At 33.3% G+C, this 269,187-nt stretch overlaps 7 protein-coding genes across 9 annotated transcripts; 2 read left to right on the top strand and 5 right to left on the bottom strand.

Moving 5' to 3' along the window:
• Positions 1-3,430: 3,430 nt before the first annotated feature.
• Positions 3,431-22,796, bottom strand: LOC130894921 (ubiquitin-conjugating enzyme E2 W). 2 transcript variants are annotated; one of them, XM_057801963.1, is made up of 6 exons: positions 22,549-22,796; positions 22,307-22,398; positions 14,601-14,703; positions 10,228-10,383; positions 3,730-3,805; positions 3,431-3,672 (listed from the first exon to the last, which is right to left on the bottom strand). In XM_057801963.1, exons 1-6 carry the CDS (start codon positions 22,570-22,572, stop codon positions 3,659-3,661), a joined length of 465 nt encoding a protein of 154 aa, XP_057657946.1. In that variant the 5' UTR covers positions 22,573-22,796; the 3' UTR covers positions 3,431-3,658. The 2 variants fall into 2 exon arrangements, with proteins under 2 accessions (XP_057657946.1, XP_057657947.1); XM_057801964.1 differs by having other exon boundaries at positions 22,307-22,395; positions 22,549-22,778.
• Positions 22,797-25,689: 2,893 nt separating this feature from the next.
• LOC130894920 (extended synaptotagmin-2) lies at positions 25,690-156,390 on the top strand. 2 transcript variants are annotated; one of them, XM_057801960.1, is made up of 20 exons: positions 25,690-26,065; positions 42,837-43,034; positions 55,772-55,813; positions 62,546-62,686; positions 64,577-64,653; positions 78,788-78,854; positions 78,926-79,071; positions 87,567-87,687; positions 90,755-90,925; positions 99,402-99,487; positions 116,041-116,089; positions 120,820-120,909; positions 123,981-124,067; positions 124,118-124,429; positions 127,989-128,082; positions 134,574-134,754; positions 134,829-134,921; positions 138,874-138,970; positions 141,851-141,994; positions 152,759-156,390. In XM_057801960.1, the coding sequence occupies exons 1-20, from the start codon at positions 25,976-25,978 to the stop codon at positions 152,840-152,842; spliced, it is 2,370 nt and encodes a 789-aa protein (XP_057657943.1). In that variant the 5' UTR covers positions 25,690-25,975; the 3' UTR covers positions 152,843-156,390. The 2 variants fall into 2 exon arrangements, with proteins under 2 accessions (XP_057657943.1, XP_057657944.1); XM_057801961.1 differs by lacking the exon at positions 99,402-99,487 and adding an exon at positions 103,673-103,758 and having other exon boundaries at positions 25,731-26,065.
• An 8,142-nt stretch (positions 156,391-164,532) lies between these two features.
• On the bottom strand, positions 164,533-165,987 carry LOC130894919 (ATP-dependent DNA helicase pif1-like). The gene has a single exon (XM_057801959.1). It carries the CDS (start codon positions 165,590-165,592, stop codon positions 164,549-164,551), a length of 1,044 nt encoding a protein of 347 aa, XP_057657942.1. The 5' UTR covers positions 165,593-165,987; the 3' UTR covers positions 164,533-164,548.
• A 51,458-nt stretch (positions 165,988-217,445) lies between these two features.
• Positions 217,446-218,393, bottom strand: LOC130895779 (uncharacterized). The gene has a single exon (XM_057803327.1). The coding sequence runs from the start codon at positions 218,391-218,393 to the stop codon at positions 217,446-217,448; it is 948 nt and encodes a 315-aa protein (XP_057659310.1).
• Positions 218,394-219,151: 758 nt separating this feature from the next.
• On the bottom strand, positions 219,152-220,297 carry LOC130895778 (uncharacterized). The gene has a single exon (XM_057803326.1). The coding sequence runs from the start codon at positions 220,295-220,297 to the stop codon at positions 219,152-219,154; it is 1,146 nt and encodes a 381-aa protein (XP_057659309.1).
• Positions 220,298-239,954: 19,657 nt separating this feature from the next.
• On the bottom strand, positions 239,955-241,235 carry LOC130895777 (52 kDa repressor of the inhibitor of the protein kinase-like). Its single transcript, XM_057803324.1, has one exon. It carries the CDS (start codon positions 241,233-241,235, stop codon positions 239,955-239,957), a length of 1,281 nt encoding a protein of 426 aa, XP_057659307.1.
• A 21,237-nt stretch (positions 241,236-262,472) lies between these two features.
• LOC130895079 (putative nuclease HARBI1) lies at positions 262,473-263,525 on the top strand. The gene is made up of 2 exons (XM_057802199.1): positions 262,473-262,798; positions 263,100-263,525. The coding sequence occupies exons 1-2, from the start codon at positions 262,688-262,690 to the stop codon at positions 263,424-263,426; spliced, it is 438 nt and encodes a 145-aa protein (XP_057658182.1). The 5' UTR covers positions 262,473-262,687; the 3' UTR covers positions 263,427-263,525.
• The last annotated feature ends 5,662 nt before the right edge of the window (positions 263,526-269,187 follow it).

Genomic DNA, 269,187 nt, shown 5'->3' with positions numbered 1-269,187 from the left:
ATCCCCCATTCTTATTTGGTTTTCTGACTAATTATGTCATTATAATAGCAGTTATTTCTCCCTTTGCTACGCCGAAGGACTCGAATCTTATATTTGATGAAATATGCTAAAATCTGTAAGTAACGTTTTTTCTCTCAATTGGTAATTCAATTCGTAATACTTAATTATTACCTCATTAAAACTCTGGTCTTTGAATAACTCACTTAGCCAGTTTTTCTTCATCAGAGGTAGTTACATTAGAAGTATTTATCAATGTAATATTGTCTTGATGAAAGTCTAAATTTTGGTCTATTTCTTTTGGATTTTCTGCAGTTTTTGATGATTTAGCAACAATGCGCAAAATATTATCACGGGTTTTAGTACACTTTCTATAAAAACTTCTACTATATTTAATTTTTTGCCAATTTTGGTTAGCTTGTGACATTTTTTGGAAAACAATTCTTAAAATCATAACCTCAAAAACAAAGCCGCTTCCTTCTACATGAAAAGTTGTTACTGGGCCTAGAACTAGAACCTTTTGGTTTTATAGTAGCTGTAGAATATTTATTAGATACCTCAAGACATATACTATAAAACCTGAAGTAACTAATACCAAAGGTTTTATAGATAAAGTAACCAAAACGTCCTGGATGTAATATAAAAGTTATTGATATTTATTAGACGTCTTATAAAACTTGTATCACTGGATTTCTTATAAAACTATAAACACTATTATAAAAATTAAGGTTACTGCAAAAAGTGTTAGTTGGGCTATCGAGCTTCGAGAGAAAGATACAGAGAACAATTTACAGGGCTGTCCAAGAAAATAACGTTTGGAAACTTAAGATATAACTTTGAATTTGAAACAACAATCAAAATTGGTAGGCTTAGAAAGGACAATATCGACAACAGCGTGCTAACAAAAAATAACTTAAAGACCATACCAATAGGCAGTAAAGGAAGAGGGAGACCAAGACCAAGATGGCGTTTGAGGCTAGAGAAAGTCGAGTGTAATGGATCACTTTTTCTGGAACTTCATTACGATGGATGTAGGCACGGTTGCCAACCATCCCATATTTCCATTCGCTTGTCCCATGTCCCGTCTTGTTTGCCCCCAGGACATGGGGGGCTGACTCGGGTTTGGGAATAAAAATGTAATAGGAGAATTGATGCAATTTGCCATTAGGAAGGAAAATTTGAAAGAGTTCGTGGAGGAAGCCAAAATATAATGGCAAGAGCTTGTCAAACATGTAACAACCAGGTAGTTGTCGTAAAGCCCAGCTCTTGATCACTAGAAACTGCTGTATACCTTCATTTTCTTGCTAATATATGCGACACCATAAAAAAACCAAATAAACTTCTTCAGAAAACTGAAACCAGCGCTACTGAACTCTTTGCAATTATGAAAATGTTTAAAAAAACAAATTATAGAATTAAGAACATACATTTTTCAATGTGCAGTTTCTGATTTTTTATGATATTTGCCACTATTTAGAAAAGCATTTTGACTTAGATAATACGACGATAACCCTTTGTCTTGTCTATCCTTCTGAGGATATTTCTTTGAACGGTCTTTTAGAAGCTGCCAGTGTACTGGGCATTGAGAAAAAGATTTCTATGTATTCCATATTTATCCAGTTTTTTCTGAAGTTAGCAAGCGTTCAACTTTGACAGTTCAGGAGAAATGGGGTCAGATTTTCGCTAGTGCCCAAGAAGCTAAAAGGAAAGGGTGGGCTGAAGAAATTTTATTATAGGAAAGACCCATTGTAACTTCATACATGTAATCACCTAATAAATTTTGTCGCATAAATTTATATATAAAATATATATAAAACCCGTATATTAAGCCAGCTAATAAAAAACAAATGGAATGTAATTGGTTAATTTTGTACACAGCTTCATTCACTTTCACTGTTATCCTCAGAGGAGTGAAGTGGCTCAGATTCGTATCCTCAGACCATGAGATTTTCTCTTCTCATTATTTTCTGCACTTATATTACAGTCATTCTGCTTCATTATTCTCTTGGGAGTTTTGTGCACCAACTATATGAGTTAGTTTTGCTAACCTGTCACATGTTGTCCGATTTTTTTTTATTGTGGATCCAGACAAATATGTAAAATGTTCCCTTAGTGGTAGCATATGATGCCACAAGAATTTTCATTACAATTTCCGCTAATTCACTCTTAATCATCATCTCAACAGTAAAGGATTTACACGGATATTGCTTTCCATTCCTTCCCACATAAACTGTTTGGACCAAATTCCTTACTTGTCTTTGAAATGAATGAAATAAAAGTTTTTTCTCAATTGAACCCCAAGTGCTTTGCTGTTTCGCATATTGTTTCCCAACAAGATTAACTTTACAACTTTGTACTACTGGATCGACAATATTAGCTTGCAGTGGAGAGGATGGAAGTTTCTCAATGAGAATAGCTTCCAAGTTATTAAACTTAGTGTAATGAACTAACAAATCCGCAAACTCTTTTCCTTATCCCATAAAAGAAGTCATTTCCCTGCAGATTGGAAGCTTGCTCGGATTCAGCACATACAAAAAATGGTTTTCATAAGCATAGATCAGCTTCCCCCCCAAAATAAAATTTTAGATCCGCCACTGGTAAGTAGCAGCGACATATCACCACTATCAAAACCGATCTTGAAAACATTTTGGAGTGATGTGGAAGTAATCTGATTGAGTTAAATGCAGCAAAGACTCAGGTTGCTGTTTTTACTACACTGCAGCTCAGGTCCTATTTGGACATAAACTATCACCATCACCGGAAATTCGCTTGTAGGGCTTCGGAGCAATATAATAGGCATAGTCACGTCGCTAAATAAGCTGAGGCAGTTTCATAAAAACTTGGGAGTCCTCGTTAAGTCCAAATGATGTATACTCCGCAACAGCTTCTAATCCTCTACAAGGATGATTCGATCATATTTGGAGTATTATTCGCACGTTTAAAGGTCTGCTTCCAAGTATACCCTGAGTTTGCTCGACTCAATATAGAAGAGAGCTGTCCAACATAATGTCGCCTAGAGTAGTTTTTGTAAGACCTACTCAACAGGCAGACATGGCTCATAGAGACGCCCAGAACGTCAATTTATCGAGACTCTTTTCTTTGGAGAAGTGCAAGCCTGTAGAATCAGCTACCAAGGAAATATTACAAACTGCAGAAGTTCAAGATCAATATCCGCAAGCATCTCTACACGGAAGACCCTACACTAACTACTCGAGTGTTTACTTTTTGCATAAAAAAATATGTTATGAATTTGTGGCTCATTAGATTCCAGGTCTAATATCATAAGGACAATCGGCTTTATCAGCTCTCCCATATCTTATTTCTTACCCAAAAAACATGGAGAATATTCTTCGCTATTTCTGGCTTGAGGTATGATTTTATAAATTCTTGAACGTTCAATTTCCAAAATAAGGTAAAAAGAGGGCCACAATAATTATGAGTTTTCGTGTTTATTAGCAACAGATTAAACATCTAATATATGACATATTAAAATTTATTCATGAGACAGGCACTAGACAAATCAATGTATTTATTGTAAAAAACACATGAGATTTTCGATACTTCCAAAAATCTATTATTAAATTAAACTTTCAACTCTATCAATAAAAAATAAAACAATATAATCACATAATTTTAAGTTTCATCCACATTGTATATTTTTTTATACAGAATCGTCTGAAACAAAAATGATCGAATTAAATAATTGTTCATTAGATTCTCAAGACAACTCACCGTGGTACCACCATTTCGTTTTCTTAGGATTCTTGTGGCAAGTTTTAACATAAAAAGCATTGTCGGGTGGTCGTTGCTAAAAATTATAAAACATTAATATTTTGTTTTCCTGAATGATATTTCATAAAAAAATTCCTCACACTTCACATTCCAATCTAAAATAATAGTTATTTACGTTATAAGTCCGGGTCATTTAGTACGGTACGAGATTTATGTAATAATAATTTCACGGACGTATATTGAAATTTGTTTTTTTCATACTGTTTTCGGTTTTAAGTAAAAAAGAAAATTGTATTAAAATATCTTCTTCTTCTTCCTCTTTCAATAGGACCAGGTCCTGTTCAATCCTGTACGTTTGGCCCTTTTCCTGGATCTTCCTGAGAAGCTGAACTCCAGCTCTCGTACCACCTCTTTGGTGGTCTGTCTACAGGTCTGCGTATGTTTGGTCTCTGAGTTTTAGCTCACTTTGCCCACCTGTCTTCTGGTATTCTTTCTACGTGAATCTTTTTCGTGCCCTGACCCATCTCACCACATCATGTACGCCCAATTCTTCTCTTATGTCATCACTCCTTATTCGGTCCCTGAGGGTGATTCCCTTGATGGTTCGCAGTATTTTTATCTCTGTGGTTCTCATTATTCTTTTTGTTGTTGATGTCTCGGCTCTGATTTCTGAAATATATGTCTCACACACGTTTTGTAGATTCTGGTCTTGTTCTGTGAGCTTAACGCTTTGTATCTCCACACTATATCTCTCAGACAGCCGCTGACTTTTGATGCTTTCATCGCTTGTGTTCGTGCCTTCTCTGTCAGGTTTCTTTCACTATATATATTCACTCCCAGGTAATTGCATAAAACAATACCTTTAGGGAGTGGTGACCCATTCTGTATCCTGCATTGACTTTGTTGACTTCCTCGATAATTTGATCCATTATTATGTTGAATAGGGTTGGGATATTATATATTATTAAAATATGAAATGTCATTTGACAACTTTAACGAAAAATATCTCCTTTGTTTCTATCATTATTTAAAAAAAAATGAACAGAAATCTCTAAGGAAAATTGTAAACAAAGGTAGGTACATTGAATTTGATTGGGAGGATTTAAGGGTACTGTAAATGTAAAGTACAAGGATACTATTAAGTTGCATTTTCCAGACTCAAATTACTCCTGTAAAGTCAACTTTACAGTACAGTATAAAAACATTATATATTACATAACGAGTTTGGAAACGCAACGAATGCGAAATACACTTTCCAACGAGTTGTGTGCACTATTTTTCCTACGACCACATACAAAAATCTTCAAAAAAAACGTATTATTTAAATAAGAAAGTCAATTAAACAATATCAAACATGTGTTGGAAAGTATTTCAATACATGCGTTGAAAAGTATATAAACACGAGTGCTGAAATGAAAAAAAATCCAAAATATTTTTTATTTTGTAATAGTAGAGATGACAAAAACGAAAAAAAATGGTTATGGAATATTTTATAACTAAGAAACAGAAAAAGAACTAATAGAACAATAAATTTTTGTAACTATATTAGATACCTAACAATAACTGAATAATTATTATTGATTTTGTTTTACTTTTTTTCATTCAAGTACTTTATACATTACCCAGTAATAGTAATAACACTTAATTTCAACGTTTAAATTATCACAAACCTTAATTTTTATTGTAAACACTAATATAACCTCAAAAAATCATATTGTCTACTTCTTCAGTCTTCTTAAATTTGGCCTTTTGCCTTTCGGCACTCAGTCAGATTCATATTGTATTCGCATATTCTCTCTATTGTTCTAGATCATATATAACATAAAAAAGAAGCATTTCAATACATGTATGTTTTGTACATGTGTGAAATAAGCTACTTTCTTAGGTATAAAGGACTGTGCAATCTATAAGAGGTCGTAAGAAAAAGTTATTTTGTGCGTTTCAAATGAGTTTCAAAATTTTCACCAAAAATTCTCTAGAATGTACCATGGAAACACGAACTTTATATACAAAATGCAAACAACATTTTTTGTAACGGGTGTCCGATGGCAAAATCATGATTTAAAATTTATATAACAAAAAAATCTTCAGAACATATGCATTTCAAGTTTTAATTAATACAAGGTAGACAAATGCGGGTTTTATTTTTTAAAAATTACTGCTACTTTAATAATTAATAAAAAAAAGTCCATGGGGGTAAGTAAGATCCGGGGACCTGGGTGGCCAAGGGATATCACCGAAACGGCTTATCTTTTCGCTAGGGAAGAAATCACGAAGCAACGCCATGGTCTCCTTAACACTGACGTGGCGCCATCTGGCGGAAACTATGTGAAATGAAGGAAGGATTTTCTCTCAATGTTGGAAACAAATAATTTTTAAGCAGTCTATGGAAATTGCGCGCCCTTAACGATTTTCAAAAAAATAGGGTCCAATTATTACCCTGCTTGACAACGCACAACAAACCGTCACTTTGGGTCTGTGAAGTGGCTGTTGATGTGTTAAGCGAGGGGTTTGTCGACAATTTTGCTTGTTTTCCAGAATATTCGAATGATGTGAAGTGGACGTAGGACACTGCTTTCTGACTTCCCTGTCCAACTTTTCCCACAACAATCAATCAGATTGAGGTCGAGCAACTGTGACGACCAAATTATTACTTTCAGTATATTCTTCCTTTCAAATTCCGGCAAATACTCTTTGCACAGCTTTGAAAAATGCTTGGGATCGTTGTCATGCCGATCGGATGCTGGCCAGAACGTACTACGTCTTCCTTTAATATTTTTTATATCCTTCCTTCTTCAAGATACCCCCAATTTTTACTCGTTCTCCAGTCGCCCTTTCTCCAAAATATCCTCAAACCATCACCGAGATTCTGTCGGCTTTCACTGTCGAGATTATACATGGATTCAACATCCGTTCTTCCTTTGACCTGCGCACAAACACTCTTCTCTTTAAATCTTATACCCAAAAACCTCATTATTTTTTCATGAGTCCAATTTTCATTCTCTTTGCTCCACTGTAACCTCTTAACTTTATTTTGACATCTTAAGAGAGGTTCCTTCACTGCCACCCTACCAAAAAGGCAATCTCCTTTTCACTGTAGAAGTACTCGAAGGCAGATCGCTAGATTCAATGATTTGAGCTACTATTTATGCGCGAGTTTCAACCGATAGTTCTTAGGTTTCCCCAGTTTAAAACTTGAAAGTCAGAATTCGCCTTTAAGTACTTCTATAGTGAAAAGGAGATTGAGAAAAGCTGGTCTTTTTGGAAGGGCGTTAGTGGAGACACTCTTTAAAGATGCTGAAATAAAATTAAGATGTTGAAGTGAAAATTGGACGCTTTAAGAGCGGAACAGAGTTTTATGGACTGATAAGTCAACCTTTGAAGTTTTTGGGTCTAAGAGGTATAAGCAAGAATTGATGTTAGACTGTAGAGCACGGCGAATGATCGGTTATGGTTTGGGAATGTTTACGTGGTACGTTCTGATCAGCGTCTGATGGCATGGCAACGATCCCAAGCATTCCTCAACGCTGTACAAAGAGTATTTGAAAGAAATAATGTACTGAAAGTAATGATTTGGTCGTCACAGTCGCCCGTCCTCAACCTGATTGAGTTTTTGAGGAACAAAATGGACAGGGAAGTCTGAAAGCAGTGTCCTACTTCTACTTTATATATCCAGAAAAACGAATGGAACCAAATAGATGACGATTATTTGTTTGACTGCACAGACTGTAGTTTTATTATTACTGTAATCTTAACTATATAGTACAGGCAAATTATGCGATTTTTAGTTAAAAAACCTTAAATCAAATTGGGCGGTTTTGATTTGCTAGATTCTGGGACAGAATAACAAAATTACAGGCAACGATTTTTGAAATTTTGGGACTTGAAACTAAAAAAAATTTTGAAACGCAAATAACTCGAAAACTGAGGAATTCAAAAAAAAACTGACAAGCAAAAAATTATCTACAAAAAAGTATCCCAAATATTTGTGCCTAACCCAAAAATTTTCAGCTTAAAATATTTTGTATCACGAATAACTCGAAAAGTACGAGGAATTTGTAAAAAAAAGTACTGGAGCTATAAATGTACAGATCTACAGATTGATCTGTAAGCATTTTTTTCTAACCTCAAAGTTTTCATCGTAAAATAGGTTAATGTATTGAAAAACATTTTAAATTGCGGATAACTCGAAAACTTTAAGGATTTCGACACAAACTGCCAGGACAAAAAAAATTTGGAGCACAATATTCTGTACAAAAAAGGTTTCCATTTTTTCCTAACCTCAAAATTTCTATTATAAAGGTATGGGATAGTGAATGATCATCAAAGTCTAGTAACTCTTTAATAAAATTACGGGAACGGATTTTCGAAATTTTGGAATTTGTAACTCAAAAAATTTTGAAACGTAAATAATTTTAAAACTATTCGAATTCGAAAAATTCTGCCCGAGCAAAAAATGTGCAGCACAAAATTCTCTACAAAAAAGTATCCCAGGTTTTTGTTCCTAACCTTAAAATGTTCACTTTATATAGGTTTGTACACTCAAAAGTATTTTGAATCGCGAATAACTCGAAAACTATGAAGATTTCGACACATATTGACAGGACAAAAAATGTTATATTATTATTTTATCCTTAAATTGTAGCATGTCATTCGGCCTGTTACGTTTTTCTCAAAACCATTTAAATATTTCTTTGTTCACGTATAATGGCACAGTAGCCACACATTCCCGTTAGGAGAATTCAATAAAACTCTAGTTACTTTGCTAAATCGTCCTCTATCTATCTACACTCTAAAAGTGTTTAAATCAAAGTAAATTTTGTTTTAAGCAAATTCTTTTACAATATTATTCATATAAAGTCGAATTTTCTATTTATTTGGGAAACAGAACTAGTAGAATAGAATAATGTTCCCGTTTCCTTCTTCATTTTATTTTTTTTCCCGCAGATTTACAGCTATCAGGTTGGAGTTTTAGCCACACCCAAAGAACTCAACCGGTACAACACAAACAAACAAATTCAATTCAGCTCCAACAATTGTGAATCCAGTTGAGGGCTGCAACCATCCAGGATTTCCATAGATAAGTCCCAGTTTTGGCACTGTTTTTAATTTACGCTTGTTTTTTTTTTCGTTGTGCTCTTTTGGATATGCAGTTGATGTTAATTTATTATTTTATCAATAAATTTATTTGCTGTTGAAACGTTTTTTATTGTTCTCAATAATAAATACTAATTTGGATAATCGTGTCCGGGAATAGTTTCAACTATTTTTTAATTAAAAAAACTACAATAAAAACTTTTAGTGTTAAAATAATCTAGACACGATGCTGAATGTATTGATCTTAAAAGTTTTTTCGAAAATGGCCATATTTCATGAAAAATTACAACTTTTAATGATTTTCAGACATTTTTTAGGTCTACAAACGAATGAAAGTTATCACAGTCACTAGCTTTGTTTATAGAATATGTATTAATTTTTATTATCCTTAAATTTTATCATGCCATTCGGCTTGTTACGTTTTTCTTAAAATCATTTGCATATTACTTTGTTCACCTATTGTGACACAGTAGTCACTTCTGATTTATTTTTCTAACATTCGAAGTTTTTAAGAAATTAATTTGTTGTCGACCTCCCACTTCATTCTAGAAATTCAATAAAATTTTAGTTTCATTGCTGAATCGTCCTCTATCTACCTACACTCTACCTACTCGTATTTTTTATTTATTTGGGAAGCAGAACGAATAGAACAGGTACCTGTTTTGTTATATTTAAAAAAACGAGCATAAGCTCCTTTTTAATAAAATCTCTTCTATCTACTCGTTCTTTCTTTAGTAATTTCCATCTGCATTACCGTTTCCTTCCTCAGTTTATTGTTTCTCCCGCAGTTCTACAGCTACCAGGTTGGGAGTTCAACAAAGTATCCAACTTGTGCACCACAACAAACCAGCAAATAAAACTCCAACAATTGGAATCCAGTTGAGGGATGTTTTTTAATTTACACCTGTTTTGCTGTTGTGCCCTTTTGGAATATGCGGTTAATGTTGATTTAATACTTTTTCAATAACTTTGATGTTGAAACTTTTTTTATTGTTCTTAGCAATAAATATTAATTTGGATAATCGGATCTGGGGATAGTTTCAACTAATTTTAAAATAAAAAAAACTACAATAAAAATTTATAGTTGAATGGTGTTGAATGAATTGATCATAAAATTTTATCGAAAATGACCATATTTCATGAAAAGTTGCAACTTTTAGTAAATTTTTATTTGCGTTTTTTTTTGTAGTATTTGAAGCAACTTTCTGCTTATTTTTTTGTTATTCGGATTTCAAGTTCACTGAGCTGTAGCCCCCGGTTCAAATTTCAGTTTTTAAATATCCATCGTAAAAAGAATAAAAGGTTAAATTAATTTGTAATTTTTGGAAAGGTTAAGATTCAAATTAAAATAAATTGATGTGGTATTTGAAATCACTGACCTCGGTGGGTATAATCACTTACTTTTTCTTTACAGCTACTTAACATAGAAACTATTGAAAGGCAAACCGATTGGACTGATAATGCAGGGGACCAATCATCGGTTAAAATCGATAGGCATATGTGGCCGTTACTATATACATGGGGATGAACTGGAATGTTTGTTCCTACGAATGTTACCTAAAATTGAAAATAATATTTGAGTTAAATGTACTGAATTTGAAAAATTACATAATAATACTTTTGTAACAATCTCCTGAGAAAATTATTTAATCATTTGCTGATTTAACTCAAATTATAACACAAAAACTTGTTCCGACCTTTCAGTATTTGCAGTGTCTTTCAAGAACATTGTTTTACATACAGGTCTTGAAACGAAGGTAGTGAGAGTGGTTAATTTTGCGGGCACTTAGCTATCTCACTCTTTGGCCGTCAGGATGGCGTTGTGATCGAGGGATGGAAAAATTGAATATACAACTTCAAATGAATTATAATAAATATGAAAAAACACGAAATAACTTAATTAGAGCACAAGTAAGAGTTTGTATGCTTTATGTCAAAACTTTCTTCTCTATATTCGCGTCCATCCCTAGATGGCAGCGCTGCGCCATAGTTATAAACCCAGAGAACATGAGAACCACGCCGCTCTCTAGAATCGGTTTCAAGACGTGGTCTAGATATATGAATCTTGAACAAGACGACAAGAAACAGTATTAAAGAAGTTCACGAAATGTTGAAATCTGTCTATGGTGATAGTTTAGTAATTTTGAGAACTATTTGAAAGTATAATTGAGTCAGTTACACGAGGAACGGTTCTGACGATCTTTGACGTCAAAAACAGATGCAAACGAGCAAAAAACGGGACAAACTTGTTCAATCAAACACGCAATTGACAATGTAGAAAACAATGTAGAAAAGAAAAACGACCCAACGGCTGTTTTCTTCATCATGGCATGTCGTGTCTCCACACAAATCATCCTGTCTATTTACATCCGCGTAATTTACCAGATTTTGAACCATGCGAATTTTGGCTCTTCACGGAAATAACAAAAGTATATGAAATAATTTTGAATCCTTCCAGTAATGCCTCTAATAGTCATGGTAGTACTTTAAGAGAGATTTATTTTCAATATAAGTCGCATTTTTTTACACACCTCGTATATAAATGATCGATGAATTCGATGATTTACAGGTTAGCGCATATTTGAATAATATATTAAAAAATAAATACGAAAGGTATGGTTTAAATAAAACTAAATATATTTTTTTAAAAATAACACCACGTTAACGATGATCCTCTCTATGACGCCAATCTTCATCTCACCTGAAATCAGATATTCTGGAAAACTTTGTTCGGTAATGCTTATGTAAAATATCAAATTTTTCAAATCAACTGACAAACAACAAACTTCTGCCAAATTTTAAGGTTAGGTCACCCCTAATTAAACCATTCAATCGTTTTCTACTTATCATTACTTTAAGCCCTGTCTTATACATTGTACTGAATTGTATCCTTCAGTTGCAGATTTGAAAAAAAAAATGAATTAGTCTCAGCTCTTTGTCGGTTCATATATGAAACACCCTGTATAATCGTAACCAATACCACTCGAGCAATGAAAAATAATCGAATTCTGAACAACGAAAATAAAAACGAAATTTAGAGCATTTATTTAAAAGGCGAGCACACTCTAGTGTTCGAGTGGTGTCTGCCGTATTTCTGCAGATATGGATATTGAACTTATGTAGATTGTAGAATTCGTGCTTTGGTAGCTGATAAACCACATCTACCTGTCGAGTAGGTCTTGCAGATACTGTTCTAGATGGGATTATGTTGGACAGCTCGTAAGAGAGACGTAATCGGATAGTAGTTGTTAGGAACAAGTTCAAGAGGAACGAACAAGAAGTTCAATAACTTTAAAACAATTCTCATTGACAAGCTTCCATCTTCTCTATTACAAATTACAGATTGCTTTCACCTCATTCCAGAATGTTTTTAAGGTCCCGTATTGATAGTAGTGATGATTTGTTGCCGCCTACGGATTTGGGTGTTAACAGAGTTTATTGAGGTGGTTGATTTGAATGACGACACCAATGTTTTAACATCGGCTAAGCTGTAGATCGGATTCGTAGTTTTGTCGAGTGGATCGTTGATGTACTGGAGAGAGTAGACGACAAGATGCATCTCTGGGTACCACCAACGTTGACCTCAAACCTTCCTGAGGTATGTCCATCGACAGCGCCTTGGATGGATCGGTCTTTGAGAAAGCTACTAAATCAGTTGATGAGTGAGGAAGACAAACCAAACAGGTTGGCTTGCTAAACTGTGTCTTCGACATGTACATAAGGACTGTTCTGAATTTTCCATATTTCTCTAAAACCTCAGTCCATAGGCTAGGAGATCGCGGGTTGATTTATGTCTACCAAAGCCGTATTCATGGTCGCTGAAGTTAGCAAACTCAAGATATCTCAAGATTTGCTGGTTAACGACTTTCTTCATGACCTTGGTAGGACGGTAGTTGTTCGGAAACGTCTTTTTTCTTTTTTTTTCTTTTTGGTAGGAATCAACTTCACAATCTACAGGACTAAATTTAAATATTCGTTACACCAAACAAAAAGCAACTAAATCCTACGAGTATTCGTTGTAAGCACACATTACACGACACGCTACAAGACATCACGATAGTTCTTATTAAACATTGATCAGTATCTCTTGAATAATTGTTCCAACAATTGCTTCAATCCTGTTTCTTAATTCGGAAAGATCAGCTGGTACTGAAGGCATGACATGGATTCAATTATTTTTTTCTGGAGTAGTTACATACGATTTCGGATATTCAGCATCATCCGTGTTCATATGACCAGTTTTAAAAGCAGAACATCACTTACAAATCATTCCATGGGACGAAATACTTAGGATAATATTTAGACAACTTTTCCTCGATTTCTTTGCATTTTAATAAACACATTAAACGCAGAAAACGATGGTGGACTTTGGGAGGAACTTACCACCAAAAATTGGAATAATATCGAAAATATATTGCCACCAATAAAGGAGGAAATAATTCAGGGTTTGAAAAACGGCAAGTCCTCGGACGAAATAGAGCCAGAATTAATCAAGTATGGTGGAACTCAACTGAAGACGAGAATTTATCATTTAATAAGTAGTATATGGGAACAAGAGACAATACCAGAAACGTGGAAAATGGTAATAATGGTACCAATACACCAGATATAACTTACAAGGCCATAGATAAAAGTTTAAGAGTATATGGAGAAAACTTGTTCGGAGACTACCAATGCGGATCTAGTCACAGACCATATTTTCACTCTGAGACAAACGCAAATAATGGAGTATGAATATAATCTGCAAATTTACTCAGTCTTCATAGATTTCCAAAAAGCTTGGGATACGGTAAACAGAAACAATTTGTGCAGCATTATGAACTATCTTAGTATTCCAAAAAAGCTTTAAATCTTACGAAATTGACACTCGAACATACAAAAATGAAGGTAAAGGCAAATGAAAGAACATCAAAATGTTATCAGACCAACATAGGATTATAATAGGGAGATCCTTTATCCACTACGCTGTTCAATATAGTATTAGAATGTAAACAACGGAAAACGAGGTTAAGGAAACCTGCTGAGGCTTCTTAGAAATGGCAGAGACAGTGAATCTACGAGTCAACGAAGATAAATCGAAGTTAATGATAATGACATCACCACAAAAGAAAAGAGCAATGAGAATTTTGTCAATACAACTGAACGAAAAAAAGGCAATGAGTTTGAAACAAGTTCAAAGTTAAGTATATCTTGGGGTGGTTATCAAGGAGGACGGTGACGATGGAGAAAATCTGGAAGCCAGGATGACGAGAGGAAGTAAACAATTGGGAGCACTGAACGCGATAATAAGATCCCAAAAAACGTGGATTATTAAAGCATTAAAGAGATTATTAGATATATGGGAAAGAAAAATCTTAGAAAGATACTAGGGATAAAAAAGAGGGAGATTTATGGCTGAGGAAAGTAAATAATGAAATAAGGAATCTATTTGGAGAAGCACAACTGAACAAAATAATAAGATCCAAAAGATTAGAGTGGCTGACATAAAACAAGGAAGAACAAGAGAAAAAGAAGACTAAGGAGAAGATGGTATGCAGAGGTGATGGAAGACCTAAGAGAGAGAGGAATTGAGGATTGGAAAACGAAAGCAGGAAATTAGGAAAGAGTGGAAGAAAACCACTTCCGTGCTATGGGCCTAAAATGCCTGCGTGTTTGATTTTCCACATTACAATAATAATTATATAACACTCGAATTATTTTTTCTACATAATAACCCAGCTACAAAAACTCTCTCCCGTCAAACCACAAAAAAATTGATTTTATATCTAACTCACCTCAGGGGAATCAAAAGGATATTTTTTACTAAATTTAAACTGAAGCTGGAAATGTTCTCCCTCATATAAGGTTCCTGCTGCTCCTTCCATATTTATGATCCAGCTGAAAATATAAAATTTATATAAACGTTATATTATGAGAAAACTGATGTCCTATACTAGTATAATATATTCCCGTGAGAGTAATAAAACCTAATTACTAATTCAAAACTTAGTTGGGTCATTTTAAATACTATTACAGAATAATTTAAATATTTCCTAAAATTTTTCCATAAATTTACCAGAGCCGTTTTTTTTTCAACCTCCGATAGGCTATAAATAAAAGACAAGTTCATATAAAACAATAAATTTATTACTGAAAGATAGATACGGTTACTTTTCGACATAATCACCGAAGAGATTGAGATATTTGTCATATCTGTGGACAAGCTTTTCAAAACCCCTCTTCAAAAAAAAATTGCCGCCAATGTAGCTTAACTGTTCAGAAATAATAGAGTACAAAACAGTCCTTGAAACTTCTGGAAATTTCGTAGACAAAGCAGTAATGGTGAATCTGCGATTTTCTTTAACTATTCTGTCAACTCGTTGAACCAAGTCATCTGAAACCACAAATTTGCGTCCTGTGCCCCCTTCATCATGCACATAATTACGACCATCTTTAAACTTTCGACACCATCACTCATGAAATTTTCCCCATACACAATGATGAGTTGGCGCACGCTCGCACCTGGCAACTAAATTGTTAAGAATACACAACTTGGACTTCCTTACTATGGGCGTACACCAACTCGTGACCTTATTACCGACCATAAAATTTTACTTCTGTTACGATGTGCCAGCTCGTGATTGTTGTTGTCATGAAGATTAGACAACTCGTGAAACAAACAAAATATATATTCACAATGTAAATCGATAAAACAATAAGAGACCTGTTTCACAAATTCATAGTCTGTTATTTTATTCGACTAACCTAACCTAACCAATTGCAACGTTATTATGTAATATGGAATTTCACAAATTACGGCTTCCGTAAATTTGAAAAATTCATTTCTCTATTGTATATTATTTAGTACCTACCTAATGTTGAAATGTAATTTAGAGGATTTAGAAATTCTAGGTTTTAATTTTTGAATTTTCCAGTCACTAGTTGTATGTATTATGTACTCGGACTACCTTTTCGTTTACCTGAAATATCTCCGTGTCTAATTGCAGCGTACCCTCAGGTGCAGTGTCAATGTTGCGTAAAAGAAGAAAAATCGGTTACAATGAAAAAGTTATAATAAATAATTGTTATGATTTATAAATGAGTTAAGGGTGGAGAAGATGAATCACTTTATCTATATATTTGTGAAAACCGCTTGAACATGGGAGAGAGAGAGAGAGAGAGAGAGAGAGAAAGAGAAATGCTTGATTCTCAAAAAATTGTTACAACTTGTAGACAAAAAACAAACTTAAAAATAACTAAATAATGATAATATACAGAAGAAAACCACAATGTGTAGCAAATTAAACCAGTATGCATCATGCCCGGAATTAAATATTATTATTAGAATAGAAGTCGTTTACAGAGTAGAAGACACTTTCCAGTAAATATGCCCTCAAATTGTTGCGGAATGTGGGAAAGGATGATATCGATTTGATTTCAACTGGCAAATGATTGTGCATTTTTTTTGCATTGTAAAATATTGAGCCTTTAACTAATTCTGAACGTGGAGAAGGTCTTAAGTGAATAGCCGTGCAACGATTTTTCTGAAATTGGAGAAGTATCCTTACGATTTAGACAAACGGATTCAAAGATGAATAAGGAAGGGTCAGAATTTTTAATCTTTTAAAGAAGTCCCTGCAGTGAGCCCTGCTGTTTAGTCCAAGTGAATATCTAGCAGGTTGTTTCTTTTGTAGTTTGAAGATTCACTTAAATTGAGTCGCACCACACGCACCCCAGAAAGGAGGGGCATATTGGAGATGCGACTCAATAAGGGCATAATAAACTGTTAACTTCTATTCTAATCATAATATTCAATTGCGGGCATGCATACTGGTTTAATTTTGCTATGCAGCATTTCTCCTTCTCTCTCTGTTGATATCTTCGTCGACACTTCTATCATTTCTACTTTCTTCGACATTATTACTTTCTTTAGTAATCCCTTCATCTTCACTAAGACAGTCTTCTTGGTCAATAGTTTTAAACAGTTGCCTGGCCATCCACCCAATTTCTCTTTGACATTTTATAATATTCAAGTTGGTCTTACTATTCATTTTCGACGGTTCTGGAGGTATTATGTCACTGAGAACTTGTGCTCTTGATGTATATGATCGAGCGCTCAAACCATTATCTAACAAGTCCAGAACAAATTTCAAAAATGGAATTTCTATGCTAGCAAACTGTGAAGTATAGTAAGTATGAGTGTAATGACTACGAATATTTGCAAACAGGTAAATAATTATTTTTATTCTATTAGTTTTTCGTAACTTCGATAATTCGATAATATTTAGAAAAAAAACATTTTTAAACTCAAGCTATCTTTATAGAGTAAACAAAACGTTAATGCGTTAATTCAACGACTAGAGGGCCTATTTTCATACCGCCAAGGGGTTGTCGAGATCGAATCATGGGGGTGGTTTTCGGGATCCAGGACCCATGCCATCTTTCAGAAATTAATTACCTCGAAGAGCGCGCGTCCGTAACTATTTTCGTCGCCAAGATAGCGTTTCCGGGCTGCTGTAGCTTAAGACCGCCAAGGGGTTGTCGCGTTCGAGTCTTGGCGGTGGTTTTCGGGATCCGAGACCCATGCCATCTTTCAGCAATTAATTAGCAATAAATTATCGCGCTAAGCTCGTTTCGATAGCTTTCACCGTTGCCGAGATAATGCATATGGCTGCCGTAGCTTAATATTAAGGTAGGGGGAGTCGCGTTTCTCGTGAACCGCTTGAGCAATAAAATCGCTTTTTGGGTAATAAATTGGCAATTAAATAGTAAAAAATTATGGTACCAGTCCGGGCGCTCCCCCCTAAAAAAGCTGCCGCAAATATACGTGAAAAATTATTTGTTTGTTGTTTAAAATTCTTTTTAATAAAAAGGAAATTACGAGGATGTATTGATATCTAGTTATCCTAGACCAGTTCCATGCATAAACAAAATATTGCGTTACCATAGCAACGAATAATAACTTATTAGAAGTGTCAGTGTAAAGTTTGACGTCAAAAAAGTAAATCAGAGTTACGCAATAAATTGAAAGAAAAAAGATGTCCACCGAAATTGTGAAATCGAAAAATTGGAGTATCTAGCCATTACCAAGTACCTGTATTTAAAAGGATTAAGAGGTAAGCAGATTTACGAAGATATGCTTAATACCCTTGGTGATCAATGTCCTTCGTATGCGACCGTGAAAAATTGGACTGCAAGCTTCAAAAGAGGTAAATTTTCCATTGAAGATGATGACCGATCGGGAAGGCTAGTTTCTGTGTCAGTCCCCGAAAATATCGATACAATTCATGACATGATTTTATCGGACCGTCGAATTGGGCTAAAACGGATATCTGAAGCACTGAATATTTCATAAGAACGCGTTCATCATATAGTTTACGTCAATTTGTACATGAAAAATTGCAGCAAAATGTATCCACAAATGTTTGAATGTTAACCAAAAGCGAGCAAGGGTAGAAGCATCGCGTTCGATCTGTGCTCGATTTGAAAACGATGTAGACTTCTTAAACCGAATTGTTACTATTGATGAGACTTGGGTACATTTCTACGATCGAGAAACAAAGCAACAATCGATGGAATGGCGACAGTCTAGTTCTCCAAGACGTAAGAAGTTTCTTGTCCAAAAATCTGCTGGAAAAGTTCTTGCTTCAGTTTTTTAGGATTGCCATGGAGTAATCATGATTTATTTTTTGGATAAGTGTAGAACAATAACTGGAGATTACTATTCTACATTACTGACCACTCTACGGGAAAAAATTAAAGAGAAAAGACGCGGAAAGCTATTCAAAGGTGTTTTGTTTTAGCAGGACAACGCCCCTGCACAAAAATCTCATGTTGCCATGCAAAAAATTCGTGATTTAGGGTTTGAATTACTAGAACAAAATGCTTCTTTGGGAGCTACTGTGCGCGTTCCTATTCTTGACGTCGAGAGGTGATTCATGTAATATATTGGCAGCTGTCATGAGTGTGTCAGACTGTGTCTATCGATTTGGAACTTTAAACCAAGTATATGCGAGATCACAATTCACTTTATGCTCTAAGAACTTGCTTAGAATTGAGGATATTCCTGACCACGAAATTCCTCTCCTGTCAGTTGCAACTGCTCAGTCCAATGAAGTGTAAAACAAAATGCCAAAATATGAAATGTATTTGCGTGAAAAATGTAATTAAATGTAATTCAAAATGTCACTCAAGCCTGCCATGTTGCAACAAGTAGGTTAATTTCTACTTTTTAATATGAAAATTTTGGCACAAATATGATAAGGCACCCCACGATGATCATCATGAAATTCTATACATAGACTATTGATGATACGAGACATCGATTTATCGTATATATTTTATGCGGAAACATTTACTTCCGGAGATACCGGAAGCGACCATTATCTCGGGAACCATGGATAACTTTGTTCGATAGAATCTCACCAAGATCTATCTGTGTGTGAAAAGTTATGAAGGTTGACGCAGAAAAGTTTCTGTGGAAAAAGTATGCGAATGCATCATTTTTTATCAAAAATCTCTCACGAAGAGTGAGACCTTATTGGTGCTCCAGGAATTATCGACCAAATTGACGATGCTAAATTTGGACGACGGAAATATCATAGAGTTCGGCAATTGGATGGACACTGCATGCTAGCATGATTGCTAATGGATCGGAAGACATCAGATTTGAAGCTTGCCTAGACAATGAGAGAATTTCTGAGGTCTCGATTCCTCTAATCAAAAAGCACGTCGCTCCAGGGAGCATAATTCATACAGATGGCTGGTTAGCTATCGATGCCTCAGCAAGATTCGTTTCTGATAGCGGGGTTCATACCCAAAGAATTGAGGCCAGCTGGAGACCTCTGATAGCATTCTTCCGCGATAGGCATGTACCTTCTGAAGATTAGGAAGACAGAATCATAGGATATACATGGCGACGAGAATGTCGTAAATCTGAACCAAATATAGACCCATTCATTTCATTAATAAAAGAAATCAAAAAAGATTTTCAAATGTAAAATTTATAGATTTAAGTCCAATTAAAACAGTTGATCGAAGAAAATTATTTTATTTTTGTTTACCTTTATTTCAGTCTCTAATACAACCTAACCTAACCTTACAAAAATTACTAAATTTTCATTTTATCTATTGATTTTACGGGAAAATAATGCATTTTTATACTTTATCATTCTTGTGCCAAAATTTTGTTTCCCATAATAAGAAACTCATAAATTGAGTTTTGTATGAATTTCATTTTTCTTTAGGCAATTTGAATAATTTTTTTAATGACACTCATTTTTTTTAAGAAAAATATATGTATTTTTGAGAAATGTAAGTTGAAGAAACAAAAACGCATAGAGATTCTCGTCAGCAAATTTTCGTAGAAAGATATACTAGGTGCCATTCTTCATGGATTTAAGTCTTCTTTATAGTTATGTATTAAGAAAATTTTTAAAGGGTCGTCTACACATTAAAATGCACACTATCTCAAAATTGTCTAATACTAAAATCCCATTTTTATATCCTATAGATCGATTTTAGACAATTTTAGTCCTAGAGATCAAATTTGCAGTTATTTGGTCAGTAAGTTTAGGAATTACACACCTCAGCTTGTAATGTTGAAATTTTCAAAAATTTCAATATTTTTCACCTGATGAATTTAGTTTTTTGAGAGTTACTCAAAAACTACTGGACAGATTGAGCAAAAATTTTGTATGCCTCTATTTGAAATTATACTAAATCGATTTGTGTTAAAAATTTTGTAGGTTACAATACAACTATTGCGACCTACAAAAATTTTAATACAAATCAATTAATAATAGTTTCGACCATAGGCATATAAAATTTCAAGTCAATCGGTCAAATAGTTTTTGAGTAACATCCAAAAAACTCAAAAGTTTGGATGAGAACAATTCCTAAACTTCGGACCGAATAACTAATTTGGTTTGTAGTGCTGAAAAATCGATCTATTGGGGTGTTAGTATCGGAAAATTTTGAGATTGAAATTAAATTTTAATGTGAAGTCGACCCCTTAAGCAGTTTTTAAATGCATAACTATAAAGAAGACTTAAATCCATTAAAAATGGCACCTGGTGCATCTCTCTATGACAATTTGTTGATGAATTATGCTTTTTTTTCGACTGTACATTATTAACATAATAATCTTATCGGGACGTATTGAATATTGTTCAGTTATGAAGCCATAAGCCTCGTGATAGGTTCATTTGCCCAATTTAAAACTACCAAAGCCGATGTTCTCGTAAAGCATATCTTGATGACCTTTTAATGTTACTGGGCAAGCTGTTTGTAAGGATTGCCTATTATATGGTATGCAGATTCTTACTTCTCCTAGCACCAGTAACCTGTTGAAACAGAGCAGTTAATTGGTTAGACAAACAGAAGGCCTATCTATTTGTGCCTTAGCTTGTCTCATGCAAAGTGTTTCTATCCATCTGGCAAGCCAATCAACCTCATCATTGCATTAATAACCTTGCTGGACCTTACAGCTACCATTCATTAGTTCATGTAGGATTTTGTTGCACTCCAGCAGAAGCCTACTGTCTTCCTAAGGAAAAAAAATTGTTTCTTTTAGAGTGCTCCTATATTATAGAACATTGACCTAGAGCCTGTGACCTGATTTTCGTATGCCTAGTCCCTACAGTCTGGAATTTGTTACAAACTTATAGCTTGTAAAATTATCATCACTGTTTTGAATTGTATAATAAAGTCCAAAAGGCAAAGTCCCAATAGTACTTCAAGGGACATGTTACTGCTTTATACATAGATCCTGAGATACTATATGTCCATTTGCATTTCATTCTTCCCATGACTCAGGATATAACCAATTAATGGTCCCACATACAATCAAATACTCTTCTGCATATCTAAAGGGCGCAGGTAGCCTTAACCTTATGTCTATCTAATAATATCAGTATAGTATTGGATCCAGTGACTCCCACTATGCTGGAATATCTCACTTTTTATCCTAGGCAATGTAGATGAAGAAAAATTGTGTTTTAACTTTTTTCTCATTTTAAAATACATGAGTAAATGCATTATTGATAGTTTTATTATATTCTTACAGTGACATTCACTAGTCAAAACTAATTTATATTTATATTGCACAACCATAGTTTTCTGCTACACCCTATATACTTTTTGCTTTTAATATCAATATTGTATTTATAGAATCGTGAAAATTAAACTATTTATCTCTGTTATTAACTAATATTCCTAAAAATAGTTGTAAATGACAAATTATACGAATTGAATGCATATTGATAATGCTTAGAATGTTCATAATACTATATAAAAAATAATGATTCAGAGTTATCACTATTTAACATTGACTAATTATCAATAAATTATTCAATATATTGGACTTTCAAATATGTATACTTCAAATATGTTGTGACTACAAAGCTACTTTTCTAAACATAGTTAAACTAATCACCCACTTTGTCTCAATTATTACTATTATCAAAAGTACAGAATACCTATGAAAATACGTAAAACTTACTGCAATAAATTCTGTTCCGCTATATTAGAATCCACTGATACTCCTGGAGGGGGTTCTTTAATCAGAGACATCAATTCTTTTTGCAATCTCTTCTAAAAGCCATAATTCATTTAAATATTGATGGAAACATAAGATTAATATAAAGTAAATATAAGTAAAAGGGACCAATTTAAAAACTTGTCGATTGAACATAACTTTGAATATATTTATATATAAATGATTCTCAAATTGCAGATAGATACCTCAGATGGTGACATTCCTGCCATTTTGTAATTACTGTTTCATTCCGTAAATAGAATATTTAATTTTGATTGTCATTCAAATAACTAGTTCACTACACTTATCCAAACAACATTGAAAATGGTTTATACAAAAAGCAACTAAATATGATTTAGAAATAACAAAATACACTTTTATTTGTCACTGTCACAATGAAGTTATCATTATTGTATACACAAGACATTCATTTAAGACATATGTCACTTCTGTCAATTTAAACATACAATGTAGATAACGAAATACTTGGTATAAGATCGAAACCATAGAATTACAAACATTATGATTTATTCCCGCGTCAATTGAAGATACATGTCTAAATGTGCATTTTCATAGGTTTGTTCCAACCTGCTAGTCTGGACCATTATGGAACAGTTATGGGATGCGTTTATAGATATTTTCTGCGCAATCTTCGGCTATGCACGGTTCTTCTGACAGTAATATCGAAAAGACCATCCCGGAAACGGTTCACAAACTATACCTAAGTCGGTTGGAACACAAATCAGAATCGTTCGTATAACGGTAACCGCCCGGTTGGAGCACGTAATATCTATTGAGCAGAATCGTCTCCATACCAAGGATGGTTTTTTGATGAGTTAGAGCAAACCTTATATTGACGCTCCAGGCTGGCTTAGAGGATCAAATGTCAAGTGGTACACGTTTGACTAGATCGGCATCTTAAATTAATGCAGCATCGAAGCTAAACATCGCTTAACTTTTTACATCGGATATTGTAGCACAAAATAACTTATATTTTCAGCTGTTTACTAGAGTTCAGAAAAGTGCAATGTAAATATTTTATAGTGTTTTATTAATAACTTAACGATGTAACATATATTCATCTATTAGATTGATTCCCCTATTTAATTAAGCCAAGAATTCAATCAAACAATTAATGAATAAATTATCTTTTCAAAGAAGTGGTATATTTTAGTGTTTGGAAATTTAACGCTCTTATATTTGACTTTGCAATAATTAAAGATGGACCTAGAAATGTAACCTAATATTATTCCAGAAAATCCGTATACAGAAACGACAACCTGCTAGGAAAATTTGAAAATACAACAAAATACACTAAAATAGCAATATCCAATACCTATCGAAATGGAAAAATTGGTCTTATTCAGCATTTCTCAGCTTACACTTACTTACAGATCCGGTATTTTCCAAAATTCCGGAAGTTACAGTGACCCTTTAAGTCAGTGTCTTGCACTGCCACACTGTTAGAATGAACTTAATTCTTAATATCTTTCGAGGTGAAATGTTGAGTGAATGCAACTACATTCTTTAGAGCCTTTTGGCTGCTTTTGTTGTTGCATTTGGAGGTGGTTAGGTCAGGCTAGAAAAATAATAAAATTTTGCATCTACATCACCAGTAAAACTTCATAAGGAGTTCGGTTCGACAACTTTTTTTAAATGTTTATAGTATACTTAATATACCGCCTAAGAATAATCATATGTCTGCTACGCATGCGCGTAACTCACGAAATTTTACGAAAATACCGAGATGTGTTTAGCGTTCGTTATCAACTGTCAAGCCTTTTTTGTTTTCTGTCAATTGTTAGTTTCTGAGAGGTATTTTTTTAACATAGCTGGCTGCTTATATTGAAACAAATTTTATTTACGACCATATATACAATGCTGTCATTAGTAACGTCATTAAGGTTAGAAAGTGTCGCGTCGCGTCTTGGTTAACTATCTCGTTAGTAATGAAATTCTGTGATTTTTTTTGTTTTCCATAAAGAATTTTCGGTTGTTTTTCATTATTTACAAAATAAAAAAAATATTCAATGATTGTTTGAAGATTTAATTAGTAATTTAACTTTAAAATATCCTCTTTCGAGCAAAAAGTACGTTCTGAATGCTTTCAAAAGTTATTTATTTTCGTTCGTTTTATAATTGAAAAGACAGACTACTGTAGTATTTCACAATTATCCTGAAGTCCCCCATAAGAAAAAAAAATAATATTAAAATAAAACTAAAATAATCCTCACGAACTTTTTACACTCAAAGTGCACCACGAGAAGGTAATGTCTAATAGCACTTCGTCCCAATAAGAAGAGGACCCCTCGGCTCGCCACTTCCGAAATATTTGATGACTCCAAACCTCTTCTTGTGAATCTTAAAAAACATCATCACCTTTATAATCAGGAGTCATTCAAACTTTTTATCAATCACCGTCAATGCTTGGTTCAAGCTTCAAACGGGTTTCTAAACTATCAATCACGCTTGATACAATTAATTTGCTCAAGCATTTGATCAAGCCGCTTGATAGTCTAGGGCCTACTTTAATAGCAAAATAAAAACTTACTTTATGCGGGCGGTTCCTCGTGTGTCGTTGTTCTATTTTTTGTAGAATATGAGATTAGTGTGTAAAGACTCCGCTTTGAAATCCGCTTGGAAGGTCCGAAGATGTTGTTTTTGTATGATTAGTTCGATAAGAGGGCTGTAATTAACTGTTTTTTTTTCTTTTTTTCTATATGTAATATATGGACAGTTGGTATAGGATAAAACTTCCCTACGTTACGGTGCCGACAATATTCATTTTATCTCTCGTTCGAGACACTTTATCTATACTGCGCATGCTTGAGAATGCGCAGAACCGAGCTGGAACCTCGGAGGATAGAGAAATCGCTTTCAATTTGAAAACATTAACGACGGCATAATTTTTTCAAACTTCTAATTTAATTGGAAGTTATTCTATTTCAAGATTTTTATTTAAAAGAAATTGCTGAAAAAATAATGAATTTTCTCATAATTTATCCTCGATGAATATATTAAATTTAAGTGGTCATTTTTTACACAAAACTACCTGTTGGTATTTTCTAAATATTGTGATTGTATTATTAATGAAATGGATTGACTAAATAAAAAATAAAATATTAAATATATACCAATTTTTAACATAACACTGAAATTAATGATAAGAAAAGAAAATTTATATATTTCCATACTACACACATTACATACGACGATAAGTGTGTTGTCTATCTATTAGATACTCGTTGATAAATATTCGTATGACTTAATCACGCACAGATGTTCTCTATATCTATTCTTTTTTTTATTACTATGTACTCACGTACCAATATAAATTGATAAGGCTTAATTATTGACTAGAATTTCTTGAAAATGAAGGACTATTCAGAATTACTCACTAGTAAACATATTGTGTGAGATCAACATAGAAGTGACATCATCGCTCGGTTCTTTGTTTTGATTTTATTATATTTGTATGGATTATAGAGTTTAAAAATAATCCTCTCGTAACTGTGGTGTCTTACCGACGTTTTTACTACCTCTTTTAGTTTATAAAATGAAGTTTTTTGTTTGAATAGACTCTAATCTCGCCTAAAATTTTCTATTACTTGTGTGTTTAAATATTTTGATATAATGGAGAAGTTTACTATGAATGATTCCATAGAGAAAAAATTGGTGGACAATACCAGCATTATTAGCCTATTGTTTAGTGCTGTCAAAAAGGTAAAAAATTTCATGTTTAATTATTATATTCAGGACAATTAACAGGTTATTAGTTTAAATGTTTTTTTTATAATATGAATAATAATAGTTTGATTTATACCAAAAAAAAGTTTTATTAATAATATTAATCAATTAGATTTGTTTTGGTGAAATTAGAATCGATTCATTATTTCAAGGGATTTTTAAAAATTGTATATTCATGATATTTTTCATAATATAGGCATCTTTATGTAGTTTCATATTCATTTCTATAAAATCATGTTTTGTGTGAAAACGAAAATTAATTATCCAAATGAAGTTATATATTGACGAAAATAGAGTCTGGAATCCATCCAAGAGATGAATCTTAAACATACAGGCGATCTAAAGCTTGAAACTCAATAGAACAGAAATCATCAGAAAAAAAGATTTTTGTGAATTAATAACGAAAAAATATATTGAAAGATTTGAAATTTATCAAGTTTATCAGCTCCTATAGCTAAGCACGAGAAAAATATGCTCTATTTTTAAATATTTTTTTATGATATATTAATACCAAATGATTCTTAAAACCCATGAAAACCTAAGGGGACTAATATAAATTGTAAACTGATTAAAAATTAAATAATAAATTGTGTAGCACATATGAGAAATATTATTCCTTCTATTTATTCACTTAATAATTAATTCAATAAAATGGCTTCCCTGATTTAACTTGCTACTATAATAAGAACTATATATTGAAATTTTTAAAAGTATATTTGGGAAAATAACGTAATAATATTAAGTATACAAAGTACAAGCATGTAGTTAAGAACAAGTATTTGAAAATAACCTACTTAAAAAAAATAAGTTTTAGCAATTTTTGAAAAAAAATAGTTTTGTCATTTTTTGTCTAATGGTTCTCACAAATTTAAATTCAAACGCAGTAATATGAACTATTAACGAATAGCGCCATTAACCCGAACGCTCAAGAGAGACACACTTTTGTTTGCCTTCGCGCATTGACGAGTCCCTTCCATTTATTTATCGAGTTCGATGGTTGTCTGTAAAAAACATATATTATGTAATACTCCTATATGGACAGTTGGTATGGAAAAAACGTGCCGACAATATTCATTTCTCTCTCGTTTGAGACACCTTATCTACACTGCGCATGCTTCATGCGTGCAAAAAATGCACGGAACTAACTGAAGGGCTCGTAGGAGAGAGAGACAGATACACTATTTGTTTCACTTTCGCACTTTCCACTTATAGGAACTGTCCATGATAACCGGAGTGACTAATGATACCGTCCACGGTTGGCTTAAAGTAACGGGAAAACACTAGAAAAACACTAAATTAATAACTTTACCTGTGACTATAACAAATTATATTTCAATGTCGTAAATAATTAAAAATACAATGAAGACGCGATAAAACCAATAAACCAAGTACATCTGAGTGCTAAATAACATATCTATAGTTATTCTTACTATAACAATTATAAGTTAACTATAATATATTGTTCCAACTACAAGATGATGAAATCGAATATGGAAGTTTCGTGCTAATATTTAAATTTAATTTACTCTTCACCTAAATCAATAAAATATAAATAATAATAATGAATATAATTATCATGATTTTTAATTTCCTTTCATTAGTATTGTCAATTAAAAATTCCGTAGCCATTTATTTTATAAAAATATATATCTTTCTTTAGAGACTAATAAAATTTATTTTGGCTTAAATAGACAATTAAACCTCAGTAATAAATTAATAATAAAAATATTTTCAAATAAAAAGCATAAATCCACGGGTAACCTTTGGTGTCCTTAGATATCACTTATTATTATTATTAATTCTCTAATAATTACTCTTTCAAAAGCCAAAGAAGATATATTTTGGTAAAAATTAGCAATCAAACATTTGTAGTAAAACAATAATAGGATTTTTTTAAAGCTTAAATCTACAGGCAGCCTCCAGTACCTTCAAATGTCATCTATTAATTAAAAATTCACTAATAATATGTCTAATTATATACATATTTTTTAAGAAACTACAAGGCATATATCGCTGCTTTCGTGCAATACCGACACAACTCAAAATTTCTAAGTTTTATCTTCTGATCTCAAGGTTTTTGTGGACAAAAGCGTTCTATCAGTTTGAAACTTGCAGAATGTATCGCAGTTTTATTAAAATCGAATAGGTAGAGCTAAAATCTTTTTTATTTTGGAAGATTTTTTCTAGCAAAAGTGACCCAAAATAAAATGTTCCAACAAAAGTTTGTGTAAGAAAAATTTGAACAATTGGTTTTGTGTCGTTTTTATCCAAAAAAGTTAGTTTTTTTTGCAGGTATAATTTCATACAATATAGGGAATTTACAAAAGGATCAAAAAGTGTCACTAATCTTCATCTAGACCAGTGGTTCCCAACCTTTTATGTCTGGCGACTCACCTTTTGTTTATTCTTTTTTAGTGACCCATCCCCCACCCGTTTATATATATATATATATATATATATATATATATATATATATATATATATATATATAGGCTTTCATTTATATAAGATTTATGTCGTTTTTTATATTATATGCGTGGTAACGGGAAAATGTTAATAAATAAGTACACAGTTTAGTAATGAAAAAAATAAGAGTGTATTCATTATAATGATTATTGCAAATAATTTGACTCTAAGACTAGTGTGACTTCTGGCATTGTTTTGACTGCACCAGTGATTCAATGTCAGGGTTGAAATTTGATATTTTGAGTCTTAAGTCACTTTCCACATCCAGTCTGTTCCTATACTTGTTCTACAAAGTTGAAAAAGCACGCTCAGAAAGGTTGTTGAAAAAACTATTAAGAATCTCATTGCTTTTTCAAATAAACCTGGATAGCTTGGCTTAACATTCAGCCAAAATGAGGTCAAACTTTTCTCCTTGAACATCGTTTTCATGATGGAGTCACATGATAACTCAATTAAAGCATCTTCCTGAGAAAAAAAAAACAGATTGATAATAGAATATATTTTTTTTTTACGTTTCAGAGGCTCGCTACAAACGTACCGATTTGGCTTGAACGGACAAACCTTCAGGCCAAATCGTTACAGTAAGTATATCCAACCAGCTGTCAGCTGTTCTGAAAGTAATGAACTGTTTTTTCACGAATGTAAATAGCTAGGCATTGAGAACGTAAAATTCAGAAAAATATGAAACCAACTGGAATAACTGACTATAAATTATAATTATAAAAAAATTAGAATTGAAAATTTTTAACAAAAAAGTTAATCTAAAAATTAATATATACCTGGGCTGCTGCTAAGTTGGCATTCTTTAAATTTTCCTCGTCAAATGGATTTTGTATCCACTTATTAGTGGTCAATATTGGTGGAAAGTATCCCCTCAGTTCGGATGACAAGCCTAGTAAGTGTTCAAGTATAATTTCTAAAGTTGCTGGATCGAATTTTAGCTCATGGAAATTTGAAAATTCATTCATCAACGGGAATCAATCAAATTTATTTGCTTGGACCTTTTGATGCCATCTATCAATTTTTTTAATTGTAGAATCAACTTTTTCTTGAACGAAGAATCTATGTACATCTTCTCCTTGTAATGTCAAATTAAGGATGTTCAGTGAGCTAAAAATGTCAGCCAGATATGCCAATTTTATCAGCCACGTTTCATCATTGAGGCAATCACAGAGAAAATGTTTGGCCTTTTCTTTGCCATCGTGATCCAACTGAACTAAAAAAATCTAACTTCGTCTCGAAGCTCAAACAATCTGGAAAGAATCTTTCCCCTTGACAACCAACGCACTTCACAATGTAGAAGCAACTGTTTATGATCGCTTCCCATTTCATCACACATTACAGTGAACAACCTCGAGTTTTTAGATTGTGCTTTGATTAAGTTAACAATTTTTACGGAGCTACTTCCTTGACTTTAGCTACTGGTCCTGTATATTTTCTGTACTTTCTTCTAATTGTAAAGAATAAAAATCACTTTCTTTCAAAGCAGATATTAAACTCTCCTTTACATTGATAGACATTTCCTCGATTCTAGGTTTCACTGTAGTGTTTGATAGGGATATTTTACCTATCTGTTGACCTGCTTTTTCGTCAAGCAGAAGTGAGGAAATTATTTTTACCCCAGGCAAAATAAGGTTTTCACCTGTTGTGTGAGGTGCGCCATTTTTTGCTATTAGCAATGACAGCTGGTATGAGACCATGGTCATTTTCTCATTACCTTGCCCCAACGACACATTCTCCATATTCGACCGAGTCGAAAATAGTTCTGTTTTCTTCTTTTGAAAATATATCAAAGGTTTATTTGAGTATTCGGGATGTTTTGTTGAAATGTGCCTTTGAAGTTTTGAAGACTCAATACTTTCATTTGCCAAGGTTTCAAAACAAATTACACATTGAGGTAGAGGTTCTTCATCGGTACCAATGAACGTAAATCCATATTGGAGGTATTCAGAACAATATTTTCGAAAAATCTTCTTCACTTTTTCAACATTTGATGACGTCTTTACTAGTAGAAGGACGATTAACCTCACTTTCGTTAGTAGATTCCTGTTTTCTTTTAACACACGACCCAGATTTCAGCCAATTCTCCATCGTCGCAAATAGTCATAACACTACTTCACTACTTTTAAACCAAAACAAAGCTAGACAAATAAATTATCAAGCCACTGCCGCGTGTTCTTACGTGAGCAAATGCAGTTGCCAGACTGCGTGAGTGAACAGAACAAATAACCGAGACGAGTGACAAAGCGAGGCCTGTGGTGGGAGAAAACCGGTTCGACTGGCTTGCCCCTGTTGCCAGATCGTGCACGGCAACTTTGCGCTACTGTTTTTTGTACATCATATAAATTGCAAATATTTATTGGCAAGTAAGACTGGCAAAAATTGCATCAAATATTTGTTATGTTACAACCCACTAATAAAAAATTACTTCGTTATAATCAAATGTAATGCTGAAGAATCAGTAAATTTTTGTATTTTTTTACAAAAGCCTTGCCGCGACCCACCTAAAATCCGCCCGCGACCCACCGGTTGGAAAGCTGATCTAGACTATAAGACGGCATGCCAGGGAAAAAACTTGCCGTTTACTAACTACAGAACCTATTATGATATATTTACTAAAGAATATAATATTGGATTTTTACTCCAAAAAATGATCAGTGCGATATTTGCACAGAGTTTAGAAATGCTTTTGAAGATGGAAAGAGATTAATTAAAGAAAAATATGACAGACATTTATTGGAAAAAGATTTAAAAACTGAAAGTAATGTCACTTTTGGAACAGTTTCTTCTTTTTATTACGTTACGAAATGAAATTCTTTGAATTTAAGTTTTGTTTCTCCTGTTGAGTCTGAGGTGACTTGCTATTTCTGGCACGAGGGAGAAGCTAGCAGGGAGGCCAACGAAATAGGCTCTTGCGTTTGGTATCACCTTAACGAATTAGATAAAAAAGCTCAAGTACTTGATAAAATGATTGATGTAATATTTTATATAGATAACTAGCTGATCCGGCAAACGTTGTTTTGCCATATAAATTATTTCTAGGGAATTTCTAGTGTAGAAAAAAAAATAACTAACTTATTGTGAGTGTGTAAGGATGTGGTATATGAGTGAAAGAAGTATGGAGCGCCGTGAACGATGAGCGAATATAAAAATAACAAAACACCTAACATTTTTTATTTAATTTATTATAATTTATTCCTTAAAATTATATATATCATTAATTAATTACGACAGTAACACTAACAAACAATATCAATCTCTTAATGCTATAGCGTGAACAATATTTTTTGTTAGTCCATCTAGCTAACACAAACAAACTGGATGGTTTACTCACTCGAGAGCATGCCACGTATAATTGTCCGTGTGAAATACATGGTCTGGTCAAATCTAAGCCACAAACAGATATCGTTTGGTCTTGGGATTTATGACTTCGGAACTTGCCATTTAAAATGCTTGCTTCGATAACGTTTTTCATTAATTTTTGAATTACTAATCGCGTACCGTTGCACAGCCGTGGCGGGTTCAAATTACAGTTGCTAACCTAACCTAACTAAGTTCCCTGGCAACAACTGTTGTATCTTCAGATTTAAATCGTCAACGTCCACATTTTTTGCCGCTAAAATTGCTCTTTCTGTAAGCCACTCTGATTTATGTACTGTGTGTGTACATCGGGAAATATCGGTCGGTAAGTTTACGTATCCAGTTTCATCTATAGTAACTTGTCCATCACCGATATCTAAGAGTTGTTTTGAGAATGTTTCAGAGGAACTAACCTCAATAAACTAATACTGAGTACGTATCTACCGGAAAAAAGATTTATGTGAGAAACTTTTCACCAAGAGGATTTATGCAATTTGTTATGAAAATATTATGGTTATAACAATAATTAAAATACTGATTAACAGCAATTTTCGATAAGAAGTTGAAAAAGCGTGGAAAATTTAAAAAAATCAAGCACCGTTAACACTAATTATAGCAGGAATAAACTGTCTTGATACTAATGTTATCATGTAATAAGTTTCAATTAAATGTTAGGCTGTTGAGCCTAGCATTTAATTGAGAGTAAGTTATCCCCGCCAGTGATAATTGATCAGTTATCAATCGGAATGAAAAATTATTAACCTTTCGTCAAGCGCTAAGGGTTTTGCAACGCCACCAGGCGCTAACCGTATTCTGGACGGCGTACAAATCTTGTTCTATTTCACTTACCAATGCACTTCTAGGGATGATTTTATTTGCTATCATTATAATATTGTTCATTTATAGGCGAAAAAAGTATATGTATCTTATATTATAATATATATAAGTATATTTATCACACAATATTATTACAAAATGTATTATGAACTAACTACCTTCCATGGCGTGCAAGCAATCTTCACATATTATTTTGGAATGTTTTCCACACACAAACGCTGAACACTTTTCACACGATTTTGTCGTTTTTGATTTTGTTGATTTGCATTGTTCACACCAACTTCTTAGCCGCTTTTCTGTGGGCACTGCATCTGAAGAAGTAGCCGTCTCTTCGACGTCTTCAATAGATCTTTTCGGGAAACGAAGACTTAGAAAAGCTTTCACGTCAATAAGAAGATTTTTTATATCTGACCTGGCATACAATTGTTCTTTCATCAGATCTTGAGCTAGATTTTTTAGAAAGATAATTCTTCGATCAGGAGCTTCTGATGGTAATCCTGGAGTAAACAATATCTGCGTGTTGATCCCAGCTATGTTCATTATGTGATGAAAAATTACCAAAAAAATAACTGGAGCATAATTTGTCGACAGTATCAACTCCTCCTTTGGTGGTATTATAATCCATAATCATTTCTGGTTCTTGGTGTCTTTGTCGATTTCATCATTATTATGCATAGATGAAATCAAAACTACACACAACGGCTGTTGACAACTTTCACTTCAATGCTTACTGTTCATTGTTCATTGAACGACTGAGAATCACTTTTACCCTTTTATTACAGGGAATGAATAGTAGGTAGAATAACTTTAATCCAAAAGGTAATCGGAAATTTCCATTTCCTAATAATAACCAAAATACCTGTCTGCCGTCCTACGGACGGCGTAGCGCCCGGCGAAAAGTTAAATTACTAAAATGGCTATTAAAAAATAGGGATTGGTGATACAACGGTGAAAATTTAGGGTTGTATGTATTTTTTAATGGCACATTATAAAAAAATTAAAAATTAAAATTTTGTGCAAAATGTTAGGTGTGGACAACCCTTATCACTTAGGGGTATGAAAAATAGATAGTAGCCGATTCTCACTGAATATGCATATAAAATTGTACTGCCCTAAACAAAAACAAATTTTTATTTGCATTATACCTTAATGCTGTAACAAATCTGACCAATCTTAATAAAATATCTGATAAATTTTCAATAACAAAATAACATTGATAATGTGCATTCAGTAATAGAAAAATAAATTACTGAATATAAAAAATTTTTGAAATTTTTGTCCCAGAACAATATGTGACTTTAAATAGACAGTCTAAAAATCCGAAAATCCTTACCACGTGACAGAAATGTCAAGATTTAGCAGAGCAACTGGCATTAAAAGATGAGTATAAAAATCAAAATGGTAAAACTGTTAAAACAAATGCCCTCACTGCTTTTGATCCAAAACATCTTACGAAGACAAAGATAACTTACAAGCAAGTACAGCGTCTAGACGACTATCAGCAAACAACTAAAATTAATCTAAAATAGCCTTCATTCCAACAAAGGATACGAAAGCAAAAGGAAAATGAAACTAATGTTTCTAGATTCTTCCATTAAGAGTTTATTTCGTTTTATTCCGTGGTTTTTCAACTTATTTAGATCAATAGATTTTTCTCTTTATTGCAACTGTATATTCGTGGTATACTTGTGTTGGCATCAAAAGAAAAAGGATAAAATTTTTATTCTTTTTTAGGTTTAATTAGATATTGATCCTTTGGTTTTATATTTTTTATAAGAAATATTCTTATAATTTAATAAAACATGATAATGTTTTCATGCAAGAATGATATACTGAGTACTCAATCTTCAGTCTATGAAGACGATAACTTGGTTATCGAAACGCGCGTCAGACAGTGTAATTGTGAGTGCTGGTGTAGTGGTAGTGTATAAATAGTGTGTTCAGTATGAATATCGCCAACGATATCAGAAATTCCAACTTAAATGCAAGAATGACACTTTTATTATTTTTTTATTTAAGGAATTGATAATTAACAATTATCAAATAATAAAATTCTACCTTAGATCTCAGTTGTTCTCAATCAAGCATAATTTGGCATTTATCTTTTACATTTTAATTATAACAGAACCTTATTATCAAACATTTTGACACAAATACTTTATTCGATTCTTCTGAAAAACAACAATTTTTTTTAAGTTGTACGGGTCTTGTATAAAAAAGCGATACATCCAAAACTTTGCAATAAAATCTCAAGAATGGAATGTTAATAGAATTTTTATGATAAATGCTTAAATCCACGGGTAATCGTAAGTCCCTACTAATGTCGCTAATGTAAAACTTATTAATATATTAATTTTTGTTATAAAACATATATTTCTTAAGAACGAGAAAAAACATACGAGGATATATTGAAAAATTCTTAACATACTATAACACCAAACACCTGCTACGTCTAGACCTTTCAAAAAAAAAATGTTTCTTCTTGTTCTGCAAATCAGACCTCCACTGCTTTTATTACCTCCTCGTTGAAAGAAAATTTACGACCTTTTAAACTTTTTTTCAGTTGAGGAAAGAGATGATAGTCGGACGGAGTCAAATCTGGTGAATAAGGAGGGTGTTCTGGTAATTCAAACATTAAATCACGAATTTTTTGCATGGCAATATGAGATTTGTGTGCAGGGGAGTTGTCCTGTAAAAACAAAACACCTTTGTATACCTTCCGCGACTTTTCTCTTTAATTTTTTCCCGTAGAGTGGTCAGTAATGTCGAATAGTAATCTCCAGTTATTGTTCTACCCTTATCCAAAAAATCAATCATGATTAATCCATGGCAATCCCAAAAAACTGTTGTTTGCGATGTTTCTACCCTTGCACGCTTTTGTTCAACATCCAAACATTTGGAGATCCATTTTGCAGCAAGTTTTCTCATGTCCAAATTGACATGAATTATATAATGAACGCGTTCGTATGAAATTTTCAGTGCTTCAGATATCCGTTTTAGCCAAATTCGACGTTCCGATAAAATCATGTCCTGAACTGAATCGATATTTTCGGGGACTGATACAGAAACTGGCCTTCCAGATTGGTCATCACCTTCAATGGAAAATTTATCTCTTTTGAAGCTTGCAGTCCAATTTTTCACGGTCGCATACGAAGAACATTGATCACCAAGGGTATTAAGCATATCTTCGTAAATCTGCTTACCTCTTAACCTAAGTAAGCACGTGAATGCCTTCTAGTGCTCCGAGAGGAGATATAAGACAGTAGAAGAATTGAATCGGTTTTTTTAAACTAGCGTAAGTTCATTTTTTTTCCAATTTTCAGGTTTCGGTGTCTAAACATCAGATTTTTCTTAAAAATCAGCATTTTAATTTTCTTTTTTTTTTAAAAAAAGTCCATTTTGTCTATAGATTTTGTTGTTTGATTTTGCAGTCAGCTGTTACTGCTCAGTTTTTTCTATTGTTATTATAACCTACAAAATATTGTAGATAATGTTACTAAACATTCTTGTACAGTCTTTGTAGGCTTACTTTACAGTTTTAATAGTTCAGTAGTTGTAGGTGACAGGCTAATGCAGCGGTGGCCTTCCTGTCCTGAGGCCTTCTCTTCTAGGAGGTGTTGGTAATAGACACGCCATTGCTTTGCGTGCGCGCAGACTCAGTGAGCTCTCTGTCAAAATCTCATTTCTGCGTATTATGTTGTGAATAACACTGAAACGTATAATAACAGTGAAACGTGAATACAAGCATTTTAGAAACAAATTTTGTCTTATTATTAATAGTGGAGTGATCAAGCTGCAGTGCGTATTGTAAAATTGTAATCACCCTAATAATGGAAAAACGTGAATACAAGGAAGCATTTTTAGAATTAGGTTTTACTTGCATTTATGATCGAGGAGTGAACAAGCCGCAATGCGCGTTGTGCAGTGAAATATTAAGTAATGAATCGATGAAACAGAACAAACTTAAAAGACATTTTGATGCAAAACATAAAAATTTTTCCTTTGAGGGAAAAGATCGTACTTTTTTCGAAAGAAAAGAAGTCCATTTAAAAAGACAGCGTTTGGATGCACCAAGTAGTAATGGTTTTATAAATTCTGCCAAACAAGCTACACTTGCTTCTTTTTATGTGGCTTGGTATATTGCAAGACAAAAGAAACCCCATAATATTGCTGAAAAACTTATAAAACCTGCTGTCATTGACATGGCACGTATCATGTGCGGAGATGAAAGTTCAAAGAAATTACCAAAGACACCATTATCAAATGATACAATTCGTTTACGAATTAATGATATATCATTTGATATTAAGAATCAACTTATTTCTGCTATAAAAAATTGCTGGTTTATTTAGTATTCAACTGGATGAAACAACAGATGTAAGTAAAGATGCTCAACTCATGGTTTACGTCCGGTATCCAGGCTTAACAGATATACAGGAGGACATTTTATTTTGCAAACCAATATCAACAACAACTAGAGGTGAAGATATTTTTCTTTGGTCGATCCGTTTTTTAAAGAAGAAGGATTAAATTGGAATCAGTGTTTCAGTATTTGCACCGACGGAGCAGTTGCCATGACAGCACCTCAAAAGGGATTTTCGACAAGAGCAAAACATATGAATCCACAAATTATATCGATTCATTTGTTTGTTACATAGACAAAATTATCATTGCGGACAGAAGTCGAATTTTTTTTTGAGAGAAAAGAAACACCGATTAGCATCTAAATTCTCCGAGTTGAAGTGGATTACTCAAGTTGCTTATTTTTCAGATATTTTATTTGAAATAAATAATCTAAATACGTCTATGCAAGGACGTGATCATACTATTATTGAATTAACTGAAAAAATTACATGTTTTAAAAATAAACTCAAATTATGGAGAAATAAGGTTGAAGTAAAGAAACTTGCTTCATTCCCGACTCTTAATTTACTCGTTGTAAACAATAATATCAATATCACAGATTTTGAAATACAGAAAATTATTATTAATCATTTAGAAAAACTAATAGCAGAGTTTGATCGATATTTCCCTGCAGACGATGTTTTCAAATATAATTGGGTTCGAATGCCATTTAATTTTGATGTAACTGATTCGCATGAGGAATTTGTTAATATTAATCAATTTCAAGAACAATTAATAGAGATACAAAGTGACCAAGCACTTCGATACAATTTCTACAAAAACACTGAATCTTTATGTGCTTTCTGATTAAAATTAAAAACCGAAAAGCCAATAATTGTTAAAGAAACCCTAAAAATATTATTGCCCTTTTCAACAACATATATGTGTGAGGCATTCAACCGAGGTTAGAAGATTTTTCAAAATGTATTCAAGCACAAGGCTCTCATTAAAACTGTATGACTTGCATTTAAAATTTAAAAGACTTAACATCTGAATTGATATTTCTTTTTTTTAGGAATAATTAAATGTCAATTATTTTCAAAAAGTTATAAATAGATTTTAATTTGGTCAATAAAAATTATCAAAAACACTTGATTATTAATTAAATTTTCCTTGGATCGAAAAGTACTTTTGTTTATCTTTAGTATTAAAAAAAATTTGTTATTATTATAAAAGTTAAAAAAAAATCATCATCGTAGGATTGAATATTTTTCAAAAATACGACCTAAAATAAAGCAATGAAAAAACTAGGCTTTTTTTTGGGTCACGACATGAACATATTTCTCAAATTTGGGTCGCAGCTTAAAAAGGTTAAGAACCACTGGGCCAATGGATGAAAACATCGTAATTGGGAGCCCAGAATACCTAAAATCTGTACCAAGCCAATACACTGAGTTTCGTCTATTCAGTGATAACTGTCCAGTCCAAAACAAAAACCGAGCGATATCAAGGTTCTGCTTATACCTGACAGATTCAGGTCACTCGGTATTTCCCTGTTTGCGGCCACAGTTTCCTCCCGTGTGGCAGGAATTTCGTAATTTCGTGACCGCATTTTTGATGTTCATGAAATAACTGACATAATTTTGTAAAACTCTTTAACACATTGAGCCCCAACCAGAATTGATAAACTTTTCCATGGGCCCAAAAAATTATTCCGTATTTTTACACCGTGGAGGAGGTTTGGAATAAAATATGTAGTTCGGTCCATAGGATCGCTCTGAGTTGTGGTGAAAATTTAGTTGCGGGCCTATGGACCGCACCGGGGCTGAACTTGTTAAGCTGGCTTAATCTAAGTTAAAAGGATGTGTTAAAGCCTACCGTATAATAAATAGTATTATTCATCACAACTTTTTACTGGCTAAGACCAGAGCAGATACTCTTTCCCCACCTTCTACTACAAAGATATTCAAAAAATGAGAGGCTACGTTCCAGACGAGTATCGGGGATTTTTCAAAGAAATTCGTGGCTGGCCAACTGATGACAGATATCAAGAGATTGCCAGCGATTTCGAGATAGAAGAAACCAAGGATGATCCATGAATCAAAAATATGGCCTCAAATCTACAATTTTGATTTTTTTTCCTCTTTTGAACTCTTTTAAGTAATTTCATTATCTTTTTAGTAAATTGTAAACATTGTCTTACAATAAAAATAACAGTTTTTACTTGAAATTTGATGGTTTTTTATCTCCTTGCAACTTGATTGTATTTTAAAGTGCGTTTCACATTTTTAGAGCTATATAACTAAATTATAGATAAAGATTCAAGTGTAAAATTTTGAATCCTGTTGTAAATTGAATTTTTTTTTTCATTTTGACTTTTTTTTAAAAATATTTCAAGTGAAATATTTTAATTTAAAGAATTTTATTTAGTTTTCAGAAATTTTACTTACTTGGATTTACGCCCGTTTAGAAAAAACCGATTCAATTAGTAGTGAATTTTTAATTAAGCAACACACATATTACTAGGTTATTCCGATTTATTACTGAAGCTTTATTACCAATTTTTGCTTATCTATGTTTGCTCTGGCTCTGATGGGAGAGATGAGAAAAATTATTGAAGAATTAACTTGTAACAGTTAAGGATTTGAGATTTAGTTGAAAGATAATTCAATATTATATAATTTTTAAGGTTTTCATTACTAAGCTCTGCATATATCTCGGGCTCTTAAAGAAGATGTCTCTAATTAGAAAAATTATAAGCGAATTTTTTAATTAAGAAGCGACATTCGAATATACTAGATGTTACCCGTGGATTTAAGCTTTTGTTCAAAGATAATCTACTTTTATTAAATTCCTGAGGTTTTATGGTAAGATTATCCTCATATATACGAGGATGAATTGATATGTAGTTAGCCTAAATCAGTTCCATGTATAAACAAAATATTGCGTTACCATAGCAAGGAACATAACTTATTAAAAGTGTCGGTGTAAAGTTTGACGTCAAAAAAGTAAACCAGAGTTACGCAATAAATTGAAAGAAAAAAGATGTCCACCGAAATTGTGAAAATCGAAAAAATGGTGTATCGAGCCATCATCAAGTACCTGTATTTACAGCGCCGGATTAAGCTAAGGGCTTGGGGGGGGCTATAGCCCCGGGCCCCAGGTCCAAGAGAGCCCCATTATTTGGAAATAATTCTGTATTTTTTTATGTGTTGATACCAGAAGTCTAATGTATTGATATTATTTTGTGATTTTTTCCGGGTTTTCAAATTCCTTAAGGGGCCCCCGTCATTATTTTAGCCCCGGGCCTTATAATTCTTAATCAGGCCCTGTGTATTTAAAAGGGCTAAGATGTAAGCAGATTTACGAAGATATGCTTAATACCCTTGGTGATCAATGTTCTTCGTATGCGACCGTGAAAAATTGGACTGCAAGCTTCGAAAGAGGTAAATTTTCCATTGAAGATGATGACCGATCGGGAAGGCCAGTTTCTGTGTCAGTCCCCGAAAATATCGATTCAGTTCAGGACATGATTTTATCAAAACGTCGAATTCGGCTGAAACGGATATCTGAAGCACTGAATATTTCATATGAACGCGTTAATTATATAGTTCACTTCAATTTGCACATGAGAAAAATTGCTGCAAAATGGATTCCCAAATGTTTGAATGTTGACCAAAAGCGTGCAAGGGTAGAAGCATCGCGTTCGATCTGTACTCGATTTGAAAACGATGTATACTTCTTAAATCGAATTGTTGGTATGGATGAGACTTGGGTACATTTCTACGATCCAGAAACAATCGATGGAATGGCGACACTCTGGTTCTCCAAGACCTAAGAAGTTTCGTGTCTAAAAATCTGCTGGAAAAGTACTTGCTTCAGTTTTTTGGGATTACCATGGAGTAATTTTTTGGATAAGGGTGGAACAATAACTGGAGTTTACTATTCGACATTACTCGACTCATTCTACGGGACAAATTAAAGAGAAAAGACGCGGAAAGCCATCCAAAGGTGTTTTGTTTTTGGAGGACAACGTTCCTGTACGGAGATCTCATATTGCCATGCAAAAAATTCGTGATTTAGGATTTGAATTACTAGAACATCCCCTTTATTCACCAGATGTGGCTCAGTCCGACTATCTTCTCTTTCCTCAACTGAAAAAAATTTAAAAGATCGTAAATTTTCTTCCAACGAGGAGATAATAAAAGCTGTGGAGGTCTGGTTTGCAGAGCAAGAAGAAACATTTTTTTAAAGGTCTAGAGACGTTGCAGGTTCGCTGTAATAAATGTATCCAATTAAGAGGAAAATATGTGGAGTAATAAAATATTTTGACGTTGAAATTTTGTTTGGTTCTATAGTAGGCTAAGATAATATATCCTCGTAATTGGGAAAAGTGCCATTTTGAAAATTAACGTTAATTAAAGTGGTAAGGTGATTCAATCTGCAATCGGACAGACTCGAAAACATGTTTGGTGTAAGTTACAAGTTCCAGATGAGATGATATTTATTTCCAGTTGTCAATACAGTACAGTCATTAACTGAACTGTAAAGCTTTTGATAAGGGTAGAACAATAGATTACTATTCTACATTACTGACCACTTTACGGGAAAAAATTAAAGAGAAAAGACGCGGAAAGCTATCCAAATGTTTTTTTATTTTTGCAGGACAACGCCCCCGCACACAAATCTCATGTTGCCATGCAAAAAATTCGTGATTTAGGATTTGAATTACTAGAACCCCCTCTTATTCACCAGATTTGGTTCCGTCCGACTATCATCTCTTTTCTCAACTGAAAAAAAGTTTAAAAGGTATTTTTCAATATATCCTCGTAATAAATATGTTTGGCAGCTTTTATCGTCTTATGATAAATTTTTCTGTATAGTTTCACGTAATTTTTGAAGAAGACAAAATCCGAGAATTTCCTTAGGCGAGATTAACATCGCAAGTTCTTTCTAGATATTCGGAAACCTTTAGTGGACCAAGGTTTATTTTGCTTATTTTTAATAGGGGAAAAGAATTGTATGCCAAGTTAGTGTTTTTATGAATCTAGGAAATTCAAAGTCCACATCACCAGAGAGCATGTTCCAGTCAGTTATTTGACAACGGTGCTAGAAGTTTTGAAAACATTTTTCCGAAAATATACGGCATAATTTGCGAGAAGCATTTTTAGTATTGGATTTTACCGAAAATTTTGTTAACACTCCTTCATGATCGGTGACACCCGAATTAAAGATGGTACCATCGGTGGATTCTGGATCATACGATGACACGACATAGTCCATAGTACTAGAACTAGTCTTGGTTATTCTGGTTGGTGCCGTTATATGCATGACCATACCAAAATAATCAAAAATTGACAGAAGACATTTTTGACTAGTCGAATACTTGTTAGAAATGTAGTGCATCATGAAAAAATTTAAAAAATCAAATGAGCTGTGTAAACACTATTACCTATTAAAATTTCACTAATCACCCTGTAAATTAATAAAGAAGAGAAACTTTTTAGTGTAATAAGGAAGCAAGCATTTTCGGTCTATAAAAAATTCAACCATTTTTAAATGATTATTGTCATATTATGGAATTGTGACGTGTTAGGAAAGTTTCATTGTCCTTCAACGTTATTTCCGATACGAACCCGAATGACGTGGAATGATCCACAATATTAAACATTTCTTTGGCGAATAGTCTAATAAAAACTTATTATCAAGGAAAAATAATGATAATCATATTTTTTTACAGGCCTCAGTTGTTGGAATAGCATACCTAGCGGGATATATGAATTGGTCTATCGCTTGGTTTGTTGGTCCTGTAGTTCTTTTTGTGATCAGAGATCAATGGAAAAAAACTAGTGATAGGAAACGAGCTATCGCTAAAGCCACCGCGCTCAGCAGTGAACAAGAAGTGGTTTTAGCTAGATTGGACGATCTACCAGCCTGGGTAAGTATTATAAAAAACGATAAAATTGAAGATCCATTTCTAGAGAAGACCAGGGCTGATACCGCCTTTTAACCAACCTAAAAAATGGTGAAGATATTTTTCGCTTTCAATATAGCGTTCGTTAAAGTTGACTCATTTTTGACATAATTTAACATTTTTTACTCGATCGAAAAAACATTGTTCAACCTCTACAAACCACTGTATAACCCCTCATATCACGTGATTTGTGTGAAAAATCGTTTATCAAGTAAGTGTGCTCTAGTTTTGGAAACATAACCCATCGCTGGGCCCGAAATCTTGAGAATTTTGCGAAATTATCAACTAATTCGATATGCCTGAGAAATTGGAGCTGTGACTGAGTAAGTTCAGTGAACCAAGCAAAACACCTCGCAATTTAAATACCAGCATGGATTAGTTTGAAATTTTGACAGAAGCTCAAAAATGATGCAAATATCAAACCTGATTTGGTGCCAATGTTTGCTTCTACCCCAGGAGTGAATGCCACCCTTACTCGTGGGTGAAAATTTAAAAGTTCAAAATAACACCGGGAATCGATAGAGAATTGAATTTTATGAAGAAAATGTAGAATGAAGTTTTTTATTTATTCAATAATTTCTGAGTTATCCGCGATTGAAAACTAAAAAAAAAAACATTTTTTTCAACATTTTTTCACGAAAAACTCAAAAATTACGTATTTCCTAAAAAAAATTATTCTCATTAAAACTGAAGCTTATAAAAAACCACGAAATTAGTCGGTTCAAATTGAATTTTTTAAATAATATTCAGTAACTTATGAGTCACTGAAAGCCAATTTTTTCTTTTTCATAAATTTATGCAGAGGTTTGAACTCAAATAATGGAAAACCGATCAGTTTTTCATAAAAAATTGTAATAAACACTTTTAAAGTACTTCTACAGACCTTCAAAATGAGTTTCAATAAAACCGTCTAGCATGAAACTAAGCGAGTTATGACGAAAATAAGTTAAGTAACTCGAATTTGAAAAAAGAAAAAAATCGTAGCCCATGTAAAATTATCTTTGTTTAAGCCTTAAAAACACGTTCCAAAAGTTTGAATGGTTTGGAACACGTATATTTTCAAAAAAAGTTGTTTAATGTCAAATTTTTTTTTCGATTTAAAAAACGTAATTTTTTCAAAATATCTCAAAAACTATAGAATCAACGAGTGAATTTTTTTGTAACTAGAATTTAACTTTTATTTTAATGAAATTGCTTTTTTTTTAATTCACATAGTTTGAAAATTAAACGAGATATAAACGTTTAAAGTATTGATTCCAATGCTAAGGGAGAGTCTTTTTTACGATTTAACATCAAAATTCCCTGAAGAAAAGGGCCTAGAAGGGTTGCAATTCTCATGGTTTTGTAGCTTATGAAATTCCCTACAAAATGATGTATAGATGAATGCAAAAAGCTTAAAGGGAAGCCGAGTTATTATTAAAAAAACCGAAGACATTTTTCTAGAGATAATGCTGGAAAATCACGTAACGTCATTATTCTAAGCTTTAAAAAAAATTTTCCCTAATTTTTGTGATAAGGGGTAATTTTTAGGGGTTGAATTAAGTGAAAAACTGATGTATCAGGTTTGTTATATTTAAATTATATATATTTTCTCAACTCAAAATAAAATGATTTCATACTCAGCCGTTTTTTAAATAACTGTATTAGGGTCGTTTTTAAGGGTAGTTACACATAAAAAATAGAAATATTACTTACATTGTAAAAAACAACAATCATTTCACATCTTTAAACATAATGATCCCTATAACTGCTTCCATTTAGTAATTTGCAATTTTTTCCATTCTGAGGGGTGGTTTTTGGTGGTTGCATTATTAAAAATATTGAGGGTTAGATTTCTTATACTCTAAGAAAAAAATTCTCCTATTACTATACAAAATAAAAAAAAATTCATGATTTTTACCACATTTTTGAAATAACCTTTTTATGAGGGGTTGTTTTTAAGGGTAGGTGAGCTGTAAAATATCAAAATATTAAAATCATCAACATTATCATATTTGCCCATTATCGCTTTAATTTATTAGTTTTCAATTTATTGGTGTAAAGGGGTGAAAATCACCCCTTAAAAATAAAAAGCATAACTTTGAGACCAAGTCAGGTTGGAAGAGGAGGGTAAGATAAACTTGAATCCAAATTTTCAAGAATATCGCTGAAGGTCTTTAAAATTGCGAGGTTTCGGTAGGTTTTAGCTTGAATGGCTGTACTATGTGCGTTGTCCAGATATAAGAGAACATCTCTGAGCAACCTTTCCTGGCATCTTTTTTCTTTATCGCCCAGCGTAATTTTGGGATTAATTTCGCATCATAAACATCTGTAATTGTGGCTTCTTTGTGCAAGTAATCTACCAAAATTGCGCTTGTTTATAAGTTTACAAAAAATTTTCTTTGTTTTATTTAGGGTGAGTTACCTTCAATGAAAATAGGACCAATTATTTTGTAGCCTATTATTCCAGCCCATACATTCGGTTTTTCGAGATATTGGGTGTGGGATTCAAGCATCTAACGAGGATTGTTACGTGACCAGTATCTACAATTATGCCGATTTTCGTTTCCATTAATACAAAAAGTGGCCTCATCGCAAAACATTGGATCGTTTTGATTGTAACATTTTTTCATCATTAGGTCGGAAAACTCTTCACGTCTATCAAAATCGTCATCTGACAACTCTTGAATCAACGTTACTTTGTACCGATGCAATTTATTATTACGTAAAATTTTCAGTACGGATGTTTGCGAAATATCAAGTTCCCTGGATATTTGTCTAGTACTCAAATGTGGATCGTCTTCTAACAGGACACAAACATCTAATGATTTATTTTCATTTGATTCAGTTTTTCTGCGACCTGATTTGGGATAAATCTTTTACTGAATCAGTTTTAGTTAAACTCCTTCACTCATTTATTCACTGACGGTAGATTTTGTTATGGGATTTCGATTAGGATATAGATTATTAAAGATTTACACGTTTCTTGTTGAATTCTACGCCTTTCACCAGATCCTAATATTAAAATATCAATTTAGGAAGAATAGGAAAATATAAAGGTTGATCCATTTGAAATAACAAAGTTCATTATTTTTCCAGAAAAAGGAAAAATCTGACAAAAATGTAAAAACCGCCATAATACCATCCGTATCACAAAAATTAATAAAAATCGTATAAGCCGTTTCCGAGATAATTGAGACGATCCATAAATAAAACTCACTCTGTAAATTTTTAAAATATTCGATCAGTTATTTGTACAAGCTATGTTATACGCCAAATTATGTTCTCAGCTCTTTGAGACATTGCAGATTTTCTACCACTAGCTCCAAAAAAAAAAATTCCAGTTGGAAAATGCACGAATTTCTGGAATATTATTGGTTATATTTCGTAAAATCGTATCCAATAGTACTACTTTCGGTAACTAGAGACAATTTTGACAGAACTTCGAATATTTCGTCTGGTGAGCTAATGCAATCGAACGAAGAATGTATATTGAGATAAATCCTGTCAAAAAAAAAAGATAATTATAGAGATTGGAAGATAAAAAAATGCTGCTAATATGGAAATCAAACGACTTATCGTTGAGAAAAGAAGTGGCACCGGAGTCATGTAACACCCTTAAATTAAAACTGAAACAAATGTGCGAAAAACTGATACACCAAATCCAGCAACTTTAACTGTTTTCATGACATCTGGCAGAAATTTTCACCCCTCTTAGTTAAGTATATTCCAGATCAGACTATCCAAAACGAACTAAATAGAAATCCTGAAACCTACACCACAAATATAAGACTGACAAGCCAAAGGAAATGAAAGTATTAATTTCTCTTCTGAACAACAGGAAATCACCAGGAATTGATATGATAAAACCAAAAATGTTAAAGGAATTGCCCAAACAAGGGCTCGTGATACTAACCTGTATTTAACGCGATCTTAAGACTGCTGTGCTGCAACGAGTTTATCACAATATGGATGTAATTCTACAGCATCAATTTGCTTTTCGGAAAAAACACTCAACACTTTAACAAGGCCATCGAAGTATTGTCCAGGATTATTTCTAAACATAAAATAAGCATTTGATAAAGGTTAGCACGATGTTTTGCTATTCAAAATCAAACGGACTCATCCGACTCCCTTTCTCAACTTACTGAAATTGTATTTATAAGACAGACTCTTTAGAACAAAAATAAAAGACGTCCTAGGGTCAATACTGTACGTAATAGATGATTTCTTACATATGGATGCGATAACTCCAAATATAGTGCGGTTATCGCGAGATTCGGATGCGGCAAATGGACACTATGTATTGACTATTGAAGTGTTTAAAAGCATCACTGACTAGCGTGTCGGCATTTTTAGGCTGAAATACGAGTTTTTTGTAATCGATACATTTGTTGACCGTTTTTATATCTACTTGTTTAATTTTTCGTTTATGTGTATGTTTTGCTAACGATAAGAATGACGCTCTGTTCTTGTTTAAAGAGGTCTAAAAAGTGTATCGTATTTTTACTAGAGTCAGTCGGTTATTTGCTTTACTTGTAAACGTTCGAGTTACGAGTTTTAATTAAAGTATTCAGTTTTCACGAGTTTATTATTTACTTCACCTGATCCACAAAAATTCTACAACATTGACAAGGCTGAGGGATCTCACAATCTTTAAAACATTTAGGCCAAGGCTGCTCAACCTTTTGAAGAGTCGTGCCAAAAGGTGGATTCAGTCGTTAACGACGGGCCTGTCGTTCCTGTTTCAGTACTATGAAACTACTTAAAAACTGTAACGCCAGGTCAGTTATTGCTGGAAATTCTCCCTTTAGTACCAACTTCCAGAAATCTGCAAATTCTTCTGAAGAATTTTGTGCTTTTGAAGACAAAAGGTTTTTCAACGTATTATTTTGCAGTTTAACAAGTTCTAATTGAATATTGGCAGGATAAGTAACTATTTCAGTCAAACTTATTATGAAACGATTTATAAAAATTTGTAAATTTTGTTTTTTACTGTCGAAATCTTAAAATCTCCTCTCAAATGACTGAGGTAAGCATTCAATTTTAGATTGGTATTTAGAGTAATTAACAGAAACAATATTGAGCTACTCTTCCAAATGTTTAAGTGTGGGGAAAAGAGCTAGTTGAAGAGAGATTGGAAAATACTATTTGGTGATGTGGATTTCGAATTTTCTAGATTCATAAACACACTAACTAGTCTGGCATCCAATTTGTTTCCCTTCAAGTACCATGGTCCACTAAAAGTTTACGTATAATCTGTACTGCAAAGAACATGCGATCTTTATCTCGCCTAAGGAAATTCTCAGATAGTGTCTTCTTAAAAAATTACGTGAAACTATACAGAAAAATTTATCATAAGGCAATAAAAGCTGCCAAAAATATTTATTATAATAGGAGACTCGCCAATTATCGTATTGTTTCTAAAGAAACAGAAATTAGGCTTCTTCATCAAGCATAATCTCTACTTCACCTAACCTAACCTAACCAATAATTACTTTGTGAATGTATCCAAAAATTTATCAAATTTTGTAACTCCTTCACATGATCTGCTTCCATATCTCCCTGATGCTAATTCTAACTTGCACAGTTTCTTCTTTATACCCATAGTTTTAGCAGAGCTTTACAGTTCAGTTAATGACTGTACTGTATTGACAACTGGAAATAAATATCATCTCATCTGGAACTTGTAACTTACACCAAACATGTTTTCGAGTCTGTCCGATTGCAGATTGAATCACCTTACCACTTTAATTAACGTTAATTTTCAAAATGGCACTTTTCCCAATTACGAGGATATATTATCTTAGCCTACTATAGAACCAAACAAAATTTCAACGTCAAAATATTTTATTACTCCACATATTTTCCTCTTAATTGGATACATTTATTACAGCGAACCTGCAACGTCTCTAGACCTTTAAAAAAATGTTTCTTCTTGCTCTGCAAACCAGACCTCCACAGCTTTTATTATCTCCTCGTTGGAAGAAAATTTACGATCTTTTAAATTTTTTTCAGTTGAGGAAAGAGAAGATAGTCGGACTGAGCCACATCTGGTGAATAAAGGGGATGTTCTAGTAATTCAAATCCTAAATCACGAATTTTTTGCATGACAATATGAGATCTCCGTACAGGAACGTTGTCCTTCAAAAACAAAACACCTTTGGATGGCTTTCCGCGTCTTTTCTCTTTAATTTGTCCCGTAGAGTGAGTCGAGTAATGTCGAATAGTAAACTCCAGTTATTGTTCCACCCTTATCCAAAAAATTACTCCATGGTAATCCCAAAAAACTGAAGCAAGTACTTTTCCAGCAGATTTTTGGACACGAAACTTCTTAGATCTTGGACAGCCAGAGTGTCGCCATTCCTTCGATTATTGCTTTGTTTCTGGATCGTAGAAATGTACCCAAGTCTCATCCATAGTAACAATTCGGTTTAAAAAGTTTACATCGTTTTCAAATCAAGCACAGATCGAACACGATCCTTCTACCCTTTAGTCCATGCGAGATAGCCCAAAAATCATCATTTTGCGTAGTTTTCCACGATCAGTATGAAACTTTGTATTTAGGTGGTGGATAGCGTGTACAATGACATATCTTTATCCGTGGTCTGAGAAATTTTTTTGTCATTGTCAAAAGCACCGATATATGTCGAATTTTAAGGAAATTTCTCATTTTTTGCTTATAACTTCATTGCTAGTGGCTTTACCAAAAAAAAGTTAAATTCTTTTTTTTTTGTCATTAAAAGACCTACAAAAGTAGACGTCACGCGTTGAAAAATGTTAATTTGTTAAAGAGATACAGTAAAACACAATAATAATTATTATTTTTATATAAACAATGATAAAGTAGCTTAATAATTGTCATTGGTTCTTGTAATTGTGCAAAAATACTCTGAACTATCAATAAATGACGTGTGCAAAAGCTGGAGATTGTACGTTTAATGGTTCATGAGTTATGGCCTTATAAACAAATTAACAGCAATAACAAATAACTTGGTCTGTGCGTTGAATGTGGTTGTGCTGATTTTTTTATGAGTAGATTTCATTATTTTATGTAGGAAGTCGACGTTCATTTGAAAAAAAATTGAATTTTGCAATCAAGGGAATTTATTTTTGAAATCCCCTCTAAGGGGATTTCAAAAATGAAATCTCGTGCGGATTCGTCTTTTTTTCATAATTTTTTTTGACGTAGATCGAAAGTGCATAAAAATAGCTTTCATTTAAAAAAAAAAATTGAGTTTCGTTGGAAAACCACGGAGATACAGACCGGGAAAGTGAAAAATTAACTGTACAACAAATTTAGCGAGTTGACGAAAAAAAAAATACCACATAATTTGTTATTTACAGTATTGTCTTTACATGAAAAATCACGTATCTCGTGGAAATTTCTCCCTGCAAAAAAAATTAACAAATGTCAGCGGAGCGCTCGGTTTTCCTTGATCGCGCGCGGTGGGGATAGCGGATTCAAGCGCGAAAAAAAGTGGTTTCGAGCGTTCAAATTCGACCGCGCATCTTTAGCCGTACTTTTCTCGGGAACTAATTGCTATAAAGGGATGATTTTTTTTTTAATTTGATACCTCGCCTCGAGAGGAATCGATTGGCATAGCTAAAAAATACTCAATACACAACCACATTCAACGCACAGACCAAGTTATTTGTTATTGCTGTTAATTTGTTTATAAGGCCATAACTCATGAACTATTAAACGTACAATCTCCAGCTTTTGCACACGTCATTTATTGATAGTTCAGAGTATTTTTGCACAATTACAAGAACCAATGACAATTATTAAGCTACTTTATCATTGTTTATATAAAAATAATAATTATTATTGTGTTTTACTGTATCTCTTTAACAAATTAATATTTTTCAACGCGTGACGTCTACTTTTGTAGGTCTTTTAATGACAAAAAAAAAAGAATTTAACTTTTTTTTGGTAAAGCCACTAGCAATGAAGTTATAAGCAAAAAATGAGAAATTTCCTTAAAATTCGACATATATCGGTGCTTTTGACAATGACAAAAAAATTTTTCAGACCACGGATAAAGATATGTCATTGTACACACTTTCCACCATCTAAATACAAAGTTTCATACTGATCGTGGAAAACTAAGCGATTTTTCCTAAATTGCCTGGACTACCTTGCACGCTTTTGGTCAACATTCAAATATTTGGGATCCATTTTGCAGCAATTTTTCTCATGTGCAAATTGACGTGAACTATATGATGAACGCGTTCGTATGAAATATTCAGTGCTTCATATATCTTTTTTAGCCCAATTCGACAGTCCTATAAAATCATGTCATGAACTGCATCGATATTTTTCAATCTTCACAATTTCGGTTGACATCTTTTTTCTTTTAATTCGTTGCGTAACTCTGGTTCACTTTTTCGACGTCAAACTTTACACTGACACTTCTAATAAGTTATTGTTCGTTGCTATGGGAACGCAATATTTTGTTTAAGCATGGAATAGGTCTAGGCTAACTAGATGTCAATACATTATCGTATATACTAATTATTACCTGTTACTATGACCTACAATTTTTCTATTCATCGTGGTTTTAATCTGTATATAGAAATTTTATTGTGTTTGTATCTTTATTTAGTTATTTTCATGTTTGTTTTTTAGTTTTTACAAGCTTTTGTTCACAAATTGTAACAATTTTTTGATAATAAAGCATTTCTCTCTCTCCCTCTCTCTCTCTCTCTCTCGCTTTCTCTCTCTTTCCAAATTTTACAATCAAATAACCTATATAGGACTTTCCTATTACACAGTGAAAGTTTCTTTCTACTCCTTCAATTTTCAGATTATTGGTGTAGGCTAACTAGATATCAATACATCCTCGTACTTTCTGTCAGAAACTACTGACCTTACTGGAATCCTTACCTCTAAAAAGCAAACTAATTCTACGTGGCGATCTCAATATTGATTATTATAGTGTGTGTGCTGGTCAAGAGTGTCTCCAGATAATTTTTTATCATTTTGGTATGGTAATGCATACAGAGTGTTTCTACATTTGACAGACAGCACTTTACCACTGAGAAATCTCAATAAATGATTCATTTTGATATAGGAACACGAACCCTAACGAGCCTAGTTGCTGAAATGTGAGGTGTTCAAAATTTTAAATCAAAATAAAAAATTTGCCATAAATTTTTTTCAAAATTATTCCAAACAAACCTTGGAATAATATAACCAGAGTCGCGCTGTCACGTTTAGTTGTCACTTTTATATTCCTATTTTTCAAGCTACTGGAGTAAATTCTTTTTTTAATTTTGTTTTGAATTGGAGCTAAAATAATTTTTGCAGCAGCTTGAATTGTAGCTATTAGATCTTGATCAGGAATTCATATAGCTCGGTATAAAAAAATGGTTAGGTTTTAAGTCAGGTGATCTTGGAAGCCAACAATTGGCCCACCCCGACCAATCGATATTTCTCTAAAATGTCTGTTTAAGCAATTTCCCCACAAAAAACAGTTGCCCCATCGTACAAGCAAAAATGAAGTTCTTTTTGGTTAACTCGATAATATTTGTGATTTAGGAGATACCTAGATTTTTAGATCGTTGTAGATGTGAAGGAAACCGTAAGCCATAAAGAGACAAGAAAATTTAAATTTATTGAAAATACTTAAAGGAGATATGGGAACAGAAATAAACATTTCTAATTGAACTGCGTACTGTCGAACATCGTGTTACTTACATAAGGAAGAAATTGAAATGTAGAAAAATTTAGTTGGATAGCCTACAACATATCGAATGAAAACAAAAAAAAACTATAATAAACTTTCGAAGTGAGCACCTTGCACTTCTACACACTTCCGTAGTCTACGGAGGATATTTCTTTGAACTTAAGAGATCATTGCAAGATTCTGGCTTATAGCGTAATAAGTTTAATCTATCGATAATTTTGTTCCTTGTCTTTACTGGTGTTTACCAAGCTTTTAAATATATACACAAAAAAATGAATCCATTTTATTTAGATCAGGGGAACGTGGTAGCCATGCAAATGAATCCCCCCGATCAATCCACTTATTAGGAAAAATGTTATTAAGATGATTTTTCTTATCACTGGGAAGAGGCTCCATCGTACCCATTGGAAATATCATATGTATGCCGATGACACCCAGGTTTATTATGTATTCAAATTTTCTAATATACAAGAAATAAAACAAGTCTAATGAATAGCTTTTTAAATAGTTAAAAATATTTTCTGCGCATGCCTCAAATTCCGCCATGTTTTTCGGGCACTTTACAAATAAACATACGATATACACTACAATTTAAAATAAAAAAAGTAAAGCACCGTTGTCCAACAACTAACTGGAACTTGCTCTCTGGTGATGAGGACGTGGAAGTTTCTAGATTCATAAAAACACTAACTTGGCATACAATTCTTTTCTTCTCAGGCGTATTAAAAATATGCAAAATAAACCCTGGTTCACTAAAAGTTTACATATATCTGCAAATAACATGCGATCTTTATCTCACCTTAGGAAATACTCGGATAGGGTCTTCTTCAAAAATTACGTGAAACCATACAGAAAAATTTATCATAAGACAATAAAAGTTGCCAATGATATTTATTATAATAGGACACTCTGTAATTCTCGTGATGTTTCTGAAGAAACATGGTCAATTGTGAATGATCTAAGAGGTAAGGTTTTTTCATCGAGCATAATCTCAATAATTACTTTGTGAATGTATCTCAAATTCTATAACTCCTTCCCATTATCCTCTTTCATATCTCCCTGATAATAATGCTAACATACAAATTTTATTCTTTATACCGTACTTTTAACAGAGCAGGACAATCAGTGACATGACAATGGACCGTTGCACGGCTATCCACTTAGGAACACGGAACACAACCTTTATGTACCTACTTCACGTTTAGAATTATTTAAAGGCTCAGTATTTTACAATGCAAAAAATGCACAATCACTTGCTAATTGAAATCAAATAGATATCATCTTTTCCCACATCTCGCAATAATTTGATGGCATATTTACTGGAAAGTACCTTCTACTCTGTAAACGAGTTCTAATAATAATATTTAATTCCGGTCATGCTGCGTACTGGTTCAAGTTTTCTTATCGACTCATATTATCATTACCTATTATTATTACCTATAATTTTGTTACTCATTGTGGTTTTCTTCTGTATATTGAAATTTTATTTTATTTGTATCTTTATTTAGTTATTTTTGTTTGTTTTTTAATTTTTGTCTATAAATTGTAACAATTTTTTGATAATAAAGCATTTCTCTCTATATATATAAAACGTAAGCAGTTTTCCGGAAACAATATCGACGTAATAAAAGTTAGTAAACAGAGAATTAATGACATTAATAAAATATAAAATTTTTGCAGTGACAAAAAAAATTATAATTAAACAAACATCGCAAATAAACAACTCCTTGTTTTCGGCAAAAATTGTTATTTGGTTTATAAAAAAAGCGTAGAACTCCCTGCAGATTAGAAATTTGCTCGTGTTAAACCCATACCAAAAAAAAGGTTATCAACAACGACCAATTTCTTTAGTCCCAGCTATTGTCAAGGTCATACAGAAAGTCGTTAACTAGCAAATTTTCAGCGATCATCTATATGCCTTTCGTAAACATAGATCAATCGGAAATCTCCTGGCCTATGTCACCAGCGTATGGAATGAGTTTATAGAGAAATATGGAGAATTCAGAGCAATTACACTGGACATATCGAAGGCTTTTGAGAGTTTGGCATACCAACCTTCTAAATAAATTAAGATCGTACGGCTTGTCGTCCTCACGTTTAGACTGGCTTAGTAACTTTCTCTAATCCATCCAGGTTGGTATCGATGGACACACCTCAGAAAAGTTTGTGGTCTCCAGGGATGCATCCTGTCACCTACTTTTTTTCTTCTGTAGATCAACGATGTACTCGACAAAACTTCAAACCCGATCTATAGCTTCGGCGACGATAGAATACTGGTGTAATCGTTCAAATCAACCGCTCCAATAAACACGTCAACCCCAAATCTGTAGGGAGTAATAGATGACAATCAACAATACCGATCTTTGATATATTCTGGAGTAGAGTGGACCCAGGCTGCTGTTTTTACAAAGAAGGCTGGTATTCCGGCTCAGGATTTGGTCCTGTCTGGACATCAAATATCCCAATCACCGCAATTTCGCTTGTAGGGTGTTGAGGTTGGGAGTATTATGTCCTGGTATAGACACGTAGTGAATAAGCTAAGGCAGCTTCACAGAAACTTGGAGATTCCGCAACAGCTTATAATCCTCTACAAGGCCCAGATTCGTCCTTCTTTGAAGTATTGCTCGCGTATTTGGTGCATACCCTGACGATGCTCAACTCAATACAGGAGACAGTAAACTCATAGGCTATCCAGAATTGACCAGACAGGTCACTGACCTGACTCAGTTTTACCGATACTACTGCTACTCTTCCGAGCTGTCCAACACAATCCTACCTAAAGCAGTATTTGCAAAACCTACTCTAGTTCGTCTGCAGACGTCAATTTATCGCAACTCCTTTTTTTTTAGAGAAGTGCAAGCCTGTGGAATCAGCTTCCAAGGCACGACTTTTCCGAACTCTACAACCTACAGATGTTCAAGATCAATAGAGTTTACTCTCTTGTAAAGTAATAACTCCCTTAATAAATTTCGCTTAATGATCCTACATCAATGGTATGAAATGTTCAACAATATTTCTCATTTTTTGCAGGTTTTCTTTCCTGATATAGAAAGGGCAGAATGGATTAACAGAGTAAGTTATTTTTTTATAAATAGTAAAACAGAAATAGAATAAATTTAACTATAAAATACTGAAAGTGGGTTTTAAAGCTTATTTGTTTTCATAAACATTGTTAGGTGTTACAGGTGTTAAATATAATATCTGTACAAGTATATGTAGTCGGATGGTCTGGGCAGTCGAATAATAAATAAGAAGGCACTATTGGTATTAACTTTTATATTTATAATTATTAAAAACGTCTTATATATTCACTAATTACAAGAAACGACAAAGGAATGAATCATTAACATTGTTAGAGGGTCGAGTCAACCCGCTTTCTATATATCGCTGTTATAGGCGGGTACCGTGCCAATGACGCAAAACGTGGAGGTTTACCGTACGGCCATCCTGACTTGGTGTTGTCCTCAACAACTTACCATCAAGAGATTATCTGTGAACAAGTCAACAAAATAAAAAACTGATATCTATTTGTCGGCGATTCATGAAGGGTCACTTTCTTGCCAATGGGCTTCTTTCTGCCAGCTATGGGCTCATTGTGCAATATAAGTGCTCATTTTTGCAGAGTGTTCATTTTTGCAATCCGAGTGCTCATTTTTAACTCAAAATATTTGTAATTCAAAAAGTTTAATGTGTTTTTCAATCAAAGTGGTTTTTTTGCAATCAGAGTGCTCATTTTTACCTCAATATGTCTGAAATTCAAAAATAATGTATTTTTCAATCAAAGTGCTAATTTTTTTAATCAAAGTGCTAATTTTTGCAATCAGAGTGCTCATTTTCACCCCAAAATGTTTGAAATTAAAAAAAAATGCTTCTAAATGTTTTTCATTTTAATAATTTTTGAAAGATTTATAATTTTCGACTAGTTTTTATCAAAATATGGTATTGACACTGACAATTTACATATTTATATTAATCAATAGATCACCTTCATCATGAATTTCAAAATAAGAATAAAATCGAAATAGAATTTTTTTCTAGTAAGAAAAATCAATGTTTCCTTAGTCCTTACATCTCAAACATGTAGCAGTATTTTATCAATAAACTATTTATTTATTTATTAGAATTTACACATTGGAGCTATAAATTTTACTTAAATTATTTAGATCTTTTTTGTCATTTATAGCTTTTTCGTTCTTATGAATGTGAACTATTTCTAAAAAATCTCTTTTTCGTCGTATTAGATTCCGTTCCAATAATTTTTGAATCTTTATATTGAATTTTTGTTTTTTTGATATTTCATGGTTAGTTAATGCAGTTTTATTTTTTCTATAGTATTGATGACCTCTTAGTCTATTTTCTAAATTCTGATATGTTTGCCCTATGTAAACAGCGTTACAATTAGTACAAGGCACTTGATATATAATATTACTATTTTTATTTTTTGGTGGTTTATATTTTTGTTTGGTTTTGGTTTATATTTGGATAATGTATTATATCTTTTATGACTTATATTAATATCATATTTATTTTCAATATGTACAAGGACTTTCCTAACAACTAACAAATTATTTTAATAAAGGACATAACAGGTTATCCAAATATTTCATTACATTAAAATTAAAAGCACAAAAAAACAAAAGAAGTAATATACTGTGCTTTTCAGATAAAAGTATCCACCTTTAATAACTTTTGTAATACTGGTATTTAGAAAAAATCCAAAAACACGTCAATTTATGTTGGAAGGGGCAAGCATTATGGCTTATTTAAACTTACTGGAAAAGCCACCCCCTCACCCCTAGCAGCATCCCCTTTATTTTTTTAAATTACTTTTCATATTTTTTATGTAAAATTTGGATACTCCTCTTTGAGCTGATTTCAAAAATGTATAATACTTGTAGGTTAAAGTGGTTAGTTTATGAGATAAACAATTTTTCTTTTAAGAGCACAAATTTTACTTATTATTTACTTTCACCTTATTTGCCTGTACTAAAATGGGTTGTACAACAGTTCAAACTCTTTAATCTTTTTAACTGTGCTATTTATTATGAAGTTACAATAAGTGTTCAAAATGAACACCATTCACTTCCATACAATGGTATAATCTATTTTGAAATGCCTCTCTGACATTGCTTAATACGGCTGGATTTAATTGTCAACATTCATTTTCTATCCTCTCTCGTAAATCATCCAGAGATTCTGGTTGGGTAGCATAAACTTTTGTTTTTAAATACCCCCATAAAAAGAAGTCTAGGGGTGTTAAATCCGGTGACCTAGGTGGCCACTCCATCATCTGCCCCCTTCTACCTATCCAACGAGCGGGGAATGTTTCGTTTAAAAATTGTCGGACAGGCATAGCATAGTGTGGGGGAGCTCCGTCTTGTTGAAATACCAGTAAATCTTCGGAAAGGTTATCATCATTTTCTATTATTGTTGTAATACGTGGGTCAACCCCTTCCCTGAGTAACTCAAGATATGATTCACCATTTAAATTTCCGTTGATGAAGAAAGGTCCGACAATGTGGTCACCTAGGATACCACACCAAACGTTTAACTTTTGGGGATGTTGTGTATGGAATTCACGCATAATATGTGGATCAATTTCAGCCCAATATCTACAATTATGCCTACTTACTAAGCCATTTAATGACCATGAGCATTCATCAGAAAAGCAAATATTGTTTAACAATTGTGGATTGTTATTGATAATTTGCGTCATTGATTCGCAAAACTCTAGACGACGATCAAAATCATCTTCATTCAACTCGTGCACCAACTTAACTTTGTATGGGTGGTACTTGAATTTATGTAGAACTCGGAAAACTGTAGAAGATGAAACACCGATCGCTCTACTTATTGTTGACAACGATTGGGGTTGTTGAGCCTCTAAGCTGACTTGCCCTAAAATTGCCACTTGGATTGCTTCGTTATTTACGAGTCCCTCTCGCTTATGCACTTTATTGCAAACAGACCCTGTTGTGGTAAATTTCTCCATCAGTTGAATTACATACTTATGAGTTGCATGTCTTCCGTCATGTAATTCGTTAAATATTCTAGCAGCAGCTCTTGCACAATTATTATTTTGGTAGTATAAACCTACAATTTCAATTCTTTCTTGCAAAGAGTAGTTAACTAGAATAAATAGCACAGTTAAAAAGATTAAAGAGTTTGAACTGTTGTACAACCCATTTTATTTAGTACAGGCAAATAAGGTGAAAGTAAATAATAAGTAAAATTTGTGCTCTTAAAAGAAAAATTGTTTATCTCATAAACTAACCACTTTAACCTACAAGTATTATACATTTTTGAAATCAGCTCAAAGAGGAGTATCCAAATTTTACATAAAAAATATGAAAAGTAATTTAAAAAAATAAAGGGGATGCTGCTAGGGGTGAGGGGGTGGCTTTTCCAGTAAGTTTAAATAAGCCATAATGCTTGCCCCTTCCAACATAAATTGACGTGTTTTTGGATTTTTTCTAAATACCAGTATTACAAAAGTTATTAAAGGTGGATACTTTTATCTGAAAAGCACTGTATATTAACTGCCTTATACTACTAATTGTGACGCTGTCTACATAAAGCAGACCTCACAAAATAGACTAAAAGGTCATCAATACGATATCAAAAAAACATAAATTCAATTACAATGATTGAAAAATTTTTGAAACATAATCTAATACACGAAAAAGAAAATTTTTAGAAAAAGTTCATATTCATAAGCTATAAATGATCAAAAAGACCTAAATAATTTGAGTAAAATTTACGAGGATGTATTGATATCTAGTTAGCCTAGACCAGTTCCATGCATAAACAAAATATTGCGTTCCCATAGCAACGAACAATAACTTATTAGAAGTGTCAGTGTAAAATTTGACGTCAAAAAAGTGAACCAGAGTTACGCAACGAATTAAAAGAAAAAATTTGTCCACCGAAATTGTGAAATCGAAAAATTGGAGTATCGAGCCATTACCAAGTACCTGTATTTAAAAGGATTAAGAGGTAAGCAGATTTACGAAGATATACTTAATACCCTTGGTGATCAATGTCCTTCGTGTGCGACCGTGAAAAATTGGATTGCAAGCTTCAAATTTTCCATTGAAGATGATTACCGATCGGGAAGGCCAGTTTCTGTGTCAATCCCCGAAAATATCTATGCAGTTCATGACATGATTTTATCAGATCGTCGAATTGGGCTAAAACGGATATCTGAAGCACTTAATATTTCATACGAACGCGTTCATCATACAGTTCACGTCAATTTGCACATGAGAAAAATTGCTGCAAAATGGATCCCAAATATTTGAATGTTGACCAAAAGCGTGCAAGAGTAGAAGCATCACGTTCGATCTGTGCTCGATTTGTAAACGATGTAGACTTCTTAAACCGAATTGTTACTATGGATGAGATTTAGGTACATTTCTACGATCGAGAAAGAAAGTAACAATCGATGGAATGGCGACATTCTTGATCTCCAAGACTTAAGAAGTATCGTGTCCAAAAATCTGCTGGAAAAGTTCTTGCTTCAGTTTTTTGGGATTGCTGTGGAGTAATCATGATTGATGTTTTGGATAAAGGTAGAACAATAACTGGAGATTACTATTCGACATTACTGACCACTCTACGGAAAGCTATCCAAAGCTGTTTTGTTTTTGCAGGACAACGCCCCCGCACACAAATCTCATGTTGCCATGCAAAAAATTCGTGATTTAGAGTTTAAATTACTAGAATTCCCTTTTATTCAGCAGATTTGGCTCCGTCCGACTATCATCTCTTTCGTCAACTAGAAAAAGATGGAAAGGTCGTAAATTTTCTTCCAACGAGGAGGCAATAAAAGCTGTGGAGGTCTGTAATAAATTTTGTTTGGTTCTATAGTAGGCTAAGAATTTTTCAATACATCCTCGTACTTATTATAATGTCTTGCGGTAGGCCAAAATAAGTTCAATGGCTTTAAATTATATTTCTTTTCGAATCATTATACTAATTTGTATTTCATATTTTTTTGACAGAGTAGGAATTAGGAATAAAATATGTTGCAAGCCATTTCGTTAATATTTCGCCGTTCATTTCGCCATGGTAATATGACGACGATGATTTAGAGGAAAACGCTAAACTGGCAAACTGGCATTTTCTACGAATCCTTTTGATGAACCAGGTCGAACAATAATAAAACATTTACCGTGTAACCTCCTAGTTTACCTACGCCTTTAACATTATTGCCCTGCTAAGAACTGAATTTCTTTCCATTGGCGTATATCGATGTTTCATCTACAAATATAACTTGTCTTCAAAATATACTATCACGATTTTCTCTATATTTTCGAAGAAAACATGCTCTTTTGCTAGCATTATTTGTACTTGACGTTGACGTGCATACTTTCTGTCATAAACTACTGACCTTACAGGAGTCTTTACCTCTAAAAATCAAACTAATTCTATGTGGCGATCTTAAGAATGTCTTCAGTCAATTTTTTGTTTTTTTTGGTATGGTCACACATATAACGGCACCAGCCAGAATAACAAAGACTAGTTCTAGTACTATTGACTATGTCGTGTCATTGTATGATCCAGAATCCACCGACGGTACCGGTAATTCAGGTGTCACCGATCATGAAGCAGCGTTAACAAAATTTTCGGTAAAATCCAATACTAAAAATGCTTCTCGCAAATTATGCCGTATATTTTCGGAAAAAAGTTTTCAAAACTTCAAGCACCGTTGTCAAACAACTGACTGGAACTTGCTCTCTAGTGATAAGGACTTGGAATTTTCTAGATTCATAAAAACACTAATTTTTGGCATACAATTCTTTTCCCCTTAGGCATATTAAAAATAAGCAAAATAAACCCTGGTTCACTAAAGTTTTACTTATATCTGGAAAGAACATGTGATCTTTATTTCGCCTTAGGAAATACTCGGATAGTGTCATCTTCAAAAATTACGTAAAACCATACAGAAAAATATATCATAAGACGATAAAATCTGCCAATGATATTTATTATAATAGGGCACTTTCTAATTCTCGTAATGTTTCTGAAGAAACATGGTCCATTGTGAATGATCTACGAAATAAGGCTTTTTCATCGAGCATAGTCTCAATAATTACTTTGTGAATGTATCTCAAATTCTATAACTCCTCATTATCCTCTTTCATATCTCCCTGATGCTTATGCTTCCATACGAATTTTCTTCTTTATGCGGAACACAACCTTTATCTACCTACTTCACGTTCAGAATTAGTTAAATGCTCAATATTTTACAATGCAAAAAAATGCACAATCACTTGCCAATTGAAATCAAATCGATATCATCTTTTCCCACATCTCTCAATAATTTGCGGGCATGTTTACTGGAAAGTGCCTTCTACTCTGGAAACGACTTCTATTCTAATAATAATATTCAATTGCGGGCATGCATACTGGTTTAATTTTGCTATGGACTCATATTATCATTACCTATAATTTTGTTACTCATCGTGGTTTTCTTTTGTATATTGAAATTTTAATGTATTTGTATCCTTATTTAGTTATTTTCATGTTTCTTTTTTAGTTTTTACAAGCTTTTGTCCACAAATTGTAACAATTTTTTGATAATAAAGCATTTCTCTCTCTCTCTCTCTAAACTTTAGAATCAAATAACCTATATAGGACTTTCCTACTAAACAGTGAAAGTACGTTTCTACTCCTTCAATTTTCAGATTACCCTACGTAATGAATAAAGAACGATCATGTTAAATCGAAATTATCAAGAAAGAATTAATTCTACTGATTCTAGTATAGATAGTATTTATTGAAACTAAACATTATTTTCAGATAATAAAACAAGTTTGGCCCAATGTCAATCAATATGTTCGAGAACTAGTAAGGGACGCCCTTCAACCGGCTTTAAGGGAAAGCTTAGAAAAATATAAATTAACAGGCTTCAAATTTGAACGAATTATATTAGGAACAGTGGTAAGTATATTCATTCATTGGAGTTTATAATATCGAGGAAATTAATGTCAAAATTTCGAAACGAGTCGAACTATATTGTTAGAAGCTCAAAAAATTGAAGTCCGGTTAATTAGCCATCCATTGAATCTCTTCTTATACAAATGGAAAAGTGAAAACGGCTCAATCATCTAATTGGAATTCGGATGATAAGAAAAATCGATTGAAAAATCTGGGAAAATAACCTCGCCAATCCAACGCATTGCTCGCTATCTTAGTAATAGCCAGTTTCTTCACGTTGGATTCCCACACATGGTGTCAGAGGCTTTGATCCGCTTCCCACACATCACGATAGGTGGATCGATCTTGAAATTCGTTTTTCGTTACCAGGTAGAAGACGTAATGCGAATTTTCAAGTCTCAGTGTCTTGCCGGGAACTAGGATCTCCTCTTCAAGTTTTTCCAATTGTCAAAACTTCTTTCGGAAGACAGTTGCTCTTGTGCATTCTTGATACTGGCTGTGATTGTATGTTAGTAAATAATCTTCCGGGAGAGTGTACAAATCTTGTCTTTGCTCTGTAATAATTACATATCTAGCTTTCCTGATACCTCAATCTCAATCCTTATGTGAATCGCCCATCCCCTGTTAATGATAAAAAATGATGCTCGAAAATCTTCAGGTCAGCTTCCGAAAGGTTCTCTTAACGTCTCTATCAAGATCGACTCAACATATTCTGGTCAATGTTTTGGTTATGAAGCTACCAAAAACCCTAATTGTGTCCAAAAACAATGTCGGGATAAGTTTAACAACGTAGCTGATGGCCATACATTCATCAAACACATTATTATTGGCGACGGGACATGGATTTATAAATATGATAATATACCATAAATTCATTCCGCCAGATTTGGCTCCCTGTAACTTTCCCCTTATTTCGAAACTCAAACATTACTTCGGGGAGCAGGTCCAATGAAGCTGTTACAAATAATTCGCTCAATGTACTGATGGCCACTCCAGTCTGAGCTTAACACAGGTGAATGGAAAATTGTATCAAATGTTGGCATGTTTATAGTGACTAAATTTGAATTTCTGGAACCGTTGGCTATATTCATAATGAACACACTGTTTACACTACCACCACACCAACACTCGCGATTACACTGTTTGACGCGCGTTACCATATTAAAGTTATCAGTTATCTTCAATCTCTGAAGACGATAACTTGGTTTAGTCCAGTGAGGACAGCCCAAAACTCACGACAATTAGTTATGTCTTTTTTTGTAGATGCAGTTGAGAAGTAGAGACTCTAATGAGTAAAATGCACTTTCTTTTGTCCCGTTGAGTTTTCGAGGAGATACGGCAGTTTCTTTTTCAGCTCTCCCAGAACTTACGTGGCGTGAAAACTTTTTAGAAAGATGCGACCCCGAAGTTTGAGCGCATTTTACAAAGAAATAACAGCTCTTAGGGAAAAATCACAGGGAACCTTTTTTGTAGAAAATTTCTCAAACTACATTTTTGATCCTTCCACTTTTTTCGAAATTCGAGTTCGGAATTTTGAAAATTCAAACAAAAATATATCGCTTAGCGGCCAAAATTTTGATGTTAACTTTCACTGTATCGTTAAAGAACTACCTAAATCCAGAAAATCAGCGACATAACTAATTATCGTGTGTCAGGAGCTGTGATCACTGGACTATGTAGTTATAGAAAGGTGCTTCAGAATAGAGTAATCGCGAGTGTTGGTGTAGTGATGGTGTGAACAGTATATTCAGTATGCTTGTTGTAGCTCGAAAGGAGCCTGTTGGGGGGAGAATCAAGATTCCTATCGGAATACATAAAAATGTTGTTTATTTTTTGTCAGTTCAAGTCAAATTTGAAAATATATTCAATTAATATATAATTAATTAATTCCAGCCGTTTAGAATTGGTGGAGTCAAAGTGTATGATAAGAACATCGATAGAAATGAAATCATCATGGATCTCGACATTTTGTAAGTGATTTTATAATAAATAATAATAGTAGTATGGGAGTCTGTTGTACTTTGAAAATTTTTTTTGAAATTTCCACTCAGAAAAAATTTAAATAATTATTACAAGAATTTTAATGGGTAACACAAGCTTTGTATTGCTTACATTGCATTCCAAAGTACATGTGTTTATGTACCTTGGAACAACCCTCTCGTACCTTGAAACGGATAGTGAAAAAAATTGTGTGTGTGTGTCAGCTCCGACGTTCGACTGGAGTTTACTCCTTAAGTTCGATAGTCTAACCAGACGCAAAAAGAGTTTATTTAACTTAAAAAAGATTGGTTGATTGCCAGAATATTTTGGGCTTCCTTCATTAATTTTTTTTTCAATCTGTAAGCTCGCTGTCTCTCGGCTGGAGTTTTTGGAGGTTTAGATTTTTTCCTAGTCAAAAAATATAAAAAAAAATTAGAAAATTTATAAATGCATAATTATAAAAATTTTAACCGACTTTAAGAAAATTGATAAAAAAAGGTTTTTATAAACATTTTTTTTAAATTATTATAATTAATTTTTTATTTAAAATATAATATTATCTTAATAATTAATAAAAATGGTTATAAAAAGATAATTATGTCACTAAATCTTTTACATACAATAATAAATAGTACATGAAAATTATTTAAATAAGCTAAAAAATAACTTTTCGAAAGAAAATTATTTTTTGGTTAGGTTAGAAATTTTCTATTTTATGTGGATGCGCTCGATAATTCATATTGGGTTGATTATCTAATTTTATGTGTTGTTTTCAAATATATATTTATATGAACTACATCGATAATTATTAAAATATTTAATAAATACAAATTGCACATGCTCATACATATAATACATGAATTATAACGTACCTTGCAACCACGTGTTTGTTAGATGTTCCGGCAATATCATCTACACCTCTTTCTGCCATAGTTATTTGAAAATACTTTCAGTTCACTTTAGCGGAACACAATGAGAATAAAACTTCACAATGACAGCAATATAAGTATGTTGACACTGACAAATTAGAAAGTTGCGCATCATAGGATGCGCACCAAAAACGTAACGAGGTCATTCATGGATAGATTTTACTCCTCACATTTTTCTCATACCGGGCCCCTTATTTATGCAAATCGATTCTTAAGGAGTAAACTCCAAAAAATAAAAAAATGACAGATTTAAAAGACGGGTTTATTAAGAACTTGAGAACAAATTGTAGGAACTCAAAAACAACACAAAGTTTTTACTTTTATAAAACTTCTGCATTTAAATAATAAAAATCTTTTTTTTAAACAAAAGTCACACTCAATAGGTCTTCCACTTTTTGGCGTCAATATCTGCGCATAAATTATGATCCCAACGCCCATTTTTCATCACCTTTATCAGCATTCATTGAATTTCCTCAAAAGTAGCACTCTTCATCTGCACTATCTTCGTCATCAATAGGGAACGCTATTTTCACTTTTGGAGGAGGTCTCAACTACCTGTTATTTTTTTTGCAACTTTTAGTTTAATTTCTTTGAACGACGAAACTTTTGGAGTTGAATTTTTCCCAAATTGTTACCGATTTTATATTTTTGTTCATGTTTCTTCTGATTTCATCCTTTCCTGATGTGTCGGTTGCTATAATTGTTTTTCCAGTCTTTCTCCCTTTCTTTGTATTTTTCCTGGCTAGTGCTGCTTTTGGATTACATCTGTACTTCTTCTAGCGAATGTACTTTTTCGAGGGTTTCTGCATTTTAGAAGCTTTTTCGACTACATCAATGGACAAATGTGAATCGTGATTGTCTAAGAATAATTTAACACGTTTTTTCTTTAAACCTTTGCAAAGCTTAATAAAATTATCAAGGAATTTTACGAACAGCTGTTCATTTGATCAGCCAATGGGAACTGCAGCTCCGATCGTTTCAGGAGGTGCGCAAAATAGCATTCTGTCTTTAAAAAAAAACTCTGGGGAATATCAGCATTGGCGGAATACAGATTCCACTAGCATTAACTGCTGCTTCATATTCACAATGGCCCCTCTCTCGGCTGATGTTGTATTTCCTAGTTGTTTAATTTCTTTTGGTGCAACTATTTTTGACTGCGATTGAACAGTGCTTACACTCGTCTCATCTAAATTCCAAATCCGTTTCGGAAGAATTGTTCCAAATCGGTGGTGAACATCTTGGCGTATTAAAAATAAACAAAATAAACGCTTTATCTTCTTCTTTTTATCATTTTTAAGATCTCATGATCGGTTAGTTTTGCAGGTTCCTCTGTATCAGTTCCTGGGAGGTGGACTGCCAGCTGTCCATCCATCTCTTAGGTGATCGTCCGGGTTCTCTTTCCCCTATTGGTTTCGCTTCAAGTACGATGCGTGGCAGTCTACTCTCTTCCATTCTTCTCACGTGGGTGTACCAGTATCTTTTTTTTTGTCTCCCCCATCTTACGATGTCTTTCACCCCACATTGTTCCCTGATGTCTTTGTTCCTGATTCGATCTACTCTTGATTTTCCAACTACAGTCCTGAGCATTTTCATATCGGCTACCCGAAGCATGCTTTTCATTTTGTTGGTTTCCTTCTGGTTTGTATTCCGTATGTCATGATTGGCCTGATACAAGTCTTATAGATCCTAACCTCACTATCCTTTCGCATGTATTCGTTGTTCGCCCATATTATTTGCCTTAAGCAGCCCGATATGGCAGTCACTTTGTTGATCTAGCTTCTTAGGTCCTTCACTGGGTCGTGATAACTCGACAGGTCCATACCCAGGTATTTAAATTGTGGGACTTGTTCGATGATTTTGTCCTAAACTACCAGCTTTAGCAAAGGATATAGTCATGTTCATCGCTTGGCTGATCTGGCAGAATTTGTGTAGTACTGCAGTACTGTAGGTCGTCCTGCGTTTCCGCGAAAATAGCTGCTTCGTCGGCGTAGTATACCATGTTGATTATTTTATTCTGTCCCATTCGGTATTCCATATATAGTGATGATACTTCCTCTATAATTCTGTCAATTAAGAGATTGAACAGGCATCAGGCTGAGGCTGTCGCCCTGTCTGGTGTTGGTATCTCTTCCATATAAGTGCCTCCTGCCTTAATTTTGGTCGTGTTTTTCGTATTGAGACTGCGCACTTCTCTTACTATGGTATCTGGCGTTTCTTTCGATATCAGTATATTTATGATGTCGGAGAGGCGGACCCTATCAAATGCCTTGGTCAAATCGATGAGGCAGACATAGGCTGGTGTATTAAATTCGATCGATTTTTCTTTTGTTTAATAATGAAACCTTGTTGTTCTTTCCTGTTCGTTATTTGTGTTTCAAGCCTTTCCTTTAATATGCTTGTGAAGAGTTTCATGCTTGTTTTCAGCAGCGTTATGCCCCTGTAGTTGTCTGGGTGCGTCTTCTGTCCTTTCTTAAATATAGGAATAGTTATACCTTTTTGCCATTCCGTAGGTATTTCCGATGTCTCTAAAATTTTGTTATAGAGAATTTTTAAATATTTTCCTAACTCGAGACTGGCATATTTTAGAAGTTCGTTTTTCGAATTACTTCCCTGCCTATTCTGGCGTTCAGATCTCCGAGTATAATGGTTTTATCCGTGCTGCTTTGTTTGTCTATAGTATTTTGAAGGTGTTGGTGAAATGTTTCGCTCTCCTCTATGGGTGTACTTATATCCGGAGCGTATGTGCTTATTAGGTGGGTCTGCATGTAGTTGATTTGTAGAGATATTGTCAGGATTCTGTTGTTAATTTAGTCTATGTTTTCTATACATTGTTCCTATTTCTCGTGAAGTAGAATTTCCACTCTTGCTTAGCTCTTCCGCTGTCGACTAAGATGTGATCATCATATCTTGATGTGCCCTGCCCTTTCCTCTTCGTTTCTGATAAAGCGCATATGTCAATCTTATATTGTTTCATTTCGTTAACAATCTCCTGGTCCCTGCCATTCCACGATGTTATATTCCAGCAGGCAAGTTATGTTTACGTTTACGTCTCCCAGATCGTTTATTACACACGTAGCGTGTGTCGTCTTTGTATGCTTCTGATCGGTTTCCGAGGCTGTTCCTGCAGTTCTGTGAGCAGTATGTTACTTTTAACCCCGGCAGGGTGCTAGCTTAGCCTGAGACCCCCCTCCTTTTGTCCGGGCTGCATAACCGTTGAGCTACTCAGTCCATCCTACAACCATATAGACAGAATTCCCTTTAACTCACCTAAGAAAATACTCGGATAGTGTCTTCTTCAAAAATTACGTCAAACTATACAGAAAAATTTATCAGAAGACAATAAAAGCTGCCAAAGATATTTATTATAATAGGAGACTCGCTAATTATCGTATTGTTTCCAAAGAAACAGAAATAAGGCTTCTTCATTGAGCATAATCTCTACTTCACTTGATAACCTCAATAATTCCTTTATGAATGTAGCCAAAAATTTATCCAATTTTATAACTCCATCTCATCATCCGCTTTTGTATCTTCCTGATGCTAATGCAAGATTGGTCAAAAAGAGGCTTTTATCATTTCTGTTTAAATATACGACGATATATTGATATCTAGTTAGCCTAGACCAGTTCCATGCATAAACAAAATATTGCGTTACCATAGCAACGAACAATAACTTATTAGAAGTGTCAGTGTAAAGTTTGACGTAAAAAAAAGTAAACCAGACTTACGCAATAAATTAAAAGAAAAAAGATGTCCACCGAAATTGTGAAAAACGAAAAATAGGAGTATCGAGCCATCATCAAGTACCTGTATTTAAAAGGGTTAAGACGTAAGCAGATTTACGAAGATATGCTTAATACCCTTGGTGATCAATGTCCTTCGTATGCGGTCGTGAAAAATTGGACTGCAAGTTTCAAAAGAGGTAAATTTTCTATTGAAGATGATGACCGATCGGGAAGCCAAGTTTCTGTGTCAGTCCCCGAAAATATCGATGCAGTTCATTACATGATTTTATCAGACCGTCGAATTGGGCTAAAACGGATATTTCAGGAACTGAATATTTCATACGAACGCGTTCATCATATAGTTCACATCAATTTGGATATGAGAAATATTGCTGCAAAATGGATCTCCAAATGTTTGGATGTTGACCAAAAGCGTGCAAGGGTAGAAGCATCGCGTTCGATCTGTGCTCAATTTGAAAACGATGTAGACTTTTTAAACCGAATTGTTACTATGGATGAGATTTAGGTACAATTCTACGATCGAGAAACAAAGCAACAATCGATGGAATGGCGACACTCTGGATCTCCAAGACTTAAGAAGTATCGTGTCCAAAAATCTGCTGGAAAAGTTCTTGCTTCAGTTTTTTGGGATTGCCATGGAGTAATCATTAGTAATTTTTTGGATATGGGTAGAACAATAGATTTCTATTCTACATTACTAACCACTCTACGGGAAAAAATTAAAGAGAAAAGATGGGAAAAGCTACCCAAAGGTGTTTTGTTTTTGCAAGATAACGCCCCTGCACACAAATCTCATGTTGAAATGCAGAAAATTCGTGATTAGGGTTTGAATTACTAGAACACCCCCCTTATTCACAGATTTGGTTCCGCCCGACTATCATCTCTTTTCTCGACTGAAAAAAAGTTTAAGGTCGTAAATTTTCTTCCAACGAGGAGGTAATAAAAGCTGTGGAGGTCTAGTTTGCAGAGCAAGAAAAAACATTTTTTTTGAATGGTCTAGAGACGTTGCAGGTGCGTTGTAATAAATGTATCCAATTAAGAGGAAAATATGTTGAGTAATAAAATATTTTGACATCGAAATTTTGTTTGATTCTATAGTAGGCTAAGAATCTTAGAATACATACTACCCATCAATTTGGGTTTTTAAGTAACAAATGCACAAATGATGCTGTAGTCTCCCTCCTCCACTGCAACAAATTTATGTGTTAAGAAATTGTCTTTTGTGGACTGTATCTTTATTTTTTATCACTTGATTCAACAAATTTTTATAAAGAAGATTGTGGAGATTACACTAATTAATTTTTAAATATCATTCTTGTTTGGTATGGCGTCTTGATGTATCTGGTATATTTATAGGTGATAAAGTAACAGGCTGTAAGTTATCAAAAAAATCTGGGCGAATGTCGTGGTATAACTTGATTTCTGTGTTTAGAAAGTTAGAACTGTCTTTCATATGTTGAATGACTTCAGATGCCAGCTGTTGTGTTAATTGTTCATCAACGTTCTTGTCTTGTTTTTGAGGTTTAGTTTTCTTTGAAAACAGACCAAAGAAACTACTACTCTCTCCTTCTGATTTTTTACCTTCTTGATAGCGGTCGGTTTATATCTTAGAGAAATCTTTGCTATCAGGTTTTTTCAGTATTTTCCTTTCTTCGTTTTCTTTTTACTTTTTGTTTTGGATTGCTCTTCTCGCCAGATTTTGTTTCAGAATCTTTTTCAGATGATTTCTTTTTAGAAAATAGTCCTCCGAATATTTTGGTCTTTTCCTTTACAAGTGTTTCTTCTTGTTTGTAAGTTTGTTTCACATCATGATAATTCGCAACCTCTTCTCTCAAAAAGTCACTTGAAGCTATCATATCCGCTATTACTTCTCTAGAAAATTGTGGTTGAACATCTGCATCTGGTTTCTTTTTGTCTTTTACCACTTGAATTATCCTCGAATTTGTCAAGTTCGGTATTGAGGAAATTTGATGTTGAAACAAGAAGAAGGACTGAAACTTTGCGATTTTTCAGGGGAACACCTTTCGCATGGTTTGAATCATACCTTCCCAACAGAAGTCAGTTTGTAAGAGTTAATACAACAATGTCTTCTTGTAAGCCAATAGAATGTGGAGTGCCCCAAGGCCCCATTTTGTTTCTTATGTTTATAAACGACATCGCCTATCTACACATCAGTGGTAAAATATGTCTATATATGCAGACAACACTAGTTTCTCTTGGAGACACACTGATCTTTCGGCTCTTCATAGGACCATATCTAGTGACCTAATCACCATTAGCTCATGCTGCGATTCTAATCTTCTCCGTCCTTATTAAATAACACCACCATTGACGTCGTTGAATCTGTAGTTCTACCTGTTATACGTTGAGATGATTAGTTTCCAAATATCTGAATTTATCCACCTGCTTCAGTGTATTATGCCCTTATTGAGTCGCATTTCCGATATGCCCTTCCCTTCTCGGGTGCGTGTGGTGCGACTCAATTTGAGCGAATCTTCAAACTATAAGATCTGTTAGATATTTACGTTGAGCGAAACTTTAAACTACGAAAGAGAGCTGTTAGATATTTACCCGTACTAAACGTCAGGTCTCACTGTAGGGACTTCTTTAAAAGTTTAAAAATTCTGACTCTTCATTTTTGAATCCGTTTGCTTAATTAGTAAGCACGCTTTTCTTCGCGCTTCAGAAAGAACGTTGCATTTAGAAACTCGGAGCGCGACCTTTATCATCCTACTCCACGTTCAGAATTAGTTAAGGGCTCAATACTTTATAATGCAAAAAAGGCACAATCACTTGCTAATTAAAATCAAATCGTTATCATCCTTTCCCACATTCCGCAATAAATATTGGAAAGTGCCTTCTACTCTGTAAACGACTTCTATTCTAATAATAATATTTAATTCTGGACATACTGCATAAGGGTTTAATTTTTGCTATAGACTTATATACTAATTATTTTCATCATGTCTCATAACTGTAGTATTTTCCATTTAATGAACGAGATATGAAGATATTAGTCACGTATTTTACAAAATGTATGTATAAAAAACGAAAGTAAAAAGTGTGTAACTTCTCCTCCAAAGTCGATATGAATAAATGAAAAATGTCCACATAAAAATTTTATTGGGTTATACGGATATATTTATTACTTAGTATACGATCTACAAATACATTCTCATATTTCGTATTTCTATAAATTATTAACGAAACAAGAAGTAGGTTTTGAAAACACATCCTCAAAAAAGCGATAGGACTTTACAAACGCCGCAAAGCACCTTTGTTTAACCAAGACCTAACCCTAGACGTTTCCCTCAACTGGTACGATACGGAGTTTTCTGGAATACTCCTCTACTCGTAAATCGTTATTTAAACAAGAAAAAGATATTTACTTTAAGAGATTGTAGGTACGCAATTCAGTCAACAGATAACACAATAATCCAAATTCCGAAGGTAGCTAATGGAATAATTTTTTGGCGGTGGTTAGAATTTTCAAATTCTTTCTTCTAGTATTGTAGGCATGAATGGATCTCTCAGTTGAGACGTGAAAGTGTTTGCGAACCAAACAAATAGATTCTAAAATGAAAAGAGCAGGGAGAGTTAGAATTGTGTGTTTTTTTAAAATGCGTTCTACTGCTCAAACCAAAAATATAACAAGAAAATCTTTATTGTAATTTAAAAATAAATTCGAAGAGGAGCAAACTACAAGACCCCCAGAAAGGCAAACCTTACTGAATACGCGATTCGAACAACGAGTAATAAGTTGTTAAAGCAGTACGAGAATCGAGCTGTTCAGGCACAGATATAATCGCAAAATAAGTAGAGAATAAGTTTTTTTTCTACATGTACCGACTATTGAAGGGAACCATCAATATGTAGACCAAGAAACTTGATTAAATTTGAGGTTGTATTAAGTCAATGTTGATTTTTAGAGCTGGTAAAGCTCCTTTATAAGATTAGACTAAAATTTAGTGTTTAAACAGAAATGCAGTTCTTCCTCAAGCCTAATTAAGATAGATACCAAACTGGTTTCGTAAATTGTGGATGTTCCGCTAAACTTCATTCCCGTCACAATTTTAGAATTTTTTTGTGATTTCGTCAAAGTTCTGCATTTTTTTATCGCGATTTTTATACATTATATGTTGGACATTCCATAAAAACTGATGCTTCTCATAAAGATGAATCAATTCCATGACTTCATCGTCCGTCCACACATCCAAGTTCCTCTTAAGAGACACTTAATAGAATGCATCCGTATCATAAAGACTAGAGGACGTCAGCTGCGGCTCGGTGGGAGGAATGATTATAAAAAAAGAAATTAAGTCATTTCCTCCCAGCTGAAAATTTGTAAGCTGATTGCTAATATACTGTTGTGATATATAAAAAAAATCAGCCAGTAGTGAGCTGAAGGAAAACTAGGCTTTATTACATATCTCTCTGACATATAACACCTTTCTAAAAGAAGTAGTTAACTATATTTTCACCTGGCTCCCGGACTATTATCGTTAAATGACGGACTTTTCCTCAAGAACTACGTTTAAATTCCAATACTTTAATTACACTTAACATATTTGTAATGGTCTGGTCTTTTCCTTGTAACGATAAATTTATATAGGTTAAATGTTTGGTTTTATCAAACATAAAGATATTATTTACACTTGAACAACGTATTAACTTATTATAATGCGTATTGATTATTATTTTACACTACCGGTCGAAATTTTTTGTTAGTTTACGTGATACACAACAAATCAAAAACAGTGCAATCGATTATGACATTTATTTGTCACAAAATTACAGTTCCTCATTGTAAAATTTTCGATCCATCGATGTCAATTCCTTTCGCTTTTATTATTTCGGTGCGCAGTTTTGGCATCCTTTTTATAAATTTCGACAAATGATTGCCGTCTATATAGCTCCGTTCGTTTTCTATGATATTCCAAAGGTGTGAAGTGCTTTCTGACTTCTCTGCCCAATTTCTCCTACAACCCAATCGAGTTGAGGTCAGGCGAATGTGAAGGCCATATCATTACTTTCAGTACGTTCTTCCTTTCCAATTCTTTCAAATACTCTTTGCACAGATTCGTGGAATGCTTGAGATCGTTTTGTTTTACTAGAAGATAAACTTTCTGCCGATCAGGCGCTGGCCAGAATGTACTACATTTTCTTTAATATTTTTTAAAATCTTCTTTTCAATATCGTACGGACTTTGACTGAACTACAATCAACACCTAAGAAATAATTCACAATAAAGAATAATAAACAAATAACGTGCACTAGTATTTTTATTTTGTAAGACACCGCTTTTTAATAAGAGTGTGAGGGGGAAATTTTTTTAAATTGCGTTTTTCGAAATTTAAGGAATGGGGTGGGCAAAAGCTTCTAATCGATAGTGTAGGTAGAATTACAGAATTACAGAAGATGTATGGGCAAATGGAAATGAAAATGAAAAAAAAGAATGAAAGATCGCGAAACCGAGTGTCACATACGAGGATATATTGAAAAATAAAATTCTTAGCCTACTATAGAACCCAACAAAATTTCAATCTCAAAATATTTTATTGCTCAATATATTCTCCTCTTAATTGGATACATTCATTACAGCGAACCTGCAACGTCTCTAGACCTTTCAAAAAAATTTTTTTATCTTGCTCTGCAAACCAGACCTCCACAGCTTTTATTACCTCCTCGTTAGAAGAAAATTTACGACCTTTTAAACTTTTTTCAGTTGAGGAAAGAGATGATAGTCGGACGAAGCCAAATCTGGTGAATAAAGGGGTGTTCTAGTAATTCAAACTTTAAATCACAAATTTTTTGTATGGCAATATGAGATTTGTGTGTAGGGGCGTTGTCCTGTAAAAACAAAACACCTTTGTATACCTTCCGTCTTTTCTCTTTAATTTTTTCCCGTAGAGTGGTCAGTAATGTCGAATAGTAATCTCCAGTTATTGTTCTACCCTTATCCAAAAAATCAATCATGATTAATCCATGGCAATCCCAAAAAACTGAAGCAAGGACTTTTCTAGCAGATTTTTGGACACGAAACTTCTTAGGTCTTGGAGAACCAGAGTGTCGCCATTCCATCGATTGTTGCTTTGTTTCTCGATCGTAGAAATGTACCTAAATCTCATCCATAGTAACAATTCGGTTTAAGAAGTATACATCGTTTTCAAATCGAGTACAGATCGAACGCGATGCTTTTACCCTTGCACACTTTTGTTCAACATCCAAACATTTGGAGATCCATTTTGCAGCAATTTTTCTCATGTTCAAATTGACATGAATTATATAATGAACGCGTTCGTATGAAATATTCAGTTCCTGAAATATCCGTTTTAGCTTAATTCGACGGTCTGACAAAATCATGTCAAGAACTGCATCGATATGTTCAGGGACATTGATCACCAAGGGTATTAAGCATATCTTCGTAAATCTGCTTACCTCTTAACCCTTTTAAATACAGGTACTTGATGATGGCTCGATACTCCAATTTTTCGATTTTCACATTTTCGGTGGATCCTTTTTTTTCAAACTTTACACTGACACTTCTAATAAGTTATTGTTCGTTGCTATGGTAACGCAATATTTTGTTTATGCATGGAACTGGTCTACGCTAATTAGATATCAATATATCGTCGTATATTTAAACAGAAATGATAAAAGCCTCTTTTTGACCAATCTTGCATTAGCATCAGGAAGATATAAAAGCGGATCATGAGGAGTTATAAAATTTGATAAATTTTCGGCTACATTCATAAAGGAATTATTGAGGTTATCAGATGAAGTAGAGATTATGCTTGATGAAGAAGCCTTACTTCTGTTTCTTTAGAAACAATATGATAATTGGTGAGTCTCCTATTATAATAAATATCATTGGCAGCTTTTATTGTCTTCTGATAAATTTTTCTGTATAGTTTGACGTAATTTTTGAAGAAGACACTATCCGAGTATTTACTTAGGTGATATAAAGGGAATTCTGCCTGGTCTAGGCTAATTAGATATCAATACATCTTCGTAATGTGTGCCGTACGTAAAAGTAAAGGCTCTTATGAATATTTCGTTTTACAAGAAATCGTGAAATTAAGACAGTGCTATTAGAAATACTATTATAAAGAGACGAAAAATCAAAATTTTATATTTCCCAGAAGCTAGGCGACGACGTACCTACACGACCCTCTACGTATTTTTATTATAGATCATTGAGCGTCAAATTGATATATGAAATCTTTTTGATTCAATCACCAAATTCTTCCGTTGTTTTTGTTTTCTTAATGAATATCACTATCGTTTCTAGTATATATCTGTAAAATTTTAAAGCTTGTTTTAAAAGTTTTCAAATATTTTGTTTCATTAAATCAATTAATTATAAAATATTTCATCAATTTTGTATTCAATAATACAGAGTGAGATTTATGTATGGAACGCCTCAATTATCTCGGAAACGATTTTTATAAATTTTTGTGATAAGCATGGTATTATGGCAGTATTTACATTGTTGTCAGATCTTTGTTTTTTCCGGAAAAATATTGACCTTTGTTATTTCAAATGGATCACTCTATATATTTTGTGTTTTTAGAAATCCTCAAGAATTACTGATTATTTTTCATATGATATTCTCTATACATATACGAAGATGTATTGATATATAGTTAGCGTAGACCAGTTCCATGCATAATGTTGCTTTACCATAGCAACGAACAATAACTTATTAGAAGTGTCAGTGTAAAGTTTGACTTCAAAAAAGTAAACCAGAGTTACGCAATGAATTAAAAGAAAGAAGATGTCCACCGAAATTGTGAAAATCGAAAAATTGGAGTATCGAGCCTTCATCAAGTACCTGTATTTAAAAGGGTTAAGAGGTAAGCAGATTTACGAAGATATGCTTAATACCCTTGGTGATCAATGTCCTTCGTATGCGACCGTGAAAACATTGGACTGCTTTAAAAGAGGTAAATTTTCCATTGAAGATGATGACCGATCGGGAAGGCCAGTTTCTGTGTCAGTCCCCGAAAATATCGATACAGTTCATGACATTATTTTATCAGACCGTCGAATTGGGCTAAACAGATATCTGAAGCACTGAATATTTCATACGAACGCGTTTATTATATACTTCACGTCAATTTGGACATGAGAAAACTTGCTGCAAAATGGATCTCCAAATGTTTGGATGTTGACCAAAAGCGTGCAAGGGTAGAAGCATCGCGTTCGATCTGTGCTCGATTTGAAAACGATGTAGATTTCTTAAACCGAATTGTTGGTATGGATGAGAATTGGGTACATTTCTACGATCCAGAAGCAAAGCAACAATCGATGGAATGGCGACACTCTGGTTCTCCAAGACCTAAGAAGCTTCGTGTAAAAAATCTGCTGGAAAAGTTCTTGCTTCAGTTTTTTTTGGCATTGCTATGGAATAATCATGATTGATTTTTTGGATAAGGGTAGAACAATAACTGGAGATTACTATTCGACACTACTGACCATCCTACGGGAAAAAATTGAAGTGAAAAGACGCAGAAAGCCATCCAAAGGTGTTTTATTTTTGCAGGACAACGCTTCTGCATAGAAATCTCATATTTCCATGCAAAAAAAACGTGATTTAGGGTTTGCATTACTAAAACACCCCCCCTTATTAACCATATTTGGCTCCGAAATTATGGCATTTAGGTATGGGGAACATTCTATAAAAAATAAGTATTCCTTAAGGATTTCGAAAAGCGAAAAATATACAGGGTGATCCATTTTAAATGGAAAACAAAGTTCATTATTTTCCCGGAAAAAGGACAACACAAAACTTTATAAAAATCGTACAAGCCGTTTCCTAGACAATTGAGGCGTTTCATACATAAAACTCACTCTGTATATTGTCAACAAAGGCGAGAATTTATGCAAAATCTATTTTCAATACATAAATTCGAAGTTTTTGAATATCCCACCTAGATGTAGATACATATTGGGGGTGTCATAAACACTGTGACCCAAAGATCTATTGTATGTATCCCCCTTTCTTGCTACGATACTGGGGAACCCAGTGTTTACAGCTGATCTGTTAGTACCACTATTAGAAGTCGTGTAGTGCTCTGGATTTTTGTAGTGTTTCGCACTTCAAGAGAATGTGGATAAAAGTTTCGTCCTCTGTGCAACAAAATCTGCACGCCGCATTATCTGCTAACTCCTGTTAGTATTTGTAGATTGTTCTTACTTAGGTCGATACATTCGGCAGATTTTCTCTGGTTATAGTTTCCCAAGAGAGTCTTTGCTTGTCTCAGCCCCTGTAAGTCGTAATATTCCACGTAAAAAGTAAGTCGAATAAAATGTGGTATACCCGGTATACCCAATTTATTTGGGGCCACTCTTTATTAGACATTATTAGATTTACTGTAAGATTCTACATAATTTATATAATTGTTTAAAAAAAGTTTCCGATTTAACATAATTGTAATTTATTCTAGTTACGCCGGCGATTGTGATATTACTTTTCATCTAAAAGGAATGAAAGGTGGAATTCGAGATTTTCAAGTAAGTATGTGCCAGCCTTTAGAAGATATTTCAATTCTAATATTTGTGGTACTTTTTAAATAAATTTGTAGTTACATGGTATGCTAAGAGTAGTTATGAAACCGCTCATTACATCAATACCTTTGGTAGGAGGACTGCAAGTCTTCTTTTTGAATAATCCAGACATTGATTTTGATTTGGTGGGCATTGCCGACGTATTGGATATGCCTGGTTTAAGGTAATAATTATATATGTAGATATTATTATAGTACATAACTATATATAGAATGGAACATGCATTTACGAGGGTTGCTACTTAAGTTTTGTGATATGACTACACTGTCAAATCTGACATTGCTATCGTAAAGTTTGACATTTTAAATAGTCAACGTACTCAGAACTTCATACGAATGCTATTTGAGTTGTTTACAGATACATAAAACAATAATCTTTGTCAAAAAATGAAATTGAATCGCGAGCATTTTCGTGCGATGATTTACTATGACTTTCGACGTGGATTAAACCAACAACATTGTGCCGATCAATTCACTTCGACTTTTGGTGATGAAACACCGTCTCTAGTGTTTTACTGCTTTTCCGAATTCAACCTTACTCGCACTTCGCTACAGTTGGATACCGCATAATATTAGGTTCGTTCCAACCCATAAAAAACCCCGTCCTTGGTACGGTAACGATTCTGCGCAATAGAGATTACGTGTTCCAACCGGGCGGTTATCGTTAAGCAGGGTCCACACCATGCCGGGTCAGCCCGCCCGGCCTAATCCGCGTTTATGTAGACGCCCCGAGCGGCTTTGCTGGGTTAGAAAATGCCGGCACGGGCCGTACCGATTCCAACCCGCTTAAAGTAGGTACAGATCAAAGGAAGCCGAGCCGAACCGAACAAAAATATAGAGTGGAGAAGTGCCGAGCGGCTTCAGTTACAATTAAACTATAATGTAGATGAAATAACCCGGTCGGCTTCGTTTTCGGTGTGGACGTCGCACCGAACGTACCCGCCCTACATAGCGATATATTACTTGTGGTGGTTGAGTTTTTTTCCTTTTTTTTTAAATTTCAAAATTTACTTTTAAGAGTATGTAATGAAATTTGAATAAATTAATGAATGCTAGTAGGAAATTAAACAATGATTTAATAATTTGTGCAATTATATTATATTCTATAGCAAATTTAATAAAAATACGCAAATAAGGATAGTTAATATAAAATACAAAAGTTTTTATACAGAATATGTTGAATTGATTGTAATTATTCCACTAAAGCTACAAACCATTTAAATAAACAGACACAGAAGTTATAAAATATTCAATAATAGTTGAATATTTTATTGAGAAAATTTTAAGAAAGACGTAACAAGAGTTATATCAACTAATTTGACTAATATCAATCACATTTATTTATATAATTACGATTATGATTATATAATTCGATTTATTAATTCAACTAATATCACTCGCTTCATTTGGCTTCGATATCCAGAGAACTACTGACCTTTAAAAATGGTTAATTTATTGCCTTGCAATGTAGCATTAATTATATAAATTGCATCGATAACAGCACTGCCACCACTGCCAGACTGATCCATTTGTACATCCATCTGCGTTGAATCTTTTGTATTGGTAACAATTTTACTTGTAACACCAGCAACTGAGACACAAGGAACTGTATTGACTAATCGTCTTATGGTTGTACATCCATTAGAAGAAACAAAGGCACCTTTATTAAAATGATCACTGCAAAGTTTTCTTTCATAGGATATTCCAAGTATGTTCATCCATTTCTATTTGAGTTCACTATTATCAGGCAAGCTTCAAAAGAGGCAAATGTTCCATTGAAGATGATGACCGATCGGGAAGGCCAGTTTCTGTATCAGTCCACGAAAATATCGATGCAGTTCATGATATGACTTAATCAGACCGTCGAATTGGGCTAAAACGGATATCTGAAGCACTAAATATTTCATACGAACGCGTTCATAATATAGTTCACGTCAATTTGGATATGAGAAAAATTGCTGCAAAATGGATTCTCAAATGTTTGAATGTTGACCAAAAGCGTGCAAGGGTAAAAGCATCGCGTTCGATCTGTGCTCGATTTGAAAACGATGTAGACTTCTTAAACCGAATTGTTACTATGGATGAGACAGAAACAAGCAACAATCGATGGAATGGCGATACTCTTGTTTTCCAAGACCTAAGAAGTTTCGTGTACCAAAAATCTGCTAGAAGAGTTCTTGCTTTAGTTTTTTTGGGATTGCCATGGAGTAATCATGATTGATTTTTTGAATAAGGGTGGAACAATAACTGGAGTTTACTATTCGACATTACTCGACTCACTCTACGGGACAAATTAAAGAGAAAAGACGCGGAAAGCCATCCAAAGGTGTTTTGTTTTTGGGGGACAACGTTCCTGTACGGAGATCTCATATTGCCATGAAAAATTTCGTGGTTAAGGGTTTGAATTACTAGAACATCCCCCTTATTCACCAGATTTGGCTCCGTCCGACTTTCATCTCTTTCCTCAACTGAAGAAAGTTCAAACGATCGTAAATTTTCTTCCAACGAGGAGGATTTTTTATATCAAATCACTATGTAGTTAGTAGCAATACAATTCGTTAATCAAAATATTTTTCATCAACTAAGTGCTGTCATTAATCGTAAACTTACTTGTGGAAACTACGAGTTTTACCTCCAGGTATTGATTCTTTTTTACAACAGACAGACAACAGTTAATAGTCATATTAAATAAACATACAGCCCAACAATCTTTGGTTTGCAGCTATACCGTTAACAATAACATTTTGATAGGTTAAATTATGATACGCAGTACGCTATGAAAGAAAGAGATAGCAACCGTACCCAATCGTCTCTCTCTTTCTAACCGCGGACGTTCCCACTTACGGGCATACCAACTCTATCTGTATAAGTTCTTTGTATACGATCTCTTCTTAGGTATCGTTTGTGAACCGTTCCCGGGATGGTCTTTTCGATACTTGGTTGATAGTAAGAGCTTCATCAAGCTAGCAGCCAAATATATGAATCGAAATGATTTTCAATGCTCTTTCTGAGAATACAAACCCCGAATTTTCTCGTTGAATCGATTAAAAGATATTAATTAAAAGCGTGGTTGCAAATTAGATTGGAAAATATTTTTTATTTCCGGCTCAAAATGTCCTCTGGAAAAACTAAAAATACCTATGAAATGCTCCTATTAAGGAAACCTAAAAAAATATCTAATTTTTCCGGATTATTCATAGCGCTCAGGTCTGTGAGTTGTCTGAGCGCGTGCGCAGAATTTGATGATGTTTGTATAAAGTGATTGAAATAGTGTAGACGATAGAAGATCGTTCTATTTACTAGTTAAGTAACGTAATTACATTAATAAATGGATCTCTCCAAAGTCACATGTTTTCTAATGCACTTTCAATGTTGAATTAACTTTTTTATTACACAAACATGCACTACAAGTTCCTTTTTCTACTACAAGTAAATAGAATGATCTCCTATCGTCTAAACTGTTTCAATCACTTAATTCAAATTGATTCAAACATCAAACATTATCAAGTTCTGCGCACACGCACAGCCAACTCACAGGTCTGTGCGCAATGAATAATTCAGAATAATTAGTTATTTCCTTTTTTTTATGTTACCCTTATACTTTAGACAAAGAGGAAAATATTTTTGAAACGAGAGAACTAGGAGCATTTGATAGGTATTTTTAGTTTTTTCAGATGACACTTTGGACCTGAAATAAAAAATATGTTCTAATCTGAATTTGTAACCACGCTTTTAATTTATATCTTTTTATCGAATCAACGACAGAATGCAGGGTTTAGATTTTCAGAACGAGCATTGAAAATCCTTTCGATTCATATATATTTTTTTAATTTTTACTAATATTTGGATATTAAGTACGGTCTCGATTAGAAGGTTGGAACAAACCTTTAATAATCTCTCAAAAAAGCTTGTGTCGGTTGGTGTAAAGAAATGCTGGAAAAATTCAATTGTAGTGCTTCAAAAGACGTGTTTAAGATCATGACAGGTGACGAATCACGTATGAGGTCTGGCTATTGAATAACGAGACTGGTTACTAAAAACGGTTTTATTATGAAAATTATTCTACATTCGACTGCTGCCCTCGCCACACACCTTTCCATACGTTTTTTCCATTGATCCAAGCAATGCTGGAAGTCTTCTTTGGTGAGTGACTTTAGGAGCTCTGCCGTTTTTTGCTTTACCGCTTCCTTCAACTCAAATCGGGTCCCTTTCAAAGCAAATTTTATTTTCGGAAACAAAAAAAAGTCGCACGGTACCAAAATGTGGTGAGTACGGCGGGTGTTCGAGCACTAGAGGGCGCGTACTGGCCAAATAGTGCTTCACAGATAGCGCGTTATGGGCAGGTGCGTTGCCCTGGTGCAAAATCCACGAGTTTTTCTTTGACAAGTTTTTTACGAACTCGTTCTCGAGGAATTGTCAAAATTCTGGTTGACGCCACGCAACAAGTATGAATTGCACATATACGTACTCTGTTTTGTGCAGTTATTGAATTTTAATTTTTTACAGCAGATTCTACTAATCGAAGTAAATATCAATGATTTCAAATGTTCCAAGGTGCTTTACATCATTTTCTTCGAAACCAAAAAAAGCTGTGCCAACTTGAGTCATTTTTTATCATGCAATTTTTTGTGAAAACAGGATGCAAGCACGTGGTGAAAATCTGGCCAATCATGTTTTAAATGTATTTTACGCCTACATTTATTTCGATTCTGCTGATAATTCGTATACAGAGGTTTTCAAGGTCGCTGATAACGAATTTGATCATAGTTTTTTAGAAAAAAAAATGGCGGATCAAATATAGCGACCAAATTTACAGAAAAATCACGCGATTTGAATAAAATTTGGTATTTGGGGGCTTTCGTGGTTGCTGATTACGAGTTAGACAATAATTTTCTCGAAAACAAAATAGCGGATCCAATATGGCGACCATTTTTATAGAAAAATAACGCGACTCAAATGAAATTCGGTATTGTTGGGTTTTGTGGTTGCTGAAAAAGAATTAGCCAATAGTAATTCGAAAAAAAAAAATGGAAAATCCAATATGGCGACAAACTTTACAGAAAAATCACACGATTTGAATAAAATTTGGTATTTGAGAGTTTTCGTGGTTTCTGATTACGAATCAGATAAAAAACAAAATGGCAGATCGAATATGGCGACCATTTTTGAGCAGATCTTGATGGTAGATCAGGATAAGTTGTTTTCTTTGAATTTTTACCTATGTGTGGATTCAAAATACAATAATAACAATCAGTGAAATGATCACTGGGTTCCCTCCAAATTTTGGGCACTGCAAACTTCATTGCTCTTTTCTCAACTCGGTATCAACCTTTTTGATTGGTAGATTAAAGTAAGCTTAATATGCTTCGCAAATCTTTGAATTTGTACTTGAACCATACTTTTTCTCTCTCACTTTAATAAATTGGCCGCAAATATAACAAAACGCGTCAGCATCTCGTTTACAACTTCTTGTACACATTGATACAGTGAAAAATGATATGAAAGGTGTTATTTCTCTGTAATATTCAAACACAAACTGTCGTACACAACTAACGATGCTAGAGACACTGCTCACACGCCTTTTACTTCTCTTTCCACACCAATAGCGCGCGAAATCCGTCATTGATTGGGCACAAAAATCAAACACTGTCAAATCACTGTAAGCTATTAAAAAGCAAATATTTTTTAAGTCTAATCACATTTCTATTTATGTATATGCTTTTATAACCAGAATATATTAAGTAAAACCTATGCTCAAAAAAATTGTTCTGTTGACCCGTGATATTTAACTTATGACGGTTTTTTTCTGTGACGCTTTCTTTGAGCTACGCGTTAGTATGGAAACACCGCCTTCCAAGCCCTTGCTTCAGTTCAGGGAAAACATGAAAATTATTCGGTGATAGGACTAAAACAATTTCAGAAATAAGCGTGCCTCTTCATTTGTTTCGAATAATTCACGTAAGCGTTGCAAAGTTTGACAATATGAATCTGCATTAATTGTTGCTCGAGTCTGCACGAACTCCACAAGCAAAACACCTTTTTGGTTCCAAATAACAGTTGCCATAATCTTACAGCTGTTGAAGTTTGTAGGTCTCGTTGGAGAATTTATGATTGTCGTTTAGTTTAGGGCGAGTCATACAGAATTGAGAAATCATACCTGCCAACACGGATGCCCTAGGCAGGTTTAATTCTTCTTCAATGAAGACGTGAGGATTCTGGTTGTTCCAGTACACGCAGTTATACCGATTGACCGTACCGTTTAGCTTGAATGTTGCTTCATCCGATCACAAAATGGAATGCTGGGACTGCGGATCATCCTAACTGCATCCGAGGTACCACTCGCAACATTCCAATCTGCAATCGAAATCATCCTCGAGAAGTGCGTGGAGCAAAAGCGGACGGTAAACCATCAGGTATTTGAACTTATCCCGATAGCCACACTACAGATTAGTTCTGCTGCTCAACTAACGCCAGCACCAGTGTTTCCATATTTTCGTTAGTTGTTACAGATACCTGTCATCCAGTACGCGGTACGTCGGAAACAGAGCCCGTTGTTAAGAATTTTTGATAAGTCTTTCACTCTGTTGACCGATTTGGTAATGGAGAGGAGTTCGGAAATTGTTGTTAAAATTCGATAAACATAGTTTCGTAATCAGCGTTCGTTTGCATATACTTATGACGTAACAAAAAAACCTCTTTCTTGAAGCGTGAGATTGTATTGATTATTCATTTTGAAAACGCGAGCACGTGTTACCATGACAAAGACACAACTGTCTGAAGCACGAACATGCTCCGTTTTCATTTTTCCACCGGACTTACACCGATTTTTCGAGAGCGTTGCATGACTTATGCCGATCTCTGTATCAACCTCGTCTATATATGATAAGAAAATGTCATGCCCGATGAGAATGTTTGGGTATTATTGAAAACATATTTCTTTGAGCTCTTACTTTAAACTCAAGTTATAATTTCTGGTTTGTGCAGGATAGGGGACCCAGTAGAATGTTTTCTATATATACGAGGGCCTTTTTTTTCAACCTCCGATCGCTCCGTGCAGACGCTACGCGAGCAGAAGAAAGCGGACATGCGCTTTAAGCGACTGCGAAGCTCTACACACTTTGCCATTATTTACATTCAAGCGTCAGTCGGCGTTGTGTTACAACCACGTAAACATGTTCGTAATTATTTATGCTCTCGCCAAGTGTGAATTGCGAAGTGTGATTCGTTTTCTACAGGCTGAAGGCCTTAGTGCTGGAGAAATTCATCGGAGAATGAGTCATAGGTTTGAGGAGAACACATGAGTGATGATGTTGTGCGTGAATGGTGTTGAAAGTAATGATGTGCATGATGAAGGGGGCATAGGACGCAAATCTGTCGTTTCAGATAACTTGGTTCAACGAGTTGACAGAATAGTTAAAGAAAACCGCAGATTCACCCTTACTGCTTTGTCTACGGAATTTCCAGAAGTTTCAATGTCTGTTTTGTACTCTACTTGAATTCATTGGCGGCAACTCTCTTTAAGAGGGTAATGAAAAGCTTGTCCATAGATATGACAACGGTCTCAATCCCCTCCGTTATTATGTTGAAAAGTGTACCAATCTTTAGTTAATAAAATTATTGTTTTATATGAACTTTTCTTCTATTCATAGTCTATCGGAGGTTGTAAAAAAACGGCCCTCGTATATTTATTAACATGTTCGTTTTACTCACTTACTTAAATATGTATATTTCTATAAAAAGCAGTAATTTAGTCTAATGTACCGAGTAAAATGTTATGTAAAACTACGTCACAATGCAAGTATAGGGATTTGTATCAGAACTTGTATCGGGATTTGTATCAGTGTATCAGTTGTGTTCACATCTGGAGTGTATCAGTTGTCACATTTGCGCATTGTGTTTGAACTCCTCTGTTTATATTTTACTATTAAAAATGTCTTCTTGTGTAGAAGAAAACATTTTATTATTGTGTATGTCCGTGTATACATTAAAAAATAAATCAAAAAGAAAACGTAGGTTGGTGACAAAAGCAATTTTTAAGTGATCGGGAAACTGCAGGCGGGCATGCTCTATTAATGAATGAGTTTATTTTAGAAGATGGTAGTTGTTTTAAAAATTTTGTGAGAATGGGCACATCAGATTTTGAAAACTTATTAACATTAGTAGTTCCACTAATAAAAAAGAAAGACACTTGTCTTCAATTTCTTTTTTAGTTGACCCCATCTCCAGTGCAATCTTACGAAAAATATCGCCTCTTAAATTATGGTTTTTGTACTCCTTTGATTTTACATTCCACACCCCACTTTCCCGTATTTTCTCAATTAAACTCAGAGTGCGTTCCTTGGTTAAATTAATACGAGAAGTTAACAGAAACAGTAGTTACAAAAGTTAAAAGAAATGGTAGCAACTTAGCACATATAACCATCTGTTCGGTGTAAACAATAACGAATCACACCGCGCACTCGCGAGTATCAGTAGCAAGTCAAAGGTAAATCGACCATATACAAAATGTATGAGCGACTTGTTTCAGATCTCAGTTTTTAATGCATTTGTATCGGCAAATGTATCTGGAACTGTCAAATTTGTATACGCCCTGATGTAAACGTAGCTTAAGCATGTTCCATTCAATCGTCTATTTTATAAATATTTTTTCACATTTTAGTGATATTTTGAGAAGAATTGTCGTTGAAACTGTGGCGTCTAAAATGGTTTTACCAAATAAGTTTCCTATTAAATTGAGCGAAGAAGTTGAAGCTGTTGAATTGAAAGCTCCAGAACCAGAAGTGAGTTGATTTTTGTTCAATTATTTTACTATCAATGAACATGTGTATCAATTATATGTCGTGAGGAATATTCAATTTTTGTGGATTCCTTTGTCGATTTACGAACTTCAGAATCGGCTTCTATTTAAAAACGTGAGTTCATATTTGCATCTCCGTTCGCAGTATCTAGGACACTAACTAAACCAAACCCGTTCTAGAATGTACCCCTCGGAAACAATTAATTGAGTCATCAGTTATTTTTCCTGCTCGCTTACGACTTACGACTAGAACGACTTCAAAAGATCCATTTGTTGAAGCTGTTCTTCCTAGCAACATGCCAATATTCACCTATTTTACCAGGCGCTGTAATAGCTGAATGTTTTGTGGTACGTTGTATGCTTGCCTCAAAATGATGTACAGGGTCCTTCACGACAAACTGAATCAATATCCATATGGGAAAGTACTGAGTCCGGTGAACGGCGAGGCCATTGATGATGCGGTCCATCAGTCTTCAAAATGCGTCTGTAAAAAGTTATTTACAAACGCACTACCGTGTGGTGGGGCTTCGCCGTGCTGATATCACAGCTGTTTCCAATTCAGCTTTAGTAGGTGTAAATAATTTTCTAATATTTCTAGATATCTGTTACGTGAAATAAACAAAAATTTTAAGTTAAATGCACCCTCAAATTTAAATAGTGAGATTACCATTCAAATTTTCGTTTTTTTATCACAGCAAAAACATTCAAATTCCAGTATCCTTGAAACTGTCTTTCACGCAATATGTGAGGATTATTATCACTCCAATAATGGGAGTTACGCCGGTTAAATATTCGATTCTTCTGAATTTTACACTAATCTGTCCAAATTAAGTTTTGTAAAAAAATTTCGTCTTCCTGAGTTTTCATTAATATAAATTCACAAAAATCAATTCTTCTTTGATCGTCACCTGGCTCTAAATTTTGTGCCAACGAGATTGAATACGGATGAAACTTGTGGTTTTTAAGAATCCTGTGAATACTTCTCTGATATTTCTTTCTGCATCGGTAAATGAATTTTCAGGATACGCTCAGACTGTAATTTCATTGGCTTCATTGTTTACGACAGGTTTCAATTTGCTGCGCGGTGCAACAAACTGACCGTGGGTTTTACAATTATGAATGAGCCGCGTAAGTGTATCAGGGGTGGGTCGTAGTCTATCCGGGTATCGCAAACGAAAAGTATCACAGGCTCGTTTAATAACCCTGTTTTCATTGTTTGTTTGTTGATATGTTAGCTTTTGTTTTTTTTCTTTTCGTCGCTCCAGACAACCGACAATTAAAATCCAAGAAAATTTCAGTTTTTTCAAATTTCTACAAAAACCGTTGATTTGAGATATATGAATTTACTAACGAACTCCCCTTAATTTAAAGCGTAGAATCCAATGGCGAAGAGAAAAATGTGGGTTGCTATTTGAAAAAATTGAGTTTTCGAAGTTTTTAGATAGCCAAATTCGGCACCATTTTCTGAACACCCTATATAAATTTTTGTCAAGGTTTTCACTGATTTTAAAAGCTGTAAGTGTTATTTGTCCAAATCCCAAAAATATTAGACCTGACTCACTTATACTTAGAAATATAATTTTTTTAGTGGAGGGCTGCATGTGTCCAAAAATTTAGAACATGTAAAATAATTATCTTCCGTATAACCGGAAGTTTCAGAAACCTGAAATTATTTTAGCTGAAACGAACAAGCAAATTTTCAGAACACTAGTCTCAGTACTTTCCCATATACATATCGATTCAGCTCGTCGTAAAAGACCCTGTACACAAGGGCGGTAATTGTTTGCCTCGTGCCGTTGTTTTACAGAACTTGGAGATTCTTGCTTTGATACTTATGAGTGCATCTCTACGCCACGTAGAATTTGTTGGATATAACGAGGAACTTGAAGTATAAATTGGTCTTTAGTTTTAGCTCGCGTTTCCTTCCAAAGAATCCTCTCAGCCGTCTCATCATCTTATCTTTCTTTGTTGTCTACTAGGTTGTCAATAGATTTCAACTTTTGTTCCACAATATTTTGATAACTTCCCGGTCTCCTTAAAAAATGATGATTGGGTCTATAGTTTTCTGGAGTAGTAGCGTTCCAATCGCCAGTTGGGTGCTCGTTTAAGAAACCGTCTTATTGCTGTGACAGAATATATTCACGACCCATTTTGCTTTAATAATTACTTTTACTCAGGTCTATAGTGATCGACCATTACACAGTGGAAAATTTAAGTTCAATGCAACTTTGATATTCTTTTGTCTTTTACTTCATTGTATTTAGCGTCCATAAATAAAAATATCTTTTTTTTTATGCCATGTTTGTCTTCAAGACACGTTAGCTTTATGCGACCTATCCATCTTCTGCAGACTGCCTTTTCCTTGGAGGCGAGTAATGGGATATTTGGTACCTAGCATTATATGCCCAAAATAACTGAATTCTAATAGCTGGTTATTACAACTGAATGTTTTGTGGATGAGTCCTTATGTACGTTGTATGCTTCCTTCAAAATGATGTACGATACTTATGAGTGAATTTGTTAGGCGTAATAAGGAACTTGATGAGGTGTAACTTGGTCTTTAGTTTTAGCTCGGGCTTCCTTCGGATGAATCCTTTCAGCCGTCTCATCATCTTTCTTGGCTGTCTACTAGGTTGTCAATATAGTCAACTCTTGCTCCACGATCTTTTGTTAACTTCCCATTATCCTTAAAAAATTATGCTTAGGTCTATAATTTTCTGGAGTAGTAGCGTTCCCATCATTAGTTGGGTGCTCGTGGTGGCATTGATGGCAAGAGGTCAATTAGTTTGCTTTATCGCAGGAAACTCTTGAATAGTACATTATTTATTACCAGCTTTGGACGATCTATCGACGACCTATCCATCTTCTGCCCTCTGCCCTTTCCCTAAATGATCAAGCGAGGACTTTGATATTTGGTACCTCGCATTTTATGCCCAAAATAACTGAATACCTCTTCATTACTAGTATGAGTAGTCCACGGGATGTTGAGGATTCTTCGATAGCCCCACATCGCTCTCCTTACCAAACGTAACATATTTTTGTAATTTTAGGGTGTACTTAGGGTACACGTTTTGGAAGCTAGTCACCTCATGAAAAAAGATATTAGTGTTTTAGGCAAAGGAAAATCAGATCCTTATGTCGTTGTCACTGTAGGTGCACAGGAGTTTAAAACAAAAGTGATTGATAACACTATAGATCCAAAATGGGATTATTGGTGTGAGGTAAGCTGCAATTTTATTTTTTTTGTTTGCATGATATTAATTTCGGAAACACTAAACATGACATTTTTTACACAAATTAGAGCAAAACCAAATTACTTTTAAAAATATTGTGAAATATTTAATTAAACCCGCCGACGATGCACTGAAGAAATAATCAATAAGGGGGGTTAACCCGATTTTTCTCGTAGTCAGATGAGGCATGTGGACGAATTGTTTCTACAAGACTCATTTTGACAAAACAGGTCCAGTAAATGGGGGGTTTTATGTCTCGGTGAACCGATCGAATTGCAAATTTGCCGAGTTTAGTAGAGAATCGAATCACTCAAAGATCAAAACTGATATTGCGCCGATATGTCCCGGGGATGGTATTGCGAAAGACGTTTGTGTGACGAATTTATGTAACCACCCACTAAGAGATTGCGCCAGCTTACGATTGAGAGATGACCAAAGGACATGTCGGAACTGTGCTGTTCTTTTATTCATTTTTGCAACGGAGTTTTACCGGTTTAAAAAGTGATCATTTGTAAAGTGTGTTCAAAAACTTGAAACCTAATTTCGTGTTAATAAAAAATTATTTATTTATTATTCTTAGAGGTTAGGGATGTTTATCTGCTTTGTTCCTAATAAATGAGGTATCGAACTTTAACGGAATTAAAAAAAAATTTCGTTTGGATGTTCTAGTTAGGTTAGAATATTTCTTCGCCTTACTATATGGTAACGCTAGGCTAATAGGCAACCTAAAAATGGCGGCTCAAAACCTACTTTTGCTTCGAAAAAACCCGTGCGTAATATTAAGTTTTATTTTTTGGAAGGGGGGCTTATTTTAGCTTTTTTTTTACAGTCGAGGTTTTATATTACAAGAAGCTCTTAACACGTTTAGCCCCGAGTGGCATCAAAGCGATGCCTCAATACCATATGCCTAGAGGACCGCGTGGTATCAATGTTATGCCACGCGATTTGAATGTTATTGGGACGTGATGCCCCATAGTGATGTTATTTAAATGGAATTGAAAAAGAGTGCGCTCCAACGACTACATTGCTAGATGTGGGTTCCCTTTATAGGGAATTTATAGTCTTGTAAATTAGGGGTAGTTAAAATATGACAAAATATGTGGCAAACGTTTATTATTACCGGTCGAAAGCTGATATAAACTTACTACTAAATTCTAAAAAAAGATTTTATTGAAAAAAAGACATTTTAGTTTATACGGTGAGCCTTATGTTCCTTAAAAGTTATTTGTATGCCAAGGACTGAAAGCGCTACTCTCCTTCTAAGTCTATAAGTTTTTTCCAGCGACGCTTTAACCTTTTGAACTTTTCCAAATAACAGTTGCCAAAGTTTTCCCCAAAATAGGCGCTTAAGTATACAATAACGTCTGCGTTTGATGAAAAGCTGTCTCCTACAAGTGAAACTTTAATGCTAAGAAACAAGAAAAATGGGGGGTCATATCTAGTGAATACGATGAATCGTCAACCAATTCGTCTCATGTCTCGATGCAAGTGTTTGAGTATGAGCACCTATGTGAGGGTTCACAAACCCGAGCTATACTGCGGGTACTGTGATTCACAGGCTTGTACACACAGTTCATCCCCGGAATCTTGTTCAGTCCAGCCTACTCATAGTTATGAATTTTAGTGCCTAGAGCCACGTGTTTAGTGATAAAGTGTCACTATAACGCACACATCGAGTCGATAGCCTCCCTATGTATCAACCATATCGAGGATTCAATGGCCTCCTCGTATCTATTCTCTATACTATAGATGCTTCTTCTTTTCTACTTTGGATGCATCCATTTGAACTATATCTGACCTACAAAGCGTGCTTAACACTTCTAAGGAGTAACTATACCAGTCTACTATTGTAGCTGAGGTCCCGATTATGGCTGAACTTCTGAGTCAGTAACAGTATCATTTCTGGAGGCAGTTTCAAATTCTCAAACCAGGTACCTTACGAAGTATTTACCTCGCCCTTGCTTCAAACTTTGTGTAATCGCCCTACAAAGCTCTCTCCCACTCTTCTTTGGTCCCATTTTTATGTTCTTTAGCCCACTGCAACCTCTTCATTTTATTTAGACGTCTTAAAAGATGTTTCCTCACTACCACCCTTCCGAAAAGGCCACCTTCCCTTAGTCTCCTTTTCACTGTAGAAGTACTCAAAGGCATATCTCTAGATTCATTGATCTGAGCGCTTTTCCAAGCTCGTGTCGATCACGTTTGTGATTTTTCGTGGCCGCCCTGAAAGTTTTCTATCGTCAAAGCTTCTGGTGGATGCATATTTTTTCACGTTTTAGTCTACGGTATTAATTCGGCCGCAATGGTACGGTTACTTTTGCCTAAACTATTAAATCTTCCGATTAATGCACGAGTGTCAACCGATAGTTTCTGGATCTTACCCATTTTAAAACACAAAAGTCTGAATTTACGAGAACGAAAATATGTAGTAATCGAACTTTACAAAAATATGTTTATTTAAAAAGTATAAATCACAGCACGTTCTTGCGTTTCACATGGCTAACTGGGACTAAACTGTAATCATAAACACCGAAGACCTAAAATCAAAATGCTATACTCGATTATTTTATAACCTTTCCTCGTATAATATATGTAGCCCGTGTAAGAGGTGGTATATCAGACGCATATCACTTTTGATCTATAGTATATTTTCTGATTCAACCGGCAAGACATTGTAGGTAATATAGAATTTTTGTCCTTATTTATTGGACTCAACACCTCCATAGAAATACATGCAGTGATGTTTGGATCTAACGGGTAATATTTAATTATGAATGCTGATGAAAAATCCTGAAATAGGTGTAATTTGTTTTTATTTTCTAAATAGAATAATTCACCAACTTCTTCAACTTAGTGAATGATTTATGAACAGACGATCAATAATCTAAATTTGCAGGAATCGCCCAACAACAAAAGTAATTATTGTAACGCTATATATATATAGGGTCGACATCTTAGTATTTAGAAAATAGACTAATAGTACAAGCATTCAAACTCAAACGTCCGAATTTTTTAATGCTGCCTTGATTTTCCTCAAAATTTAGAATTAAGCTTATCTTACCCTCCATATCTGAAGATCTACATGGTCGCAAGGTGTACAAATTGTTTTAAGGGGTGAAAACCATCCCTTAGCCAAAATTACCTAAATTATAGTTTTCCCTACTTTTTTTCAATTTAAATATTTTTCGTTTAAGCAACATAAACATCTTGTACAATAGAAAATTTATATATTTTGAATTATCAACCCTTAAAAATTTTTAAAAACTACCCTTCTAATGAAAATAATATAGGAAAAAATCTTTAAACGATTTAAAAAATTGCAATTTCATTTTTACTGTAAAAAATTCATAGCATTTCAATAAAATTTAATTGGTTATTAATTTTTATTATTCAACTCTTAAAAACCGCCCCTTTGCAGAGAATGAAATTAGAATAAATCTAATGATTTCCAACTTTTAGATTTTGCATTCTTTTTGGTATTAAAGTTTCTTGTCCCTACTTGAAGTAATTTTTAATTGTCTGTACCCTGTCAACTCTTAAGAACCACCCATTTGATAAAAAATACAATAAAAAAGTAGTGTTCAATGACACTCAATGTTTTGATTATACATTCATGAATAAAAAAAAAATAATTTTATTAACAAAACTTATTATTATAATGTTGTACTTAGCATCAACAGAAAAAATTTTATAAAAACTTTTTTATATCCTACAATTCACAAAAAAATTTCAAATTCTTATTTTTTTTGTAACTCCATTAATTTTGAAGCTATCACATCCTATAAAAAACCGTTCTAAAGGTAATTTTTAGAACTACAAACCTATGTATGTTTAGAAGGGCTTGACCTCTACATTCAATTAATAAAGAGTCAAAGGGCTGTGGATAAGCAATCCTCGAACTATAGTGACAGATTAATTTTGTTATAACTCCATCAATTTTTATGTTACAAAAAAAATTAATATAGCAAAATAATCATCATAAAAAATGCTTTAATTTGACTGTTTATTTGTTTTTGTATCTCTTACATTTATGGAGAAAAAATGAGCAAAAAAAATTTTTCTTAAATAAAATAAAAGTATTATTAAATGGTAATTTTTTTCAAAACTATGCATTTCTAATCAGCCAAACTTTCAGATGTCGTAAATAACATCCAAATAAAGTATTTAGTACAAGGAATAAGTTTGATTTTGATTTTCAATAAAATGGCATTAATTTTAGTGCATTTTTTTTAGCTTCAACTATTTCACATCATATGTCACTGAAATTTCAGTCGTAACGACTTTTATCAATGGTCATTTGAAATGTCTTTTTAAGCTCTTTAAAAAGTATCTTATCACTTTTTGTTCAAAATGTACCCTTTTCCCGTTATTTGAAGTTAAATGCTCAATTACGTAAAACAAAAGATATTCAAGTATCTATAACTTGCTTTAGGCACAACATTAAGATTTCAAAATAAAGCTTAATTTCTTTGTTTGTTTAAAAGCTTCGTTTTTTTTCATCACACTCTTTTCGATAAAATGCATCATTACAGAGTTATACGAAAAAAACTATTGAAAAATGCGGTTTTTTTTGACGGAAAATCATACTTTTCAATTGCAAATAACTCAAAACCAATTGATCTTGCAAAAAAAATTTACATGACATTTTTTACTTTAAATTTGGTGATCTTTTGATTTCTGGAGTTATTTTCGGTGAAAAATTTTCCACCTCCGAAAAGGGGTGGCATCCTCCGGGGGGTTGCACACTTCGGCACCATTTAGATCCTGGTTTTTGGATACACCCCTATCATCTGTCAAAATTTCAAATTAATCGGTGCTGTATTAAAGAATTCGGAGAGGAAATGCTTGAATATCTGGCCTATAAAAGGTTATCAATACGATCAAAAAATAAAACTGCATCAACAAACCATGGAATATCAAAAAAATATACCTTCAATTATAAAAATTCTTCAAACTGAATCAAGTACACAATAAACGAATTTTTAGAAAATGTTTACATACACAGAAACGAAAATCAATAAATGATAAAAAAACTAATTAATTTATATGAAATTACTATTCTATTATTTAATTCATGACTGCTACATATTTTAGAGATGTGAAAACTAAGGAAAAAATTTTTTTTTGTGATAACAGATTTCTATCTTGATTTTATTTTTATTTTGTTATCCATGATTTTGATCTATGATTAATATAAATACACAAATTGTCAGTGTCAATCTCATATTTTGATATGAAGACTAAAAGAAGTCGAATTTTCACCTTTCATTTTAAACCAATTTTCTTAGAAAATAATAAATAATAAGAAAATTGTACTTATAGATTTATGCCTCAAACGATTTACGAACATTCTGGTAAAAGACTTGTCATCTACTTAGTATAGTTCTTCCAATATCAATTGCAGAAGACAGTTATGCAAGGAACAATCAATATTTCATAAATACGCACCAAATTAAGAAATAAACAACAACGTTCACTCCCCGTATAAAATTCGGTAAACATCTAACAAACCGTCAGTCCAAGTGGACTCATCATCTTCACTGTTTACCAATCAAAACATTGAATCGTAAACATAAGTATATTTCTATTGGCCAAAGCTGCCGGAAGGCGTATGTACACAATTTCTTCGAAATATTTCTGCCAGACAGGTATGAATTTAATAATAAAGATTTAGATATACAAACACAGCAAGTTATTTTAAATATATTCGAATGTTTAAAAAAGAAAAATATTCAGCAATCTGATAATTCACTCATAATAAGAATTGCTAAATTAACTAGTGTAAATGAATTTTCCATTTATCCAGTGTTCACAAAAGGGGTTGCTGTGGATCATTCACAGAAATCAAAAAAATATAAAAAAACTGAAATCAGCTGACAAAGCTAGTCAAATTAATATGGGGAGAACAAAACTACGCCATTAGAAGTAATACAGCAAAAGGTAGCAGTTTATCCAGAATACAATTATACCAATTTAGGAACATTGCGTCAAGTTTTGTCAACATGTGGTTTTAAACACAAAAAACTGAATAAACAATAGGCAATAACCGAATCGTCAAGGATCGTTCGATGGCGACAAGATTATTTACGTCAGATAAAAGACTACCAAAGCTCTAATAGACAATGGACAAACGTAAAACAGATTTACGAAAATGTAATCAGTCTCCAGAACTAAGTAAAGAGGTTGAAGAACTCGTATAGAAAGCAGCAGACCGCCAAAACCTTCTAAAAAACTGTGTTTAACATGTTATCAAAGAAGAAGATGAGTATTTGGTATCACCCTCTTTACAACCCATCATAATTCAATCAAATGATGACTCTAGTTCAGACGATTTTGACTACCATTATTATTTATAGAGGTACTTTGGAATTAAAATGTTTTTTTTTTGTTTTATTTGCAAAGAATTCCTGGTTTTTGCTTTGAAATTTCGTTTTCCAAAAAAAAACGAATTGAGTACAAAAAGGGCTCAATTCACGTCTGGTACCCTGTTTAAACCAAACGCCCTTACAGGCAGGTATATTTTACTCGTCTCTTTACGTTTTATAATTTAATATAAAGTTGTAGCAAGTTAACGAGTTATAATAATGAATTTTATCCAAGTTACAAGTTGGACTACAATTAAGTGCCGAAATAGCCGTCCAATGTGTAATGATTCGATTGCCTTTTAACGAATACTTTCTCGCATAAGATATACATATTTTGAAAAGTATTTATAAAAATAATAAATTTATAATATGGACCAGCAATTGATATTGGAAAATCTATACATTTGGTTTTATTTATTCAATCTTAGGCCATCTTACCGCTTGATGTATGGCCGTTTCCTTGGGGGTCATGCCATATATTTTCTCCTCCATGTCTTTCTATTTTTCGTTTGCTCTTTTATTCCTACCCATTTTATTTTCTTTATATGTACCAACAGCTTCTTTCACATTTTCAATCCATGTTTTTTTTTGGTCTTCCTCTATAACCTAGAATATTTTTTTTTGGTATTTTGTTTCCGGGTACTTAGTATCCTTGATACATTGACACAGTAATTTCAAACAATGACAAAATATTGTTTGAAAAAGACTTTTTTTTATACACTTAATAGAAATCTGAATATCAACAAGTTACATTACTTTATGGACAAACTGTACAGTAATTGACCTGTTTCGGGATTTTTCAAATATTTTCACTTGAAGACATCACTGTATATTGATTTACGAAATGCGCAAATTTTGGAAAGGTTTCTATTTGTAAGACCTTATCCAATTTACCTTTCTACTGGGCTTAGAAGATTATACAATGGTTGCTACTTAAGTTTTGAGATATGGCAACACCGATGTGAATATGTCAAATATGGCATTTCTATCGTAAACCTTGGCATTTTTAATGGCGAACGTACTCAGAGTGTTCTCAAACCGAGTGATGGTTAAAAAATTAAATTAAATCGCAAATATTTTCGTGCAATGATTTTCAGTTCAAAGAAATGTTGTATAAATTCAATCCCAGTGCTTCAAAAGACGTCTATATGATCGTTTCAGGCGACGAATCATGGATCTATGCATATGGGTCTTTCAAGATTTTTAAATTCAACAAAATTTGTTCGCACACGAAGCCCTTCGAGGCAAATAGTCGCCTGATCTTTTGAAATAACTGGACACGTCTCCACCATTCAATTATAGCAATGTAAAACGGTCAATTCTGAATGGTACACCAGCATTTCTTTTCAAGAAGTTTTCTAAAAAAATCAGGGAAACCAATCGCAGAAGACGAATCATTATCTACCACACATCAGTTCCAACAAAACCATTATTGACTAAGCTGGAATTTCTGGAACCGTTGGCGATATTCATACTGAATACACTGTTTACACCAACAATTACGATTACACTGTCTGACGCGCGTTTCGATAACTAAGTTATCGTCTTCAGAGATTGAACGTAAACATTTTACCTTCAGTCTCTGAAAACGATAACTTGGCTATAGAAACAGACAGTGTAATTGTGAGTGTTGGTATAGTAGTGGTGTAAAAACGTTATTGAACAATGAAAACTTCGAATTGATAGGTCATCCTCCGTGCAGTCTTGTTTGGCACCCAATTATTTCTTCTTATTCCTGCAGTTTGAAAATAAATCGTGACCTCAAAGTTTTTCTACACCTGAAGAAGCGATTCAAATCACATGTTTTGGAGGTACTTTAATCGGCATGGAATTTGTTCAAATGTATACAAAAGTGAATTGATCTTAATGAGGAATATTTTGAAAAACAATAACGCCATGTTCAATTCTAAATGTTTGTTTTCATTTGTGTATCTCAAAACTTAAATAACAACTCGTATTTATAAGGTAATTTTTTTTTCATGAATACTCAGATATGAGATTAATCAATGGGAACAAATAGTTTTAATTTGAATATTTACTTGGTTTAAATAATCAATCATGGAATGAATATTTCTATTTTCTCATTTCAATTTTACTAGTTTCAAATACTAGAATCAAATGGACAACAACTTTATATACATGTTTTGGACAAAGATGATACAGGTGGAGATGAGAATTTAGGAAGGTAAGAATTTGTTAAAGAAAAAACGGGATTCACAAGTTTCTTCTCTAAAATAAAAATTAACGCACGTTACAACGCATATTAGAATAAATGACTAATTTATAAGTTGAATAGAAACTTTTGCATCTCGCTTTAAGAGTGGGGTTTAGGTCGATTAACAAACTAATAAAAATAAATTGCAATTATATAACCACGGAGGAGTTTTAATTTTTCAAATAAACACATCATGTTTTTCTCTGTGTTTTTCTCTTTTTCTCTTCATAATATCCTGAAATTAAAACTCTTCTTTATTCTTTCACTGCTTGTACAGCTTTCGCGCACGTCTTCATTTTCATTCATTCTTTTAAGATATACTGATTATATTAGATGTTTGTTAAACATTCAAATAAATCATAAAAGAATTTTATATGTATGTACTAAGAATATATAAAAGAGGTAGAAGGTTCTTAAGAGTTGATATATCGAAACTGAATTGGATCATAAAGTGATTACCAATCCAGGAGAGCGTTTAGGAATGCATTTTATTAGATTTACGAGGCGTGGTTATCAAATAACGAGACTATAAAATACGAGGATATATTTTATTACTCAACATATTCTCCTCTTAATTGGATACATTTATTACAGACCTCCACAGCTTTTATTACTTCCTCGTTGGAAGAAAATTTACCTTTTAAACATTTTTTCAGTTGAGAAGAGAGATGATAAATGGACGGAGCCAAATCTGGTGATTAAGGGGGGTGCTCTAGTAATTCTAATCCTAAATCACGAATTTTTTGCATGGCAACATGAGTTTTGTGTGCAGGGGTGTTGTCCTGCCAAAACAAAACATCTTTGGATAGCTTTCCGCGTTTTTTCACTTTAATTTTTTCTCGTACAGTGGTCAGTAATGTCGAAAAGTAATCTCCAGTTATTGTTCTACACTTATCCAGAAAATAAATCATGATTACTCCATGGCAATCCCAAAAAACTGAAGCAAGAACATTTCCAGTAGATTTTTGGACATGAAACTTCTTAGGCTTGGAGAACCAGAGTGTAGCCATTCCATCGATTGTTGCTTTGTTTCTGGATCGTAGAAATGTCCCAAGTCTCATGCATAGTAACAATTCGGTTTAAGAAGTCAACATCGTTTTCTAATCGAACGCGATGCTTCTACCCTTGCACGCTTTCGGTCAACATTTGAACATTTGGGGATAAATTGGAGATTATCGTTAAATGTTGGCACAGATATTATTATATAAAGTGAGCAAAATAACTCCACATAGTTCGTACAAGGCCATGGGATATAACATGTCTCTCAAAGAACGTTTCCTTCACTCTTACTTGGGCTTCTTCCCTGAAAATTTAGGAGCCGTCTCCGATTAACAAGGGAAACGATTTCATCAAGACATCCCTAAGATGGAGAAGAGACTGTATATACAAGCATGTTGGGGTAATAATGCTGGTTTTTTTATGACAAGACAGCTGTATCTCAGGGTATAAAAGAAAAGCCAGCTCCAACTAATTGTACATATCTTCGTTATATATAATTGTTTTGAGCTAAAATAGTTCTTTTTACCCCTTCAAATTAAATCAATGTCCATATTATCATTATCGAAAAGGGGTAAAAATAGAACTGCGGGGCTGCTACGAAAATGCTGGGTGATGGAAGAAAACGGCATTTATATTTGGATTCAAGAGGTTATTTTACATAGAAAACATGTTGAAGCATGATTGAGTTTTTTGTGCAGACCAGTATTATTTGTGACTGGTATTATCTCGAATAATCTCTTTAATCCAATAAATTCTTGTTTAAAAATTTGGGTGATGAACCACCCGAAAAGGTTCAAAAGCTACCATCAAATCCAGACAAAACAACAATTGGTGTGGTTAATAGGCTCATGGAATAATCGGTGCATATTTCTTAGAAACAGAGGCCATCCTGAATGTTCCTGTGAATGTTGTCCATTATCGCGCCATGAAGACATACTATTTGAAGCCCGTGATCCCGATAAAGTTTGCTAACAACAAGATGGCGCCACTTGCCATTTAATTTGGTTAACTCGACATACACTTCGTTAATTTTACTCTGTTACTGATCGATTTCCGTGTAATATTTTAGTATATTTTGAATGTGCAAACACCTAATATAATCTTATAAATGTTCCACTATTCTGTAAAAAAATGTTAGCACTAATAGCGATGTTCATTTTCAAGATCGATAGATGTTATATTTAATTCAATATCAATTCAAGAAGAAGACAGTTATGCGAGGAACAATCAATATTTCATAAATACGCAAGGCACTAATACCAAATTAAGATATGAAAAATAATGTTTACTCCCCGAGTCATATTTCAAAAGTAAAGATTTCCTTTTTTAAAAAAACTTTATTTACATTAAATAAATGGAAAAATGCTGAATACAGTGAAGTGTAGCAAAATGATAGTTATTATATTAACAGGATGTCTATATATGTCTGCTAATAACATCAAAAATATTCTCAGGTTTTATGAGAAAACTAGAAATGCTGAATACAATTAAATATAAAAGGAATAGTATATATTTGTTAACAGGATGTTTCTACACATGTTTGCTGATAACGTTAGAAAATTATGATCAAGTTTCATTATAAAAAAATAAGGTGTATGAACTGCACTATTATCACTTTATTATATTGAATTGTGTAATTTTCTCTAAATGACTCTCGTATAATATCCGGTAAATATCTAAAAAACCGTCAGTCCACGTGAATTTATCATCTCCACTGTTTACCAATGAAAACATCGAATCGTAGACATAAATGTATTTGCCGAAGCTGTCGGAAGGCGTATGTACATAATTTCTTCGAAATATTCCTGCTAAAAAGTCTGCGATAAACATTGACGTGGCTGGGTGAGATTAATTTAATTCATAAATTTCTTTAAATAAATAGAAATATGGCGTTCTTTAGATCATGGGTGCATGAGGACAATGAAATTGCACAGTGTGATGAGGATAGAGATAGGTATGAATTTAATAATGGAGATTTAGATGTACAACCACATCAAGTTATTTTGAATAAATCGAATGATTAAAAAAGGAAAATATTCAGCAATCTGATAATGCAATCATAATAAGAATTGCTAAATTAACTAGTGTAAATGAATTTTTCATTTATTGAGTAGTCACGAACATGTAAAGAAACACTGAAATCAGTGGACAGAGCTAGTCAAGATTTTACATCAGCAGACTGCCAAGATCTTTGGAAAAACTGTATATTTTATCAAAGAATAAGATGAGTATTTGGTATCACCCTCTTCACAACCCATCATAATTCAATCAAATGATGACTCTAGTTCAGACGATTCTGACTACCATTATTATTTATAAAGATACTTTGGAATTAAAATGTTTTTTTTTGTTTTTTGCAAAGAATTCCTGGTTTTTGCTTTGAAATTTTGTTTTCCAGAAAAAAAAAAACGAATTGAATACAAAAAAGGCTCAGTTCACGTCTGGTACCCTGTTTAAATCAAACGCCCTTACAGGCAGGTACATGTTACTCGTCTACTTACGTTTTATAATTTAATATTCAGTTGTAGCAAGTTTACGAGGGTATAATAATGATTTTTGTCCAAGTTCGAATTCGGACTACAATTAAGTGCATCTGCCTAAATAGCCGTCCAATGTATAATGATTCGATTGCCTTTTAACGAATACTTTCTCGCATAAGATACATATATTTTGAAAAGTATTTATAAAAATAATAAATTTATAAAATGAGGTATCTACGTCTATGGTAGATCAAACAAAATTGTCGGCAAGAGTTTTTATAATCTGCAATTGATATTGGAAGAACTAAACGAAAATGCTATTCTGCATGTATGATAACATTTTCGCTGTGAAAAATGTTCAGAATACGATTTTTGACCGCGATGTTAATTTTGATTTATGTGGTTATTCCTACACAACTATTCGCAACAGCTGTGAATTTAAAATTGATGTACTTAGCATCGCAATTTTAACGACGTTTTGATCGTTGTTATTTTAACAGCAAAAATGTTATTATACATCCGTGTAAGCAACATCGAAACCCCTCAAAATAGCATTTTCGTAACATCAATCGATCTTGAAAATTAACAGGGCTGTTACCGCTAACATTTTTTGTACAGAATAAGCCCGAAGTCTCATATTAACCACATGTTGAATATTTTTTCACGCTTTACATAGTTTACCGTCGATTATATTGATGGTCAGCTGCAGGTGCATTTGTATGATAAAGATAAAGGCCGTAATAAGGATGACAATTTAGGAAGGTATCTATATATTTTCATTTATTTTTTCTAATATTTGATGGAAATTATCAAATTGAAGGGAATTTTTTCAAAGAGTGAAAACAAAATTCTCTCGATTATTTCAAAAGTAATTTTAGAAGTGATATTTGATGTAAGTTTTTGATGAAATCACTTGACAACATGCGTGGAAACGATTAAACTATGATTAAAGATGACCCTCGTAGATCCATCATTTTATTTCATCTTTCACTATTTATGAGTAAATGAAATAATTTGCATGCAACTGAGTAACAAATGAGGTATGGGAACTGTTTTAATTTATCGCACTTTCTTATAAAAACCATTTACATTGCCTTTATTGTGCTAGACTCGCTTTTATTCAACCATCAAATCTTAGAAATGTGATTCGATCATTTTTAATATTGATGTTTAACAAAATCAAATTCTGCTTAACTTCAACACATACTTGGATGAGAGGGTACCTACATGGATACGAAAGGTACATAATACTTGTTGGATTGCGCGCCAACAATACCATCAAAGCAGGACGAAATCTCACCATCGGAAGAAATACTTTATACCACCGTCAAAACAACTCCTCAGCAGATTCCTCCAGCCCAGTTATCGGCAAACTTATTAGCCAAAGAACTTAACAACAATTTAAATAAAAATGGGAGCCAAATGTTAGTTATAACACCACACAATAAGTCGTGTGACTGACACACAGATGGCGCAGGTATTGTCAAATCTATATGACGTTTATGAAGTACCAATTTTCAAAAGACTATGTGTAACAGTTCATGACATTTCGATTAATCAGAAGAAAAGTGACAGATATTCAAGTGACTCTACTTTTGTTATTTTCAAAACAATGAACTCAAAACAATTTCGTATGTTACTTCTTGATAAAAAATACTTTACAGCCATGGATTCAAAAGTATTAATCGGATCTAATACGTTGAAATGAACCATTTGTTATTGGTTTGCTGAATTTATACGTGGTCGTACAGACATTAATGATAGCAAACGTTCTGATCGTCCAATTGAGTTGGTTATTCCAGGAAACATCAAAAGAGTCTACAAATTAATTATTTCTAATCGTTAATTGAATCTGCGTGAAAGAGCTGATGCCTTAAAGATATCAAAAGGGAATGTGTTTACAATTACCTTTGACTATGGGAAAGTGAGTATCGTGTTAACTCACAGTCGATAAAAAACAACAACGTGTTGATGATTCAGAGCAGTGTTTGGCCATGTTCACACATCAGATATTTTGGGTCGATATGTGACATCGGATAAAACATGGATCTATCAAGTTCGAGGTCTCTAAAGGTACAACATTCAGCTGGGAAGGTTATGTCTTTAGTATTTTGTAATGCGCTTGGAGTATTGTTCATTAACTAGAGAATATTACATAGAGTTGTTGGATCGTTTGTAAGAAAAAATCAAGGAAAAACGGCATTATATGTCGAAGAAAAAACCACTGTTTCACCAAGACAATGCATCAATTCACAAGTCGATGGCAACGATGGTTAAATTGAACGAATTACACATCGTAATTGCTTCCTCATCCACAGTATAGTCCAGATCTGGTCTCCAGTGACTACTGGCTATTCGGTGATCTCAAAAAAAATGCTCTCCGATAAGAAATACAGCTCAAATGAAGAAACAATTGTTGAAACTGAAGCTTATTTTAAAGCAAAAGACAAATCCTCCTACAAGCACGGCATCGAGAAGTTAGAGAAGCGTTGGAATGCTTGAAGAAGATTTCATGAACAAAATCGATTTTTGAACCTAAAAATATGTTTTTTTAGTTAATCACACGAGTTATTGAGTGATGTGTTAACTTTATTATACAAAATAAAACTGAATTTATACTTAGTAAATATATATTCATGAGAACAATGTGCTTGTATCTTCTTGGAAAGTTTGAGTAAATCAATAAGACCGTTTCTCAATCTACTATTGATTGTTCGCATATATATTTCCGAACTAAAAACGGAAAGAGCAGCAAACTTTTTCAGCTAATCGTAAGAATCGGGAATCAGGAAATGATCATGTCTTCCTTCTCCCGGTCATTCAAAGCAAACCACCTGTGTTGTGAACTAAGATCCCATTTTTTCTTCTTCAATATTTCCAATTCAACATAAATACGTTCGTATTTGAAGAACCATAGCTCCTTGTTTTAAAATCCATCAATTGTATATCAAAACTATCAATGTCAATTTCAAAAGGAAAATATTTCAACTCGGTTATTGTAGCATTTAGAGGATTTTTTTTTACATTTTTGTCAAATACTAAAGCTGTTTTCAAATTCCTGAAACCTGATGAGAAATGCTTCCCCCATATTCAAAATTATTGTTTTGAAATGGTGTTTATTAATGGAGGAATTATTTTCTTGGGGATGCTCCAGCAAGATCGGAAAGTGAAACAAAGTTCTCTTCCGAAATCCCGAGGAAAATGAATAATTTCTTATCGAGTGTTATTACTTCTTCTAAAATCAAAAAGTTTCCTATCCCTACCTATCTTTCAACTTGAAGAAAAAATTACTGATGTTCTTAATTTATAGAGGAATTTTAATTTATCAAAATGAAATGTAATTTCGTTCTTATCAAGTTTCTTTGAATGAAAAATATGTTGCTCCTTACGTAGATATTTGTTCGAGAGCTGCACTTGAGGAGCTAAAGATCTTTGGAGCCGCACTTTGCCGACCACTGCCCCAGCCCATCAAAACGAAGAAATGATGGGACAACATTTATAACAGCCTCTGGCAAGAGAATAACACCACAACAGAACGTCCAGTATTTCCATATTTAATGGAATTTCAACCCCGTTAATCGTATCCGCAAATCGCGAAGTATAATTAAGTGAATTTATAAAATTGCATTGCATGGTTTTCGACCCTTAACCCTCCGTTATTCACTGTTATTGAACTTTATTAAGTTATTAGCAATTTTTACTCGCAATAAAATCTTGGTTATTTTACATACAAAAGAAAAAAATAAATAAAATGAACAAAACTAATCACTAATCAAAAATTAATTTTTTGAAATCAAAAATCAATTAAAAGGACAATACTTGGAAATGAAAATCTTTTCACAGGCTTTTGTTTTTTCAGTTATTCAAACACGAGACACAGATATCATCCATGTGTTCTTTGTATACAAACTGGTAGCTTTTGCAGCAATCTTGTGGAAGACTTTTTTTGACTTCTCGGACCTATGGTGCAACGTCCCACGTAATTTTCCATATGTTGTTGAGTTTCTTCAATACCTAAAAGGACAGTTGCACGTCTTCTAATTTCCACAGGCAGTTCTTTCAATGTTGATCTAAATTGTATTTGTGGCGTATTAACTCCAACGCGAAAGATTTAATAAATTTTCGTCTTTTTGCTTTATTTTCCGGATTATTTGCCTTGTAAACACAAAAGGCATTTATAGCAGAGATGTTCAACAAATCGATGAAAATTACAATATACCATCGCCTGGAGTCCCTTGCAACATCATAACTTGACAAATTTGATCTACTATTTTAGTTTTATTGTAGAAGGTTATAATTTCCGGTCTCACTATTTCTTCAGTTTCTAGATGAATTGCATCGTCGTGGTGCATACTTGATGCAATTAATACAACTTTGATCTTCTTCGGACAATATGATACTAAAGTTATTTCGTGCTGAAATCCAAAAATATGAATATTTCTCTTCCTTTTGGTAAAAATTCGAGAGGTATCTCCCGCTTGGTTTTCTTCAAAGTTTTGCAAAGTTTCAATCGGCGAGATACTTGTAGATCAGTTGTCCGTCGTAATGTTTCGGTTGGTGCCATGGACTGGCTGATCGAGTCAGAGAACAATATCTTTTGCAGTATTGTTGAAATGGTATGCTCCTTCAGGTTGTGTACCTACATATGGTTCCAGATTGAATGTATACGCGTTCTTTGCATCACCAGCGAGAATATCTTTAGACCGTACTTTCCGGTTTGCTGGGGATGTACTGTCGGAATAAAGTTGTTTTTTGAAATTTGCTAGAAATAGCTCAAGGATTTGCCTTATTGGTGCGAGTTTATCAGTTTCTTCTCTAGCAACACGGTCAGTTATAGCATCAAATATCGGACATCTCAATAAAAATCGAAACCTCTTTTCATTCATGGAAAGGTATTTTTTATTGAGCTTCTTAGAGTTCCTATAACGGCACTTATTTTTTTTTCATCTGTAAATCTAGTATCCCTAAGTCTCCGAAAAAGATGGTGAATTTTCTATATGTATATATTAGTTGATTCAGTTATCATTTTTATAATGGGATCAGTTATGAATAATCGAACACATGCAATTTTTGACTTTGATTGGCGAGCTTTTCCTTTACGACCTGGTAGGACCCTAATATTTCTGTATCCGATATTTCTTCTTCTGTGTTTGATTTATGGTCACTTTCGTTTAATATATATTCTTTAATTTCGAGTGGATCCTCTTCAAATTCATCCTCAGATTCATCCATTTCTTCTTCTCTTGACAATTATTCAAGCCATTTCATCCACTTTTTCGGGTTCCTTGAAGTTTCAACATGGGTGTCTTTTACTTGCGACATAGTTTGTTTTAAAATCAAACATACTAATGCAGCTGCTGCAACTATTGAGAAGGAAGTGTCTGCGCGCGCAATCTCTTAGGAATACGTTATTTAAAAAGTATAGTTCTTCCAATATCAATTGCAGATTATAAAAACTCTTGCCGACAATTTTGTTTGATCTACCATAGGCGTAGATACCTCATTTTATAAATTTATTATTTTCAAACTATTATACTATTATACTTTTCAAAAAATGTATATCTTATGCGAGAAAGTATTCGTTAAAAGGCAATCGAATAATTTTAAATTGGACGGCATTATACGTCGTTATTTAGACAGATTCACTTAATTGTAGTACTTGGAACTTAGAAAAAAATCATTATTATACCTCGTTAACTTGCTACAACTGAATATTAAATTATAAAACGTAAATAGACGCGTAAAATGTATCTGCCTGTAAGGGCGTTTGGTTTAAACAGGATACCAGACGTGATATTTGATATCTTAAGGAGTTGCCGCAAGTGGTAGGAAGCGCTGTCCATAACGATTACTGACTGAAGTGAAATGTTAGGGAAAAGCTGTTCATTAAAAGACTTTTCAAATAATTTGCTGTCATATCTTCATGATAATCAACTGCACAATATTAATAAAGCAGTAGGCACGAAACCGTCTTTGCTACGTTTCTCTTTAGAACATGGCCCTTTAAAACAGCAATTTTTACTATTGTCAACCCAACTGAAATTTACTACATCGTGACTGTCAAATCATGTTTGATCTAGAATATGCCGAATATTTCCCTTTTTTAAACATTCGAATATATTTAAAATAACTTGCTGTGTTTGTATATCTAAATATTTATTATTGAATTATACCCGTCTTTATTTTCCCCACACTGTGCAATTTCATAGTCTTCATTCGCCCATGGTCTAAAGAACGTCAATTTTCTATTAAAGAAATTGAATAAAATAGACTAAATAAATCCCACCTGGCCACGCCACTGCTTAACACAAATTGTCTAGCAGGAATATTTCAAAGAAATTGTGTACAAACGTCTTCCGACAGCTTCTGCCATTATAAATGTGTTTTTGATTTACGATTCGGTCTTTTATTTGGTAAACAGTGGAGATAATGACTCCACGTGGACTAACGGTTTGTTTTATATTTACCAAATTTTATACGGGGAGTACATTATTTTTCATTTCTTAATTTGGTATAAGTGCAGTGCTTATTTATGAAATATTGATTGTTCCTCACAAAACTGTTTTCTGCAATTGATACTGGATGTTGGAAGAACTACACCTGGTCTACGATCGTAGACCGCGCGCATAACGGAAGATCAATAACTGTGCAAAATTTCAAACAATTGTGAGAAGAGTAAGACAAAAATCATAATGATCAACTTTATATAAAACTCACGAATCTGAACTTACGAGAACGAAAACAATTTGTATACGAACGTAACAAGAAGATGTTTTGATCCAAAAAATATGAATCACAGCACGTTCTTGCGTCTCACAGGGCTAAGTGGGACTAAACTACAATCATAAACACTGAAGAAATAATTCACAGTTGAAGAATAATAAACAAACCAGCCGCTACTTGCAAGCTTCGACCTTCGCTTGACAAAATGAAAGAAAAATTTGTACTAATTTGATATTTAATTTATTTTTGTTTCGTATCTTTCTCTGACTCGTTTGTTTAGAAATGACAAATACTTTTTTTGCTAAAAAAACAATGAATGAATACATTTTCACTCTATTCAATATTGCAGCGAGTTTCTTCAGTGAAAATAATAAAAGAGTTTTAATGAAATCCTTGGTCAATATTTTGCTTATCTTGAACTTTTGTATAGGCAAACTGCTTTAATGGAAAATCTCTCCAAATAATTATGATTCTTGTACTGGGTGGGCAACTAAAAATGTCCGTCCGCCATATTTCGGCATTATATTAGAGCTTCAGGAAAAAAATTATAACCGAGAAACACGTGGAAATTATTTTCAGAATTTCAAGTCTACTACATTACACTAAAAGAGGGCGTATTTTGAAATATGAAATAGAAGAAGCAACATTTTTTCAAGTCTATTCAAATGAGTTGTGAGTAAGAACCTTGTTACAAAAAATTGCCTGTAATGTTGTTTGAAAGAGCTTTTATGCAGCAATAGAAAATATATAAATTCTAAGCAATTTAATTAGCAACGTGAATGATAAAGGGAGTTGTTTAATATATTTTAGATATAGTAATTTCTCTTAACAAATTTAAAACAAGCACAAAACTTTAACTAAGTAAACTGAATTAACATTAAAATAGCGCAAATATTTTATTTTTCTTAAAGCATTTGTTTTTAAAAATATATTTATTAAATCAATTACAAATTCATTGTTAGAGATCTGAACAGAGAACAAAAGTAGGATTGAGATTATTGTTCTACTCCATCCTACAGCCACGCACGAACCATGAGTTCTCCTCAGCAGCCTAAAGCTGACAATAACAGAAAGTTATAAAACACATATCCGAATATTTTTACAATAAACCTTAGTTCTGTTAATTACATTGTACATAAGTGAAGTCTTTCCGTTGTTTCAATTCCATAAATACATGTTTTCCTTGTAACCGTTTTAAGAAGAAAAAACCCTATAATAATTAAGAAATCCTTACATGAATGAATTTACAAGAATAATAAAATTTATCTGCATTTTTTGCTAAATAAGAATTTTTAGGAATTTATAATATTTCTGCTGCGCTTTGATGTTTTCTACAGGATCTATAAAAGGTTATAAGTTTTTTAACTAGAAATAATCAGACAATTCGAAACAAAATTAAAAAAAGAATTTGCTACAGTGGCGCAAAAAATAGGGGGATAAAAGTGACAACCAACCCTGACAACGCGCGACTCTGGTTAAATGTTTCTTTATGTTACAATATTACTTTATCAAAGAGTATATTGGTCCCCACTTTTGAAAAAAGAATTTTTTTAAATATTAAAATGAATCAATTATTGAGATCTCTCTGTGGTAGAGCTTTGTCGGTCGAATATAGAAACGCCCTGTAGATAAGCCGCGTATGTAACTTGCATATCTTTTTTCTATCCCAAAATATCTTAGAAATGTGTAAACGACGAGAATTTTTTTAAGTAATGGTGTGAACAATGAATCTTCGGAAATATGTAAACTAGTAGACTGAGTAATTTGTGTCAAATTTTTTTTCATTATTTAAAAGAATAAAATATAAGTGAAATCCTACTTATTAGTCAAACAACAGCAAGTATAATTTAAAATATGATAAAATAATTAATAAAACCGAAACAAGAGGACTATATTATAGTATTATATAAAATAAATATCTTGTTGAATACAAGCTATAACATTTTCAAATATGTCAAAAATTCCTCTTCAACTTAAAGCTATTAGTTATTGCAGTTATTAGACTCTGCTAAAAAAACATTCTTACAAATGAAAAATCGATTTATAAATTTATAAAAATCTGCTAAGCTTAACCGGACCTAAGTACATCGGTATATGTTGAATTTTCGGCTCAAATTTGACACGTCTCGCGCATGACGTCACGCTGGAATCAGAATGTTTCATGGCAATTAAGATTAGGCTGGAGCTCTACGTATTTACTGGGTTTTTGTGTATTTGCGAATTTTTTTTGAGTTTAACGGCTATTATAGAGTTCACCTAACTGTTATTATTTTCTTTTAAAAGATGGTTTTTTTATTATGAGATCATAATACGTCGCTACATACAAAAACACTGATCTAAATACCAAACAAAACAGGTATTAAATATTTCAGTTTCCAAAAAAAAGACTTGACGAAATAGGAGACAGGACCCTGTGGTCGAGAGGTTAAAATTAATTTAAAATATGGTAAATGAATGTTGTAAATCACAAAATAACACACAATTTCAATTTTTGTTTCAATAATTATACTTATTTTATGTTGTTGTCGATTCACTTGTAGAATTATAAACAAAAACGGTTTGAATCTGGTTGGAAGTATTAAGATGGGATACATACCCCTTATTGTTGTTATTTATTTACGCGCGTGTTTGCTCCATTCATTTTGGAGAGGGTAGTTTCATATAATGGAAATTGTCTAGGTTTAAAACAATATTTATTTATATGATTAGTAAAGTAGGGACGAACATGAGAGGAAAAGGAATAGAGCAAATGCAGTTTATGGAAGAAAACAGAATGAATGAAACACAAATAATTTAAGACAATTCTACAAAAAGATAAAATATCAAAACTATAAACCAATAATAAAAACAAGGGGGATAAAAGCGAAAGACTGCAAAATAGAACATCACCTACAAGAGATGGAAAATATATGGAAATAATACTAAAGAGAAAGACTTTTTCTCGTTAAAGAAATAAAAAATCGAAGCAAATAAAGAAATAATGTTAACAGAGGAATAAGAGGACGAGGTAAAATGCCCCACAGAAAATGAGGTGCAAGACGAAATAAGGAAACTCCGGAATGATAAAGTTCCAGGAGAAGATGAAATAGAACCGGAACTTCTTGAATTTGGTGGAGAAAAACTAAGTAAACATATTCATCAACTATTAGAGCAGATATGAGGACGAACCAAACCCCAGACGAGTGCAGTACAAGCATAATCACATCAATATTTAAGAAAGGCAATAAAGTGATTTGTGAGAATTATAGAGCCATAAATCTGCTAAATATGGTCAGAAAATATTGGAAATAGATTGAAATAGTTCGCAGAGAAAGAATTAGGGGATTCCCAAAACGGCTTTAGACCAGGAAGATCAACTATCGACGCAATCCACACTTTAGACCAAATAATAGAAAAGACAGTGGACTATAAAAGAGAAATACATATAGTTTTTATTGACTTCAAAAGTTCTTTCGATTCAATAAAAAGAGAGAGAATAACAGAAGACAAGGAATTCCAAAAAAATTAAGAAAATTAATAAAAACATTAAAGTAAGATTCCAAAATACAACATGAAAGAAGACGCACACAAATAAAGGCGCAAATAGGTTAACCTAATGTCTTCAACGCTATTGAATATAATATTGGAAGGCATTGTGAGAAACGCAGGATTACAACATAAGAACAAAATGACAGACAATACACATATGGTAGCATAAGCAGATGATGTAACTATCATAGCAAATGGACATAGGGAATTAATAAAAGCGATCAACAAATTAGAAGAAGAAGCATGCAATTCCGGAATGGAAATAAATGTAGAAAAAAATAAAATATATAAAAATAGGGGGAAAACCGAAGAAAGAGCAAACTTAAAACTAACAAATGTAATTTTGAAACAGTGTCGGCCTTTAACTATCAAAGAATAGGTTGAGACAAACAACCAGTGACAAGTTAAAGGATACAGAAAGGCTATCAAGACTATGGAAGAAACAAAAACCTATTAAAAAACAAAAACATAACCAAACAAAACAAAATTAAATGTACAAAACCCTAATAAGACCACTAATCACATATGCGATGGAAACAACAGTAATAAACAAAAGAGAAGAAGAAGAATATAAAAGAACCGAAAGAAAAATATTGAGAATTATAATAGGTCCATACATAACACAGGAGGGAGAAAAGACAGCAAAGAAAAACGAAGACATAGAGAAAAAGCTGGAGAAGGAAAATATAATGAGATACATAAAAGCATAAAGACCAGTCCAGTTGAGACTGGGTATAAAATAAGAAGAAAACCAACTGAAATGATCAAAAGAATAACGCAATGGACACCTTTGTGGCCAAGGAGAAGAGGCAGGCCGAGAAAGATTTGGCGGAAAGAAATAGAGGAGGACATAAAAGCACTTAATATAGAGGACTGGAGGGCAAAACGCTGGAACCGAAAAGAATGGAAAATAATAACAAAAGCAGCCAAGAGAAACGAAAAACTATAATGAGAACAAAAATAGAAAACGAGGAGTAATCCACCTCAAAAAAGGATTTTAAAGCGGTATAAACGATAGCCATAATCCAAAGGTTGATGATGATATGATTTGCTCAAAGAAATAAATAAAATATACCCATAATAAATCAGAAACAACTGAAAGTTCTTAACAAAATTACGGAAACGGGTTTTTGAAATTTTTTCGTTGGAGCCAATATTTCTGAGTAAATCTCCCTCAACGCTCGCAAATTCCCGCCAGTGAGAATTCAAGCAAATTTATGTTCCAGGTGAATATGAAAATTGATCTAACTCTAAGAAAACTACTTCGTTTTCAAAAAATCGAAATGCATGATGTTGTATTTGTATTTTCTACTCGGGTAACACTCGCCATATAATAAAGCAAATCCAGCGAGATTTGTCTTTCGTGTTATCATCAATATTTTCATGTATATAAACATGAACTACTTCTTGGTTTCAAATGAATTAACTTTTAAAAAACGCGATCATGAACACAATCTTCCTTTTCGGTTGATTATTATTTCAATATTCACATATTTCTTAATAGTTTCTCTTTCACAATCATATGGGTATTCATTTTAAAGCTTAGAATCTCAGCTTTAAGCAAGTTTATATAAAAACATTGTATTCTTATTGTAACAATTTTGAAAATGTCTCGTTTTCCATAAATATATCCAAAAGTAACTTTTTTCGAAAATTTTAAATTGTATTTGTGGAAGCACGTTATGCAGAATCTGTTGCGAGTCGTGACATTGTATTCGGATATTTGGTTTGAGAGAACGAAAGCTTTCTTTTCGCCTCTTTCCCATGAAATCACTTACAGAAATTATCACCGACTACCACGCAAATGCGCAAGTTTAGAAGTAAATAAATATTTTTGAGCGTTCAAACCCATTTTATAATGGAAATATTGAGGTTAGAAAAAAATTGAAAGCTTTTTAGTATAGAATTTTGTGCTCCACATACCCGCAATTCAAAATGTTTTTGAGTACATTAAATGAAAATGTTGAGGTTGGGAAAAAATGTTTACAGACCAATCTGTAGAGAATTTTGTGCTGTACATTTTTTGCTCCTGCGCTTTTTCGAATTCCTCGTAGTTTTCTAGTTATTCGTGTTTCAAAATTTCGAAAATCCGTAATTGTGTTAAGAGTTGCTAGACTTATTCAGAATCCCAAAACCTCCCAGAATCTATAAAATCAACACCGCCCAAATCAATTCAAGGTTTCAGCTCAAAATCGCTCAATATTTGCCATTACTTTTAAGAAATTGAAATTAATTGGCAAATTCAATAATATTATAAATAATACATACATATATAGAATCAAAATATAACTTTATAACAAGTATACTGCACACATTTTGATTCCAACGTGACGTCACATTTTGTGAAAGAGATCGCGCGTGCTTGCCCATAGGTACACCGTGTATGTGTATCGTGACTAAAACTGAAATAAAAAAAGCGAGAAATTTATTGAAGAATTGGATTGTGGTGTATAAAGTGCCATATAATTGCTAAATTTCATAAAATTTAGCTTTTTCAAGTTTATTTTTTCAAATACGCCCTCTAGTAATGAACCTACAATTCTAAATATATATTTTTTTGTTAATCGGGGTATTTTAATGTTAACGACCAAAGATCATTTTCAGTCAGTAGATTTTTATGTAGTTGGGAGAAGGCATATTCAATAAATAATTATTTCATTCCTAACAATTTTGCGTATACACATTTCACTTGTATTATCTAATGCAAATTCAAACAAAAACTTGAATATTATTTTCAAGAATTCGATGTTTCACGATTTATGATTCTTATCAATGACAAATTTATTATTTTAGAGCCACAATCGAGGTGTCTAACATAGTTAAGAAGGGAAGTGATGATATGGTAAGTAAAAATTATTATTCTAAATTTTTTATTGTATTATTGTTGTGAAAATAAAATCTGGAATTATAAAAGAATCTCAGAAGATTGGAATGAAAGAACAATGATCGAACTACCAAAAAAAGGAACTAATCTAATGAAAACTGTCGACCAATCACTTTACTGAACGTTTTGAGTAAGATCATGGTTAGAGTTATTCTGTAAAGAGTCAGAGAACCACTAAATGACAAACTACGAAAAAATCAAAATGGATTCAATTCTTGCATTGACCATATTGCGTCAGTGAGAATAAGACTCAAGCAAACAAAAGAGACAGGGATGTTTTGTATCGCCAACCCTGTTCACCGTTGTAATAGATTGGATAATGTGAAAAACAGAGTTAAATAATCAGGAATCAACTGGAATCTATTCGAAAAACTGCAAAATCTTTATTTCGCCGTCGATATTTATCTTTTACCAACAAATAGAAATCACATGCAAGAGAAAACCAACAGGCTATATAATAATTCGAAACTTAACATCAACAGCAGAAAAACAAAGATATTACGACACGCAAAACCGATACTGAAAGTGATATATTCTTAGGAGGAATAGAAATATGGCAAGTGGAACAATTTTGCTATTTAGGCAGCATAATAAGTACACATGGAGGTGCTGAAAATTATATAAAAAGAAAAAAGGGTCTGGCGCAAAACGCTTTCAAGTCATTGCGTAAAATATGGTCTTCAACACCTCTGGAATATAACGAAAAAATAGAAAATTACATAAAGATTACAAAGCGAAAATGTAGATGAATAAGTCATACATTACGAAAACCAGCAACACACACAACCAGTCAAGCATTCAATTACAAAACAAGAGACAGAAGGAAAAGAGGCAGAACTGTACAAACCTGGAGAAGAAATATCGAGAAAAAATTGCAACATATAAGCTTAACATAGAATGAAGCTACAGAAATAGCCAAAAACAGAGGAAAATGGATGAACAAAACTGGATGAAACTCACATAACGATGCATGAAGATAACGACCTCATCGTTTTACCACAGCTGCTGAAACACCGAAAGATGCTATTTTTTATATGGAGCGATGATGTTATGATAATATAAAAATATAGAAAGAATTGAATAGGGATATGAGGATGTATTGATATCTCTGAAACCAGAGCTACGCAATAAATTAAAAGAAAAAAGTATACCCCGAAATTGTGAAAATCGGAGTAAGGAGCCTTCACCAAGTACCTGTATTTAAAAGGGTTAAGAGGTAAGCAGATTCACGAAGATATGCTTAATACCCTTGGTGATCAATGTCCTTCGTATGCGACCGTGAAAAATTGGACTGCAAGCTTCGAAAGAGGTAAATTTTCCATTGAAGATGATGACCGATCGCGAAGGCCAGTTTCTGTGTCAGTCCCCTAAAATATCGATGCAGTTCTTGACATGATTTTATCAGACCGTCGAATTGGGCTGAAACGGATAACTGAAGCATTTAATATATCATACGAAAGCGTTCATCATATAGTTCACGTCAATTTGGACATGAGAAAAATTGCTGCAAAATGGATCCCCAAATGTTTGAATGCTGTCCAAAAGCGTGCAAGGGTGGAAGCATCGCGTTCGATCTGTACTCGATTTGAAAACGATGTATATTTGTTAAACCGAATTGTTACTATGAATGAGACTTGGGTACATTTCTACGATCCAGAAAGAAAGCAACAATCGATGAAATGGCGATACCCTGGTTCTCCAAGACCTAAGAAGTTTCGTGTCCAAAAATCTGCTAGAAGAGTTCTTGCTTCAGTTTTTTTCTGATTGCCATGGAGTAATCACGATTTATTTTTTGGATAAGGGTAGAACAATAACTGGAGATTACTATTCGACATTACTGACCACTCTACGGGAATTACTTTTAACAGCTTCATTGGACCTGCTCCACAAAGTGTATTTTTTAGTTTCGGAATAAGGATAAAGTTACAGGGGGCCAAATCTGGCGAATTCGTTAGATGAGAGAAAATTTGTCATCATTCTAGAATGTGACGGCGAATTATCCAGAAATCCGTCGTCGGTTAAAACGAATACGAATGTTTCAAGTAGACTCCTCAAAATGGCCAAGTAGTACTCTATTTTATCATATTTATAAATTCATGTCCCTTCGCCAATAATAATGTATTTGATGAATGTAGATGAAATAGGATTTTCATTATTTAAATGCAGAATTTTTATAAAAGAAAAAACTTTGTGTTGTTTTTGAGTTTTTACAATTTTTTTATTTTTTTTTTACGCATTTATAGTAAAAATTTGGGAAAATCGCAATGAAGGATTTGACAGCCTCGATACTGTTGGTTAAGTCTGAACAAATAATAATTGGTATTTATGTAGATCGAAAGCACACCCCATTCATACAATGAGGCATTATTATAAAATTCGAAGCATGCTAAGGATATACCCTTTTCGAGTCTTGGTTCAAAGAAAAACTGGTATCAGCACTACATGCAAACAGTGTAATTGTGTTATATAACGACTCCTATCATTCAACACCAATTCGTAAAGACCAACTAAATATTCTTCCAAAACAGAAATACAGAGGTTTTTACTTCAACAAGATTTATATTTCGAAAAGCAAACCAAAAACAAAGGAGCAACTTATAGGAGTTCTAGAAACGAAAATAATTGCCAAAGAATATACTGTAGAAGGCCAAGAAGAATGGTCATTAATATTCATAGGATGAATATGATGCTAGTGATTTAGAATAATTGTATCGTAGTATATACAGAGTGAGTTTTATGCATGGAATACCTCAATTATCTCGGAAACGGCTTGTACGATTTTTATAAATTTTTGTGTACCAAGGCCTTGTGACCGGTAACAAGGTCTAGTGTCAGTAAGTTAGATAAAAGTTTAACGCAACTGGTGCAGTAAAGTATTTATAATAATCATGGCGCAGAAAAACTGCATCAACTGAAAACAAATCTTTAGATGTTTGTGTCATGTTAGAAGTAGATCCACATTTGTGACGTGGAAAAATTACGAATTTTAGAAAACATTCAGTATATGCAGATACTCAAAATATTGTCCACTTACTTCAATACAACAAGCCATGCGATTTTTAAAATTTTATAATACATTTTGCAACATCCCTGACTGTTCAATTTTTCTTATCTCTTTTAATTCCTGAATATTGGTAGGTATTGTTTCATAAACGATGTTTTTCAAGTGACGCCACAGGAAATAGTCTAAAGGATTCATGTCGGGTGATCGCAGGGGCCATTCGATAAAACGACGCCTTCCAATCCATCTTCTGGGAAACACATTATTTAGGTATTACCTCATACCACATAGTGAGGTGGAGCACCATCTTATTGTAGTCAAATATTGTCGTTTTGGATATTGTTATTGTCTGAAAATTTCTAATTATGAAGTTATTTTTTAATGTAATTAAAAATACTTTCTTGGATATGGAAATATACGAGACAAATTATTATTCCAGCCTACAAATTTAGTTTTTCGGGATATTGGGTGTGGGATTCACGCATCCAACGAGGATTGTTACTTGACCAGTATCCATAATTATGCCAATTTACGTTTCCAATAATTAAAGTGGCTTCATCGCAAAACATAACATTACTTAGAAAAATTGAATCGTTTGGATTGTAAAGTTTTTCCATCATTAGGTCTGCAAACTATACACGTCTATAAAAATCGTCATCTGACAACTCTTGAATCAAAGTTCCTTTTGATGGATGGAATTTATCACATATCACATAAAATTTTCATTACGGATGTTTGCGAAATATCAAGTTCCCTGGATATTTCTCTAGTACTCAAGTGTGGACCGTCTTCTAACAGGACACAAGCATCTAAAGATTATATATGATATGATATACATGATGATCCATTTGGAATAACAAAGTTCATTATTTTTCCGGAAAAAACAAAGATCTGGCAACAATGTAAATACCGCCATAATACCGGCCATATCACAAAAATTTATAAAAATCATATAAGCCGTTTCCGATATAATTCAGGCATTCCATATATAAAACTCACTCTGTATATGATAGATAAAGACCACGGGGAAAAACTTGGTTAGTTACAATTCTAGAATTTTCCACGAAATGGTCATAGCTATGAAGTTAAAAAGTTATTCCCCAGTATTATTTTACTGTTATCATATATTCACTCTATTGTATCTATATTTTGGCAAAAATAACAAAAAATGCTCTCAGGAACTTTTTCTGCCAAATATCTTTTTTACTGTGTATCAAAAACTGCTATGTCACTTTAACTCTAGTTTTTAATTTACAAAAACTTTAAAGACAAATTCATCTTTGTATTTAATTTAACTGAAATTATCTTCGCTTGTTATATTGAGTACAACTCTGTACAATACTAAATGATGGACATAACATTTTCGCTTATTTATTAAATCCTTATGTACACTATAATTATCAACATTTTATCTGAGTGTATTACTGTTTATTCTTTTACTCATTAATTGGTCCTTGGGCTGTGCATTTGTATTAAATAAATTTGGTATACCGCAGTAAGGATAATAATAAGAGAAAAATAGAATTGATTGATTGTTTCAATAAAATCGGTTTAGGATTCTGAATGATTTTTGAAATTGTTACTTTTAAAATATTTCATTATTTATTATTCATTTATTAATTAAGGAACGTAATAACTTACTGATAATAATGACTTTAAACTTTATAAATAAATGATCTCATTCCAGTGGGTAACACTGGAACAAGCTAAACATGGTATGGTTCACCTTCGACTCACCTGGCTAACGCTCAGCAAGAATTATTCGGACTTGGATGCGGTAAGTACATTTAATACCCATATATAAAATTTCTTCAAATTATTACTTCTTAAGACCGCTTGAGATGATGCAATACAACGTGCAAATCAATGCAAGACGCGGTATTTCTTGATCAAAAGCATACGCACATGAAGTGTAGCTGATTGCTTCATGCAAGATCTCGCTCTTTATCGGTTTGGTGCAATTTTTATTGCCTACAAGTTGTAATTTTAGAGAGAAATAAGTTTATAATCTGCTGATATTTTATTTTGCTTATGAATTTTCTTAACTAATTTTTCTATGTTTTCTCATCCAATTCTCGAGCTATCGGACTCCAAAAATAAAGGTAGCAGCGGATATAATTATTGCCATTGGTGCACTGACCACTTTTTTCTTGTTTATTTCACATAGTTTTGTTATTTTCATTTTCAAACTGCTCATAAAATATTAATAATGTTTGAGGTTAGGAAACTTTTTACTTCTACTTATGGTATTTTGATTAGTGACAACCATGATGCAATGGTAAGCGACATGCAATATTCGTCTATGTCTTCCATCACGTCAAGCAGCCTTTATTAGGCTTCTTTTATATGGTTTTGTTGATAAATTATCTTAATTTAAGGTCTCGTTCAATTGAAATTTTGAAATACCATAAAATATTGACGTTTCGACCTAATTCGGTATTTATCAAAATATGTCATATTATTTTTGTCCCTCTCTCCTTCATCCGAAAAACTTGCAAGCAAATCCGTTTTCGTACATATTATCTACATTCACTTCCAATCAGAAATCGAAACAATAGATCCGCACAATTCAGCAACACATAAGAATCAGTATGGATCGGTTGATACAAAATAAACTATCACTTTAATCCGCTCACAAACCTCCAAGCACATAACGGAATAGAAAAGTTATACTTGTGGAACATTTTAAACATCGGTCGAAATTTGTATTCCTGAAAAATCCCTCATTCCAACGCCACACGTATTTAAAATATGATAACTAAGTGGTCTTCAAGGTATGATGCTTGTGAACAAGGGATGAGTTTTTTTTTATGTAAAAAACAAGCACAAGATGGTAAATCCTATTATATTCGAATAGTTCGAATGATGAAACTGAAAAATATTTTTATTTTTCAATGTAATGTCTTTTAGCATATACTTTTTCAATAAATTCTATACTCTTTTTATAATAAGAATCGTTAAGCTCCTCAAAATAGTCATTAACTGCCGACATCACCTCTTCATTGGTTGAGAAATCTTTGACCACTGAGCCGTTCTCTCAAGTCTGGAAAGTGTAAATAATATAAAGGGGCTAAATATGGCGAAAAGGGTGCATGAAGTAGCAACTCAAATTTTAATTTTGGCCATTGCAATAACAGATTTGTGGGTCTATGAGCTATATTCGGTTTTACGGTGGATGGGCTGCTAACCCGTTCCACCAACCCTCCTCCTTTTCTCAGGCTTGGGACCGGCAACACAATTGCTAAGCTACTCAATCCATTCAGCGATCATGCAGGCGGAGCAGAGCAGATTATTATCCTATTATTATCCTATCTTATATAGATTATTATCCTATGCAGCAGAGACCCGACCTGAGACCTCTAAAACGAAACGGATATTGGAGACTACAGAAATGAAAATAGTTCGAAGAATAGCGGGAATAACACTAATGGATAGAGAAAGGAGTGAAAACATAAGACGAACATGCGGGATAGATAACATCATTGACTGGGTACTGGATAGAAAGATAAAATGGAATGAGCACATTGACCGCATGACGGAAGAACGAATTGTGAAAATATCAAGGGACAAATCACCAGCAGGACAAAGAAGCCTTGGAAGACCTAGGAAAAGATGGAGTGTCAACCTCCTAGGTGACTGAGCAGAGGCAATGATGTGAAGAAAAACAGGCAATGATGCCTACACACAGCAGGAAGAAGAAGAAGCAATAACAGATGTGTGAGCTGGTGCATAATCTTGATGAAACAACACTTCTAAGCCAAATGCGGAAGTTTTTGCTTGATTTCTTCGCTCAATCGTTGCAATAAGCTCTCAGGATACTAGCCGTTGAAAGCTTCTACTTTTTCAAGATAATTAATGAAAATTATCCCATGCGCATCCCAAAAAACCTACGTCATGACCTTGCCTGCAGATGGAACGATCTTTGTCTTATTTGTAGCCGGTTTTCCTTTTTTATTCCATTGTTTTGATTGTTCTTTTGATTCGGGTGTGAAGTTTCACGTTTCATCCTTGGCTATGAAAAAGCACAAAAACATCTTCGCGACGCTGTTTTTGTTTCATTGTGAGCAAACACGGCACCCATTTTGCGTACAGCTTTTTCATGTCCAAATTTTCAATTCCTTGTGATGTAACGCATTTTTTGAAATGCCTACCATTGTCTGCCATCTCGCGCACTTTCAGTCGACGATCATCCAGTGCCGCATTGTGGATTTTCACCTCATTTGGTCGATCACTGCGTTGTTGGTCTTCGCTACCCAATATTTTAATGTTGATAACGAAGAAGTAGTCATAACCAGAGTAGAATCTAGTTCAGCTTTTGTATTGATTGGGCTAAAGCCTTTCAAATAAAAGTATTGTTTGACATAACGATGACCAATTTTTTCCTTGTTTAAAAATTCACTCGAAACTTTTACTATGGATCATTGCCAAACAAATACTAAACAACGTGGCGTCTTCAAATTTGAAAAATATTCTATTCTATATAGATTCTTTACTTTCCAATACAGTGGTATTTTTCGAGCAGCTATCGCCGTCTCTAGGTCAGACCAGATACTTCTCGTATGATCGATATTAAAATCAAAACTAAAATGGATACTGCCGAGCTATTTATTCATACATTATACCATTTAATTTGTTGAACAGAAAGTGCATTGTCTGAGCGTCCGGTTATACAACTTTAATTTATGCATATTAACCATTAAAAAATTAAGTGCCGTGGAAAATTCTATTTAGAATAATTGATAAATTTTTCATTTTCTGTACTGTGATTAGTTACGTTACTTTTGTTTGTTTATTTTACTTCCATCTATGTGGCATACTCAGTTAATTTACTTTCTATCAATTTTTCAGATATTGAACGAAACTCAATTATTGAGAAGCTCAAATCTACACACAGCTCTGGTTACTATATTTTTGGATTCCTGTAAAAACCTGCCCGTAAGTGCTTCGAAGTGTTCGCTTTTACATTTTTAATGTTGTTCTTTTAGCAAGCAAGGATGTCAACTAAACCAGATCCTTACGCTGTTTTGAGGGTCGGAAATAATATCCAACAAACAAAAGTTCTAATGAGAACAATTAATCCCGTTTGGGAAGAGGGCTTCACATTTCTTATTAATAATCCAGAAAACGATACGTTATTTTTGAGTGTGATGGATCAAAAAACTTCTTCGGAAATAGGTCAACTTAATTTGAAAATCAAAACAATAGCCAACAAACAAGATCTAGTTATGGACAAGGAACCCTTCTCATTATTAAAATCGGGTCCAGAAAGTAAAGTGATATGGTCTATACATTTGCGAGTAAGTATACAAAATGTGATAAATTAAAAATAAAATCATAATAACCAAACTCTAATATTAAACGGGCATCTTCTGCAACAAAAAGACAGTGCAAGATATCTTTGATTTCATCTGGATCGACGACTAACCTGGAGCACACACATACTAACAAAGAGAAAGCAATTGGATCTAAAACTGTACTGGTCAATAGGTCGAAAATCTCAACTAACCATCGACAACAAGCTGCTAATATAGAAAATCACACTAAAACGCATCTGGAGGTATGGTATTCAACTATGGAGCTTCTTGTTATGTACCCAACAGCGTTATCGCTTGTGACATCCAAATTAAGTCAATTAAAGAAGAAATATCTGATTTCTCCCAAAAATATTTTTACCGCATGAAAACCTATCCCAACACATTGGCTCAATCTTCAATGAAACTTCCCATCCAGCGACGGTCTTAGAAGGCATTTTTCGTGTGACCTGCCTGACAGATTTTAGTGTCATAGTAATGTATTGTATGGTTATCCCTCAATCAAACGATTTGTTTTTGAGTGAAGGGAAATTGCCACTGGGTGAATTTCCTACAAGACTTCCTACTGAAGACGAAGGAGGAGGAGCACTGTAAATCCTCTTCTAACAGCTGGTTGAAAAACTCAATCGTTTCTATTTAGCTGCTTCTACAGTTACGAATCTTGTCCCTTTGACAATGGGAAATAGAAATAAGTTACGTGGTGCAACATCGTGCCAGTATGGTAGATTGTTCATCATGGTTACAAAGAAAGCTTTCAGATACAGGACAGAGCTTGACGATTGTCGATATGGAAAATCTATGATGCTTCACAAATCGAATCTTTGATTTTAAATTTACAAATGTTTTCGATCATTGTTGATATTGAGGACCTTCCACTATCTTCGGTTGTTTCACACCCATCTTAGAAATAAACCACTGGAAAATTTGTCTGCGTAGATTTCTTCCAATATTCCTTATGCTTATGGGGTAGATTTCCATAGTTTACCATGAGCTCGGCATAAGGACTTTTATTTTTGACACCCATTCCAATTTGAAGAATGGATATGTTGCTTTCAAGGGTGTAGCTACAATTTTATTTTGATGGTACTGAAATAGGCATGAAGATTATAACGATATAACAGGATGTAATTTTCTCTATTTTTTCGTCCAATAATAAGTCACGTTCAAGAAGAGGGAGTAGCAGACCTTCTTTTCTTCTAATGTTTCCTATTATATTGATTATTCTGTGTACTTGATCTATACTGGAGTGGATTTTCCTGAAGCCAAACTAATATGAACTTATTCATTTTCTATCTTCAAGTTTAGATTTCAATATTTCCAGAAGTATATGATTAATAGTAGTGATATTGATCTATATAAAGATATGGTTTGGGAATGATAAATTCAGCTACTCTTCATTATTTATATACTTCCAAATTGTTCAATTGTACAAACATGCTTAAGATGGCATTGTGGTACGGTTGTTTCCATTGGGCTGACAATATATTCGACAATGAGGTACAAGCAACATTATTATTATAAAAAGTGCCCCAAACACTTTATTCTTTCGGATCTTTTGTTCACTAAATTCTGCTTTCCCAAATACCTGCATTCCATAATTCTTTATTTGTTCTTCTGTCTCATACATCAATTATTGTTTTTCCCAGTTGTGGCTTTGTCTTTCTGGAGATATTCTTAAAATTCATTATTTTATTCAAGATCTATAGTTGTTTATATCCTTCCGTCGCCTTTCCCGCGTTACCGTTGTCTTAAAAAAGAATAATAGATGTGTTACTTTTGGTCCTTTAATTTCTTTTAGAAAATTTTTCATTGTTAAACCCGAAATTAAATTGGGCAGTACTGATTTTCTAGATACTCAAAGGTTTTCGGTTACTGAATAAGTCTAGCAAATCTTGACAAAGTTACGAGCATGGGCTTTCGAAATTTTGGAACTTGTAGCTCAAAAATTTTTTTCAACGCAAATAACTCGAAAACTAAGAGGAATTCGAAAACTCTCCGAACAAATAATGTAGAGCACATGGAAATTGCTCCAACTCTTGGAAAACTGCTTCGTTTTCAAAAAATCAAAATGCATGGTTTAGATCTCTGTATTCTACTCGGATAAACTAGCATAATTTACGACTTGGAATATTTTCGAAAATCTTGCGAGATTAAAAGGCCACATAAGCACTTGAAGTTCCAATCGATATATTTTATCACTCGCGATATAAACAAGCAAATCCAACGAGAGATTTGTCTTTCGTGTTATCATCAATATTTTCATATAAAAACACACATCAATTACTTCTTGGTTTCAAATTAACTAACTTTTAAAAAACGCGATCAATGACACTATCTTCGTTCTCGGTTGATTATTATTTCAATATTCACAGACTTCTTACTAGTTTCTCTTTAACAAACAAAAAGGTGGCTACTCATTTTGAAGCTTAGAATCTTAGCTTCAAGTTTATACAAAAACATATACAAAAGTAACTTTCAGTTTGTCAAAATAATAAATTTCCTCTAACTTTAGACCTTTCATATCTTAAATTTTTTTGCGTTTCCCTTTAGAACATGGTCAATTCGCACAACAATTTTCACTATTATCAACCCAACCGAAATTTACTACATTGTGACAGTCAAACAACGTTTCATCTAGATAAATTATGTGTCTATTAGAACTTCGGTAGTCTTTTATAAATAATCTTGTCGCCATCGAACGATCCTTGTGTTTAAAACCACATGCTGAAAAAATTTGATGCAATGTTTCTAAACTGGTATAATTGTATTCTGGACAATCTGTTGAGCATTCGAATGTATTTGTATACCTGAATGTATACCTAAATCTTTATTATTAAATTCATACCTGTCTTTAATCTAACTACGCTGTGCAATTTCATTGTATTCATTCGCCCATGGTTTAAATCTCACCTAGCCACGCCAATGCTTATCGCAGACTTTTTGGCTGGAATATCTCGAAGAAATTGTTTACATTGGCCTTCTCACAGTTTCGGCCAATACAAATGCATTTATGTTTATGATTCGATTTTTTATTTGGTAAACAGTGGAGATGATGAGTCCACGTGAACTGACGGTTTGTTTAATGTTTACATAATTCTTTACGCGGAGTACACATAATTTTTCATTTCTTAGTTTGGTACGAGTGTCGTGCGTATTTATAAATATTGTTTGTTCCTCGCATACCTGTCTTCTACAATTGATATTGGAAGAACTATACCTGTTCTACGATTGTAAATCTATACCAAATTGTCTATTACCTGGTCTTAGAGTAATTAATTGCACTAAAATTTTCAACACCCACTAGCTTAACGTATTTTATATTTTTGCAATGCTTAGAAAAATTAAAAAGCACATTGAAAAAATATTATTTCAGTAATAATAATTTTTATTTAAAAATTTTTAGATAAGCATAAATAAAAGTGAATTGCAGTGGGTAGTGGACTTGTTCATACTAATAATTTTTTGCCACTTCCTCGTGACATTAAATTTTCTACCAGTAATCATAAACGGAAAATTATTATTCAATGTTGACTATTTTTTATAGATTTTGAAGCAATCTGAAGTGATAGCAGAAATTCGAAGTGATGATCCTGGAGTCATGAAGAGAAGCATTTCTAACGTTTCTAAGTCTTCTTTGGGTAAGTAATTTTTTTAATGCCAGAATAGAGAGAGAGAGAGAGAGAGAGAGAGAGAGTATAGTTAATTTGAAGATAAATAAGAAAAGGTGCAAATTATAAGACCCTCAGAAAGGCAAACCATACCGAAGATGGGATTCGAACAACGAGTAGTAAATTGCTAAAGCATTACGAGAATCGAGCTATTCAAACAAATATTTGATCGCAAAACAAGCAGAGGATAGTTTTTTTGCCAAGTTTTCTACATGTACAGACCATTGAAGGGCATCGTCAATATGTAGACCAAGAACCTTGTTCGAATTTGAGGATCTTATTAATCACTGTTGAGTTTTAGGGCTGGTAAAGCTCCTTTATAGGATAAAGCTAAAGTTTTCTCAGTGTTTATCAGATCTTTGCCCATGATAGAACGTAAAGCTTTTATATCTGGACCACTCCAGGTTACGCTGGTTTCATCCGCGAATAAAGTAAATTTACCATTAATTCGTAAATCTGTGACATCATTAATGAATAGCATAATAAGAACTGTACCCAAAACTGAACCCTGAAGTACTCCTAGCTAGCAATTTCCTTGAAGCCATTAGCTCGTACTTATTGTTTTCGACATTCATTTAAGATACAAAGCATTTTAAGGAAACACCTCGGACGCCTTAATATTCTAGTTTGTTTATCAGAATTTTATGATCAACATCATAGAAGGCATTAGCGAAATCACAAAAGATTAGTATGACAGCCTATAAAAAGGCAATTTTTGGGAATTAAAAAAAAAACTAGAGAATCAAACGTTTCAAAATTTTTAGGGTATACACATGTTTTGAGAATACACAGTAAAATTTTTGAAATAAAATATTAAATATTTTTGAAATGACACGCGATCTCTGGCGTGTCAGGGACTCCACTGCTGGAGTGATTGCGTTGATAAAAGCTAACAAAACAAAATTCTCGTTAAACTTAAACATATTGTCTGTACGATGACCCTCGGGCGAACAAAAAATCAAAAATTGACAAAATGGTGGCATGTTGAAAAAAACAGTTAAATTTTAACCAAAATTTTGGTCGTTTTTGGCCTGCCAAAATTCGATTTTTAATCAGATAAAAAAATTGGAGTGCCATCGTATGGAGAACTATATAGACAAGATGCAAAATAAATTTGATAGCGAACGGATCATTTGTCTCCGAGTAATCACTCCAGCAAATTCGAAAAATGCTGTTTCGAGAAAAACACGCTTAAAGATAAAATGATGGTATAGTAGCTAATGCAACTATCTAACTGCAGAGTGGCTACTTTTTTAAATGGCTGTAACTCAAAAACTATATAAGATATCGATTTCAAATTTTAGTATGTTATTTTTAAAGGTATAATCGAAATATGAAAAAAATCGATTTTTTAAAAATTTCACACTAGGTGTCCCTCTTGTGAGGTACATATTTCATTGAGAACTGAAAAATAGCATCAATAGTGCATTTATTAGGTAGGAAACCAAATTGTTGAGCTATCAAGATTTAATTTTTTTTTAGTCGCTCAATTATCTTCGATAGGATAGGTAATAAAGCAATAGGATGATAGTCTAGTATTATTTTTCTCACCACCCTTGTGCAGGGAAACAATTATAGCTGTTTTTAGACAGATAGGGAAAACCCCTTTTCAAGGGATTCGTTAATTAGAGAACATAAAACGTAATCATCACTTCTGGAAAATTCCAAAATAACTTAGCTGATAACCCATCGTTGCCGCAAGAAATCTGAAAATGGTTTTCTCTAGCTCATGTCTATCTACGTGTCTGAGGAAGAGACTTTCACTGATTATTTTAGAAAAAACGAGGAAAGAAAGATCATCGAGATATTTTACGTTCACGAAATAATTTCGTCTGAATCGAGGTCAATAGTATTTGATGAACGGGTTTTGATTCTCAAATCATTGATAACAGACAAAGTTTCTTTCGAGGAATTTATAGCTCTCGAGATGCCATTATTGTGATAGTTTTGATAGTTTTATCATACAATAATCTATATTTATTGATATAATTGAGGATTGTCGGTGATATTTTTAATATACGAGGATATATTGAAAAATTCTTAGCCTACTAGAGAACCAAATAAAATTTCAATGTCAAAATATTGTATAACTCAACATATTCTCTCCTCTTAATTGGATACATTTACATAAATTTACGACCTTTCAAACTTTTTTTCAGTTGAGGAAAGAGGTGATAGTTGGATGGTGAATAAGGGAGGTGTTTTAGTAATTCAAACCTCAAATCAGGAATTTTTTGCATGGCAACATGAGATTTGTAAGCAGAAGCGTTGTCCTGCGAAAACAAAACACCTTTGGATATGTTCCATGTTTGTTAAATTATAGTCAGGACGTTTTGAATACTATTTTATTAAAGAAACATATATCATTTACAAGATCAAAGATAAGCGCAGGAGTGCCACTGACGTTTCTACTTGACGTCCGTTCTGCTGCCACCTAGTGGTCATGTGTAGTTGATATAAGAGACCATACACTAGCCATCTAATGCTATCTTATGTAACAGGATGGCTTTCCGCGTCTTTTCTCTTTAATTTTTTCCCGTAGAGTTGTCAGTATTGTCGAATAGTAATCTCCAGTTATTGTTCCACCCTTATCTTATGATTACTCCATGGCACTCCCAAAAAACTGCAGCAAGAACTTTTCCAGGAGGAACGCAAATTTTTGGAAGTATAAAAGCACGTATGAGATCAAAGTACGCGTCAACGTATACGAGCAAGATATGAATATTAGAACTTTAAACCAGAATAGCAAAAGGAGCACAAAAGTTTAGGAGCGTGAAAACACTGATGAAAGGAAAGAAAATATTCTAATTTATGGAGGAAAATGTAAGATGTCTTACAATTAAGTAATGAATCTAGATGCTTTCCTCTCTTGTGCAAACCTTGGAACAACGAAACCTCTACCATATAATGTGGTTACCCTAACACATATATAATATATATATATATACATATATATATATATATATATATATATAATATACGAGGATTGTCCCAAAAGTACCTGGCCCAACAAAGAAAACACAAAAATTTTTCAACGTAATCTCCTTTTAGCTCCATAAACTTTTCCCATCGATATCCAATAAGTTCGAATACCCTTTTTATAATAAGAATCATCAAGCTTCTCAAAATGGCCATTAACTGCCGACATCGCCTCTTCATTGTAGGAAAATCTTTGTCTTTGACACCGAGTCATTTTTTCAAGTCTGGGAACAGAAAATAATAGGAGGGAGCTGAATCTAGAATATAGTTTGCAAGAGATAGCCAAATGCGGCAGTTTTGCTTGAATTCTTCGTTCAAACGCAATAAGTTCGCATAATACTCGCCGTTGAAAGTTTTTTTTTTACAAGAGAGTCAATAAAAGTTATCCCACGCGCATCCCAAAAAAACGACGCCATGACCTTGCCTGCAGATGGAACGGTCATTGCCTTCTCTGCGGCCTGTTTTCCCTTTTCAGTACATTGTCTTGATTGTTATTTTGTTTCGGGTGTGAAGTGATGTTTCGTTGTGACGTGTCATCCATGGTTATGAAACAGCACAAAAATTCGGCTTTATTACTGTGAAACATTGCCAAAAACTCGATGGAAAAATCTTCGACGATGTTTCTTTCCATTGTGTGTTGGTGGTGCCCGTAAAAAAATGACGAGATTAAGAGCAACGCGTTGCGATGAAGTTTGCTGTGAACTTTGGCGACTTATTAAAACAGACAGAAAGTGATCACAAATTTTTCAACCAAATGATCGAAAACCAAAAAAAGCTCGCAAAAGATCAAGAATTATAATGATGCTCATCAGCTTCTTTGACAGTCATTCGTTCTACTTGGATATACCGTGAATCAAGACTTTAAAAAAGAGTCAATAGTCAATACACTTGAGTGCTACATCATGACAATGACACTGTAACTGTGCATTGAATGTTTTTAGCGTCCAGTGTCACCATAGTCGCCATATTCGCCGGGGAATCGATTGAGAAAGTTCGAACAACTATGACTTTCAGAATTGCTAAAATGCCCAAAAAATCGCTGTATTCGGCGTATTGATGCGAAAGAGAATCATGGTGTCACTGAATAATTTTATAATAAATGGTTTTTTCAACATCAGTCATTATAATGCATATTGTAGCCCGAGAGACAAAGGATATCATAATTACAAAATTATTATTTATGTACGAAATATTTAAGTAATAATAATCCACTCACCGATTGCTTTTTTTATTCTTTATGTATGTATTCTCGGATGTATTACTCAAATATTCGATGTTATTAATCTTAATTTTTCTCATTTAAAAATTGTTATCAAAACATTTATTCAATTACCTTGTATTGTTTAATCTTCAAACTAAAACATAATAAATAGAAAAACAAATAAATGACTCCAATAAATCAAAAAATTAATTGTGTGTAACTAAAGTAACTTCTGGATGAAAATTTTTACAATAAGATTATACAACTGCAACACAAAGAAGCGTGTGCTAAGTTTACTCTTTATGTTCCATCGTCTTAGTTAAATATTTAATTTTTAATTATATCACATCATATTGAATTTATCAGATTTAAAATTAATTCAACTTGTTTATAATACGACTACTGCGTGTATTCTATACTAATTAGACAGAGTGAGTTTTATTTATGGAACGCCTCAATTATCTCGGAAACTGATTGTACAATTTTTATAAATTTTTGTGCACAAGGGTCTTGTATACGGTTGTTATTATAGTGGTATCTACATTGTTGTGAGATCTTTCTTTTTTTGGAAAAATAATGAGCTTTGTTATTTCAAATGGTACACCCTGTACATTTTTCGCTTTTCAAAATCCTTTTTCATCTAATAATCTCGATACCTAAATGCCATAGTTTCGGAGTTATAGCTACATTTACAGTATCTCCACCAAAGTTACAATAAATATCGTACATTTAGATGGTTACGATTGAATAAACTCCTTTAATTTGAATATTCTTCAATAATTTATGTGCTAATACAAATCTTGTAACATGTTAGTAAAATGTTTTAACGAAACTGAAACTGAAAATTTCTTATAATGAAGTTTTTTTTAAATGTAATTGAAAATGCTTACTTGGATTTGGAAATATCCGAGCCAACTCAGGTATAATACTATTTTCCAATAAATCTAAAGAGACTAGATCATTTAAGTTACCTTCAATGGAAAAGGGACCAATTATTTTGTCGCCTATTATTCCAGCCCATACATTCAGTTTTTCGGGATATTGGGTGTGGGATTCACGCATCCAACGAGGATTGTTACGTGACCAGTATCTACAATTATGCCGATTTACGTTTCCAAGTGGCTTCATCGCAAAACATAACATTACTTAGAAAAATTGGATCGTTTGGATTATTATCACATAAAATTTTCTTTGTCGATGTTTGCGAAATATCAAGTTTCCTGGATATTTGTCTAGTACTCAAGTATGGATCGTCTTCTAACAGAATACAAACATCTAAAGATATTATTAAAGATATTTCACGTTTCTTGTTGACTTGAGATGCGACTCGATAAGGGAATAATAGACTGTTAAGGAGGTGGATAAGTTCGGTTCGGAGGCTTAACCTATTTATATAACTTATGGATAAGTTTATTATTTCCGCTTTAACCGATGGCACAAGGAGGTCACCAGTTATGACAAAGCTTGGCACAAACCATGGAGCATCTACGATAATTCGTAGGAGCTTCGATCGGAATCGCTCCATAATTTCAATATTGGATGCTGATCCCCTCAATGGGACTCCGTAGGTCCATATGGGCATGAGGATTGCTTTCTAGATCAGTACTTTATTTTGGAAACATAATTGGGATTTTATACCTATTAACCAGTATAAATCGCTAAATTTCAAACCCAATTGTTTGCGTCCGATGAATATGTGCTACCTCCAGGTTAATCGGTGCAAGTGCATGCCAAGATATTTGACATAATCACGTTGTGGTAGGGCTTGATTGTTTAGATCGATTTCTGGGCATTTGCCTCTGTGGTTGGTGAAGGTTACCTGGACTGATTTCGATTCGTTTGCTTTAATGCGCCATTTCTTCAGCCATTTTCCTTTTTTGTTAAGATGGAGCTGTAATGTATTAGACGCAATTATAGGATCTCTCTGTGATGTAGGTATGGCGGTGTCATCTGCAAATGTAGCTGCTAATACATTATTATTAATTGATAGATCAGCCGTGAATATAAGGTAAAGCAGCGATCTCAGGACACTTCCTTGAAGAACTCAGGCATTTATTTTGTAAAGTGGTGTTTGTTCATCATGGTAGTTAACAAAGAAATAACTATCAAGGATGTAGGAAAGAAGGATTTGGTAGTAATTAAAAGGTTGATTTTGAATAAAAGGCCATCATGCCATGCTAACCTTTTCAAAGGCCTGAGTGATGTCTAAAAATGCTGCAGAATAATATTTTCTGTTAGCCGTACTTTTATTAAAATATCAATGTTGACTTGTTGTTTGCAGAAAACTTGGACTCAACCGACGTATCACAAGAAAATATTAACAACGATCCTTCGGAATCACTCAATCCATCAAACGAAGTGGTTGAGGATCTCATCGAAGATTCTTCCACGTCTTTTGTTAGTAATATACCTACCTCCGAAGCAACTGATATTCTATATCATCGAACTTCAAGTGTAACATCGTAAGTATAACATTATCACCAAATTTGATAACTGAATAGGTATTAGTGGCATAATTTTTATTTTGGTTTTTTAGATCAGCAGGTGAAGCAGGTTTAGGTCGCATACAACTAACTCTTCGGTACAGCATTCAAAGACAACGACTAATTGTTGTTGTACATAAGATTATGTGAGTAATACAATATATAAGTATTTTCTTAAAGCTAAAACTAGAAACGTGTGATATAGAGAGTGAGTTTTATGCATGGAACACCTCAATGAACTCGAAAAATGCTTGTAAGATTTCATAAATTTTTGTGCGCAAGGGTCATGTGATAGGGCCGGTATTATGGTGGTATTTACATTGTTGTCAGATCTTTCCTTTTTTCGGAAAAATAATGAATTTTGTTATTTCAAATGGATCACCCTGTGCAATTTTCGCTTTTCGAAATCCTTAAGAAATACTTATTATTTTCCATCTAATGTTCCCTATGCCTCAATGCCATAATTTCGAAGTTTAGCTACATTTACAGTATCTCCAAAGTTAAAATAAATACATTTAGACGGTGCCGAAAGGCAAAAGGCCAAAATTAAGAAGACTGAAGAAGTATACAAAATGATTTTTTAAGGTTATATATAAGTGTTTACAATAAAAGTTGAAAGTTTGTTGTGATTTGTGTTCAAATACATACTATTGTCTGCAAGATAATTTAAACGTTAAAATTAAGTTTTATTACTATTACGGACTAAAGTATAAAGTAGTTGATGAAAATGTATTCTCCATAGTGAAGGAAAACATTCTTCATGACTGTATTGATTTTACTTACAGGTAAGTTAAAAGTTAAAAAATTATATTTATTAGGTTTATTATTAATTGTCAAACAGACAAGCAGTCAAGCACACCCGAGGAAGGAATGCACAAGAAAAACAATCATTAGTTAAAAATCACAAGATTAGTACATAGCATACAAAAATTATTGAGGAATAAAAAAGGCAATTCAATTTCAATTCCGACATATGAGGCAATGGCTGCAGATTAGCTATGATTAAGAATTATTGGCTACTCTCCAAGGATTCAAATACAGGAAGATATATCTTAGTGGTGTTATTGAACGTAACCTTAATCTAATATTTGTATTAGCAAAAAAAGTGACAGATTATTTTTCCTCCGTTTTGTTTTTTTAAATCTTAAATAAAAATAAAATTGATACTTTGAGACAGTTTATTTCATCGGACCCTTGTCCAGATCAACTAATAACAGCAGAGCTCCATCCAAAACTATAGTATGGAGTGTCCTTCTCAAATTGGAAATTCCCTGTTAAAAGTCCCCAAGAAGAGAAGAGATTGGCTAATATTTTGGGCGTTTGTGACAAAAAAAAACAAGAAACTCTTTGAAAATAACGCTAAAGCCAAAGCAGTCCAGTATGTGACAGTGGAAATGCTTCAGAAATGAGTGTCTTAAGTGTTTGAAAGCAAAAGGGTTTTAATAAACTGTATCTAAGAAAGACTACTTCTTGGTATTTGATGACTCCATTGCAAAATTGCCAGCAACAGGGTCTAAGTTAGAAAGGAGAAATAAATAATTAACCCACTTATTTTTGACATCACCGGAAGAATTTTATATTGTTATTACGACACTAGAAACAATGAGTGATGTACAAGAATTGACTATAGTTTTTAAATCTCGTTTCTTGGATGCAGAGTTTAAAATGAGAGAACAGAAGCAAGTAGTAGAATGTGAGAGCAGTTTCTTTACTTGCTCTAGATGTGGCAAAGATGGACATTATCCTATAGGTATAAGAAAGCAGAAACTCTATAAGAGAGAGGACAATCCAGAAGAAGAAGGCGAGGGCGTGGAAATCTTGAGTCATTCAAGAATGCTCAGGCCTGCAACTACAATACTTGCCACGAAGAAATTTTTGTAGCCTTCAACATGGATGACACTATGTGTTTGAATATGTCTGCAGAAATTGTTTTGTGGTAGATTCTTGTGCCTCTCATAATTTCACAGGACAAATATGAAAAATATATGATTGATGTGACTATATTTCCACACTAATAAAAATGAAATTTGTAAATGAAACTGTACTAGAAGCAACAAAGAAAAGGATGATAATGCCAGGTATTGAATGAAATGATAAGCAAGCAAAAAAGTATATCTTTCGATTGAACAGAAAATGCCTAAGTATCTTGAATTTACCTGAAAGAGAGAAAATATGCGACACATGTTTAAAAACCAAATGCATTAGATTACATTTTAAACCACAATCTAAAAACATTGGAGAACTAATACATCCAGATGTAGCTGGCCTAACGAAAACTCAAACTAAGGAAGGTTTACATATACTACCAAACAATAATTTTAATCACACTTCTTTTTTGGTTAATAAATCTGAAGCATCAGAAAATCTTATTAAATATATAAAAGAAATATTGATTGGAAAGCCTCAAAAAATCCTTCTAGTCCACAGATGAATGTTAAAAGACTTAATAGGGCAATATTTGACGACAAGGCTCGAACATTATTAAATGAGTCTAATTTACTAAGACACTTATGGGGACATGCTATTTTGGTAACAACATATTTGAGAAGCAAATGTATCTCCAACTTTAAGATACCAGCTATAATATTGAAGAGGAAATTTCAATTACAGAAACTGAAACCTTTTGGATGCAAAGGTTGGATAATTGTGCTACCAAGAAAGACGGATTACAAAGTATGGGATATCACAAGTGATTACGAACTTAATGAAGCATTCTGTTTGATAAATGGAGAAGATCCTAAAAATTACGAACAGGTGATTAACAATGGTTGGTAGGAAGAGAACAAAACAGAAATAGAATCTTTGAAGAAAATGGACACATGGACCGAGGCAGATTTTCATAGTAATATGACTGCGATTAAAACAAAATGGGTGTTTAAAACTAGAGAAAATAGCTTGAAAAAGGCGCCGCTTGTAGTAAAAGGATTTCAGTTGAAGGAAGAAATACAATTCTATCACATGCGGTACTAAAAGAACAGGGCTATAAGACAACTTGACATTCCTACTGCATTTTTAAGGAATGTCTCCAATAGTTCTTCCTCGCAGATAATCCTGAACAAACTAAGAAATAGAAGAATTGATAAAGATTTACTTACGCTGTTAGGAGATGAAAGGAAATATAGGAATAAACACGTTTTTCCACAGGGCTAGGATTTTGGTCCTCCACTTTGGAAAATCCTATATAATGATCTGATAACAAACGACCTGCCAAAACACGTTACTCTCATAGGCTTCACTAATGACACTCCCAATGGTAATCGCATTGCTTCCAACTTCCAATCCAACAAGCGATAATAGTAATATTAATTATTAATATTAATTATCTAAAATTAACAGGCGAAACCAAACGTGAGATGTTTATATTCATACAACTCTAGTTTGAAGATCGATAATACTATAAAAATATATTTTACTATCAGTGTCAATGGTGCCTTCTATTAGTCTCTAGTTAGGAATTTATTAGCTGGTGTAAATGGTTAAGAATCTTTAACAAATGATTTCCAAGATACCTGTGCATTATAATAAATATCAATCAAACATATTTATGTTGTATCTGCTACCAAAGACAGTTTGACATGGTGCAAAACAATGTGCAATGCAATGCACAATATATCTTGATCGAAATATTACGCAGACGAAGCTCTTGCAAAATCGCAATTACAACTTTATCGGTTTGGTGTTATTTAGCTTGGATATAGTTGAAATTCTGGCTAAAATCTAGTTAATTTTACTTCAACAGTCAACCAAAAGTCAGATCAACGAATGATTGGAGTATTTTTGTTGAACTAATCTCTCAGCCTTCTATGGTAAATCTTCTTTTGTGATTTATACTGTTTGCATTAATTTAGAAGTTTTCTATTAATTATATTTTATTCACTCTTGTTCATAAAATACCCAGTAGAAGTAACAGGAGAAAAAAATCTTTGTTAGTAGCAGCCATATGCAATATTTTGACCTTGCAAGAAATTGCATGCAACATCTTCTTGCTCCATGTATGGTTTTCTCAACCATTTTTTTTCAGGCTTGTTTGTCATACTTACTTTTAATAGAAATTTATTTTGAACAATGTTATTTAAAATAATTTTTTATTCTTTAAAGGAACATACCTCTCAAAGATCCCTCCAGTATTCCTGATCCTTATGTGAAGCTGTATCTTTTGCCGGAAAGAGCTCGAGATACAAAAAGAAAAACGCAGGTAAGACACATATTACTGTATATAAAATAAAATTGATAGTGTTGGTATATTATTATTGGACTTATCGACACATACGTATGGAGGAAGTTAATATACAAATTTGTAAAGGGAGTAGAGGATGTTCAGTTTCAAATATTTTTTGTCATACCAGCCGTAAAAAACGTATGCTTAGGCAAATTTTTATAATACGAGGATGTATTGATATCTAGTTAGCCTAGACCAGTTCCATGCATAAACAAAATATTGCGTTCCCATAGCAACGAACAATAACTTATTAGAAGTGTAAGTGTAAAGTTTCACGTCAAAAAAGTGAACCAGAGTTATGCAATAAATTAAAAGAAAAAAGATGTACCCCGAAATTGTGAAAATCGAAAAATTGGAGTATCGAGCCTTCATCAAGTACCTGTATTTAAAAGGGTTAAGAGGTAAGCAGATTTACGAAGATATGCTTAATACCCTTGATGATCAATGTCCTCCGTATTTCCATTGAAGATGATGACCGATTGGGAAGGCCAGTTCATGACATGATTTTATCAGACCGTCGAATTGGGCTAAACCTGATATCTGAAGCACTGAATATTTCAAACGAACGCGTTCATCATATAGTTCACGTCAATTTGGACTTGAGAAAATTGCTGCAAAACCGATCCCCAAATGTTTGAATGTTGACCAAAAGGGTGCAAAGGTAGAAGCATCGCGTTCGATCTGTGATCGATTTGAAAACGATGTAGACTTCTTAAACCAAATTGTTACTATGGATGAGACTTGGGTACATTTCTACGATTGAGAAACAAAGCAACAATCGATGGAATGGCGACACTCTGGTTCTCCAAGACCTAAGAAGTTTCGTGTCCAAAAATCTGCTGGAAGAGTTCTTGCTTCAGTTTTTTGGGATTGCCTTGGAGTAACCATGATTGATTTTTTGGATAAGGGTAGAACAATAACTGGAGATTACTATTAGAAAATACTGACAACTCTACGGTAAAAAATTAAAGAGAAAAGATGCGGAAAGCTATCCTGTCTTTGCAGGAAAACGCGCCTGCAGACAAATCTCATGTTGAAATGCATAAAATTCGTGATTTGGGGTTTGAATTACTAAAACACCCCCCTTATTCACCAGATTTGGCTCCGTCCGACTATCATCTCTTTCCTCAACTGAAAAAAATTTTAAAAGGTAAAGTTTCTTCCAACGAGGAGGTAATAAAGGCTGTGGAGGTCTGGTGTGCAGAGCAAGAAGAAACATTTTTTTTTGAAAAGTATAGAGACGTAATTAAGAGGAGAATATGTTGAGTAATAAAATATTTTGACATTGAAATTTTGTTTGGTTCTATAATAATCATAGTTAAAGTTAATAATTGTATTATAACTATACCATGTTGATGGTCTTAGTTGTCCAGAAACATTAATTCTAATAAAAAAATTTATTTACGATCAAAATAAACTCAACAGCAAAAAAACGGACACTTAGATTTGGTCTTATAATTTTGTTAAATATATTTATCTTTTTAATTTATGATGAGAATTGGTTAATTTATAGGTTATTTAAACAAAATCTGCCAGAAATGAATAATTTTTATAGATTATTATGATATGATATTATGATAAAATAACACATTTTGAAAGAAACGTTATTCTTCCTTTTTAATATGTTTTCTAACAATTTGTGTAATTCTAATAGCGTGTATTACTCCCTCTGCTGCGGTGAAGGGTTCTAACCCTGTCAGGCATCAAAGAAATTAAATTCTGGACGTACTCCACCGACATAGTATCCCATTCTTCTCGAAGAACAATTTGGAGCTAATTTAAGTCACTAGGAGGAGGATAACGACATCTAACAGGCCTCCCTAGATTATTTCACAAATACTCTATAGGATTTATATCGGGAGATAGTGCAGGCCAGTCCAGATCTGTGATTTCCACTTGCTTCAAGTATTCGGTAACAATTCTGGCGGTACGTGGACGAGCATTATCCTGCATTAAAATGCATTTGTCACCAATAAATGGAGCAAATGGGATCCCAGCCTCTAGAAGGACTTCCTTCAGTTCCCCATTGCTACAGAGTCTAAAGAGAATACTGATCGGCAAATAATCGCCTTTCTCTTCGATGCCTTTCCAGGAGTTTGGGCCCTGTCGCGGGTCGCCTTGATACGATTTCATAATCCCTCAGTCTTCGCCGCACCGTGTCTGCACTTACACGTATATTTAGAGGCACTACAAATCTTTCCCAAATCTAAGAAGTACATTAAATGTCGGTCTCTCAATACATACAGCGTAATAAATCGATCGTTTACTGCCGTTGTTGCCCTTGGTCGGCCACTGCCGGAGTGCATCGTGAAGGGTAGAATTCACTACCCAAGCGTTTCGGCAATGTACCATAAGCTCCGGCTTTCTCTGCATCGGCATCAACCCGGGCAAAGAACCATTATTCTGAACCAAAATAAAAAAAAATTATGTCTATCAATCACAGAAAAGGCTTCGTTAATAAATTAAAGATGTTTAAGTGTGCGAAAAACTATTTACAGTTTAGAATAAGTCTGACAGATAAATCATCTTCAAGATAAATAAATCAAATCTAAGTTTTATCTAATTGTCTACTAATCCTGAAGGTATTAGTTCAATGAACTTAGACCCTAAATTATCTGTAATAACTAGAATACCCACAAGAACAATTACATTGCTAAAAATTAGCTTTTAATAAGAAAAATATGAGATGCCCGGTTTTTTTGTTGTTGAGTTGAGTGAGTGAGCTCAGTTCCTGAACACCCAGTATTATGATCTAGGAATACATTTAAAAGATATTTGCTTCAATGTAATTTAATTGAATATTGATTTATAATTTCAATCTAGGCCGTACAATAATTGATACCTAAATACTTTCAGGTTATCAAGGATAACATCAATCCAATCTTTGATGAAACTTTCGAATATGTTATTAGCCAAGGCGAAATTGGTTTCAGACAATTAGAAGTTACGGCCTGTACACAAAAGCAACTGATATATTCCAACAGTAACATTTTAGGACAGGTAAAAACATTTTGCATACATTATGTGACGAATTGGAAAGAAATCTTTGCAGCTAGATGAGCGTTTTCGAAGTAAGGATGTGGCAAAATTAAATACCAAAGTCTACTAATTCTAATATATTCCGAGCTTTCGAATATTTATGTATTCATCGTCTGGGAATGTTTTGTTATACTTTTAGATATATTTTTATATTGTACTTCACCATAATTTCAATTCCAAACGATGAATACAGAAGTATTCGAAAGCTCGGAATATATTAGAATTGGTACACTTTGTTGTTTAATTTTCCTACATTCCCACTACGAAAACGCCCTTTATGTGACGATATAAAAAAATCCTTGGTGAGTGTTTTTCAATGAGATCGGTTACAAGATAATATAATACGTGGAGGTTTGTCAATCAAAACAGATTAAAACTACAATGATATCGTCAGAACGACTTAATCGTAATCACAAATTACCTATCTCTACAGTGTCTTCATTACGTACCTTGCAAATATTTCGATTTCTTATAACAAAAGTTGAAAAAAAGTTTTATCTAGTGAAAATTAAATAATATTTAATACAATATAACATAATTCTATATTAATAGTTCCAAAGTTTACTCATATCTCTCATCATCATCGGTCTCACAGGTTCAACTAAATATCCTACCAAAGACTGAAGGTAAAGATTTCTTGAGCTTTTGAAAATTATCGCAATAAATCCTTGTTTATTCATTCATCATTACAATATGATGATCATTACCACATAATGGATTTTTTTGAAACCATGATGCAGATGGTGAATACAGATCTTCATTTTACAAGTTAGTCATTACCGAGAGAGGAGAGACAGAAAAATGCTTTATTGTCAAAAAATTGTTACAATTTGTAGACAAAAGCTTGTAAAAACTAAAAAAGAAAACCTTTAGTGGACCAAGGTTCATTTCGCTTTTTTTAATACGTCCAAGAGAAAAAGAATTGGATGCCATACCAGTTAGTGTTTTTATAAATCTAGGAAATTCAAAGTCCACATCACCAGAGAGTATGTTCCAGTCAATTGTTTGACAACAGTGTTTGAAGTTTTGAAAATTTTTTTCGAAAATTGACATAATTGGCGAGAAGCATTTTTAGTATTGGATTTTACCGAAAATTTTGTTAACGCTGCTTCATGATCGGTGACACCTGAATTAAAGACACAGTCCACAGTACTAGAACTGGTCTTAGTTATTTTGGTTGGTGCGGTTATATGCATGACCATATGAAAAGAATCAAAAATTGAATGAAGACATTCTTGACCAGCACACATACTGGAATAATTAACGGGTTCACTACCGCCCCGATTTTGCTGTCCGTTACTTTTAATCCAATTGCGATTATTTTTAAACTAGTAGGAATTTTTTGGAGATTTAAAATTCCGCCATTTTGCTTTAGGGCCACTAAACTGGCCGCTGGTCTACGATTAGTCATAGACACTTCGGCAGACCGACGGCCATTATAGTGGTCTCAAGAAAATTAAACTATAGTCTATTTCAGAAAGGTATAGAGTAATAAAGTGGGGAATTCCGTCCAGTGGCTTAAATATTCGGTGGAAGTGAACTTGAGTTGTAAATAATAAAATACTAATTCTAGGATAAATGAAGGTGCCATTGTGCAAAACATGGCGTAACACATGATCCAGGTTGGTTTTCACATTGCGGGCAGTAATACTTTGACTTCTTTCTTATATTTCTTTTCGAGGAACACCTGCATCTTTTCATAGTATTCTTTTCTTCAATATTCTCAGCCGTATAGTGGTGTGACTGGAAATCCGTGGCTTGTGGCTTTGAAATTTCTTTTGGTTTGAGAAGTTCGTTCAAGAGTTCTTCACGAAATAGAAGGGTTTTTTTTTGGTTTGGCGTTTCTTTTTGTAAAAGAAACAGGCATTTCAAATGCAGATAACTACTAAATGAAAAAAAATTTTGCGATACCATTTTATTGTCTTTCTTGGACTGGAATAGTATGACATCATGTAATCGGCTCTGTCAACCCCGACATATGAGCATTAGAATCTTTAACGCTCTATGGTTTTTCGCGGCCTCTTCTTGTTGTAATTTTAACCATCTGATGTTTAGGACAAGTGCTTATTATTCTGACGTATCTTATCTTTCCATTTGGTTACAACAATTTTTCCTTTTCGTTTCCAGATAGCTTACCATCTTTTTAGCTTCTTATTGAGCATTTTTTTAGGATTTCCTCTTCTGTTAGCTCTTAAAAGTACCAACCATTCCAGTATTTTGAGAGAGCAAAAAATCGGAAATAAGACACTCATGTAAAAGTTGTCTACAAACAGTATGTGACCTTTGCCCAAATAATTTTCCAAAAGTTGTTTTACAACCGATGTGGCATGTGACTCGTTTTGGTCACTCACGCTTACCTACATAAACAATGATATTAAGAATAAATCCACTGTCAGTTGTTAACTCATATAGTTTAATTCCGTACTTATGTCTCTTGTTGGGTATGTACTGGCGAAAATTTGTCGCCCTCGCCATAAAATAATCGCCTCATCGATGCTAAAATGTTGCCTTATTTTGAAGAAACGATCTTCCGTGTTAACAGTAGAATGATCAACAAACCTCAACATTCTTAGGATATCTAAAAATCTATTCCGAGACATGTTTGGCCGAAAACAGGATGAAAATAAAGCGGATACTTACTTCACTGTTTTCCCAATGTAAGAAAGCGGATATTACCACTAAAGCAGCATAAGCCTAGGAACCTTTTTATTTTTTCAACAGATGTATCCTGCCATTGTAGTTTCTTTTTCTTCCGGGTAGATGGTGGCTGTTTATCAAAAAATTCTCTGGCTCGTCTGTTCGTTTCACGGACAATTATGTCAATGATGGAGTCATCAAAAAACAGCTGGAAATATTGTGAGACCGAAGCATTTTCCGGAATGTCTATGTTGATAGACTCGTCTGGCACCAAAAGAAGTATTGTGGGATCTTCTTCTGTGTCAGTCCACTGATTATCGGAATAATCTGAGGTCTGGGATAATTTTTTTTGTGAAAAGAGCTTGGAATGCTAACCAGATTGTCATTTGCATCGCTCTGTGAACATTGGTCGCTGATATTGGAATCTGAGCTTGATGAATCATGTAGTTCAGAGTTCAAAGCGGCAGAAGCATCACTTGAAAACGCATCTATGGACAAATCGGACAAATTTGCTAACTCTTCCAATTCAGCTTGAATCAAAGGACCCTTTGAGTTTTTTTTTTTTTCGACACACTGAGAAATACATAACCTTACAAACTAATAAACAAATATTTCAAAAAAAATTACCTTGCTTTCTCTGTGAAATCCATGTTTTGTAATAACACTGATGGTTGAAAAAAACTTCTGCACGCAAAAGACTTATTTTGTAATAAAAAATCGCAATATCAAATGCACGTGTTCGCCTCTAAACACAACCACATACCATAGGCTACACAAATTGTCGTGCGCGCGCCTCCAACTTCGCGATAAATCAAAGAAACCATACGTATCATGAATTTGAATTCTGGGCCACTATAGATGCCGGCGGAGTGAATGTGTTAATATTGAGATCGACACATAGAATTAGTTTGATTTTTAGAGGTGGCAGGTGTACGTAAAAAAGTTATTTTGGAGTATCGGTACACCTTGTATTTTAGCTTTTAGTCAACATTTTTATTGTGAACTTTGAAATTGGAATATTAATAAGTTCCTATGGTATATCAACACACTGTATCAGAACTGCCAACGATTTTAGTTACTGGAGAAAGGTACAAATATGAATTTAATCCGTTGGAAATTTGTTAGGATTATTTATTATGTTATTAGTAGTTATTTTTCATTTATTACCAACTTATATAATCAACTATATCAACTACTAAGAAATTGTTTTTATGAATATCGAAACTACTTTTTTGTCCAACTGCCATTAAAAGGGACATTGTTAAAAGTGATTGCTTACGTAGAAGCGTGTTGAAAATATATTTAAAAATATTCATGAAATCACATAAAATTATAATAATAATTTAACGAATTGCCAATTTTTATTATCAATATTTAACAATCATCACTTCACAACACATTACTATAGTTTATTTCAGAAAGGTATAGAGTAATAAAATCTCATTAGGTATTCAAAGGGACCACAAAGGGACCCAGTGAATATTGAACCCACTTTCATAGTTTGGCATTGATTTCATTGTAAATTTCTCTCGTTTTATCAAGTGCAGGTCGGGGTCAATATATGGGTATAGCCTATTGTTATCCATTCACAAACACTGAAAATAATGTGCCAAAGTCGTGCTGGTAGGATACTCCAAAAATATTTGCATCTTCGACCAAGTACTTCGCATGTGGTGCATCGTTTATAAACCTTTCAATTTGTTCATATTTGAGAATTTTCGATTTTTTGGGAAGATATAATTCACTTTTCCGTTTTAAATATGTCATTACCTTGTAATATCTACTAATATCAATACCATTCTTAACAGGGGCGCTTGACTTGATGATTGAAAATTCTATCTATAAAGTTGATGAGTTAATTTTTCTTGTAAGTATGCTAAGAAAATAGGTTCACTGAAGTTCCCTTCTACATTTTTCGATTTACATCAGGTCAGAAAATTGGTATAGGCACTCTTGTACTGTCGAGCTGATTTTTTACATAGGAGCTTCGAAGTTGCTTTTCTCGCAGACTCCACAAGAACAAGCAAATCAATAATAATAATTTTATTTGTAAACAAGTATTTGTTAATGACCATAGGGTTTGCCATTCACAACAACTTTGTGATTATGTTATTCGTAAATAGTTCAATTCATGTAAAATTATTTTATATTTTTCATTAATCTTCTCTACGAAGATAGTCCCAGAAGTACCTGTTCCAACAAAGAAAATCCTCAAAATAGCCATTAACTGCCGCCATCACCTCTCCATTGTTAGAAAATCTTGAGAGATTGGCCATTGCAATAACGAATGTGTGAGATGGTGGATTGTATTGATAAAACACTTCTTCTTAACCAAACGGCAGTTGTTGCTTGTTATCTTCGCTCAAACGTTGCAATAAGATCTCAGGATACTAGCCGTTGAAAGCTTCTCCTTTTTCAAGATAATTAATGAAAATTATCCCATGCGCATCCTAAAAAACCGACGTCATGACCTTACCTACAGAAGGAACGGTCTTTGTCTTATTTTCATTCATGGCTATAAAATGGCACAAAAATTTGTCTTTATTACTGTGAAACAATGGCAAACACTCGATGGAAACATCTTCACGACGCTGTTTTTGTTTCATTGTGAGCAAATACGGCACCCATTTTGCGTACAGCTTTCTCATGTTAAAATTTTCAGTTAATAAGCGATGTACTGCACTTTTTAAAATGCGTACTATACTATTCTTTACCTCATTTGGTCGACCACATAGCGATGACCAATTTTTTCCTTGTATACAAATTCACTGAAACCGTTCACTACTGATGGCTGCCAAACAAATACTAAACAACGTGGCGTCTTCAAACTTGAAACATATGCTCTATAAATTGTGTATTTTCTAATACAGTGGTAATTTTCAAGCAACTACCACCACTCTAGGTCATGCCAGGTACTTCTGGGACCATCCTCCTATACTTTCTCCAGCTGTAGTTACTGGTACCCGAGAAAAAAATGATGAAATCAAGAACAACGAGTCGCGATGAAGTTTGCTGTGAACTTTGATCGAAAACCAAAAAAAAAACTCTCAAAAGATCGAGAATTATAATGATGCTCATCACCTTTTTTGACAGTCATTCGTTCTACTTGGACATACCGTGAATCAAGACTTTAAAAAAGAGTCAATAATCAATACACTTGAGTGCTACATCATGACAATGACACTGTAACTGTGCATTGAATGTTTTTAGCGTCCAGTGTCACCATAGTCGCCATATTCGCCGGGGAATCGATTGAGAAAGTTCGAACAACTATGACTTTCAGAATTGCTAAAATGCCCAAAAAATCGCTGTATTCGGCGTATTGATGCGAAAGAGAATCATGGTGTCACTGAATAATTTTATAATAAATGGTTTTTTCAACATCAGTCATTATAATACATATTGTAGCCAGAGAGACAAGGGATATAATAATTACAAAATTATTATTTCAATTTTATGTACGAAATATTTAAGTAATAATAATCCACTCACCGATTTTTTTTTCTGATTCTTTATCTATAATTCTCTCGGATGCATTACTCAATTATTCGATGATATTAATCTTAATTTTTCTCATTTAATTCTAATTGTTTTCAAAACATTTATTCAATTACCTTGTATTGTTTAATCTTCAAACTAAAACATAATAAATAGAAAAACAAATAAATGACTCCAATAAATCAAAAAATTAATTGTGTGTAACTAAAGTAACTTCTGGATGAAAATTTTTACAATAAGATTAAGCAACTGCAACACAAAGAAGCGTGTGCTAAGTTTACTCTTTATGTTCCATCGTCTTAGTTAAATATTTAATTTTTAATTATATCACATCATATTGAATTTATCAGATTTAAAATTAATTCAACTTGTTTATAATACGACTACTGCGTGTATTCTATACTAATTAGACAGAGTGAGTTTTATTTATGGAACGCCTCAATTATCTCGGAAACTGATTGTACATTTTTTATAAATTTTTTTAATACGGCCGGTATTATGATGGTATATTCATTGTTGTCAGATCTTTCTTTTTCCGTAAAAATAATGAACTTTATTATTTCAAATTATCCTGTATATTTTTCACTTTTCAAAATCCTTAAAAAATATTAATCATTTTCCATCCAATGATAGGGAACCTAAATACCATAATTTTGGAGTTATAGCTATATATTTGCATTATCTCGACCGAAATTAAAATAATACATTTAAGTGACTATGACTGCTGCAATAATAAATTTGACGATTTAATTAATTATTATTGTTGGAGTTTATTGATGGTCACAATGGATCGTTTATCTGAAAAAGAACGAATTGATATTTTAATGATATTAGGATATTGTGATAGGCGCAGAAGTCAACAAGAAACGTGTAATATCTTCAGTAATTTATATCCTGACCGAAATCCCATAACAAGATTTACTGTGAATAAATTAGTAGAAAAATTTGACGAAACTGGTTCAATAAAAGATTTATCCCAAATCAGGGCGCAGAAAAACTGAATCAAGCGAAAACAAATCTTTGGATGTTTGTGTCCTGTCAGAAGACGATCCACACTTGAGTACTAGACAAATATCCAGGGAATTTGATATTTCGCAAATATCCGTAATGAAAATAATTGGAAGACGTGGTTTTATCGAATGGTGATCAACCGACATGAATCCCTTAGACTATTTCCTGTGGGGTCACTTGAAAAACATTGTTTATAAAACAAAACCTGCCAATATTCAGGAATTAAAAGATAGAGATAACTAAATGTATTAACATGTATTAACAATCTAAACATTTATATTGCCTAAAAAGTTCTAAAATAACAACTTATAACATTTGTTAAGTTGCCAAAATTAATTTACGAAAAACAACAAATTTTTCTTTTGACAAAGATTTTGTCAACATGTCAGCACAATTTTCAGAAGAACAAATATACTCAATTTTAAAAACATTTTTCAAACATAAGTCTTTTACAAAATGATATTTAATGTCAATGTGTTTTCCTCTTTTTGAATTTTAAAAATTTTTAACTGTAGCAATAGCACTGAGATTATCACACTTCAAAATAACTTTTTCGTAAATATCGAAATCACTCAGAAGACCTTTTAAATTCACGATCTCCTGAGCTGCTAATGCTGCGGCGATATATTCCATTGAACTTATGGCCACACAATTTTGCTTCCTTAAAAACCAATTTATGGGATTCTTTTTATAAAAAGCTACAAATCCACTCACACTTTTTCTTGACAATTTATGGGATTCTTGTTATAAAAAGCTACAAATCCTCTCACACTTTTTCTTGATTGTCTTTCGCCACCCCAATCTGAATCACACGTAGTAACCAGTCCCGTATTTCCTATTCCAAATAATAAACAATATTCTAATGAAGAGTTGAAGTAACGCAAAATTCTATTGACTGCATTCCAAGTTCTGTTGGTAGGTTTATCCAAATAACTTTCTAAGTAGTGATTCACTTTGACATATATCTGGTCTGGCAGTTATTGAAATGTACAGAAGACTGCAAAATAATCTTCTATATGACTTATTTTCTATAATTAGTTCATCTTCAGGTCCGTTAAGATTTACTTCTATTGGTGTCGAAATCGATCTTGTTTCTTTCATTTCAAATTCTTTTAAAAGTCGTTTTATCATTTTGGTCTGATGTACTTTTATTCCTTTTTTTGTAAATTCAATCTGCATTCCTAAAGAATGATTGATCTTTACTCATTTGTTTTACTTTAAATTCGCTATAAAGATCTTCAATTAAGGTGTCTAAGAATTCTTCTTTTCTTATAATCAAAGTATCATCTACATATAGCACTAAGTATACTTGATCTTCAAAATACAAACAATAATCATATTCAGATCTTTTAAACTGCAACTTAGTCATAATTTCATTAAACTTAATGTTCCAACATTTTGGTGAACTTCAAAGTCCGTACAATGTTTCTCTTTCAACTGCCAATGAGAGCATCAAGCGTATTGTTGAAATTCTGCACACTGGAGCATAATCAAATTCCATACGTTGTTGTGGTTCTTGAAACCCCCGTGCTACTAATCTAGACTTCCTAGTACCATCCTCTTTTATTTTAAAAATCCATTTTATCCATTCTATCCATGTTTCCAATTTCCTGTTGGATTGAAGTTATTTCTCAATAGATTCTCGCCATTCTGGTTCTTTAATAGCTTCTTGATAGATTTCTGGTTCCCCTGTTACTGAACTAAGGAAACAATAAGCGATATATATGTCATAATCTTCTAAATATCCTGGCCTTTTTACATTTCTACCTGATCTGGTTAATGGCAATTCTGGCAATGCAACATTTTCTTGAGTATTATTTTCATGGTCTGAACTATCTGCTGTAGCATTATTTTCGCCTATATCATTATGTCTTTGTAAATTTTCTTCTGAAGTTTTCTCTATAATCTCTCTTGGTTCACATATCACCTGTTGCTTATTTGTTTCTTTATTCTGATTAATCGCTTTAAATTCCATTATAGATTCATCAAATTTCACATCTCTGGACCGTATAATTTTTCTTTCATCCGTTAACCACAATCTCCATCCACCACCGCAATAATCAACCATAATTCCCTTCTTTGCTCGAGCGTCTAGTTTATTTCCTTGTGGTAATGGTATGTACCATGAACGACATCCAAAAACTCTGAGTTTTGTCAAATCATTTCTTTTATTCCATATTTTCGATGGTGTCACTCCTCTGGTTTAGATGGCAGGCGATTTAATTCATAACTTGACCTAACCAATTGGTTACGTTAGAATTTACAGTGGAAAAACTACATAAACTTATATAAAAGAATAAAACGCTGGCTGTTTTCTGACAACTCAAAGACGTCAACGTTTTTAAATTAATTGTCAAAATTGCACAACAACTGAACACAGACAAAATAGCGTGAACATATAGGGGCACTATCTAATACATACTAATATCTATATTTAATATTGAGCAGTCAGGGATGTTGCAAAATGTATTGCAAAGTTTTTACTGTATGTTTTCTAAAATTCGTAATTTTTCTACTACATAAATGTGAATCTACTTCTAGCATGACATAAACATTTAAAGATTTGTCTTGAGTTATTGTAGGAATCAAATAAAATGAGTTTTTTCTATAGTAGCCATCTAAATATACAATATTGTAACTTTTATTTGGTTTAGATACTGTAAATGTAGCTGTAACTCAGAAATTATGGCATATAGGTATAGAGAATATTACATGAAAAATAATCAGTATTTCTTATGAATTTCTAAAAACACAAAATATTTAGGGTGATCCATTCGAAATAACAACGTTCATTATTTTTCCGGAAAAAGGAAATATCTGACAACAATGTAAATACCACCATAATGCCGGCCATATTACAAGACCCTTACGCACAAAGATTTATAAAAATTTTATAAGCCGTTTCCGAGATAAATAAGGCGTTCCATATATAAAACTCACTCTGTATGAATAATGAAACATATGCTGTATAGATTGGTATTTTTCAAACAACTACCTCCACTCTAGGTCATACCAGGTACTTCTGGGACCATCCTCGTTCGTAAATTGTTCAATTCGCTCCGTTTATTTTACCAACGTTTTCATTCACAAAATAGAACTCCCCTTTCACCACTCACCCAAGTATTTAATTTTTTTTTTATCTTTACATCATTCTTAAAATATATTGTCTTATGTTTTTGTATTCCCTCTGATAAAAATTCTCTATACTACTCCAATAAGTAGCAATAAATCTATTCTACTACCAATTACTAGTACCTTACTAGATTGAACAATTAAAAAATTTTTGAGAGAAATAGAGACGATTCTTCAAAAGATTTTCTATTTCAAATAATATGAAAAGAAAAAAAATTAAAAAAAAAATTCAAAATTAAACTTGTTTATGAAGACTTATGCATTCATTAATGTGACTGTATTTTCTTTAACTACTGCAGGTCTTTAAAATGCAGATTTTTCATACCAAATCTGATTCCCTAAAAGGTTATTGTTTCTCACCCCAAATAAAAAGTATGCAACTAGAATTTTTTTATTGATATTTTAGTGTTTGAATATTTATATATCTTAATTATTTATCTCTTTCAGGTGATTATAGATCTTGGTAAACTGAATCTCACTCAACCCTATAATTCTTGGTTCGATTTGCAGCCAGGATTTCGCGCGGATTGAATTTTGGTCATAGTACATAATGTCTTAAAATCATTTATATCAGGAAAAGTTCATGTATTTAGTCGTTTTTCATATATATTTATACAATGTGGTCAAACCAAAACGGACGAATTCTAACCCCGACAAAATTTAAATATGTATTGCACATTAACAAAAAACGAAAACACAGTATCTTTTAAAAATAAGGCGGTTCTGAAGTTTATCATTTCTCTTTACACTATAACATATAGAATCTCCACGTTTGCGTTTTTGATGGCTTCACTTCTTTGTTAATGTTTGGTATGTTGTCGTACGCTCTAGAGTTCAAGTAGCCCTAAATAAAAAGTCACTGTAAGTTAAATCTAGTGAACAATCGAAGGAAAGTAGGTTTTAGAAAGTTTATAGAAGTCCTACCCTATGAGATGTATGTCTAATCTGTTGAAAACAGGTGTTACCAGGGACAATGAGATTCCTTCAAGTATATTCTGGTAGCGGGTATAATTCTTGTGAGTTATGTTAAGCCATAATGAAGCCAAATTATTACTCTTTTAAAACTAGTCAACAAAGTCAATTAAAATTATATGGTTATTGAAAAAATCTGAACAAAAACTGAAACTACTCCTATTTTCCACAACTCTCCCAACACCGATGTAAGTTGTGACAGGAACCAAAGTTAGTTGTGACAGCCATCTTCTTAGATTACATATTTTTGTAATATATTATAAACAAAGCACGTTTTATACATAGAGAACTTTAAAATTTAAAATAATAGTAAGAAACAATAACATGAAGTATTAAACATGAAAATAACAAGTATTAATTTTTGTATCAGTATTTATGGCTTCATAACGAGATCGGTCAAAACTCATAATCCAATCTGACAAACAGTTATGACAGATGTATTGCAGCTTGCCGTCGGTGCAATCTTCATAAGACCAGCCTTTACATTTCAGACACTAAACCCATTTCTCATTTGGTCTGCTACAGAATTCAAGGCAGCGTAAGCAATAATAAGCATCTTCTTCGGCATACTCTCCATTTTTTGTTAGTCTGTTGTTTTTCTTCATTTAAAACACGCCTCTCACACTTTTTAACTTTTTACTGACTTATATGGAAATTATTTCATCCCTTGAATGTGTGTCGGTAAGAATAGCTAATTTGATCTTTACTCTATTAGGTTGGGTCTTATATCTTGGTGGAGGTTTGGTCAACGACCTGATTCTGGCGACAACAGATTAGAAGTGGCAAGAACAGAACGAGCTGTAGACAAGGATTCATTGGCGTTACTGATTGTCAAATGTGAATTGCTAGATGTCGTGGCTTGATATATAATATATCATAAGATACGTTTCCATCAAGAAACACATCAGGAGTTCGACCTGTAATTCCAAGGAATTCTGGCACATTATTAGGTCGAGTATCTCCAAAACTACTCAATATGAGGAAAATAGCCTAATCATGTGAATTTCAGATTAAATAAATAATCAAAATTTCGATAAAAAACCTACTTTTCGATTTTTTTCCATGCAATCGTCGTACTCGCTCATCCGCTTGGTATGCTCCTCTGGCGCGTAGTGCGTCCACTAGCGCGTCTCTAAGGAAACAATGGCGCGGTGTTGCCAATTCGCTAACGGTCATAGGTTCCAACAAGTCGTCTTTGTCATAACTCACCTCGGTCTCCCCTAATAAAATTGAATTGCTTACTGAGAATCCGAAATACTTAAGTGTCGGGTTAGCGTAGGTATAGCTTGTCCTATCACACACCTCGATGTACCCATTTTGGTTCGATCACTTGATATGAAACGAACAAAAATCTCAATTTAAAATATCTTAAAATAACAATTAACCTTTTCCAGTCTCGATTTAATGGAATAAAAAATTTCTGTTATATTATTCATTTTCAAAAAAATGCTTACATTGCTATTTTTATAGGCCTATAAAATAGTAGACCGGGCTAGAAGCCTTTAAAAATAATAAAAAGTGACAAAAAATAATAGTCGGATGAAAACCCATTGGAAAGGGGGAGAATGTAATAAAAATAACTTACGGGCGATCTGAGGTCGGGAAGGGAAAGGGGGTGAGTTTTTAAGGCTTAAAAACGGTTTATCTCGATTCCTAGCAAAACTACAAGTCCTATGAAAAAAAAACAAACAGCAAAATTTAGGTTATTAAGAAGATCTAAAACTTTTATATTCACACTTTTTTCACTTAACCTCAAAATTTATGTGAAAAATTTAAAAAATCATGTTTTTCGTTTTTAATTTTCATCTTTTACAAAAACCATTTTTTTACGAAATTTTGTGAAAAGTTACCTTTTTAGATCGCATATACACTGTAATATATTTGACTTGAAATATTTATTTTTTCACGTTATTTTGAGAAAATATCGAAAAAGCGACCTAATTTTCGAACGAAATTTCTGCCGTCCAAACATCAGCTTTTTCGAAAATTCTAAACTCTAATTACTTATCTCCATCAATGTAACCTCAAATTTTTCGTGTATTTGGAGCTGAAAAATGCAATAAACAACTAAAAGTTGTACGAAATGATTAAAAAAAATTTAGGATGCTATAGTTTTTTTGTCTAGTTTTTTGTCTTTTCTAAGAAAATTTACCATAGTGCAGGTAACATTTTTTTTACACCTTCAGGAAGTAGATACTTCAACGAACAAAAATCTCACCAACTTTTAAAAAAAATCGGATATTTTGACGGGAGATTCCTCGTTCGAAATTTAAGGTGTTTTTTCGATATTATGTCAAAAATAAAAAAATAACTATTTCAAATCAAATAAATTTCAGTGTCTATGGGACATAAAAAGGGAACTTTTCACAAAATTACGTGATAAAAAATGTTTTTGTAAAAAATTTGATTTTTTTTTAATCTTTCTCATAAAATTTGAAGCTATGTGAAAAAGTGTGGATACAAAAATTGTAGATCTTCTTATTACTTATAAATTTGCTATTTGAGTTTTTCCCATAGCACTTGTAGTCTTGCCAGAAATCAAGATAAACCATTTTCTACCCTTAAACACTTACCTCGTTTCCCTTCCCAACCTCAGATCACCCGTAAATTATTTTTAATTTTATCACATTCTCCTCCTTTTTCAATAGGTTTTAATATTTTTTTTTGTTTCAAAAATTATCGAGCCTGGTCTATAGGACATAGATAAACAGAAAGATGAAAAATGATTCCAAAAACGTATAACAAGTTGATTCAAATTTTTCCAGAGAGATGTGTTTATGCCACGGCAATATTCATAAAATAATTAAAATGCAAACAAAAAAATCTGCTGTAAGTCCTTGTTGCACTGTACAATGTGGATCATATAAAAGTTTAGCTAATAATGGATTTATGGCTTACTTAATAATTATATAGCCATATAGGATCAGGAATTTGATTTATAATTCTATATTTAGTAAAATTCTTTTGCTCAGCTTCATTTTCGCTGCTAACGAACGTATTTCTCTGAAAATTTAGAGCAACTTCAGAGTCTATTTTCGTAATATCTCATCGTTAAATAATATTTATAAACGTTTAGTATCTGTCTAATAAAAATTTTTAAAACCTCATTATTTCAATTTTGAACCATTCCTATCCTAATTAAAGTAAGTAAAGTTATATCTAGCTTGTATACAGAGTGATTTTTATGTATGGAATACCTCAATTATTTCGGAAACGGCTTGTACGATTTTTATAATTTTTTGTGATACGGTACTATGCTCCATTATTGTCAGATATTTTCTTTTTCCGAAAAAATAATGAACTTTGTTACTTCAAATGGATCACTCTATATAATTTGTGTTTTTAGAAAGGTAATAGTCTCTATACCTAAATGCTATAGTTTCGAAGCTACATTTACAGTATCTCCACTAACGTTACAATAAATATCGTACATTTAGATGGTTACGATTGAATAAACTCCTTTAATTTGAATATTCTTCAATAATTTATGTCCTGATAGAAATCTCGTACCAAGGTCTAGTGTCCGTGAGTTAGTAAAAAGTTTAAGGAAACTGATACAGTAAAGTATTTATACAAATCATGGCGCAGAAAAACTGCATCAATTGAAAACAAATCTTTAGATGTTTGTGTCATGTTAGAAATATATTCACATTTGTGTAGTAGAAAAAGTACGAATTTTAGAAAACATACAAGGCGATTACAGCAGATCCTCAAAGTGTTTACTTGATCTTCCCATATGGCTCGGTAAAAGAAAATTGAACTTGATCTGGTGTATATTCAAAGGAGCTGAACATCTAGGAGTGCTACAGATTGTAAACTGTGGGTAATAACCTAGAAGCGGAAAGCTTGTAAGACAGAAAGCTATTATACTCTTAAGTGAATCAAGCAAAAACTCAATAATCTACACAGGTAGACAAACAGCCTTTGACACAACAAAATCAAAAGTGATAATAAGTTGTTGCGAGGCACTATCCTAGATCGTGTCAATAAAGTGAACTTCTGAATGCTATGGAGTGGATGTGAGCTCTAAATCAGATAGGCTTCTCAAAAATGGGATATGAAGAGATGATACAAAAAGACAGTTACAGTTGTACTACCGATGGAAATGTTATTGGGACAGGAATCAAAGCCAAACATAAGGGGGTATAATCAAACTGAAGTAATTAGATGCTCAAAGCAATTAGACCAATAGACGAAGTATTAAATCCGGAAGACCATTGAAAAAGTCACTGAACATTTACTTTAATACAACAAGCCATGCAATTTTTGAAAACTTTGCAATATATTTTGCAACATCCCTAACTGCTCAATTCTTTTTATCTCTATCTTTTAATTACTGAATATTGGCAGGTTTTGTTTTATAAACGATGTTTTTTATAGGTATAATACTATTTTCCAATAAATCTAAATACGCCAGACCATTTAAGTTACTCTCAATGAAAAAGAGATCAATTATTTTGTCGCCTATTATTCCAGCCCATACATTCAGTATTTCGGGATATTGGGTGTGGGATTTACGCAACCAACGAGGATTGTTACGTGACCAGTATCTACAATTATGCCGATTTACGTTTCCATTAATACAAAAAGGGGCCTCATATCAAGTTACCTGGATATTTGTCTAGTACTCAAGTGTGGATCGTCTTCCAACAGGACACAAACATCTAAAGATTTGTTTTCAGTTGATTCAGTTTGTTTATCGTCCTGAATTGGGATAAATCTTTTATTGAACCAGTTTCGTCAAATTTTTCCACTAATTTACTCACAATAATTCTATTTATGGGATTTCGGTTAGGATATAGATTATTAAAGATATTACACGTTTCTCGTTGACTTCTACGCCTATCACAATATCCTAATATCATTAAAATATCAATTCGTTCTTTTCCAGATAAACGATCCATTGTGAATTTCAATAAACTCCAACAATAATAAATTATTGAAACGTTAAATTTATTATTGTAGCAGTTGTAGCTAAATAAATGTATTATTTTAACTTCGGTGAAGATAACGCAAATGAAACTATAACTCCGAAATTATCGCATTTAGGTATAGGGAACATTCGATAAAAATAATAAGTATTTCTTAAGAATTTCGAAAAGCGACAAATATACAAGGTGATCCATTTGAAATAATAAAGTTCATTATTTTTCCGGAAAAAAGAAAGATCTGACAACAATGAATATACCATCATAATACCGGCCGTATTACAGGAATTTATAAAAATCGTACAAGCCGTTTCCGAGATAACCGAGGCGTTCCACATATAAAACTAAAAAAAATTCTAAAATTCTGAAAAATTATTTCATATTTTTGTATCACTACGATTGTGAATAAAACGCCAGCGAGTTGAGGAATTTCGAAAAAATACATTTCAGTTAGTAAGGTTTTTCTTGTAAATAAAACTGCAAATCAAACTGGAAACCTTTCGATCAAAAACATGCTCTCAAAGCTTTCTACGATTATATTAAAAGGGATCACAATAATTTAGATATTAATATGGATATAGGATTCATAATTGATTCAACACATCCAGAATTAGGTGCATCACCTGATGCATTGAAATAAAATGTCGCGATTTTGTTTGCGTGGTCTCCAACAGAGTTATATTGTGAAAGGGTTGTATTTAATTAAGATTTGTGGTATTCCCAAATGGAAAAGGCCAAATTTTTTCACAAGCAGATAATTTTACCTAAATTAATTGGAAAATTGTTCACAAAAGATGCAGAACAATTTTGATGATCGAAGACCGATGGTGGAATGTCAGAACGAAAGTTGCAATAAAAACTGTTTGTATGTTCACTGATCCCTTCATTTTCTCCTTTTACTTTATTGATTTCGACTGTAGCAGGCAGCTAATATGAATAACGAAATTCAATTATCAAGTTTACTTATGATAATTTGATCAAGATTTTTCTTACTAATGGTGTTATAATTAAGGATTAAACGACTTACCTTAAGGATGTTCAATCCTAATTATACGATATTGGACACGTCCTCCTAGAACACCCTATAGTAATACTCCTAATCACTTATCACGCGCAAGTTTAAAGAAAATGATTCACCCTCTCGTCGATCCTGCCTGGCTCGTTTCGTTCGTGTGTCATTATACTTCGCCTCTGTACTAAGATCGCCTCTGGGGCGGGTGTACTATTACCTTTCGTTTTGACAACCCAAGTCACTTGCTTCCTGGGTGGGTTTGTTCTAGGAGGACGTGTCCAATATCGTATAATTAGGATTGAACATCCTTAAGGTAAGTCGTTTAATCCTTAATTATACTTCTATTGTACACGTCCTCCTAGAACACCCTGTAGATGTTTAGAGAAGATTGTAGAGGCGATCTTGACCAGAATAAAAATAGTCTTATTACAGTTCTATTCATTTTTATTTCCCAGAAAAGTAACATTTGTGTAACAAAAAAGTACATCCCAAAATTTTTAATCTAAAATTAATTATAAACCCTTTTCGTTTTTAGTATTATTAATACTATGAACTAACATAACATACTTGCATGAATGAACAAAACATTATATATTTTTGTCATAGAATGCAAAACCGAACAAAAATTTTTTCATTTGTTTTTTATTAAGTTTTCAATATAATTAGAAAACGTTTCTGTGCCTACCAAAGGCCTGTTATAGAATTTACAAAAAGTATCTGACTTTTCAGACCACCCAGCTGCACTTCTTATGCTCTCGATATTTACCCCAGATCTGAGGGCAGCCGAAGAAGCAGCGTGTCTGGTACTGTGCCCTTTAAATTTTTTAGTGTCAACTCCCCCCATTTTTAATCCATTTTTGATCCAGCGACTGAGGGTTTGAGTCGTAGCACAATGATATGGTCGTTTGGCAGTTAAAATAAGGTAGTCTTCGCTACCCCTGATACTTTTTGTTCGTTCGATATAGTGTAGAATGGTAGAGCAAACGCAAAGCGCTGGATTATCCCTGAAGAAGGAAAACTTTAAGAGTGGTTGAGGTTTTTTCGGCCCCGAGGTTTTCACAATATCTGTTATTTTTATTTGTATTCCTGTATCCGAGCTCACAATATTACTTATTTTTATTTTAGAGAAGGTCTGCACCCTTTGGGCTGTGGTCAAGGCTAACAGTACAACTAGCTTTACTGAAAGTTGGCTCATATCAAGAGTATGCAATGGGTAAAGTTTTTCTAACATAATTAGTACCGGAGATGGGTCCCAAGTCTCGTCGTATCTTGGAAAGCTTGGGCGAGTTTTAAAAACCCCTTTCATAAACCGTTCCACAGTGTCTGATTTCCCTGCTTCTGAGATAAGATTTAGTGCAGACTTGTGAGTGTTGATGCTCGAATAGCTTGAGCCATTTTGAAATTGTTGACTTAAAAACTCAAGAATATTGTGAACAGTAGGTTGAAAAATTTTTTGCTTATTCCCTTCGAAAAATTCCCACCATTTTGAATATGTTGTATTATACTGCTTGATTGTATTCTCACTAAGAGATTTAAGCATCAGGTCTGCGGCGTTTCCTGATATATTTTTCATTTTGAAGGCTTCCCTGATAAAATCGCGGCTCCCAGGGTAAGTCGGGGCCACAGTGGGTGAGGCTTTCTGAAAGGGGATAAAAGCAAATTAGGACTTGGGTGTAATCTAATTAGTGTGGAACTCATGAGACTTTCTAGTTTTGGAAACCATGGTTGGGATTTCCATATAGGGAAAACTACTATGCATTCTGCTCTATCGGTCTCTATTTTACTTAGAACTTTCGGTAATAAGGCGAACGGGGGAAAAATATATCCTTTAATATTCTCCCAAGAGAGTGTAAATGCATCAACATTTTGGCTTTCGGGGTCAGGGTGCCAAGAAACAAATTTTTTGCACTTTTTATTAAGATAGCTAGCAAATAAGTCTATTTCTGGGCAACCCAATTTTTCGACAATTTGTTTGTAGGCTTCGACATTCATTGAGTATTCTGTATCTATTTCTTTGGATCTCGAAGCTTTATCTGCCAAAACATTGCTCTCTGAGTTAATATATGAAGCAAATATTTTGATATTTCTTTCCTCACACCACTGCCATATGTCCTTAGTTAAATCATTTAGATACTTATACTTAACGCCCCCCATTCGGTTTATGTAGGACACCGCCGTCGTATTGTCTATGCGAAGCAATATGTGACTGTTTCGTAAATCTTTGAAAAAAGTCTTGAGACCAAAAAATGTCGCTTTTAATTCTAAGTAATTAATGTGCCTCTGTTTTTCAAATGAATCCCAGAAACCATTTGCATTTTGACCATTGTAAAAAGCCCCCCATCCTGAATTGGACGCGTCTGTAAACAACGTATGTGTGTACTTCGGAATTGCAATGCTATTTTCGCAATCTTTTATATTATTTAACCACCACAAAAATTCACTTTTCAGTTTAGGAGATATTTTCATAATTTTATCATAATCTCCACCACTGACTTTCAGAGCTAAATATTTTTCCCTCTCGAATTGTTTTGTGTGAAGCCACCCGTACTGCGTGGCTGGACAAATTGAAACCAAGTGACCGACAAATTTGGAAAAATCTCTAATTTTTATTTTTCGCTTTTTTAAGATTGCTTTTACCATAGCAGTAATTTTTGATTTTTTATCTGTAGTTGGACGCATTGTCATTTTTTGTGTGTTAAAAATGAATCCTAGGAATTTTATTTCTCTTTTAGGAGAGAGACAACTTTTTTCTTTATTTACTACAAAACCAAGCCTTTGAAGAAGACTACATGTCTGATTTATATTATCCCGGCATTCTGTTTTACTTTTCCCAATGAGCAATGTGTCATCTAAGTAAATTACAGAGGACAGACCTTTCGCACTTAAATGTTCAATAGCTGGTTTTAAAATTTTGGTAAATGCGTAAGGAGCAGTGCCAAGGCCAAAAGGAAGATACTGGAACTCTAGAATTTTGTTTTTGAATTGAAATCTAAGATACTTTGTCTGCTCAGTGGCTACGGGTATCGAGAAGTATGCGTCTTTTAGATCAACTGAAGCTAGATAGCAGTCCTGTGAGATAAGATTTTTTGCCGTTCTGTTGTCTTCCAGTTTGAAATGGGGCGGTGTTATAAATGTATTTAGTTTTTTAAGGTTAAGTATAAACCTGTCGTTGCCGTCGGGTTTCTTTCTTAAAAAATAACTAGATAAGAATTGCCCATTACATTTAGTCACTTCTTTGACGGCTCCCATATCAATAAGTTTGGTAATGCTGTCTGAATAAGACTTTTCTAGTTTGCCACTTAAATTTGGGGGTTTTGGAGGCCTCTTTTGAACAGGAGTTGCATTAAAAGGTATTCTGTAACCTTTAACCCAACCTAGAATTTTACCGTTGGTTGTTATTTTCTCCCATTCCTCGAAGAAAAGCCTTATTCGTCCAGCCAGTTTTGTGTTAGAGGTTACCTCTATATCTGACGACGTCTGTAGGAGCTGTGCCCCTGTCTCCGATTTTTCGGAGCCTCTCTCTCGTTCCGGCGCTTGAAGGTCATGGCTTTGCTGGATTTGACTGCTCTCCTCCCTTCTCTGTTTTGTTGTGTCTTCCATCGATCTTTGGAGGCGTAGTTCTTCAGGTTTTTTGAAGTCTGGGGCTTTAGTTCCTTTGCTGCAGTCTCTATATTTTTGGCGGACTTACATTTTTCGCCAAAGTCTTCCCCAAAAAGAGTGGAGTCTCTTAATTGCATAGATGCCACTTTCTGCACCTTTTGATTAAAATTATGGTACAGTAAAAATTTTCTGTGGTTGGTAATGGCGTGGTGAACCGCGCAGAGCATTTTTCCCGCTTCCACCATATTGGTAATATTTGGATCGGGGTCTTCGGCACTATGTTTTGCTTCCAGCATTCTTGAAAGGGCAGTACCAAGCACGGAAATGCTTTTTCCCAACTGATTTTGTAATTCTGCTAAGAAACTATCCTTTTTATTTTCTGAAGCAGAAATGACAGTCTGGACTTCAGGGTTATTTTTTGGGGCTTCCAACAAGGAGCAGTTGCTCGGTACAAGGCTGTTTTCAAAAAGTTTAGCTTTTGTTTCCTTGTCTATGCCATTCTGGAGATAGCTTTTCCAGCGGTTGGCCAACTCTGAGGATATTTCCGGTCCATAAATTTTTTCCTCAGTCGGATCCTCCCCAAGAATGTTTTTAATTTCTCCCATTCTAGCGCTTTTATCCGAAGTAGTGCCGGAGCTAGAGGAGTTGCTATCCGCGTATGAAGAGGATTCAGATTCTGAACCTGTTGAAGAAGGCCTGTGTTAATACGTATTGTGTAGGCATAACGTTTGTATTGTCTTAAAAAAGACTGTAAAATAAGCGGATATCTGGTTATTTTAGAATTTTGGGCACCATAATAATATATTAGGCACCATTTTGTTTAATATTCTTGTAACGTATTGGAAGTACCAACGTACAGAATCATATGTTGCCACGTCACGCTGACCGTTGCTGATGCGAGACTCGGCGTGCATAAGTCAAAAACTATGCTGGGTTATCGTGGCTTTTTTTCATGTGTCTACAAGGTAGACTAACCCATGCCGAATATATTAATCATACGATTAATATATGGTGTCTCTTTCGCTGCTTTTCTAAAACATACTTGTATTTGTATTAACTGTGAACTTACTTGAATCATATTCCCTTAGTTTTTCCTCCAGTCTCTTCATTTTCCTTCGAATACCGGAAATCACTTTCTGTTTTCTTTTCTCGGCTTTCTTTCCTTTCGGCATTCTTTTAATTCTATGCACAATCACTTTTAAACTGAAAACACCGTTGGAATAAATTTTTCGCTACTGATAAAAACACGATATTCGTTTTTTGCGTTGTTTACCTGCACGAAATAAGCGCAAGAAGTATAATGACACACGAACGAAACGAGCCAGGCAGGATCGACGAGAGGGTGAATCATTTTCTTTAAACTTGCGCGTGATAAGTGATTAGGAGTATTACTACAGGGTGTTCTAGGAGGACGTGTACAATAGAAGTATAATAATTTATATTACATCCATCCATATCACTGTCATCAATCTTGTAGTGATTTTTAGTTTCAGATCTTATATAAATTGAATAAATATATACTTGTATATCTGCTATTTTTTCTTTGGAGTCCTATGTACCTCTTTTAAATATAGTATTTACTAGTTGACCCGGCGAACTCACTTCCGCCTTAAAGGCAATAAATAAGCCGATTTTCGAATTTATTAAGTTAATTTTTTTATTAGAAAATAAAAAAAAATTAAGTACATTAATCATTCATTATTGTTTCTGTATTTTAGTACTAGGTTACTCTTCCCTTAAGTAACTTGTGATACATGACATTTTTGTTTTATTATCAGGCGCAAAAACAAACAACGCAGATGATCTTCCGACCCGTGAATATGCCACATATAATTGACCATGGGAAAAACATGGATGTTCTAGATTCAAACCACAAACTTTTAAGGATTGGCCTTGTGATTTGTTGATGGTCATGGCAAATGCAAGAAGGATCGGAAATTGAAGTCTTTTAAATTCCAACGGCATATCGGTTGGGATCATCGAGATCCTCGGAATGAGAACTTCCCCACCTTTGAATTTTCCTTTCAGTATCGTCGCGTAAATTACATTGTTCATCAATTTTCTAACCACCAAACGCGTACCGTTGCACAGTTTTGGTTGGTTTATGTTTCGAAGCATGATTACTACGGAGCCAACCTTTAGGCGTAAATTGTGCGGTAGTAAGCCAGGCACATCCAAGGATTTTAAAAATTCAATTGGATAGTTGATGGCTTCATCTTCATTTGTAACGAAGTCAATAGATTTAAATGAATGCGTTGTTCCAATGATCTTATTTTGAATTATGTAGTTCAGGCCATCTACATTTTTATTCTTAGCAGCTAAAATTGATCGCTCACTCAACCATTCATTATTTTTGTAGTTAGAAATGATGTTTGGAAATATGTTGTGGATAAGTTCGTTTTTTGATGAGACAAAATTATAGAAATTATTTGGAAATGATATCAATCCGTTCGATTCATCGACAGGTACTTGACTATTACCGATAGTCAGCAATTGCTCAGAGAAATCTTCAGCAGATGCATCATTAAGCATCTCTGACAACAAACATGAGAGTAGCAGAATGTTTGTTGTCAGCTGCAGTTTCTTCACATAGCGCCATAGATTCGACGATTTGAGGCAAGCGTTTATTTCGTCGGCAGCCGTAGATCTTGGAACTGGTAGCGGAAATCTCCAGATAGTAAAAACCATTGCTCCTCCAAAACATCTCGGGTCATTGCGTAAATCTTTCAATATTCGGTTAAGTGCTTCTAATGCACGTTTATGCGCCATTATACTTTCGTCCCAGATAATGATTTTCGATGCCAATAAAACTTTGGCAATTGCTGAGTTTTTTGCTATATTAAACGTTGGTTCTTCAATAGTTTGAAGATTTAACGGTAATTTTGATGCTGAATGCAACTGCAACCGCTATGTTGGATCTCGCACGAACAGTGGCTGAATCTATTGACATGAGGAATGTCTTACCTGTTCAACAAGGGGCATCTAGGATATATAAACCACCATTTCCATCATCGATTGCCTTCATTAAAGTATCATAAACTTTCTTTTGTTGGGAATTCAACAGGGGTACATTCGTTTGAACTACTAAATCTAATTCGTGGTGATCATATTCACGTTCCCGTTCCAATTATCGATTAAATGCGTCATTCATTTCACGATTTGGCGCTGGCATTCCTAACCTGATTAATAAATTACCGCACATGAGGTAACACATATCTTCGATCAAGAGTAAAGCACGATTATGTGTTCATTCATTCATCTCAACATCGTGATTTCTGGAACTGACACGAATTTGATGTAAAATATCTTCTGACATATTATTCTTGTATTTGTGCCACAGGTTACATGAGTTTGATGGAAAGCATGTCGAAATTATGATAGAGAATAACATGCATATCTGACTTGGAGATGCAGAGATAATGGCTTCAGCGATTGTCATATCCCAATGGGTATCATTTTCTAATAAGTTCAGTTCTTCACATGCAGCACGATATGTTGGGAATATTACACCATTAACAGTTCTTAGTGTCTCAAATGACGGTGGACCACGCACATTTACCAGCAACAACCGCAAATAGAAACAATCATCATTCTTTGGATGAACTGTATACATAAAACCAAGAGCATCAGTAGAACGCACATTCGGATACCCAGGAATCGCATCGCCTTGCTTCCGTCTTTGAAAATTCTTCGATGAAGCATTCCAAGTATAATAACGTGGCATCTCCGAGTAAAGCAAAGTTCGTGCAAACGGATCGCTTTGTCAGATCGCAAAGAAACTGGTCAATGCTGGAAGTATTTCAACACCTTTCATAGTACTTATTCGAAGCTGTGAAATATACTCGTTGACCAGGGAATGCGAATATACGCCAAATCGCTTCATTACAGTTCACATAACGACCATTTGATAGCGTGAAATTTTATCGTTAGTATTTGAGGATTGCAATCCAAAAACCGATTTATTGATGCCTTTCGTGACATATTTGCAAATATATTTTATGGACTTTACTGAATTGCAGTACTCAACGTTATGTCTTGAACGTTTTAGAAATATGGAACAATCCAACTGTAGTCGACAATGAAATCCATTCTTTTCACTTTTGTTGTGACAGTTCGACCGTTGTCATCTGGTGATCGACGCCAATACAGCGGATAACCATCGTTACCAGTGACGGTGTCCGCCGTATATTTCCGTGGATATCTCGCTTTTGCCATTCGATTGTATACATCCAGCATCGAGTATCTCCAAAGAGGCTTTGTTTAATAATCAAGTTCATCAGGGACCGAATTTTTTGCCTGAATATACGTGCTGTGATGTCGTGTCTATCACTTGATAGACGGGAAGCAGCAATTGAATGATTTCTATCCATTTTGGATTACAAGTAAAAGTAATAAATAGATCTGGCCGACCGTAATGTCGAACATATGTCATTGCATCTTGCGCATATTCATGCATATGACGTGGACTAGGACTACCAATGTACGTCGCCAGCAGGATAGTCAATCGACCAATATTAGCTGCATTTCCTTCGGTACTAACTGCATCACGTAAATGGATGTACTCCTCAGAACGCAGTTTGGCTTGGTTCAACCTAACGAAAGTTAAACGTTCCGTTTCTATTTTGACATTCATGTCGACGTAATACTGCTGAAACAATCTACGAAATCACAGCAAATAGTTGTCAGCATTTTGACGAATCATCAAACAATATGCGTAATAATTCATTGAGCTAACTTTGTAGTTTCTTCACCTGAAATTGAAACAGTAGATTTAATATTTCGTATGTCATTTTTTTGCATAAGTAATTATTATTACCGGTTGCCAGCCATTTGTCTAATAAATAAAATAAATTATGATATTGATACTCACCATTCAATGGATTTATCATTTTGATATTAAAATAATATCCATCTTCTCCTTGCCAAAACATCAGCGGGTATTGCAATGCGTCATATGATCGATGTGTTTCAGATATTTGTTGCAGTTGCCCAGTATCGCGACGTGTAAGCACAATATCGCGTGTTTCCAATTATTCACCAACAATCAGGATGGCAACTACATCTATTGTTGGAGCGTTAAATGGACGTTCATGTGTTCCAGATGGTCGTTTATCTGCTTTAATGACAACTTTATAGTCATTATTTGGCATGCGCTCTAAAGCACTCTCAACCAACCTGACCAACGCATGATGTTCATGAAGCAGTTGCTGCAAGTCTTAAAGAATTGCTCGCTTCATTCCTGCATTGATCTCTTGACTTCGATCAAGTTGTTCTTCCATGTTGCGCATGAAATATATTTTTAAAAATTTATGCTGTGCATCTTCGAGAGGTAGTAATGATCCAATTCGATGGTAAATCTGTTCTTGTATCTACAAAATAAAAACCAGTCAGTATTAACTGAGTTATAAACACTTTTTTCGGTGTGTCAGTAGAGTTCAGAATTAGCAAATATAATACGTACGAATAAGTAAAGTAAGTTATTCTTTAACTATATTCTATGTAAGTACAAAAATAAATACCTTAAATGTCGGAGTAAATCCTCGTTCTTCGATAATATTTGCCCCAAATGACGTCATTTGGAAACAACCATTGTATTTTTGAGTGTTTGCAAGAAAGTGGCGTGATTCTGGTGTTTCGCCACAAAGTAATGAATACAATGGCTCAGGTGGCAGAGTCAACAATAACAATTTCACTTTACTACTAAGGCAGCATAATCCTGGCGTTTCTCCAGAAAACTTTAATGCACCACAATACTCGCAAACAACGTCCATTTGCCCAATCTAAACGTCTCGATGCAAGCTGTAATCATTGCTGCAATTTATCGAAACGCTGCTCGATTCAAATCAGCACTTGAATCTCTTGTTCTGCGTCGCAAATTATGTATTTGTTGACCTCTGTTGATCGCTCGACGATTTTGCATTGTCAACCGAGCCGTTTCACGGGCTGTTTCCCTTTGCTCTTGTGATTGTGAAGTACGAAGTCGAGCCATACTAACGCGGCGCTGCTCACGTGCAATTTCTTGTTCTTCTTCAGTCCTTTCATTTGCAGTGTTTCGTATCATTCTTGCATTACGGCTTTGTCGGGAAAGATGCGAACGTTTTGGTCGCGGCATTAGTAATTAAAATTCACTTCAATTCATCTAAATATTTATTTCAAAACTCATCTTTTCAATCATTCATTCATAGACAAAAATATTTAGCTGTTTAAGATGCGCGTTTTGTTATTCCAAGTCTGATGCGTTTTTGTTTTACCATCTTTTACTGTTCACTTCACTTTTTATTTAAATAGGCAATGGCCCATCATTACATTATGATTGTTATTTATTTAATAGATATGGTTGTAATATTGTTTTCTTACAAAAATCAAATTGTCATCCATACGTCTATTACATAGCTGTCATTTGCGTTTTGTTATTCCAAGTCTGATTCTTTTTTATTATACCTCTTTTCATAGTGACTGACGTTTTATATCAAGTCACACGGGAACGCTGTCGAACGGAATCAAAAGTATCCTATGTCCGTCTCCTGACTCTAAGATACTTCCTCACCAATTTTCAGCTATATCGGTACAGCCGTTCTTGAGTTAGAAATAGTGTAACTAACACAACTTTCTTTTATATATATAGATTATAATCAAATTATCTCATAAAGTACCTCAGGCTAATTATATATATAACTTTCGAAACTTTATTTATTTTTAAAAACTTCATTATTGCTAAAAAAACACAATTCACAATTTTATACGCGAATGAACTTAATTAATTTCACGATTGAATTAACTAATATTCATTATTTAATAAACAAAATTCATTGAAAATGTTTACAATAATCCTATCTTTATATTAATATAAATGCTGACACATGAATTATCTCGACCATTCTCACAGAAGCCGATGGAATCACAATGCGAGGACCTCATCAGCATTTTAAATTAATGTAAAAGTATTTTCTCAGACATTTTCAGTCAGTCAGTTATAGTCATTTACAATTAATTGTAATCATTTTATAATTAGTCCGTGTAAAATAAAGTTTTTTAAAAGTATTTTCGAAGTTAATAATTTGAAAGTGGCGCAGTCAGTAGGATATTCGGGATTGATACGGATCGAACGCGTCGATTTTCGTATTAACGATTGACTGAATATAGAATCTACGGACATAGTTATTTTGTACTAGTGGAAGTTTAGAGCAATCCATAGAACGTCAGGAAACCCAGTGTATACAACACCGAAACTACCCCAAGTGCAAAGAAGTCCGTCGAAGGGAATTGGAACCGAAATATTCCGATTTCGCAGAGATATTCATCTGAGGAATTGCTGAATTGGAGTATATCTCTATAGGAATGTTTGAAATATTTCTCCTATTATTACAGTAAGTACAATAAATCTTATGTCCGAAGTTGACGATTTAACAAATATTTTTCAGATAAAATTAAGACCTTAGGTGACTCACAAAATTCAAATTAAAGTTCAATAAATAGAGGTAATAATAGCTTAATAATGGCCGTATTCAGACCAGAATATTTGAAATGTGTATCAGATTTCGATAGCAATCCAAACGATCTTAACAGATATCTAAGTGTATGTAAATCATTGATTGATACCTCTTATAGATTAGACACGCCAAATTGTTTCAAAAATATTTATTTATTAAATCCCTTGATATCCAAATTAACTGGAAATGCAAAATTAGTCGTAAATATACAAAATGTTCCCACTTGGAACGAGTTAAAGGATTTATTATCTAGAAATTTCGCGGACCAGATTTAGTAATGATGAGACAACAACCAAATTAAAAACCACTACAGTTCTATGATAGAGTTTTGAATATTCTCAATCTTTTGTGTAGTTATGTAGACGATCTAGAAATTGAAAATGGATCGAAAATATTAAAAAGAAATTTATATAATAATGTACCTTTGACAACATTTTTATCGGGACTAAAAGAACTGTTAGGTACTACTATTAGATGTATGAAACCAAATAGTTTGACTGAAGCTTTACAATATGTGTTAAAAGAAGACAATGTACATTATTTTCAAAATTATACTCATAAAACAAATATAAAGTAACCACAATACTTTAATAAACCTTTTACACAGCGACACAATTTAAATAATCATAATTCAGTTCGATTTAACGCTCATACACTCAATAATTTCTATAGAGAACAAAGACCATTTCCATCTCAACCTTTACCCATTCGTCCTATCATGTCAAGACAGCCCCAACGATTGACTACGAATGCTCTAATTTTCAAACCGCATTAGAATCATAACGTTTTCAGACCAAATCAAAATCCGTATTTACCAAACCCAGCACCCATGAGTATTTCCACAAGAAATACACTGAATAATCAACCAATGAGTTCATCTTCTAGGAACTCACACCCAAGACCTTCAAATCCCATCCATTTCCGGAATTTTCGACCACAAAATAATTTCATAGCAGAGGAACTTTTTAACGTCGATATTAAAGAAGAAGCACCCCAAAAATATTATCCTGATGACTCATACCCTGAAGAAAAGCAATATCAATTTGAAGAACAAAACAATCGAGAATCTACAAAAACAAGATCCTTCATAGATCCCGAAATTGCATTTCAGTATTTTTCAGAAAATTTAACTCGTGACCCATTTATTATTAAATCAGTTTTCAAGAGTCTGCCCATAAATATAGCACTCTAATCCCATTTTCAAAAATCTTCAACCGTTCCGATAATTTGAATCTCAAATCTTATGTGTTCAAATTTCATAGTGTATACTAAGGGTTTATTGGCCTAGATAATTTAAAATTGTTAAAGGCCAGTAACGTAGTCCTCGGAGCAGAACTTTCTCAAGGGCCTATCGAAAAAGATCTTCCAATCGGTTACGCAACACGGACACTTAAAGATTCCGAACCAAATTATTATACCACAGAAAAAGAACTATTGGCCATTGTGTGGGCCACAAAATATTTCCGACCTTACTTATATGGCAGAAAATTTATCATTGTTTGCGATCACAAACCACTCGAAAGGCTCTTTTCTCTAAAGGACCCAAATTCCAAACTCATTAGATGGCGAATCAAATTAGACGAATTCGATTATAAGATTGTATACAAACATGGAAAACTTAATATTAATGTAGATGCACTATCCAGAATTGAAATGAATATCAAAGAAACAAACGAAACTCTCAATGATCAAGAATTTTGGAAAAAATTTGATGATATTTTACATGCGTGATGACGTGCCATTTCCATCCCAATCATAACGAAGTCTCAATACACCTTCGCCAACTAGAATCGAAAATCAGCTGAGAACCCCGTCGATAGAAACAATTCAAGACGAAAAACTTGACCTAGACTCTATATCCTTGGTGGTAAATCTCAAAACTGACCTAGACACTGAAATTTCACCGACAACGAACTCAACTAACAACGTTTCTGACCATGATACCACCTGACCGTCGAAAAGAACTCAACGATGAAATAAACAACGTAGACAATAACTAATCTCTTACAATGCATTCTAATTCCAAGGAAAATCCGGTTATAGGCATTCCCATCGCAAAATGTGCAGTTAACACAGGACAGAATCAAATAATAATTAGTTCTGTTATACACTCACTTATACACTCTCCGGCAAAACCTAAAGTTTTAATCCTATTCGAGGAAAAGAAACGAATCATAGTACAAATAAAAAAAAATAATCTGGAGCAAGATGTTATCAATTTTATCAAAGAATTCATTTCATCAGGTATTCATTATCATGTTAATCACGAAAGTCCCAAATTGTACGAGCCATTTTCAACAGTATTACAAAAATATTTCAAATCAAATTCAATTCGATTGAAACGTTGTATCTAAAAATTAATTGATGTAAGAAAGCCGGAAGAAATCAAAACTCTAATACAAAACTATCATGAAGGAAAAACCAACCACCGAGGAATAGATGAAACCTATTTGAGAATAAAAGAAAAATATTATTGGCCTAATCTAAACGAATCCTTACAAACATTTATAAACAAATAACAAACTTGCCACCAGAGTAAATATGAACGAAACCCAGTGCACATGCAATTAAATATTACACCGACCGCTTCAAACCCTTTCGAAATTATTCATTTAGATTCTTTCCCAATGGAAGAAAGTTTTTAACGATTATTGCTAGCTTTTCCAAATTTCCATAAATTCTGCTTCCGGAACAGAAGTAGTAGACAATCTTATCAAATTATTTTCTCACCACGGCATTCCGAAAAAAATAATAGCCGATAATGGTACCGAATTCAAAAATTTGCTGTTGTCAGAACTATTGAGCCTTCAGAAAATTCAAGTTCATTTCACTTCTCCAAATCATCCTCAATCTAATGGACAAATAGAAAGACTTCATTTAACTCAAATTGAACACATAAGACTCTTAAATACTCAAGTCTTCTCAAAAACACCAATTAAAATAAAAATATGCTATATGCAATACTTGTCTACTACCATTCGATTCATTCTAGCTCAAAGATGAAACTAATAGATATAGTAAACGGACATCTTAATAACAATGACGTTTGTGATATTGATATAAATAAAATACTTCTAAATGACTATATCAATAGTCATAAAGAAAAAACAAAATTATTATGCTCAAAAATTAATTCCGACTTAATTAATCGAAAAGAAAAAATCGTTAGCAAACTTAATAACAACCGGGACAAACCAGAAATATTTAGACCCTCTCAGAAAGTGTATATAAGAAAACACATACGTCAAAAACACGCTAATAAATACACATTAACAACAAAATTTAAAAACTGTCAACCCTGCACAAAAAACAGCTTCTACCGAAAATAAGGAAAAGGCACATATGGACAATTTAAAACGCCCCCGAAAAAGACCTTTAAATTCAAAAAGATAAAAACTTTATACGATACGAGTATTCTACACAATTTTCAAAACTTATGATTAGAACGATAATTTAGAACATAGAATTTTATTATTTCAGATTTTCTGGAACTATGGAACTCCAGGAACATTACACTAATGATCTATCAAATTATTGTGAATTGCTAGACTTCACAGAAGCCAAGATTGAAAATAAATTAATAGAAATATTAACCCATCCCTCTAGAACAAAAAGAGGACTTATAAATGGCCATGGATCAATTTTCAAATCTATCACTGAAAACTTACTTTCAAACGATGGAGAAAGATTTAGAATCCTCATCAAAGAACTACAAAATAATCAGAATAATTTAGCTAGTAATATATAAAATTAAAAATTCATGGTCCGTCTCACTGATTGATAAATTCAATAAAACATAACCTAACCAAGGGCTTATTGGTCTAGATAACTTAAAATTGGACTTGGACTTTTCTGGCGGATGGTTAATCATTCTACAAAGCAAAATAAAATTAAACTTTTATATGACTCAAAAGGAAATAAATACTATTACTATCGAACCCAGAATGGAATGTAAAAGATGGCGAAATTATAATCCCACATAAAAAATTTCAGGGTTGTGAAATACCAGAACCTTATCTACAAAAACGAAGTAGATAAACAAATTAAAAAATTTCTAGATCACAAAATTATTCGAACGAGCCCAAGTGCTTGGAATTAATCATAGATTTGTATGAAATGATAAATTCAGTACTAATCGACATTGAAAATTCGACCACATTTCCAAAACTTCAAGTAATGCAGCCAAGTATAATAAAGACTTTTGATTTATTTGAACGATTGAAGAAATTGGAAAAAATAGTTAATAAAAAATAATTGCCTTTAGAAATTGATTTCGACAAAATTTTACTTTACGAAAAATTGTTTAAAATTGATTGTTATTCATATAATAACAGAATTACGTACATTTTAAATAATCCGATAACATATTCCAAAGTTTTTCATTACTAAAATCTATTTTCGGCTCCTATATTAGTCAGTTTAAGGTGATAATACCACAAAATAAATTTTCAGTTACCAATGGCGTCAACTTCGCATATTCAAACTAACCATGCAAAAAAATTCTCCCTCAACAGTACGTCTGCCCGAGAATACATCTGCAAGAAATTCAAGAAGAAAGGCCTTGTGACATAAGTTTACTGGAAATGAAACGCACTTCTGCCTGTGAGAAAACCAAAATTCGACTTTCGAAGCCACTTCTAGAGCAATTAAACAACTTCCATTGGTTGAGCATCATTCCAGCCCACGATACAGCAAATTTCAAATGCCCGAATCAAGAAGGAACTAAGTACTTGACAACTGGTACTTATCTTCTAGAAGTACCTTTGGGATGTCAAGTAATAGCACACAATACGATAATAAACAATCAAAAATTATATAGCAGGTTCAGCAAACCGATATTGCTGTTAAACCTGAATAATAGTACTTTTCATCCAACAGCATCAAACTCCGACTTTCATCTAGAAGAAATAGAACTCGACAATCTTCAACCTCTAAAAAAACAAATTCATAGAAAACTAACCTAAGTTAACATTTGGAGAAGTTTCAAAAAACCCTAGCATATGGACTTTATTAATTTACTTGTTATTACTTTTTAGTTTTGTATTTTGCATTTACAAGAAATGGTTATCGACATTTTGCAACCCTGCCGAAGAGAATTCAGTCAGTTAGTTGTGGTCATTTACAATCAATTGTAATCATTTTATAATTAGTTCGTGTAAAATAAAGTTTTTAAAAAATATTTTCCAAGTTGATAATTTGAAAGTCATGTTTACCAAATATGATCTTTGTGCGTATTAATTTTTAGGGTAATCTAGATTTTTCTTCATGTAACTCCTCCATCCATATGAATAAAATATAACAGAGGTATTTTTCAGATCCTGTTCTGTGGCTTCTCTTGTTTTTATAAATTCATATTCTTCTTTTCTTCAATTTTCTGACTTCTTAAGAGTCTTCCTTTAAATTTTCGTATTATATATTGAAATAATTACACAAATTATTATTATTATTGAAAATAGTCTATTTGACACATGGCTTTGTGGATTTTGTATTTTATGAATCGGTTTTATGTTTTTTGTAATTTTGTATCTTTCATAAAGTTTCTCAAAATCTATTTTACTTAAATTCAGTGATTTGTATGTTTATTTTGGAACTTAAAATCTAATTTTGGTAAGATTATTGATTTTCCTTTTTGAATTTGAGTATTAATAGAAAAAATATAGTTTTCTATTTGAATACTGCAGTTTTTTGGAATTTTAATAATTGATGGATGTTTTATCTCTAAATAAAGGTCCGAAGCACATTTAGAGAAAATTTCACTATTTGTCACTTGTTCTACTATAGTTTCCTGAAGATTCACATCACTAACGAAACAGTTTGTAGGAGAATACAATTGTCTTTTAGTTTAAATTTTTCTTTGCAATAATATTTCTCTTCTAAAACGGGACATTCTTCTTTAATCAAAATTACTTCTTCTGGATTCTTGGCCAAGTAAGGTTGAGAAAGAATAAACATTTTTTGATCTTCGATAAAGGAATATAAGTGGAAAAATTAAGAGGTTTGGAATTTTAATATTTGTACATGGGTAGTAAAGATTATTTTGGATTCAGAAAAGTTTACTTATGAGCCCAGAAAGAGATAATATGTTAGAATATTATTAAATTTTGGAATTCGTTTCTCTTTATGAATAGTATTTAAATATTTCATCAATTCCAAAATTTCATTTAGAAAATGTTATTGCGTTTTTAATATCATCAATCAATGTAATTTAATTTTGATAATCCAGATTTATTAATGAAATTTCTCCAAATTATTCTGAAGTTTTTGTTCATTATTCCATAAAGTTGTTATTGATTTATTATAATGATCAATCAATTTTTTATGTAATGATATTTGTAGATTTACTCCATGAATTATTTGTTTTTGATTATCTGAATTGAAAGTGGCAAAAAGCCCTTTATATATTTTTCCTACAGCATTTATTAAACCTCTTTTTATTCTAATATGTGTATAAATATTTTCTAATTTTCTATCTAAAATGTGAATTAAAATTTTTGCTCTGCTCATCATTTGTTCAGCTAAGTTATGGTATAAAATAGGATTTGTTGCCTTCGTTCAAACTATTTATTAAAGTATAAAAATATTGTTTTAAATTTTCAATTTGCTTATCTAATATCTTTTAAATCTATATAATATATGAAAGTATGTTTGGTATATATAAGGTTACGTAGTCCTAAATTAACTGGTAACAACAAATGATTTATCTGTGTACTTTCTACATCCTCAGTTTTAGTCTTCTTGTAAATCATTACTAGTATCATTAACGTTGCCAATTTCATTTTTCTGTAGCAATTTTTTAGAATTAATTTTGAGTTTTCTGATTATATTTTTATGATAAGTTCCTTTATTTATTTCTAGAAGTCTACCAGAGCCTTTTTGAATTTAGGTAATTTTTTATCTCTAAATTTTGTTATGCTATTTCTTAGTTTGACTATGAAGGTGGGTTAGTTCTGTTTTCATTTCTTTTATTAATCATTTTTTTCTTTTATTTCAGCGTTTTTATCTTCAATTTTATCGTATAATAATTTTGAAACTTCTTTATTATTTTGAATATAATGTGATATTACTAAATTATCATTTGTCACAAGAATCTGGATTATTTATATGACCTTTAATTATTTCAAAGGGTGTGAATGGATAAGAGTGTGAACAGACTTATATGCAAGAATTGAATGTTTCATTACTTGATCGGTGTCAAATCTTTAGTTTCTCTTAAGCAACGGAAATGTTCAAATATGAATTAGAATTGCTATTTCTTACTTACATTATATTACAGCTATTCAATTTCATATAATTTACAAAATTATTGTAGGTTATTGTTTTTGAACTCTAAACCACAGTCAGCTGTTATTTTATGCGGTAAACCGTGATGAGTAATTCATTTTGATAGATTATCAACAATTGAAACTCCGGTTACACTTGAAATAGGATATGCTTAACTTTACCGAGAGAATGTATCTATTATTGCTAAGTATGAATGAGAGAGATATTTTCAAAACATCGATATGGTATATTAAATTCAATTACTGGAGGGTTTATATCATATTTATTTGTAATACATTGATTATACTTTTTCATGTTATTTTCTTCTTCTTTTTTAGTTAAATAAACAAAGTCATGAATTTCATTATTAAATTTCTTATATATTGGAATGAATATTAATTTTTTTTGATTATTCTAGTTTCTAAAAGTATCTTAATTATTCTATCTATTTTACTTATTTCAATTTCTATTGATTCTAAATCTCATTTATTCCTATAACATAATAAAAAAAAATAAAGAAAGGTCTTATTATAAAAATCAATTTTGTAATTTCTTGAATTGTGTAGGTACCGCTTCAAAGAATGATAATATTTATTTTTCAAAAATAGTTCTTCCATTATTTTTTCATTTAGTATCGTATTAAATTTTTTATTGAAATATTTTAAACTTGTTTCATTATTATTGTTTATTGTTTATTTCTCTCTTATCAATCATATTATTTTGCTTGTGTATATTCAATATATTGGTATTTAAATCAGATTCTATAATATAACATACTTATTCTATTATTTTATTATAAACTTTTATTACACTATTTATATCCTTTCCTTCCATTGTCATATCATTATTTATTTCAATTATTTCTCTATTTAATTCCATTGTATTTTTTTCTACTTCAATTTCAGTATTATTTTTAATTCATGTAATTTCGTATATTGTAATTTCACGTCTAACTTCAATTTATCAAATAATTCTATTTCTGCTTTTCCTTTTGTATCACTATTCATTTCTCTTACCATTATAATCTTTTCTTCCGAGTTCTCTTCCGTTACATTCAATTTATCTTCTTCCTCGATCAATTTACCGAGATCTAGTTCTAATTGTTCAATTCTTTCTTTACAATGATTCAATTCCGTTTCTATGAATTCCGATTCGTTAGATTCTATGAATTTTTCAAAGTATAATAATGTCATCAGTAGTAAAATTTATTTCTACTATTTCTGATTTTTTTTTCGAGGGTCGTTTCGAAAGTTTATGGTTTGATCATTGTATCCTTTTTTTAATTTAAATAAATTTCCAAAGTTATCTATCATTTTTTCGTCGTTGTTAATGATCATAATCATTATTATAAATTTCTTCAGAAATAAAATTCGGTTTTTCATTTCTTGATTGGAAATATTCATTATTATGATTAATATTAACGTTCCTGGTAGGTCTGTCTGTGAAATTTCTTTATATCGTAGACATCGGTTCCGGTTTTGGCCCAGGTATTTGGTTTGGTTGGAAAACGTTTTTTCTGGGACCAAACACCTGAGCGTTAGTTTGTTAATTTCATCGTTGTTGTGGTATTGGGTTTATATTAATTGGTTGACCAGGAAAATTATTATTATTATTGTTATTATTATATTCATTATAATTATTTTTTCGTGGGTAATTGAAATAATTTCTATTATAATTATTATTATAATAGTGATTATGGTAGGGATAATTATTTGATGACTTATTATTATTAGTGTATTGGTTATTTTGATCATTTTTCATTAAATTCATTTTAAAATTATTATTGTTATTACATCGAAACCTTGGCCCATAGAATTGGCTTTAGAGTTTCTCAAAATTTTCAAACTCATCGCATTTGGGCAAATAAGAATCCAAGAGTGATTGTTGAAAAGTCGATGCATCCACAAAGAGTGACTGTTTGGTGCGGTTTATGGGATGGCGGCGTCATCGGGCCGTACTTCTTCGAAAATTAGTTCCGTCCAAACAGTTACCGTGAAATGTGTTCGCTATCGCGAGATGATGATGGGCTTCTTGTGGCCAGAAACTGAGGATATGGATCTGGACTATATGTGGTTCAAACAGGATGGTGCCACTTGCCATACAGCCAAGGAAAAAATAGCTCTTTTTCGCAAGAAATTCAATGGTCGTGTTATCTCACGTCGTGGCGATGTTAATTGGCCGCCGCCACGATCATATGATTTGACACCGTTGGACTTCTTTCTTTGGGGATATTTGAAAGAAAAAGTGTACGTCAATAAGCCAAGAACAATTCAAGAGCTAAAGGATGAGATAATTCGGCACATTATCAACATTGAACCTCAATTATGTCTCCATTAGGTCTCCATTGAGTCATTGAAAATATGGACCATCGGATAGACGTATGCCGAAGCATTTGGCCGATATTTTGTTTTACACATAATTGTCATAGATACTTCTATCATTATAAAAAATATTAAGATAATTCTCTGAAAACTTTTTGTTTTATTTACAATTAATATTGTGCATTTTGGTTGGACCACACTTTATGTATATAAAAGATGTCATCATAATTCAAAACGAAATTATAAAAAGTAATTCATGAAATCTCAATTCATTTCTCTTATATTCATTAACTATGGACAGTAAAAGTGAGGAGGACCATCTTAGTGTATAAAAAAGTGGGCAAATTAAGCGCTATAGTAGCATGTAGAAGAATTTTAAAAAGAGCGCCATAAACTATTAGAGTAGGATACTAAATTTAAAAAAGGAAAGAAGAATTTCCGCTTTCTTACGGTGCATTTTTTTAATTATTATAATATACAGACAAACATGAGTATGAAACAAAATTATTCAGTGTTTTCAAGTACCTCAATTATTTGTAAATAGCCAATAGAAAATAGTATTAAAGAATTACTGAAATTAAAAAAAAATAATTAAAATTGTAAATAACAAATTATTAATCGTTTAGGCGACCCCGTGCTGAAAAAAGGTTATAGAGGTTTCATAATTATTATTTAAATGTAGAATTAGAATTCACCAAAACGGGTCTAACAGGATTCAATAAATCGTTATTATTAACATTGCAATATATTAATATATGAATAAAAATTTATATTTTCAAGATGTATCTATTTAAAATGTTTTTTAATAAATAGAAGTACATTTAAGAAATGAATTTGGCATTTTTTAGTTTGTTTTTGTTTTAGCTGCGTCATAGCGTTTATTTTGTGACTTAGCTAAAAAAATGAGCCCTCATTACAATATAAAGATCGATAATTTTAAGAGTTAGTTCTCTGAGTTAGTTCGTGAGATATTTGATTTAGGGTTTAAACATTTGCTCTCAAAACACACTGTACTAATTATAAATAGTAAAATTATTATAATAATAATATCTTAATTGTTAAAACTGAACAATTATTGAATTACCAATTACCATTCTTTTTAGACGTTTACATCCTTTTTGTAGATTAGAAGTACGTCGTTTTTAAGCAATTGTACTTTCTAGAGCAGTTGAATTTGAATTATTGTTCGTAAAGTTCTAAATGATTTAAACCTTGGATCCGCTTCATTTCTCTTATAAGAATCATCAGCAACAAGTACACCCTTACTAAAATCTAATTTAATCATTAATAAATTATACGTAACCTTACTTGTCCTAGCAATTAATTTATTTATTACTACAAAAAAATCATAATTTGTTTTCCAACACATATTGGCCATCTTTCTACTGTTTTTAAGTAGTTACTGATGCTGATACTAACTAAAATATTTTCGAAAACTTCAAAGAAGTATGTAATAAATTACAATTGAATGTCAGTAATTTAGTCAGTGTCTGCACCGATGGCGCACCTTCCATGAGAGACAAAAATGGAGAATTCGTTGCTTTGTTGAAAAAGGAAAATTTAAACTTGAAAAAATTGATATCATTTCACTGCATTTTGCATTAGCAAAATCTACCATTTTGCAAGACACTCTGGATAGAACCATTGCCATTGTCAACTATATTCGCGTAAATGCAATGCGTCATCGTGAATGTCGGCAAATGCTATCTTTAGATGAGGAAACGTATAGTGTTGACCTATCATACTACTGCAAGGTTCGCTGGCTATCAACAGGTCAGGTTTTGATAAAAGTTTTGTCTTTGCGACGACAAATTTTAAACTTTTATCAAGAACAAGGAAAACAATGTCATCTATCTATTGTCTGATATGATGACAAAACAAAACAATTTAAATATTTGCATTTGCATCTGCAAGATGAAACGAGGTATATTTATGAAATGTGGCAAAAGATCCAAGCGTTTAGAAAAAAATTATCATATTTCAAAACATTGCTTTGTCGATCGGAAATATCTGCACAACACTTCCCGGAACTAGCTAAAATGTTAAATGAGCAGAACTGTGAAAATAAAATATTCTATGAATATGTAGGTGTCTTAGATTGTTCAATAGAAGAGTATACTAATAGATTTTCTGATTTTGACGAGCCCACTCCTGCTATGAAACTGGCATTGGAACTACACTCAATAGATATATCCGAGGCTCCTGTAGAACTACAAATGGAGTTAATTGATTTAGGAGAAGATGGTATCATCAAATCTCTTTTTAACGCTAAAAAGGATCCCATAGAAATCTGGAAAAATGCTTTTGAATATCCATGCCTTCGAGAACATGCTCGCCGTTTACTTTCCTGCTTCGGAAGTATGTCATGTCAAAAATGAAAACAAATTTAAGAACGCAAATTACAATTGCTGTCAAACAAAAAACAAAACCAAATAAGTCACTAACTTAGTGAATAAAAAAATATTTTTTTTATAATATTTTTATATTATTTTATATGTATATTGTATTTAAAATTTTGTAGTATTATATTTTATTTTTTCCATATAATGCAATAAATTGTTAAATCTATAGAAAAACTATAATAATTTCACAAAAGTCACTTTCTTAGGTCAATCAGCTTATGCGGCCTCTCTTATTGCTGCCTAATTTAAATGTGGCCTCTAATGGTAATAAGGTTCCCTACCTCTGCCATACACCATCTTACGGTTGTTGAATACTTTTAATAAAAATGAATTTTAGTTTCAATTTTATTATATATATTGCAAAAAACACATTTAACAAGAGATAATTTTATTTGCTAGTAAGTGCCCGCTTTTATGACCATACATACTTGGTACAGATAAAAAGAACTTTTACCTGCTTTTATTATACCATTAAACAAACAGATGATTTTGTAAGCATTTATAGTCTCATTGTAAAATATAATTTCTGAAAGTTGAAGGTAGCAACAAGCTCCTCAAGTACATTTTTCCAGTCGCACATTATGAATGAATTTATCATCCCAACAAATATTGATGTTAGTTATTTATTTCATGATTCACCTATCCATAACTTTCTACAGTGATAATAGAAACAGCCTATTTAAAACTATAGAACAAATTGATTATTTTGAAAAAATGTTACGTATAAAAAATCCTGGAGAAGAGCAATTTATATTTTCAACTGTAGTAGTTGGTGTCTTTTTTGCAACGTTATAACTATATTAAATATGACGCCTTGAATATATTTTTAATGATATATATTTTTTGTATTGCACTTTAATAGGTTATAATTTCAAAAATATATGACTCATGCTTGATTTACCTATAACAGATTTGTGAATAAAATCATTTTCTTAAATTAGTAACAGTAGTAATATAATATATTTAACTCAACAATGAGCTCAGTTTTAACATTTCTATATTATTTTGTGGTCAATCCAAAAAGTATAAATAGATAATACAATAAATAATCATTTTATAACTTTTGGCTCTCCAATGTGAAACCAAGACCGGTCCTGGGTTAGTTGGTGCACTTATCGGTAAGGATGAGGCCATCGTATAAACATCTTTACACAATGCTAAAACTGATAAAACGATTATAAGTAGGTATTTTAGTAGTAGTTGATAGGACAAATTTTTTTTCTTTATTAGAAAGATTATTAAAAAAATTATTGGTCTTATCCAAATTTTCGCATTGATCCGTAACTTTGAATACAAAGCCAATGAATATAATATTTTATAATATTGGTACGTATATACTTATTTGTATATTTTTTATTTTTGGTTTTGTTGCAATTCTTTTTAATGATTTTTTTTGTTTGATTTTAAAAACCCTTATTAAAGCTAAGTATGAGAGTGTTTTTACCGTTGTTGTAACATACCAAGAAATTTCAATGATGTGTAGTTGTTTTTGAGAATGATACACAGGTATGGAACTATCTTAACACAATTCGGGAAAATTCTGTCATTCCGACGATGATATAAGATAAAATTAGGGAAATTCCAAATAAGGCTACTACTGATCGTTATTCCATTTATGCCCGTTATCAAAATTAAATAAATGAATATGTATGTTGAGATTGATTGTATTGTCAAGATTGATTGTAATGCTGTTTTGGCAAACCTAAGCCATAAATCACTAAGAAATAAGCGGATCTGCAGCAAACATTTCAGTGAAAATATTAGTCAATCTAAAAGATTGCCTACTACTGCTGTACCATTCCGCTACAAAAATGATGAAGGTTCAGAAAGTAAATCGCATAGGCAAAATTTGGATGAACAATTAATCCAATTGAATGTTTCCTCACATCCACAAACATATTCAAATAATGATTTTATTGCCCCGATTCATTCCAGAAACATTGACATGACAGATAGTTTTATCAGTAACCATAAAGATGAAGAGTGGTTGAAAGAGTTACAGAACATTCCATCTTGTTTTATGAGAACTGGAGGTAGAAAGCAGTCATTGCAAGAAGAAAATGAACGGTTGAGAAAGGAACTAACCAATGCTAGGAACTCTCACGAATTTTACAAAATCTTTTGTGAATATGCAATTACGACATAAGATGAAATCCCCATGGTTACTATCTGAAAAGAAAACTGCCCTGTCATTATTTTATAAAGGCAGCCTTACGAGAAGAAATGTATTCTGATGTTCGACGAAATGTCTATTAAGAGGAATCTTTAGTACCACATGAAAACAGATTTAATTGAGGGTTTCGAAGATCTGGGCGAGTTTGGAAGAAAGCCTTTCCCTGCCAGTGACGCTCTAGTTCTCATGATCAGAGGAATCTATAGCAACTGGAAAATTCCTATTGCCTACTTTGTATCGAATGGTGGGGTGCCATATGCTTCTTTATGGTGTATAATTACCAAGGCATTGGAAAAACTTAATGAGACAAAACTAGACACTATAGATATAGTATGTGATTTATCAACTACCAATCAGAAACGCATAAAGCATTTGGGGGTTAACAAGAACCAACCTTATTTTTTTCATAATGAGAAAAAATATTATGCTTTTTTGATGCTCCCCATCAGTTGAAATGCGTTAGAAACAATTTTTTGAACAATAGTTTCATATTTAATGGGCAGTTCATATGTTTTTCTGACATTCGAAAAGTTTATGATCTTGATAAAAGGAGCAAAACTGGAAAGGCCTTATTGAAACTGACTGATAAGCACATCAATCCGAATTCTTTCGAAAAAATGAAGGTTAAATTAGTTGCCCAACCTAGAAGTGCTAATGCAGGCAGTCAACTGGATGATGATGATAGTATTCTGCTTTTACCAACAGATGACAATGAAGCACTCGCTTCATTAAATGTTGAAGAAGAATCATCCGAACAAACGAATTCATCCACTGATTTAATTTCTTCCGAGGTACATTTAAATGATATTAGAAAATTGTTCTGTAGTATATTTTGAGGGGTTATTTAATTAAAAAATGTTTTGATCGCTTCAATTGCAAAGACTGTAAAGTCAGTTTTGAAGCTTCTGATGACATAAACAGTGGACAAGAGCTTCTTATATTCTATAAGAATTATTATTTAAATAATAAGTGCGCATTGAAAACTCCAACAACATTATTGAAAAATTATTGGAAAATTTCAGATAACAGAATAATATTAAATTTGAAAAAGAAAATTGTTGGAAAAATAGAAAAAATTCTTCCCGAGTGGTATGCAACAACATAGTCAATACATTTTCAATTTATTAATGTGATCTCAGATTTTCAAATATTGTAAAACTTTTTCAAGTTCATTAAAAACTAGACAAAGTATAAAAAATGATAAATTATCAATAATTCAGCATAACTGAACAACCAATATATTTTGTATGTTTCTTATGCTATATTATAGCATATCCCTCCTGTTTTTTTTTTGGTAAATCAATACACAATCTTTTTTATGTCAACGCTTTGGTAGCAATGATCAAGCTACCATTATGAAGAATAATGTTTTATAACATTGTTGGCCCCTAGCTGACATTAATGAAAAAATTCGAAAACTATTACATCAACAATATTATATATTATTATATATAATAAGATGGTTTAAGACTGATGCAAAAAATTGTCGTACATTCACAATACATTCACCATACAAGGTCCATTCACAGTAGATTATATTTTCGATAAAAGGTGAATACTGAAATATTTGTGTGGATTGTGGTTTGATTTCCAATATTCAACAACAAAAAGAACAATGAATAACCAATAATAATCAACGTTTTTATTTATAGTAGGTGTTTCAATAGTAAATGTGATTACTTCACCCAAGAATATCTAGAGGTCATCGCGAGTAGATTCTGCATGTACTACATTTTTGGGGTTTTACAGTCTTCTTAACGGAGATTCAGGTTGTTTAATTAATTTTGTCCATTTTTTTCTGTGGTCAAAATTAAGAGCTACTTTGTATATATTTTCTTGATAACACATAGTCCAAATGGGTCGGGTACTGGTTATAAAAAAAAACAATTTCCAGAAAACAAAAATATGAGAATGTGAATAATGTTCCGAAGCTTTTTAACAAACATTTTGAGAATTTGAAAAAGTTTTAAAATTACGATAAATTTACTCAATTAGTTGGCCATTCGAATTGCCCACTTACAATGTTGTAGCTGTAGAATGCACAAGGAATATATACAGGACCGTACTACTTGAAGTTTCTGATAATTTTTTCAAACGCTCTCTCTATAATTATTATAATTTTATATTGAAATCCGTCTGTTTACAATTTATCTGAAAGTCCAAGCATTAGGTAATGCCATAAGATATTTATTGCCCAACCGACTTCTGACCTGTTAGAACGTTCATGCTGAAAAATTATCATCTAGGTATCTTTAGAATTATAAGCAATAAATAGATTTAGTAAGTTCCGAATATCGACGACGGCATTTCTTCAAGAAAGGACATATTGCACAATTGAAGAATTCTACAATGTCATTAATTGAATTATTGGTACAATATTGTATTATAATATATATTAATTCAGTACGAAAGCGGAACAAAATCAAAAATATTTTTCCCAGGAAGAAAGGGGAAAATGGATAAATCATATAAATCAACTGAAAGTTTAAAAAAAACATACAAAATAGCCAGGAGTTATTTTTTCGCCTCTTCAAAATATTATCAAAATATGAAGGTTTCAAAAATACATTCATGACCGAGGTTCTGAAATCGCAAATTCATATTATTTCAGTCACCAAAGGAAAGTATACATATTTTATATACCTTTGTGCAAAGATCCTTTCTATCACAAATTTAAATGATTAACAGATGAATGAAAAATTATTTCTTTCATTTGCTAGTACTACACGAACTCATTACAAAAATTTTTTTTATACATTGATATTGGCGACAAATGATTAGTACTGAGATTAAGTTTATTTTCGGTTCAAGATGAATACATGCTATAACATTATTAGAAACATTATATTTCAAAATACTCCCTATCCATCTTTTGTAAAGATTCCTATCGAATAGGTAATTTGTGTCACTTTCATAATAAAAAGTAAAATCGGCAACAATGTACTGTCGGTTCGAATTTCGAAGATAGAGAAAACTTCACATTCAGTTGAGATCTTTCCAAAAAAATTTAGTTGTTGAAAAGAAAAAGCTACGGGTCATTTTTAAGAAGAACGAGCTCAAAAGTAACTAGATGGCGTGCAAAATTGCCTCAAATGGTTTTAACATTGTCAGTGTTCTACTATCCTATTCTTTATACATTGCTACTACCCTCCAAATCAATTTTCTTCTAAGAAAGGTTACAACCAACCATAGACATAGTCATTACAACTTGACGTTTGATCACAGAAGACAGTCGACTTAACAAATTTCACTTCCGCTACCTAGCACAAATTAAAAGCCAAAGATTATATTGTTAAAAACGTGGCGTCCGCTCCTCTATGTGTTTTGAGTTTGTAGCGTATATGTCACCCATTGATTCCGCTAGAGTTGTACTATTGTACAATAGTTGCACAACGTTTTCGTCCGCTGAATGTGACCATTGTAATTATCGTCATGTTGGATTGCAGTGTAATTGAATGCGATATTAATGGTAAGTTTTTCGAACAAACAAATCATATCCATTTTGTATTGTCGACCACAGGTTTAACAAATTTACTATTGTATTTCTCAATTTTGATATATTATAAAACATTAGCTTTCTACAATTTTATCTATATAAAATATGCATTTTTGAATAATGTTTAATTTGAAAACATGTTTTTATATCATGTAACAAAATGTATTGAAAAATTGAAGTAATGCTAGCCGATTACTAAACCCACATTTTGTGTAATAACGTGTTAAACCCATATTAATTGGAATTAGTAATTATTTTAATGAAATGTTATTAGGACAATTCTTATAATGGCCTAATAAATAGTCGGTCATCACAAAAGTAAAGTTGTTTTACTAGATCTATAGTGATTTTATTGGTACATTTTGTTTATGTTTATTTATGATTATTTGTTGTACAAAGTACAAAAATGAAGTAATATAAATTAAATTGAAACACAGTAACATAGTTGTAGATTTTACTAATATTTTTGTTGAGTTTGATACCATTCTTATTAATTTTTATTTATTATTTATTAATTTTATGTCATTTGATGGCAATTTATGCACTTATGTTTGTTTCTACTTTAATTTTATTATGAGAAAAAACCACTGTGTTGTACTAATATTTTTCTTGACACTTTAATCTTATAATAATTTCTAATATATTTCTTTCTATTTTCTCTAAGTCAGGGAATTTTGACTGTTGTTGTGGTTGTTTGAATTGAAAAAGTTAATCTTGAGTTGTATTACTTGAATAATATTTGGATGTATGTATTTTTCGAAAAACTGGAAATTAATTTTGGGAAGTTGGTAACTGTAACATTGTAATTATTTTTTAACTAGAATTTCAAATAAAATATGTAAGAGCTTGATGTGACATACAAAAACTATATTTTTAATGTTTTTGTATGTATTTACAGTAGGGCGTCTATAATTTATGACAAGTTTGAGTTCAATTGTATTGATAAGAGGGTATAGTGTAATTTGGTGATACTATTTTCTTTGGGTGAGATTGAATGATGAGAGAAGTAGAAATAAAATTAAGACATTGGAAAAAAAATGTTTGCTTGGTTACAAATATGAGCAAATATTGTGTCACTTTGATTAAATATTTCCTGTTTTAAGGTAGAAATATTAAATTGAAACTGAGTTGTTATTTCCTATAAAATGCAAATATCAAAAAAGAAATGAAGAGGCAATGAGAACTTGTTATTTAGATGAATCAGTATAACTCAAACATATTCATCACATGACTACTGTCCATTCAGATAGTCTCCATTTATTCAATAGAAAAGTATGACAACAAGTGATTCTTCATTCAACTAGTCTATTATAAATGGTGAGTGTAACTTATTTTATTATTTTCTTTAAGAATTTTTTCGTGATAAGTGTCCTAGTTGAGAGTATTTTGATGAAATTTAGAGTGAACAGAAGCTGCATTAAAAACCATGAGATAATAAAAATTCAATTATTAAGATTCTTGATAAAGAAATTTTTTATAAATGGTTCACTTACATAGGAACTAGAAAGCTGTCAATAATAAAAGCGACTTGAATAAAATTTATAGTTCCATTTTATAAATTTCAATTCACAAATAAATTATTGATGGTCGCTATATATTTTTGAAACTAAGGAAGAATTAATTTTTTTTGTTAATACAAATTTCTTTTTTGGTTTTATTTTTATTTTGCTATTCGTGATGTAGATGATCTATTGATTGAATATAATTAGACAATTATATAATATATAATTTTGACTGTCAAGTTATATTTTGTTGAAGTAAGTTGAAACCTCAATTTTTAACACGATTTTTTTTAAACGATTTTCTATCAGAAGGAACCTAAAATCAAGACAATTCATCTCAAAAATCAATATTATTGTTATTTTTAATAGGAATGTTTGTTTTTTGGTGCTACTATTTTGTAGGATGTTCATTTCCATGTCAATCCTATTCAATCAGGAACTCATTTACCATGCCCTGCTTCATAGTGGTTCTTAGTAAAATCTAATTTTTTAGGCAGTCAATTGACAATTGAAATAGTGAAACATGCCTTTCTTCATTATAAGCGTCAGATGAGCCTAGAAAGTGTGCAAACTAATTAACCAGCAAAAAGCAATGAACTCGTCAAAATTTTTGTATTGATTTTTTTGGTATGTTTTATTTGTTACACATAATTGTTAAACTCACCATAATGTAAAAAATGAGCTTTGCATTTGAAACATTCTCAATTATATCAGCAGCAACAAAACGAACATTTAGCAATTCTTTTGCCTCTTAAGTATATGTGATTTTCCTATTATTAAGTTGTAGTCTCCATTTGAAAAGTTTCAGAGTTAGATGTGAAGGATAATTTATAACTGAATCAATTGGTGTATTTCAGTTTTAGCTATATATAAATTAGGATTGTTTCGTTTTTTTTATCAAATTTCACACTATTTTTCTATCATCCCATTTGATTTTGCACAACTGAATTCAGACATCCAATGCTCCAATTCAATTTTTTTCATCCTTTTTAAGTTTATAATAGTGTATGAGTTCTCTATTTCAATACTTTCTTAAATAAACGACTTAACGACTTATCATAGGTTGATATGTCAAAACAAAGTCAAAACCGAAGTTACACTTGTTGGCTCCGTTTGGCTCACACACTTCTCTCTCTAGTTGAGACTTAAAGGTACATGTAGAGCTAAGAGTAACCGAAATTTCCTGGTAAATTGGTGCGATGTTATGACACATTGTTATAGGCATAAACAACACATATTATGATCTAATACAGGAACAGAACATAAATTGAAGGTGTTTAAAGAGTCAGTTTACTTTCCTACAATGTCCTGAAGTTATTTCTATTTCAATCTTCAATTCTTTCATTAGTTATATTGACTTCCATTATTATTCTTGTTAATCTACATGTTTCATTCTTATGATTTCTACATACAAATTTACTTGTTTTGCTGCTATTCTTCTCGGAAGCTCAATTTCCATTGCCTTTACATATATTTCATCTTTCCTCTTTATTATCAAATATTCTGTGTACATTATAGTTGGTACTGCTGTCACTTAAACATTTTACTTTTCCCATCTATATTCATATTTTTGTATTTTATTTAATGTATAGTAATTTTTTCTTATCCTTCATAAAGTATCATCTTTTTATACAGGTCTTCACGTTGTTTTATATATTCTTGTCTATCTATCCATAGAAAACCTCGGAGATAGAGAGTACTACACAAGCACTCACAATTATAATTCTCGAATTGTGAGTATTGGTGTAGTAGGGGTATGCATATTGTGCTGCAGTATTAATATTGTCAACGGATTCAAAAATTCTAAATTAACTATTATTCTTACAAACTTTTAAGAACAATTATATGATTCATGTTGTTTTTAGTTGTAAAACATCAGAAGCTTTATAAGAGTTTTCAATTAGGTATTGAAGAAACAATAAATATTACTGGTAACTACATAAGGTCAAGTTTAGTAAAGCAACACATGTAGTAGCGAAAACTAATACAACAAATATTTGCTCGGCAAATAAGAGAAATCATCAAAAAAACTCTAAAAATCTTCTTTCTTAGTGGTTTTCGGCTCATAACTTGCAAAGCAAGCTATTTATGCAAAAAGTGTTCATATAGTAAAATAAAGGAGAGAAAATTTCCTATAATTTATGTTTCTTAGTATTTTTTCGTACGTCGTATGGTTTCCACGCAAAAGAGTGGTGAAATATGGGAGAAATTATCATTTGCAAAAAAAATAGCAGAATACGGCATTAGTTTATATTTTTTATTTTATGTAGGTGAACATTATTTGATGTTTTGTAAAATGTTTTAATTAATTATTTGATACATCAATAAAAAAGGTTATTAAACAAAAGAAAACAAAGGTATTTAATTATTTCAACACACTTAAATATTTATGACCTAATACGAGCCCTCTTAGACACCGGATTCCAGCAGGGCAGCATTCAAGTTCTTCTAGGTCTGAAACAAAAATCATCGATTGAATAAATATGAAAAATATCAGTTTATAAGTAGTAGTACCTATCTATTTACTTGTACGAGCCCTTTTAGGTGCCGGCTCCATGTTTTCCTCAGGGCAGCCATCCAGTTCTTCAACGTCTGAAATAAATAAGAGACCAAATTTCGAACACTTGTCAACATATTGAATAGATATGAAAGCAGTAGACACATATGCAATTGGCATATTATTGCAGCCGTTCTCGCAGTTGTGGCAGATATTGGAACAGTTAAGGCCAGCTTTTCTACATCCACAGTTGGTCTGACAGGTCTTGATGCATTTGCAAGAAATTAGTTTTAATACTGCGTCTGGTGCTGGTGGCTGTAATGTTGTTACAGGTTGCAGACCTGCTTAGGTTTTCTTCCAACCCCATTACTCAGGATCTTTTCCATTTCCAAGCCATTGTTGTGCTTGGAAGTACACTCTCAAAGAATGTTGCTGAGCTGCAGCTTCGGTAGGAGGTAGCGACGCCAATTGTGCTGATGTTTTGTATGCCGATCTAAGGTAGCATTTATACCTCAATTTGTTCAAGGACGCGCTTTCCTTGTCACTTAATTTGTACAGCGCAGTGAAAAAGGAAATACCAACGTTAATAACAGCGTCAGCATGTGCCGTGGGATCTTTGAAAATTTGAATGGTCTTGGTTAGGGCAGGGTTTTTCTTGAGGGTTTGAAGAAACCTCATTTTTCCGACTTTGAATGAGGCTGAGGTAGTGTCACATCCCCCCATGGCGTGCAAAAACAATATGTTGTCACTTATGGATTGGTCTGGACGGCAGTCAGGAGAAAAAATGAGTTGGGAAACTGCCCCTTTACCTGGCTTCAGAAAATATATGTTTGAATTTACACCCCGGCAACGACTAATCATGATGACCAGCAGATCCACATCTTCACCCACAATAACTACACAGTTATGCTGCTGTGCGAGATCCATTGCTGTGGTGACAATAACAGTATCTGCATCCTCTGGTGCCTGCTTTGTGTGAATGCCAGCTTCAGCAAAGTTGTCCTTCAACATTGAGATGAGACGGATTTTGTTTTTCATATTGCCTAGAAATTTTTCTTGTGGCATTGTCGGGATCATTGTTTTGTCGAACATGAAATCTACTGACATCTGTTGTCGTGATCTTCTCTCTCGTTCAGCATATTTAGTCTCTTCTTGGGGGTAACCATCGAAGACAACTACTGCACTGTCATTGTACTTGGACTTGACAAATGAAATATAGCTTTCACAAATGGATGAGAAGGATTGACCCCCAGCCCACACGACTTTGTGCAGCAAATACCCTCCATCTATAACGTACACACACCCTTGGAGATTCGCTTCTTCTGTTGGTGTGAATGCCTTGTATAAAGTAGACTTGGTTCCTTTCCTCATACCATAGTCGTCGAAAAGAGGCAATGGATAAGGGCACAGTTCATATTTCAAGAATTCTTCATCAGATTGTTTAGCAATTGTTATTCTTTGAAAAATAGTCGTAGGGTTGATGGGGATGGTTTCATCACTTATTTTGATCGCATTTTTCATCGTAGCAAGTGGCAAAACTCTGTCTTCCTATAATTTCTTTTTTTACTAGCATCTCGTAAAGTTTCTACTCCTTTTTCCTTTACCACTTTCACTGGGCCCTCACTTAAATGTTTTTCACAAATAAAACACTTATCACTGGACATTGTAAGGAGTTGTTGTATTGTATCTCAACGAAAACACTCGGAAACACTTTCCACTTCGACCCCTTTTTGTGCACCGTTTTACTGGCCTATACAGACAGAGACAAGGCACGAAACGTAAATACACAAGTGTCCCACGAATATGGATAAATAAAATCTTGTATCCATTGTTAAATGTGAAAAAGTATTTTACTTTGTGTTTTATTGCTGCTTATTACAGTTTAACATACTTACGTGTGTACTTAGTATTTAATCGTAGAAAGTGAAGATAATAGAATTTGTTATTCTTATATAAATTTTTTCTTCTAAATACAAAATAAGAGGTCATTGGCTCATGAACTGAAAAAAAATAGATTTAGTAGATGTGTAAAATAATTTAAATTAGAAAATAGTTTTTATTGTGATCTGCAGTGTTGTTAAATTTTCTAGGTCTTTCCGATGTTCTGAATGTCAACTACAATCATTGGATGGAAATGCACTAATTATAACGGAAGAAAATTTGTAGGAGGCCATTATTCATTGTTGTAATCATTATTTGACAAATTTTTATATAGACAGTTCGTTAGCTTATAGTTCCACTGTAGTATGTGCAGTAAACCAAGTATTGAGAAAACGCAAAATAAACAAATGGCCTTGTGATAGTGTTATGGACAAGCCTAAATTTAAAACAGTTGCAGCTTAGTTATTGGCGTGGCTAACTTTATATTCTATTTCAAATAATAGAGATTTTGAAAACTCAAGAGCAACTACTTGACTGAAAGGTACAATTTTATAGTTGAAATGTTCAGCATAGGACTTGTAGTCGAAGAAATCAACTTCTTTTAATTGAATAACTTTGTAAGGGTTTCTTGAAGAAACCTTCAAAAGCAACCGCCTAAGTGATAATGGGGAATAATATAACGATTTTTTCAGCAATCTTTCTATGCAACTATGAATTGCGTCAATTTCTTGATTGCAGGAATGGCCCGGAGTAGAAGACTTCATTATTATGGATTCGATGTTTGGATTCCCTTTGATAAATAGTGAAATTGCTGAAGAAATTGGGGAATTCCTATTCTGGGGCACGCAGATGACACTCCAAAGTATTAGAGATTTCAAGTTAGGATTGTCTCTGAAAACTGCATCTAAAATTTTCAGGAAGGCACTTGCATTCCCGCTTTTACCCATAAGACTTTCGCTCCAAAATGCGTAGTATACTTGTTTTGTGCTGGATAATATGGCAGTTAAATTGCAAACATTTTTGCTGTGTATTAGACCCATAGAGATATTACAGATAGAGTAGGAATGCTATAGGCGCCCATACAAGTGGGAGCGTCTGGCCGATAGAAAGAGAGAGAGAGAATAATTTATGTATGGCTGTCTCTGTCTAATGGCGCATGCGCGTTGATTAGATTTTGTGTCAGAACATGAATTGAAACAGAATAAGATCTTTCCTGCAATACTGTTGATAAACGAAATCTAGTGCAATGAAAACAATTGTATATTTCCCAAGTAATATTCAATAAAAATAGGTTGAGCTAATGTACAAATCATTAGGCTAAGCCCCTCAGCCCACAACTTTTTGAAGTACTTCACAGTATGTATATCCATGAATGCACGGTGGCCGAGGTGTCAAGATCTCAGCCTTTAGATTTTGCTTTTCTCGGTTCGATTCCCGCAAATGCCAATTTTTTTTTAATGTTTTTTTTTGCTAATATATTTATAGGAATGTTGTTTTGAGAGAATTTTTTGGTATTCTTTTATATTTTATTTGTGGAATTAATTTTGCAAGGCTAATTAATTATCATTATAACTGAAAATTTATTCCTATTGTATCAATCAAAATTTTTTATTGCATTCCATTAAGTCAACATTATTTATCAGTAGTGCACGTAATAATTTGAAGAATAAATTCAGTTTATCAGTACTTAAACAAAATGGAATACTCTGAAGGACCAAAACTCAATTACAATTTACTAAAACACTTTATTTAACAATTCTTTAATAATAAATTAGTACAACTACATAAAAAGCTGTACTTGCACTAAATACCTAAGCGGCAAGAAATACTTTCATTTTTTCATTGTGAAAGTACACATGTCTATTTCGTACTTTGCAAGCACAATGTAATTCTTCACTGTATTGCTTGTCGTTCAGATTTTTGATGTGCTTCCAATCTACACTTTCTTTATTATCATAAATGAAAGGTCCCTTTAAAGCTAGGTAATTTCTAATTAGTTTCAGCATATGACATGCGTCAAAGAAACAGTACACAGGTTCATTTGTCGCGGGATGATCAAAGTATGGGCGAAAATTTTCTTTGTCTAAATAATCGAAATCGCACCTAAATGCTTGCAGCATTTTTGATTAGACTCGTCGCCATCAAAAGTTGTACTTACAACATTGATACCTCGTTCGTGCAATACTATTAATAAATCCCGCAGTAAAATAGATTTACTTTCGCCAGTCAGCGAATTAACTAAATAATAAGCAACGGGAGTTTTGAACCCGCCGTTGATATTAACCAGCATAAATACTAGAGCTTTCTTAGCTTTCTTTGGTGATTCATTGGTATTTGATTGCAACTGACCTCCAAAATCTTCGTATCCTTGCCATTCTTTTGTTTGCTTACAATACTTCGTCCATTCCTTTATACCCATCTCATCGAAAGTAAGATTAAAAACTGGCTTTTTTCCTTTTTTTGATTCGGCGTGAACCATCTCCGAAACGTGATTGATTATCTCTTCTGATACTCCAGGTTTGTAATTTTTTGAACAGTACCATCTGTTGAGGGTTTCTACACACGGTAAACATTTTAAAAAACTCTGACGAACCATTTCGTACGCAGCTGGTGAGTGGAAATGTAAACTACGTGCAAAAGTTTTTAGATGGGCAGGAAACGGACTAGATGGTTTGTTATTCTTCATTCTAGAAATTAATTGCTTGACGTGCTCAGGGAGTTCCTTGCAATAGGAAAAAAAATAAACAATTGTTACTGAAAGTAAATCAAAAGATATAAAAATTATGAAAATGTGATGGAAAAGGGGACATTGAGTTAAACCTTTCATCCATGCATAGCACAGTTTTTTATGTTTGTAGTATGAAAATTACAATTTTTAAAAAAGTTTTTATCATAGTGATATACAAAGTAATTCAACTAATCAAAAACTTTTAATGATAAAATTTTACTTGCTTAATGTACCCTCTATAAAAATCAGTATACAAATAGTGATGTAGAAAAAATGATTCATATTTTAGTTTCAATCAAAAATAATATTGTACAATATATTATTTTTTTTAGTTTCAAATCGGAATAAAGAAAAATGTGATGTCTAAGAAAGCAATATTTTTGTTTTAAATGAACAACAAAAATTTATACAATATTATTTTTTTTTAACACAAGTAAAAGTCGAATATAGTCACTAAAAATATAAATACATATATAAAAATCTATTCTTCACACGATTCGTTTTTTGTTAATTGTAAAATTCATTGATTGTAATGCACACCCAATTGGTAAATATAACAATATAGAAACATCATAATTTCAGTTAATTAAAACGCAGCGTAGACATATGAAATTGTATAAATATTTCATATGCTTATACAAAAAATCTGATCAAATAACCTGTAAGTAGTCAGCTGCGGCAGTTGCATTTTCATCTCGCAATTTTGAGACAAGTTCTTTAATATTTCCAATTTGTTTCAATTTCCGTTGATTTTTCTTACGGCACGATGCGGCTTGCCTTTGTTTGTATATGGTAAATTTCAGAAAACGTGACCAAGCTTCATCAGTAGCAAAATCTTTTCGCGACATGCACATTGGCTGCGGTCCATCATAAAAACGAAACTGTTTCGTCGGAGGTATATTCGAGACATCAATGTATGGCATGTGTCTAAAAAATGATTATGTTCGTTAAGAAGCTATTCATAAACGTCAATCAAAATATTTGGCATGTTGATAAATAACTTTTGTTTACCTTTTCATATTTTTACAAGCTTCGTTAGATTTCAAATTGCTGGCAACATCTTTTGCAGGATCCGACTCAAAAATATTAGAGGGACACAATTTTTTGCTAGGTGAAACATCTGGATTCTCGGAATACATAGTATCTGGCAGACACCTTGAAAAAAACAGGAACAAGAAGTAAACATTTGAATCTATATGTACTCATGAGAAGCTATTTTATAAGAAATTTTGTAACGCTTACCTTTTCATAGTGGTATCAGGCAAATTTGGTTGAGATTTTTCGCAAATGGCTTTGAATTCACTTGCTCCGTTATGTGCATACAATCTTTTGCTGGGAGAAATATCTGTGATATTGCATAGTGGCAACTTCCTAAAAAAATAAGTGTAAAATACATAAATGTATCTATGTACGATAACAATATAATTATGAGCAGAATTAACCTTTTGAGACTTGTACAATGATCATTAAACTGTGTATTACTAAACACAGTTTGCTGTGTGATTTGCTCTTGCAACACTTGAGTTAAAGAATTATTTCTTGAAATGTTGTCACAATTGCTTTTTGACATATTGCTGCTCGTACCCAATTCTACAGGCACAGATGAGTTTGTTGGAAAAATTTTACTCGTATCCAAATCCACAGCCACAGATGAGTTTGATATAAGATAAGTGACAGGTTCACAAAAATCTTGCTTATTTTCACCAAATGCTTTACTAGTATTTGCAGGCAAATCATTGTTGATAGAGGGTAGCAAATTAACTACGGTATTTACAGAAACATTACTGACACATGACTGTTTTTGCAAATTCAGTTGTGTTTCATCTTTTGCGACTGGGTAGCTAACACTTTGAACTTTATCTGTTGATACAATTCTGCAAGGGACCGCAGTTTTCCGTAAAGATCTCTTAATTTTACTTGCATTAGAGTCTTCATAGGCACTCTTATCAAAATGATCACTGCAAAGTTTTGTATACTTGGTTATAGAACTTAGTCCAGCAAAAGCCATCCATTCCTGTCTTAAACCATTATCATCCGGAAATCTACAATAAACAATACATATTTTAATGATAAAACATTATACAGATAGTACTAATTTTTATAACACTTCTTTTTTAATATTGTGCATACAATCAAAACAAAATTTTTGTAACTACTTCTTGAATTACTTATGCGGACTTACTTATGATAACTGCGACTTTTATCTCCAGTTATTGGCTCTTTTTTGCAGAGAACACAGTAGTAAGGCATATTCAACAACAAATGTTTAATAATCTTTATCACATAATTTACATTGGGCAAATATAATATTTATTTACAGACGTACAGGTTACGTACGCACTTTACCGTTGCCCGTTGAATCAGAGACACGCATTCGCAGTACGCAACAAAAGAAAGAGATAGAAATACATAAATGATTCTCTTTCTCTTTTCATTCGCGAGACGCTCTCACTTGTAGGCATGCCTACTCTATTGGTAAAATCTCTATGATTAGCCCTTAGCCGACACACTTCTGGCGCCAATCATAGCCGACACACTTCTGGCGCCAATCATAGCCGACACACTGGGGCGTTTTTGACCCCAGTCATATAATCGTCTATTCTAAGTGAACTAAGATGTTTTTCATCGTAAAAAAATTCACAGTTGTACATTAACTACCCATTTACAAGACTACATGAGTGCGATGCAAAAAATTTTCAATTTAATTTGTTAAAAAAATATAGTTTACAAAAAACTCCGAAAAATGATCATTTTTACTTAAAAATTCATAACTTTTTCAATTTTGCGAATTGGATGCTCAAATTTCAGCAGCATTCCCTGGAAACATATTGCTTCATATAAAAAAATATTGTTATATTGCCCGCTGAAAAAAAGGTATTTATTTTGAAGAATGAATATCAGAATTTCAGTCATTTTTCAAAAGTGCATTTTTTCATTACAAACCTCATTTCATACTGAAAATTCACAAAAATAAATCGAGGAATGAAGAAAAATAGTCAAGTTAATCGAAAAATACACTTTATTATAACTTTGCCAACAGAAAAATTATTCATTACATTCCAGCACACGTTCTACAGAACATTAAACGGTGATCATCACAGATCGGTCGCTCACAATTTGCACAACCTTCATTTGTTTTCTTGTCGCTTTTTCGCGAGCAGTCTGCACATCTCGGTCTCTTCGGGAATTTCACACACTGAATTGTCAGCTTTGAGTTTGCACTTCAATAGAATGCGAGAATTCACTGCAGCCTGGTCAAGCATGCCGTAAAAAATTCTCATTGGCCAGCGATTCGTTCTTCTCGATACCGTATACGAATGACACAGCTGGTCAAAAGTGTCTGTTCCTCCTTTTGTTTCGTTTTAGTGATGAATAAATTTAGGCTTACTATCTATAACTTCTGTTGTGCGCAAATATGAAGAAAGTAGCAATACGATTTTATTTTTCTTTGGCGTAAAGCTGACCAGCGTAAGATTATCTGTGTGGCAGAACTTAGACTCTGGCAGTGACTTGGAAGCAACTCTCATTTCAGCTGGAATCTCTCTCTTATTCTTTCTCATCGTTCCAGTAATTATCATGTGGTATGGTGCAGGCAGCATACGCTGGACTAGAGGTACCGACATGAACCAATTGTCACAAGTTACGGTACGATGAGAGCCATGGATAGGAGTAGTAACGACACGGAAAAAGTACTCGTGGATCTTTTCTTCTCGCACGACAGCAGATCCCTTGCCTAAATAGGGTACTCCGTAAATCTGAAAGAAATTATATTGATCCTAAAAAACTGCTTTATTGCTTTCTCAAAACGAAGACGAAATATGAAAGTATATTTACCAAATATGAGGTGTCTGCATCGTTTAGGGTAACTATTTTCAATCCATATTTATCTGGCTTATCCTTCATGTACATACGAAACACACATCTGCCTCGAAAACTCAACAACTGTTCGTCAACAGTGCATTTATTGCTCGGTGTATAATACTGTTGACAATTCATCATGAATATATCCCATATTTGACGAACTGCAGAAAATCTATCATTCTCATCTCGCAACTTCTTGTCGTCAAACCGCAAACAAGATCCTAGAAATGTAAATCTCAGCCTTGGGAAAACGCATCTGTAGAGCGTTATGCCATTTTTTTTTATCCCAAAGTCTGTCATTATCTACGTCGGCAGATTTCCAAAGCCCTTGATAGTATAAGACACCAATATATGCTCTAATCTCATCACGATCAGTCAAGTGATGATAGCTTTCTGCTTTGTCTTCGACAACCAACTTCAAACAGATTTCTTCGATCTTTTTATTTGTATGCTCCACCATTATATCAATCATTTCATCGTTGAAAAGAATATCCCAAAACTTTTCAATAGAATCAAGATTTTTCGCATCACCATTAGGTCCAGGTACATGAGCAGGTAAAACATCGCTTACTCGATCTGCAAAAACAAATTGAATTTTCAAACTGCGCTCCATTTTTCCCTCTCTTTCACTCTTGCTTTCTCTCATGCCACTTATATTCTGTTTTTTTTGTCCCTTTAGTGTTTCCCTTCCCCCTCTACTCTCACAATCTCGCTTTCTCTTTTATTACCTGTCGCTCGCTCGCTCGCTCTTCCTTTCAGGCGCTTGTATACCCCCGCTACCTGCACCGCCCTTCTTTCTAATCTTCCCTACTAAGCGTATTATATATCTATAGTACTAACCAGAACGACGCTCAGGAGCTCTTGTATTCCATTTGAAGCCATCTTTGCCTTTCAAAGTTGAGGTCGGCCGTCCCCGGGCCCTTGACTCCAAAAGACGCTTGTCCAAAGTGGCATCTTCCATGTCCGAATCCAATTCCGAGGACGCATCCGTAGCGTAGGAATATTCCGATTCATGCTCAGAAACTCCTTCATTTTCACTCTCTCCGCTCCCTTGAGCTTCTTCATCCTCGGAAGGAACTTCTTGCATCTCATCGAGGAGCTCTTGCCGAATCGTGCGACGTCGAAGATTGTAGGCCATCTTACAATATTCAAAATACTATTAGTTTATGAAGAAAAAAAAATCACACTTTCAAAACATAGTATACTCACCTTCTTTGACAATTTGTAGCACAAAACAACGCGAAACAAAAATTAAGAAAAAAAATCAATTTCAGCCGTAGCCGACACTCTGGGGTCGTTGATGACCCCGCTCCAATTCACTCAGGTGTCACAGACCGACTGACGCACTTGACTCACTGGAAACCACAGACCACACCAGACACACAACTCAATAATCTGGAAGTGGCAGACGAGAGAAACAGTTGTTGTTCTTCTCTCTCATCGCGATATAAAACGTACCTAGGTGGCGCTCTTGGCCGACGAATAGCGGGATTTTTAATTTTGAATTAAAATTTAATTTAAAATGTTTTTAAACATGTAGAAAAATAATTGAAACAAAAATTGAGCTTTGTCAAATTGTATTTGCATAAGTACAACAAAGATTCACAATAATAATAATGCTATGCCACATCTTTTCATAACAAACACAGACTGAATGAGAACTAGTAACATTAGATCATAGGGATTCCAAGAAAACTGAAACAAAACGTTATGCAAGAGGACAAAGTTGTTTGTAAATGTGGACCCAATGAATCAGAATTTGATGGTACTGTAGGTGTATGAATTGTCCAAGAAGTAGACATTTAATGGTATTGTTATTATTTATGCAAAATTTTTCTTTTTGTGCGTGCTGACATTTGCCGGCTTCAGATCTTAAATTTCGGACAAGTCTTGTACAGTACCATGGGATTCCGATTCTACATATACTTTTAAGTAAAAAATCTTTCAAAAAATAAAAATGTTCCTCACAAGTAATAAATGAGAAATCAATTTCTTGGTTAAGCAAATTTGTTGCTACATCTTGTAGGTTATTCTTTTCACAAATAATCGGTAGCTTATTCTCTAAAACTGTAATACCAATACCAACCGCAATAACAAACTGTTTAGAAGGATAAAACAATTTATTCTTAGAATTTGAGAATTCCTTACTGGAAATAAATTGATTACATGGCTCAGTGTCATCTGAGCTCAAGATGTAACTGCATCTATCGCAAACAAAGTTTGAAAATAATTTTTTAATTATAAAACCGCTGACATAAGCAACCGATAATGTCTGAAGAGAACCAATTTCTACAGCATTTGCAATGTCAACAGCAAATGCACTAGAGTTGCTGTAATTACTTAGTGAGGTGCCTGCAATTTCAATACTTGATTCGTTCATACTTTCAACGGATTCTGAAACACCAGCAGCAGGTTCTAACAAGGAACGTAAATTACTTAAAAGAGTTAATTCATCTTCCTCGCAATTTGTTCCCTTCAAACCCTGATTTGTGAGTCCATTAATAATTTGTGTTTTCAGAGACCCGATAAACTGTGTCACAGTAGGATTTTCATTAGAACCACAGCCTGCACGAATATTTCCAAAAAGGTTTTCAAGTCCATCCTGATTTATACATTTTGTTTTCAAAGTTTTAACCCCTTGCGTTTTTAGAAATTTCCACAGTTCAGTGGTGGCTCTCAAGGTATGTAGCCATCCTCGCTGTGATGGCGGTTTCCAATGATGGGCGTTAAATTCATCGTCTGGTTTTCTTATAAATTTATATTGATTTACTCTTCTGAATGCATCTTCCCAAAACGAAGAGTGGCCTGATTCTTCGGAAACGATGCATTTAAACGGCTTGCCATCAGGTGCAACTCTAGCTGAAGCATTTAGGCTGTCAAATAACTCATCCATTTCTTGAATAAAGGTTGCAGTAGCTAATGATCGTGGTGGCAAAATGTCTAAAACAATAAAAATAATTAATTAGTTATTAATAATTGTGAGGGAGCCACTTACTTTGCTGCACTAAATTATATAAATATACAGATACTGTTCGGCTCAAGGTTTGTGCAGCAACTTTAACTTTCATAGCTGTTTGGCCTACTGGATATAAATAAAAATCTTTTAACTTATGTAGACTGCGAAAGATCAGTGGATTTTTCTTGTCTTGCTCATAAGCAATTTTTATATCTGACCACCTGGCTTGCATTAATTGTTGTTGAGTAGCAACGGTTACAGTGGGAAGCAAAATATTATATTTCCGAAATAGGTTCCGAAAACATTTCAATAGATGTGGCACATCAAATATGGTAAATATTTTCAATTCATTGTGCACAAAGTAAGGATTATTAATGTCTGATCCCATGTCTTTTATAGCTCTCACGTTAGCAGTGCCCATGTCACAAATGGTGGCCACTATGGGAATGTGAGCCTTACTCGCAGCATCTAACACCTCTCTCAGTACACACTGCAATTTCTGTGCAGAAACGCCGTTGGCTGTAAAGTAATAGGCAAGAGGTTGTTTCCATGCTCGGCAAATTCCTTGGGCAAAGAAGACTAGGGCATATCTTGCCAACTGCCTGGTTCTCTTACCGCTTCCACAATCTTCCAGACCTTCGATACAGTCAGCCGATGGATTATATTTTATATGTTCCCTTATTGCCATCTCATCAAAGGCCAGCGTGCAAAAACGATCCTTTTCATCAAATCGTTGAAGGCAGTGCCCCAGATGAAGGAAAAGGCGTTCATTAATTCCCACATCGAAAGGAATGCTCTGCAGTAATGAAAAAGTGTTCTTCTTGATGGAAGTACTAAGAGACGTTCTAATAAAGCATAGCATTTTGGGCTTCGTTTATAAATCGCTAAAGACATTATTTTGTCATCCAGTGTCCACCGTCTTCCATGTGGCGAGCGCTTGGCACAACGAATCTGAGACATCATAAAGTTAGATATGGTAGATGGCATGCCTGCAAGGAAAAAAATTATTAGTTTAGAAGTAAATACAAATTATAATTACTTGTTGTTTACCTTTGAAACAATTATTCATTGCTATATTTTCTAAAGTTTTAATCCTTTTCCCTTTTTGTTTGCAAACTTTTTGTAATTTTCTTATGCGACCCTGCTTCCTCTTCACAATAACCATCAACTTTTGCTTTCTTGGTGTTATCTGTGTTGAACACAAGCCTTCAACGTCCTTAAAAAGAGTCCTTCTACATCTAACTGTACTTGAAATTGGTGTGACAGCCCGTTGGGATGGTGACTGCGAGGAATTTGTTTTCTCATGTTCAGTAACTTCACTGTTTGCATTACTTAATGATTTGGTATCCAAAAGAGTCTAAGAAATTGAATTTCAATTAACACCTAAGTTATGTTTTATTGCATAAAGCAATATAAAAGCAAATCATCTAGAATAATATGTAAAATTCAGTACCTGTGGTTCTGGCTTTATTATATATTGGGATATAATGTTTACTTTTTTATTTGCTATCTGGTCCAGTCCCTAAAATTATTATTTTCATTGTAAAATACAAACCTAATTAATATTAGAATACAACCTTCATAACATGGTCCTTCTGGACTTCCAGAATTGTGGGCACTGCATCAGCTTTCAAACGTAAAACTGAGGTACACGGCACAAATCTATCTTTTGTGAAATGCTCATTGCAGATTCTAACATGGCCACATAGTGGTCTATATTTCATTCCCATAGCTTCCTGCCATATTTGCGACCTGTAACACACATGTAATTATTGTACATTGTAAAATAGCAACCTGTTTTTTAGTTTCATCTGGTACAGCTCGATTTTAATCTTTGCAGTAAGGAAACCTCAGTAATAAAAAACCAAACATTCATCTAACATGCATAAACGTATGGGTACTTACACAACAAGATAATAAATTTTCTGTTTACCTGTCTGCGCTACGGGGAAAGCAAAATAAATGCTTTACGTCGTCTTCAGAATTACCGCACACAATACAAAATCTCATTTTCCGGTGAATGATGATTATTGAAACCACACAAACCCACAAATAGAATCCAAGTGCATGTAGCATGATGAACAAAACAGAACGGCGGGGTTTTACATGTGTCATTTCACATTCCATTTATTAATGTCAATTATGGTAGTGACATCTGTGTGCAAATAATGTAACTTTCGAAAGATTTCTGTAAATACAAAAGCGCCTCTACAAACGTTTTGTAGTAAGTGTGATAAAGACAGATAAATACGATTTGTAATGTACTGAACAATGATGAAAAAAACTGCCTTCTTTTTGGATCTACTTTCCCGTCTGGTGTGGTCTGTGCTGGAAACTATACTAAGTGAAAGAGCTACTCTCAAACTATAACTAGATGGAACCACGGGCCCGGTTTCCGAACATTAAGTGAGGGGAAATTTGAAAAGTATAAGGCCCGGTCGCGAACGACCCCAGTGTGTCGGCTAAGGGTTAGACCTGCAGTAGTGAGGTTCTACTGTAGGGAAGGAATCTATGTGCATCTTGACAAAGTTCACATCCTCTTCTGGTATCTTGTGTTTAATGCTTGCCCTGAATTCTTCCTCTTCCACGACATCTGTAACCATCTCTACCTCTGTCTCGCTTAGGACATTGTGAAAACCAGTGTTCTGGATAGCAACCATTTGAAGCTTTAAAACTAAATTCTATAGAGTCCGATTTTTGAGTTCTTTTTCTTCAGTCTAGCTTTAACGAAATCTAAATTAACATTTTCTATTGTTTTCAAAGCAGTGGCTACATTATTGTATTTTGACGGTAAAGCAAACAATAAAAGACATGAGGCGTAGAATTCCAAAACCAGCCAAGTCCATTTTTAAAAATTTTTCACAGCTGGCCGATAAAGGTCACATATTTTTGTGTTATCAGTGAACAGCTGATGTTATCTCTTCTTTTTTTCTTTGTCACTTAGATACCAGTCCTCTAACAGCAATACAAAATTTTCGGGAAAAAAAAATTAATTTACCTAAGCCTGGCAGCCAAATTCTTTTTGGAGTTAGCTGATTTTGGAAACCCATAAAAATATTATTTATGTAATTATGTATTTTTTTTAACACATATATTTATTGCAATTTATATTTTCACCATATTTCATAGCTATGGAAAATTGGGTATTGCAAACATAAACAAATAATAAAAAAAACAAGTTTTTATTAATTTAGTATACAAAATTATTAATTATTACATCAGAAATTTTCTGTTCTTGTGATTGATTATTGGTGAATCGCATTTTTATTATAATCCAGCTCCGACAAAGTTGCCCAGTCTGGTTCATAATGTTTTTTTAACAAATTGTCAACATCAATTTTCTTCAATTCTGAAACTAATCTATTTTTCGGAGGAATACTCTATTCTCTCACCGAGGTTTTGGAAACTTTGGTTTTTTTTGTGAAACCTTTGAAAATACCAACATCATTTCTATAATAGGCTTCCCCCTTTATCAAAACATTTGAATGGGACTTGTTCCTCCGTAAAACAAATCTTTTTGCTTTAGCAAATGAAAAATGCCATTGTCCAGGAGGCTTAATGTTGTGATATCGAATCACATTTGTAAGTTTTTTTTTGTGTGTACATTCACATTTCAAAATTGGTACTCCAGGAGGCATGTATCTGAAAAGCCATTGAAATAAAAAAGATAAAAAAGCAAGAAAACAAGAAAAAGAAAAACAAAATTAGAAAATAATAAATCTTACCTTCTATGTTTTTCAATTGTTTTTTTCCATTTCGCTGGATCTGATTTTCTTTTCCTGGGTTTGTCAACCACTTCAGGATATATTTCCATCACGTTTGAAAAATATTTTACAAAAAATAACAAAGAAAGTGAGAAACTAAAAATGTTAATCTCAAAGAGTTCTTTAAAACACAATGTAAATAGAACAGTTGATAACCTAACCTGTTGCTATGGATAAAGATATTGAAGAGAGCGCTCCCAGTGGCTAGGAGAGTAACTGAGGATCTGGCTGGATTTGGAACAGACCTTATTTTTGTAGGGCAATTTTCAATATGATTTAACCGCTTTTGGAAGAAATCCTTCCACCTAATGATAATCTAATAGAAAAACTATTAAAAAAAAATAAATAAAAAAAATCTTCGAATTGGACTTGGCTGGTTTTGGAATTCTACGCCTCACATACTTTATCTCCTTCGTATAATATGGATCCCATATCTTTGAGATCTCTTATAGTTGTATAAAATTTTAAAAATAGGTCTTCCATTTTTTCAAAATCCTCATTTTTATAGTTATTAATTTTCTCCATAATGCCATCTTAGTCAAAGAACTTGTCCTTACAAACACATTTTTAAGTGCTTCAATTTGTTCTTTGGTCGTTATGCATTCTTTAATAATATCTAAATGCTTATCTGATATTCCCGGAATAATAATAGACTGAGCTTTTGCATCTTTACACTCCCATTCATCCTTCTCTTTTCTACTTGCTGTTGAGTCTGGTGGATTACCATTTATTGCCTCTAAACACTTATCTTTTCGGCATAATATTTTCATCGTAAACAGCCACTATCTAATACATACTAATATCTATATTTAATATGTGCATAATTTCTGACCATAGGCATGAAATATAAAATTACAAAAGTGTATGTGACACCATACAACCATGTTATTTTAAAGTTTGGATGTTCGAAAATCACAAAGCTGTATGTTGTACACAGGGCCGCCCCGAGGTCAGAAGGTGCCCGGGGCGAGATTTTCAATGGTGCTTTAAAACAATTAATAATTATAAATATTATCAATTTTAAATCCTAATAGTATTATTTTAATACAATTATGAAAATAAAAGACCATTCTGGTTGTTTCAACAGAAATTATTTTTAAGAAATATTATTTATACAATTTTACTTTACATGACCTTTTTCTTTATGTTTTTGCCTTGACTTCTGCAGTGCTATAATTGTTGTATTTGTAGGTAAGTAAGTATTTTACAAAAAACCACTGTTTTTGTTTTTGTTGTATTTACATATGATACATATTTTGTTGTAAGTATGACAAACCAAACTTTTCTTAAAAACATTTATATTATGAACTTCTTAAATTTATAAACCAAATGTTTATAGTTCTTTCTTTAAGCATTTACAGGAAACTTTCTTGCCTTGGCTCTAGCAAATGATGAAAGAATGTCTTTAAAGTCCAATTTTTTGGCAACCTTATTTTCTATAGATATAATAGCCAATGCATTTAACCTTTCCTGACTCATAGTGGAGCAAAGGTAAGTTTTAATAAGTTTTAGTGTGCTAAAACTTCGCTCAGCACTCGCTACAGTCAGGGGGATGGTCAGTATGATACGTAGAGCAATCCACAAATTAGTAGATAGCTCCTTTTGGTCATGTGATTTTATACTTTTTAATATCTTGATAGGAGACAAAATTTTACTCGACTCTTCTTCATGGTTCACTATACTTTTAACATGAATAATTGAGGCGTGGCATCGCAAAACTCACTATATCCATTTTTGTAATATTTTCAGAATTCACGAAAAACTGTTATCTGGGTTAATCAGCAACAAATAAGTAATTACTTTTTTCCAAACCCATCCATCACATCTAAATAGCGATTTTGACAAGAAAATTTAAACGGGGTCGCTGAATTTTTTTAATTATAGCACTTCAAAGTTCGGAAAAAGTCAGTTTTGCAGCGAAACTGTGGATATAGATATTTTTGCAACGTCATTAGATGGATATAGCAATTTTTGCACTAACACAACTGAAAATGTATTAATGCAAAAATGTAACACATGATTGTTAAATTTGAAGGGAAAATATATAAATAAATAAGTCATTGAACAAAGTTAAGTTTATTGGACCAAAGGATTTTTTTTTTAAAATAATTTTTACAGTATAAAAGCAATTAAAAAATACAAGCAGAATAAAAATTGATAAATTTGATTATTGATAAAAGTTCTAAACTCTTACTGCATGATCCTCCTCATGACCTTCACACTCATCTTCAAGTCCTAAATTGTCAGAAACTATTGCATGATCAACAACGGTTTTATAAAAATTGCATTCTTCTAAATCGCGCCACTTATTTCCAAAGTGCTTGGTTAATAATTGTCGAATATCATTGATCTTGGCTGGTTTCACAGGATTTCCTTGTGGGATTACTACAGTTAGTTTAAGTTTTGATAGGTTGATACCCTTCTTAGAAACACTCTTGAATTGGCCTACATCTGAATTGAAGAAAGGCTCTCCAGCTATTAATATATTATTTCAGGAAGATTTCTTGAATAAAAAGCGTTTTGCTTCATTAAATTGGAAATGCCAACTAGCAGGCCTCTTAAAGTAAGCAGCATTGAAACTTCTCCAGTCATACACTTCAACTTCTTCTCCCAGTTTGAAAACTGTAAAATGTTCAGAAAAAATTGAGTGGTACTCAGAAGGTTGAATAATAACCGGGAGACGTCTGAGTTTTTTTTCTATTAAAGCGAAGACTCTATTGGATGGTAAAAAAGAGTGTCGTGTAATAGGAAACACTAGTTCAATCGACTTAATGTTGATTGGAGACGCATTGCAAAAAAAAAATGTTAACATAGCTGTCATTATCGAATTTCGGTTCTGTCCTCCACATCCATCAGCAAAAAGCCTTATCCTTGAATAGGAAGTCAAGTCTAAATATGTCAGGAGGTGAAAAACTGCCGATGCGATTTCGTTTGAACTTTTCCTGTGTTCATGTTCCATCCAAGTGTAGCAAAATATGTTGCCCGGTGTCATGGGGCCTTTGGAAGATCCCGTCGCAATGGTGAAATTGTGAATATACAATTGTCTGCTGTAATATGCACTTTGGTCTTGAATTTTTGGTAAAACCAAATTTTTTTGACAGTTAAAGGACATAATAAGTAGGTCGCTTTATTCGTCTTTTAGCTTCTTATAAAAAGCTTTGTACCTCGCTTTGTGAACAGCATACTCGATAATCAATTTATTTGTTTCTTGAACATCTCGTTCCCTCTTTATTTTCCCTTTGAGCTCAATGCATTTGGAACATGCATCAGTTATTGGTGAACCGAACCCTATGTTGTATTCCTGCTCAAAAATTTTTCTGAAAAACGTTCTCTTGGCTTTCAGTTCATCAGGCTGCTGATTATTGTACATACGCCAAAGCTTGACCAAATTTAGGTCTCCTGATACGTAATATCTTTGGATCGATTTACCACGAGAGTAATGACTTTCGACACAATTTTTGCAACGACAACACACTGCAGTTTTTGTGAGGAACATGCATAGATTCAAATTCCACCGTTACCTTGATATTGGAAAAATATGGATATAGTGAGTTTTGCAATGCCACGCCTCAATTTCATTGTACAAGTCTTTTCCATTTATGTCACTGATATTTTGAAATGTTAGAAACTCTTGAAGGTTTAGGCAATTCTTCATCAGTTCTTCTTTTTCTGGCAGCTTTCCCAAGTCGTACAGAAAACTCCATAGAGAATGGTATTTGTTTAGCTGGGCGGTTCGTTCTGTAATAGATGTAGTCACACTGTCAACAAGGGGTAAGAAAACATCTCTCTTAAAAAGCTCTTCCATGGTACCACTAACTTCGTTGGAAATTGCTTTGATTTCTTCCTCAATCTCTCGGCCGTGAAAACCGGTTCAATTTCCAATTCTTCGGCAATTTCCTTAGCGGATATCATTGCGTGAAAAAAAACCCTTTTCTCTGAAGGATGAGAGGAATTCTTGACAATTATCAAGCAGCTTCTTGGCAGATGTTAAGTCAGCCATCTTCCCTTGCAATGTTTTGCTAACTAGATTTACTTGAAATAAAAGGTCATGCCAAACAATCAGGCATGTCAAAAAGGAAAAGTCTTCCATATGCTTAATCAGAGATTGAACTTCTGATGATGTTTTAGGGTCGTCAACGCTGTCCGCAAGTTCTATGAGTGCTTGCCTAACTTCATTATATTGGTACCTGATAGCTTGGATTGAAGAAATTCTTGCTTCCCAACGAGTTTCATAAACTTGTCTTAGAGATAATGACTGAACATGTTCACTAACTATGCAGTACCGTTTCGTTGATCCTGCAAAAATTGTGTAAATTCGCTGAATTCCTCCAAACAGTGAGGTTGACTTTACAGAAGACCTTGATTCAAACTATGACTGGTACACGGTGTAAATGAAGCCCGGGGATATTTTTTCAAGACTCTAGCCTGAACACCTTTGTTAATTCCGGCCATATTAGCTCCATTGTCGTAATTTTGTCCACGACAGTAATTCATGTTCAAATTGCAATTTTCAATCTCTTCAAACAACAGTTCTGAGAGAGCTTCTCCAGTTGATTCTTTTGCAACTTTGTAGCCAATAAAACTTTCTTCCACGCCTATATTGCCATTTACATCATCTTCTTTAGTGACATATCGTATTGTCAGGGATATTTGATCTTTGTGGCTTATATCTGGTGTGCTGTCCAAAATTACAGAAAAGAGAGATTTAGTATTACAGAGATTTAGTATTTTTTTTTATTATAGCTTCGGACTCCAAAAGACAAATAAGCTAATTTTGAATGTTATTTCCCAAAAGAGTCACATGGGAGGAGCTATTAGCTACTCTCCGCAAGTGATCTGACATTACACCATCAAATTGCCCAATCAACTCGATTAAACCTAAGTAATTGCCGTTATTCTTTATGAACAACTTTGAGAATGAACTTCGAAAAGCGATATTATGTTCTGCCAAATACAAGGTTATAACTACAAGGTGCTTAAAAACTTCAATCTTTGGGTCTCAATTTGTTCAATTAGCTCTTGATTAATGGAAACATTTTTTTTTAGCCGTAACTCTGCTTCAAGCCAGGTAGTCATAGATTTAAAATGTTCAGGTGAAGATTCATGTAAACCTAACGTTCAGAGAGGTCATTAAAACCTGAGTTTTTCCCATGTTGTGATTTTGAGTTAGACTTAAAAAGTCGGCAACAGTAGACTGAGTTGGAGCCTTCAGAATATACTAGCCATTTACGTTTAACTTTTTCTCCATTTTCTGCGTAGCGAAACTGGTAATCATAATCGTTAATGTCTCTTTTGGGTATTTTTTGGATAATTATTTTCAGCCTTTAATGGCAATGGACCTTTTAAAACTAGCTCATCTTTTTGAACTTTGTTTATAAATTCTGGCCAAGAGGATGGATCTCAATTGATTTGGTCAACAGTTGTTTTAGGAGAAGAAATTGGTAATGTTTTGTCAGCTTCAATCACATTAATCTCATCAATAGGATTTGAATCTGGGATTGATGGTTGTTCATTAGTTCTACTCACGTTCATCACAGATGAAGAACTAGTAACGAAATGTGATGTCAGTTTTGGCACTTTTTTAAGCAGCACTTCAGTTGTAGCCTCCTCGTCCCTGGCTATCTTAAGTCTTTGCGCCCCAGACAGCTTTTTAGACATTGTACGGTACAGCACTAATAACTGAATAATCAGCGGTAAATTACTTCACTATGGGTATTGTAACCCAATCTGCTGAAAATTACTATAATGTGTCACTTTAAGAATCAGAAAAGAAATTATAATTCGAAAAGACGAAAAAAACAAGTCGAAAGACAACTGCAATAGGCACACATTAATAGAAATGGTGATTCCCATTAGTGTAGTGTGTGACGTATGTGTGCGTAAGGACACGCGTGCGCGTTGCCGATGTCTTATGCGTAGTCGCCAAGGCGCAACTCTAGATCATGTGTGAACGGACGAGTCCAATAGTTTTGTAATTAAACACCGGTATTTTTCCGAGAGTGAACTCCGGACCAGAGAATAGTTCGGAAATTTCAAAGGGTCGCCCAGCTATATGCATATTATATTTTGATTTTGATTATTTTATACATAAACGAAGAAATAAAACAACATTGTAAGAAAAGTTACTTAGCGGACACAAGAATATTTCTGCAGAATATATTTGTGCACCCACGTTAAACAGGATTGCAGGACGTATTTCCTTTACACAGTGCCGCTGCCGCGGCGCCCGGGGCAACCGCCCCTGTCGCCCCGACCTCGGGGCGTTCCTGGTTGTACATACAACTATGAGACACTAAAAATCGCAATTCATAGTCATACAACAACGTATTTCTGGTTGCCCATGACGTAGGATGCAACATATACTTTGAAATCTTGTAGAAAGAAAGATTTTGGGACATACAATTTTGTGCTCCCCAAAACTCAATTTCGGAAAAATGCGACATACAACAGTGTTACTTTGAGGTAACGACTTGAAGAATATAGTAGAACTATTGCTGTTTTTGCTTATTGTTTTAATTAATCACATACGTTTGTCCAATAGTTAACTTGAGATATCACTAAAGCACAAATATAAATGGTAGACTACAACAGAAGCAGCAGATTTGAAGAGATTTCATTTCAGTTTTCAAATATAGCATTTTGTATTATATATGTATTAAACACATTTATCTTATTGATAGAATACAAATAGCAGCCGAAAAAATTGACGAACAAAATTCACCACGAATGAAATATGGTATTGTTGAATCAATATAGTACGGAAACAAGAAGGAAATTTGCGAAGAAGTTCCAAAACCGTTTTCTTTCAAAACTTTCAATAGTATTTGATACATCAAATTCATACCTTCAAAAGAATTATCACCGCTCTACGCATTAACTTATAATTCAAAAGCTAGTATTTGACTCTCCACACTTGATTACATCTGCGCGTTTTTTCTTATCCGTTTTATAATTCTAGCTCGGTAGTAGATTTTACAAAAAATAGAAAAAGCAGAAATCTAAGGAATTAATCTTTCACCTTCGATAAGAAATTTTATTATAATAGTATAGAAATACAAAGTGAAATCAGTATAGAAATATTTATCTGCTAACCTACTCAACATTATTTTTGTTACCCTTTTTTAAAATAATGGGAGAATCATCGCGGTTCTACGCATTAACTTAAAATTTAAAAGTTGATAGATGATTCTCTTAAACTTCAATTAAACTTGAAGTTTACATAATACATTGTGACCTATATAACAAGTCCTGACATTTCTGTTTTCCGTAATAAATAATTTTTAAATCATCTATATGTGTTTCTGAACTTGTGTTGTAAGTCTAAAAACATTTCGGGAGTTTATGATTCATCTCATCGAAATATCAGAAGAGATTATTTTCCTTTTCAGAATCAGATATTCTCATATTTCTCTCAAAGTTTAAGGTAATAAAAAAATCAGGGAAATCTTTTGACAAAACGTCATAATGTTTGATATGCGAGGTCCAGTTCGGGTGTATTGCAAATTCGTTCAATTTTCTCATCTACTAAATCCAGTTGATTATGTGTCTCATGCTTACATTCAGGGTTCCCAGCAAAATTTGCCTGATAAATTCCCTGACTTTCCCTGACCAAAACTCAAAAATTCCCTGACCAAAAGGTACGCGCAAAATCAGCTTGGATTACTTAATGTTAATAGTAGTATTAATCATTATTATTAGTATTAATTAAATTAATTTAAAAGCATTTTCAATTAGCTTCAGATTGATTTTTATAAAAAATTAATAAAAACTTAGAAAGAAAATAAATTTGGTTAATTTGTAGCATAATAAATTGTTATGAGAAAATGAAAAAAAAGCACAAAATACTTACCGAAATCTTCCTTTTAAAATTCAAATAAATAAATTATGATTTCATAAAAGAAAAGAAAAGAGAACTGAAGAATGAGTACACATTAACAAAAACTAAATTTTTATTTCTTAGCAGTTTAACATTTAGATATGAAGGTTTACAATTTTCTTTTTTTCAAGGTATTTAGCTCAAGTTCAATTGCTGCTTCTTCTAATTCAGCAGCTTTTCTAATCTGTTTCCTCCTTTCCTCTAATTCCTTTATTTTCCTTTTCTCCTCTCTTCCTTTTCTTCGATTTTACGTTTATTTCCAACATCTTCCTTGTATCTCTTATGGCTGCTTCGAACATAAGACAGAAGGTTTTTGTTTAGGTCTACAGCCTGAACGCTCCCAGCTTTTAAAATGCCATCATAAACATGCCTTTGATTAACCAATGTGGTTTCATGCAAATTTTCAATCAACAAAGATTTGTTGATCGAAAATCCACTCTCAACAGATGCATTTCCATGCGAGAAGATTAAGCACATTTTAACAACTTTCCACAACTCTGCGAAATTTTTATCATCCATCGTCCAAGATGTCAAAAAAGAACTTATCAAGGCCAACTTCATCTGTGGGTACTTTAAAAAAAGTTTCAAATTCATGTTGAAGACGCAGATTGGCTGCATTGGTTAAATTAATGTACTGTAAAGATGTCTCGGACCGAGACAGCTTTTGCCCCGGGCTCTCCGAGACTCTCGGTGGGCCCTGTTTACATTTGGGTCTGATGATGCTGGGGAGGGGGTGGGGATCATTCTGCGAAAAAGAAATTTTTTTGCCAATTGATTTTTTATTTTTTTAGTCGCATAATTATCGAAATTTCATTACTCCAATGAATCATAATCAAAATCGAACATATTTCAAATAATGTTTTAACTTAAAGGTTGCTATTAATAAGCACCTATTTTTTTGTACCTTATTAGTTACTAGGTTTTTATTGAAATTTACATTTTTGTCTCTATATATCTCGAGCGCTGACTAGGATTATTTCATTTCATTGAGAAAGCAACTCTATTGATATATATATATATATATATATATATATATATATATATATATATATATATATATATATATATCTTTTCTAAATGAGAAATCGAAAACATCCCCTGATGAGATCACAGTCAGCGTTCGAAATATATACGGAAAAAAATGTTTAATTTAATTATTAAAAAAGATTGAAAAGTACAACTTAGAGAAGAACAACCACAAAATTTTAAGGTATGTAAATATTTAAAAGCTGCTTATTTTCAAAGAAACATATACAGACCAAAACATAAATTTTTAGTTATTGGTGTTATTTTTTATTCTAGATTAAATCTATACAAATATATTAATGAATTGAAAAAATTAGTGGAAAAGTTAGTGCCAGAACCGGGAATTGCCGAATTTAAATATAATATATAATATTTAAATATATTTTAATTAAAATATAAATTTTTAGATTTGATTAAAAATTCAAAGGGTGAATAACATAATACATATAAGTTTAAAGTAGAATTTTATTTACAGCAAAAATAATGATAAAAGAAGCAAAACAAATTCAAATTAATATACACTGCATTTATCTATAATTTGACTTTTCTTGCCTTTAATCTGGCAAAATCCTCTATCACTTCATCAAAACTTATTTTTCTTACTATGTCATGTTCAATACTTAATATCATTAAGTGGTTAAGTCTATCTTCTCCCATTGCAGGTCTCAGCCTGTTTTTTATGAGCGCCATTTTGCTGAAGGCTCTCTCACCAGTTGAAACTGAAACTGGTATTACAGCTAGTAACCGTAAGCAGATGCAAATTTGCGGTAATATGTGTTCAAGGCCTTTTTGGTAAATGTTGTTCAAAATATCAACTGCACAGTTCAAGTTTCCTTCTCCTGAGTTGATCACGCCATCTTTAAGTAGCTTAAAGTAAATGGTCAATTCATTTTCTAACTCATCCTTTGTAAGATCTCGTGGGTTTCCGTTGACCAGATCTTCTGCTACACCATCAACATAGAGTTGATTAAGTTGTAACGTGTTTTCGGTAGGAGATATGATCGGTGTGAATACATCAGACAATTCTTTCATCTTCTCAGTTATTGATTTTATTTCCAAAGAGAGCAAATCTATGGACGGCAAAAAAACTTTCACTTTGAACCGATCTGTCACTGTTGTGGGATCGTGCTGATTTTGAGAATTTCACGTATTCAAAAGTAACAAATTTAATATATTTGATAGCACAGATTTTTTACAATAATTTTTAAAAATCATGAACAGAACTATTAGCAATTACAGTTTTTATTGATGTCAATGTTCTTCTTCTTTTTCTTTTTTTTTTCGCGGCAACCTCGTACTTGCGTTCGAGCTGTCAAATATGCTGCGTTCGAGGTATTCAACACTAACCTAGGTCCCCGCCTTGAAACGCCTTAAGAGTTTCAAAATGAATTAATCTTGGTTGGGTAGAACACATATCTTGACTACAGGACGCTTCAGCTCCGTTGTTGCAGTTCTGATAGTTACGGAACGTATGATGTTGTCAACACCGGGGTGGATTTGGAGGATTCGTCCGAGTTTCCACTTTAGTGGTGGAAGGCCGTCTTCTTTGACTATGACCAGGGTGCCAACTCGAAGTAGTTGAGGATGGTTTATCTTCCATTTAACTCTGGTCTGAAGATGTGAAATATATTCTTTGGTCCATCTTGACCAGAAGCGTTGCAGAATTTGTTGTGTTTTTTGAAAACGTGATAGTCGGTTTTCCTTGATATCAAGGAGTCTCGGTTCAGGAATCGTCGTTAATGCTTCTCCTATCAGAAAGTGCCCAGGAGTTAAAGGATTCATATCGTTTGGATCATTAGATAATGGATAGAGTGGTCGGGAGTTCAAACAGGACTCTACTTGACACAATACTGTAACAAATTCCTCTAAAGTAAGAGCCGCGTCCCCCATTACTCGTCTCAAATGATGTTTGGTAGATTTTACTCCAGATTCCCATATCCCTCCCAAATGAGTAGATTGTGGGGTAATGAATTGCCACTGTACACCCTCCTTTGAGAGATTGTCTGAGATATATTCGTTGTTAATATTAAGAAATGACTTGAGTTCATTATTTGCGCCAACGAACGTAGTTCCATTATCTGAATGGAGTTCATGGCACTTACCTCGTCTAGACATGAAACGCCGTAAGCAGGCGATAAAACATTCAGAAGTGAGATCACTTACAACTTCCAAATGCAGGGCCTTTGTAGCAAAGTAAACAAATAATGCTACATATGCCTTGGTAATTTTGGGATTCCTTCCTTTCCGATCTCGAAGTAGGAATGGTCCGGCATAATCTACACCGGAGACAGAAAATGGACGGGATGGCGTGATACGAGATGAGGGTAGGTTACCCATAAGGTATTGTTGTGGTTTGGCATTAAATCTGAAACATCTGACACAATCTCATACGACGCCTTTCACTAACCTGCGACCAGATAGTGGCCAGAATTTTTCTCTAATGGAAGCGAGAAGAGCTTGTGGGCCTGCGTGTAAGAGTCTTATATGTTCAGAACGTGTTAAAATTAATGTTAAGTGTGTTTTGTAGGGGAGAATGATTGGATGTTATAGTTAAAAATAGAATTGTCTAAGCGACCGCCAACCCGTATTATGGAATCAGAATGGTCAAAAAAGGGATTTAGGGTAAGAAGTTTGCTTCCCTTGTATAGTGGCTCAGAGTTGAGCAGTTTATAGTACTCATCGGAGAAATGATGACGTTGTACTGAATGTACCAAAAAATTCAAAGAGTTGTCAAGCTCATGAGTTGTCAAGGGTCCAAGTCTTTTGGAGTTTTTATTTTTGGGTCGAACGTTGTGAGTGTATCGTAAGACATACGCGAAGATACGCTGAAGTCTTATGAAACTTGAAAATTGTTTGATACAAGAAATAATGTAAGTATCAAACACATTTATGTAACTAGCAAAGGATAAAGCCTTTGTGCGGACTTCTGGGATGATAATAGTGTTGTCCATTGTTAGGTCGTGTGATGGCCAGCATGTAGTTGATTTTATTAACCATGATGGTCCGTGAAACCAAAATTTAGAATTTATTAGTTCTGTTGGATTAATTCCACGTGATAGTAAATCAGCAGGATTGTCCGTGGTATTCACGTGTCTCTATAATTCAGCCTTAGCTAAATTCTGAATCTGTGATACGCGATTGGCGACAAAGGTTTTTAAAATATGTGGGGAAGAATTTATCCAAGCTATACAAATTGACGAATCAGTCCAATAGGTAATCTCATTGGGCTGAAAATCACATGTTACCTTTTCAACTAATTCTGCCAGCAGAAGAGAGCCACAGAGTTCAAGTCTTGGTATAGTAATGAGTTTGAGTGGTGCTACGCGTGTTTTGGAACACAATAAATTAGAAGTGCAATTTCCTAACGAATCGCTACAGCGAATGTAAATGCATGCACCATATGCTGCTTGTGATGCGTCACAGAACCCATGTAACTGTTTTGTAATGCAATTAGACAGTAGAATTTGTCTAGGTATTTTTAGACTGTTGATATTGAGTAAACGAGAATAATAGTTAGACCAAGTAGTATGCAGGTCACTAGGTACAGATTCGTCCCAGGATATTTTTAATTTCCAGAGTTCTTGTAGGATTATTTTGGCTGTAATTGTGACAGGAGAAAGTAGTTCAAGCGGATCAAATATTTGTGCAGTAGAGGATAGTATTTGTCTCTTTGTAATTTTTGGTGAACAATTAGAGATGTTGATGGAAAATTGTAAACAATCAGCAGAAGGATTCCAGAGTAGGCCTAGAGTTTTATTTTGAGCTTCATCACCTATATGCAGAATCTCAGATTCTGCGTCATGCTCGAAAGTATTCATGTTGGACTTCCATTTCCTTAGAGGAAAACCATACTCAATTAAGAGTTCAGAAAGTCTTACCTTAATATTATTTACTTCATCTACTGTACTAGCTCCCGTGAGAAGATCATCGACATAGAAATCGTGTAGTATAATGTTGCAGATGTCAGGTGATTCATTTAAATGACGATAAGCTACTTCGTGAAGTGATCTAATTGATAAAAAGGCAGCCGGTGCTGTGCCATAAGTCACAGTATTCAACTGATATGTATTAATATCCTCATCAGATGTAGATCGCCAGAGGATTTTTTGTAGATTTCTTTGTCTTTCTGTCACAAGAATCTGGCGATACATTTTTGTTATATCAGCACTTAATACGTAATTATGTTTTCTAAACCTTAAAAGAATATGAAATAAGTTGTCTTGAATATTAGGACCTACCATAGTGATGTCATTGAGTGACAGTCCAGAGGTTGTTTTTGCTGAGCCATCAAAAACAACTCGTAGTTTGGTTGTGGTCGAGCTTTCCTTCGAGACACAGTGATGTGGAAGAAAAAAGCCTGAATTGTCAGTTTGAGAACTAGCAAGAGACATGTGTCCAAGTTTTATATATTCGTCAATGAAATTTTGATACTGTGCCTTTAGGTCAAGATTTTTACCTAGTCGTTTCTCTAATTTAAAAAACGGCGTATGGCAGTGTTTTTGGAGTCACCAAGTACAGAAGTTTCGTTTTTTAGAGGTATGGTAACAATAAAGCGTCCGTCATTGTGTCTTGTAGTTGTGTTTTTATATAATTCCTCATATAGCCTTTCTTCATAAGAAAGGTGTGAAGTCTTTGGAACTTCCTCAATTTCCCAGAATTTTGTGAGTTGAGATTCTAGAATATTAGTGGAGAGAGTGCAATGATGTGTGACAAACCTTCGAGTATTAGTAAATATTGGACCAGAAACTATCCATCCAAATTTCGTTTTTTGTAAGGTAGGTAGATTCTTCCCCAGTTTGATCTGACCTATGCTCAAAAGATCCCAAAAGGTGTCAGCTCCTATCAATAAATCAATAGGTGCAGGATGATGAAAATTGGGATCGGCAAGTGTGATTTTCTCAGGAATATTAAGTTTAGCTAGCTCAAGTGGTAAGGATGGCAGATGGTCTGTGATTTGGGGTAAAGCAATACAGCTTATTGTTTTTGAAAAGTTGTTGATATTTGACCTGAATTTTAATAAAGTTGATGATTGAACATTGTGGGACATTAGACTAATTCCTGTGACCAAAATGTCAATTTGCTGTTTATTCAGTTGGAGAGTGTTGCACAGTTTTTCAGATATGAAGTTTACTTGACTTCCACTATCAAGCAATACCCTGCACTGATGTGGGTTTCCAAATCTATCAAAAACAGTAACAAGGGCTGTTGAAAGTAAGATTTGTGGTGATTTGGAGAGTGTAGATGTGAGGCTAATCTGTGTGTTGCTAGAGTCTGAAATTGTATCAGAAGTTCCAGGGCTATTAATTGCTAACGTATTAATAGGGATTTGGTTCTCATTTTCTTTTGAATTTGGAAAATGGAGTAATGTGTGGTGTATTTTTCCACATTTATGACAACCTGTAGACTTGCAGTCCTTGGTTCGATGATTTGAACCTAAGCAGTTGATACATAAGCGTAAACGTTTTGCAGTATTCAGTTTCTCTGATGGGGATAGTTTTGTAAATTATGGTTATTGTTACACATACTACAATTGAGTTTGGTAGATGTTGTTATAAATGACTTTGAATGTTTGTTAGTATTAAACTTAAGGTTACGTTTAGGTTCATCATTTGAGTTGCAATCTAACGATGATAGGACTCTACAACGTTCCTCAATGAATTTTAATAATTCCTTCAAGGTGGCTATTTTAGTAGCATCATTGCGTGATTCCCATGCTCGATGGGTGATATGATCAAATTTTGTAGTAATTAAGTATACAAGTAAATCATCCCAATGATCTGTTGGTCTCTCTAAGACATTTAAAGCATTGAGGTTTTTCTCTACACTGTCAAGAATAAAATTGAGACCTTCATGAGATTCTTTTGTTAGTGTGGGTAATTGAAATAAGCCTGTTATGTGATTTTTTATCAAAGATTGTTTATCTTCAAATCTATCACAGAGTAACTTCCATGCTATGTTATAGTTTGCTTCGCAAATTTGTAATGATTTGATTTTGTCTGCAGCTGTACCTTGAAGAGATAGCCTCAAATAATGAAATTTTTGTACATTTGTCATTCTAGAGTTGTCATGAATGATTGACTTGAAACTGTCTCTAAAAAACAACCATTGGTCTAAAGAGCCATCAAATGTGGGCAAATTAGTTGTGGTAAGCGAATATTTGTATGTATTGTAGTATTGTTTGGATAATTACTGTCATTTCCATGTATACTTGTATGTTCATGTGTTTCGTGTAACATAATGAATTTCTTAACAGCAGAAGTTATTTTATAAAATTCATTTTCAAATTGTTCTCTCACAGGAGAGTGTACTGTGTCATAATTTATTTCAAAATCAGGATCTTCAGATTCGATAGCAAGTTGCGCTTTGTGAAAGTCTTCAAAAAGTGTTTCTGCGTTTGTTAGGCGTTGTTGCAAATCAAGTAAATCTATATCATCATCATCCTTTATAGTTTGAAAGTATTTAGTGAATCTTGTTAAAGAGCTTTTTGCTGAAGTACGTTTAATTTTGTTTTGATTGGACATTGTATGAAGTAAGTTGAATGTATGTTTCGAATAAGTAAGTAATTATATAAGTATTTCAACTAACAAATTTTGTGATTCAGTATTATAAGAAATATGTAATGATTAGGATCACTCGCAGTTTTTCAAAGGAAAGATATGTTAAAGTGAAACCCACTACAAACGTTCCAATTGTAATGTGGAAAATAAAGTATATGTGTCAAGCAGAAGTACTGTTCATGAATAATTAGAAATATAGGTAAAATGGAAGGCACTGACCTGAGTGAATCTTGATGTAGGTGTGTGTAGTTGAATATTTAGTAATATTTTGTGTCCAGCCACGTGCAGGACACAAAACAGAACTATTAGCAATTACAGTTTTTATTGATGTCAATGTTCTTCTTATTTTTCTTTTTTTTTTCGCGACAACCTCGTACTTGCGTTCGAGCTGTCAAATATGCTGCGTTCGAGGTATTCAACACTAACAGTCACGTTGAAGCTATGGTCTGGCACCTCCGAATCATCAAAAAACGTTTTCTTTTTTCTCCCTCTTGTCGGCTGAAATTCAGGCGATATTAGGAAGGTCGACGCAATTGACTTGGACTCTTCCAAAAACTTATCCCAACTACTCCTTATAGTTGCAATGTCCGAAATTAAGCCTTCCATTATTTTTGCAGAGTCCTTTATGGTAATCTTTGAATTTTGTAAGACTTTATTCCTTTCATCGATCACTTTCAAAGTTTTATACCAAATTGTGGTAAATAAAACAAATTCAAACGAGTTCGTCCATGTAATCAAGGCATCAACGTCAACCTGCGTTTCTGGTGGTAAGTTCGTTTCATCTGATATGCTGACCAAAGCATGAATAATGTCTTGATACCTTTTAGTGAGGGGACGAATCGCATCAACTCTAGCACTCCACCTTGTGGTTGAAACTGAATGGAGGGACACTCCGGTAGTTGTTTGCAAAATCTTCCATCTACTAGGACTCATTGAAAAAGTTTTGTACAACTTTTGAACGTTGCCGAAATATGACTTAACTTCTGTGCTCACTTCCATAGCGTGAACGCCACAGAGATTTAAGGAGTGTGCGCCACATGGAGAAAAGTAGGCTTGAGGGTTATCATTAAGGATTCTCATTTTGACCCCCTTAAACTTTCCTGACATGTTCGAGGCATTGTCGTAGGCTTGGCCTCTGCATAACTGAAGATTTAAATGAGAATCTTTCAAAACAATCTTGATCTTGTTCGCTATGGCCTCTCCTGTTTTTTGATCAAAGTCAGACAGCTGGAGAAATCTTTCATAAACACCCCATAAACCGTCGTTTCGACTGATGTATCTTATCACGAAAACTAGTTGTTCTTTGTGGGAAATATCGGGTGTTCCATCAACAATTATACTAAAGTATAGTGATTCTTGAACTTCCCGGATGATACTTGATTTCACTTTATCCCCGCAGACTTTCAAAAATTCATTTTGGGTTCTCCACGACAGATAATGAGCTTGCAATTTTTTCCCAGACTCTTTAGCTCTTGCTAGCGAATCCAAGTGATCTTTAATGTTAGAGTTGTATCTTCTTAACAGTTTGAGTGTTGATAAAAATATGCCACAATCATCTTTGTCGACAGTCGAACTAGTCCCTCGAAATGGTAGGTTTCGTTCTGCCAAAAATAATATTACGTCAATGACGGCTGTCAAAATTCTTCTCCACTTTTCTTCCTCTTCTCTGATGCATTTTAAGAGAGAATCGTCAATACCAGATTTTTTTCCTTTAAGAGTGATCACTAACTCTTTCCATTTAACATAATTATTTACATGATTTACATTCGACTCGTGGTCTTTAACTCGATCGTAGATTTTTTTCCAATTGTCACTAACGCCACATTTTACAAAATTTGATAATTGCTTGTTCTCAATACTTCTGTCTTCAAACAGATAACAAGGGTAGCAAAAAATGCAGATTTTTCAATACTCCAGGAAATCCAATCTCTATCCGCAGATTCCCCATTACTTAGTTTTTTTGACAAAATGGACGTGGGAAACGGTCTGCCAGAATTATCCCTTGGAATGCCCTGCGGTTTACCAGGGAGTCCCGCTAAAACCAAAAGATCTCTAGTTTTGATGTCAAGACGACCCCAGGTGCCAGGGTCTTTATTCACGTTGATTTGTTCTGATTCATCGATAGTTTTCTCTGAATCCAGGTTGGCTGTCGTTAAAACATCGAAACTGTCTTCATCAGTTTTGTTATTGTCTTCCACAGATGAAATTTCTTGTTGTTTAGGTACTAGAATCGTCTCAGCTTCTCCACGATTATACAGATCCGGCACTAAACATTGAGAAGTGGATGGAGATGGGTCCCCTAGTCGGTCAGTCACCAGATTTGCATTCGGTAGTAAAAAACAGTCAAGCGTTCTTTTCCCTCGTTCTTAATTAAAAAAATTAATAATAAAAAAAAGTGAGGAAACAAAAGGCAGAGTTTCAATCAATTACCTTTCGAAAGTAATACCGATTCTAATAAATTTAGTCAAAACCAGAATACAGTAAAACATCGCTTATTCTAAATGATTGAGACGAAAAAGCTAGTGTGACGATGTTCAAAAAGAGGTTTGGTCAAGATCTTTAATAATGAACAATTGGTTTCTTAAAGACATTGAAAAAAATCCAAATAATCTATGATAGTATGGAAAACAAATACGCAAAATCCTGAAAATCCAGGAATCGATCAATTGGACGGCATTATGCAGAGACCTATTAACCAAAAAGGACATCAATTATAAATAAATGGAATTAAACATTTTCATTTGAATTTACATAACATTCAATTAATTTAGATTAAAATTTGTTTTCCTTGAAAAATTTGACTCTAGAAAAAACAAGTTGAGAAGACGGTTTAAAGACGCAATATTCACTTTTCTTTGTAGGGCGAACATTTAGAAACTAAGCTGTACCTTTTGTAGCCTTAAAAAAACAAAAAACTAAACGGTTGAAAGAAAAAAAATCATTTCGCAAAATGAATAAACTGTGACAGTTTGACTGGATCCAAGTAAAATATGATTAATTATAATTTATAATATTAGTCTGAAACCATCTTTTCGCAAGTAAAATACGTTCCGGTAACTATGCACTAAATATTAAATCTAATTGAAATTGAAAGAGAAATTCACTTACCTGAAATTATAATACGTATAGGTAAGTACTCGCACAATAAATTCCCGTCAGCTGAGGATTAAACACTGCACACTACACAAACTGCCTGGTACTACTGACTAGTATTTGTTTAATGTTTACTGAGTGTTTAAAGTGGGGATGTTATTAACCGGCTATTTTGTATAAAATTCTGAGAGCTCGATACCTGGATGCAGAAAACCGGAAACTAAGTTCCGTGAAAATCCGAAGCCAAAGGCTCTTTATGTTAAAGCCGACTCTCAATAACTCGAACTTCGATAATTTGAAATTTTTGATAAATCAATGTCTTCATCTGGTAGCTTTGGTAAATCGAAAAAATGCCGTGTTTGATACTTTCAATAACTTCATATGCTTATCGTAATTAGAGGGGGAGAGAACCTTCAATAAATCGAACTAGGCTGCTTCCCTATAATTCGCATTTTTCCTAGAATGTTTTCATTCATTTTCCGAGTTATGATTACCTCCTAAGCCTTTTTACTTTATCTTCGAAATTTTCTCTAGTTTGTCACGATGAGTGAAAGCAACAAATACGTTATAACAGAATATAATATAATGTTATTCAACAAAATATTAGTTTTCTATCACTCCACATATAAAGTATTGTAAAATTTAAATATTAACTTCAAATTTGCATCATCAGCTTTTAAACAATAGAGAATTTAAATTTATATTATAAACATCCAATAAATTGATTAAAAAAAAATAATAATTTTTCCTTTGATTCGGGGGCCCATCAGCATGGGGGGCCCGGGGCAAAGTGCCCTGAACATCATCCTCAACTCTGTTAGCGTGAACCAAGCACTGAAGGGCCACTTGAAATCTCTGAATACCAATTTTGGGCTGATGTTTAATAATAAAAGGATCTAACGCAGAAACACCCCGAACGATCAAGAACTTCACAGGACTCCTTTCTTTCAGTTTTTCAACAATAGCAACAAGAAGTTCCCTGCACTGCAATCGAAAGTTCATAACATCTCTCTCATCTACTTTGACTTCTCCAAGAAATTTTCTGGCAGCAAAACCAACATCAATTTTTTTGTAATGAAGAAAGTTTTCAGATTGACATAGGTCAATATCAAGCAGTTGCTTCACAGTAATTGCAGCCTTTAATTTATCATCACAGACAAATCTTGTCATGAGGGCTCTGATTACATCATGCAGTGCTTCATACAAAAAGGGAGCAAGTGGCTTTGGACTCTGAAATCTTTTCAAAAAGTGTTCCAATTCAGCTGCAATTAATTTAAAAAAACTCAGCTTACATTTCATCAGTGGATCTTTAGCAGCTTGTTTTATCGTAGTGGCAGGATTACTTGAAAGAGATTTGTTGTTTTCAACAAAATTTTTAACATGATCAAAAATTTCAAGTGCCCTTCCTAGACACTGTACATTTTCCACCATCTATATATATATATATATATATATATATATATATATATATATATATATATATATATATATATATATATATATATATATATATGGTGGCTAAACACCCCAGATGGGGTAACGCCGCTCTTACGAGCTTTCTAGATCTTTTTTTTTTTTTCTTTGTTTCGGGGTAGATCAGTCCCCATTCTCTTCTGTTTATATCTTGTGGCACATATCCTGCCAGGCTCGTCTATCTTTCGTTTTTTCTTGCCAGTTCCACATCCCAATTCTCTTAAGGTCGTCTTTTACCTCTTGCCACCATGTAGACCTTGGTCTTCCTCTTCTTCTAGCATTTCCAGGGGTCCAATCTAATATTGAGTACGCTACTGTTTCCTCTCCTGCTCTCCATACATGTCCCAGCCATCTTGCTCTTTGTTGTTTAATTTTTCTTACTATGTCCTCTTTAATTTCTTGTGCTATTTCATGGTTCATTCTTCTTCGGTACTCATTTTCTGTTAGTTTTACTGGTCCTAATATTCTTCTTAATATTTTTCTCTCAACAATTCTAAGTCTTCTTCTTGCTTTTTTGTCATAGTCATAGTTTCTGCAGCATACATCATGACCGGTCTAATAACTGTTTTATATAGAAATGTTCTTTGAGACACTTTTAACTTTTTTAAAAAGTACTTTTATTTAAAATAAACGACTTATAATTTCTACAGAAAATAACTTTACAGACAAATCAATATTTGAATATTTTAACAATAAACAGTAACAAAACAATGAATGAACTCTAATTTTTAATGCATTGAACTTATATTTATTTGATACGTGTTTTGGAATCCGCTGACTATGTGAATATTGTTTATTGCACTTTGGAATCCGCTGGTCGTGTGGCAGTGTCGAGGACCTTTCACATTTCTCCTCCCTCCTTTGGTGTTGACTTCGTCCTCGAAGTCTCTGAGAACAAATCTTGGAGAATCTGGATTTGAGTGGGTTGTAGTTTGGGACCATATAAGAATCTGGAAATTCTTTTTCGTTTCTTTACAGAGACTGTTATTAAAATGGCTAAAATAATAAAAATTGTAATTAAAGAAACCATACTGAGTCCTGCGGAGAATTGCGGCAGGAGTGGGATTGGTTCAATGGGTTGAACTTGTCCGTGCGTCTCTGGAATTTGGAGTTTTTCTAGCATAATTTCGTGCTTCGGATGCAGCTTGATTGGGACTACTTGCGGCACTGTAATTTCTTGCACAATTTTCTTATTGTATCGTATTCCTTCTATAGTAATTGGCTCGTTTGTCATTAAGATGCTACTTCTCTTAATTTCTTGGTTTTGAATTATGGTTGGATGAACTATTCCTAATAGAATTACTTTGCTGGTTTCTTGTGAAAAGTTCTCTGTTGTGATTGACTTGGTGCAATTCTCTATATTCGGGATTTTGCATTGCGATCTTATAGGTTTCGTACAGATGATGTGTTCAGCTAAGCTGGTGCAGATTTCGTACCATTTATTATTTGCGTAGTAATGCGCGGGTGGCAAGATCATAATGTGATCATTATTGGGAATTGGGTAGATTCTAGATGTAAGGTAAGAATGAGGATAAAGGATGGGTATTTTCAGTATTATGAGCATGGTCTTGGTGGTAACGCAAACTAATGATTTAGAAGCTTCAATTAATTGATAGGGATGTTCGTCACTGATTAAAAGGGCATTCCGAGAATATGTTTCTAATAATTCTCGTTTTAAAGTTTCCAGTTCATCTAAAGTAAAGAGCTCAATATTCGAAAGGTCTTGTTGGGATAAAGTTATAGTTCGAATCAGTTTCAAAAGGAATTCGTTTATAGTTTGAAGGTTTAGAATTTCATTATGAAGTGCAACGTATCCATTGAAATCGGATGATAACTTGTTTACTGCAGCCACAATTATTTTACTATTGTTATTTATCAAATTTAGAAGATTATTAAATCTCGTATCAATAGAGTGTCCAAAAGATATCTCTTTATTAAGGTTGTTAATGATTTCATTTTCTTTAACCTCTACAGCAGTAATTCGTGATTTCAATAATTCCAAGTCATGATCATCAGGGTTCCCAGATATATATTTAATAGTTGTTCCGAGGAAGTTGAACAACCCTCTTTTATGTTTACGGGTGATTTTATGAAGATTATCTTTTGCTTCGTTTAAAAGGTAATTATATTGAAATTTCAAAGGGGCTAAAGGTCCATTTTCTAAAGGTGAATCGAAAAGGTCATTAGGGTTCGTTTCTAAAGTATCAGTTAATTTTTCTAAATTGATTTGTAAAATATGTCTATGATAATGATTTATCTCGTTTGATTTGCCTATGTCTTCTGCATAATAGCCGTTATTGGGGATTTCTTGTATCTTGAGCGGATGTCCCAGGGATAGGGTCGTTCTGTAAAGAAGGTCTATCTGAGATATTCTTTTTCTTTACGTTACGAAGTCGTTTTGCGAATTTTAAGTGAGTACTTGTGGTGTTTTGTTTGTCGGTCTTACCAACAATTTTAGTTTTGAGTTGTTTTTTTGGATGCAATTTAGAATATGGAGAGCTTAGTTTGTGTCGATGTTTTTTCTTAGTTACGTAGACAGAATTAGTTGGATCGATTACAGGAATTGGTTCAGTATTTTCATTTTGTTTGTCTAGAATTTTCTGTCGTTTTTCTTTTTGTTTATTATATAAGTCTATTATGAATGGTTGGAGTTCGTCTTTATGTCTTTGGTTGTATGTTTCGTATAGCGGAAGATCAAAATCGAAATGTATTTCTTCGGCATAGGGGCCATAAAGAATTGAAAAAGGTGAAAAGTTAGTGGAACTGTGGATTGATTGATTATAAATTAGAATTGCATGTGTGAAAGTATCATCTAAGGGATCATCTGGATTTTGGTCTCGTAGTGTTCTAAGTTTTTCTATAAGGGTGGAATGGAATCGTTCAACAGGAGAATTAGAAGATGAGTTATTGACCGTCGTGAAATGTATTTCAATTTTGTGGAGTTTCATGAATTCCTTAATTACAGCAGAATTAAATTCAGTGCCATTATCGCAAACAATTTTTTTCGGGTAATTGTGGTGAGAAAAATAATGTCGTAGCTTGCTAAGGATTGATACGGAAGTTTTATCAGAGATTTTATAGCATTGAGCATATTTGCTAAATGAATCTACAATCGTTAGATAATAATTTTTGTTACAATGGAACAAGTCAATGTGAATTATGTCGAAAGGTTTTTGTCCTAATAATGGGCCTAACTGAGGTAATTTATAAGGGTGTCGTTCATATTTGTTTTTTAAGCAAATCTCGCATTGATTTATTAAATTAGAAATAGTAGTTTGCATGGTTGGCCAATAAAATTGATTTTTCAAATGTTTGTAAGTTTCGAGTATGCCGTTGTGATTTTCGGTATGATATTGTTTTACACAGTCTATTTGTCTTTGTTCTTCTTCTACGTCTTGTAGTAACTTATTACAAAAAATAGCCTTAACGGTCGAGTCAAAAGTTTCCTTAAAGTAATCACAGATAAAGGGTCGAAATTAATGGGGTACATGTATCGCGAATTTTTCATTTGGTCTAAGTATTTTTTTGAGAGCATCAGGTATTTCTGTTATCCAATTGTCAGTGAGGTTTACGGTATATCTATGTTTTTTGAAAGGTTTCTTATAAATAATGTCATATTCTCTAGATTTAGGGACAAATAATAATTTGATTTGTTGCTGAATTGATTGGATCTTCAGATATAGGAATTCCGGAAATCGGGTTTTCGGTTGCGGTGTGTTTGGTATTCTCGCTGAGAGATTGATTTTTGTCGAATTCTTCAAGGAATTCGTCTAGATCAAAATCGTGGGGATCAGGGGGTTCGGCACAAATAGAAGAATTTGAAAGTGCGTTGACCTGTACTCTGGAAAGACAGTCGGCTACCTGGTTTTCTTTGCCTTTGCGGTACTTTACATCGAAATTGTAATCCTCCAGTTTCAGTCTCCATCGGGCTAACCGAGATGTGGGGTCTTTAATTTTGCAAATCCATACTAGAGGATTGTGGTCGCTTTCGACAGTGAATTTTTGACCATACAAATACGGGCGGAAATGTTTACAGGAATCTAAGATTGCCAGAAGTTCTCTTTCGATAGTTGAATAATTTTGCTCGGCGGAGTTCAAAGTTCGGGAGTAATACGAAATGGGATGGTTGTTTTGTGATAATACAGAGCCAATGGCAATATTGGAGGCGTCGGTTGTCAAAACAAAAGGTTTTGAAAAATCTGGGTACTGCAAAACTGGGGCATTGCATAAGAGTTGTTTGCACTTCTCAAAACATTCTTTGTAATTGACATTCGTTGGGTCTATGATAGCTCCTTTACGAGTGCATCGAGAAAAGGGTGATGTTATTCTTGCAAAATTTGGGATGAATCTTCTGTAATATCCAATGAGTGCTAAGAATGATCTCACTTCTTTCACAGTCTTTGGAATAGGGAAGTTTTTAATGGCCTCTATTTTACTAGGATTGGGCTTAATGCCTTCAGGAGTCACAATGTGACCAAGGAAAGCGACTTCTTTTGTCAGAAATTCAGATTTGTCTAATTGAATTTTCAAATTTGCCTTTCGAAATGTTTCAAAGATTGCAGCAATGTGAATCAGGTGTTCTCGAAGGGACTTAGAGAAAATTATGACGTCGTCCATATAGACGAAACAACATTTGTAGAGAAAAGGTCGGAGAATGTTATCCATCAATTTTTCGAGAGTGGAAGGTCCGTTTTTAAGACCAAATGGCATTCGTAAAAACTCGTAGTGACCGTGTGGTACGGAAAAAGCTGTTTTTTCGATTGAATTTGGGTGGACTTCAATTTGATGGAAGCCTTGGGCTAGATCAAGGGTAGTAAAATATGTAGCTTTTCCTAGATTATCTAAAATGTCTTCTATATTGGGAAGATTATATTTATCTTCAACGGTGTTTTCGTTTAGTTTGCGGTAGTCAATAACCATACGGAATTTTTTCTTGCCGGAAGCTTCGGTTTTTTTTGGTACAACCCAAACAGGGGCGGAGTAAGGAGACATTGATGGTCTAATAATTTTTTTATCGAGTAATTGATTAATCTGTCTGGAAATTTATTCTTGCATTGCTTTCGGATGTCGGAAGCCTTTGACGTAAATTGGGTTTTCGTCTTTTGTTCTTATTTCGTGCTTAATGACCGAAGTAAAAGTTAAATCAGAATTATCGTCATAGAAAATATCCTTATATTTGTTACAAAGCTTCAAAATTTTTTCCTTTTCTTCTTGGTTCAGATGCTGAGTACGAATTAATGAAGGATCGAATTTACTTGGACCGTTACATATTTCGTATTTATCTAAATGCTCGACATGTATAGGTTCTAAGGGCAAAGGGGTTGGTAAATAGATATCGTTAATGTAACCGTTGGCAACAGTATGGATAGATTCAGGAATTTTAATGTTATTTATTATAGTTTCGGGTAGGAGAATGTCGCCATTGAAGATGTCTACAGGAATTTTATTATGCAAGGTGTCAAAAGGAATAGTAATATTAAGACGTTTTAATGTAAGTAATTTACTTTGATAATCTATCAAAGCATGCAAGCGTTCTAGGTCGTAATTTCCTAATAGTATGTCGAAGTCTTTACTCCAATCGGCAATTCTAGCGTCGATGGGTTCTAAAATGTTAAGTTCTTCGAGCAAGGGTGTTTTAATATTGGAGTTATACTTCCGTGTTATTTTCATGGAAGTCAACATGAAGGGCTTATTATAAATGTGATTTGAGTTGAAAAAGGTAGAAGCTTTAGGAGATATGATTGTATCTGAGCCTCCTGTATCAATTAAGACTTTTAGTTTTGATTTTGGCATAATGAAGTATGGTAGTTGGGGGTTGTTACGGATATTATTAAGATTTATTGAATTGGTGCTTCGTGAGTGGCTTCGTAAAAATTTTCGACCTGGGCGTCTGGATGAGAATTTTCGTTTTCAAAATTGTCATTTATATCGTCAAAGTCTAAAGTATCGTTAGGGTTGAAGTGTTCATTTTGATGGGAATCAACATTAAAATTAAAAGTTTTTCTCGTGGAAGTACTCATTGGTTAATTTCTAGTAGAAATAGTTTGTACACCACTCATTGGTTGTGGGACATTTCGAAAAGTTAGAGAATTTCTTTGGTGTTGTGGAGCAAGGGGGTTTGGCTTATTTTCAAAAGAATTGCTGGTAGATGGATTATTAAATGTATTGTTATTACCAAAAGTATTATTAGGCTGAGATCTAGTAAAACTTTGGTTATTTCTAAGAGGGTGGTTATTTTGGATTCTATTTATAGGAGAAATAGGGATATTTGAAAAAGAGTTATTTCGTGGGGGACTTGGGTTAATAATAGGGTTTCGCGTGAAAGTTTGATTAAATCTATTGTGGTTTGAAGGAATGGAATTTTGTTTTGATTTTTGGATAGAGGGTAGTCTTCTATTTTGTTGACTCCTCAAAAAGTTCATATATAATTGTTGATTTTTATGATTATCGTAGGAGATACATTTTTGCAGGGCTTCATCGAGAGAATTTATTTGAAAATGTGATAAATATTCACAATATGGCTCGTTAATGCCAGTGCAAAACGTTTTGAGAGCAATATTTTTAAAGTATGGGGTTTTGAAATTTACAGTTTCTATATTATCATTAAGAGCTATGTGTTGAAGCAAATCATTTAAATTATTAGAGATTCTTTGGTGATATTGGTCATACGTCTCATTATCGTACTGAACTGTTGTAGATAATTGAGTTAGTAAAATATCTTCGGAGCGTCGATCTCCGTATTTAGATAGTAATGCTGGACGTGCATCAGTCCAAAGTGTTAAATTTGAGTAGTTTAAAAAATCTCTAGGTTCACCTTTTATACGAGATATAATATTGGCATTTAATATGAATTCTTGAGGTTGAGTGAGATTCTGTGACCGAAGGAACGTAATTAAGTTATCTACCGATTTTATAAATGTTGAAAGATTATCTTTCGAACTAAATTCGGGTAGAGTGGCACAGAGGCTGGAGATATCATTGTTTTGAAGAGACATATTCAGGCTATCAGTGTTTCGAACTTTTAAAATTTGATTTTTAGAAAATCGAGAACTATTAGCTGAAGTAGAACTGTCCAAAGGGTTTATAGAGAGATTTGACAATAATAAATGTAAGTTACTTTCAGAAATATCGCTAAAAGTGCTCATAAATAAGGTGAAAAGGAACGTTGTACTTACAAGAGGATGATCACTGGTGATGTCTTCTGCATACTACGTTTTTCTCGCCTTGGTTCGATGGATCGTCTCGTTCAACAACTAAAGTTGACCAGGAAAACTTGTGTTTCTGTACGAATTTGATCCTGTTCGCAACGCCAGAAATGTTCTTTGAGACACTTTTAACTTTTTTAAAAAGTACTGTTATTTAAAATAAACGACTTATAATTTCTACAGAAAATAACTTTACAGACAAATCAATATTTGAATATTTTAACAATGAACAGTAACAAAACAATGAATGAACTCTAATTTTTAATGCATTGAACTTATATTTATTTGATACGTGTTTTGGAATCCGCTGACTATGTGAATATTGTTTATTGCACTTTGGAATCCGCTGGTCGTGTGGCAGTGTCGGGGACCTTTCACATTTCTATATATTCTCATTTTTGTACTTTTTCGTAGTATTTTGTTTTGCGGTAGTTTTTTGTTAGCGTAATATGCCCTGTTAGCTGCTGTTATTTTTTCTTTGACTTCTGCCTCTTTATTTCCGTCACTACTTAAGGTTGTTCCTAAGTACTTGAATGTATCTACTTCCTCAAAATCAAAATTTCCAATTTTTATTTTCTGTTTACCTCCTATAATACGTTTATCTAGCCTCATTATTTTTGTTTTCTTTTCATTTATTTTGAGACCCATTTTACTTCCTTCTAGTACTATTTCCTTTAGCATTTCTTCCATTGTGTTTCGACTTCTTGTGATAAGTGCTATGTCGTCTGCATATGCTACTATTTGTCCACTTCTAGTTTTTATTGTTCTCTTGTCTATTTTACGCATCACATATTCCAGTGCCAAATTGAACAGCGTCGTTGATAAAGCATCCCCCTGTTTTACACCCTGATTTATTTCAAATTCTTCTGTGTTCCCCACTTGTGTCCTTACTGTGACTGTTGTTTTCTTCATTGTACACTGTATTAGTTTTCTTAGTTTGGGGTGTATTCCCAGTTCTTTTAGTGCCGACATGAGCTTACTTCTTTTTATCGAATCAAACGCTTGTTCAAAATCTATGAAGAGTATTTCCACTTCCATTTTATACTCATGCGCTTTCTCCATTATCTGCTTGACCGTATGGATAGCATCTATTGTAGATTTTCCAGATGTAAACCCGGTTTGGTACTGTCCAATTATGGTTTTGGTTTGTTTTGAAATTCTTTTTTGTATGAGTGTTGACAGTATTTTGTATGCGGTGTTTAGCAGCGTGAGTCCTCTGTAATTCTTACATATCTGTTGATCCCCTTTTTTGTGTATAGTAATAATTTCACCAGTTTCCCAATCCTCAGGCATTTTTTCTTCGATCCATATCTTTTTGATCAATTCATATAGCCGATATTGGAGGTCAAAGCCTCCATATTTTATTAGCTCCATATTAATACCATCTAATCCAGGTGCTTTTCCATTGCGGCTTTTATTGATTATTTCATAGATTTCCTCTCTTGTTGGTTCATCCGTATTTTCGGTTGCATTTTCTAGATCTTCTATTTGTTGATATTCTTCATCTTGGAGTACTTCTTTATCTGTAAGTATTTCCTTAAAATATTGCGTCCATGTCATTTTGTACTGGTGTTCATCTTCCGTAACTTTTCCGTTGCTATCCTTTATGCCTTTTATCTTCCCTTTATTTACCTTATTTTGTTCATTTATGCTCTTATAGAACTTCTTCGAGTTTATATTTATATTTTCCCTTTCTATTTCCTTTATTTTGCTGTCTATCCAATTTCTTTTTGCTCTTGTATTAACGCTTTTTGATTCTTTTCTTAACTCATTATATTTTTGTAAGTCCTGTTGCTTGCCAGTTTGGATCCATTTTAGTCTTGCCCCGTTTTTTTTATTTAGTATTTCATGACAATTTTCATTATACCAGCCTTTATTTGTTGTTTTTTCTTTTATTCCGACATGTTCTGCTGCTGCTTCTTTTATACAGTCTTTGATTTGTACCCACTCCGTTTGTATATCATTTGACTTTGTCTGTTCTCTTAATTTTTTTGTTAAAGTATCTCTGTATTTTTTTCTTGCATTTGTGTGGTTCAATTTTTCAATGTTCCATTTCTTTTTTTTAGCATCTCTTCTACATCTTTTAACCTTCTGCTTTATAGTTGCTGTAACTAGAAAGTGGTCCGTATCTGCACAAGCTCCCCTAAATGTTCGGACATCCTTTACAGAGCTTTGTTTCCTTCTTGTTATTAATATATGGTCTATTTACGTGAATGTTTTGTTGTCCGGGGCACTCCAAGTCACTTTGTGGTGGTACGGATGCTGGAATTTGGTGCTGCTTATGACCATATTCGTACTTATAGCTAAATTGCACAATATTGTTCCATTATCATTTGTTACATTGTGTACTGTATGTTTTCCTGCAACTTGTTTTATGTAATCTTCTTGACCTATCTGTGCGTTAAAATCCCCCAGTACTATAGTTGTATCTTCCTTGGGTATTCCTTCGATTTCCTTCTCCAGATTCTCATATAGTTTTTCTTTTTCTTCTTCTTCAGCATTTTCTGTTGGTGCATACACGTTTAAGACTGATAGGTTAAAGGGGGTTGCTTTTATTCGTAAATACGCTATTCTCCCGTTTACCGCCCTAAAGTCTATTATATTGTCTTTTAGTTTTTTGCTTACTATAAAACCTGTCCCACCTTGCCCTTGTTTCTCGTTTCCTGAGTATAAGAGGGTGTACTCTTTTTTGTTTATAATTCCCTGTTCTTTCCATCTAATTTCTTGTATGGCTGCTACATCCACCTCATATTTTCTTAGTTCTATTTCTTCCATTTTTCCTGGGGCCAGCATAGTTCTAACATTCCATGTACTAATTTTAATTTCCTTTTTTTTGTTTACTTTTTTATTTATTATTTTATTTTTTTTATTTTTAGTTCTATTTCCCATTTTATTCTTGTTTTTTGCTATTTTCGGTATTGTTTCATTATCCTTTAGCACGTCCTTGATCTTGCCATTGTTTTCATTGCATATTTCCATATTACCATGGATCATTAGTTTTTTTCGTCTCTTGAGATTTTATTTAAGTGCGCTGTCTCCATTCCAGGTGATCGTTCACTTGTCGTTCTTTTCCCACTGTTTTTTGGTAGGGTCCTTTCCATGTCCATCTGATCTTTTTGGAAACTATACATATCATAAACATTTCCTTCCACGTGCAGCTTATGGTATTTGATATGTGCTCTTTTTCCTTCTTGCCTCGCCTTCTTAAGGTAGGGTATTAGTACTTTCCTACTTTGTTGTACATTCTTGGTATTGTCCTCGTTGATCCATATATTTGTACCCTTAAGTTTTTTTGCGCTTTGTAATATTTCCATTTTCCTTTCTCCTCTATTCATTTTTACAAGTACAGGTCTATTCTTATTTCCAGCAAAGTTTGTACACTATTTTTATAATTTATTTTTCACTTTTCACTAGTTTTTCTTGGGTTTTATGTAGACCGATCTAACACACTTCTGTTCCACCATCTAGTGCTGCAAAATTTCAAAGGAAATAATTTACTGCCTGTAACAGCAGTAAATTCTGCACGGCGAGAAGGAGAATCCTTAAAGAGAAAATACATATGGGTTAATAAACTATTCAAATCCCATTTAACCACTTTCAAGCCATGTTTTAAGGATCCATGGACCACATGCAGACCACAAGTACCCATATCAAGCAGCTTTTTCCCATTAAAATTTGACACATCATCTTCATATTTAACTATTAACTTCCGCAGAAAGTAGTTGTTCACATTTGGGCCATCCATAGAAACCTGAAGCAGATTAAGAAGTGGCAATGTAGATAAACCTTCTATAAATTTTTCAAGCAAATCATCAGCAGTAGCTTTACCTAAAATTAATACACTATTTAAGTAACGGGTTGAGACCTGGTGCGAATGTTCATACCAAAATCTTATTACTAAATCCATTTGCCCTTTATGGGCAACTTTATTGAATGCTTCATCAAAACAAATAACAAAATCATTACAAAGCTTGATGTGGTCCATTAACTGATTCAAAAAATAAGGTGCTAAACCATAAGAAACTAGGTAAGCAACTTTGGAACTTCCAAGTTTGAACTGCTTTGCAATGACACTGTCAGGGAACATAACTTGAAAATTTTGACTAATATCAGCACATGAATTGTGAGACATTTTTTTGTTAACCACATGCATCGCCCAAAGGCACTCAGCTTTTAAAACATCATCTTTGAGTAGATATGAATTTATAGTATTTGAACTACTACATAGAGTTTCACCGTTTCCCTTTGATTGAGAAGGTTTAATAATAGGAGTTGATTGAGAAGGTTCAATAATAGGAGAGATTTGACTGATTATATTTTGATTTTTTGAAAAAAACATTCCAACTGGCTTTTGTTGAGACTTTGCACTGACAGATTTTATATGAGCATTTGATTTTAAGTGAGAATTTAAAGCTCTTATCCCCATATTACTGAGTTCAATAAATTTATGGCAAACTGTGCAATATGATTGGTTCACTTTATCAGGAACATCACTCAACCATTTGTTGAATTCAGGATGCAAATCAGGATCCAGCCACTGTTTGTTAAATTTTGTCTTCTTCGACATTATACTGAAAAAGAAATAAAAATGCATAAATATCTAAAATAAAAATATTTTCTAAATGATTGTTGCTTAAAAAACCTTAATAAATAGCATTTTTGCTATTATTGGCATTAAATGTTTATCCTACTTTTCAGCATAAACAATAGTATAACAAATATAGTGTCATGACTTAAAACATAAAATAAAAACTAAGAAGGAATAATAAAATTAACTTACTTTGCTTTAATTGTAAATCCAGATGTTTGAGTATGTAGTCAGCAGCATGGGTTCACACAGAAATTAGAAAACTACTTTTTGCATAGACTAACAGAAGCAGATTAATCCATCTAATCTAGAAGCTAAGAATTAAATTAAAGCAACATTCTTTTTCAGAGGCACCAAAAAAAAATTCTTTTCAGAGGCGCCATCTAGTGAGAAGTACAGCAAATTCTCTTTCAGAGGTGCCATCTAGTGAGAAACACAGCAAAATATTTCAGAAGCGCCATCTGGTGAGGCGTAGCGCAAGGATTTTCTAAAATCTGGAGTTACTCCAGATTTTACTTTATTTTAGGATTTTCCCTGACTTTTTGAAATTTTTTGTAAATTTCCCTGACTTTTTGAGAATATTTCCAAATTTCCCTGACTTTCCCTGACCATTTTGCAATTCCCTGACTTTCCCTGATTTTCCCTGACTTTCCAGGTCGCTGTGAACCCTGACATTGTTCTATGACATATTGTCAATTTGCTTTTAAGAAATGCGTTTGAGAACTTCTTGTTTATTAAAAGAATGGATAATGGAGCTTCGAAATCCTGCCATTACTTTAATTTTGTTAGTATTTAGTCGGGGAGCTGGCTACATAAAACTGTACCCAGGGACGTATTTATACCTTTTCAATGGGGGGGGGTTTAACCACTGATTTTTGTTTTGCTCCCCATAGGCTAAGTGAGCTAAACGTATCTTGGTTTTGGAGTACCTATTAAAAAAAAAAGAAAGTCATGCCAAAAAATTTATTAAAACTTAAGGTACTCATTGTAACAAAATTAAGTTCATTCTTTTTCTTCTTTCAGCTAACTTATTTATAATTTCGGAGGCATTTAATTTTATCGCGATATTTCGATGCACACTCATAAGCGCGAGGCCTGTAAGCCTCTCGTCTCCCATTCTATTTCTTAAGTACGTTTTTAGCCTCTTAAGAGTGGAAAAATTGCGTTCAGGCGTGGCAGTTGACACTGGAAGTGTCGCTAAGATTTGAAGAAGCTTCTTAACCGTTGGGAAAAAGAGTTCGTCACACCCGTCCATAGCTTCTAATACGGTAAAGGGCTTTTCCTGATTAGACCAATGATTGTGCCAGAGCTCATACTCGCTTACCAAACCTTTTATTTCCACTTCACTAAGAAATGTTGCTCCTATCCCTACTATACATTTCTTTGCTGCTTCGGCATTTTGAGTCTGGTTAGGCAGAAGCAACTGAATTCCTGAAATTGCTTCTTCGTGAGACTTAAAGCGAGCATCAAGCTCGGTGGTTACGTGTTCGATAAACGGGTAGAACACATTTCGTCGATAATAAACTTCTGCAGTTTGATCTGGTATATTACTGCGATTTATTTGTCTACCACTTACTCTTGGAGCACTTATATCAGTGGAACTCAACTTTCTTGCTTCCTCAAAAAGATTTGAGAATTCCTGTTCATTACGTAGGTTCTGCAAGGTGGTTTTAATTGTTGTCACATAATTGCAAGTATTAGCTAAGTCAATATTGAGTTTTTGCAGGACACGGTTCAAATTTGATGTATAAGAGAAAATTTTCTTTAAAACTATCATTGACACTATAAACTGGCTATTTTCCATTGCGACTTGCAACTGGTAAGCTTGGGTTGCTACTTCCCTTTCCGACTCTTGGAGAGCTTGAAGTGTAACAAGTACCACGGGAAACATATCGGAAAACCTTTCAACGGCTGTGTGTTTCTCCGTCCAGCGTGTCTCATAAAGCGAGATAAGGGTTGAATGAGGTGCTCCAATCTCGTCCGCAGTTTTTTTTAGAAGGCCATCTCGGAGTGCTGATTGTCTAAAGAAGTTAATTATGCTTATAATAGTCCCGATACAGTTTCTGATTGCAGGGATCTGGCAAGAATGAGCCAAAACTAAGTTCAAAGTATGAGCTGCACAGTGTACGAATTGTGCTCGGGGATATTTATTCGTAATTATGGTTCTTACGCCTTTCAACCGTCCGCTCATCACAGCGGCTCCATCATAGCCCTGACCAACTAAATTCTTCAAATCTAATCCGAATGATTTTAGCCTTTGCATGATCGTCGAAGCTCAAGCTGCAGCTGTAACGTCACTAACATGAACAAATTCAAGAAAGTCTTCTCGAATAAGAGCCTTTCCAGAAGAGCAGTCAACATAGCGAAGGCAAAGTGACAGCTGTTCATGACGTGACACATCCTGAGTTTCGTCGGCAAGTACAGCAAAGAAACCTGACTGTTTGACTCTACCTATTAGTTCCTCTTGAATAGCACTTCCACATAATTCAATTATTTCATTTTGAATAACGGACGATGTGTACATAGCCCTAGTATGAGTACTTTGAGTAAGTAAGTGATTTTTAAGAACTTCATCACCAGATCGTGCTCGAAAACGAAGTAGTGCGCGAAAATTTCCATCATTATTTAACGGATCTATAATGCCAATTTCACCAGAGTCTTGATTTCCCCTCAAAGGCAACTCTTGACGTCCGCAAAATAAGATTGTGTCTATTATGGCACACAGCCTCTGTCTGTTTTCTTCGGCAATGATTTTATTTTGCGCATTAAATGATTCTGTAACATCACGGGATTGACCTTCCATAACACTTGCGAAATTGCTTGCCCGTTCAACAGCATATTTATGGTAATTTGTATTTCGATGTTGTTCGATCTTCTCCAGAGCTTTTTTCCAGTTATTAAATGGCTTTGTGACAAAACTTCCAAGTTTTTGATCACCGCGACCACCTTCGGTCTGTCCAAACAAAACGCACATTTTGCATAGTGCCCCTTGTGCTATATTTGAATAAGCTAACCATGGGTTCTTTTGGGTCCAATGACGTTGAAAACAAAGATTTCTGTTACCAGTGACGGGAAACTTAAAAGTCTCAGGAGGAGTCCAGGTTTCTTTCAAAGCTTTTAATTTTTCATTATCATTTTTTGGAGCTTTTGACACATATTTGCCAATATCGTACTCGTCTTCCATTATAACAGAATCCAGGCTATCTAAAAAGAAAAACACGTTAAAGATGGGTGTGAGATTAAAATTAAAATAACTTACTGTGGCCTGTTTCATCTTTGTTCTTAGAGCTGGAGGGAATTGAAGCATCTGTATTGATATCCATACGCACACTGGGTGTACTTTCATTGTTTTGCGAGTTCGATTCGTCGTTGGTTTTCATCTTCTTTGGAAAAAATGCCAAAAACGACTGCTGTGAAGTACGTTTCATTTTTCTTTCACTAAAATATAAAACAATTTCTAGTGTAAATGCATAGAAAGTTACGTGTTTTCTAATAATAAAATAGCTTGAATTATAAAAGGACCGGTGCTAGACTTAGGCACCTTATAGCTACAGAGGTAGTGACACAGTGACTGTAAAAGTAAGTCATTTTATCCTGTCTGCCATTTATAAAATTTGGTTAAATACAACTCAAAGACAATAAAAATATAAATGGGAGACCTCTAAGTGGAGCTTCTTGTCCAGGGAGGCTCATAAAGTTGCAAAAAAGTAGCTATATAGCTACTTTTTTTGAAACTTTATGTTTTCCTTATTTAAGCATAGACATGAACGGGCCTCTCCAAAACAAAGGTTTTACTGTGCTAGAGAATCATATCAGGTATGTTTTTTAGGCTATAATTTATAATATTTAATTTGGGATAAATGAACTGTAAATGAATAATTGGGACTCATAGATTTGAGATGGTGGTGAGCGAGAATCGAACCAGGCCCTTCATCAAGTCTAAAAGCAGCCGAAATTACGTCACAGATAGACCTCGTCGTTTGTCTCAGCTTTTAGCTATTTAGTTTAGCTCTGTAAATTTGCCGACAGGCCGGTTACAAGAAAAACGCAATGCAAATACCCATTCCAAGATATTTGAAAGTCGTAAACCAAAGGTAAAGGGATTAGAATCATAAGCCCCTTACGTTACCATAACGATAGATCGACAAGCCAGCACTAGTGAGTAAATAACCTTTACATTCCAGGTGCCAGGGCCGGGTTTATGTCTGCTTTGAAACTTAACAACAGGAACAGATATTTGCAAAATCTAATTCTATAAGAACATAAAAAAATTCTATTGATAAATTAAGAAACAAATTAATTTCAATAAAAATTTTGGTTTTATCTAAATGAATTCGCTGGTAATTGAATTTTAGTGTTATTTTTATTTTAGAACTTAAATTTATTTGATATTTGCAATAATAATTTTTTTTTCATTGTTGTTTATTAGGATTAGGATTTATCTGTATACTGTATATTTTCTTCCCTTTGATCACAAAAATTGTAAAAAAAACCTAAGTAAATACAGGTAAACATGAAATTTTTTATATATTAAATCACACATTTATAACTATACTATGTATTATAACTTATAACTCGGAGATCAGTATTATGTGAAGTGACTAATAAATATAACGTTTACAAGTGTACTCAATTAAATACTTTTTTCATCCATAGATGAAATCATATAGGCAGCTATATATAATGCCACCACCTCTATTATGTAACTTTAGTGAGTTTTGCCATCTGCTTAGCGCATTAATTCTTTTTTATGTTGATTTTTAACGTAACAGCAATTACATTATTAAATAAGTATATGTTAGAGAACTATAGATACTTACCACAGAGTTTCCAAGCTTAAAAAATTGCACAGCACTCAAAAGTTTACTAAATTTGCACAATATAAACAAAATGAAGAAAAACACCACACGTATGTCGCACAGCTACTTTATCGCGATCACCACAAACTTTGCAAGTTCAAAAAACTTCGCAGCACTAAAAAGTTTACTCAGTTTGCACAATATAAACAAAATAAAGAAAAACAATACACATAAGTCGCACAACTACTCTAGTGATTCAGTACACAAGACTTAAGACTTTTATTGACGTCCCACTCCCACGTACCCACGTTGCAGAAATCAAACGCGGAGTGGAAGACATGCAGCCACCTTATTGGTCAGCAACCGCCGTACAAATTTTCCTCCAATGTTGCTGATACATAAGTGCATTCAAAAAAAGTTTGTTTACTTTAAGTCTAGTTTTTAGATTGAATGATGATAATAATTGTATGCATGGACGGTTCTATGGGGGGGGGGGTTTAAACCCCCCCCTTATATACGTCGTTGACTGTACCTGTTTTTATAGAGTTCAAGTAAGAGCGGTAAAGCAGCGGCAGAAATGTGGCCGGTCGGAAAACCTCCGGCAGAAGCGATTAATAGTGTAGGAAAACTCGTGGGTTTATATGATAATGGCAGAAATTTAGCCAGCCGGAAAATCTTCGAAAAAATTCAAAAAATGTCGACGTACATGTAAAATTATATACATTCGCAGTTTTATTCAAAATCTTTTTTTTATGATGCCATTCCAAATATCTTTTTGTTCTACCCCAAATTGAAAAAAAATCACCGTCGCTGGCCTCTCATCTCGGAAACGCGGACGTAGCGCGCTTATTCAATTTTCAATTATTTCCAACTCAATCATTTTCCAAAGAAAACAATAATAAATTGATTGTTATAGTTTAAAATGAAATTATGAATTGCACATTTATTTATGTAAATAATATAAAATATACGTATATCACAGAACGTGAAAAGGGAAGAATCAAGTGAACATGAACAACAGAAGCGTATTACTTAAATAAGATTTATTAATAAAGTATTAACATTTAAACGCAAATCATTAAATGCTTTATTGTAATAATGGTCAAAATACAAAGAAAAAGTGAATGAGTAGTTTTTCTTGCTTTCTCTCTTTCAACTTCAACTACATTTAATTTATTCATTCGAGAAAATATATAATAATAATAATCTTTATTAATAGCACTTGGCTAGAACATATACATATACAAAATTCCATATTCACACAGAAAGAAGATAAATAAATCAAATACAGTACTTCCAGATAAATAGCTACCACTTATATAACAATATTCTCTCTTATAAATGTTTTGCACAAATTCTTGAACTGCGACAGACTACCCGAATGCCTGACGCTTTCAGGCAGTTTATTGTATTGCTTTAAACCTTTGTAAAATAAGCTATTCTGGCTGAAATTAGTAGATACCCTATTTATATAAAAATTATTTTGTGACCGTGTATCATATTTATGTATATCTCTTACAAATTTACAGTTTTGGAGTAGGTGTTTAGGTACTAAATCATTCAACATCTTGTAAATAAATATCATAGTGTTATAAGTTATAATTTGCCTTACACTTAAAAGATTTGTTGTTTTTAGCATATCAGTTATTCTAGTATATCTGTCACAGTTCAAAATCATACGTAATGCCTTATTTTGTTTTTTCTGTAAAATATCTATCTGGGTATTATTCATCAAAAATAACAATGTGGAACAAAAATAAAAATGTGGAGCAATGATAGTTTTATAAATAGTTAAATTAGACCAGCAACTCAAGTTTTGTGACGTACGTCCTAATACATTACTTTTTTTAGCAATTTTATTTGTTATAAATTTATAATGCTCAGAAAACGATAAATTTACGTCTATTATACAACCTAGGTACTTATACCGTACTACCCTTTCAACCATTTCATTGTCTATTTTAACTACACTGTTTGCATTGAGAGTTAATACCTTATTTTTATTTTTCAGAATCATCAATTTAGTTTTATTTATATTAAGTCTGAGAGAGTTGATATTCAACCATTCAAATAAATTACTGAATTCTTCATTTAGTGTTTGTATTATTTCATCAACATTATCACCCACAGTATATATCATAGTGTCATCAGCAAACAGCTGAATTCTACACTTTTTTACAGCCTTAACAATGTCATTTATATATAGAATAAATAGAGTGGGTCCCAACACCGTTCCCTGTGGTACACCATAAGTGGTTTGAGCAGCGGTTGAAATATTATTATACTTAGTTACTTGAGTCCGATCAGTTAAGTAATCTTGAAACCACTTGAGAATGGATGATCCAAACCCATATTTTTCCATTTTGTGTAATAGTAGCTGCCTGGAGATTGTCTCAAAGGCACGCTTAAAATCTAAGAAAACTACACCGACAAGATGACCCTCTTCCAATGCCTCTTTCCAATTAAACATCACAGTTTGTAAAGCGCTTTCACACGAATTTTTATGCCTAAAACCTGTCTGATAGTCAGTAAAGATTTTATTATCTTCAATATATTTCACTATTTGATCATTAACACATATTTCAAGGAGTTTTTCATATGGTGGTACCATATTGATAGGCCTGAACTCCTCACATTTAATAGTACCCTTAACTTTTTCAACTGGGATGACCATACTGTTCTTCCAAGAGCTTGGAAAAATTCCCTTCTCTATGCTGCTGTTAATTATTTTAAGAAATTTGTCTCCTATTGCTTCAAACCCGTATTTTAATATTTGTACCGTGATACCATCAGTATTGCTTTCTTTATTTTTCATCTTTTTTACTATTTTTCGTAGATCTGCCATTTCTAAAATTTTAAATTTTTCCATTACGCATTTAACTTCTATATTACTTACAATTTCATTTTGATTATTATTTTTCACTATTTCTTTAATACTGTCTAGGAAAAATATGTTAAATTGTTCACTTATTTCTTTACCTGTGATTCGTTTATTATCAAATATTATTTCGGGTTTAGGTCCCTCATTTGTTTTGGAATTTATAAGTTTTTTTATTGTTTTCCACATTTCTGTGGGGTCGTCCTTCAACAAGTCAATCTTATCATTGAAATAATTAGTTTTCGTATTTCTGATCATTGATACAACTCTGTTTCTTTGTTGTCTATAATTGTTCCAGTCCTCATCAGCTTTTGTTACTATGGCTCTTTGATATAGATGATCTCTTAGTTTAATTTCATTACTTATCTCTTCATTCCACCACTTCTTATCTCCAAATTTTTCCGTATATACCACTGTTCTTTCTGGAGCAAACTGATTTAGTGCACATAGTAGATTATCGATTAAACATTCAGCTAATTTGTTTGTGTCTTGTGACTGGGGCCATGCCATGTCCATAAGTTTAAGTTGGAATCCCATTACATCCATAGATTTGTAGTTTCTATAACTTTTTTCTTTACGTTTTTCAATATATTTTTAAGATCTACTGTAATAATTGAGTGATCGGTAATTTTAAGGGTTGTTAGTACTTCGTAGTTAATATTCTTTTGGTTTGTGAGAAGAAGATCAATTTTTGTGGATGATATCCTTGTTACTCGAGTATACTTATCAATCAGCTGGTAGATACCATGCTTTGCGATTAGATCATTAAGTTTAATACTATAAAAGTGATTACTTGCCAGATCTATATTGAAATCACCCAAAATTATAATAATTGCATCCTGGTTCAGGTTTTCCATGAAGTTATCAAGTTTATTTAAGAACTCTGCATCACTTGTGCTCGGTGAGTGATATAAAGAATATAGATAATATTTTTGTTTTTCCAAGACAATTTCAATTCCTGTTATCCATACATTTCTATTATCACTTATATTAAGAATTTCTTTATACCTATATCCTTTTTTTATGTATATTATTGTTCCTCCTGTATGAGCACTTGTAGAAAAACTAATTACCGAGTTATATCCTATAATCTCTATTTCATTTGAGGTAAAATCTTGAGTAACGTGAGTTTCTGAGAGACATATAATATTTGGTTTATTTTGATTTGCAATCCACGTTAGCTCTGTTTTGTGTGTACTTAATCCCTGTATATTTAAATATAAGATACTTGTTCCTGGTTGCTATATTATGTTGTTTCTTCTATGTATTTCAGGATATTTTATTTTTTCTTGTAACTGTTCTACTACTCTTTTATACGCTTCGCAGGTTTTTTCATATGCCTTATGTTTACTATCAATGTGTGGTATTTTTAATACTTCTGCTGCATATTTACAATTTGCGCAACATATATCTCTTGAGTTACACTCAGTTGCTTTATGTTCTCCTGCACATATTTGACATGTAGGTGTTTCCTTTTTGCATTCTTTCGCGAGATGTCCAAACTTCCAGCAGTTATAGCACTGCTTTACATTTAGACTGTCATTGAAAAAACAACTTTTCCATCCTATATGTAGTTTTTTCTTATTCTCAATGCATTCGTATGTATGTACATCCATTTGCAGAATGACATTCATGTTTCCTCTGTATGTTTTAATTTTATGCACTATCTTTAATTCTCTCTCCTCTAGCTCAGTATTTATCAAATTCTGTAAAATAATTTTCTCTATGAGACTGTCCTCATCTTCTAACCCTTTTTTTGGATCTACATTAAATACTATTATCCTAGGATTTTTCTTTTCGGGTATATTTACTTTATATGAATGACCCAAAGAAGTTTTAATGCTTTCGCATACATTCTGTACCTTTTCTTTTCCATTCTCATTGCACTTTATTGCCACTCCTCCATCTCGTATGTACTTAATTTTTGATACACCAATTCCAAGACCACTGGGATTAATTTTTTCTTCTATTGTCTTTTTTGTAGATTCACTTGTTTGGGCACTATCCTTTGGTTTCACTATTATGACTTCTTCCTTCTGTTTTTTCACTGCCAGACTGTAATCACCTTGTCCATTAGCTAACTTCTTTTTTAATTCATCAATTTCTTCTTGTAGAAGGTTAATTATTGTTGTTTTATCATCTATTATTGTTTCCTTACTCAATAATAACTTATTGAATAACTCCAAGGATTTTCCATTATTACATTTTTGACAGTATAATTTCATTACTCGGGAAGAAAGCTGTAAAACTTTTACTTCTGATGCTGTAAGTGTTGTTTTTTTAAATAATTAACTTATACTCTTTCTTCTTATACACTTTTTATTTATCAACTCCATGTACAATACAAATCATATTAATATATCATCTTAACCTTAATAATGAATAATTCTCGATAATTCTCTATGATTCTCACTAACTGACTTCTTCTTTTTTTTTTTTATTTTCATATATCTTAACAGTAGGCCAGAAAGTAAAAAAAAACTAATACCTATATTATTAAACACAAACCAGAAAAGTATTATTTTTAACACCCTCTCTTAATACTTTTCTATGAAATTTCAAATATTATATTTTGATTTTTCTTTTATTAACATTAATAATAAACAAAATATCTTAACATAAATTTAAATAATCTCTATTCTTATAAAACTGTCTTTTGTGGAGCCCCTTTGTTAAAATGTCTGCTACTTGATTTTTAGTTCCAATAAAAGTTAATTCCATTTTCTTTGTATTTAAAATGTCACACACAAAGTTGTATTTTATATCTATATGTTTTACACGTTTGTTATTTTCGGGATTTTTTATCAAAGCTATACATCCTTGATTGTCCTCATATATTTTAAAATTTTGAATATTGACTTTCATATCAAACAATAATTTCTTAAACCATAAGCAATCTTGTACTGCGGAACATAATGCCACTAACTCAGCTTCTGAGCTTGAAAGAGTCACACAATTTTGTTTTCTTGTTACCCACATCACTATATTACCAAATAATTTAATTAAATATCCTGACACTGATTTTCTATCTACCACTTCACTTCCCCAATCAGAATCCACATAACACTCAAACAAACTTTCATTATTTTTTCTTTCAAATTTTAAATGCATATCAACTGTTCCTTTTAAATATCTTAAAATTCTTTTTAATCCTGTCCACACCAAACTATTATTTTTATCTTGAAATCTACTTAAATAATTTACTGAGTAACTGATATCTGGTCTTGTTCCAAGCATCAGATACATTAAACATCCAATTAATTGTCTTACTGGTAGTGTGCATTCATCATCTTTATTTTCAAAAATATTAAACTTTGGATCTATAGGTGTTGCTGTGGGATTGCAATTATCAAAATTAAATCTTTCTAATATTCCAAGTAAATATCTTCTTTGACTTAATTCCAAGATTCCTTCTTCTTTAATATAATTTACTTCAAGTCCTAGAAAATTCTTTAAATCTCCTTTATCTTTTATATCAAAACATCTCATTAAATCATTTTTACAAATTTCAATTTTATTTAATTTTTGCCCTGCTAATATGATATCATCCACATAGAGTAATAAATACATAATTTGTTTATCTTCATCAACTTTTGTATATAGACAATAATCAGTTTCTGATCTTGTAAAACCTAAATTTGATAAATATGTATTTATTTTTATGTTCCAGCATTTTGCAGCTTGTTTTAAGCCATAAAGAGCTTTATTCAATTTTAAAACACATCCTGGTTTACAATTTACCCTCTCTGGCGCATAAACATATATTTCTTCTTTTAAATCTCCATTTAGAAATGCCGTTTTCACATCAAGTTGTTTTATATAATATCCATATTGATTGCTCACTGTTAGAAGAGTCCTTATTGTTGTCATTTTTGCCACAGGTGAATATATATCATCATAATCATAAGTATTTCTCTGTCCACATCCTCGTACAACTAATCTCGCTTTGTATCTGTCTTCCATTATTGTTTCTAATGGTTTCTTAGCAAATACCCATTTAGCTGTCAAAATTTCTGCTTTTTCCGGTTTCTCTACTTCATTCCATGTCTCATTTTTCTCAATTGAATCAATTTCCCTTTTCATAGCCTGTATCCACATATTTTTGTCACTTCTATTATCTATTTCCTCCACTGTCTCTGGTACTTTTTCTACAAATGATACTGCATCAAATGCCATATATAATTCATAATCATTATATTTTTCTGGAATTTTGACTTTCCTTTTTATTCTTTCAAAATTTTTTCTTTTATGAGCTTCATCATTACTCTCATCTTCTTCGGATTCTATTTCAACGTTTTCTTCTAAACTGTTTTGTTCTCTATTATTTATTTCAATACTTGCTTTTTTTTTTTTATAAATAAATTATATCAGTTTCATTAAATATAACATCTCGTGCTACTATCACCTTTTTTTCTTTTATACTCCACAATCTGTAACCTGTATTTGTATATCCTATAAAAATCATTTTTTCAGAAACTGGATCAAACTTTTCTCTAAATTGTTTTTGTATATGAGCATATGCTGTACATCCAAATATCTTAATATTTTTTATATCAGGTTTTTTACCATACCACAATTCTGCTGGTGTAACATTTTCTAAATGTTTGCTAGGGCTACGATTTAAAATATAAGCAGCTACTCTAATGCTCTCATTCCAAAATGTTTTTGGCAGGTTGGCTTCTTCTATCATTGTTCTTGCCTTTTCCAACAAACTTCTATTAAACCTCTCAGCCTTACCATTCTGCTGTGGCGTATATGGTATTGTATAATCTAAAACAGTTCCATTTGATTTACATAAATCTTTTATATCTTTGGAAATATACTCCCCTCCATTGTCACATCTTAGCACTGCCAATTTTATGTTAAATTTTGATTGTACCATATTTACATATTCTTCAAAACACTTAAACACCTCATCTTTACCTTTTATGATATACACTGTACAAAAATTAGAAAAATCATCCACAAATGTAACAAAATATTTACCCCCATCGTGACTTAGTGGCGTTATTGGTCCAACAACATCAGTATGAACAATCTCTAATAATCTTTTTGCATGTGATCTTGTTTCAAATCTAAGTTTTGTCATTTTACCTTTTACACAGGCTTCACAAAAATCAATTTTATTTACATTTACATTTTCCAAACCTTTTACCATTCTTTTATCAACTAATAACTTTAAATTTGCATTACACATATGCCCTAATCTTTTATGCCACATCATTGATTCATTGTCATCATTTTCAATCATAAAACATCGATTTTCTATCTTATACTCAAAAATAATCTCATAAAGCCTGTTTCTAAATCCTACTCCTATCAATTTATTTTCATTATATAAACTAACCTGACCACCCTCAAAAACTACAGATACATTAGACATTTCTAATCTTTTTACTGATAATAAATTCTTCCTTAAATTTGGAACGTAAAAAACATTTTTTATTATGCATTCAATGATTTTTCCATTTATTTTACTCAAAACTTTAATATTTCCAATACCTATTGCCCTCAAATATTCATTATTCTTTGCTACTGCTATGTTAATTGGTGTTTTTAATTCTAAATATTCATAAAAATATTTGTTATTATTTACTAAATGATCTGTACAGCCTGAATCTATATAGAATGAGATATTATCGTTACTTACAATCTTACTTTCATTACCATTCATCAAAAAACATATTCCATCTTGCTCTTCCTGATCTTCGGAACTTTGTTTCTTGTTCACCTCTACATGATTTCCCTGATTTCTGTAGTTTGTATGATAACTTCTACCTCGAGTGAAACCTCTACTTGGAGTTGCATATCCTCGAAAAACTCCTCTACTATAACCACCTCTATAATTTCCTCTGAAACTACCTCTTGTAAAACCACCTTGCACAACTCTTGAATTTGATTGCCCTGGTACACTTTCTTTACAGTTTTTTTGCATATGTCCTTCCTTATGACACCGGAAACACACTATTTTTCTAGTATTTGTAGTATTAAATACTGCTGATTTTTGTTCATAAGTTGATTGTTCAGATTTTAATGCTTTTCTTCTTTCTACTTCACTTCTAAATTTTCTTTTGACGAAATCTATTGTTAACACTTTAGGATCCATATTCTCTAATATTGTTATAACTGTTTCAAAACTTGGAGGCATCCCCATCATTAACATACATACAATGTCCTCATCACTCATAACAGCTCCTGTAGCTCTTATCTTCCTAACAAGATCATCAAATTCTGTCAAATAACCTTCCAAATCTTCATTCTCTTTTAATTTTAATGACATTAACATTCTTCTTAGCATCATTTGCCCGGGTAATCCTTTTTTTTCATAAATATCTCCTAAAGCTTGCCACATACCATAGGCTGTATTTTTCTCCGTTACAAATTCTAATTGCTTATCATCCAAACATTGTATTATCAATGACTTACATAACTTATCTTTTTTCATAGCTTCCTTTTTGTCTTTTTCCACTGTATAATCTGATTCCACAAATTCTTTTTCTATCCATTCTGCCACATCTTTTTCTTCTAGTAATATTTTCACTCTAAATTTCCATGAGTAATAATTTTCACCATTCAATAGTTCTATGTTATAAATATTTTTTATTTGTGAATTAGCCATTTTCTTTATATTTTAATTATCCACAGAATCACCTGGGCCCATAACCTGTTGTTTTTTTAAATAATTAACTTATACTCTTTCTTCTTATACACTTTTTATTTATCAACTCCATGTACAATACAAATCATATTAATATATCATCTTAACCTTAATAATGAATAATTCTCGATAATTCTCTATGATTCTCACTAACTGACTTCTTCTTTTTTTTTTTTTTATTTTCATATATCTTAACAGTAGGCCAGAAAGTAAAAAAAAACTAATACCTATATTATTAAACACAAACCAGAAAAGTATTATTTTTAACAGTAAGCCCTCCACAATCTTTGCATATTGCATCTCTACATCCATCACAATCAAAAAGGTCCTTATTTTTAACTTTGATTTGTTTACAAATCTCGCATTTCATTTTTGAGGTTATCTTTCATGAAAATTAAAAGTTACCACCAAATATGCAGATTTCCACAGTGCTTTCAATTATTATAGAAAGACTCAACTTCACTTATAGAATTCCTATTCTTTAGCATATATTTTTCCACTTTTTTTCAGTATTTTTCTGTTATGAATCAAACACGCCGTCAACCTCGACATAACCTGTGAGTTCACTCATTATCATCTTCATCGATCTCGCTCTCCACATCATTTTCGCTATCATCCGTATCACTTTCTGCATCGAATACATTATTTATATCTTCATCCATCAAATCGTTATGTTGTGGCATTCTGTTACCATTTTCACTGTCGGTGATTTGGTCTAGAAAAGAAATGTGCATTAAGAAACGAACAAACTTAAACAGCTGATAAATTAAATTAAGAAAAATATTGCGTACCACAATTCTCTGCGATTTCGTTTACATTAACGTCTTTAAAACCCTTAAGTACTACCGTTCATAAATAGTGACATATCTAATACTACTGGGTCAAATAGACCCAATTTTGATTTTTTGTTTAAAAAAGGTGGAAATTTTTTTCAAAAAGTTTTATTGAAAAAAATGCTATTATAATATATGAAAAAACTTATTTTTTAATGACATTAGTTAAATACAATTAGAACACAAATTTCTAGTGCATTGCTTGCATATTGGTAAATGACATGTTTCACAAGTAGTATTGGTTTTTTTGTCATTTTTAGACGGACAGATTGCACATCTCTTTCTTTTAGAAGCTAATCCTCTTTGTTGAGGTTCTGGACGTGTAAGATTTGCATTACCCAGTAATCTCTCCATTATAACTTTTAAACTGCGAGGCAGTGTTTTACTTAACCTATTTTGGATGTGTGGCACGCATAAATCACGGCCTAATTTTTTGATGAACTCGGATCTTGACATACTTTTCTGAGCGAACTGAAAAACAACTCTACTATTGACTCCTGCTATGTTCAGAATGGCATGAAAAATAGTCATCGGCCAACGTCTTGTTCTACGGGAAGTGGAGTAATTCGCACATTTCTGATCTAAAGAGTCTACCCCCATTTTAGTTCTGTTGTAGAATAAGATTACTTATGGTTTTTTCGTCTCTTTATCTACTTCATTGTCGTGATGTTTACTGGAGATGAGAATTACGGATTTTGATTTTTTTGGGACAAACGACACAATGGTTTCATGTTTAGTGAATCCAAATAAACTACTATTGACTTCTCGGTTAGCAGCAGGCATGAACTCTGAAGGGATGAATCTTTTGTTTTTTTTTACTGTTCCTACATACGTTAAATTCATTTTTTCTAACTCTCTCATTAACTTAGTGAGGTGTACCAATTATCACCTGTAATGTTTCTGCCAGTATTCCTTAATGGTTCTGTTAATCGCAATACCACTTCAGTTGGATGAGAAAGTTTTTTCGTTATCTGGTTGCCTACTGTTATTTTCGGAACTTTGTTAGATTCTACAATAATTTTGCCGGTATAAACTTCTGCGTTTAACATGTAGTGAGTCTGACAATCCGTGAGAATTTGAATTTTCAAACCATATTTTGCAGGTTTATTAGGCATATACATGCGAAATGCGCACCTACCTCTAAAAGGCACCAGCATCTCATCTACTGTTAAATTTTCGCCTGGACTATAATTTTGTTTCGAATTAGTCACAATTCATTAACTCTTCTTCTTTCGACTCTAGTGGTGTAATCATCGAAACGAATACAGCACAGGAGAAAAGAAAATCTGGCTAATGACATAGTGCAACGAAATAGTCCATTGCTCAAAGAGATCTTAAGTCTTCATGTGCCGATTTAAAAACTCCTTGAAGATAAAGAAGTCCAATGAATGCGTCAATTTCAGTTATGTTCGTCGACTTAATAAATGTTGGAGCATACTGTTGTCGGGAATTTTTATTTCGTTTGAATTTGCCATATTTTGAAGAAACCATTTCGATCCGTTGATTTGTATATTTCACAATAATTTCAATCATCGTACTGTCAATAAAATATCTCCAACTCTCTAGAGGAGTAAATGGTGGATTCTGACGAACATTTCCTTTCAAGGAAGGTAAAACTCGAAGTAAGTTTGGTGCTAAGGTTTTTTTTCTTTTGGAGCTTCTTTTGACCATTTCGTTTTATCTTTCTTTCCATACCAATAATTTCTCTGTTGATCAGTTCTTTCTCCTTCAATTTCAAGTAATTCAACACAGTCGTCTTTCTGATTCAATACAAGTTCGTTATCACTAGGCACTCAGTCATCCTCACTATCTGTGTTGTGTTCACTTAACAGTTCCACATCTTCTTCTTCCTTGTCACTTTCGTCACCATATCCTAAAAGATCTGTACATGCCTGCAATCTATCTGTTGTCAGTGACTCTTCGCTGGATTGATGTTCAACCTGTCACTCAGCCTGGTTTTCTGATTCCATGTCTTCCCAGAAATAATCACTTTCCACTATTTCCACTATATAATGTTAATAACCCGTTACGGTTTTAGGTTGTCACTAGATTAAAACATTCTCCAAATAAAAGGTTTATTGATTTTTGGTCAAATATATAACACAACGTGGTGAGAGAAAAACTACTAGCTAACCTTACAATTAATACATCATGTCGCGCCAAAAGTGCCAATGATGGATCATTGACAAACTGCATTGTTGCCAACTCTATAATTTATAAAATCTCAACACTCCTCCTCGATTTGACATGTATTAATGAAAATCGCTCAATCAACTTAAGATATTATGTAATATACAACTAAAAACATGAAGCTTTAAATTATACATATTTTGTCTCTAAGCTTTGTAAAGAGTTCTGTACCTAATGATTTAGTAAACATATCAGCTAAATTTTGCTCACTTGATACATAATTTATTTCTATTTCCCTCTTACTAATTAAATCTTTTATAAAATGGTTTTTAATATCAATATGTTTGGTTCTTTTCGAATTTTCATTGCTTTTGGACATTAAAATTGTGCTCTTATTATCACAATATAGAATCGTTTTGGCAATAGTATTTAAGTCCCCTAAAATACCCTTTACGTTGATTAGATCTTGAGCTGTTTGTGCTGCTGCCACATATTCAGCTTCCGCTGTTGATAAAGCCACGCAAGTTTGTTTCTTGGATGACCATGATATTGGGTTATTACCATATAAAATTATAGATCCACTAACGCTTTTTCTACTTTCCTTGTCCCGTTGCCCAATCAGCATCTGAATATCCTTCAAGTATTACGTCACCATTTGTGTGTTTAGTATAAGTCAATCCTAGAGTTTTAGTTCCCTGTAGATACCTCAAGACTCGTTTTCCTGCAGTCCAGGTCTCTTCAGTTACACGATCCAAAAATCTGCTCAAGTATGACACAGCATAACTGATGTCAGGTCTACTAGTCGTTGCTAAATACATCAAACCTCCGATGAGTTGTCTATATGGAATGTTTGTCAAAATTTTGGCCTTGTCGTTATATTGGAATCCTTTTTCCATTGGAGTCCTCTTTGGTTTACAGTCTTTCATATTAAAATAATTTAGCAATTTGTCAATAAATTGCTGTTGTTCGATTTTAATGATATCTTCTGTTCTAGTGATCTTCATTCCTAGAAAATTATTCACTTCATTCAAATCCTTTGCTTGAAAACAGCTTTTCAATAAATTCATAGTCTCGTTCACATCTTTGTCTTCTCCTATTAACAAAATATCATCAACATAAATAAGTATCCAAACCTTCTGATTACTGTATAGACAACAGTCATATAAGGATCTCTTAAAATTATTCTGAATTGCAAAATCATTAAATGTATTATTCCACACCTTTGATGCTTCTTTTAATCCATACAGAGCTCTGTTAAGTTTTAGTATTTTTGATTTATTCACTTTAAGTCCGGCTGGTGCAAAAATGCAGTCGGGATATCCATTTGTCTGATCTTAAAATTATTTTGTAATGCTACAGATAAGAGTAACTTAATCGTTGAAATTCTTGCAACTGGTGAGTAGTTGGGTTCAAACTGATCCTCCTCCTTAATTTGGAACCCCTTTGCAACTATTCTTGCCTTTTTCGTTCCATCTTCCTTTGTTCTGAAAACCCATCTTGTTTGAATAACATTTCCATTTGTTGGTAGCTCCGTTTCTGTCCACGTATTCAATCTCTCGTGCGCATCTAGTTCCTTTTTCATAGCATTTATCCAATCTTGGTCCTTTACAGCATCTTTATAGCTTATAGGGTCATCTTCTTCTGCTGATATTAGACAATAAGCTGTGTAGACTTCATATTCATTCAGATATTTTGGCTGTCTAGTTTTTCTTCCTCTCTGTGTACTCTCTACTTTGGGTAAGCTTTCATCTACATCCTCTGACCTTGTACTTTTTGTTTCATCATTATTATTGCTGAAGTCAGTCTCTTCTATTGCTTCTTCCTCTATGGCATTTGGTTCTTCTTGTAATTCATTTTCGTATTGTATCTCTATGACCTTTTCATTTATACTTTTCTTCCCACTAGCCTTAATAATTTCATTGTAATCTGTTGTTGTTTCATCAAATCTGACGTCTCTTGATTGAAAAATTTTGTTGTCCTCATAATTCCAAAGTCTATATCCAGCTTTGGTATATCCCATCATGATGCAAGGTTGTGCTCTTCTTTCTAATTTACTTTGTCTTGGTAAAATTACTGCCCATGCTTGACTTCCGAATATTTTCAATTTTCCTAAATCATTCTTCTTGTACCATCTGGTTGCTGGTGTTTCCCCATTGTTGGCTTGGGTTGGCGTTCGATTTAATTCATATGCTGAGCATAAAATAGCTTCTCCCCATAATTCTCTTGGCAAGTTTGTTTCGGCAAATTTGGTGCGTACCTTGTCCAGTAGGCTTCGATTCATTCGCCCGGCTACTCCATTTTCTTGTGGAGAATGTGGCATAGTGTATTCCAGCTCAATACCTTTACTTCGACAAAAATTTTTAAAATCATTTGATATGAACTCCCCACCATTGTCAATACGAATTCTTTGCGTTTTTGAATTATGTTGCGTCTTAATCAATTTAATAAAGTCAATGATATTCTGATCTGCCTCAGTTTTATTTGTTAGTAGCTTTACTATCAGAAAATGTGAATAATCATCAATCAAAACTTGGAAATATTTGTACCCTTCTGGTGTAGCTACTGTAACTGGACCTGCAATATCTGAATGTATCAATTGACCAATCTTTGTACTGGTTTTGTTACATGAAAAAAATGGTTTACGTGTACTTTTTCCCTCCATACAAGCTTTACATATTTCTAAACTATAGGGTAAACCTAATCTTTTCAAATTATTCCTATTTATGTGCCCTAATCGCCTTTGCCATAAATTTACATCAGTATTACTATTATTCATGTATGCTACATCATCTGGTTTATTATTAAAATCAACATAAAGACAAAATAAATTATTTGACATTTCACATTTAAACTTAGAATGTTCTTTATCTAAAATTGCTTGTCTTGTCCCATTAATCCCATTAACAAATGTTACCTTAAAATTCTTTTCTAGTAGTTTTGATACAGAAATAAGGTTGTGTGACATACCTGATACAATGAGCGCTTCAATTTTTATACCTTTACCTTGACATTTGCCATTTAATGTCCCTTTTTTGTTTGCAAACAAAGCTTCACCATTCTTTGCAGTTTCAATTTTTATTGTGTGGATATCTTCTATTTCAGTCATATATTTTACCATTTCTCCCATAACCATGTGCTGTGTGCATCCAGAGTCCAAAATAAAAGTTTGCACATCAGATGTTGCTATATTGCAGCTAGCTTCAGTGCCACTTAAAGCAATGAAGGCTATGTCACTTGCTGAATTTGCTTGTGATTGACTACTACCTTGATTTTGCCCATTATGTGTTGGAATTTCCAGCTAAAAATTTTTCTCGGGAAGAGAAACCACCTCGAAAATTTCCTCTGGGATGGCCTCTAGAATCCACTCTCCTTTTTTGTCGACATTCAGACATTTTGTGTCCTGGTTTGTGACACTTATAGCAAATGAGCTGTAGTTTGAAACGACATTTCATTAGTAGATAATTTCTCCTGCCTCGACTTAAGCTTCATTTCTTCATCCATTAATCTTGATTTTACAAAGTCCATTTTAATACTTGTATTCATTGTTTCTATAGCTGTGATCACTGATTCATATTGTTCATTTAACGATAATAGTAAGTGGCATACCTTGTCTTCCTCCTCCAGTTTAGATCCTGAGTTTTCTAAATCTCTTATAAGGGTGTCAAATACTAAACAGTGATCTTCTAGTTTTTCGCCTCGCCTTAGCTTCAATGTCAGCAGCTTACGTTTAAGAGTTAGCTTTGTGAACACACTTTTTCTTTCAAATATATTTTCTAGTGCTTTAATCATTTCTTGGGTAGTCTTGGCATCTTTAACTAGATCTAAATGCTTGTCAGGTAGACATTGTACTATTATGCTTTTGCCTTTCGAGTCCTTGGCTCTGAATTCTGATTTTTGCCTTTCTTCGCTGTAACTTTCTTCTGTTTTCTCCAAAACTTCAGATATTTGTCTTTCATCTAATAATATGGTAACTCTGAACTTCCAGTTATTGAAATTTGTCGCAGTTGTGAGTTGAGGAAGGTTTATTATGGTATTGGCCATTTTATTAACTTATTTAACTTCTAATGTCTTAAAAATTTTATTTCTTTCTTATTCGCCTTCTGGGCCCATAACCTGTTAATAACCCGTTACGGTTTTAGGTTGTCACTAGATTAAAACATCCTCCAAATAAAAGGTTTATTGATTTTTGGTCAAATATATAACACAACGTGGTGAGAGAAAAACTACTAGCTAACCTTACAATTAATACATCATGTCGCGCCAAAAGTGCCAATGATGGATCATTGACAAACTGCATTGTTGCCAACTCTATAATTTATAAAATCTCAACATATAACAGTTCTTGATCAGAAAGTGGAACGTTTATTTTGTGACTCATTTTCTTGAAGTAAAAAAACTTGATTGTACGAAAATGACCACAAAAAGAATATAATAATAGACTACACTTTTCAAAATAAAATAACGTTCTTGCTACCGTCGGTTCAATCTGACTCAATGCCGGCGATCTATTGTACTTCAGGTAGCTTATTTTATACTGCAACACTCAAACACGCGTCCTCATAGACAGTCAGGAGAATACTAAAGTAGAGATGGTACGAAATACCTGTCACAGGTATCTTGGAACTAGGAACAACTTGTAACAGGTACGGATCGTACTCGTACTCAATTACTAGCGTAGACGAGTATATATTTGAAAACGCGTGCATACGACGTTAACGTAGTCGATCCGCTCCGGACCCGGCGGTAAGAACGGTGGGGCTCGGATAAGTTCGTGTCAGAGTACGCTGAAATATGGGAGATATCGGAATGGAATGGAATCGAACTGTTATACGGACATCTGACATTGATTTGAATTTTGAATATAAATTACTAGCTGTTATAAACTTTTTTATTAAAGGATCACAACCACATTCTGCAATCAGCAGGTCATAACAGAAATAATATTCTTCATAACAAATAAAAATATATTCTTAAAAAAATAGTTATTTAAAACAATAAAACTCTTCTTTGGAAATAAAAGGAACTGAATGATTGCGGGAATGCCTTTGAAGAATAATTTCATAATTACTTCATGAACTTACTATTCATATTCAAAAACAACATTTGTTGTAGTTTTTTCGCACTTAAACGAGTACGTTTTTCATGCAATAAATTTCCAGCTTTGGAAAATAGTCTTTCACATGGCACCTATGTTGCCAAGGCACAACATTTTTGCCTCACCAGCTTACTCAAATTAGGGTACATATAGCTACAGTCTTTCCACCACTGCATGGGATTCTTATTCCTTTCCAAGAGATCATCCTCCATATATCTTTGTAACTCCATTAGAGCCCTTGAAGTTGAATTTTTTTTCATGCTACCATGACCACTCGCTATCTTGTCAAGTGAAGACCAAATAGAAAATTCAGCAATAACATTTTCTTCATTCGTTGATTCCGCGGAATCAATTTTATTTTTTTCCGTAGAATCTATTATTTCTACTAAAGCGCTAATAACATTTTTACGAACCCTTTCCACGGCATCTGCATTTTTAAAACCAAATGTTTTGAACTTTGGATCCAAAAATGTACAAATAGCCATTGTATTGCTGTATTCCATATTGCCCAATCGTTCTCGAAGTCCAGTTTCACATTTTTTCAAAACAGACTTCGATATCTCTGACAAGTCTGGAATACGTGACAATTCATTGCACACATCTAGTAAACCGTTGGTAATTACTATAACTAAAGAGGCCGACATATAAGGTTTGTTCCAACAAAAGTTCATAACCGTTCTGAACTTTAGAGAGTGTGCGCAAAGCTATTTTATCGTTCCAACAAATCGAATTAAAAATTCAGAACTTATAGTGCAGTGTTCCAACATGAAGTGAATTAAGTTCTGAATTGATTCCGAATCGTTTTTAGAGTTCCTGGATTTTACCAGAATTTTCAATTCTGAATCAATTAAATTTAAATATCTAACCTCACTTTATTGTTTTCTAAATAAATTTTTGGGTAATGGAAGGAGATAGTGATTTTTCTAATGTTTCTGAATTTTCTAGTGAAAGTGATGATGAAGAATTCTTGGATGATATTATTGAGTTAAGACAAAACAATGAAAATTACCTATGTATAATAGTGCCTCAATATAGTGATCAAGTTTTTATGGAACATTTTCGAATGCGTAGAAATGTTGTTGAACTATTAGCAGTAAGTTTCGAAGCAAGTGAATACTATAAGTACCATTCTGGCCAAAATGGCAAAATTAGTGCTCGGGATCAACTTCTTATATTTCTCTGGTATATTGGCCATCAAACTGCTAGTTTTCGAGATGTAGCAGATAGGTTTGATGTTTCAAAAAGTAGTTTGGAGAGAATAATAATACGAATAACATATTTCTTAAGCAATATGTCTAAAAATATAATAAAATGGCCAAATAATGAGGAAAAAGTTAATATCGAGAGACAGAGATGGAAGTCACATTAAAATAGACAAACCATGTGTAGATCCAGAATCATACATAAACCGGAAAGGATTTTACTCTATTCATGTAATTATTATCCTTAGTATTGAATTTACTGTATGAACCCTTACTTCATGGAATCTATTCATCTTATTTTTTCAAATGGAACTAACTGTTTCTAATTTACTCCACTATATATTTAAAAACTTATGAAAATTGTGAGATATTTGACAATTGTTTCGATAACTAATATATTATCATCATCAAAGTATCTCACAATTTTCATAATTATTTAAATATTTAGTGGAGTCAATTAGAAACAGTTAGTTTCATCTGAAAAAATCCTATAGAATACTAGGTATTGAACTTTATTTTAATTTTCTTTCAGATGCAGGTTGTCTGTGGTCATAAAATGGAAATAAGAGATATATTTGTTGGATTTCCGGGATCTGTTCACGATAGCCGGGTCTTCAAGAGGTCCTCGCTTTCAAGAACACTGCAGCAAAAATGTAGAGATATGTATATTATTGGAGATAGTGGCTATCCTCTTCAGAGACACCTATTAACACCTTTTAAAAATAGGGGACGTCTTACTAGACGTCAGATGAATTATAATACTGTTTTGTCACGCAATAGATACATTATCGAGCATTGTTTTGGTAGACTCAAACAAAAATTCAGACAATTATACCACTTAAAAGTGAGAAACAATTGACTTATGACACATATGATACGTGTTAGTTGTGTTTTACATAATATATCTTTGAATGATGAATTTATTATGCATGAAAACAACCATATTCAACAAGAATTTGCAGAGAATGTACCCGAAGGTGATGACATAGATTCTGAAGATGAAAATCCTGATGTAAACGCTGTACATATTCGAAATAATGTAATGGATATGCTAGGATGAATGAATAAAATGAAATTTTAAAATAAATCTTTATTAGTAAACTCTGAATAACAATCATTAATTCAAAAATAAAAACTGGTTTCTTCTTAGACTAACAAAACACAAACAATAAGTACATACCATACAAAAAAAAATAACATACAAAAATAATTATTTAACTAAATCATTTTTAAAACTCTAGTACTGAAACCTACTGTGAAAATTCTGAAGGCATGATAATGCCACTCTATTTTAGAAAATCATATCTTTTCTCTATCAAATAATTTCTTCTCGTCATTTGTTGAAGTTTATCTTTTTCTACTTCTAGTTTTTCAGATTCTATCTTCAACTTCTTTTCATAATATTCTTTTTTCTCTTCCCTAATTCTTTCTAATACAAAGTTTTTCCTTTTTAATGTAGACTTTCTATTTATTGTTTTTGGCGTTTGATTTATTTCAGTATTTTGATTTTGTTCATTTTTACTAAATATCTCTTCAGTCTGATTACTCTCATTAATATTATTTTCTATTGTATCACTCTCCAATAGTACTTCGGGGTACACATTCTTCTTTTTTTCAAAAATTTTGTTCATTTCTTGTGCAAATTCAAAAACTTTCCTTCCTCGTCCGGTTTTTTTGTTATTATCAATATAGGCTTTATAGTTTCTTTCCAGTAGTACTTTCCAGCGATTTTCACAATTAATTGCGATTATATTTTCATTTGTAATTTGTTTCATCTCTGCTGCAATAATTTCCCATAATTTCTTCATATTTCTTATTTCAACAGTCCCAACTTTTTTTTTATATTTTGCATAGCAGTCAATTAAAATCCGTGTATTGTCACTGCTCCAATATTTGTAATCTTTGTGAGGTTCGATTTCCATAACTTCGAGACTGGAGTCTATTGGATTAATTATAATAAACTCCTGAAGTTCTAAAATTATTAAGTAAATCATCAAACGTCTAATATATTTGAATCCAAAACTTACCTTCCATTTTTTTCAAATAAGGCACTTTTCTAACCGATGATTTTAATTTTTATTAAAAGTTTTAAATTATTTCATTAATTTCTAGGTTAGAATAAACAAACCACCGTCAATTGTGGTTCCCATTCGTTCCATGGTCGTTCCAACAGTAGGCAAGTCGATTCTGGAACTATAAGTTATCGCATGAATTCTAAGTAATTCTGAATCAAGTTCTGAATTCCTGAGAACTTTCTGTTGGAACAAACCCATAGTTTTCTCCGCTTACAGAACGAGTAGCGCTTTCAAAAGGGCGCAGAATTTTGCATATATCTTTCATTATACCCCATTCTGCCATTGAGATTGTTGGTAAATTTGCATCAAGTAGAGCAATTGTTGAACGCAGTGGAACTTCCAAATCTATAAATCTCTCGAATATATAAAATGTGGAGTTCCATCTGGTGACCACATCTTGAAGTATTTTTTTTGGAACTTGAATTCCAGAATTTTTCTGGATTTCATTCAATTTAGCAGTAGCCTTGGAACTTCGTTTGAAATGACTCACTATATTTCTAAGTTTATCCAAAATAGGTTTTATTGTGGGTAATTTGAGAGCATCTTGAACAACGAGATTCAAAGTGTGAGCATAACAACCTAAAAACTTCCATCCGGTGCTGTTAATGGCCCCTTTAACATTAGATGCATTATCCGATACAGCTAGTATAACTTTTTTTTCTAATCCCCAATGTCTCGTAACTTCGATAAGTTCTCTGGTTAAGTTTTCGATAGTATGACTCTCATAAAAAACTGCACACTTCAAAAGTGCCGAATGTATCTCAAACTCTTCATCTATAAAATGCACAGTTATAGCCATAAAACTGTCATTATTCAATGATGTCCAACAATCAGTAGTCAGACAAACAAAGGGATCTATTTTTTTTTTAGTATTTCACTCAAACTAATTTGACACTTTTCATACAAATTCGGAATCATTGTTTTTGATATTAGTTGTCTGGTAGGTAATTCATAACTTGAATTCAAAGCTTTCACGAAAAGTCTGAAACCCTTATCTTCGACTATTCTGTACGGCTGATAATCCAAATAAAACAATTTGACAAATTCATTATCAATCTTTCTTTTTACGGGTACGGTAAGTTTCCTCGGTATGTAATTGTCAATTTTATTATTTTGCCGTGTTTGTTCTATTTTTCTTCGTGTAATTGTTTCCATACAAGAAGAGGAAGTTGATTGTGCTGACACTGCTGACTCTATTGACACGCCATCGTCATCTTGAAGAGACACCAGAGACTCGCCCTATAAAGTTTAAATAATTGTTGACTACTCATGCATTTACTATATTATTGAAATTCGGAATATTATTCGATATTCCAATACCATAAATATGCAATATATAACTTACTGGTAGCAGCGTTCGTTTTGTAGAAGTTATTCCGGTATCTTCATGATCTGTATCCAGTACTTTATTTTCTGTCTCATCTGAATTGACATTGCTAATAGTGTTAGAAGATACAGGAATTTTTACGGTAGGATGTTTTCTTTGAAAATGCTTCCTCAAATTTGAAACAGATGATTTATACGAAAGTTTTTGTTTGCATAAATCACAAATTGCAATCTGTTTCTCGTTTTGAACTACCGAGAAAAAATTCCACACAACACTTGACTTCCTATTCTGGACATTCATTTATCGAATGATAACAACAATTACCTACTGATATAACTTGATGATAGCTTCAACGTTCAACGGCTTCAAGACATAAATGCAAAACTAATGAGACTTCGCCACCGTTGGATGTGAACCAAATCGGGAATCCACCTATAAACGATGATTATCGAAATACGCGCGAGAGTATTTCATATTTCATAATCTACAGACTCCTGGCAACTTCTCGTACGCATGGTACGGCGGCAACAAAGAGTATTTTTGTGGTTTCGAGTCCGAAAAGTACGATACGAAACGAGTCAGGCGGGAGCGAATCGTTCATGGAACAGGTATCTGTCACAGGTATGACTTAGTAACTGGAACGGAACGTACCTGTTACTAGAAAATACTGGTTTTTAACATCTCTATACTAGTTGCCATGTTTTGATAACTACACAGGGTCAGAATGACCCAATGGTAGTACTTAAGGGTTAATTTGGGCAGGCCATTGTTCACCTTCAAACCAACAGAACTCGTAGCTGGAAGCGTCTTTTTTCCAACCACATTCAGCAGGTTTCAGTTCCGTTGGAATTTTCTGACCAGCATTTCCCCACACGGTAGCAATATAATGAGCTCTTAAAAAGTGTTGTTAGAGTTCTTTGTGGCAAGGTGGCATCATTGTAGAATCAATATTTTTTTAATTTAATTTTGCGAAACATTCTTCTGTATTTTTAAAATCAAATTTTTTCATGAATAAAGAATAACGTGCTGAATCAACGGTCATTATACTCTTGCCCAGGGAATAAAGGCAACAAACGTTTGTTTGTTGCCTTTTGAACTGCGGCAAATACCTTCTCGCGGTCCATTTTCATACCAGCCATGTTAGCAAATGCGATTTGAAATGATTCTGACTTAGATAATAGAGAGTACGGTCTTTTTTCGCTTTTCTATAGAACGACTGATTATAATCACAGCCAGTAAAAGCATGAAATGCCGGAAGTGCTTTACATAGCTGTCCTTCTAATTCAGCATATATGCGAGTTATATTGATAAGTCTGATATTATCAGAAACACCGAATAATAAATTAATTTGCAATTCATTCTTTATTTTATGCATATTTCCCAGTAAAATAATGAAAATGTCAGTATCATCGCATTTGATTATAACCTTCCCATTTTCTTCCTGACTACAAGCAGTATTAATTACACGGGTCAACATGAAATTTGACTTTGATTGCAAAGCATTAAATTTCGGTAGTTTAGATCGTAATAAGACGGAAAAAAAATATATGGCATGAAAAACTTTGCTTTTGTGCTTAGAAGACTGATTGAACGAAATTTTTAAAAATCTCGGATTTTAATTTTTGATTGAAAATAAAACTATTGAAATAAAAATTTTTATTATTTTTATTAAGTTTTACTATCAAATTAGATTACAGAAAAGTGGAAAATAACTTAAAAGTGCACACTTTTACTTTTTCTTTTATGTTCATAGCTACTTTCTCTCAATAAACCCCAAATATAGTCGCCCATCATGTTTTCATTGTATTGGCCTTGATAGCGTTGTTCAAAATTCATGATGTCCTGATGGAAACGTTCTCCTTGCTCTTCGGAATAGGCTCCCATATTGTTTTTAAATTTATCCAAATGAGCATGCAGCATATGTACTTTTAATGACATCCTGCAGCCCATGGCCTTAAAATTTGTAAGCATATCCTCAACCAATTTTTCGTAGTTTTCAGCTTTATTATTTCCTAAAAATCCAGAAACTACTGCTTTAAAACTGTTCCAACTTGCTTTTTGAGTACGATTCAGCAACGTTGGAAATTTTTCATCGGCGAAAATCTGTCTTATTTGCGGACCAACAAAAACCCCAGCTTTAACCTTTGCTTCCGATAACTTCGGAAAAAATTTTTTTAAGTATCCAAAAGCTTCTGAAGTTTCATCCAGTTTTTTAACAAATTGTTTCATCAACCCTAACTTAATGTGCAAAGGCGGCATTAACACTTTTTCCGCTTCAACAATCGGCTCAAATTTGACGTTCTGTTTTCCGACACACAATTCTGCTCTTACAGGCCATGACCGTTGAATATAGTGTTTAGAATCCGCTCTGCTATCCCACAAGCACAAATAACACGGATACTTTGTATATCCACCCTGTAGCCCCATTAAAAATCCCACCATTTTAAAATCTCCAATCAGCTCCCAGTTATACTCACGATACTTTACAGATTCAAGCAAAATTTTGACACTTCCATAATTTTCTTTAAGATGTACTGAGTGAGCAATTGGAAGAGACGGAAATTTATTTCCGTTGTGCAATAGAACTGCTTTTAAACTTTTTGTAGAGCTGTCAATGAATAAACGCCATTCGCTAGGGACACAGGGTATGCCAATTGCTTCAAACATACCTTTAATGTCATTACAAAAACAAAGTCCATCTTCCTTCGTGAAAAACGTTGCAAACATTTCATGCCTAGTCCGCTGATCCGTGATCTTAACATCATCAAGCAAATTCCACTGTTTTAACCGAGAGCCTAGAAGCTCTGCTTTATTTTTTGGCAAATTTAAATCTCTAATTAGATCGTTAAAATCTTCTGAAGTAATGAGATAGTGTTTTGGTTGTTCAGGTGTAGGCAAAAACTCCTTATCGGAATTACTTTTATAAAAACTAAAAGATGAGCTACTTTTCTGCGATAATTTTTTTGGTGGCTCAGGTACTGGTCGTGTCAGGTCGTGAACAATTGGAGCAGAAGAAGATTCGAGGTCAGGATATTCAATAGGTTTTGCATTTTTACCTCTACGTCTTTTACTCGGATTCACCATACAAAAGTAGCAGTCAGTAATATGGTCTTTTGGTTCTCGCCAAATCCTTTGTATTGCAAATTTCATAGACCTTTTCTCACCTCGATACCAACCTAAAAATATAAAAATAAAAATTAATATGTCTATTATTTTGG

Source organism: Diorhabda carinulata, chromosome 6 (genome assembly GCF_026250575.1).
Source record: "Diorhabda carinulata isolate Delta chromosome 6, icDioCari1.1, whole genome shotgun sequence".
Classification (NCBI taxonomy): domain Eukaryota; kingdom Metazoa; phylum Arthropoda; class Insecta; order Coleoptera; family Chrysomelidae; genus Diorhabda; species Diorhabda carinulata.
The sequence above is the reverse complement of the archived record's forward strand: the minus strand, read 5'-3'. Positions and strand labels throughout refer to the sequence as shown.

Bases quoted from the DNA above. Each gene is read 5' to 3' on its own strand.
- LOC130894921 (XM_057801963.1), bottom strand. From the start codon at position 22,572: ATGGCAGGAATGTCACCATCTGAG. The intron at 10,384-14,600 runs GTGAGTTAGATA...TTTCAATTTTAG, and splicing joins ATCCTTTTGATTCCCCTGAG to GTAACATTCGTAGGAACAAA. The intron at 3,806-10,227 runs GTAAGTGATTAT...TATAATTTTTAG, and splicing joins TAAGTAGCTGTAAAGAAAAA to CAACGACCACCCGACAATGC.
- LOC130894920 (XM_057801960.1), top strand. From the start codon at position 25,976: ATGGAGAAGTTTACTATGAATGATTCCATAGAGAAAAAATTGGTGGAC. The intron at 43,035-55,771 runs GTAAGTATTATA...CATTTTTTGCAG, and splicing joins TGGACGATCTACCAGCCTGG to GTTTTCTTTCCTGATATAGA. The intron at 78,855-78,925 runs GTAAGTATGTGC...ATAAATTTGTAG, and splicing joins GTGGAATTCGAGATTTTCAA to TTACATGGTATGCTAAGAGT.
- LOC130895079 (XM_057802199.1), top strand. From the start codon at position 262,688: ATGAGGAAAAAGTTAATATCGAGAGACAGAGATGGAAGTCACATTAAA. The intron at 262,799-263,099 runs GTAATTATTATC...ATTTTCTTTCAG, and splicing joins AAGGATTTTACTCTATTCAT to ATGCAGGTTGTCTGTGGTCA.
- LOC130895778 (XM_057803326.1), bottom strand. From the start codon at position 220,297: ATGGTAGGTCCTAATATTCAAGACAACTTATTTCATATTCTTTTAAGG.
- LOC130895777 (XM_057803324.1), bottom strand. From the start codon at position 241,235: ATGCAAAGGCTAAAATCATTCGGATTAGATTTGAAGAATTTAGTTGGT.
- LOC130895779 (XM_057803327.1), bottom strand. From the start codon at position 218,393: ATGGGTAACCTACCCTCATCTCGTATCACGCCATCCCGTCCATTTTCT.
- LOC130894919 (XM_057801959.1), bottom strand. From the start codon at position 165,592: ATGGCGCATAAACGTGCATTAGAAGCACTTAACCGAATATTGAAAGAT.